The sequence below is a fragment of the Dromaius novaehollandiae genome, chromosome 5 (assembly GCF_036370855.1).
Source record: "Dromaius novaehollandiae isolate bDroNov1 chromosome 5, bDroNov1.hap1, whole genome shotgun sequence".
Lineage (NCBI taxonomy): Eukaryota > Metazoa > Chordata > Aves > Casuariiformes > Dromaiidae > Dromaius > Dromaius novaehollandiae.
Window position 1 is genome coordinate 18,580,743 of NC_088102.1, and position 214,568 is coordinate 18,795,310.

At 42.8% G+C, this 214,568-nt stretch overlaps 2 protein-coding genes and 1 long non-coding RNA gene across 3 annotated transcripts; 1 reads left to right on the forward strand and 2 right to left on the reverse strand.

Annotated features, from left to right (window-relative positions):
• Positions 1-21,576: 21,576 nt before the first annotated feature.
• LOC112990551 (uncharacterized) lies at positions 21,577-23,225 on the reverse strand. Its single transcript, XR_003261098.2, has 2 exons — positions 23,023-23,225; positions 21,577-22,777 (listed from the first exon to the last, which is right to left on the reverse strand). It is a non-coding gene; the product is annotated as an uncharacterized LOC112990551 (long non-coding RNA).
• Positions 23,226-23,287: 62 nt separating this feature from the next.
• Positions 23,288-180,473, forward strand: ITPK1 (inositol-tetrakisphosphate 1-kinase). The gene is made up of 11 exons (XM_064512155.1): positions 23,288-23,582; positions 23,844-24,018; positions 61,541-61,565; positions 101,924-102,049; positions 114,881-114,998; positions 157,034-157,132; positions 159,036-159,076; positions 164,004-164,169; positions 166,536-166,603; positions 168,094-168,256; positions 173,854-180,473. Exons 2-11 carry the CDS (start codon positions 23,924-23,926, stop codon positions 174,174-174,176), a joined length of 1,224 nt encoding a protein of 407 aa, XP_064368225.1. The 5' UTR covers positions 23,288-23,582; positions 23,844-23,923; the 3' UTR covers positions 174,177-180,473.
• Positions 180,474-183,028: 2,555 nt separating this feature from the next.
• On the reverse strand, positions 183,029-197,658 carry CHGA (chromogranin A). Its single transcript, XM_026111552.2, has 8 exons — positions 197,435-197,658; positions 196,951-196,997; positions 192,668-192,761; positions 192,140-192,208; positions 190,711-190,809; positions 188,393-188,905; positions 187,438-187,895; positions 183,029-183,576 (listed from the first exon to the last, which is right to left on the reverse strand). The coding sequence occupies exons 1-8, from the start codon at positions 197,478-197,480 to the stop codon at positions 183,493-183,495; spliced, it is 1,410 nt and encodes a 469-aa protein (XP_025967337.2). The 5' UTR covers positions 197,481-197,658; the 3' UTR covers positions 183,029-183,492.
• Positions 197,659-214,568: the final 16,910 nt, after the last annotated feature.

The following is a 214,568-nucleotide window of genomic DNA, read 5'->3' on the forward strand; positions in this document are numbered from 1 at the left end:
ACTGCAGTCCTAAACACCCCAGTAATGGTGTGAACTGTGGCATCACCGGAAAGCAACAACATTAACATTAGGCTTGAATTTGCTATTTCATACATATATATATATATATACTCCTTAAAAATAGTCCACAGATACACAGATGCTGGCATGTCACAGGCTGGAAACCACTGGTGTAAAGCAACAAACCCTAACTTTACTAGCCTGGGAATAAATGAAGAGAATGCTCTGAGTAGTGAGATACTCTCTTCCTGTATCAGCCTGGATAGTAGTGACATCTTGCACTTGAGCTCCAGAAGAGATCAATGAGCACTGGGTTGAAAAAAGCCACTTAAATTTTGCCTTTAAAGAATCATTTCTAGTCCTTCTGTTTGCAGCAAAATTTTGAAAGAATGAGGAAGGTACTGGGCCTTCAAACTTAAGTATTCCTAAAACATAGGCTCACTTGTGACATAAGTGCTAAAACTCTTGAACAGAAAACTTAATTTTTCCGAAAGCTGCTGCTCTAGAGTAACTAGGCACACAAAGTTGTGGTGCTTTTTTCCCTCCCCCCCTCCATGTCTGTTCTTAGAGCTGTGTTCTGTACCCTTCTGGGGGGAGCCCCCTCCTCCCCCAGCAGGACCGCAGCCTCCCACTTCTGGTACTGTCCTTTTAGCCAAGGAAGAGGTACATGGGGCAATAGAGGTAACTAACCGTGGCACCCCTCTTCCAAGCAACCAAGTTGCTGAAGTCTACAGCTTTTCCCATGGCTCTGGGAAACAAGCTCCAAAGTTTTCTGTATGTGGAAAAACTTAACATTTATTGGTGTGGAGAATATAGCAAGAGAAAAAAAAACTACTTCTACCAAGCTATGCTAGAATATGAAACTTCATGAGCAGCCCTGTTAGATCAGGGACATACGTACAGGTGTATGTACATCACCAGTCAGCTGTATCCTGCATTTTAGGTAGCCTTGATGGAAGAAAGCTGGCATATTCTTATTGTCTCTAAGACATAGTAGTGCTTTTGTACCTGAACCACAGTTTAGGCTGACACAGAATGAATCCCATTCACCATGTCATTTGTGCTGTTTATTATTGTTTGTACATCTTACTAATAGGCCTTAGTTTTATTAGCCAGAAGGGGACTAGGGTAGATGAATTTACTTAGTGCTAAAGGAGAGAAGGGAAGAGAATGCTTATATGCTCCTACTGTATAAAAGAGCTGAAGTGATCCTAAACTAAATTCCAGGTAGTATTTAGATGAGAAGCAAATACTAGCTCAAAAAAACAAGCAAAAATGTCAAAACAGATCTCCTTCACATAAATTGGGATTTTAGTGTATGAGTTAGTCTATTGTTACTACTTTGAAATACTGAACTTTGAGGCTAAATTCACAAAGAAATCTAATAAATTGCCATGTTCTGTGTTAACCAAAAGCTTTAGAATCACAGGTTTGGTATTTATTAAGCACTCAGATGCCTTTGCAAGGGGGAAGGGGGTAATCCCATTATGCCCAATAATCAGGGCATTTTTTGATAAGGTGCAAAACCTGTTTGTATCCTTTCTTAGTTCTGAGGAGATTTCCTAGCTGAGAAATATTTCACAGAATTTTCATTAAAAGGATATGAGTGTGATTCCCCCATTGTAGCCCCTGTGGAACTCCCACTCCTGTTAATTTACATACAAGCTCTTTCAGAAATCAAATTATAAATAATACAGTAACCTGGTAGGGCATAATGTATCACAGGGCTTAATATGCAGTACCTATATTAACACCCAACAGCATAAACAACTCAGCAGTGGTTTTGGGCACATTCATTAGCCAAAATCTACTGACTTAGTCTGAGGATGGGGGTTGAGCAAAAGTGCATTTTGTGGTTCTAGCAAGTTCTTTTTTGCCAGAATGAACCTGTACTATAGGGCTAGCTTTAAGGAGAGCTAGAGCTGAGGCAATTCTTAGAAATGAACTATGTGATAAACTTACTAAGTTGTTCTCATGTATTTAGTTCATATACAGAAAAGAGATACATACATAAAAATCAGTATTTTTTAAAAACTACTAGAATAACAAATCACTTGCACCACTGATTCACTAGAGACCATCTCTTAAAGACAACCACAGACTGGGCAAGAGAAAATAAAGGGGAGTTAATAGCAAGTATCCTGCACAAACTGTAAAGCTTTGTTCCAAGGGTAAGTCAATCTTTGTACTTTAATTAAAAAAAAAAAGCTTGCAGTTGTATTCCACTGCCAAAAGTAACACACTTCATAAGGAACACATATTATTGCAACTTATTTTAATCCAAGCGTGAAAGGCTGCAGCGTTAATTTACGCTCTTCACTGGATCTGCCCTCCCACAGGAAGCAAGGAACAGGCTCAGCAGTACTTAGAAATGTTTCCTGAGATGGAAAGGTAATGTCAGTTGAAGGTGGAGTAGCTAATGACACTAGCACTCAGACTGTCCAGAACTAGTGCTCAAGCACAGTCTGACAAAAAGATTTGTTTTGTGAACCAAACAAAATAAAAAGAAATCCAAGGCAAGTGGTACAGAGATGCACATTAACTGTGCATTGTACCTTCTCACTTTCTTGGCAGAAAGCTAGAGCTCTGAACAATTACAAGGCTATTATATGCTAGTTATTTTTTCTGAGGTCTTCATTACTGCCTGTACCTTTCACAGCTTCTGCTTTAGAAAACTGTTCAAGATCAGCAAGTCTGAGCTAACTCATTTCCAGTTAAAAATAATGAGTAAAAATAGCTTTCCCATCCTTAAATGGAAACTCTGGCAATACATCTTTTCTCCTGCCCACTCACAGAAGAGAGATAAGTAGATTCAAATGAGAAAGCCCTAATATAAGCTAGTCTCACATCCTTCCTTAAAGTCATTACTGTAGAAAGAGATTTGTGCTATGATCTGTAATGATCAAGAACTACTGTAGTCTTTAAAGAGGTAGTAAAATTATTTTGAGCTTGATTACCCTGAAAGCTTTTAGATAATGCCAGTTTGTGTTACAGGCAACTATCATCTGTGATTGAGAACTAATTAGCCCTGATACTATCTAAAAATCTTCAGGATAATTGAGCTGAAGTAATTTCCCTGCCTTTTTAAACAGACTGTAGTAAAAAGCAATTTGATCATTAATTTTTATAGTCTTTTTCATTTGTTTATTCTGTAGCAAGACTTCCCCTGTTGATGTTCTATTGGTGACAAAAATGCTGGAAGCATCAGTCCAGCTAGCTTTCCTCTCCTCTCAGGCCTGTTCCCTAATGCTTGTATGTTAAGAGTTCATATAATTCTCACATTGCTGCTTCCCACCCACTTCAGGCTCAAATTTTCAGATGTAGTAGTGGCTTGAATCAGATGATGCATCTTTCTGTAGTTAGTTGTAAAGCTCATGGTTTTCGGCAGCTTTAATCTTAAAGGACTTTTGGTGGAGAAGTCTAGAAATACAAACCACCACTCCGCACATCATTGCTGCACCCAGCACACACTCCACATCCAGACAGATTGGCTCATCATGCCAGACATGCTGATGAATTTGCTGAAGGCCACATGGTTGCACGACGACTTTGGCAGTTCTCCTTATCATTTTCTATTTTTGAAGCTTCTTCTTATCCTGTTCTTCTCTAAAGAACTCCATCTAGACAAGACTTAGCAGCTTCCCGGTTTAAGAGCTACTGCATCAAGTTTAGAAAAAAGTCCGCCCAAACATATCTCCTTGCTATATAGAAGTAGGGAAAGGGCAAGAGGCATTCCGTTTCATCCAGCCAGCCTCAAAACTTCAGGCTGGAGCCACAGAATTAGGGCACAGAGCATAAAAGGACAACAAAACATCAATCAAACATACGGAGGAAAAGACTGAGGGAAAGACTGGAAAACAGTAAGCTATAGCAGCTGACTGCCAGCACTGCTATCTAGCAACAAACATATGCAAGAAAATTTCATTAATATTTATCTGCATGACAGACTTGTTTATAAAACATTGAAAAGTTTTTATTTTCTAGATAAATAGGATGGTGATTATTTTAGAGTTAGGAAACAGTACAACTTAAAAGTTCTGACTCCAGAAGGTATTATAAGTCAGAGTTTATTCTTACTCCAGCATATTAAGATGGCAGCTTCCTTCTTTTTGTATTGCACTTAGAACTTAAAACCTTCTTGTAAAGGCTACATTGTGTTTTCAGGTCCTAGCACCGATGCTGGCATTTGAAAGCACAGTCTCAAATTATCTCCAAATGCAAACAGAAAGTTTAAGATGTTTTAACTACCATGCTTGAACATAACAACACTAAAAACAGTGTTCTCTTTCCAAAGCAGGAGGAAACTGGTATTTCTCTCCAGGATTCCCTTAGAGTAGTCAGAAATAGATTAGCATTTATGATGATTAGGTACTGAGAATCATATATAATTGAAATGATAATTAAAAAGTTTAGTTCATAATCATCTGGGGCCTGCTATTTTTGAAGACCATACTTTTGCACTGTTTTCACATTTGGAAGGTTATTTCCATCACAGCGCAAAAACTTAGTTTTCTAAGAAACAAAAAAGTAATGAAAAAGAAGAGATTTGACATTATTTAAATTGCACAATAATCCAATAATTAGAATTAAATGGTATGCCAACAATAGCACCGACAATAATTTGAAACCACGGTAAGAAACTTCAGTCATACTGATGTTCCACTGACCAAACTTGCACTCATTGCAAAAATAAGAATTTATCTCGCTTTTTCAAATTCCTGGAAGAATCACAGTATCTGTCTTGCTACTTGCTTGTAGCACAGCCCCCCAAACCTAGTATCAGTTAACTTTCCCAATTTTATAGTTTCTTAACACATCAGTGCTCCCAGAACATGGTTTTGCATCACATTTGGAGTGAAATTAAAATGGTAATAAATTGCAATCACTTTGTATCAAAGGAGATTTCTACAGGTAGGAGGAGGAAGCACTTAAAAAAAATTAAAAAAAAAAAAAAAAAAAGAGTTGTGCATACCATCAGTCAATGTCAGCACAAACCGCTTTTGGCACAGGGCAGGGGGAGGAGAGTTTAAAGCACTGCCTCCAGGCCTAGGCCACTTCTCATTCCCTGCCTGCTACAATGTTGTATCATTGTGGTCTCTGAAAAAGAGTGTGCTACCACAGAAAACCAGTATTTTTTTCTCTTTAAAGATTTACACGTACTTTATTCTTTGCTTCCTGTATTTCTCTTTAAAATTAATTTTAAAAAAATCATTAAAAATCAGCACTGATGTAAATGCAAGGTACTCAAAAAAGAAAAAAAATCAAAGAAACGTGTTAAGCGCAGCTTTTATAATCATGTTCTGATTTTTTTTCCTTTTACATTTACCATAAAAGAAGTCTCTTTTCACTGATTTTTCTCCAAGGGAAAACATAGGAAGTCTTTTTTTTTTTTTTTTCTTTTGCGCACAGAGGAGTAAGGTCATGGACCAGAAACGTATTTCCCCACAGGACGTTTCAGATGGAGTGTAGCAATTCTGCATCATTAAGGCAAAATGAGGAATGCTTCCATCAAGTGTCATATAGGGCTCTCCCATTCTGGTCACTTTGATAGACCCATACTTTAAAAATCTTTTAAATTATTTTTTAAATAGAAAACAGTCTGTTCATTACTTAACAGTTTGAAAGAAAAGGCTCTTTCCAGCCTTCATTCAGAACTTCAGTCTTGTGATTAGATCAGGCATACACATTGCTTCAAAACAGCTATGGAAACTAAAAATTGAATCAAGTGTCAATCAGTTGTAATCTACTGATCTGATTAGAGGCCTTGACAAATGTTTGATGACGATTGCAAATAACAGCCAAGCAGATAGGAATGATGCAATAGCCAACAGTTTTGGGGTCAGCTCTTGTACAGGAATAGAGGAACAAGAACATCTGTAAATACGGTATTAAAAATATTATAGTCCATAGCCAAAAAGGCAAGGATAGCAGTCGTACTTTTAAGGAGTGTGTCCATGTGGTTCCTTCTTGTGGCTCCTTGGGGTGTTGCTGAATATGCTCCAGTGCTAGTTTGTTGTAAGTCTCATTGATTTCAAAGACATAATAAAAAGCTGCAGCACTTGCTAACAAGTACAACCCCACACCAATCCATCCCATCCTCTGGCGAAAGTTCATCATTCTCCATGCTCTGCACCTGTAACAAAGTGTGAAATATGTATTCAGTACAGTTTGGAAAAAGGACACAAAAATAAAGTCTAGTTTTCAGAAGTTAACTTTTTATAACTTTTCATTACACACTTGTAAAAATGGCAAACATCCATTTCTGAAACTCTGAGTTCTCTCTGCATCAGAGGGAATTATACACCAGTACGTTAGCAACAGGCCAATGGTGATTGCATTTAGTGCTCTACCTGTAGCTCTGTAGTTTAGTGCCTGCTGGCTATCAAAAAAAAAAAAAAAAACAGAGACAAGTTCTACCAAGCCAAAAATTAAGTACTGAATAAACAAAACAGAAATAGTGATCCGATTAAGTTACTTCCCATTCAGCTATCAGTGCCTCTAGCCATAGGTTGAGGATAATGCAAAACTTTTTATAAATACATAACTTTTGTAAAGTTCTTACACATCTACAGGACAAACACACCGCTATCCAGCTAATAAATGAACGTTATTGTTTGTTTGCAGTATAGCAACATCCAGTTTTATTAAGCTTTATCTTCTGAATGTCCATCTAGGAACCATGTAAAAGGGTAAGTTTTTCATTTGCACATGGGAAGATACGTACTTAAGGCATGTGTTTGTACCCAACAATATTTCTGCCTTAAACAGTGTGAACAGTTGCAGTATGCTTTCTGTGAGAAAGAAGCTGAACACACGTATTTTTAACTGATGCCGTGCAGAACAAATCACCCACCTGTCAATTGGCATTTTTCAGAGGAAGCAAAAGTTTCTGAAGTACCACATAGTACAGGACAATTTTAGCTGTTTTAAGATCTCTGCCTGGCTATACAGTTCTAAGTGACCTGAGACACTCCTCAAACTACACCTGCAGTCAGGAACACTCTAGCTGAAGTCCCTCCACTAATACAAGGAAGTCTTCATCACCTTCACTCAAAACAGCCCCAGGGATGGTAGACCAGGGAAACAGCACTTTACTGCAGCTGTTTTAAGAGTTCTAAAAAACTGTACTTTTTCAGACTGCCAAAGCCTTTCTTTTCCTAAGCTTTTTGAGAGAGTGGGCAAGATTAATTTGTGCCATACTGTTTTAAGCAAAATATACCAGTAGTTAAAAGACAGAAATGCCTGTTTAAGGAATGTTTTATGTATACAAAGCAATAGCTATTAACAGCAGTACAAAAGAAAGCTTAATGTTAATGATACCCAAATCATTACACAATCACCGCCGAGCTAAGCCATCTGGGTAGCAACGTTAAAGAATTCATAGTTTTCCTTATATAAAGGATATCCCCAGTCCTGACCTGAAGGAATCTCATCAGGGCAGCAATAGAGAAGTTGTTCTGGCCCTGGCACTGCTGCATCTATGGTGGTTTAAAAAAATCCAAACATACACAGACAATAAATACCAGAGGACACCATTAGTTTTGTCTATGACACGTATTTCTTATTTAGCTTGTACTTCCATATAACTTAATGGTATGCTTCTCATTAATATACTAAGTTCACTTCATATTTTTAGTATGACAATCTAAAAATTTGTATGAGATACTGTTAATCCACTGGGTAAAAAACAAATTCCAGAGTCCACGTTTACCCAATAACTAAGTTATGATCCATTTTTTCCAGTAGGCATTTGATAGTTGGCTGACAGTAATTGCCTTCAGAGGAAAATTATCAAAAAGAATCCACATATTAAAAACACAAACCCTACTGAAACTAGAATTCAACCTTAAGAAGCTAAACATTAGTTGATTTCTTTCGTTCTCCTTGCACAGCAGTAGCCAGAAGAGCAGTCTTAGCTCTGGGTTACTTTGACAGAGGCAGGGATAGCCCTTACAGTTCTCTCATTGTTATTTTCCATCTTGGGATATTGTTTTTACTTGCCGCTTTTGCAGATGTCCACGATGGTTAACACACTCGTTTATTCGCATTCCCTCGGTGCCTCCGGCCTCTCCTTTCACAACAAGTATAACCAGACCGCACGGATTAACTGCTGATTACACTCACATGACTAGAGCACTCATCCGTTCTTCGTGACTATGAGTGTTCAAGCCGTGTTTTGGTGGAAAAGCGATCCACAAAAACGTAACCGGGTGCTTTCCCAGAGAGGGGCACCAAAAACAGGCGCAAAGCCTCCCACTTTAAATACTACCAACAATACAAGTAATCCCGTACCGAAATAACCTGTTCTCGCTCCGGATCAGGTTTTACGGCACGCTGACTACACAAACGCAGATCTCTGGGGCACCTGTTCGCAGCTTTACCAACGTTATCTTACCGGCACCTCCCCGAGGATAAAACCCCCTTTCGGCCGCCTCGGCGCTAGGAGTACGGGACGGCAGCTGGGGCGCCGCAGCCGCCGCCCGGCCCGGAGCCCCCCCGCTCCGCCGCGCCCGCAGGCAGCCCTGCCACGGGGGGACGCCTGGCCCGGCAGAGCCCCCGCGCGCGCCGCGCCGGGTCCCCGTCCGGACCCCCCTTCCCTCACCGCCACCGTGCGGCCACGGTTCCTCTTACCTTCCTCCAGCGGAGAAGGAGGGGGGGGCGGCGGCGGGCGGCCCGCTCCCCTCAGCCCGCGCCGCCGCGCCGGGAGGCGGAGGGCCCCGCCGGCCCGCGGCGCCACTGCCGGCCAACGGCCATGGCCCCCCGGCCGCCGCACCGGAACCGCGGCGCTTCCGGCATGCTAGGGAACCGCTTCCGGCGCGCGCCCGTCTGCATCCGAGGCGACGGCGGGGGCGGTGCGCGGGTTGGTCGGCGGCCATCTTGGCTCGGGCCCTCCGCCCCTCTGTGGCGTTGTGGCCTCGCCCAAAATGGCGGCAGGGAACTGCGGCCGCGCCTTCGCTTTCCGGTTACCGTCAGCGCAGCCGTGCGTTAGGCTAGCCAACGCCGGCCGCCTTACGGCAGCTATGGGCCGCGCTCGCTCTCACGTTAGCGCCGCTCCACCTGGTGGAGGGAGAGACCGGGTCTGGGCAGCGCGGCCGCAGCGAGGCCGGCGGTGCCTCGGCGGGATTGGGCTGCGCTGCCTCTCCTGGGGCTCACGGAGACACCGCCGGCAAAGTGTGCGTCGGCCGCTGGCTGCGTTAGCCGGGTGTGTGGTAAACGCTAAGGGAAGCACGGACGGGATTTGTTACATGGCAGAACAGTCTCTCCAAAGTCCTACACACACTTACAGAGCAGCATCTATTTATACACAAATAGGTAGTGCTATTCCAGTAAGTTATTAGGAAATATGCCACTGGGAACAAGACTTCAGAACTTTTTTTTCCCCTGGACTCTGTGGTTCACTGATTTGCATCACAACGATGGTCAGAAAGCTTTCTTGTGCAGAATGCTGAACATTTGTCTGAATTCAGTAACTTCTAATGTATTTGCATTTGCTGTACTGCTTAAAAATTCAGTAACTGTATAGCATTATATAAACCAGAAACCTTTTACATCTCAAACAGTCATGAGCAAACTACTAATGCTGCTGATGGCAGCTGTTGCAGAGTAGTTTTAAGTTTCTTTCTGAATGGCTTCACGCATTGAATCTGCTGTGAGTGAAAGGGATTTCATATCCACTTGATTTGTCAAAACCTCGACAATTTTACTCAGTTTGTTTTGGGAATGACTGACTTGCAGTCAGCACCATCCTTTAGCTGGTGACCTCAATCATTAATAAGGACATAATCAGAGATGAGAAATGTTGAAAAGGGAAGTTACAGAGAAGCAGTGGTGGCCGAAATTCACACACATCCAGATAAGAATAAAAAAATGTTTAAAGGGACATTAAATAAGAAATGAGAGATACTTACAGCACTGACATTTTATATTTATGTTTGTGATATAAATACATACATATAGAATTTCTTGCCATCTTTCATGGGGGTCATAGGAGGTGCTTGTGAGGCGCTTTATAAAAGTTTCTGCAACATGGGATTTATGCCTTATCCTGGTATGCTTACTTTTTCAACAAAAAAATGTTAGATGTTAACACTTGGATTATATTCTGGGTAGTTGCTGACAAAATGCATGGTACTGTATCACAGAAGTCATTGGAAAAAATGATGTTGGGAGCGCACAGCAGTCAGAAATAAATTCTCTGTCACAGAGCAACTTCGCCTTAAGCCATGTCTTTTTTGATGCTTATTCTACTAAAAGCTCAGAAGAAATATTTTCCTTGGTTACTTAGAGAACCGCTAGATGGTGCTCAACGCTAGAGGAAAAGCCAACCTCTAGGCAGGCCGAGGGAAAGCCTGGCTCCAAGTCAGGAGAGATTTTGCAATTAACTTCAATTGGATGAGGATTTTATATTTCATAAAGTTTAGATAAACCATTAGTGTGTAGTTCTGATGAAAGAGATTATAGGTATGAATAACTACATAGAAGTAGTTGTCACTGGGACACTGCTCTTGAGCAAATGCCATTCTTTCCCTTACTGGTGGTGAGGTCCCGTTGATGTAGAAATGAACATCATTCTCCTGCTGGCTCCTGTATAGCTGACAGACCACCTTCCTGAGTATGGCTTTCTTGCATCTTCCCAAATTGGAGTTAGAATTGGATTTAGAGGTAGTGATGGGGAAAGGAATTGCTCTAGCATAGAGCTTATTTCCTTAAAAATATCAACCTAAATGCCAAAGAGGATCATTTCAGTCAGAAGGAATATGTGACTTTTTATTTGATTGGCTTGGTACTGGACTTGCATGCTTCCTGTAAAGCCCACAGTTGCACTTATGATTCTGAAGAGAAAAGAGTGAAATCTAGGGCTTATTCATATATAACAAGCCTGTCTTTTAAAGGGCTGGAACTGGAAAGAGAACCTGGTTTAAGATTTAACCTGCTTGGCTTATGGGCCACTTCTTCAGTGTTAACCATAGGCCTGATATTATGGTTACGAAGAGAAAGATTTAAAGGGGGTGAGGAAGATGCTACAGCAAACACAAGCTGTTTTTGAAAGCTAAGGTGTAGCATCAAATAGAGAATCAGTTGTAATCTCTTTGAGCTCTCATATTTAAGCATTAACTCAGTGTTATGCTTAAACTTTGACATAATACAGGAAGGAATAAAGCAAATAGTCCAGCTGAGATTTTTCAGCAGTAGCCTCTGGAGAAAAGGGGGAAAAAATTCAAGACTAGCAGAACAAGAGACTGTTCTCAGTTTTAGAAGGGTTGAAGTAGTGACATCTTCCTTAGCATTAGATAGTCTAAGGAATAGTTGAAAGTTAGATTCCAATAGTCAGGGCTAGTAACAGTAAGGGATAATTCTTCTCCCTTTGGCTTGAAGTAGAGGCCCCAAAATTATGAGACTCAGAGGAAAGGGTTAGGATTAAGTTTGCAACTAGGAGAAGATAGATGTTTATTGCTAACTCAAAAGGAATTCACATTTAAAGTTCAGGCCTAGAGTTACAGAGCTAATCATGGTGGGTTTTTTTGCAGAACAAAAAAACCTTAATGCTGACATGGGAGTTAGAGTTAGGATTGTAAAATTAAGAGTAGAAAGACTAAAGTTATTTGGAAATTAAAGTGTCAAGGAGCAGCGAGGGCCAGCTGCTCCTTAAGGGACAGAAGTCGGGAGCCAAGCACGATAACAGCCAGCAGGGCAGGGCCTCACTGGCTAAAGCCCACTCCTACAGTACCTGAGCAAAGCAAGCAGGGCAAGCCCAGCGATGATTGCCAGGTTCAGCAAAGAGTCCACGTCATCAGGAGAGCTTGTGGCAATGAGGCAGGTCTAAGGTCAAACTGGGAAGTCATCCTACAGGTCAGGATCACAGTCAGGTCCAGTGAGAGTAGCTGGGATCAGGCACAGCCCAGTGATTACCTAGTAGGTCTGTAGTGATAAGATGGATCTGAGGTCAAGCTAGGAAGTCTGGTCACAGTCCAGATAAACAGGGGCATGGTCATACCTGAGCTGGAAAGCAGTACTCCTGCAGTGTAGCTCAGGCAAGGACTTATGGCCCCAGGCTGAGCTAAAATGAGGGTCCTGGGTCCATGGGCAGGTGGGCGGTGTGTGGGGAGTCTGGGTCCCAGGTGAGGCTTGTTAGGGCCATGAAGGCCTTTTAGTGCACTCAGGGCTCTGACAAAGTGCATGGAACAAATGAGGACTGATGGAGGAAAACAGAAAGGGTGGTAGTAAAGTCTGTGTCAAAGCAAGGTTTTCATACTTACTGTTAAATTAAGGTCTTCACTAGGTTTAGATTTTGGCCAAAGTGGAAAAGCAAGGGTGGCAGAGCTGAGATCATTACCAAACCAAAATCAGTTGTGCTTCCAAGGGAGGGCAGAAACTGAAGGGCAGAATGCACTATCTGGGTGCATTTATCTCCCATATGGGTAGAGAAAGATTTGACATAGTCTTAGGTAGGATCTTGTTCTTAACATGTAACCAAGAAGTGGGAAACTCTCTGCTGCAAATTACAGAAGCATTTCTCTTGAGAAAGCATCTGCCTTCCACTTTTTCATTAAGAACACCATATCCACTGCTCTTTCTCTTCTTACTCTTAATTCTAAACCAAAACCTTGGGTAAAGATTTGGGATCACTGTGGAGTTCAGATGTACTGGGCTTCCAAGGAGAGAGCTGGCATACAGCGGGAGAAGGCATGAGCACATAACTGATCTGTGCTATGCTGGGCTAGGGAGAAATGCATAGAAAAGACTCTGTGTTGTTTTCCTTCTCATCAATTTACTGTTCGTGGCTTTCTGGCCTGTGGCCCTGGCAACTGAAGACATTTATTTAAGCAGAGGACAAATGTGGATTATGCAGAAGCAATGCAAATATAGCTCTCATGCCTCCATCAATATGACCCAGTCTTGTACTGATCTAGAAAGAAAGAGCAAACCCACAAAATTTTAGTCAAAACAGCTTTCAATTAGAAACTACATTTCAGCAAAAGCATTGTACATTACAGTTTACTGACTTTAATTATTTCTCCACAAATAATATATAACAGAAATTCACTTCCAAAAATGCCATTAAACTGCTGAGAAATCAGAATCAGCTCTTCCATGACTTCAGCTAAAGCCTGGTCAGACTGCCAGAAAGGGACTATTACTGAATTTCAGTTTTGAGTTTGCCACCGCCAACAGGTTTGTTCGTGTAAACAAGTTCACTGAAAAAATCGCTCATGTTAGGAAGAAAAACAGGTTTACAACCAGGGCTCTGGCAGACTGAAAATGCTGGCCTCTGCCAGTTGCACTAAATGAGTTACCTTTCAACCAGCAGAAAAAAAAAAAAATCATCCTCTCTGAAGGTCAGTCATTAGAAATGTACACTGTCCCTCTTCTTCCTCTCCATATACATATTCCAAGAGAAACATCTGACCACCCGAGGGGATGGCAACTCTCTCATCAGGTCCACATTTTTTTTACTGTTCTTTTTTTTTCCAAATCTCCACTACTTATCACTTCTTCTGTGGTGCCTTTTTGAAGCATGTCAATAATACCATAGCATGAGCTTAAAGAGACTTAGTTATTGTCTTTTCTGAGATAATCACAGCCTGGGCACTGGTAATCTTGCTTAGACTGTGTACTGCATGCAAGAGAGTATCTGTATTTAGATTCTCCTGAAGTGTAACTTTCTGTTACTAAACAAACATTGAAAGAACACGGCTCAGATGAGGCCTTTTCCCATATTCAGATTTTGCTCACAAAGATCCCAGCATTTTTGCACAGCTCAAGATGGAAGTTCAGTAGGCTATTCTTTGAGATTTGCTAAATCTAAGCTTTGATTTAATAAAGAAACATTTGTGTACATGCATGTCTGGCTGTCTAACCATCCATTAGGAGCCTCTTCCTTATGTCCTGTTAGAGCCCAGGTATTAGCACATAGTTACCAACTTCCAAAATGCACTGAAAGAGAGAGCCATCCATGTAAGGTGAGGGTTGATAGGTTCTTAGTCACAGAAATATTTGCATATATAATAAAACAACTAGAAATCCCACTTCTCTGCTTAAGTATCAACATCTTCCTTTCTTTTTTTAACCTAATCTTAATCTGTTTTCAAAAGCCTTATTGCTTCTCATTTTATAGAATAATTCAATCATCTAGCCACTTTGTAACATTTTATTGCTGGAAGATTTTGCATACCAGCCTGTCTCTCAACAATCATCTGTTTTCTTATGTAGCTGTATTTTCAAAATTGTTCTACTTATTCTTTACTTATGCCTTAACCGCATGATTTATTTTTTTGGATGTAAATAATGGAAAGGAATGCGATGGGCACTTGAGGTGGCTTGTGCAAAATATATCTAAATAATTATTAAAATAGCCCTCAATACAGAAATCCTGCAATTGGAAGGTACCTCAAAATGTTACATAGTCCATCTGTTGACCCTGAGGTAGAGCTTAATCTAACCAAAAACAATAGCTAATGCTCATCTACTAATAAATTCCATTTTTCAGTTGCCTGTTTTGAAACACAGCAGGTATTTCTTACAGTTCTCTGTGATATGGTCTCTTTGGTATTTCTTCATAGTCCATAGAAAGAAATCTAAACCTGGATGATTAACAGACTTGTCCAACACAACTTAAAGTCTCAGTGTCATAGGTGGTCTGAATGGCAGAAGTACCTGGTTCTTAGTCCCGGCTTTGGCCCTGGAGAGCACATTGCTGCTTGCTCAAGTGCATGCTGAGTGCTGTCAGCTTGGCGGGGCCAACTGCCAGCATTTGGAGCGACTTTCATATGAATTTCATCAACTGGAAGTAAATCTTCATCCTTTCCTGAATGGAGGTTTCCTATTGTTACAGATTTTAGTGGAAGATAAAAGCCAGTTCGCTTTAAGGTGAGAAGTGGTTCATTACGTAAAACAGTTTAGGTACTGACTTAGCCTTTTACCTGAATTTGACTTTTTTTGAAGCCCATGCTAGAGCCCTAGCATCACAGTTAGACCCAGAATGACGTGGGCATTTGAATGGAGAAGTTAACAGCAGTTAATAGTTACTCTGGAAGGGAGAATTTCATTACTTTATTAGTATGTGAATATTTGCATTTCATTTAACAAAAACATATTAAGCAATACTTTCAAATCTTTGAAATGAAAGGTATTAAATGTTTGTTTCTTACTATGTGGAGTCTACAAGGTGCTGCTCTTATCATACCCACATGAAATGAAGTTTCAGGCCATAATGTCTACATCTCAGCATAAAGCTCCAGGCAAATATTTAAATGTCTCCCTCTTAGCACAAATACTACCACATTTGTCACCCTTCTTACAGAGGTTATCTGTCTGTGCTTTTCTGTACAATTGCATATTGTGGTTTTTTTATACCAACAGAATGTACAGAATCATTTCAGTATGAAGGTACTTGTAAAGCTAAGGAAATACGCTAATAGTATAAAACTATAGCAAGTTTAAGAGCATCCAAACCAACCCCTTCTCTACATGAAAAATCATTATATTTTTTAAATTATATTAAAGATTCACTGAATATGCGTTTCTGTGCTGATTTGTATAACTTACAGTACCTCCTTTGCAAAATGATGCCTCTTCAGTGTGCAAAGCTTGTTTGCAATAAGCAGACAGATGAAGTATTTCACCAGCAAATTCAGTGCATTAATGACTTTATTGCCATGGATTGTGATACAAACTAAAACCTATTGTAATTCAGGTGTTGCAGGTCACATCTCAGGCTTTTTTCATCAGCTATTCCCTCCCACTTGTCCATTTTTTCTAGATTTTCAGGCTGCTTTGGTTTCCTACACATTTTCACAGTGTTCCTGATTAGTTTGTAATTGCTCTGGTGAGACATCCTCCCAAACAATGGAAAATCATTAACCCCTTAAGCACCGTGATGCCACACAGGGATGGATGATGAGGGTAAAATCAAAGAGTTTCTACCGCATGATATTTTTCTAGAGTGGCTTCACACTGTGAAACTGCTTAGAAGCATGGTCAGCAAGCACTGGCTGGTGGGATGACAGTAGCCATGCTAACCTGGGAGTATCAGCAAGGACAGCAGAACATAAGGCGTAGATACCACTTCTCTGGAATTCTGCACAAATGTGACCCCAAAGCACCAATGTTAGCCAGGAACATGAAAGTTTTGTCACTGTAGAAAAGTCTGTGACACTTGGAAGCTCTCCATTCCCTAGCTGTGTGGAGAACAACTAAGCAGTCAACCCTTTGGAGCTATAGTCATTGATGGTAAGTGGAGGTTATTAACAAAAACTTGTTCAGCTTTGAATTCTCTCAAAATTGAGTAAGTGGGATCCTTTGACAGGACTCACATGCCTATTATTTCTCATTCTCCCTTCTACTCCCCTCCTCTGGTCCAGGCTTCATCATCTACAGAAAGGGACATGATCATACAAGTCCTGGTCAATCCCTCTGGCAGTTTCATGAGCTTTATTACAGGGTAGCCAAAAGCCACCTGAAACCACTGTCAGTTTTATCCTGAGGCGATCTGGGCTAACTTCCACTTTTCTGGCTTATGAAACCACTTTCTAGAGAGGAGAACTATTTAGCCCAAGTAGCTGTAAAATGACTTCAACACATGTGTTTATGGGATTAAAAAAATGACAGCGGTATCGTAACAAGGATGATGGTTTATGAGGAAGATTGACTACGTGTTAAAAATGTTGCTGTGCTTTGCATTTTGTATGTGAAAATAAAAGAGAGCATTTTAGTGAAGGCTGGGGCACAGGGGCAGGAGAAACTTTCAAGTTATGTTGACTTTTTTGACAGACAAGATACCTGTACTAAAATTTCCTGTTCATCAGGGATCCAGGATAGCAGAGCAGGATCATGGGTAGGAAGCTACGATACACAATAAACTAAGATAATTTAAATAAAGACCATGACATGTAAGGCATATGCATTTTTGAATTTATTTTATTAGGAGTGGATACTGTTTGGGACAATTGTACCCAACTCAGTTTCTCTGCAAGAGTGCATCTATCCGGCAATACAAAACCGTTACTGATTTGGCACACAAAAAGACAGTACAAGACAGGCCTTAGCTAGAACATTGTATGTGAACACAAAGCAACTATGTTCTTCGGGTAACTTGTCTGTCTCTGCACCATGTCTGGTACCCTTTGCCACAAGGCCTCTTCTTTGTTCAGTGGTAGAGACACTTTTGTGTCCTTGGCACATCCTGAGTCCTCCTCTATCTAACTGATAGCATGAGTTCTTCCCTTCAGTTTTCCGTGCTTCACTCGCTCTCCATTTTCTCCTGTCAGTTTGAACAAGGATCTCACTTCATAGGGTCTGAGCAAATGGTACAGAAAGAATCCCTGCACAAAGTGCTTAAGGTGAAGAAATGGCATTCTTCTTAACCTCATCTGAGTTTTTTGACTGTTTTCCTAAATAAATAAAAAGAGTGTATGGGTACCTAAACTTGTTCGACAGTCAAACACATTATGCAGAAGGTTAGAACTCTTAAAGATACTGAATTCCTGTATATGTTGTGAAAGTTGACAGTCAGAGGAGACTGTTCCCCCATGGAGAGAAAAGCTGCAGCGTGAGCTCACGTGGGGAAACTTCACAGGTACAAGTTATTACAAACTTTGCTTCAATGTGAAAAGCCTTCTTCAGAGTTCACACCAGAAAACCAAGCCACAAGGACTAACAGTTCTGGTGGTTTCTTTTCTCTTTTTGTTTTTTTGCAGGAAGCCCTCAGAGACAGGAAATTCCCAAAAGGCAGCATAGCAATTGTACGTTCAACTGTGCAGGGCTGTCCTTATATTTGAGGTGTATGAATATGAGGTGCTGTTCAGAGAAGCACAGAACCACAAGGGAACCTCTGAGCTGTGAGAGAAGTGGTTAGGGAGTGCTACCTGTCCAGGCAGCCTCAAGATGATGCTATGGCATAATAACATGTCCCACATTATGGTCCTCTCTTTGTCTAGGTTTTACAGACTGATGGGTACTGAAAAAGTGACATAAGTTTAACAGCACAGGATGTTGCAACAAATAAATGTTAATGGAATTTATGATCTGTGCAACTGCAAGTGTCTTACAGGACCTAGGTAATTTAAAATGGCTGAAAGTTTGTAATCTTAAATGAGCTAAATATCTCACTCAACTTACAAGCCTGAGTATCTAGTAAAAGCTCAGAACCACAGCTGAATTGTGGGCTCACTTGACTATTCCAGCACTTCATTTCTTGCTTTCTTTTTCCACTACAGCTGCTCATCTCCTGTTTTTTGTAAATTGCTTCTCTCCTGAATTTCTGATTCTTCTCTAAATGACCTTCCTCTTCCTTCAGAAGGGCTGCATGTAGGAGGAGGTAGGAATAGGACATTACAAGACAGGATGTTGATCACATGGGGAAGAGATATACATGCAGTTTAGTCTTTGGATATGAGATTGGTATTTTGGTGAGAAGAAAAAAAATCTCCTTTTTGTCATTGAATATTGAGGTTGGGTAACATTTCAAAATGCACTTTGAGTGGCAGAAAGCCAAAGAAGGGGATGACTGACAGAGCAAGACACAATCCCTGCCTCCAGTGCAGTAGTAAGTAGGAGGCGAGTCACTGCACCATTGGTTCCTAAGGATGTAAGGTTTGCAAGCACACCAAAAAGGAACAGCACCTAATTCATAGCAGGGCTTTCCCAACTGTGTCTGCAGAATGCCTCCTAGTAGCATCTTTAGTTAACTGTCTGGATAGCTGTGGCATGTCCCAAAGAACTCCTGGCTGTCCAGGGAAAGCTCCTTTTGGTTAGGATTGGAGTTGTTTCCAAAAACATTTCTACCTCTTGTTGACAAACAAAGCCTCTGTGAGAGCTTCACAGGCAAAAATGAGGTCTGTCCTTTCACAACATGCTCATATGATGGAGATACTATCAGATGAATTGTTTTGTCTATTTTTTTTTAATATGCTTCAGCTAAATGGTTTTGGAATGGCATTGGCATGGACTTGGGAAATGCTTTTCGGTATCTGTTATTTTTGCCACTTGTAAGTCTTCACATTCTGGGAGCTTCTTAAAAGATGAAACTTGCTGTTCTTCCCAGACTGAAAAAAAGGCCGGTGTCTCCTGATGTGACCACGAGGAATCAGAAAGCACAACGGCTGTGTGAGACTTGTGGCCACTGAACTTTCAGTGAACTGTAAGGAAGCATTTAAACAAAACAGGAAAAGGGTCCTCAATCTTCAGAGACCTAAGTCTGAGAAGAAAGTGCAAGTGATGCACTGTTGGCAACACCAGACTTTATCCTTCCTGTATGCTCAGATTTAGCAGTTTAAAAGTTTTAACTGCAGCCACAAACAACTCTTGGGATTGTGGGGGACATGTGCTTTAGATGATCTGGAACAGTGCACTGTTAACCCAAGAGACAAAGACAGATGTAAGCCAGGGAAGCATGGCATAATAGTGGCCAGAGTCTCATATTTCCAGGTCAGTTTATATATGAGTTATATTTCCATGTCAGTCTTATTGTCTTACAGTCATCATTCTGAAACTAGTTGTATCATTGTAAAAAATGATTAATTCTAGCAAGTCAAAAAAACCCATATGATTGATATTTTTGCAAAAGGACAGCTGGTTTTGCTAGCTGGAGAACTGGTTTGGATTAAGACTAAAATGTTGTTATCTACTTTCTGAGCTAGGTTTTAGTCTAGATCAGCTCCCCAGTCCTGTTCCCTGCAAGGCCACGTGAGCACTTGCACTGTTTTAAGGGAAGGTGGCACAAGGTGAGAACAAGCAGCAGTTTTTGGAGGGACTGCTTCTCTCAGCAACAACGCCCGATTTAACTGACTGTAAAATGACAGTGTGATTTCAGGTCAGTGAGGCTAATTCTCTTGTGCTGCCTCTATGGACAATGGTTCATTCAGAGAAGTGAAGTTGGGCTGAATCAGCCACTAGAGGGGCCTCCCTCTTAGCCACCGACTGCAAAGGAATCCTACAGAGGCTGGCTGAAGTCTGTCCCTTTAGAGTTAGCTTTGTGATCGACTGCAAACACAGAAGTCAGAAATGAGCTTTCATTTGTCGGTACTTTCACTGGTTTATCATTTCAAAGCTTCTGGTCCAAAGAAATACACTTGGAAACGTTTCCAGACAACAGCTGATACTCTATGGTGTGTTTTGCCGCAAGTTAGGCAAAAACCAACCACAAACTGAAGCAGCTCTGCTTCCCCCACTTGCATCCTCCACTGAACCACTGTGAAAAGAAGTCAAACCTAACCTTTTTATGAATCTTGCAGTGATGAATCAGTTGTAGATGCAGCAGAGACATGAGAAACCGTTAGCCCACCATCAGCCTCTTCTGCCTGTCTTTCCAGCTGCCTCACCATGGTGGTGATCTGTCCCATTCTCCTAGATGCTGTATAGTACCGGGGCTTTTCTCTACATCTCAGAGCCAGGGAGAAGCAGTGATGTGGCTCAGCACTGCAACAGGTCACTGTCTGGGGTGGTGGAGTGGGGGTGTTCATGCTCCCTCACACCTGTAGCCCCATTCCAGCAGCACCGTGTTAGCATGTGACCTGACACTGGAAAAATGGGAGGCCTGTCCTAATTCAGAGGGCTCAGCCCTTCCTCCTGCCCATCTGCAGCAGAGTAGCACCTCTCCCATAGAAATTAAGGCCTTTTAAAATAAAATACAAAAAGCCAAACTCCAGGCAATGAAAATCACCTTCTTCTTTCCACTGATTGCAAAAGATCCTATCATGACTTTTGCTAGGTGCTGAGAAAATTGTTCTTAATAATCATCCAGTAAGAAAATACATTTCAGTAACCCTAACAAAGTGAATAGAGATGCCTCATCTTATTCCAAAATGCACTTTCATGGAATTTCATTAACTTGTACCACACTGCAAGTGCCCAAGCTCATTTGAGTGCCTGTATTTGTTGAGAGGGTTAGAATAAGAGGTGTGAGAAGTTCCAGCTAAACACTGGAAACCTGCTTTGACCTGCAGCTGAAGCTAAGATGAAGATAGTTCTGATTTGCTGGAGGGCTCAAGATCTTAATCACCCTTCCCCCCCTTAATTAGCATGAAGCAACTCATGAGTTGCAGCTCACAGCATCAGGACATAGAAAAATCACAGGAATACTCAGCCTTGCTCCTGATCAGGAATTGGGTAAACATTACCCTGGGGCTTCATGTGGTCACAGGTTTAGCATTGCTGGAACTGGCTCTGCAATGTAAACAGAGGGTTGTAATGTATTTAGCAACACTATGCAGCAAAGTGCAGTACAGTGCACACTAGATAAAAAAAACTTTCCCACCACTGAAATTGTTTAAGGGTCAAGATCCAGCAGTTTAAAAGGAAGGGATTTACCAGGTTTCTCCTTCCTAAGATTAAATCTCACCTCTGATATATGTCATTCAATTTTGCCTACATTGGAGCAAAGCAGATTCCTCCTTTGTAGCTCCTGTGCTTTACTTCCACAGGAGCCAAGAATGCTCAACACCGCTGAAAACCTGCTCTCCCGTTTCTGGAAAGAAGCTCATAAATCTTTCTGCCTCTGCAATCTGTGTTTCAGATGGGTCTGAAACGATGACGTATCTTAAAAAAAAGAACACTCAGAAGAAAATCCATTTAGAAAGATGGCTTCAACAATGTCATGTTTGAATACATTCATGTTCCATTATGATATAAATACAAATTTTCAGTTTAATATACTAATGCTGAATTTTAACGAACTGTTTATCATAAGTCAGATGAAATGATAGCTGAAATGAAGCAGTGATATTAACAAAATGAAGCACTTTAAAACAGGAAAGTCAAAACAAATTATTTCAGGATTCTTACTTAATTTTGATAGTGTGTGATGAAGTCTTCTATTTGGACCTTTTTAAGTTACATTTTTTTCTGAAGTTACTATGCTTCCATCAAACTTTTACATGTCAGTGAAACATTTTTCTGCAGAAACTATGCTATCAAAGTGCATTTACTAATTCTATTTACAGTAATTACTGAACTGTGGAAAAAGGTAGGAATATGATTCAAATAAAAAGTGCTCTGAAAAATAAAGTGGCAATCTATCAGTGGCAAATAATTTAAGATGCTTAGATGAAGGAGAAAAACATATTTACTCCTGCAAGGCACCATAAATGGAGGAGTATCATTATTTTACATTTTCCAAAAGCCTAAGTGAGAGCCCTTTGTAGGCGGTTCCACTCCCTGCCTGCGTTCAAACACACCCTGGTTTAGGGTGACTTCGCTGTTAATGTAAATAACAAAAGGAATGTAAAATGGTCTCTGCCTATTCCCTAGGTCAGTGACCCCTTTCATCTTCCTTAAGGCTTTCCTGATTTCACCCCTTCTTTCTTTTGGACGGATGTTCGTGCCCCTGTTCTGATACTCCGCTGAAACTGCTCGGGCAGGTCGGTTGTGGCAGCGTGAGTCAGCAGGATTCGCTGCACCCGTTCAGCCCCGCAGGGCCCCGCGCCTGGCCCGCCGCAGCCCCGGCCCGCCGCAGCCCCGGCAGCAGAGCATCGCCTGCAGCGAGCGCAGCGCTGCGGCTCTGCCCGCTCCGCGCTGCAAGGAAGGGTTGTTCTCAATGCTACGCTTTCCATTCCCAAAGAGGAAGAAAACAAATTTTCGGGCTGGATGATGCTCATTTCAGATTAAGGGAAGAAACAAAAACGGGAAGATGATACTTGAGCTGTGAGATACCACAGCAGTTCACACTGAAGTTTCTTTCATCTGAAATAAAGCACAGAACAGCTGCTGCTGTATTTAGGGGTGCAGGATCCAAGAAAGAGAATGACAACTAATGCTGGCACATCATCACCTCTTCTGCCTCCTGCAAAAGAAAAAAAAGTTAAAGTAGAAAAAATAGCTTTTGTTGAAAACTCTATTTAAATCCTTTCAGATATTTGCCAAATGCTGGTGGCAGATATTGAGTTTTGCAGTGAGAACTCTTTTTACTGAAACCTTCTCTCTGTCAAAAATGTACACCCCTCTACCGAATATCCGCTTTAGCGCCTGTAACAGAAAACGTAACCAGCTTTGGGAAACAAAACCGCGCAGCCCGCCGCTGGGCCTCACCCCGGAGCGCGCTGGAGACGCCCGGCCCGGCGCGGCGGGGAGGGGAGCGGAGCGGAGCGAGAGCCCGCCGGAGCCATTTTGGGGGCTCCCACCTCGGAGGCGCGGCACGGCGCTGCCCGCCGGAGCCGCAGAGCGGGCGTTGAGGGCGGGGCCGGGCGCGCGGGGGGTGGCGCAGGCCGCCGACGGCCCGGAAAAGAGGCGCTGCGGCTTTAAGGCGGCGGCGCGGCCGGGCCGCCCCCTGGCGGCGACGCGGCGGAGTGCGGGCGGGCGCCGTGCCCGCGGCGCGGCGCGGCGCGGCGCGGGCGGCGGGCGAGGCCCCTCGGCGGGAGCGGGGCCGCGGCGCGGCGGGTGTGTCCGGGCCTCGCTCGCCCACCCCCTCGCCCGCCCCTGTGGCGCGGGCCGGGAGCGCGGAGAGGAGGAGACGAGCCGGAGGAGGAGGAGGAAGTGGAGGCGGCTGCGAATAGCGGGCAAATGGGGAGCTGAGCGCCTGCAGCAGCACCGCGGCCGCGCAGCAGCAGCAGCAGCGGCGGCGGCGGGCGCGGAGGCGAGCCGGCCCCGGGGTCCGTCCGTGCGGGCGGGGGGCGCCGGGCGGGCAGCGGGCGGGCGGGCAGCGACGGGGGCAGCGGCTGCCTGGCCGGCGGGGGCAGCTGCTCTGCCCGCCGGGGCGAGCCGCCCGCCCGCCCGCGGGGCCTGCCGTCGCCGTGCTGCCCTGGCGGCGGGAGGCGGCAGCTGCCTGGCGCTGCGCCGCGCGGGGGGGCAGCGCTGCGGCCGGCGGCGGAAGCATCTGATTTTCTTTCCTTCTTTCCCCTTCTCCCCTGCAGCCGTTGCTGCCCGAGCCCGAGCGCGAGGAGCCGCCGGGCAGGTGCCCCGCGCCGATCCGCGCCGCGCCGGGGCCGGCACCATGCAGACCTTCCTCAAGGGGAAGCGGGTGGGCTACTGGCTGAGCGAGAAGAAGATCAGGAAGCTGAATTTCCAGGCCTTCGCGGAGCTGTGCCGGTGAGCAGAGCAGGGGCTCCCGCCGCGGGGGGGCGGCCGTTGGGCGGCGGCGGCCTGCGCCGTTCGGCGCTGCGGGGGCTGCGCGGCGGGACCGGGCCGAGCCGAGCCGGCGGCGGGGGGCGCCCGGCGGCGGGGGGCGCCCGCGCGGGTCCCCGGGGCTCCCGGCGGCGCTCCCCTGCCGCGCGTCTGTGTGTGTGTGTGTCTGTGTGTGTGTGTGTGTGTCTGTCTGTCCGCCGCCCGTGGCCGGTCTCTCGTGTTCGGTGCGGCGCAGCCCCGTGCGGACCCTCCGCACACCTTGCGGGGATCCGGAGCCCGGTAGTGGTGACTGGGGAGAGTCAAGTGCCTGGAGTAACTTCCCTTCGCGTGGGGAGAAAATACTGTAAATTAGCGTGTGCGAAGCCCCTCGGTGACCTCGGTGTTCACCTGGGATGCCTAGGAGATGACTGGAGGGGCTGCGTGGCTGTGTGTGGTTTCTATACTCCCAGAGGTAAAGGTTAGCTTGATAAGTTGTAATTAGCCTTTACCTCAAGCTCTGGGCATATGTACTTATACGTGTGGTATGTTGCACAATCAATTTTATTATTTAATTAGAATTGTAAACTTCGCGTAGGTCCACGGTCTTGTGACACGTGTTGTAGCTTCTGATACTGAATAATAGCTTTTCCTTATTTATTTCATTGTAGCAGAACATGTATAACAAGTCTATGAAATAGACTTGATAACTGAAAATATTTTAAATAGCTCCTAGTTTCCCTGAACTCTGTTCGGACTTTGCAAAATATATTTTACCGGGCTTCAAATACGCTTTATTAAAGCGTTTCCTAGTAAAAACACCAAACGCTGTATTCTGCAGTTTGTTGACCACAGAAAGTGTTGTTGTGTAGAGCTGTTGGCAGCACTGTCTGCTTTCTGTAAAGATGAAGGAGGCAGAAGAAACTGAAAACAATTTTGAGAAAGTGACAGAAGCTTTTGTATTAGCTTGGCACTGGTATCCTCTGTGTCAAGCTTCGGCAAAACTTACCAGTGTTTTCTTTTAAGTATAGAAAAGACCACAAGTTCCAGTTTAATGTCTTTTTAAATTTCATGTGGTTCTCCAGACAAATACTTCCAAGTGATTGACACTACATTTTGTACATACCAAAAAGATATTTTTGGTTAGTTTTTATGACACTCACTTCTAATGACTATTAAAAAAACCCTCATGAAGTTTTGTGTGGTTTGAGTTTCATGATGTGAAACTAAGGGGAATCTTAGGAAATATGTAGCCTCTCTCCTAGTAACTTGTCTTTCATTCTTGGTATTGGGTGCTGTAAATTTTAAAGCTCAGGAATCTCCAAAACTGACTTTCTTCCCTCTCCTGTCCTTGTTTCTGTTTCTGACTAGGTTGTTTGCTTCATTTTCCACACTTCAGAACTTTCTTATACTTGTGTTTCATATCATGGAGCCGTGATTTCTTCACATACTGTACAAATTTATTAATAGGTTTATATCCTGGCAGTGATGTGAAAATTGGCCCCATAGTGTCTCTCTTGATATGCTTTCTTAATTTCTTGATGAAAATTAGGCTGCCTCATTCTGTATTTCCTACAGCACCTCTTGCAATACAAGCTAAGCTCTTTTGAATAGCACTTACAGACATCAGATAGATGCATCCGTTCAGTCAGGCTTTGATTTTTGGCGCATTTAACATTAGCCTGTTTGAAGAAGTGGAGTTAAGTGTTAGGTTTAAAGATTGGCACAGCTGTTGGAGCAAGTTGCAGCGAAGTCTTGGATGTTCCAGTTTTCATCCAGATAACTTTCATTGACACTGGTGGGAGACCACATTCATTCAGGCAAAGGTTTCAAGTGTTTTATGTGTAATACTTGATTAATTTTGACTTTCTAAGCTTTTACTGCTGTAGAAAAAGTAATGCCAAGCTCAATATACATCTTACCACAAACATTGTGCATGATAGGAAATAAGGCAAGCGTACTCATTCCTGTACAGTGATTCATACATTACAGTGGACTATGTGTCTGTCTGTCTACTCAGTGTTTTATGGTGACTGTTACTTGGAATTTATTTGCCTGTTGCCTAGGGATATACTTTCTGGATGACTACAAAGTTCAGTTTTGTTTGTATGGGTTTGCGATGAAGCAGTTATATAACCCAGGAAAGTAACAGAAGACTCCTACTGAATTCCTGAAGTACCACTATTTTTAAATCAGGAGTATTGTTGGAGTAAGAAAAATCTTCAATTTTTTGCAGTCTGCCAGTGCAGCTAGTTTTAGTGTGAAGCACTGGTGTCATAAAGGGAGCGGGGAAAGACATTTCAAAATCACTTGAACTGTCTTCTGAGAGAAGGTCTAACTGCTAAAGTGCTTTCTTAAGAGTGGTTTCTGGTTTTGTCTCCAGCAGCACTCCTAAGCCGAAATGTTGTTATATTGTCCTGATTGAAATGAGACATAAGCAAGCATGAGTGACCCAGTGATTAAAGTGCTCCTCTGGGGCACAGGCAGGGCTGTTTCCAGTTTTCTGCTCCACAAAGACTGGGCAGGTTCCTTAAAACTGGATCCAAAGACGAGGAAGGTGTTTAAAGAGCGACTTGGGCTGGGTTTTGATAGGTTTCCCCGTTAAATTTTGGTATCTGAATTGTTCTTACATTTTGTGATGGGAAATTGTAGACCCCACGTTTTCTTTTGTTTTTGTTTTAGTTTTTGTTTTGCTGTGCAAAGCTCTGGTAACACATGTTACTGGAGCTGCTGCCTTCCTGCCTAAACACAGTGTCTTGGCACTTCTGCCTGAGCTTTGGATTCACAAGATAGTCTCCGTTGTATCAAAGCCTTTGGAGCTCATCTGCTAGTTAGGGTCGCCACTGTAGCCTGCTTGATATGCCCTACCAGACCTGTATTCTTCACAGAGCATAGCAGCCTTGGCTGTGCCTTTCAGATGTAACCTGAGGAGGAGAAAGCGGTAGCTGTAGTGGTATCTACCTGCGTGTTATGGCCTAGACCAGCGGTTCCCAAATTGTTGGGTTACAGCCCACTACAACCCTTAATGCTTCTGCATCTCTTTCAGGCTTCTGAGTGGAAAGGCATTAACTGCAGCGTGGTTTCACAGGCCTGTTCTGGAGCATCAGTGGTCCGTGGCCTGCAGTTTGGGAGTTGTGACCTAGAGGGTAGAGCGTTTGCCTGGGAAGTGGGAAGCCCAGCTTCAAGCCTGCACCTGCAGTCTCCCAAGGGACACTGAACCTGTGGACTAGGCCAGGCTTGCTCTGATCCTGTGGTCGAACCTGCCGCTGTGTAGTAAGGAATGTGAGCTCTCTGGTGCCAGGGCTGTCAGCCTGTGTGCTACATCTGTAGTGCTGTGATGAGGGTGTTACTTTGGGGTGAAGTGAGTCCTTGGTTCTGGTCTCTGCTTCCCGCACTGGCTTTCAGTTCCTTCCTGCGTAAGCTGTCCGCGGAGCTAGACTTCTGCATGCCTTTTTGTACGTCAGCGCAGTTTCAGGAGGGAGAAGTGTCCCTGTCTCAGCCTTACTGCTACCTGCAGGCACTCTTCTGAGAGGTGTGATGTGGGATTGAGCTGTTGGGCATGTCAGCACAGGCTTCTTATCTCCTCGGGAAATTTGTAGTCAGGAGGCAATGTAAGAAGCTGCTATTGCCAGATTGTCCTCCCATGCTTTTAGTGAAAGCTGCTAGGTCATCGTGCTTTATGTTGAATTTAGTATTATCTGCTTGCTACCGTATATGCTGCGAGTGAACTTATGTGACTGGGCCCATTACGGGACTGTGGCGAACAAATACTTAGTTGCTACAGGAAGTAGGCTTTCCTGTGAGCCTTTATGTTCAGCTCCACCAAGGTGGTGGCACAGTATCAAAGCTTTTGGTAACTGGTATTGACAAAATATGTAGAGCACCTGCAGCCTGCTAAGAAGTCAGACAGGGTTTCTAGGGGCTCCTCACTAAGAATTTAGGAGCCTACGGTGTAAAGTTGTAGTTCCAACATTGTCTTGTGTCCCTGCCATTGCTGAAAGGAGTGGTTCCTCCTTCTCCCAGCTGTTTGGTCTCATTCTCTGTCTCAAGCTGATTTTAGTGATTATGCAGTTGGCAAAAGTTTTCAGTCCAATCAGTTCCCTGCTTGTCACATTGACACTGAAATGGTCGTCGCAGTGCAGCTGTGTGAACACTGACACAAGGTTAGGAATATGGGGATGCCCCATTCCATTCCGTGTGGCAGAACTGTGGTGTGAGCTGCAGGTTGTGGCAAAGACTCTTAGATAGCCTTTTTTAAAACCTTTTGTGAAAATATGCATAGATGTACTGCCAGGCCTTTCTGGATGTTGTGAGGAAAAAGGCTCATGCATTCGTGCATATGAGGAGGTGTGGTGGCAGTAGTACAAAAAATTGCATATGTCTCTTTCAAAAATGAGCTGTATGTGTTTGGCACCAGTTCAGATTAGTGACGTGCAACCATTTACAAATGACTGTTCTCTCTATAAAAGGCTTCCATTTTCTTGATAGTTTTTCTGCATATCATCAGTTAATATTGTCTCATTTGGGAGCCATGGAGATGCAAGACAATAAGGTTATGGCAACATGAGTGAGTTACTGTGAGGTAAGGAGAAGTGAATATATGCTTCATCCAAGGGGAGGTAATTTAAAGTCTCTCCGCTCTGAGTGAAAAGCTACTTTTACAGTTATTTAGGGTAAGAGCACTCACATGGGCAGCTCATAGGTTCTCATGTTAGTGTAGTAGCTTTACTGTGTACTTATACACAAAATGAGTCAGAATTTCCCTTTAATACTGTATAGAAAATGAATAGCAAATGAGTTGAAGATCTGCCTGAAGATGTGATCTGTGTCATGATAAATCTTGCAGTTTGATAGGCAGAAGAAATGTACTTACACACCTTATTTATGGCAAGATTTTTATTGTGCTGTTTTTCATAAAAGCAGAGCGGGGCTGGGAGGAACAATTTCTGAGGAAATTCTGAGAAAATCAAATTCTGCCCACAGAAGAAGAAAATAGAAATGGGGTAATCAAGATCTCCTTCTGGTAAAGCCTAGTTGCTGTGATCTGTAGTCAGCAAGCCGAATTGTCTTCTGCCACTGAGAAATCATCCATCACGAACTGATTGACATACTGAGGCCTCTTGATCTTGGTTGGATTTCTAGGTGTTACCCACTGCTGAAGATTGTTCTCAAACTTCAGACCGTGTTCTTGAATTGTTCTCTGCACCACTTCAGCGGTTCTTGTACATCCCTTTGCACAAACCTCCAAAAATTTCCTTTGAGTGTGTAACTCCTGTTAGAGCATGTCACCTTTACTGAAGACCATTTGGGTGTGACAGGTCACTATGGTTTTTATTGTTTTTTCTGTTGAGTTATAATAAAGCTGTTTTGATGCCAATAGGAGATCAGTCTGCTGAACATAGCATCTAATGATTTTCTCCTACCAAAGTATTCGTATGCGTAGTTTAAATTCCTCTGTGTGTGTCAAGCTTCCTCATGGTGTTTTCTTAATATAAATTGATTCTTCAACCTGCTTCCTCCCATTTTGTTTCTGTGGTAGGCAGTTAAGCCTTCTTTTAGCATGTATTAGAACCCACTTTTTAGTAAATCAACATGATAAAATAGGGGTAAACACTGTTGTCAATGCTGTAGATTTGTGTGGCTCTTTTTTTCTCTTTCAAACTTTTTGTGGCCTGTTTCGTGCCATGGCCTGTGCAAAAGAGTCTAAACCTGATTTTTAAGATTGGTTTAAGAATAATTCTAATCTGAGCCTACTAAATTAAACTGTTTCTCTACATAGCAGGCCATGAATTGTATTGCGTATTTTTTCTAGGAAGAGCTCGGGGGATTTTCTTTAACCCCAGTTCTCCACAAAAACCCTAAATACTACTTTTCTTAAATGCCTGACTTGTGCCAGTTAGCTTTTATGATCTTAAAAGCCATAAAAATAAAACGTACATGCATTGATCAGTAGCTCCCATTGTGCTTGTGTTAGTCTGAAACACTATATCACAAGAAGTAACTTGGAGCAGGATGGGTGGATAAGTTTCTTCGACATTAGCTGTAGCAAAACCTAACAGCTAGCAGAATAGTAGAAATTATAATAAACCATGAAAATGTGTCAAGGGTAGCAGCAAAACCCCCCCTATTTCTTGGAGGAAAGGAGTTCAGTGTATTTCTGGTTCCTGCTCCTTCCTCCTGTAGAGGAGGAGACTTTTCTCTGCATCCCAGAAGAACTGGTAATATATGCTTTTTCTTAATAGCTAAGAGCACTGATTGATAGGCATCCTTCTCATAAAAAGTTTGCTGTGTTATGCTTGCAGAACAAGAACTATGTCATGGGAACGCAAAGCACAGCCGCTCGGCAGCAGCAGTGACTCTAACAATCACTGCTTTCATAGCGAGTCTCTCTCATAATCTGACAATCATTTACCATAGATTCAGGAAATTTGCACCCTCCCTCTGGTACATCCCTTACCACAACCTGTTTGATTTGAGGTGCGGCAAGGAAGAATAAAAATAAGCCTCGTCAGGTAGCAGCTTTCTGGAGAAAGATCTGGATTCTTTTGTAGATCTCAAGCTGAATACGAGTTGACAACATTGCCAAAAAATAAAAGGCAAACGTCATCTTCGGATACGTATGTTGGAATACAGCCTTCAGGGTACATGAAGTAATGCTTCCATTCTGCTCAGCTCTGGTAAGGCTACTACTGGAGTGTAGCCTCACCTACTGCCTCTGGTTTTGGGTACTGCATTTCAAGGAAAAGGCAGGTCAGCTGGAGAGTGTCCAAAAGAACAGTGACAATGATCACAGGTCTTGAAAATTTGGTGCATCATACTGGTGTTATTCAGTCTGAAGAAGAGAAGGTTAAAGAGGGATCTTTAGATGTTGTAGGAAGGAGAAGGGGGAAGAGAGAGGGGAAAAAAAAGAGAGAACAGTGTGTTTGCCAGTTCCATTGTGGGTAGAACAAAAAGTAGCTGAGAAGGAGGGGTGCTAGGTATTTGGAAGAAATACTGTGATTGTCTAGGTAGGCGGTGGAATTTGTTGCTTGAGACTTCTGAGAACAGTTTGGACAAACACATTGGGAATGATATGGGTCTATTTGGTCCCATTTCAAGGCAGAGAAGTTGGCCTCTCCTGAGGTCAGGAGACCTTTCCCTGTTTTTGTACAATCTGTGATATTGCAGAAGGTACCTGAGAAAGTTCTTTGTGTACCTGGCATAGTTTGAAGTCTCTTTACTAATTCAGGAGTCGTGACTTGAGAGGTCTAGGCACACAGGCTGAATGTGTGTAGCTTTTTCTAGCATGTAGGTTTGATCTGAGAAGGGTTTCGGAGTTGACCGTTGAAAGCGCTTACTCTGCCTTAATGTACTGCACTTGGGGAACGTCGGCTGACACTGTATCTCATGATATTGGCCAGATGTGTTATTTCTCTCAACATTTGACACTTTCTGGTGAGGTGACATTCTTCGTCATGTTTCAAGAAAACGAGGAAGGAGCACGTGAAACACAAGCAGATAAAATAAGCACCTGTGCTGGGCACATCTGTGCTGTAATGCTGGGGAACAAACGCTCTTCTGTCAGGTTATCTTCTCTCTCTCTCTCTCCGTTTTTGAGTTCAGCAGTCCCCAAACAAAGGTCTGATTTGTCTTGGTGGAATTTAACTCTCTTGAGAAGGAGTTCTGCCCTGCATGGGATCAGAGCAGAAACTGCCACTATTTCCATACTGTGCAAATACTGCACAAATCTTAGCTAGGATTCCCTCTGCCGAGAGAAATCCTATTTGGAAGAGAACCACGTGTTTTAAGAATGGCTTCCAAAATGACGCTGTTAGGGTTTTGTTGGGCGGGGGTCATTTAATTCCAAGTAAAACTCCCTTAGCCTGTGACTTTTAGTTCTCTTTCCTGCGAACTGTGGTGCTGGGGCTATTTTGGTGAGTATGCGAACAAAACGGGAGCCTGCTCTGTCCTGCAGCACCAGGTTGTCGGCTTACTGACCTCATGGAGGGTCCCAGGGATGTGGTCCGTGGAGCGGAGGAAGTGTACGTTTCTCAATCTAAATGCACTTTTAGGAAAGTAATTGGCAGAGCCAGGCCCAGAACGTGGAAGCAGGTTCAGTTTGTGTTGAGCTGTTCGATCCTCTCCCCGCGGCGGTGAATTGGTGGGGATTTATGAAGCATCTCGTTTTGTCTGGTCAGAGTGCTCAGTCACGCTTGCTTGGGAGGGCTCGAGTCTGTCCTTCCTCTCCAAGGCAGCAGCTTATTCTCTCCCTCCATCACACTCCTCACAAGGCTTTCCTTCCTCCTTGTCGGCAGGCTTCAGTCTTTGCACTCTATAATTCATCAGTTGTGTGTGTGCAGCCCGGGTCCCTGGGCACTGCCTCGTGAAACTGAATCTTTCATGGTAGAGCTGTCAACGAAAAAAAGTACTTGAATGAGGCATGTCTGTAGCAGAGACAAAATACTAAATCCTGAGCTGGTTGTTCAGAAGAATGGTTTACCCCAGCCCCACGTTTGCTCTGTCAGACCACACTGCAAATGTGAGTGCACTTTGAGGGAGTTTCTCCCCTTTGAAGAGTGCTAACAGGCTAAAAACAGGTGCTTTAAGAGACATGATTTGTGTTGAGTATTTTGTCTGTAAACAGTGTAGTTGTTCTTTTTTTTGAAATCATGTTGTTTAATGTGCTGGTGACTTTTCCTACTTTCTGCTCGTAATTTTTTTCCTGTGTTATATATGGCTAAATACATATACTAATATGTCTTTTTTTACAGCAGAAGGAAATAGTTGAAAGGATTCTTCAGAAAAAAGATCTTCTGTATTGCGTGTTGTAATGTTTAGTAATGACTCTCACTGTCTAACCTTGATAAAGTTATCTGCGCATTGGGGTAACTGGTTAATAGCTGACAGAACAAACGATGTCCTGGATGATTAATGGCCCTGGAAGGAAACGATATCGTAAAGGTCCATTTGTGCCATGCCACTCCTTCCCCATCTGCAGGGACAGAGCGCTGTACTTATTTCTCCCTGCCACTCCTAAATTGCTTTTGCAGTTACCAGAAATGGTATAGTGGCTTGGCTTATATTTTATCTTGCTAGCATGGTTTCATTACAAGGGCAGAAAGTATCACCCTTTGTATAGGTGGGCTGTGAAATGTTGCCTGCTTGGCAATATACTGTGTTGTTAATGAGTCCAGTAATGACCGCTTAAATGTGACTGGCTAGGTTGTTTCTTAAATATCTGCGTTTCAGTGCAATTCTTGAATATTTTCTTGTAGTTTAGAAAATGCAGAGATGAATGTAAGTCCTAATGACTGTTGCTCTTTTACTCTGTCTGCATGTTGTGCATCTGTGTCTAGATGTTTCAGTGAGGGTTGGCTCTCGCTATCCCTTTGTGGTGCAAAAACTTGTCTCTGTTTAGGAGATTGTATTGCCTGGGGATCCAACCCCTCTGTCACTGGAGTCTGGTATCAATGCAGCCAGTATTGGCTGTCCCCTTGCTGTCAGCTGAATGATGAGAGAGCAGCACAGGGTAATGGTGAGGTTACTCAAGCACAGGTTGATCAGTATGTTTTGTTTCACAGCAGAGGCCCTAACCATCTAGGTGGTTTTGGTAGACAGGCCAGCTGAATAGACCTGAACGTGACCAGCCCACGATCTCAATGACTGTTTGTTGCAGATGCATAGAGAAAGCATCAGATACAAAGCAAATGTGCTCACCTTCCCTTGGCAGATGCTCTTGCACTCTGCCAGTGGTTTAGAAACTCCCATGGCAGAGGTTGCATCCATGACACTGTGTTTAATAGCTACAGGTGCATGTGTTCTACATAAACTTTTTTAATGTGCTTTTGAACTTGCTTTTGTTTCTGATGTCACAGGAACATAAAGAGGGTATCAGTGTAAGTTGGTTGCTCTGTAGTTTTGCTGTGACTAAGACAAAAGAAAATATAAAGTTGCTTCTGGTGTTATTTAACCCATAAAGAAATAGGCATTTCTAATTTTTAAATGTATGCATACGTGTTCATTTTACTAAAATACCCTGGCTCTTGATCAATTTAAAAAATAAAATCATTTCAATCAAAAAGTTGCAAGAAATTCAGAGGTAGAAAGTTCTTCCCCCCAAAAGAAAGGACTTCTTTGATAAAAATGAAAAAGCTTGCAAAAGAAGTGGGAAGAGGAGGAACCAGAAGTTGGGCACAGCTCAGGAGCCGTATTATAACTTGGTTCTGAATCACAGATTAGCATGCACTAGGCCAATTGTGGAACATAAACCCCCCTCGTAAGTGTCTAGATCCACAGTTGCTGCCCGGCTATGTTAGGTGGTAACCTAGCTGAGGAGTAGTCTCCAAAATTGGAGTACAGTGCTAGTACTGTAACAATGACACCAACTCTCTGTCTGTAGTCTTTATGCCATACGTAGAATTCATATGCAAATAAAATCTGCAGCTTTTGTCTGATACTGAGGGCGTTTAATCTTTCTGTTGTTTTTTCAGTTAACATAGCTTTTCTGTAGTTTGAGGTATGGCTTTAAGAGTTGCCTCAGTACAGCATTCTTTCAGTGTTGAGTAAAATAGATTTTCTTTGCCAGTCAGCATTTAAATACATAGTTGAATGCACTTAGAACATCCTCATGATTTTAGAGTTCTTGTGCTGTCTGGATGGTGGATGCAGCCACACTTGCCTGCTGGTAATGTGCTGACTTAAGATGTTTCCGCCACACAGGGCTCCCCCATTAGTGTCCCGTGTGAGATAGTCTGGGCAAACCACGCTATCAGAGACTCTTTACAAGGCCCCCTGGTATGATAGAGGCATGTGTGAAGTTCAGCATTTAGATATGCTTGCTAGTTGGAGGGGTGGGAGGAGGAGGATAGAGGGAGCTTGTTCGGAGGTTGCCTGTGGTGCTGCTCTTGTTCTGCCGACAAAGAGGCAGCTTAATTCACTGGAGCTGTCAATCTGGTAGTTTTCAAGCACTGAAAGAAAAGTCCTGTTAAAGTCCGTCTAAGCGTATGCATGGGAGTAAGGGAAGGAAAAAGGAAATTAAGAAATCCTGTTACTTTAATGAAAGGATAATAGCTAAAAAAAATACTTGTAGTTGCTGACCTGCACCCCATATCTGAACAGAAGAGAGGTGAAAGCATAAGGGCACAAGTAGTAGTGCCAGCGCACTGCGTTAGGGCACCATGTGCTGTGCAAACAGGATGTGATGATAAACTGACTGCAGCTTTTGCCATGCAATAGAAGTTATTATCTTCAAAACTTCTGCTACCTTTTAAAGCTGGTGTAATCTTTGGGGAGAAAATGTTTTGTTTTACACCTTTAGCTGTCCCTGGTCACATAGACTGCAAGCAGTAACTGAGGCTATTGGAGGAAGAGAGACTTATCTGCAGGCAGGCAGACAGTAGTGGGGATTACGTTTTGACTGTGGGGTTTGACGTTTTAATGTGACCTTTCCTTCTGTCCTGAGGAACAGATGGAAGTCCAGGGATTCCGTTCAGGTTGGAGTGAATTTTGGAGGCAGTAGGTTATTTTGGCATTTTTCCTGGCCTTTATAAAATTTAGCATGCTTCAAGGGACAGAAAATATAAGCGTGTTGCTAGTTGGGGGTTGAAGCTCTATTTTCTCTTTCTTTCTCTTTCTGATGCTATATTAGGCCTGCAGTTCTCAGCATCTGAGAGATTTTGTGCTTCGAGTTGTTTTGTTTGCAACTCAGTAGAGAGTGAAAGTTTCTGTTCGCTGCCTTACCATCAAGTTTAAATTGCTTTTGTTTTGTACTAGCTTTGTTTCCCTTTCTCATTCCTTTGTTAGTGCAATGTGGTAATAGCTGTGCTCTTTATATATTGTACAGGACATTGATCTTCATCTCTGTTGCTTACTAGTGATGGATTTTCAGATCGCACTTCTGCTCGATACAGAACTTTCTTGTGGATCAGAACTTGCTTTTCTGTGGAAATAACAGTGGATCTTATCACTGCCTGGTCTAAATATAATTTGAAGCTTTTTTTCATTCATCTTTTCCTTAAAGCATGTTATAGGTTATCTGTGATTCTGGATACTGTAACCAAACCAAATGGATTTTTAGTATATAACTGCAAGCATCTCGGAGAGGGCTCTGGAGAATGGAGAAGACTACTTGATTGATGCTGGTCCGCTGCTGTGTTTTAATTGTGAATGTCTCGTGGATGCTATGATGGGATGTTAGTGCCCTTACTTAAATCAACTGAGTCTGCAGTTTGGAGCCCAAATTGATGCTGGAAGGAGCCAGAAGTGATTTGAATGAGAAAGGCATTGGGTGATTTGGGGGAATTTGTCTTTTTTTTTTTCTCTAAGTAAAATAAACTCAGATATATAGTGCAGTTGGCTATCATTTCCATGTCCGTAGCATGATAGTATTAAACATGACAGTATTAAATGGTGTGCAGTGGAACCACGTGAACTGTGCAGACCACCAGCTCTTCTGGTGAAAGCTTTTCCTCATTTTTGTGCTGTTGTACTACTGTGTGCCGTGGTTTCCTGGCTGGCCTAGTACCCCGTTTTAGCTCACAATAGATATTGTTTGGGTGGGGGTTGGCACAATATATTTGTGCTGTGATTTGATCTCTTTTTGTCTCAAATAATCAGTTAAAATTTAGTGCTTTATCCCATTCCTTTGGGGCAAGTTTTTCTCTAGCGTTGTTACAGTGGTAATAAAATAGTGTAGCTCTAATTGCAAGAGATTACTGAAGACAAACTATTTTAGGATGTTTCTCTTCTGTCTGGCTGTGGAACAGAGCTTTGGAAACAGGAGACTGGGGAGGCTGCGCCTTCAGTCTGACTCGCTGTGGCTGTTCTTACAGTTTCCCTGATTTTCCTTTGTTTCTAGTTTCTCCTCTTTGTCATTATGAAAAAAGAATTGTAGAACCAGACAGGAGAGTTTTCTTAAAACAGAAAATCTTATTTCTCAAACGATAAAACATTGGTAGAGAATTTACTACAACCAACATGTAGTTTCAAATGACACTTCTTTGAGATATCAGCTTCGATACCAATCAGCTATGGAAAAGTGTATTTCCCCCTTGCCCCCCAACCCCAAATGACACTAACTACAATTGAGAGTCCTTAAATAAAATACTTGGTATTGAGCTTAAGCAAGTAATTTGGAAACAAAGTCATTTGTTCTAAGGCAGCTTTAGCACTCATTTCTTCTTGGGCAAAGCTGTTCTCTCATGTGGAAACTTACGGACCTTGGCCTAATCCAGTTCCCTGTGAAGCTGTTGGAAATCTCTGTAGTTGAATTCACTGGAACCTGGATATACCTGGGTTCGGATTTTTTTTTCCTTTCTTTTTTTTAATGGAGAACCTGAGAGATGGAGTTTGAAACGGTGTTTGCTCGCAGTGGCACAAGTTCAGTGCCGCTGTCATCAGCAGGCCGGGGACCAACACTTGGAACTGACTCGTTCTTCCGTTGTTGCTTGATGAATGCTGAGAGTAGGCATTTAAAGCATGTAATGACTTGATAAAAATGATTGGTGGCCAAGAATCAAAAGTGCGGTAGGTAGTAATTAAAGCACGCTACCACAATTCCGGTTCACAGTGTGTGCTGAATGCCTGCTTGGCCCAGAGAAGTATCCGGTAGAGTAGTCTGAAATGTTTTTGTAGGGCCAAACGTAGTATTTGAGTTTCCTGTTCCCTTGGTAGTGCTGCTGCCGCCACCTTTTCTTATGTTGAGTGATAAGTGGGTGTGAAAGCTCCCTGTAAGAATAGATTTTAGCATACTTGCTGCTGGTAGTGAAAGTTGGAACAAAAAATGTTTATTTGTGGAAAATGCATGTGGTCTGTGTAAAAAAAATCTCCCTGTTCCCTCACATCCTCCCCTTTAAATCAAAGCAGACTGCCAGTTGTTGGGGGCTGCCCCAGGCAAAATGGAGCAGGCTGGCAGTGCTGTTAACATTACAGAGAAGGAAGCTTGTGCTGGAGAATGTTTTCAGTTAAATATTATTCAGTCTTTAAGACAGTAATGTCTGTGTGTGGGTGTTTTCAGCAGCCAGTTTGGCTTCGAGGAGGTAATTGTTGGAGCCTTCTCTAAGGACGGGGATGAGGGTTCTGTTTTGGTAAAGCCTGACCCCCTTATGATGGAGTAAAAAACTATTAAAGAGTTAACTTTATTCCTTTTTTTTTTTCCCTCCCTCTCCTCTATATGTTTCTGTCTGAGTGTGAAAATTCTTTTCTTAGGTTTTCCCTCCCCTCTAACAACTTCAGGAAATTAAATTGTTTATTCAAAATGTCTGCCGTCGGTGTTGGACGCCCACACGAGCTCGGGAGCTCGGAGACATTCCCGCGAGGCCAGTCCCAAAGAGCTGAGAGGTGGCTCTTTTCCTCTCTGCTGCAGGAGGATAGCTTGACTATCGGTGGTTTTGAAGCATGCTGCCCAAGCAGCTTTGAAATCAGGCTTAAGTCTAAGGTGTTCATAGATGAACTGCCAACAATTGAAATGTATTTAAATATTTGATGCTTTCCATGTATTCGTTGGTATCTAAAACCACAGGTGGTGGGGGTGTTAAAGGAGTTTTCAAGTCAAAGAATAATCTCTGATCCAAGAGAGGCAGTAAAGTCTCTCAGATGAGGCATTGGCCTGGCACTCAGAATAGGGTTGACTCCTGGCTCTGTATTAGACTTTACTGTCACTAAAGCAAGTCAGTGAATTTCCCTCTATCTTTTTGTCACCTATCAAGTGCGGAAATAATAAAACACTCTCACAATGCTGTTGTATGGCTGAGCTGATAGCAAATTGCTCAAAGAGCTTTGGATCTCAAAGAAGAAACAAAGTGTTAATTACTTCATCTTGGTAGTTGCCAGCAGCTCTTTATTCACATTATTCTATTCCAAGCCACTGTTCAAAATTAAAATTTGACTATTCTCATTGATGATTTCTGTAAAAGAAATAATATCACTGAGCAAGTTGTTAGAGACCCCAATGTTTTAATAATTTTTGTCGTCACTTAATTGCTTTAATCTCTCAGAGCTGTATAACTGGTAAACATTTTCAAGTTAAGTGCATTACTTTGATATAGGCTTTTGCTAGGCTAAGGTTTCTTCTTGCACTGATGTTTCTAACTTAGTCGTTCTAATATATGGTGAAAACGAAGCTGTAGTGTGAGAGGAGAGAAGGAGCCATGCGATCATGCAGAAGTCCAGTCCACCTGAGACAGTGGTAGTGATGAGGGATGTTTTCTTCCTTATGTTTTTCTCTGCCTTTTATGTGGGCATGCAAGGTCCAAGTAGGCCCTTGTAATTCCATAAAAATAGCATAGTTGCCATTTTCTAGGTACACGCAGAACCTAATGAAACACAGGAAGAAATGAAAATTTTGGAAGCTACAAATAAATTTGAGCTTGATCCCAAACCCTCTGACCCTAATGAATTTTTTTTTTCTAGTGATGAAACCATTTATTGAACACAAGAACTTTGGAAAAAAACTCTCATAAGGAGGAAATCTTCTAGCATCGTATCTAAAAAGGTGCTATACAACTTACTTGTTTAGCTGTGAAATGAAAAAAAAAGTGTTTCTCAGGAGTGATTTGTTTTCCTTCACATATTTGGAGTTGTTTACTGTGACTGGCTCTTCAGGAAGTCTTTAATCCTTCATGTTTATTATACATGAGTTTATTTGTAATAAACATGTAAAAGACTTGAATGATCAGCTGGTGAAGGGCTGTATCAGAAGAGAGTACCAGCTTGGTTTGTCATGCTTATTTAAAAATGAAAAGATCAGGTACCACTCTGCAGCCTTTCTTTTTTTTTTTTTTTCTTTTTTAGAGGGATCTAATGTTTACCATTGTACCAGGGAACATTTTTTTCCCCTCTAAATGAGGCCTCCTTGAGGCCTCGTTGGAGATTTTAAGACTGCATAGTTAGCTTCTGGCAAATAGAATCATGTTGATGCATCCTGTAAAACGATGCTTGAGAAATAACATAATATCTCTTAAGTGACTGGCAAGCAGCACAAAAAGTTATCAGTCTTCCTTTACAAATTAGGATGGTGTAGATGTGAATTCCCGGCCTGATCACATTCTGACAGTGAAAGTGGAGGAGTGTAATCTGAACACTCCCAAGTGAAAACAAGAGAGGCAGAGGCAGGTAATTTGCTTGAGGTGAAGCTTGGTATTTAAGGTGGACCCTGTTTATGTAGATTGTCTCATGTCCAGGATTGAGAAGAGTGAGTCTGCAGAATGAAGTGGGTTGCTGAAAGCTGCAAGGAGTTCTCAAGCATAGGTGAAAGTGTGTGCATGTGCAGCGTAAAACAGATGGAAGGCATTTTAGGACCATGTCACAAGGCCCTCTATGTCTTGGTTGCTTTTCAAATGGGCAGTTGTGAGCATCATCTAGGAAGGAAGACAGAAATGTTGATCAGAGCAGGCTGCCTGCTGCATGAAGCTCCGAGCCAGAGTAAGCACCATTCCTCACCTGAGGCAAGGCTCATGCATCTACTTACTTTGGGGTGTTGTTCCTACTCCTGCTCAAGGAACTTCGTGTTATTGAATTGTCCTGCTGTGGGAAAGACTTTGTTTTCTGCCATTATTTCCTGGATTACTTGGGGACTCGTGTTGATTTCTCTTGCGCAGCGTAATGCATATGGGTTTCAGAGATCATTATTATGAGTGATCTCATTGTAAGCTGACATTGTAAGCTTGACTGTATCTTGCAGTGTTCCCTTAGGGATAAATACACGTGGCCTGTCAGAGGTTGCTGTTGTACTCGTTCACTCCCTCGTTTGCTTTCTTGTTTGCTCTCGTTTGCTCTATATCTCTCACCTCTCAGAGCAGTTCTTTTTGGGGTGGGGATTTTTTTTTGCAATGAGGGAAGGAGGTTTTCATGTGGTATTTCCTTTTGGCTACAAGCTGTACTGTAGTGTGGAGAGAAGCCATGGATGAGGGGATTGTAGGACAGCAGGTTGTATATTCCAGGCAATGAGAAAAAGATGAATGAGATACTGTATCCAGGGCTTTATGGAAAGGAGAGAGCTAGAAGAGGACCAGTTTGATCCTTAATCTTGTCAAGACACCTGATGCATGCTGTCAGGTTAGATGTTGAAAGGAGAAACTCAGGGAGAGTGAGGGAAGGATCAGGGCTTGAGTGCTCAGAGGAGAGGGGGAAATATTTGAGCAGACTCCACAGACCTGCAATGCTTTGTACCAGAGTGGACCTGCTGTCTGCAGAACTTCTGGTCTGGGTCCTGTCTTGGCTTGGACTAGTTCTTGTGAAAGAGCAGTGAGTTTGCAGAAATGGTGTACATAGCAGGCCACAGCAATACTTGTGACTTGGAATGATAGACATCCTGCATGTTCACCTGAACACTAACCTTTTGTGCTTGATTATCTGAACCATTTCTGTATGATCTCACTTGTGTTGAGCAGACCTGTGACTGAGATCAGCTGCGCATTTGTCCATTAGGCAGGTATGAGGTAAAGAGCTGCTGGAGTTCCCACTCTGAGCTGACTGCTTGCTGAGGGTAGTAGTCCAGGATGGCTAATCCAACTATCTCCTTGAGCAGTAGGAAAGAAGCTATGAAATTCAGGGGTGTTGTTGCTGTATAGGCGCCAGTTTATGGTCGAGGACGTCTAAAATGGCCACTGCCATCCAGAAGCTCTGTCTGGAGGATAGAAAGAGCCAGGACTACAACTGCAACTTTGTCTTGCATCACTGGAGGGAGAGAGTAGCTGGGATGGTTGCACAGTAACCCTCTAGACGAGGATGGAGAAGACTGAGGACTGTTCAGCCCACCGTCTTTGGGTCCCAGAATAAGCGGATGGCTTTGTTCCATTTTTTAATAACAACAGACAGAGGCAGCGGGTACTGTGATGAGTGCTGAGGGACTGAAGTGGAGAAGTTCCTTCTGCAGAAGAGGAGGACAGGACAGATGGGCACAAAAGTGGGCAGGGTAACTGGTGAGCCTGTGGGATGCAGCCCGCAGAAGCCTTACTGCTCTGTGGAGGATTGAAGTGGGAGAGCAGCGAAGTAGGTGGGAGAATAAAGAGCATCAGCTGAAATACTGAAAGCCAGTGTGAGAGGCAGAGGTTGGAGTTGTGGCCTCCTGTTATTGTGTAGTGTAGGTTGAGGCACTGATAGAAAACTTGGTATGTCCTCTGTAGAGGTTATCAGCACGTTTATTTTGAGGTCACCTGTTTGCTATATGAAACCTATACATTGAAAAATTGAGTTCTAACTTTAGCTCTTTAAAAGCCCTTCATATCTGGTCTTATGGTACAAATACAAACTTCTGCTAAAAGGAAAGTTTCTGGAGTGGAAGACACGTTAGGGTAGCACTCTGCAGCTGCAATTGTTTGATCATGTCAGTTCTTGGAAAATCTGTTAAGCTAGTCATTCAAGAACACCTTAGTAAGCTTCTCCAGCATAATTACTGGGAAGTAACTATCATTTCTTGCATGTTTGTATAAAGGGTATGTAGCAAGTGGAAGAGTCACTGGATAAAACACCATGGTCAATATGATTTGAATGTGTGCATGTGGGAGGAGCTGTCTGAGTAAGGTTCATTTTCAGATAAGTCCAGTTAATCTTTGTACAGGTATTAAATGATCTGCCATGATTTTGCTTTTAGTGTCATAGAAAAAACAACAGAGAAAGATTGCTGTTATCCCAGAGCAAAGCGTCATGGCACTGTAATGCCTTTGCTTGACTGATTTTTTTTGATAAGGACCTGCAATGGGAGATGGCAAAAATCAGAGAATTTGGCAGGTAGTTCTGCCTTGTAAAAGTGATTTGAGTGAAGTTCGCTTCCAGAGGGATCTTATCGAGGATAGAAGCCTGCAGTGTTAATCTTAGAGCTGTCTGGTATAATAGCAAACCTGTGCCTTGCATCTCAAGGGGCAGCACCTTATAAGAAGGAGCTCGTGCAGCTCCTCTGCAAAACCCAGAAAAAAGGAAAAAAGCAGTACTGCTGTGTGAGTGTCTGTAATGGCAGGCATCATTCACAGCTTCTGTTGCCTGTATTCTCCTAGCACGTTCATCATTGCTGTAGGTGTTTGAGTTGAGTTCTGATGCCTGACAGCATAAGCATACCATGCCTACTTACACTTTTAGAAAGGTGCAAGACCAGTGATGTTCGACTGGCTTGGTGCCTTAACTCGCAACACGAGAAATGTGTTGCTGTAGGTGGAGAGAGACATTAGATAACGCATCTTGAGCAACCTGTTAGTTGTCCACCAAGGCAGTGGAGAAATTTGAGGAAGAAGTGGGAAGAAACCTATACTTGTTTATGAAACAGCCCCAGGTTATTTTATGTTGTGTTTGTAGTTATTTCATCTCTCTCCTGCATGGACAGAGTGGGGAGTTTAAGGGCAAGCTTAGCGTACATGTAACTTTAGAATTATCTGTAATCACTTTGTTCTTGAGATAGGATGCAAGACTGTTGGTTAGGGCCTTAGATACAGCAGATTATTTTACAGAGAAATATTTGAAAAAAGAAATCTTACTGCATTTAGAATATTCAGTTTTCGTTTTGTATTTTCACTTATGACTCATACATTCTTTCTTAGTTCATGGCTTAAGATGGCCAAAATGGCAGTTTCAGATTTTTCTTTCATTTCCAAATTGTCTGTAGCCTTTTTTCTAAGGATGTGAATAGAGAAGTTACTTCTCACCAGGGAAAGTCTCTCTGAAAAATTCAAGCCATGACCTAAGTAGCTTTTTTTTTTTTTTTTTTTAAAGAACACCACAATGCAAAAGCAGTGGAGTAAAATCATAAACAAATGTTCCAGCATCGCTTCTGACTGAACATTCTCAAGTAAGAAGGGGAAATAAATAAAGCTGTGCTGTACCCCTGGAGCAGGGTCTGTGACATAAGTGCAAGCACTTTGCTGCTGGTGTGAACTCCACCCTGAAGTTAAGTTGTAAGCTGAACTGTAGGTGTTATGCCTGACCAATATGCAGGCCAGTGCTTTCAAAGTTGACTTGCAGACTTTCAGCACATAAACAAAATTAAATAACTCGTTGGTTCAAAACATTTGCATTTTTGTTGTTTACACTAAAGCTGGTCTTGCCTCAAAGGCAGGCCTCAAGAGAGGATTCTGCTGCAAAACCAAGGCTAGTCTCGATACTGTTAGACTGACACTGTTGGGCTGTTGCTGGAGTGGGAAGGTGGGAGGAAACAGTGCAGCAGCCATGCGCCCGATGCTTGGCGGTCTGGATCCTTGCAGGTCCCAGAAGTGCTTGCTGGGAGTGGGGCTGGAGTGCTGCTTGCCTGGTGCCTGTCTCGGGGCTGTGGCACAGGCACACGCAGGCCGGGGGGGAAAGGACTTCTCTTATGCTTTGTGGATGGTGATGCCAGAATTCACGTGGAGGAAGAAATGTAGGTGTTCAGATTAGTCTTGAAAAAAAACTATAATCCTGGCTAGTTTTTCACTCTTACCTGGAAACCAACTAGAGAAAATAATTAAGAATGATGTAGTGTTTCAGTGGGATGTGAGGATGTGGTCCAGATGAGGTGGTGACTATTTATGGCCTCTTAGAGAAAGTAAAACTTTCCCAAGGTTCTGGTTATCTCTCTCTGCCGCCACCCCCCCCTTTTTTTTTTTTCAGTTAGCACAGTTTTGTTGTTTCTGAGGGCTGAGAAGATTTTGAAGAGGAACATCTTTGTTAAATCTTAAGGTGATGCCTGTGTACTTCACGGCTTGCTGTGGCACCCTGGGTTATGTGCTGACCAAGCACAAAACCTTGCAAATCCAGGTAGGCAGATAATAGGTGCCTAGCGTGGGGTGAAGACAGCAGCGCTGCACGACTGTGTGCGAGGCAGTTGCGTCATGCTGGGTGTGCAGTGGTTTCATTCTCTATGAAACAGGGCTGATCGTTGGGGTCTGATGTACAAACAGCTGTAAAAATATGCTGCTGGAAAAAATACTCCTGGCCCAAGAAATCTTGCTATTGCACAGATAGATGTGTGAGTGCTGTGTAAAGTCAGGCACTCAAACAAGGGTTTTTTCTGTCTTCAGAAATAAGAACTGATGAAAATATTCTGAGTAAATGTTATTCCTGCTTACTAAGAGAAGGAAAGTTGAATGTGCACATTTCTTTGTATATAAAATCCTAATAGTATTACATGGTCCAGTCATTCTCATGAACTGTGACTTGATGTATCTGGTCTTATGTGACAGCACACGGGATGAATGAAAATCAGTTCCCCAGTGGATGTGGCTCTTCAGGGACTCATCTACGATACCCAGAGTTTTCAATACGGTTTGAAGCTGTTACTTTATGTGGATTTTTCCATGTATAGTTATTCTTTAATTCCCTGTATGCATGTATTTCAGGATTGCAGGGATTTGAAAGTTGTAACCTTTTTACAAGTCCCCTTTTTTTATGCTGATTGTTTCTCCAGTTAAGCCTGTGAAGTTAATTTTGGCAACACCTCTGAGCTGCAGCGTATGACTGCCCACTCTCTCTCCCTCCCCCTACCCCCCAATTAAATGTCAAAGCCCCGAAGAGAGAACATAGGGAGCTAGCAATGTATATACAGTGATGGCCAATTTAGAAACCAACCCATAACGGAAGAAGCATCACTTTCTCCTTGCCATGTGTTGCATAGTCAGCAACAGGCTTGAAATCCCAGTGTGTGGTATAGCACCATCTCTGCAGTTTCTTATCTCTGATGTCTACAAACAAAAGAAATGAGCAACAGAAAATGAGTACACTTGTCCAAGGGAAATTTGTTCTGTGATCTGTTTAATCAAACATGTAATCAACATTTAATCAAACATTTAGTCAACTGCTTGCATTTTCCCTTCTAATTAGTTGCTGCCAATTATTGGGATTGAAGAGTGAGTTCCAGGGCGGAGCTGGACAAAAATAACCCAAAGGGAAGCAACTGGCTCTTACTGTGCCTTTGTGTCTGCCTTTCCATCTCCTACTCAAAAGCTGGATCGGCTGTTTGTGTATCCACCTCCTTAGCAATGATAAGGACAATGGTAATTTGGTAGATTAGAATAGAAGCATAGCTTTCCTCCCCCCTGAAGAGGATTTTAGGTTATTTTATAACTCATCAGCAGATTGTGATCACACCAGTGTTGTGATGGGGAGAGGCAGGCACCGGGAAATCTAGGTAATTCCATAACGGGAAACAAATGTAATACAGCTGAAGTGTTGGCTTTAGGCTCTCTTTCTGAGAGGGAGAATGAGATTTTGAATAACAGCGCTCCTGTATGATTTTGCTTGTCTGGGCAGCTGCTAGAAAATCTGAGGAGACCCAAGAAATTGTCTAGTTCTTCCAGTTACACAGTGTAGCAGAGCTCCCGGAGGATCTAATGTAATGGCATTTTGGGGGTTATACATCAGCTTGTATATGCCTTCTTGGCCAAATTTGGGAAAGTTGTAGTTGTATAATACATTAGCCTCAGTCACTGCTGGAAATGTGTGTTAAAGCTGCTGTCTAGGATAAGTCATGAGAAGAATAAGGACAGGTTTAATTAGAGCACTTGGAGAGCGTGTGCGTGCGCATCTGTGTGAGATAAGCAAGACGTACCAGCGAGGATTGGAGATGCAGAAGACAGCAAGGCAGATGCTTTGAGAGTGAGCTCAAGGAAGAGTCTTAGGCATAGTGATGCCTGCAGAAGGACTGAAGCTGAGCCAAGGAAAAAAAATGTTCGATTCAGAGAAATGGGATGCTCTGAACTTCTTGTGGGTAAACAGGACTGTGTTGAAGAACTTCCTGACTATCATTAAGTATGGCTTATGGAGGGATGAGAATTTTTTCTGAAAGCTTGGATCAAAAACAGATAGTAGCTATGCTTTATTATTTATAAAATGCTGTATTTTTCTGCCTATTGCTCTGCAAATGATCCACTGAAGCAGACAGAAAAATGGGTATTCTTGCAGACCTATGCATATGCTACTGCTTAAAGCAAAAAGCCTATGGACTGGAAGAAGTAGGAAGAATTTTAATCTTTCTTTAACAAGAAACTTCAGTGTTATGTAAAGTGGAATAAAATGCTTGGCAAAATAGGTACCTATGCAACGCACATACAGATGCCCCTCCCTGAAGTGGTCTCAACACCTGGGCAGGAATTTTCTCCAGCTAGGGTAGGGATTCTCAGAGATCCCGTTCGCCCGTTCTGGGTGCAGGAACTGTCTCAAGCGATGGAGACTCTTTCTCTCACTGTCTCATCTTTGTTCCAGCTTCAGGTTTGCTTTCTCTGACCTTGGCTGATCCTACACTTACCTACGTTTCTCCCTGCTCAAAGCTTTATAGTGTATTTCTGTGAATCTTCCTGACCTACATTGCCTTAATATTAAAAGGTTGGCAGCACTACTTTGTTCCATGTGTTCGATTTCCAGCTCCTCAGACTGCAGCCCTCTGCAAGGAAACTGGGGGAAACCCTGTCTCTTATCTGAACCTTTTGGTAGTACCTGTTCCTGAAGGTGTAGTGACCCACCCTTGGGTCGGGTCTATCAGGGATGTGATAGGGCCTTCGGCAACAGGTACTAGGCGCTGCAGCCATTGGCATTCCTGTGACTTTCAGCTGTTGTCATATCAGCCTGAAATCATACACTGTCAGCAAGCAGATTGCTCTGACTTCTGGCATGCGTTTGTATTGAAATGGAGTCCTGTTGTTTTGACATTTCCTCTGGAGGGGGAAGAGAGGGGCAAAAGTGTGTGTCAGTGGAAAATTTCCATTATTTACCACTGGGAACCAACATGAGTGACTTTTATGCATAGCTTAAAGGTGCCTTATAAGCTAAAATAAGATGAGTGAAAGAAGAATGTGGTTTGGGTAAGTCCTTAAAGGCAGCATCTGGGCAGTTTCACACCAGTAGAGAGGCTAATTTCACTTGAATCATATCTTTAACATGGGACCTTTTTAATGTTTTGTGTAGTTAGGAGAAAATATGGTCATCTATATGACTTCTGCCAGTATGCTCATCCTGAAAGGTGATATGCTGTTTAGGTTCTGCTCTGGGTTTTTTTGCTGTTCACACATATCAGTTGTTTGTGTTATTCTGCATGTTATGTAATTGAAGTCATTCGTTAGCATAGTGTCCTTCAGTTTAGCTACTTTTTCTTGCGAGTAGGACCATACCCAATTATTGCATCTGTTCCTGATGTTTTACTTGATTTGCATGATCATGTGTATCTTCTGCAGATCGCCAAGATGATTCACTGCAGCGCTGTCTAATGTTCTGTCCTGCTGCTTCTCAGGGAGGTTGGCCACATGTCAATTAGTGGAATATTACGAAATAGTGTGACCGTAACACTTGTGGGAAGCCAAGTTTTCGTTTTATTACAGGCCTCTCAAAGAGGCTTCCAAATAAAGAAAAATCATTTTTCTTTGAAAACTTTGGTTGGTGTTAACCTAATCTCAAGGCGGAAGAGTAAGTTGCAGGGGAGGGAAGCTGCTGTTATTGGTGCTGGCATCTGAACCTGTTGAAATGGAGAAAAGCAATCCATTTCACATTTCATTAATTTGTACCATGTATTTACTAGTTTATATCTTGTTCTTCTCAAACAGGGAACTGGGCTGCAGAGCTGCACTTTTCACATTCTAGTGCTTTTCTGTCCGCCGTTGACATGGTTCATGCAGTGTTTGGGGGCCGAGTAGCAAAATAAAGATGAAAGCCTGTTTCAAGTTGTTAGGCTGATGGAACTGTTTTTAGCCAACATTAATTTGGGGCTAAACTGACCAGCCCTCTTCAAAATAGCAGCTGCATTCAGAAATGCCCCAAACTATAGACTGAAGCTTGAAATGCCTCTCAAAGGGAGCAAACAAAGCAGAGGAACTGACTGAGTAAGTTATATGAGTTTTTACTGATACACAGTGTTTGAGGAGCAAAGATTTCTAGGAACATATCTTGCATTAATCATTTCTTGCTAACTCTTTCCATGGATGTCCTTTTAACCTGATGAAATGGCAGATAGTTACATATATGTTACAGAACATGTATTTGGCCATAGTAATTTCTTCACTCTCATTCTTCCTGTTAATTATGTTTATGAAACAATGACGTTACTGTGGTTCCATAACTTAAGAGCAAAGTTGTTCCTTACGTATGCAAATGATGATCACTGGTGAATGTGGGAGACAAGAAATTACAAATGCTCTCAAAGCTAGTGAGACTTGGTCACTGACTTGTACCACGTTCAAACTGTAGTGCCATCCTTTTCGCAGAAAAAAATGGGGGGGGTGGGGGAAGAAGGTTGCAATAGGGTTTCTTTTGTGAGCAGACATATTAACTTATTCTTGTTAACCTTGTCTTGTTTGTATGATGCAGTTTTGCCAGTTTTGCATGGAGAAAACCCCCAGACACCTATATATCTTGTTGAAGCCTGGCTGGAAATGAATAAACTCATTTTTGCGTGGCAAATTGCTGAACTTAAATGTGTGTCATACTTCTGCCAAAAAAATGCCCAGCCTTTCTTAGGTCCAAGAAGTGGAAAAAAAAAATTATATTACACATTTCTCATGCATGTTTCAGTAGGTGTCTGGCCTCTATAAAACTCCCAAAAGGTTTATTTAAGGCTCTTTGCCAGTGTCTTGGAAAGTTGCAGTGAGCGTACAGCATTTGGTTTCAGGGTTAATGGATTAAATACCCTTTCTAGAGGAAAGCCTGTGCGGCAGACATGCTTTTCTCCCCTTGCCCCTTGTTCTCAGGGGAGTGGAAATGTGCTCCCATTCTCCCTGCCAGTGTGCAGGAGGCCTGTAGGACCTGTGGCACCGGGCAGGCGGGGGCCCGGCAGAGCCACCGTGAAGCGTGCACGCTGGGCTGGCAGTCCTTGCGTAGCACGTTCTTGTTAAAGACAAGGGCATTTGCAGCTCCTTCTCTGAATGTGAATTCCAGCTCCGAGGTTCTGGCAAGCTGCTGAGGTGTTTTTATTTGGGTAAAAGGTAGGAATCCGGATAAAACTTATGAAAGTAAATGGAGCACCTGTAATATACTGGAGAGAGGTGATGGGAGCAACAGAGGGAGGGCTGTGGCAATGGCACCTTCTAAGAAGCCTGTGTGCTTTTAAGCTTGCTTTAGTTACTTTTTTAGAAGCTCGGGCAACTCTGAGCTTTGATTAGTGGGTGAGAATTTAGCAGACATTTTTATCTCTTTTCTTGCACAGAAGGGTTTTAGGTTGGCTTACCAGATGTGTTAAAAATCCTTTGTAGAAACTCATTATAGGAAGGAGACCCCCACCCTCCAGAAAACTCTTAATTCGTTCTTGGGATTTAGCCATGATTTTGAGGATTTTAACAAAATTTCTCCTTCAAGCCATGTCACTGTTACATCAGATGCCTCAAAGCGGTTTTAACAGCCCAGGCATCAATTAGGTGGGAGGCCTACAAGCTCTGAACCCCTCTGTAGACCTCTCAGAGGCTTGAAGAAGACGCGTTGTTTTCCTGAATTGGTTTGTGTTATCAGAGTCGACTTGTGTGACCAGAATCTCCGTGCAGTTGCTCTGCAGTGTTGGGTGCTTTACAAGTGTACTGCCCAGAGGGATTCTGTCTAGTTAAGACATGCTATGGATAATGGTCCTAATAAGTGATGGTTTCTAATAGTTTCCTTTTCTTTATATGCTTTTGTCAGGTAGCTATGTGCAAGCTGCAAAGACAAGGTGTTTAAAAATGACTGTGGCAGGTACCTAAAACTAAAGAGAAGTCCTGATGGGGTCAGATTCTTAGATGTCAATTGCCAAGCGCTTTTCAAAAAGTTGGCCTACTGTAAGCGAAGATAGATTGGGCACTCAGAGTTGTTTTGTACTCTTGAGAGACCAAGCCAGTTCACCTTGTCTTCTGCTCTTCTCTTTTACTCCCCCCCCACCTCCCCAGCAAAAAAGACAGCTGCTGTCAGTAGAGTTAGTCATGCCCACTTAGGTTGACTTACCAGATGTATTCCACTTCTTCAGTTTGAGTTTCCTTTCCAGATAGAACAGGGAGGCATTGGGGAGGTTTATATGTAGGGTGTGAGGTAAATGTATTTGATTCGAAGATACCTCTATGCTGTCCAGTGTATAGCAGCCTCAGTCCTTGTATTGTCTCTTTAACCTTTGCTCGAAAGCTGATAACAGTATGCCGTCTGTATTAATGCTGGTGAACCAATATTCGTGATTTGGGCAGCTTATCTGCAGTAGTAGAGAAGAATTGTTTGATGCCTAAGGCTGATTGGTGGTGCTTAAGTCAAAAACCACTAATGAAACAAGTTTCTGGATGTCTTAATGCAAGTCATGATTCTGTAGTGCCCAAAGGAAGTAAAAAATGCCCACTGTCTCTATGTAGACCTCATCTCGTCTTTCAAAAGCCTCAGAAACCTTGAATATATTTGATTAACCACTGCATGGGAGGCAGCTGTTTATCTCATTAATAATTGGGCATTGGGAGTTGTTAAGATCCTGAGAGAAAACTGTCTATAAAATATGCATGCAGGTTTCACTAGCCTTGGTGTACATATGTTAAAAATTAGAAACCATATTGAACAGCAAGTAATTTTATGTTAGGTCACATTGAACAGTGAGGCAGGAATGTAAAGAAGCCCCAGAATAAACCAGGGCTTGCGTCTGGCTTAAATGCTTCCATTTCTGAGAGCTGATCTGCTCCCAGATGGAAATCTGTAAGGAAAACATGATTTTTATGGCCTTCCAGAAGAGGGGCTTCTTTATGGATGTGGGGTGGATAAAGTTTTATTCACTCACTCTGTTTTACAGCCTCACCTGTACTGTGATCAAAAAAAAATTCTCTTCTTTCCCCTGCTCTGCCTTTCTCTTCTTGTCTTTTTGTTTTTCTTTTCCAATCTCAGTGGGCCTGTAGTTCAATCTAGCTTTGACTGTAGTGCAAGAAGATACCTGTGAGACAGCTTTATACCAGCCAATTCAGGGGATTTTGGCAGTGAAGAATGAAGCACAGGCTGCAAAACCCAGAAGCTGCATACAGCCTCAGGTGAGCTCTACAGGCTGCACTAAGCTACATGCTGCTGCAGGAAAGTAGCTCTTAGTACCTGGGCTATGGAGTTTAAAGCTAAATGAGGCTCAGGTTTCTAAATAAATTTACAGCTATGCAGGCTGAAGTGTAGGTGTATGCATTTATTTCCCTCCCAATACATTGCTTCAGCACTTGTTAATTCTTAGGCCCTCTCTCAAAAGATGAGGCCTCTGGAAGGAAGCAGGCAAGAAGCTTGATTAACTTGTCTGATGCAGTTCAAGGATTTACTGGTAAACCCGTGTGTTCGAGAGTTTGTATTGCTCAGAAGCAATGCAGAGGCCAGCATAATGATAGATAGAGTCTGGAGGCTCTGCACTTCAGCTGACTTCACATATGGTGGTATCTGAGTCTTAGAGAATCAGCATTTGACTAATGCTGTTATCCAGTTTTTGTTTGAGAGCTGTCTGAGCATGAAGTTAGAAGGACCCACGCAAAGGTAGGATGAATTCTGCATGTTGCTGGACAAAGCTTATTGAAGGGCATCAAAATGCAACTGGCGTACATTGTAAATGTAAAGCTGTGTCAGTCTGTCATTGCAAGATTTGCATGCTGCCAGCTCTCCCTGCTGTGAGAAGGGAGTTCTCAAGCTGGTGATGCTTTGTAGAAGAGCAACTTCAGGCATGAACTGAACCTGCAGCCCTGCACTTTCAGGCTGCAGCACTTCTAGTTGGGTGTGCTCTTGCCTGTGAGTCCTCTCAGAAGCTTCAGCCTGAGAAGTCTAGTAGCTGAAGCCCAAGGAGCATTAGGATGTTTCCAGTTAACTGACAGCAGGTGGTTTCTTAAAGTGTTTTTCTTTAAATTTTGTACTCTTCATCTCATGTGACCATTTGTGACTGACTGATTTATTGTTACTTTTTTAAACTAGCACTGTTCTGTCAGCCCTTTCTAATCCTGTTTTGCCCAGTTGCTTACCGTTACATTTTGCTTTTCGAGCACATAGAGCGTGCTTTGTACTTGACATGAAATAGTTGATGATACAAGTTTCTTTGAGTGGCCACTGACGAAGAAGTTTAATGATTTGTGTTGTCTGGGATGTAGACCCATCACTTAGAGTGTAAGCTTGGGTTTACTTAGTGGATTTAACTATGGAAGATGAACTCTCTTGTTAACTGGCATTGTCTGGAAAACTAAATTATATCTGCTTGTTGGACTTACCTCCACCTTTCCCCCACACCAACTGTATCTGTTTACCTTTAGTTTTCAATCTAGAGTAGTCCTGGTTGTGTTATCCAGAAATTATCTTCATTAAATCAGTGCGAGTTTTCCTTTCAGCTTCAGTGTAGGCAACATTTCATGGCAAGTCTCTTAGTATGGTTTTACTTCCATTACATTCAAACTTAGTTCCAGAGAAATTGAAGAGATGCCAATATCTGCTTACTTTCTTTAGCAGAGTTAAGAAGAGGGATTTTTTTCCCCTGCAATTTGGCAGCATCTTGAAAGTCAGAAGTAAACAAATTACCAATCAACTAACTAATGAGCTTCTTGGTGGATAGGGGATTGCCCTTCTTTCCTGAGCTGAAGATTCCCTTGATGAAGAAAATTTGCTTGCCTGATTTCTGGGGCGCTGCTTGCAACAGAGAATGGAGTCTTCAGTATCTTTCTTGACACTCAGTGACTTATCTTGTGATTTAAGAGAACATCGGACTATTTAGTAATTTTTAACTGCTGGCTTAAACTAATATGGGGGAGGGTTGCTCAGAATGATGTAAATGTAAATTTTTAGAAACTTAATGTCAGAGAATGAAATATTAAACTGTTTTATGGTTAAGGTACCAAGAACAGTGTGACAGCTAATTGAACATATCATGGCACTGGAGATCAAATATGCAGTAGTAAGTGTCTTTCAGATTATAAACCTTTTGTTGTGAGGGTTATTGCTCATCTTGTTTGTAAAACACAAGTGTGTCCATATGTTTCTAGACACGTCTAGCAGCTCCTGCAGTAGGAGTTTAAAATATATGCAAAAGATAAATACCATGTCTGTCCCCAGAAGGGATAAAGTCTTCTGCCTTGTGATTCTGCTGCTGCTTCTCAGGTCTCTTTCAGTCATCACCAGTGCCTTGTGACCTTAGAAAGAGTTTTGAAAAGGATGGGTCATATGTTTGCTTTTTGCAAAGGGTCATACTAACCGTAGGGTGATTAGGGTCATGGAGAGACAATGGGAGCTTGGAGCAGAGAGGACATGATTGCTCTTTGCAATGCTTAAGGAGGGAAGAAGTTTGTTGGAGCCAAAGGATGACTCTGGGATGATTTAGCCTGCAAATTTGAAGGACCTTTGAAGAGATTAGTCCTGTAATGGAAGATACAGCATCAAAAAACTTGGTTTGAAGACTGTTTCTAACTGACTTACAAAGAGATTGCATGTTGTGGCTGCCTGCCATAGCAGAGAACTGGATCTGGTGAGGCCAAAATTCACTGTTGGTGTTGTATGCTTATGTTTGAAGGCCAAACCCTGCATAACTACTTATAATTATTATTGGTTACTAAATATATCTTTGAATGTCTGGTAGGATAAATAATTCATTGCCTTGAATAGTTTTTTTTGTGCTGCTATATATCATTTCTTCTCTCTGGTGGCTCCTCACTCTTTTTCTTAGAAGAGCAGGGTTAAAGGTTTTGTGTCCCTGCTGGGAAAACAGTGTGTATGGGCTCCTTGAACGTGGGGCTCCGGTTCCAAGAAGAAAATCTTGCAGAACTCGGCAGCGCTGGTCTGTGTTATATATCTAGTTTAAGAAGAAGACAGATCCTCTCAAGTTTGTGTTTCATGACTTAATGGCTTTTATGACTTTTATGATTTACAGATTTTATTTCCGTAATAGCTGTTGTTTAATGCTGAAATTAGTAACCCTGTAATGTTTCATGAAACCATTGTTAAGACTTAGTCTTAATGTTTAGTAACTGAAGGCAGTTTATTTCCTTTCAGTTACTGTTTAAAGCATCTGGTTTCTTTCTTTCGTGGCTCCCCCCACTTGAACCTCTGAAGACTTTTAAACTTCACTTCCCAAACTGTGTTTTAGTTTGGATGCTGCAGTTTGTCACTGGTCTTGCAGCATATCGGGTTAGCTGGTTTTTAGCTGAGCTCCGAGCTGGTGCATGTATGTGGGTGTTGTGGTGGGAATGTAAGGCGGGGGGAAGCCTTGCAGTGCCTCCGAACGGTGCTGCTGCCTGCCCGGCCAGAATACTTTCCTGCTTGCTAGTCCATTGCCTGGCACTCTGTTCAGATACAGCACTCTAAGCAGCACATTTGTAGTTGTAAATGGGATGATATAATGCTTTGAAGATGTGGAGAAAATCACATAGTTCTGCCAAATGTCAGGCGTGAATGGAATGATGGTGTGAAAATCATTTACGGTGTTGCAGTGTTTGATGTACGAGTGCTCCTACTGCTCGGACTGTTCCCTATTGATATAAAACAAGGAAGAAATGCACAGGTGTGCCTACCCTCAGTGATTTTCTACTTAAATGGCCCCCTGTGACCACCAGAAGCCTTATTTTTTCAGCCCACCTAAAGAGCATGTAGGCAAAGTTTTAAGTGACACTTGCTCACTAATGCTATGTTAGCTGTTGATGCATGACTATGGAAGTGTACTTTATATCCCTTCTCTTGTGGATTTAGGGTGCTTCACAGAGAGACTGAGAAAACAGGGAAAAAAAACAAGCCCCCACCATAGGCTAATTTTTGATCCATTTCAATTGTAAATCTTTCAGAAATACTGATTACAGAAGGAGGCCAAACTTGCTGAAAGGTAAGAATAGTTGGATTTAAATTGGGAAAACTTAACCCTGATTAATTGCCTGCTTAATAGAGTGGATACGCCCCCTCCGCCTCCCAGAAAAATCCACAGACAAGAACCCCATGTTACAAGGGAGTCTTGTAATATTTCAGATGCCTTCAGTGAACTTCAGCGGGAAGTGACGGCTCCCCCCATGAGGCTGGGCCTCCTGACAGTGAGCACTCGTTTGGGGGATGCCACTTGGTTACCTCCTTGAGGGGGACAGTAAGATAGAGCCTGTCAGTAATGAAAGATGATAAAAGCAAGGATCCTCACAAAAACTTAACAACAGAAATGCAGGGTACCCTCCTGATGGAAAAAAAGAAGGCAAATCAACCGAGCTTGCCTTTGTGCCAGGAGAAGGAGCAGGGTGTCTGCAAGGTGTGAACAGACAAGATCTGCTGTGTTTTGCACTTAGCTCTGGTGCTGTTTTGCATGGCGCCATCCTTATGGTCTGATAATTTCAGTGTGGTGGAAAGTCTCTTAGCGGATGCAGGTTTTTGCTCCAATTCATTAATATTTCTAAAACCCCCATGGATGTTGATACTGCTTTTCTAGAAAAATGTTTTTATTTCTTATATCAAAGCAATACATTATTATTGTGTGCTCCTTAAATGGGAGATTTTAGAGGTGAAACTTTCTGAGAAAATGACTATCACTGCATGCATTAATAACTTTTTAGGTTATTAAAACAAATACTTTTTTTTTTATTTTTGAAATTCTGAATGTTTGGCATTTTTGTTACTTGTCCCTCAGACCAGACAGCAAAGATATGCTAGTTAATTTAACCATGACTATGGTATGTGACCTGATAGTTGCTTTCTGTTTCTAACTATCATTCACTAGCATAGTGGTGTAATGTTCAGGTCCTAGGTGCTATGGGGAAGTATTAAATCCAGACTATTTACTTCAGATATAAAAAAGTAAATAAATTAATGGAACTATTTCACATAGTTTGAGGTAAAACACCATCATAGTTTGATAGTAAAACATAGTTTGAGGTTGTGGTAAAACATCAATTCCAGAACATGAAATAATGAGGTCATAGTAACTTGATATTGAATTTTTTTCTGAATCCATGGATCATCCGAACTTAAACGTGAAGTCAACTTGCATGGTAAAGATTTTAATCACTATTGCATACAGTGAGGCTTGCATTATCAAGTAGAGGTGTTCGCTGGTTTCTTGTATGGAACTAAGAAGTCATAAACTTCTGGGTTTTATTCTGTATTGCAGGTTAATGCAACGGTAACTTATGATGAACATTTCTGTTCTTCTTAAGTGTTACAGTGTATGATCAAACAGAGCTCTGTGGTGAAGGAAGGTTGCACCAGAAACACTAGTCAGTGATGTGTGCTGCACCTGAATAGGTTTCTATGGCTTCACAGGCCAACTGTGCCCAATCAAAGTATTAAAGCTTTGCTGCAAATGAGGTGTTTAGTTTTACCACTTTAAACTGCTTTTTATTTCTCTCTCTCTTTTTCCCCAGCGGTTTTGTAACAGTTAGTATATTTTTTTTTTTCCTGGGCTGATGACTGGAGTATAAGATTCCTATCTAAATGCTCTTTGGAATGGATGTGTTTTAAAAATAGTGACCTCTGGGAATATAGTTTAGAATTGACTTTTTGAAAAAAAAAAGAAAAAATCTGTGCAGTGAAATCAGGCAGATAGACTCTCTTTGGCCCAGTTGTGTTGCCTGTTTGGAAGGAGGAGGGAAATGCTTACAGCTAATAAGAATCTTTTCTCAGAAAAACAGACTTGCTGTGGGTGTTGTATAGCCAGTATCATGAGGCAGGCAAGCTGACTATGGGAGCCCTGCTGCTGGTAGGATGCGGCTTGGTTGCAAGGTGCATGTGAGGAAAGAAGGGTCACAGGCAGCACCGAGCTTCACAGAGGAGCACAGCAATAGTGGCCACATCTCCAGGTGAAGCAGCCCCGCTGAGGGACCACCTGCCTTTACAATAGGTGTTGGTACAGCTGGAAGCATTCTCCTCTTACAGACTTCGCTTACCTTAATTGTCTCGTCTGGAAGAATTTGTGGTGGTTTTAGCTCTGCACCGAAGTCTGAGTTGGGGCTCTGTACCTATACAAGCATCTATGGTTTGTGCTGGGAGAGGAGTTTGTCAAAGTATCTTGTGTATTTAGTGCATCTCCGGTGAATGTTTCGGTGTAGCTAATAGAGAGCCTGTCCTCTGTTAACGAAACAGCCCAAAAGAAAGTATACCTAGGGTGTAGGATGTACTTTTTTTACTAGCTTTTTAAGCACAAAGTGAAGCAGTAGTGGCCGACCTATGACTGTATCAGTTTCCCAGAACAATTAATTCAGGAACTATTTGTCTCCACTGAGCACCCCTCGCAGGTGGCCCCTTGTTGGTGAATCGTTCTGGTGGCCCACAGACTGCTTCCTCCTGTCTGGTTATTTTTTTTGAGGGTCCTGTAGTTTCTGGAACCTGTTTCTGCCCCTGCCTGTCCCCAAGCCCCCTTCATGCATGAGGGGGGGGTGGTCACAGTGGGGTTACATGCTGTTACGTGCTTGCTTGCATAGGGGACATCTTGCTGCGTTGTGCCTGTGTCTGCAGCTGTGACCTCCCAGCCTGAAAGGTTGGAGTTGGTGATTCGGGAAATCTCTGGAGTGGAAAATCAGCTAATGCCAGGACTGAGGCGTGTGGTTGCTTGTCATCCTGGTTGTTTTGGAGACCTTTTGTTTTTTAAATAACTTCTTTTCCAAAAAAAAAAAAAAAGCCATTTGGCATAGGACTTTTCCCAGATTAACTAGTTCTCAAAATATGTATGCTTTTACAGTTCCTTCTCCCCTGTGTTTAAATATAAAAATATTACAATGTTTCAGATAACTAAAGGGGAAATCCCACTTCTGAAAAAGACGAAGACCCAGCACTACAAGCCAACCTTGCTAATCATTTCCTCCTTCCTTTAGCTTTTTTAAGCATGTGTGACTTCATATCCAGCATCAGACACCTCTTTTACTATTTCTGTGCTGGCACAAACAACAGTGGTAGTCTGGCTTCTTCCTTTGTGCTGGTGCAGGACAATCAGTTTCGACAGAGCCCAGTAAACTTGTGGAGTCCGTTTTTGGGGGGATTATAAAAAGCCTTTGGAATGATTCCTTCTCAAGGGGCTTTGGCAGCCAACCTGAGAGTATTTTTCTTCTTCAAAGCAGAACAAAGCTTATTCAGTGTGTGTGCAGGCATGGCAGAAAACGCAGCCTTTCTGGCAGCCTCCGTCCTTCGAGGGGCTCTGGAGTAGCCCTTTCCGAGACACTGAAGCCTGGCGTATTTCAGTGGCAGTTTGAGTTGTTCTGTTTACTCCAGGGCAGGCACAGCAAAAATGTAGCTGGTTTGGCTATTTTAAGTTTTAGCTTACAATACTTGGAATGCTTCTGAGTGGGCTGCTGCAGTGCTGCAAGAAGCACTCCCTACCTGTTATTTCTTGTTTAACAATGATTTTCACACAGCTAAGCAAGATAAAACAATTTGGCTGTTAACTCTTTCTCTACAGGAGTCAATTCCCCCTGCCCTAACACCATTAGAAGTACGCAGGTGGCTAGCCTCGGGTGACTTTCTGCAGCAATGTTTGCCATGTAATGGCAGCTTATAAATCGCCTGCCATTTACAGACTGCAGTTATCTGCAAGAGGGCTTTGAAACTCTTTATAAGGGGTGCTTGGTTTCATTTTCTTTTTAATTTCCGTGCTGAGCAACGGCGAGCTCTCTGCTGTGGGTGTGCAGGGCATGCTGCTTCTAGGCCAGAGAAACTGCAGACTTGGAAAGTGGAAGAAGGGAGCAATTTGTGTCATAGATGCTGATTGATTGCCTGTCCCTTTGGGCATCTTTGTAATGACCTTCCAGAAGAAAGACTTACTGTATTGGGCAGAAAACTGGAGGAGCCATTGTGTATTCAGCAGTGTGCAGCAGTTGCAGCTATGGACAACAACATAGTTGCTCTTAGATAGAAAGTCACTGTGGACAGATTTAGGCAGTCCTGCTCTGTGACCTCCTCAGAAAGGGCCTTTGGTTTTCATATATGAGTTTAGCAGGAATAAGGAAAAGAAATTCCAGGCTTGTACTTGCTGTGGCTTTTGATTCTCAAATTCCCTGTTTCTTCAAAATGAAAAGCTGGTTATAATATACTTAAATAGTGTGCATACATTGGGAAAATAGCACAGAGTAGAGATGACTGGGCTTTTTGCCAGGGGTTTGGCTCTGCTCTCAAGACTAAAGCAGAAATGTTCTGTTTCGCTTGATAACTTGTCAAACGCAATGACTGAGTTTTGCCCAGCTGCCTGTACCTGAATCTCAATTCTCACAATGGCAGAGTAGACGAGCCATGTCTACAGATTTGCCTAAAATTGGCTGTGCCGATTGCAGTTCTCAACGTTTTGGTGTATGACAAACAGGCCTCTCCAGCCTCTTCTCCTTGGCTTTTCAGGATCGCTAGAACTATTCGCTGTATGGCCAAAGTAGTGTGCAAAGGGTTGTACCTTCCTGGCAAACCCTACGTATTTGGACTCTGCTTCTGCAGGAGCTGGAGTGACCACAACTCTGTCTTTGAACTGAAGTCCAAGGATGTGTCTAAACTGTGGAGCAGTGCACTGTGGTGTCCCTACATCCAGATTCCCCACCGTCTAGAACAGGATATTGCAATATACTGAATTTCTCACTGTCACATACCTGCGTTTGTGTCTTGTTTTACCCCTCCAAAACCTCACTGCACTGGGGGCCAGTGCACGTACAGGGAGCTTGGGGGCTTGCTTAGGCTGGGAGAATGGGGCATACTTGGCCTACAAGGTTGAAGCCACATGTGTTCACTTGCGTGCTTGCTTGTGTAATTGATTTGCCTTTCCATGGGCACAGCTGCGCAGGAAAAGTAGGAGCGCAGTGCAGCAGCCCCTCTGCTGAGGCCTGCGCAGTTAGGCCCGTTGGACATGGTGCCATACCAGGCACCTGCTGGAGTCGTGAATAATTATACTTTTGAGGTGCTGTTCCCAGGATTTACAGTCCATCTCGAGTGGTGGATGTGTGAGGATATATTCAGGATGTATGTGCAGCTGCCGCGGGATGACGCATCAGGGCAGGGCGCTGTAGCTCCGGGGCCGTCCGTCTGTCCGGCCCGGTGCCGGTACCTCTGCCTCGTGCCCCTCGGTGCCCCGTTTCCAGGGTTAGGCTGTGGAGCTGGCCTGGGTATCGCTGTGCTGGTGATGAAGACAAGCCCTGGGACAAATTAAACGTTTTCCTGGGAAAGGTTACTTGATAGATGTAAATCACTCAATATCTGGGTAGCTCTGGAAGTGTTTTGTGCACCGGGAAGACGGGGGTAGGGCAAGGCTATAAACAGGAGAGATGACGTCAGGGCGCTGTGTTCATTTGCGCTGACGTTTAGACGTGTCTTTGGGTCAAAATCAGAGAAGATTTGTCAAGCGTGTGGAATGCTCTGCGGTGCAGTCTGCACCCTCTGGGGGCAGAGCGGAAACGAAGAGCAAAGGCAAAGTGATGCCAGTTGAGATGCTTGCTGCCTAACATCACCTGCTTCCCACCTCCACTCACCTGGCAGCTGTGTCAGCCCCAGCAACGTAGCTGCTTCGTATGCAGCTTGCGTCGCTGCTGAGGTCGCGATTCAGAAGCTGCTGAAGTGCTTCCTAGACAGGGATGGAATTGAAGAAGTGCTTTCCTGAATTTGAATCAGGTACATTAGTGCAGATTTTTATTGTTTGCATTCTAGTGTGAAGCAGCCCGTTTTCATTAGTGTTTGATTTATATTTTCCCCACGTTCCTGAAAATAACCTTTCTTTTTTTCTTTTCTTTTTCAGGAAAAGAGGAGTAGAAGTAGTGCAGGTGAGTAAAAACTATATTCAGTTTTTTCTGTTTTCTTATAGAGAAGGTTTACTGAATTTAAGTGGTGTCATTCGTCATCTGGGCTGAATTATTTTTCTTTCTTTACCATTCACTTCTCTGGTGTTACTCAGGTACTATTTTTGGAAAAAATGGATCCCTTTTTGCTAAGTATGTGTGAGTCCAACCCTTCTAGTCTTAGGATCAGCATGTGCACTGGTGAAATGAGGATGCAGTTAGGCTTTTCTTGTCTCTGTTAACTAATAAGAGCTGATAGTTAATTAGGTGACGTTAATCTGTGTTTATTGCATTTAAGGAAAGTCAGGCTTAGCAGAAACTGGAGCTGTCCTTTAAAAGAAACTATGATAGAAGGAATGTTCTTGCAACCCAGTGAGCAGAGAAATGACACTAAAGAGCCTTGGAGTTTTAATACATCTGCTGGAGGTCAGGTGTTGGCTACATTTTCTGTTCGCCAGGTCCAAATGGTCATATTTCACACAACATGTTACTTAAAGGGTAGCGGCACCTTGGGAAAGGAATTATGTTTCTGTGACAGCTGTGTTGTGTGAATAACACCTCAGAGCACTGTAGCCCTAAAAGATCAAAGGGGAGGTGTGCTTTTTTTTCCTGGCTTATTTTGTGTAGTTTGAAGAGCTGCATGTCACAGGTTTCATTCTCGCTGATGGTTACCTAATACTCATTTTACACGCTAACGTGGTCAGTGTGTTCCCCGCAAGTAAGTGTTTTGGGGTAGCTCAGTAGCAGAGCTGAAACTCCCTCAATACAGAGGGAGAAGAAGGGAGAAGAGAACAATGTGGTGTGAGCCACTGGTAGTGGATACTGCTCATAAGTTCATGTGAAAGATGGTTCTCAACACCAGCAGGGAGTAGGAGAAAGAAAAATTTTTTCCGAAAAATTTTGGAAAAATCAGGCCAGTAATTTTAAAGAATCCACTATCAAAAAGGCTTTTTAAAAAACTCTCATTGCTAGTTAAGTTGGTCCTTTTCAGGAATATGTGATTATATGAGAACTGTGTGACGTTACAAGGACAGAGGGCATATGCTTTAATGGGTGGATTGAACCATACTTCTAGTACTCTTTCACAACCGCAGGCTCATTTTCCTTGCTTGTACCTCCTATTGCCCAGAACTAAGGAGCAGCTTCTTTCATCCAGTTTGATGTGGCACAACCAGATCAAAGAATACAGGCAGCATTTGCGAAGCACAGCTTCACGGGCAGCACAAGGAGAAAGCTAGCCTGTGTTTGTGTTGGTATCATCTATGACACTATTATTTCAATACTACCCCACAGTATGGTGTCTGCATTTGTGCCTGTATGGGATGAGTTCAATGCTGCTCCCATTAGCTGAGCAGATTCCATTTATCTCATGGGTTAAAAGTTACTGCCCTTCAATGTGTTACTTTAATTAGTATTTGCTATAGCAGTGTATGCAGGGTGCACAAATTAATTTGTTGTTGCTAATGTTTGTGTAGCTTAATTGCTAGTCATCAGATAGACAAAAATAATTGGAAAGGATTTCTTTATTGGAAGAGCATGTTGGGAAACATTTGGACAGAAGTAGGTAGGACTTTGTGTAAAAGTACTTCATGATTTCAGATTTCACAGCATAGTGAAGATGCCAGACCAACCTTTTTGGGGAATCTGTGCCCCAAAAGCATGCTTCAACACTAATGCCTACTGCTCTGCTGGAACAACACGGATGGCTGTGCACTATCATCCCTGGCCTATTGCATGCCCCGTGCTTCGTATTACCTGATGCAGATACTTGCAGCCAGTAGCAGATGTATCAGAAATGTGCGCTTTTCACATCCAGCGTTACTAGAAAGCTTAGCTGGCATCACCTTGCATGATGCATTGCACTAGCTCTGCTCCTAGATGTGGGATGCCTTGGTGTTATCTTCTGGACGAAGTGTATTTGGCAGAAGGAATATTGTTTCCCTGTGTTAAGCAGCAGAGTTTCTTTGATTTAATCCCCCTTCTCACCCTTTAAGGGACATAGCCTGTTGTGAGCTGTCTCAAGAGAAGCCAGCTCTTGCACCTGACAATAGACAAATAACTCGAAACACAAAAATATACAGGCTGTTTATCTGTGTTCCTGTTTACATAAATTCAGAAACTCTCTGAAAGCATTTTAGCATGTTTATATAAATGGATGTGCTTTCCAGTAAAATGTAGTGAGTCAGAAAGCAAGGTTCAGTTACTGGTTTCCAGATACAAAGCAGTGATGGGCAAGACAGGTATGTATTGACTTCTGTGAACAGACATCAGTTTTTTCTTTTCCTAAAATGTGCAAGAGCAGGAAAGATCTTCCTCCTAGGAGAAAGTAAGTCTTTAGTAAGCACTTACATGATGTTTCCTTCATCCAGTGAGAGATTAAGATCGTCCTCTCTCCTTTACCTAGACTAATGAAATCCTCTTGTTTTGCTTTTTTATGACATCTTCCAATGTAGATTAGCAATGAGCTACTATTGGACAGCCGTTAAGATTTTGTGACTTGTATTCTAGTTCTACATTTTTGTCTTGACTCAGATTTTTAGTTCCAGCAAAAAGAGTAGAGCTTTGTTATTACTTAATTGGGAAACTTGCATCATCTGAAGAGAAATAGTGCAAGCGTAGGACTGGCAATGGGATGCTAAGCAAGCATCTTCCTGTATCCAGGAGTAAGACATTTATTTAAGCACCATATTGAAAACAAAGAAAGAACCTTTAAGCTTGCATGGTAAGAAGTAATTAGTTTGTTAGAAATACTAATTAAATTCACATAATAAGAATCCATTGTGAACTCCATGCACAGAAGCTGAAATGCGTGACGTAATTATTCCACACAATCAAATAAAATCAAGCTAGTTGGCTTAAAAGATAGTGTGGTAGATGAACCAAATAAAAAGGTTTCCAGGTTGTGAGATTCCCAAAGACAGTGCAAGTCTAAGCCTACACCCAAACATTGGAGAGCCTTGGGTCTGTTCTGAGCTGGTTACCTCATTTCTTTCTTTCCAGCGGGCAATGGCAGAACTGGGAGTAGCAGCATCTTTCAAATTTGGAGATGTTTTGAATATAAACTTGCTTTCTGCAGCTTAAATGCAAGTCAGTGAGGCAGCTACAAACCAATGTTATATTACAAGAAACAACAAACAAATGTGTTCCTGGTTTTTAAATATGGACTGTTAACTGAACAGAACGCCATGCCTTGTGGCAGGTCACTGATTTGATTTTACGTAGGCATCACCACAGTATCAGGGTGCTTTTTGAACTAGGGTCCTTAGCATTTTTGTACCCTGTGAGGGATGGAAGTACCCTTGTTCCACTTCTACAGGAGGGAAGCTGAGGCATAAAGATACTGCAGAACGTGCCCAAGATCGTGTAGGGAAACCTGTTGCTTCACGACCCCCATGGTCTGGGAGCTGTGCTGTCAAACCTGCGTGTGGTGCGTGTTACAGCTGCGGTTGTCTCCATACGTGCGTGGGGCTGTGCGTCGCTCGGTGTAGAGAGTTTCCCATGCTGTTCTGTGGGGCCCGAAGGGAAGAGCAGAGCAAGGGAAGGTATTTGGCACATTTAATGCAACTACTGTGCTGTATATACTGTCCAACGAAGGACTGCCCTGGTTCAGTGGGATGGAAGCTTAGGGCTGCATTTAAAGTGTTTTGGTCGTAATGCTCGCGTGATTGCTGTGGCAGTTCTTGTATATCCCCTTAAAGGGACACGAAGGGACAGGCCAGTCGGAGTCGTAGGGTGCTCCCTTGGTGTCTGGGGCATTCCCCATCATCCTTTCCTTTTCCCTTGCCTGCTGCTCCAGCCCCTTGCAGCTGCCCGCTCAGCTGGAGCGGCTCAGCAGGCAGCAGCTGCGAGGGGCCCAGCAGGGGCGGTGATGCCCTGAGCAGGTGACAAACATGACCGAAGCCCCATCTGCCAGCGCGCGCGGGGCATGTGCTGGGGCAGGCAGCAGCTGGCAGGGCTGGGGCAGAGCAGTTCCTGCACTGGCCTAGGGATGGCTTTTCAGTCAGTGCTCGAGTAAAAGCATTTCTTAAGAATTTCCTTTATCAGTCTTTCAAGGGAAAGAGTGCCCCTGAAGTTATGCCGTGGTGGTCTAATGAGACGTTAGCGCTAAAACGTGTGCTGTTCTCTAGTAATGGAGTCTAATGCTGATGGGTTTTGCAGTTTTTAAAAAAGTAAAGCAGATTTTGATCATCTTTTACTAAAAGCATGGTTTTGTTCAGTCTTGCCCTCCCATCCCCCCGCCCAAATTAATGGAGAGCCAAATTTAGAATTGCACATTGACAGTGCTGCTTTAACCAGTAAAGTAACCTGTGTCTCACGACTTTGTATACTGGTGAGGAAAAGAGAGAACATCTCCATATGCCTTGTTTTTCAGGAAAAATCTGTTTGGCATAATTTGAAGAATGTAAGATTGAAAACCTGCAGTGAAGTGGAAATCATCACAAGTACTTCTGATGGGGACATGCATTTATTTTTGTTTCACAAGCTATGCAAATCCGGAATAATTAGCTGCAGCCCTTTGGCTTCTGACAAATTGCCAGTTCAGTCTTTGTGTGCGACAAAGTTTGGAGCCTTCGTATTTCTCGCAACTTCAAAGCTGTTTCAAGCATTTCTACACGCAAGCTTTCCTAGAGCTCTAGTTCACATTTTTCTATTTTAAAATAGTTAAGGTTTCTTATTTTTGGTTCTAATAAACAGTAACACTCTCTTTTATCTTAGAAAGATGTTCTAGTCAGTTGGCTACAAAAGTGGAATTAGTCATTGTATTTCAAGCTGCAGGGTTTTTTTTAATAGCAGTGGGATATGGAGGGCAACATGTTTTTCAGTGTGGAACAGCTGATTGTAGTAGTTACAATGATCTAGGCTGCTGTTTTGTTTTCCTTTTTTTCCAGCTCTCTGGGAATTCAGATATTTGAAATCTTTTACTTTTGAGAAGACGACTGTCCTTTGAGCTGTGGGTTTTGCTGAAGACTGTGAAGGAAAATGGAGGGTCCCCTCCCCCTCTTTTAAATCTGCAATCAAAGTAAAATGCCAATGACAACAGTTTCCACTAATTGTTGCCAGGGAACAGTTGTTTTCTTGAAATGTGGAGAGGTTTATTTTCATATGAAGTATTAATGGAATAAGCTTGTAACAGCAATGTCTAACCAAGAAAAGGGAGCTTATAAAATACATACCCAATAGCATATACAGAAAGATGTGACTGGAAAGCTTCCAAAGAAAGCAGGGTTGTTGAGATGTTGGAGAGTTGGCTCTCCAGTACAGGGAGAAGAAAGTTTATTTTTACTTGCATGCCAGCCTCTCAGTAAAGTGCATGTTCTTCTGGGTATGGCAGTCAGTGTTTGCCCTCAATGCGTTTTTGGAAATGATAATGAAAAAGCCCTCCAGCCCTCTCCCGTCGGGGTTGTGTAGGTGCTTTGCACATGCTTGGGGCTGCTGGATGCAATCCTGAAAAGATACTGATACTGTTTAGCTTTGGTGTTCCATAGACAGCCCTAAATGTTACATTTTGGATGTCTCAGAGTGGGTCTTCCAAAAAAATTGTAATGATGTATCGCACATTACAGCTTCATCCCCCACAAAAAAATGGGACTGTGGAAAAACAAATCCCAAGCAGAATCCTTTCTCTGGTCCTTCTCAATGGTGCAGGGGATCCTTCTGTGCAAGACCATCTTGGTACCTAACAAGCAGCATTGCCCAGCCGGAAGCACAGGATCCAGTGCAGGGAGAGATGTTTTTTTGGCATGTTGAGACACATTGTATCAGCAGGCTGGTCAGCCAGGTACAGCCTGGTCCTTTCTGGTCCATTGGGGCAGAAGAATAAATGGCTGGGGAAGGGAACACTACAGAGGATTAAATAGATTAAATAAGTAAGCACTTATTCTTTAAAAATTAGACAAAGTAAGACAAACAATCACAATTTTAGGTATTTTTGCTTTATTTCGCTGTTGGTGTATGAATGAGAGAACCCTCAGGTACATTTTGTGGCTCAGCAGTCTAAAGTTTCTGACTGATTTGGTTTAATTTCTTTTGACTCTGAATCCCACTGTCCCTAAATGAGGTGTGGCCTCCAAAGTCATTCTCAGAAAACAGAGTGAAAACATTACTAAGATTTAGAAATCTGTAACTAATGTGTGATGAATGGCTTTCAGATTTGAGCTTGTCCTGCTTTGGCACCTGGAGCCTGCTGTGCTCAACTCCTTTGTCTTCTACTGCCACCTTGGTAGGTATGTCATGAGGAGACAGCAAAACTTCACAGGGCTGAAGGCTGCAAGCTGGGATACCCTGGGTGGAATCCCAGTACCTTTGGGAGCTCTGCCAAAGGTTTTGTGACTATAATGGGACTGAGATTGCACTGGAGATTTGTTTCACTTTGTCACTGGCTACAGGCATTTTGGGCAACTCCCGTAAAAATTCTGCCTCCATTAGCTGATGAAGGTAATCTTCTATGTTGTGCAATGCAATTTAAATTGTTCCCTCCACGGCCCCCCCCCCCCCCAAAAAAAAAAAAAGAAGTTTTGAGATATCTGCATGGAGGAGATGTAGAATAAGATCAGTGCGAAGGGACACCTGGAGCATTAGTGGGTGCTGAAACTTCTGAAAATTGCTATATATAGTACTTTCTCTGTCATCAGCAGACAAATGTCTTCTCAAATACAAATGTGAGCTGCAAAACTTCATAGGTCCTTCCTCAAGAAACAGTAGGAATAAAAACAAGATCTTGAAGGAAAAGATGGCTCTTATGCTGGGGAATAAAGCTCTGTGTGTGCCTCCTTTTGACTAGGAATATTTTGCAGCATACAGTCTTAGTCTTTGTGGAAAATGGCAATTAGACATTGTTTTTATTAATCATGATTGCTACAGTGGTGCCTATGGGCCAGTAAAGAACAGGCTTTAATTTTGGACTGCATTAAACAATAGGATTATTTGTCTCACTGGATGCAGGTGTTATGATATAGTACCAAAGCAGGCACGTGGAGTGTGTTTAGAGACACGTAACTCGGGAAATGCCTTTTTTAATTTAAAAAAAAAAAAATCATTTGTGGTTTGCTGAAACTTCAGAGCATGTGCTGCAGTGCAAGTATGCAGGTAGCTCTTTTGAACTCTCCTTCAAAACTTTTTTCTTTGTGTGGGAAGGATGGGAAGCTAATTTGATACAGTTCCAGGGGTGACTGTACCTCTGAACCTGAAATAAGCTCTCAGGTCTGAATGCGTGATCCTTTGTCAGTCTGAGGGTGAAACCATGCAATCCCCCCGCTCCAGCAGAGCTGCGCACTCCTGACTGTGACAGTATTTGTGACCCTGTCATCACGCCCGAGGTTTAGTTCCACGGGGACAATGATGTTCCTTTGGGAGCAATGATGGTATCCATCATAAAGCTAAGATTTACTTGCTTAGAACAAAAGCTTTATAGAGAGAACATCATAAAAACAACAAAACATATTATTTGTCTGACTTTCGTGTTTTTTGGGGATGCTGGTAGGTCTAAACTTCCTGTGGACTCTGTAGAAGACTGGGGGAGTCTGGGAAAGTCTTACTGTTGCTGTTGACTCTTCCTTCCTCCAGCTTCTGCAAAAATGACTTCCTTCTTTGATCTCAGCTGTTCCCTGACATACTTACATCTGAAGATCCATTATATTGCATTCTTGTTTGCTTTCCTGTCATTTCACAATTAAATCGGATAAATGTATTCATGTTACAAGAATGCATAATATTCTAATAAAACTTGTTCCTTAAAGACATTAGGTTCTAAACCTAGGTTTCTTAGGTTTTACTGTATTTGGTCTTTAGCCTCAAGTTAAAGAAGTTCTTAGCATAGGTACTCTGTTTTAAAGCAGGACCCATTCAAACACAGTGAAGCCTGAAAATGATTTCCTACATCTGATTTTCTTCATGGAGTTACAGTGGAAAAAAGAAATTTAAGCCTGAAATCAGAACAGCTGAACTTCAGATTTTTTTTTGCAAGGGGCACTGTGTTTCAAAAATGGTGTCTTTTGCTAGTAAGGAAAGTCATCATTCAATTAACTCTACATTTTTGGTAGAAGGACTTTTTTGTTCGTTTGTTTTTGTTTTAGCAATAGCGTAGACCTCCTTTTGCTGCATATCTGAAGGTAGGCAGACCAGAGAGATATGGTTTCTGCACATGCTGTAGATGTTTTCCATGCCTTTGGTTGCTATTTTGCAGTATCTTTCTTTTTATAAAACCTAGCACACTGTTGGAAAATACTTATGGGCTTTTTGATAATTTATTTTTAAACATCATTTTTGTTTAGTATTTGAGAATATTTACTGCTAAAGATGACTTCGTGCTGCTGACTAAAAGCAGTGCAATTAATAACTTAGGGTGGGACTTGTTGAATGTAGCCTCTCAGCCTGAGGAACATAGGAGAAATCCAGGAAAAATTAAGATCCAGGAGAATTAAAGATGATTACAAGCATACTTTCTTCAAAATGAGGTAGAATTGGCGTCCCAAAATGTGCTTCTTTTTAATGTGAGATGACATTTATGGAAAATTTGAGAGCTGCCTTTTCTTTTATCCCTCTTCTCTCATAGGACTTGTCAAAAGGGAAGATAGCTGCTGCTAATTCCTAGATGAGGTTAGTGTGGTTCTCTGGTGGCTCTCCAGGCAGCAAGGATGGGCCAAGCATGGACAATAGATGGATCAAAAGAGTTGTTAAGGATGTGATGTGATCTGTCTTAAGCATTCTTCCAGCAAGTGGCCTGTCCTTTTGGAAAGCTCTCTTCAAAGAGGTGATTCAGGGCCGGAGCTTTCTTTGCATAGACTATATAGGGAGACTGGAGATCGAAGCACACATTTTTCAATCTGAGCTTGCTTCAGTAAATGATGGTTGCCTCATTTAATTTCATGATAGGCGTGTTTCCTTGAATGAAAGGGGTTTTTGTATAATTTAAAATCACTATACATATTAACTTACACGTATATCATGTCTTCATTTGAGTAATTGTTTGTTACAAGGTGGTATTACTTTAGTAGTTAGTGAAGACTTTTTTTCTTTCTTTTTTTTTTTTTCCTCCCGGCATCTTGCCAAAGGGGAAACAAGTTATTTACAGTGTTTTGACAGAATCATCTGAAGACGGGATGGAAAAGATGCTGTACGGACTGAGCTAATACTGCAAGACACTGAAATGTAAGGGAAACGACTGTTGCAGATGAATTTTTGGCCAACTTTGCAAACAGAGAAAAGCTTTTTAGTTTTGTTTTTATAGTAAATTGTTGATTGAAGCCAAGAGCTTCCTTACTCCAAGGTCTAAGTGCATCTGAAAATGTTTTTTTTGTGCAACAATCTTCATTGCACAACTGTGCTGTCCTGTAACCTTAGCAGCATAGAGTTACTATGTTAAAATTGTTCATTGACTTACTGATTGCAAAGATTAGAGGACAAGCTAACTGCTGTCTATAGAATTTATGTTGATTGCAGAGAGATCATTTGTACTTTAGGTTAGCTTGGAAAATGTTCTTTCCTGTGACCTAGATGAGCTTATCTTGTAATACCCTTTCCTTTATGATAACATCCTTAAGTGGCTGAAAAAAGAACTGCAGCCATAAAAGGGAAAAATGTAGAACTTTTTCTTTTTAACTTTAAGTACAAAGCATTTTGAAACAAAATCAAAGCAGATTAAACGTTCATAAGCCTGCTGTGATGACTTGCATACCATTCAAGCCCTTAATGTCTGGCTTATCAGTGAACTAAGTGACTAAAAAGGAGGAGAGATAGCATTTGCTCCCTTCTGGCGACAGATCCTCCCACCCGTCCCTGTTCCTGATTGTTGTTCCACCTCTAAGCCAAAAGGACAGGTTAGTATTGCTGGTGGGTTTCAAACAGTGAAACTCCTGCATTGGCCAGAGGACCTTGTTCCTGCCAGCAGTGTACTGCCGTTGCACTGTTTTCAGTTTCTGCTGTCTTAGAAAACTACACCCCAGTTCTGAGTCTTGCATACAGGTGTGTTGAATGCTGAAGTTCTCTTCTGCTTTCTTTTCATAAAGCAGTTTTGTGTTTTCTGCTGTGATTGCTTAGTCTTAGGTGTTACCAGCAACTGGATCTCTTCTTGCCTTCTTTAACCCATTTGTATAGTTAGATCAGTGCAGCTCTTCAATTTCCTTTTGTGATCCCTAAAATCTGGATCTCTTGGACTGGGTCTGTAGAAGTGGATGCACACAAAAACTGTATTTGTTTTGCTAACACTATGAGCTGTGTAGCTGTGATAGCGCTGTGCTTGAGCTGGCATGGCTGATCTCTAATGTTGCTTGCAGCTACCAGGACCAGAGCATGTTCAGCCTATCCAGTAGGGTCCATGACATAGCCTTACAGTGCCTTTTACAGGTTGGTTGTTTTGGCATCTTCTTTCTTATTCAGGACACTCAGCACTTTGTACAGCAGCTCAGTGGTTTATATTTATTTCTGAACTGGTATAAAGTAGGTCCAACTTCAGTATTGTACAAGGAAGGAATGAGGACACCAAGACACCTTAATGGTCAGTGAGTTATGAAAGCTAAAGTGAGCACGTGGACATGTGTTTCCTAGCTCTCTCTGCAACTTTTGAGTTCTTGAGTGTGGGTTTTTAATTTTTTTTATGACAAAGTTTTGGCTCAGTCACTAATGCTGTTTTGATAGTATTTTCAGCAGATCTCCTTTTCTCATGCTCCTGATGCTAGTTACGAAGTTCCTGTTCTGCCAGCCTACGTGCATCCTCGCCCTTGTGTGCAGGGAGGACCTCTTCAGCGAGTAACGGAGGGGGGAGTGCCTTACCTTTGCCCTGGCTGAACCCCAAGAACAGAAACACCATGCTTGCAGGGTGAGACTGGGAGAGCGAGTTGTTCAGTTTGGTGGAGGGGCTGAGCATAAACTGAAGATGCTTCAAGGAGGCGAGTGTGGCCAACCCAGGGCTCTAGAGCCGCTTGGGACTTGTAAGCTCCTAAGCCATGGTCATATCGCATGAGTTGTGGTGATACAGAATTAGCTGAGGTTGTTGTGGGGTATCTTGTGCTTGCTTAAGAGCCAACAAGGGATCTGCTCTATATTTTTATGGTTCTCAGTTGTGTGTCTCTTGTGATGTGTCTTGAAGAAGCCGGAGAATTGCTGTTTCAGAGCCCTGGGGTTTCCATGCGCGAGGTCTGCACTTATGTCTTGGAGGAGAAACATTCTGATAGTTGAAGGATTTTTAAATCTAGCAGGTAAATCCAGAAAGACTCAGAGGCTAAAAGCTGAAGCTTTACAAATTCAAGCTGAAAATGAGCCAGGAAATTTGATTGTTTTTACAGGGGGATAACTGATCCTCAAGCAAGTAGCAAACTGAGCTGACACTCTTAACGCAATCATTTCCAGGGGAAACAAGCTGGGGAGTTGTTTTTGTTTTAACAAGCATATGATGGGGCACCTGAAGCTGATAGTCAGTGCAGGAATTGATAAGTTTCTAGAACTTTCTTGTGGAAGAGATCAAGCTGTGGATTAATGTAATGTAATGTCCGTTTTGGCCTTTTCAGATTGAGGAATGAGATTGCTTTTGCCTTTTCCTTAGTACTGAATATTCCCTGCTTTTGAGGATTGCTTTATAGCTGTTGTCAGAGACCCTTATGGAAGGGGTACAGTTCAACTCTGTTTACAGCATATCTGGTTTGTAAGTAATACTATGTTGGATTTTTTTGCGTTGCATAAGGAATTGCAGTGTGAATACTGCAGAACCATGCATGAAAAATAATCTGTGCATGGAAATGCTGTCCGGAAGTTTGTCTTTGTTACTGCCCAGATACGTCTATTTGTAGCCAAGCTTTGGTGCAGTAATACCATCAAGTTAATGTTTAAAAGAAGGGCTAATAGAGAGTTTACTTCATATTCAGTAGCTAGGACTACCAAGCATAGGTGGTGGTGTGACTATGAATTTTAATTTCTTGTAAATTTTTTAAAAATTGATGTGCTGTATCTTTATTGATTCGGTCAGGGTTTTTTATGATTTTATCTGAAGAACTGTGTGTGTTTGCAGAGAGTTGCTCAGCAGTAGCCTATGGCATAGTGAGGTTGGCTGTAACATGCTCAAGCTAGGATGATGAACCATGAAACAATGAGGATCACACCCGGAAACAGCAAATAAATAGAAATTTAACGCAAAACAAAGCAGCTGACCTACTGAAGAGTTTTACATTTCTTTGGGGCACAGTTTGTAAAATGATTTGCTTTTGAGATTTTACTTGCCTGTTTGTCATCCTGATATAACAGTACTCTGCTTCAGTAGATGTTCATGTGATGTCTGCAGCTGTTGTAAAAGAGCATCTCCCAAGTATTTAAAATCGGAGCAACTCTTTGATATTAGAACAACTTGCATCTTGATCTGTTAAATCTTTTTAATTAATGTCTCACCAAGTGATAGCTATTTTTTGTATCTGACAGACAGTATGAGATTGATCCATGGTTATATAAGTAATCTAAGTACTCAGGAAGGGTTTGGGATCTAGATGTGTATCTTGACTTTTGCTTATACTGTAAGTTTCTATGTTCCTAATAATGAGCATTTCTTTTCCAAATTGCATAAGCGGTAGTTTTGGGTTTTTTTTTTTTTTTTATGTCAGGAGGGATCATAATTTCAAGGCTAAATTTCTGCATACTTCAGGCCATTTATTATTGTATATTGAGATCAACAATTTGCTTGACTTAAATAACCCACCTTGTATTGGAGGTGAAAGCTGAATACAGTCAGAAAGCATTTTCTTTTTTAAAAATTGTCCCCAGGATCTGAATGCATGGGACACATCCTGCAACCGTGTTTGGTGGGTGATATTAACTTGACAGGCACATAGTAAATTTTAGAGTGCTTATGGATTTTGCTTGTTTATTTTTTCCCCTCAGAAGTTTGAGTGGCTGTTAGTAGATGGCGGGGGGAAGTTGAGTGTTGAAAGACATGCTTTATTTATTTATTTTTAACAATTCTTTATGCTTCTGCGATGTGAGATGAAAAAACTTTACCACTTTTTGAGCTTTTAGGGAAAGAACCAAATTACGGTATTTGCATCTATTGCTAACTGAGTTTTAAAGGAGTTTGGGTATGAATCTCAACTTTTAGTGGAAAAGGTGAGATTTTGTTGGCATTCAGTTTTTTGATGCTGGTATTGCTGCAGTCACTTCCAAATTCTTAGTCCTGTGACCTTAGAATCCAGTGTCTTCGGGGAGGAGAAAATGAGGTATGTTATTATCTTGCTTGGAAAAAATCCTATGTAAAATATGCTGTCATTGTAAGGAAGGCATGAAGATGATGCTGAGTATGAGCAGTGATGTTCTTAGTTAAAACATGGAGGTTGATTCAGTGGAGGACCTTTAATCTATTTCATCGATTCCTGACTAACCCTGCCATGAGATAAACCTGTAAGTTGTAACAGTTCAACACAAGGATGGTCTCTTGAATTGTCTCTGTCCCTTTACAAAAGCAAGAGTGTGACTGTAATATACTTTAAGAGAGAGAGCCTGGGATCTCTAGGGGTAGCCCACTTGATTGACTGGAAGGTTGTAATACTGCAAGTGTGCTTTAAATTCAGTGCACTACAGGCGATGAAGTTCTCATGTCACTGTGTTGTCAAGGTCATGGATTTATCTGAGATATACCAGCTATAAGGAGGTGGGGCAGGTTGTGCCTTGACACATGTAGCCCGTTTTGGGCAGAGTTATCACACAGACTTTAACCTGACAGGGTAGGTCAAATCAAAGGTGGCAGTCTTGTTCTCTGCTTGACATAAAGAGATTATCTAAGGTTGTGCTCTCCTTTCTGCAGATGTTTGTAGAAGTCAGTGAGTTGAAGAACCTACATTTGTGATGGGAATGAGAAGGCATTAACTGTGGTTAGAGCTTTTAGTTCTTTAACTGTCCTCATTATACTACTTTGTATGTAAGAGCACATGCAGTGTTTCCTATGATTTCCGTCTGTGTTTCTGGGACTATATACCAGACTTTTCTCTCCTGTTTTCTCTGGGCAGCCATGGCCACCTGTCTACTTTAATATTTGTTTTCTCATCTGTTGTCATATTTCACCTATTTCAAAAGCTGTGCCTTAGACCAAGAATAATGGGTGAAAGGATAAGTCCTATACAAGCTCATTTTACAAGTAAAGGCCATTAAAATAAACTATTTTTTGTGTGTATGCTTTGTTAATCCTAACACTAGAAACATTAGGTGAAGCATTTCTATGTGTTATAGTTCTGGAATAAGGTGAATAACCGAGGAATGACATCATTTTGTCTACAAAAAATTCAAGTCACTTCGTCTCCATGCTGAAACCATCTATTTATGCTAAGGTTACGGATAACTAGCTGGTCATTGATTTGCGTTTTGTCCCTTGTTTTATGGGGGTTTGCTGGCTTCTTTGTTTCAACTCTGTGTATGGGATTTCTTTTTCTTTCAGTTGAATTTTTCTGTAGTTAACATAAGCAGGTTAAGCCTAAAGGGCAGAACTTTTGAGGAGCAGATTTCAAACTTCAAAGCAGTCTTCGCCCCGGTTCCACATTCTTCTTTGTTCCCCTTCACAAAAGTCTCTGCTGCGGTGTTTGGAACAGGGCGTACCGAAGGACGGGGCTTTGGGGCCCGTCCTGTGCCTGTACTTCATGTTGGCTGGAGACAAGCCAGCTCCTCGCTTTGAAGTTGCAGAGCTGTGCTAGCATGGCGGAGGGCTGGGCTTGTTTCGCAGCGCGACTTAACCGGCCTGAGCGCTCTGCCACCTCAGCGTGGCTACGCGGCCTCCCTCGGACAGCCGGCTTACATCTGCTCTGGCTGCACAAAGAACAGGCAGAGCAGGCACCTGACTGCCGGTCCATGACCACAGAGCCACCCAAAATCTATCATTTCACATGACTGTAGTATTCAAATGACTGTTTATTTAGAGAGAATTGGAAAGTCTCCTACAGCACAACCAACTGTGTCTGTTAGGACAGTCCTCTCAAAACTATTTAGCTTCCTCCTGCTCCTTACTAGTTTCTAAGAAGCCTTGTGTTTCTGTAGCACCTTGTTTCTTGGACTGAGACGAGAAGAGGAATGCTTTGCACCTCATTTGTCATCTGTAGCGCATCATCAGTTGTAAGCTGTGGTGCTAGCTGTCAGCAGAGGCTGCAAGCAGGGAGCCTGGACGCTCGGGGATGGTGTTCCAGCGATCGGCCCACGACACGCAGCGCTGAATACCGGGCCTGAGCAGGCAGGAGACCGACCCCCTCTGATGTGCTGGAAGAAAAACATAGCAGATCTAAGGCTGCCAGCACCAAATTGTCCTGGTGTTCCTGCAAATTTTGGGTGATTTTTTTATGACACAAAAGTATGTTTGGAAGATAAAATTTGAAAACATTACAATGGAAATGAGGTATACTAATGAGGGAGATTACTAGATATCAAAATAGCTTCCCAGTTAGCTGAAACTGTTTAAAATTGGGATTTTATTATTTTCACAAAGATTTGTAGTTCAGCAGGTTATTGGTCACGATGCAGGTCTTGGTGAAGGGAAATTCTGTGGCTTGTGCAGTAGAACAGATCGGCTGATCATAATGGTCCTTAAACACCTAAAAATCAAGGGCTAAGTTGCTAAGCAATGAGCCTGTTTTTCAGAGATGCTGGGCAGTTGCTGCTAACATCCATGGAAAATGCCAGGTGCTCTAGCTGCTTCCACGGGACATAAATATAAATGCAGAAGCCTATTTTAAACTTTTTTTTTAATCTTGGCTGAAACATCTTTCCAAATGAATTCCCCTGTTTCATGCTAGCAGTTCTCACTTTCTTTGCAGCTGCAATACTTCTATTTGGGCTGCTAGATATATACCAGATATTATATGCAAAAGGAACATGCATTCTGCAGATTTGTGCTAGTTATAATATGGGGGAAAGGAGATAGGTAAGAAAAATTTCAGGATGAAAACTTGATTTTTTTTTTTCTCAATACAAGGCTTTGCCTCGCAAGATAAGATATATTCAGTGAGAGACTTTGTTTCTGTGGGAACTAGTCAAATTTAGCAGACTTAAATATAGAAGCCAAGTAGTGCTGTGACTTGCAGAAACCCTGCCACTATAAAGAAAAAAAAGCGTTGTTCTTGCCACTTACTGCTCCTCTGTGCTGCAAAACACTGCATTTAATTTGTTTCTTTTTCTTTTGTTTTCAAAGGGCTGAGGGGGTAAGATTGTTCTGTCTAATAGTACAGGGCTGCTTCTGGCTTCAATATGGCCCCTCTGTGCAAACAAAGTTTCAGCAAAGTGTTTGAGCCTGCAACAGGGCATAAGAAAATTAATAGGAAAGATCTGAAGGCTGTTATCATTTCATAATCGAGTTTAACATTTTAACTTGCCTGTGGCTGACTTGGGTTGTTGCTTAGTTTGATTTTGCCAGTGAGGATTGGGCCAGTCATGCAGCAAAACTAACATCAGAAGACCTGGATCCATGGGGGTCAAACCCCTTTTCTGTAGCCTGGCGGATTAGGCAGGTGGAAGAGGCAGTTCCATACAGGACCCATGGGAGTTGTATGTACAGTGTAGCTGGGAAAATGGGGTTGTAGGGTTAGTCATTAGAGGTGGTAACAGTGGCAACTTTTCTGCATGGACTGGCCGGTCTTAAGAAGATCATTAAATACATAGTCATATTGCTAATCTGGACTGAAGTCCATGCCCCTGTGTTTTTTATGCTGCTGCTTCTTTTCCTAAGAAGGTTAAGGCTAATATAAGTGTGTGGCTGTGCCACAGCCACGTCTCCCATTGCATTCCAAAATACCATGTATTGCAGATGGAGCAATGTCCCTGGAGTCCCAGGGACATTTTTGAGAATACTACCCATTTTCTCCAAAGCTCTGGAGAACTTTGATTCTCAAATAGCAGGCTAATGTCATGAGCTTGGTATGTCTAACATAAAGAAAGACTGGGAAGAAAAAGTTTTATTACTGAGAAAACAAAGGTCATCCCTCCTACAGGCACAGGATGAAGAGGAGAAACTTTATATTCCCTGGTAAAAATGTTTTAACCCTTCCCTGTTGGTTCCTAAAGTAAAATCCAACCAAATCAAAGAAGAGACCAGAGTAAGTTCTGTTATGCTGATGTCACCTCTGTGTGGTAGGTTCTTAGCTTATGTTCAGCTGTCTTGTGTCGATTTGAAATAAAGATGATAAAATGCAATTTACGGGATGAGTTGGAAATTATTTGCTAGCTGGTCTTAGTTATTTACCATTAGGCTTGCTGGGAACTTTTCCCTAGAAGGAGACAGCTTGAAAGGCACCCATTTTTCATAAACTATTTTTAATACTTTAACGTTTCTTGAAGCACTTACTTGAGATGTTTATTTTAGGCAGAAAAGAACTAAATTCTCCTGTGTATATTCTTAGTCTCTGCTTCGGGGTGAATCTCCATTTTTGTTCCTGAACAGGCTCTGTCTATATTTCTGACTGTCTCTCTTGCTCCCACTCATCTCATGGAGAGTAAAAAATTTGGAAACTTTACCAAAGAGAGACAGCAAAGTGTCCTGTAACCTTCTTTTCTACAGTCCTTGCCTATTGATCCCAAATGTACCACTTCTCATTATCATGGTTCAGATTAAACAGGAGATTAGGTCAAGCTTTGGGCAAGTTGCCTTTTATAAGCCTGAGTTTATTAGTCTGCAAGTGCAGGGCTTGCAGTGGAGGTGCCCCCTTTCAGTGACCTCCGTCGGGCTGGTGGGGAAGCGAAACGCTGATGGGGGAAGCAAATGGCTGGGGAAGCTGGTCCCTCTGCGCCATGACGGGATGCAGAAATTTTCTGGAGGGGTCTGTCTGGCTCATCTGTGGATTTTGTTGTTCTCTGGGGAAACGGCTGGCTGAAGGAAACAAAACAAAAGCCTAGCTGCAGATGTTTTAAGCCAGTTTGTGGTGAGTATTTTGAGCAGCTAAAATACCTGTTCTTGTTCCCACTTGGGAAACTTTGGATAACTCGCATCATTTTTCTGGGTCTTAATTTGGCCCATTAGCAGTATTGTGAGACTTTAACTGATCTTTTTAAAAGGTTTAAGGATCCTCTGAGAGGTGCTGAAATGTTCTTCCTGACAGAAGTACTGCATGTAAAGCAGAGTTTGAATTTGATTTTTAACCTGTGTTGCTTTGTGCATAGCTTTGCATGATGAGAACTTATTTCTTCCAGTTGCTTCAGCATATCACCACCTGCTACCCTGTTGCTTTGACCAAGACGGAGGCATTTGGCTTCATTGATGCTGACCTGGTAGTGACCATGTGCTGAAGGCTCAGGTCTTTTTGCTGGAGGTGAACAGAAATGGCTACAAAAAGAGTTTTGCTGGGGAGGAAAACTACAGTGATGATTAAAATGTCCATCTGTCTTTTTTTTTTTTTTTTTTTGGCTTAAAAATCATTGTTGCAGAATTGTTCCCTTCACTTGTGAGAGAGCAGCCTGCAGCATCAGGGTGTTCCTTAGAGCAGCCTCTGTGGCAAGCACTGAGCAGTGGAGAGAAGCTGCTTTGTATCTCTTCTCCTTGCCCCCTGCCTTGGAGCATCATTCATTACACTTCGCTGGCTGTTTACCAAACCCATAGCTGCATCGGTGATCCAGCTAGCTTGCAGTGTCTCCACTGCACTGTCGCCGGTGCGGACAGCCCTTTCTGAAGGAGAGCACCTGTTGCTCCTTGCATCAGGGCTCGATCATTCCAGCTGCTGTGTTTTGCTGGGGTCTCTTTTTTGTTTGTTTGTTTGTCTAGTTTTGTTGGTTTTGCAACACCAGCTTTGTGAGATTTCACAGAAATATCAGTGTGTTTTAAGAATGCGGTCTTGCTGCTGTAGCTACTTGGGGAGTTTAGCACGTGCTGCACCCAGTTCTCATTCGCTCCAGCAGAACAGGAGCTTGGTGTGGGTGCTACAGGCAGTGGTTAGTTTTTGCCCTGAGCTGATGTTCTGCTTTTGTATTTGCCTGGGAGTAGCTTGCTGTGCCATTAACTGTGACAAGTGTGAATTAGGTAAATCCAAACTAAGCATAAGTAACTTTCTGAAATTATCTGGATAATCCTGGTCTCTGTTTTTCTTGTATGTTACAGGATCAACTACACCGAAGAAGAAAAAGATTGAGGGATCTTATGCATATGTTTTGTTGTTTTTTTAATCATAGAAAAAGTTCCTGCTGTGTATTACTTCGATAAATTTAGCAGTACTCAGCATGTTTCAGCACCTCTCCAACTTTACGTATGTCTACAGGCAATAAAATGTTTAAAACTGAAATTGCCCCTGTTGACAGGAAAGCCCAAGGTGAGCCTGCCCACACCGCAGTACTCGTTGCTGGCTGGAGACTGATCATCTAGTGCTCGCGCCCTCTGGGGTCATCCTGGGTTGTAGGATGTGTAGAGGGAGGGGGGAAGGCAGATTACAGGTTTGAGTCAGAAGGAGGATGACAAGCCTTAAAGTCTTATTCTCAGTTACTCAGTGTGGTAATAAGTAAGATGAGGCACCCTTTTCATGGCCTGCGCTGCCTTAGTCCCTTGCAGCCTCTCTATCAGATGGAGATGCCCGCAGTGTTGAAACACCTGACTCAGAGTATGCCGCAGAAGTGCATGTTCCGTAATCCTTGCTGCCTAGTTACTGGTGAGCGAGGGTGCCTCTGCAAGCTCTTTTCAGACAGTAAATAAAATCAGTTATGTTTGCACAGGGTGTTTCCCAACTGCTGTGTGCGCTGGCAGCCTGTTTGGGGCCGAAGTGCACGTGCTGCAGAGAACTGTGTACTCGCCACATACTGAAAGCAGCCTCTTCTCTGAGTGTCGGCACCAGAGGGAGAGGCTCTAGTCCTTCAGTGAAATGAACTGGACTTTGAAAAATTCTGGCTGTCGGTAGTTGATACAAGGAAGCGCCTGGAACCACAGGGTGCATTACAACATGTGGCACTTACCAAGATGCATTTTCTTTGTAAATAGCTAATAACCTGGCAATTGCTCAGCCACATTCTGCTGCAGGATAGTTAATGGGTTGCACTCTAACTACAATAGGTCTTTTTGTATTATTGGTGTATTCCGATGTACTGGTGTCTACTGTATTATGAATATAGCGCAGCTGAGCTGCATAAGTACCTGTTGAACCTCAGAGCAGATTTATTTGGAATGTTTTAGTTACTGCTTGAGTGACACATGTCCATGGTAAGCAATAGCTTAATATCCGAGAACACTAACTCTACAAACCTGCCGCATTTAAGGACACAGCAAATGTCTACAAGCTCTGCAGTGTGGATTGTCATTTTCAAGTGTAGGTTTTTTGTCTTGTTTATTTTTTATTTATTTATCTTTAACTCAGTTTCACTTCTTGCAGACTTGTGGGTTCCCCTGTTGCTCTCTGCGCTGCTTGCTGCCAGAGCCGGGCAGGCTGTGGAGCCCGATGGTGGCACAGGACCGCTGCTCACCTTACGGAAGAGGCAGGCCGTACTCCCGCTTGCCGTAGCTGGAGTTAAGTGGGAGCAAAGCTACTGTGACACAAGGAGGACTCAGCTGTAAAAGGAGCTGCAAGAAACTTTTATAGTTGGCTGCATTGAGGAAGGGGGCTCTGTAGAGGTGGAAAAACCTACGCTTTCCATTTCCCTGAACTGCAGGATTCTTTCCTACATTTTTCTATTGTTCTGTGTAATTTTTTTTTTTAAAAAAGTTCCAAATGATGGGGCTTTCACCAGTTCCTGTGGGAGATTACTCTGCGGTCCAATACATTTTGCTGCCAGGAAGTCTTCCTGCTAATCAGCCCGTCTGTTTCCTTTATTCGCCTCATCCATTAGTCCTAGTTAACCTTTTTTGACTCTTCTCACCCCAAGCATTTTTCCTTCTTTCTAGGGCAAACTGCTTTCAGCTGTTGCTGCTCTTTTACCACACTGTGTTTAGCCTATGTGAGTAGGGATAGACTGCTTCACAGCTCCCTGGCTTCAGAGCTGTGGAGCTGGAAATCCCCAGACAGGCTTTATCTCCTGGTATCTTGGTGGTATGGTAGTAACATAAAAGTTTCAGAGTAACTGCCTAGGAAATTCAGATACCTAAATAAACTTAGCTATGAGCTTGAAATCTGAATCCCCTGTGTTGCCTTGGCCATCTCAGCTACGTTTAGCTTTGCTTGTGGAAATTGAGCCCTTTTGCCTCTGTTTTTTTGTTTCTGGTCACCACATTCCTTCCAGCTTTTTCCTGGCAGCCTTGAAAAGCGCAGAAAAGAAATTATTTTCATTCCATGTCATTAGCAGGGACACCGTAAAGTGACTTCATGGTGTTTTGGGGGCTATAATTTGCTTTATGTAAGTTTGATATGATACCATAGAAGTTCTTCCTCCTTTTCCTCTCTGCCTTCCCTTTGTGCTTTGGGAAGTCTTTCCCAGTTTAGCTCCCACACCTCACAGTAGATAAGTTTCCTGTATTGCTGGTCCTTTTTGCATGTTTGATTGTATTACCACAAGGGTGTATTTCTGAGGCATGTACACTTCTGCTTTCATTTGGTGTATTCTTATTGAAACAGTCACATGATGTGTGAACTGTGGTAGAAAATGCAAGAATGTAAGTTACTTTACAGAGCATTTATGTCTTGCAGTGTTAGTATTGTGAAGGATTTAATGTTTTGGTTCCAGTCTTATTTTTTAATACCTTTCCCTAAAAGGTAGATTTTGCTGTATACCAGGTTTAGATTACAAAAAAATCTGCTTACTCGCTTTCAGTTTTTTTTTTCCTGTTATGTTATGAAATGCTTGAGATGTTTTTGTTGCTCAGAAATTCTCTTTGAGAGGATAGTAATCCTGTAAACTCTTAGGAGTGTTTCAAAAGGTGGTACACATTCAACCTTAGGGAGATACTGTATTTTCACAAATGGTATCTCCTTTGTTTTAGGATCTACCACACAAGAATTCCTTGTAGCATTTCAGACTGATTCAGATTAAGCCTTTTGTGTGTGGATTTATTTTCACCCTCAAGTGAATTTAGCAAAACATGTTGGCAGTTCTTCGCATCCTTAGTTTTCTTGCTTCTCCCAAGGAACGCTTAGTCCTTTTCTGAAAAGGTTCTCAGAGACCATTCATCTAATTTGTCATCTTTTATTCTTTTCTTTTGTATTGCATCACTCATGGGAGTAATCCTCCAGCTGTAGTGTGGTGCTGTTTTATGCCCTTGCATGGCATCCCCAGCTGCTGCTTGCCTCTGGCGAAGATGACAAATGGCTGTTGTTTTCTGGAGCCGTGCCAGGTGCTCTTTATTGCTGTTTGGGCAGTTTTGTTGTGTTTTATTTAGGACCTAGCAGTGTTTTAATAACACTGTTTTGTTTTGAACTTTTCCTTCTCCATCTCCTTTTTCCCCTCAATTGGCTTGCTGTCTAGAGACCTGGGGTTACTAAAGAGAGAGAGCCTGATGAGCTGTTTAGTAACCTGAGAGCGATATGCTTTGGGCTGTTTTTGCTTCTCAATGTTTGTTGTTTTATAGTAATTGTGAGGAGAAATTTGTAGGAAAGCTTAGCAGTTTTGAGATGACTTTTCTCTTCCAATACCAGTATTTTAGCTACAGAGAAAATTTCTTCAGATTTCGAGCAAATGATTGCACTCTGCTTTCTCTCTAGAGTTCTGAAGATGTGAATAAGCTTCTTAATCAAACTCTTATAAAAGCCTGTCAATGTTTGTTTCAGAGCAAACTCACCCTTATTAAAATCACATTACTTTTCTTTCCTGTTCACCCATAAACCTGTGTCTGCAACGTTTACCTCCTCTGAAGATGCGAACAAGGCTCCAGCCATGGTTGCTCTGTTACCACTCTGAGTAGCAACAGACTTTACGGGACGGTTCCCCCGCAACCGAAGGCTTGTTTTCCTAAGCACACAGTTGTACAAACTCCTTCCTTGAAGAGCCTGTGCTTTACGGTCCTGGAGCTGTGATGAGAACCATGTGGGCAAAGGCTTTGCGCAAGTGGGTCAAATTTAAGACAAGCATGTTCCCATGTTCTCTTTAACCAGGCCTTGGTTAGCAGGAATAGTTGCAAGTAATGACATGGCCTAGCTAAGGGTCTGATTAGCAGATAGCTGGTTCATTTTCTTAGGAGACTGAGGATGCTCTTGGCTATCGTCCTAGCCGTAAATTAGGGAAATTGTTTCTGTGCCAGTGTTTGAAAGAGCATATTAGATCAGCATATTTTAAATATCACTTGAAGGATGTGAAAACCTTTGAACAGCTGAAATAACAGCAGAAAAACAAATGGAATGTCAAAAATGAAGCTCCATCAATTTTGAAATAAATTTTCTTCTTTTAAATTACACAACTGAAAATGTCTTATTGCCATAAATATGTTAAATGTAGTTGTATGTTTGCAGTTTCCATGCCTTTCCATCTTAGAGGAGTGTCTGTTTATGGCTATTGCATAGAGATGGGAAGGTGACTTTCTAAGAGAACTTTGACAGTTGCCTGAACAATAACAGTAACTGGCCTACGCCAGTCAGATGTTTTAAAACATATTTTTTTCATTGCAGATTTTAATCCCTTATTGTGATTTTAAATTTGTGTTTTAGCAGCAGCTTGAGGTCAAATTTGGAAGATGCTCTGTAGACAAGTCAGTGTCCTAAACCGTCTGCTTTCTCAGAAATTGTTTCCGACTGTTCTATCTGAGAAGTTGTATTTGGTAGCTGCACTTAACAATGTGGAGCCTTTTGTCATTTAAAAAAAAAAAAAAAAGCTGCAAAGCCTTCAACATCTTCTGAATCTAGTCAGAGCATGGAGTCTGTGGTCTGGGGCTCTATGCCTTTCTTTGAGAACTTTTATTGCAAAAAAATGCACTTTAGAATCATTTAGAGTCCTGTGGCTTGTTTCTGTTAGGAGAATACAACAAAGTTATCAATAAGTGAAACAGGAGATTGTATAAACCACTTGGGTATTACAGTTAGTTTACCCAGCATTGCTAGATGTTTATCCATGTCTAATCAAAGCGGGAGATACATCATTACTGCCATACAGTTGGGACATAGTGACTGACTGTGCTTCTAGCTTGTTGCAAAAGTAGAGTAAAAGAGTTTTGCTAAAAATACCGCTGTAACAACTTACAGGATACTCAAATTTGGCTGATGGTTGAGAGACTGGAAAGTCTCAAAGACTTGAGACACGTGTAATCAAAGAGCCTGTGTTTCAGCACTGTGTTCTTGTAATGTTTGCAGATGCTGCAAGTTTGTAAGCGTATCTGTGATGTCCTGATCCGGTATGCAAACTCAAAGTAAAATGGGCTAATCATATAAATGCACAATGAGATGAAAAAACTGGGAAGAGTGTAAATGACTTGCTGACTGGTGATTTACTGACGTGAGAGCACAGACCTGCTAATGCAGGCACTGCAGCCTAAAGGAAGCCAGCCTGCTAAAACTGTAAGATTTTTTTTTTTTTGGTTTGTGTGTTCTTCTGAGGACTTGGCCTGGAGTTCAGCAATTCAGCACATGCATGTAGATCCTGCAGCACTTCCTCTTTTCTTGCAGTTATATTTTCATTGCAGTGTTGGTCTTGTGCATCTTAGAGTTTGCTTTTGGCTACAGCTGCATGTATGTTGACTGTGTGAGGCACTGGGAAGGTTTATCTCTGTTTTTGCATATAGCTCTGTGCATTCCCCCCTGCCATGCTACCATGTGACTGGAAGCAATCGGGAGGGAGAACGGTAACTTTTAGTTTGTTACAATGGGCATAGAAAAACCTCTTTATTAATGCAACATATGGCTAAAGTTTCCTGACACAAGCAGATTTCTGATTCATAGTTCTCCAACATCCCCTGTTCCAGCTCAGACAAGTCGATTATTTCCTCCCACCAGCAGATGTAGACAGGAACAATTGGAGCTGTGATAACATTATCTTTAATAGGGGCCAGCGGGGTCACGCACCTCGGCGTTTCCTGCCTGTAAACAGCCGGAGGAGGATGGCTTCGTGGGCTGCCGGCCTGGGAAGTGCGGTGAAGTGAGTTGGCTGAAGAGGAGGGAGATGCCAATTTGGCAGTAAGCCTAATCCACCAGGGAGGGATGGAGGGGCATAAAGGATACTTTTAGAAAGGTGCAAAGAAGCAGAGATGGGAGTGATGGTCAGAAAACTTGAAATGCTCTTTTTAATCTCTCTCCGCTCGCGGGAGAATCAGGAGTTGGACAGCTCTGCCAAGGCTGGGTTCTGGTACAAATCACGGGGGTAGCATGTTCGTGCTCATGCTGTGCTGCCAGCAGAGCTCACAGGAAACAACCTTTGGAAATGGCCTTGTCCGCTCCTGCTGGGAAGCAGTTAGCTTGTTTTCATTGCTGCGATGGGCAGGGTAAACCTGGTGTGCAGGAACTCTTCACCACTCGCCTGAGGTTTTTAATCCAGCCTTTCTCTGCGAGTGAACTGAGCAGGTACATTACAGCAGGGGATGGAAGGGAGTGAACTCTGCTCCTTTTTTTCAGCATAGTTCATTAAAAATCCTCACTAAATGTAACAGTCCTCCCTGGAGCTTTATGTAATAGCCTGTCCTCGTGTGAATCTTGCCATAACTTAAAATGGAAGCTTGTTCACATCTTTTGATTTTTAATAAGAGAAGAGAGATTTTTTTGGGAAATTGCAAATTTGGATTTGGCCTGAGTGTTTCAAGTGTGCATGCACCCAAAAGTTTTCAAGGTATTTTGTTTAGATTAGCAGTTAAGACCAAACCTCCAGTAAGGAAGCACATGGAAAGGCTTTTGTCATAGAACAGGCTCTTTTTTTCAATTGCATGTGAAAATTTCTGGATGTAAAAGCAGTGCCAGCAATGACATGTGGTCTGAGGTTTTTCCTGCCCAGACAGCTCAGGGATGACTGCTTGTGGTGAGGTGCTTGGCTCTTTAGCGTGGGACAGGCAAGGAAGAGAGCCAGTGTTTGTGTTCCTGGTCAAACAGCTAGTCCTCTGAAAGCACTTGCAAGTGTGACAAGGCATCAGTTAACTGCATGGTGATGGTTTCAACCCCCCCCTTGCCTCCCCAGGACAAGGGCATTTCCTCAAGGTGTTTAAGTACTACACTGGGGACAACAGGCTATGGGGAAATACACAGAAGCCAGACAGAAGTTTTCAGTCTCAGAAGATGGCTCAGAGGGGCAATACGTGCAGATTTCTTCTATGTCATATTGCAAGTGGAAGTTAACTAGTGCAGAAGAGAAGGAGAGGAAGAAAACATGCATATATGTGTTATTTTTAATCACACACATGTATTAGCAGACATTGAGAAAAACTCTGACTTTACCGGAGATGCCTCCCTGCTCATCTGACCTCCATGCATGTTGTTCTGCCTTTAGTAGTTTAGTGTGTCCTCAGTGACTATCTGGAAGCAGGGTAGCCACATTAATTTAGGTTCAGCACACCAATATTTGTGCTTTTCTGTGGAATTTATTTACTTTCTCCCAAATATAAGGACGGAAGCAAGCAAAAAGTACGTGCTGGACTTGAAATTAGCCAGGAGTTAATGCATATGAAAGAATAACAATTGCTGTAATTTTGTTGCCTGCATGGCATGCATACCTACTACAGCTAGAGCTCAAGGTCTTCACTGCCATCGCGAAGCAACCTGGCGTCCTGAGTGCCTGTGTGTGGTCCAGCCAGCAGGTGGAGTGTAGTCCTCCGGAGGAGCAGTGGGAGGATTTGGGCTTGTGTAACTAGCGCTTAGGAGTCTCCATTGTGGGGTGACAGCCAAGTCTGGTGGGCACTGCACAAGAGGAAAAAGCATCTCTATCCCACAGAACTTAATGTGAGGCAAGAGATAGCAGACAGATTATGGAAGGTGAAGGGACGCAACAAGGCAGTGCTGGTTATCATAATAAGCCTAGGTTTTTGGCTACTTTGGAAGTGACTTGTCTGTGTCACTTGAGAAAAGTTTGGTAGGCAGCGTGGCAAAGCAGGAATTGGAAAAAAGGATGCGACGCTTAATAATGACATAACTTTGTAAATCTTTACAGAAAGCTTTTCTGAAGTGGAGGTGGCAGGGTGGAATACAGCACAGATACTGGTTGAATTTTAAAATTGTGGGCAATGGAAGTTACCTTTGTGGGTGGATGAGACGTGAGAGAGAATAAACTGTCAAGGGTTTTGAAGGTGAACACAGGAGGGCTTATCTCTGGTATAAAAGGTGAGGAGGATACAAGGAATCTGCAAGGTCCGGATTGCAAGATGGGGATAGCTTGAGAGAGTTAAGATGGGCCTGGCTGATAGACGATGGTCTTCACAGAGACTAAAGAAAGGAGGGAGCCCAGAGACGAATGAGGCAGGAGCAAGAGCAGAGGTTGAGGCATGAGCCAGAGGTAGAAAAGGGGAAACTAGGATTATGAACATGAGGTTCAATTACAGTAAAAAACAGAGCTGAGAGAAGAACGAACAAAGAGTCAGAAGAGAGGCTGTTAGAGATGTCTCGCAGAGTAAGAGGCCTGGGAGAAACAGATGCTGGAGTGAGCTGTGTCTATGGGTCGGCAGGACAGATCTTGCTGGGGAGAAGGCAGAGCAGAAGAATTGAGGGTGAAACTGGGGAGCTTGGAGCTAGCAAAGGAGTAGGCCAAGGAATGGAGGTGAGAGTAAATGAAGCATCATCTATTAGTGCTGTTAAACTAGAAAAAGCAGAGGGAGGTGGGAAGCTGCTGGGATGTGTTGAAAGACAGTTGACTGACGGTCAAGAGAAGGGGGTTGGTGTCAGCTCAGGCAGAGGGTGCATGTGAGCAGTCTTTGAAGACTTAAGTTATCATGTGAGACCCTTTAGGACTTTATCTGGTATTCTCTGTCATGAGGTTATAAGCTAGACAGGTTTTTTATGTTTTCTGGGTTTTTATATTTTAACTGTTTTCTTCTCTTCCCATATTTATCTGTTAAAATTAGTATGAATACCAAGGAAGTTTGGATATGGTTTCCCTTTGAAGGCATAGCAACAGTTTATAGATACCATTTTTTGAGGATGTTTTATGTGTTGCTGTGACAGGAACGCTTGAGATTCCTGTAAGCGGAGTCAGTTAAAGAATAAGAACTGCAGTTTTAGCTGTTCTTTCTCTAGATCATTTAATTACTGCTGCTTTCACTGTCTTCCTTGAATAGGAAGTCATTTTCATCTGAGCTTTTCAAACCGTGAAAGGGAAAAGAAAATTAATAGTGAGGGAAGGGAAATGTCACTTTAAAGCCACAACAATCAGATGGTCGACTTGGGAGATAGCACCTGAAACTATTATTAACAAATTAAAATAAACTGACCTAATTTCATATTGTTGGTTTTTCTTTAAGTCAGTGCAGCCCTCTTAGAGAGACACATGAGCTTTAGCCTGAGCAGCGGTGTTGCAGGATTGCAGGGAGGTGTGCCTTGCGAAAGAAGGAACTACAGCTTCCTTCTCCATCAGGTGAGGAAGACTCTTCAGTCAAGGTGGGTGAGGAAGGAGCCAAGAATTGCAGTGTGTGCCAGACTTGATTCACAGCTAGATGGCAAAGTGCTTGTTTGCTTGCTCTGAGTGGTGTTTCTGATGGTCTTCCCTTGCATGTCTGCTACCTTAGCAGTCTGTTTTTAATGGAAGTGAGAAATGTGAGTTTGAATAATTTGCAACCTGAGATTTTTCCGCTTGATGTCTATTCCTATACCCTCTAGTTCTTCTCTTTCTAAAAGAATATTTAGGTGGCTCCTATGCTACACATTCCCATGTAGTAGATTTCCCTTGGTTTTACTACACACCCCAGAATGTACATTCATAGCACGAAGTGTATGGGTGCTCAGGCACAGCAGCATGAGCATATCCCCAAGAAAAGGTGATGTGCTAAGACTAAATTACTGTATGTTGGCCAGAGCGTGGGTGGAAGTGACATCATTTACGATTATGGTAAAGCTTTTTCTTACCAGAAAGCGAGTAACATTCTAAGAATCTGCATTAGGCCAAGTGCTCCTAATCATAGTTTTCAAGGATCATGACCAATGGGATATGTGTGGAAGGATTTTCTAGGCCCTTGAGTTTCAGTGCTTTTTCTCAAGAGCTAGCTACATTGTGTAATCCCCTTTCAAAGTTTGATTGAATTCTTCAGCTTTTATTTTCACTTGAGTTTATATTTCCAGCATATGGATGGCGTGAACCGGGTGCAGCTATTCCAGATGTCTCAGTAGTGCCTTGTGTATTAGTTTGACTCGTACAAACCTCATCCAAAAGACCTGATCCTGGTAAAACTGGGTTCATCTTTATCATAGTCATATTGTGCTGAGGGAGTGTATTTGCATCCTTTTCTGAGTGAATGGCAGATTTCTCTTTTGTCATTAATCCAGATATATGCAGCCTTTCATTTTGTATTTAGTCATGTTGTCCCATTTCTGATTCTGCCTTCTGTGTGGCATTTCTCTGTGTGGTGGTGTCAGTTACACTTTTATATAATTCGTAGGGCCTATCAGTAATATACTTGTGCTAAGACCGCTAATAAAGATACTAAATGAAATGGTCCCAAGACTACTGCCTGAGGAATGCCACATGCGCACGCTCTGGCTTGCTACTTCTGCTTTAATCGCGAAAGACATTGTCATCTTCCCTTTTTTCTAGCTGCTCAGTCACCTTCCGGTTCTTATGCTAGTGTCCTCATTTTTCTCCGGTTTACTGCATTAGATGCTTTACTGATGTCTGAGAGACTAGCTTTACTTCATTCTCTTTGTCCAGAGAATCAGTGGGCATACAGCTGGTGAGATTATTCTGATCTCTCTTTTGTAGACCCATTTTTCATTTCACTGCATTCTGTTTTACTTCTGTGGACTTAATTACTTTTCAGTTATCGTTAGATGTGTTCAAACGCTTGTATAATGTTGGGTCAGATAAGTAGTCTGTAGCTGTCACTTCCCCCCCCCCCCACTCCTTTCTGAATATAGTTGCTATTTTTTGATCTTTGGAAAGCATTCCATAATGGATACAGTTATTCATAACCTTTGTATCACCATCCTGTGATTTCATATGCCAGGTTTCGGTTAATTGGGTTGTGTTTTTCAGGTCTTTTTGAAGTGTATAATTATGGGAGGAAAACTGCTTCCCTGAGCCTGAGCACATTAAATTCTTTTGGGTTCATCTAACATCTGTGTGGCTCGACCAGGCTCCCTCTAGTCAAGCATATTTAGGGTGCAAACTCGTATCCTAGAATTAGCATCTAAAGTAGGCTAGATGAGTTTAAAGCTTCAAAGTGTTTCTTTATTTCTCTCTGATTGCAAGGAGAACCTAGAACTTACAGTATAGCCATCCACTCTTTAAAATTAGATGAAATGAATCTCATTCCTTGAGTTATGGTTTTGACTGTACTCATTGTTATCTCTGCCCATCTCTGTTTGCCACCTTGCCTTGCTTCCATGGTCAGCAATCTTATTCTTCCTGAAAATTGAGGCAAAATATCTGTGTAATTTTTGGGCCATTCCTCTGTTATCTTTGATCTTAAACCCTCATTTGCTGTACAGAGATTCCACAGAGATAGCCTTCTCTTGGTTTAAACACAGCCTTACCCATTTTTATTTCCTCCTTAGGTTAACCAAGTCCTTATAAAGCTTTTGTTTCTACTCTGTCATATCTTAGTATACTTCTCCCTCCTCCTCCTCCTCCTCTATCCTTTGGAGCTGCACAAACATTACCAGCCACCCAGTATTCATGAGCCAATGCTACGAGACTATGTTTGGATAAACGAAGATATTTTGTTCAGGAAAATATTCCCTCGCTCCCCCCACAGCCAAAACTAATTAGGATTCCTTCTGAAAAAGAAATTAAAATATAAAGAACATGAAAACTCTCCACCCAGCCACCACTGCACTCTCTGCATGTATTTAAACTCTCTAGTTTGTAATGAAGACCACATAAATTCATCAAACTGATGAGCAGGCTGGATTAAATGTGCTCTGGATGCTCCCTGTATTTGCTTACAACTCTGTACCATCCACAGTCTCTTTAGAACAGGAAACATTATAGAAAACCAGATTTCTGGTGCTAGTTGCTAACAGAGAGGTGAAGAAGGTGATGAAGGCCTGTCCGTGCCTCTCTGCTTACCAGCTGGAGCCTCCGTTTGAAGGAGAGTTACAGCAGAGACGTTAGAGGTCCCTCATGAAGCACAGCCACGCATGCAGGAGCACCTACTACTGTCGCTGCCTGGCAAGTGCTACTCAAGGATTCTCCTTAAACTGAGCCTGAGCTGTGTGGTCCAGAGCTGAGCTTCTGTTCTCAGCATGCAGGATGGTAGCCAGGCTTTCTGGTGTATGTTTCTCTACAGATCAGCTTTTTGACTGGTCTAATTCCACTGCCAAAGGGAGGGATGTTTTATAGTGCATGTTTCCACTGGTCCAAGAGAAACTTTCAGAGGAATATTTGTCCATCTTAATTTTCTCAGTATCAACTGTTTTAGAATATGTATGTATTTGCTCTACTGGCAGATCTCGATGTAGTGGATGTTTATGTGATGTTATAATTCAGCATTGAAAGCTTCTGAGGACACACACACACGGACACCCCCCCCCCCCTTTGCTTTCTCAGGCTGTAGTGCTGCAGAATTTCTGTATTCTGGGTTAGTCGGAGTGTTCTCCACGGATGGCTTCTCCATTCCGTTCTTTCTTTAATGCCTGCTCTCCTGCACGGTTGATAATAGAGCTGTCTGTTCAGGAACTGGGCTAGAGATGATGCAGTTCGTTCAAAGAAACATTAGAAATCTTCCTTGCAAAGCTTTTCCAGTCTTTCTGCATCAGCTTTTCCAATTCAAAATCTTTGAGTTAAAGAAGTGAGCCAGAAATTTTCTGAACCACTTCATAATTTTCCCATAATTTCACCTACTGGGATTACCTATATCGCTTTTTAATCTGATGTATGTGAACAACATTTTCTGGCAGTTACAGAAGTCAGTGTAACAAGGCAGTTTCAGCAGCAGGTTACACATGCTGTGATTTCTACCCAGGATTTTGTTTTTCTATAACTTGCTTTCCTTCTTTGAAGGCTAATCCTCCTGTGTCACACATTTTCTGTTCAACTTTTCTCCTCTGCTAATCTCTGGGTTTGTGCTGCAGCCCTTCCTAATCCACGAGAGCATTTGTGACCTCAGAAGAAACCCTTGGCAAGAGGCTTTTTTTGGATTTGAGTAACATTGATTATTCTTCCTGCAGTGCTGAAAACCAGCAGTTGCCTTTCAGACCATCCATTAAAAAGAGTGAGCTGCTTAACCACTTGCCTACCAAAATCTGCTGGCTGCAATCAGGTCCTAATGGGACATGAGCTCTCAGTTTAATGTGATGCTCAGAAACAACTGTGCATCTTTGCTTGTTCTGGAAATTACTTTCTGCCAGTGCCAAAGTATTGTACATAACAGAAAGAGATAAGCAAAGCAGAGTTATGTTTTTCTTTCTAGAAATTTTTTTCTACTGGTCTATAAATCAAATACAATAGGTAACAAATTTTTGTTCTTGGATTTTAAAAAAATTACTGCAATGTTCACTGTGAAGAGCTTCTAGCCACAGCCCAAGCATGGGATTTCTTGATTTGGTTTTAAAGGGGTGAAGGGGCAATAACTTGAGCTAATAGAGCAGTGATGCTCAGTGGAGGTTTATATGCCAGGGTCAGAAGAATGAAGAGGGAGAAGAGGGGACAGTGGGAGAGGTTTGTGTAAATGGGATCCAGTAACTCTTCTCAGTGCCGTTTTGCACCGAGTAAGTATCAGGCTTTGCTGTCACTGGCAGTAGTACTCGCTGGCTGTTTGCTTCTGTGGGAAGAGTGCTGAGGAGGCTATGGTGAGGCATTTCCAGCCAACATTCAGGTGGATTGACTGAGAGCAGGACAAGCCTTGCAAGTGCAAGGTTATTCATTTTGCATAGTAGTTAGGCAACTGACCCATAAACAATGTCCTTTTGTGTTAATACATACAGTATAAAAAGAGCTACAAGATTTCTTTTGCCTCACTTTAATGAAAAATGTAGCTTCTTGCTTCCCAGTCTGTTTGGAGATCCTAACTGGCTTTCAGGGAGTGGTGATTTGTGACTCCTGAAAATGTGTCAAGTGCTCACACACATTCTCTGGCAACTAGTGGCAAACAATGCAAAGTAACCAGCTCTAGCATCAGTGTAAGAAATTGCACAGAAACCAATCTGTTAAACCCTGAATCTTCTCTTCACATGTTAACATTTTGGTACCTGAGAAAATGGGAAGCCAGCAAGGCTCTGCTCTGCGCCTCACCTTTAGGCATACCTTGGCATCACCTTTAGGCATACCTATATCCTCCTTGGGATATAGCCTGCATCTGAGATTTTGAACCGCCTGTCCCAATATGGGAACTGTGCTACCACAGCCTTCCTTTGCCTTTGCTGATGCCCTTAAAACTAACTGGGGCAGAGCAGCAGAAGGTAACCTGTAGAGGCTGATCCTGCAGTGGTAGAACGGTAAGCATGCTCTTCAGCAGGTCTTGAATTTCCACAATTCTGAGAAGACTAGCAAAAAGCTACAGTATTTTCAAGCTATGTTTCCTTCCTGCTTGGGAAGGAGTTCCTCTCTGACTGATATCGCTATTTCTATCGATGCTGTGATGCTCTCTCTTCTCGTCAGTTGGAGGGGAAAGTGGAAGAGTCGAGCGGGGGGAAGTCTCCCCACCGCAGCGGATTTCCTTTATCTGATTGCCGCCGCTGCTGCTGCAACAGGACGTTAGCGCAGGAGAGTACGAGTTAATTCAGCACCAGGGAAGGATGATTGGGGGAAGGCGGAGAAGCAGTGAGAAAACAGATCCTCTTAGCAAACTTTTCACTCTCTTTACAGCTGTTGAGGGTTGGGTTCGTGTTTGCCTTTTGCAGTGGGCCAGTATTGGTGTTTCTGTTGCAAAGAGAGGTTTATGTTTTCTCTCTGTACCCTTTGGCTCCAGCAGCAGCAAGCGCTGAATACTTGAGCTTGTTTTGCATGAGGAGAGCTGAGATAATCTTCTGACTTGGCCACAGAGATGAGGAGGAACTCTTAAATATTTAAATATTTTACTATTTACTTGGAATGTGTAAATATTTTGGAAGATACAGAAAGCCTACATATCAGTAAAAATACCTGAGTTTAGTCTACCAGATAACAGAATGTCTTTTCTCATGATGTTTTAATAAATGTTTTGTCACCTTCCATGGGCTTTAGCATGGAGTCGCTTGTCACTTTGGTACTTGGGTAGAACTCACAGTGGGGTTTGTGGGAATGTTGCCTCAGCCGCGGGACAGGAAGGGACTGCTCACCAGGACTTTGTTCAGCAGAAGAGAATGAGCCAATATTGTTGGATCCTTTGTATTTCCCTTGATTTATCAGAAAAGCAGGAGGCTTGCAAGTCATCTTAATCTGTCGCTGTTGTTCCAGATTGTGTGAGTATGTCTCACATGTATGGATAGACGTGCCCAGCCATTTTCTTGGTTTCTGCACATCTCCCTTTTCAAATATAAGCACCAACTCTCCTGTAATTAGACTGTCTTGTATATATTTTTTTACTTTTCTTTTTACAGTAAAGCAAAACAGTAAACCTGGTACTATTGATTTTTACTTTTTTTCCTTCCTCTCCAGAATACTTGAGAAATATTCTTAGAGGCTTTTGTTCCTGAGCTTTTTGGGGAGAGAACAGCATATACAGATATATCAGCTGTCGGTTTTCAGCTCCTTGAAAACTTGGATTTTCAACCTGAAGCTCACTACTTTTTTTTTTTCCCCCCATTATGACTCACAAAACACTGGTGCGCAGTGAAGCTCAACACTAGGGCAAGGTTTGGGGGGGAAAGGGAGGATTTTAAATACTTTGTTTTAAAAACCTTTTGATATAAATGTTCTCGATAAAGATACAGAAGGGGAAGATGATGACTAATAATCTGAAGCCCTGGGTGCAATGGAATTTAATAACCTGAATTGAGCCTGAAATAAACTCCAAATATTTGGGAGTCAGTGCAGCCTTAACTGCATAAGCGTATAAGGTACTTGTGTAGAGAAGTCGATATACAGCTTCACGAGCCAAGGAGCAGAGAGGCCAAGTCAGGCTGGTGCTATATGCCTTGTTCACAGGGAGAAGCATTCGGTGCCAGAAAATAGTTAAATTATTACAGACTTTTGGACTCTGTTTTATGGAGACACGTTGCAGAGCACTGAAAGGTCTCTACAAGAAGAGAAAGAAAATTGGGCTGATTCTTTCCCTCTCGTGGCATTCTACTAACTCTTCTAGTACCCAAGGTAGTGTCAGGTGCTCAGCCCAGGTGGTCCTGAAGATTTAGTCTTTAATCTGCATGGTGAGAAGGCTCAGAAGAAACCTATTGGTTTCTGATGTTTTTCTCCTTATCTTTGTTCACTTCCTTTGGGTGAAAGATTCATCAGGTTTTGTCCTCTGCAGCAAGACAGACTGTTGTGGAGAGATCATGTACTCCTGTTCAGTTGGTCCTAAACAGCAGAACAAATAACTGAAATAAACCAAAACTTAACAGTGAGTGTTCTGGTGAGTGATGTTTGCTACCCATTTCAAGACTGGGAGCTTAAACAATAGATCTGTGTTGTTTTTTTCTTTTTTTTGGTGAAAATATTTTAAGAGAAAAGTGAGGATATATGGAAATTGCCTTCTGTGTTGTGAATTCCTCAGGGATATAGCAGTAGACTGATCTTGTCTTCATTTCAGAGAGCAGAGCAGGTTGACATTAAGATTTCATTTCATGCAAATGATAATCCAGAAACTATTTCTGAAGAAGAGCTTTAAAAAAACAAATCCAGCTGAGCCAGATTCTGAAATAGTGATTATAACGTGTACTGGGAACACTGAATAAAATAAACCCCACAAAACTATTTTTAATCATTTAGATAAATGATATTTTTTGGTAAATCCTACATTTGCGGTTGTTTGGGATTTTCTGAGTGAACAAATCCAGATTTTTTTTAGCTTGGACATAGTTTTATTTTTAAACACTGCTTCCAGAAATGCATGCGTGTGGGATTGCAGTTGGGACCAATAGAAAGTCCTGGTATTCTGCCAGGCATTTGTCCTGTCCCTACAATATAGATGGATTGCCAGCGTTCTGGAGAAAAACAACCCTAAAACTTTAAGCAAATTACACTTAATGGAAATAAACTTTTTTTTCCCCTCCTGTGTAATGATTTGGGTAATGCGTTGGCCGTGTGTAGAGAAGAGAAGAAGTGGGGAGGGGAAGAGGAGGGCAGAGACAGAGCTTGTGTTTGCAGCTTGCATGCCAGAGGATGCGCTAGGAGGGCTGTGGGGGGCAACCATGAGGTTTCTAAGCTTTGAGTATTTTTTAGCTCCAGGCCTTCTTTAGAAGGCTGGCAATCTAGTTCCAGCCAGCTATGTATAAGAGCATGTATCTCATGGTTGTTTAGTACATGGATTTGTAACACCTGGAAAGGCATATGCCTTATCTGGCACTTTCTACAAATTGTGTTCTGCATACAGCTTTGACAGGCCGTCTTCATGTCATTCACCTGATTTCTGCTGGGTTTTGGTGGTAGGTATCAAAGGTATGAAACGGATGTCCAGTTTCCTCAGAGAGAGGAGTAGGAAACATACGATATAGCCTACTTCACAGAAGAAAATGAACCATAGCCGCATCTCAGTGTTTTTGAAGCTGGTGCTGATAAATCTTTTCTCTCACTTCTGTTGCTATGGTGTTAGTTCTGTTCAAAAACAAACCTATGGGTGATCTTGTCAAATGCAAAGACCGTTTGGAGAGAGATGCTGAAAGAGAAAGGAAGTAGGAGGGCTCAAATTCCAGCTGATGATAAACAATGAATCAGTGTTTGTCTCAGCAGAGGGCCATCACAAATTTTGCGCTGTACTTTCATGGACTTACGGTCAGGTCCAATATTCCACTTGAAAAGGCTTCTCCTCTCCTCCCCCACCAACTTTTTCTTTTTTTTTTTCTTTTTTTCCCCTTAGTATATAAAAGGAAGGTGGAACTCTTCCAAATTCTGCACAGCTCAGAAATGTTTGCTTTCCACAGTGTGGTGTACAACACAGGGAACTTATTCTTACAGTTTGATCTTCCAGTCCACAAAATACTGGATCCAACTGTATGTTTGTGTGGTTGAAAGGTACCTGCTGTGATCAGTGAATTTCCTACCAGAATAGCTGCCTTAGCATGCTCATTTAAGTAATCTTGCTGTAATTTCTGATATTGTTTTGCTCATAAGGGAGGAAACAGTTCACTGTTACAGGGGCCCTTTTTAATGCTTTCTGATTTGCATAGTAGGTGCATTTTGTTTTTGTTCTCACATTACACCTGTTGGTTTTAGCCGACACAACTACTGTGGAGAAGTTATCTTGCCCAGATGTCTTATGTTTCTGGAAAACACTGTGCTCAAAATGCCTGGATGTGCCTTGAAGGTTTGTTTCTATTCCTGGGTCAAGGCTGAAAGGGAGGACTGTTTTCTTGTTCCTGAATGTTTCTTTGCAGACTGAACTGCAAGTGCAGTAGGAATGTAGAGAAGTAATCAATCTCAAATACTTATTTGCTTCTCAGTGTTTTTCAGATGGGAAGTCCTAAAAAAGAATTAATTCACATTTCTATACCTCTGCAACTGGGAACTTTCTGACCCAGTTAAACAGACCCTTTCTGTTGCTGTTTCCTTCCAGCTGTGATAGGCAGCTGAAGAAAAGTCAAGAAAAGCCGTGTGGTCATCTGAAATTTCTTTTAAAGATATTAACTGATTTTCTGGATCTTGGTTGCAGAGGTAGATCATCTCCTTTCACATCTTTAGCTTAGCTGCATCTCAGTTAATTTTCTCTTGATTCTGCAGACATTTCAGTTTGCCCTTAGCCTTGCTACTGCACTACTCATGGGAGTAAAAATGAAAGTGCTTGCAGAGCTAGACCTTCTGTGGGACCTCCTCACCCAGCCACAGTTTAACAGTATCACTAGGCATTCCCCTTTCAACATCATCTGCCTTATTTGTCTTTCCCCATTACATAATCTTGGCATACAGAGAGTTTGCTGTACACTTGGAAACAGGGCCTCTATTAATCTCAGAAGAGATGTAAAGTGTTTTCCAGTTGCATTAAAATCTATGTAAGTACTTCTAACATAACACTAGTACCGCAACCTGTAACTGTTAGTAGGAGCCTAGAGTACATGTGCAAGGGAAGATAGCCTCTGTTGGGAATAATGACTTACTTTCAGTTTGCTTTTGCTTCACGGTTAACTTCAGTTATTCTGCTCAAGTAAGCCTTGCTCATATAAAAGTACCTATGAGAATTACAGTTGAGCTACAGGGATTGGCTAGATTAGCAACTGGCGTATTCATAACTCAAGATGCTAGATCTCTGCTGTTTTAATATTATTGAAGCTTAAGCTCCTGCCTCATGTCTCATTGGTACCTTCCTTAAGGTACTCCTTAATTCAAAACAGGGTCATCTGTATAAAGTTGGGAATTGTATTCGCATAAAACCCAAGCTAATGAGACAGTGAAGACTTAGGCTTCTATTGAAATAGTGCATCAGCAGCCCATCCTTCCCTGCTGTCCTCTCTCCTGCCCCCCCTTTCTCTTCTGCCTGAGTTGAATGAAAGGAATAGCAGCAATGGAAAGGAGTGTGTATGTAACTGTAAGATCACATGCTAACTGTAGTTTACCATGCACACATCTGTGTTACATTTCAACGGTGTGTTGTTTTGTAGCTTACAAGCTTAAGTTGCTACTGAAAGAACAGATCACACGATCAGTTGAAGAGCATTTGATAGTGTGGCAGCCTTTGTGCTGTGGACTGTCTGGTGTGTTGGCTAGAAAATGAGCCAGTTTTGGTATCTGTATTGTACAAAATTTCAGATTCTTAAAGAGCTTCATAGGATCGTTGAAGTTGGAAGGGACCTTGGGAGGTCTGTAATCTAACATCTTAGTCATACTAGGTCCAACACTGAATTCAGGCTGAGTTGCTTAGGGCTTTGTTCAGTTGGGCCTTGAAAATCTTGAAGGATGGAGATTCCACAACCCCTCTGGGACCCTGTGCTGCAATGTGACTGTCCTCCTGGTGAAACTTATTGCACTTATTAACATTTCCTTATTTAGTTGGAATCTCACTGTTTCAATTTATGACCTGATGGGATACATCTGAATCCTCACAATAACATCGGCCAGCTCTCTTAATACCTTCATATGCATCCCATCACGTCTGATAGCCTTCTCTGGATCAAGATTTCTCAAGAGGTCCCTGACTCAGTCTTCTTCCTGTACAGGTAGTTCCTCTGCTCCTTCAGCCCTGTCTTTAGACACAGAGGCACGGGAGACCTTGTTGGTGAAGACTGAGACAAAGAAGGTTTTGAATACCTTGGCCTTATCTTTGTCCGCTGTCACTGAATCTCGTGCACCCCATCCATCAGCAAGCCTTCTTTTTACTAGTTTGTTCTTTTACTGCTAAAGTAGCAGTGGAAGCTGTAGTTGTTGTTTATGACATCCTTTGCCAGTTTCAACTCTGGTTGAGTTTTGCCTTTCCTGACACTATCCTGACATCCCAGATGTTGATGATCTGATGCTATGTGGTCTGCTTACCATGACCCTTAGCTGCTTTCCCTGGTGACTTGGTGTCTTGACCAGAGCACACCTCCCACAGATGTCACCCAGGAGTCCAGGGAGAGGCAACAGGCATTCCCTGCAGCTTGAGGCCTAGGCAGCAGCATCCTTTCTCTGGAGCTCTGTCTGGGTCCAAGTCTCTGATGTACTGGGGTAATTCCCCCAGCTGGTACGGGGGACTAAGCCGTATGACACATTGCCACCTTTGTTGTGCAGGCCCACGCTGTCTGGAGCAGAGTTTCTGGCCCCTCACGCCCCCGTGTGCTCCTTGCCCTGCTAACTGCCAAAGGCGGTTAGCTGTACTCTGAGAGCTGCACTCCTCCTCCCCAACTATATAGTTGTCCCTACAGCGGATGAATTTGCAAAGATCACTGAGTCACCTGCTTTTGCAGTACCTGCATTACTGTCCTCGGTGCTGTTTTCTGCCGTCGTTCAGTGAAGGGCACAGTAGATGTTCCTTTTATTAGCGATGTTAATCTCTGGTGGCTCATTTCTTTTGCAAGGGTGTGTAAGTAAGGGGAAGAGAGCTGAATGAGGGAAATACTGGCTCAGAACAGACAAGAAGCATGGAAAAACCTTTGGATAAAGGGTGCTTGGCAATGACTTTGTTGCTCTTCAAAGAAATTAGATCTAATCTGCTGAGACATTTGGGTAAAATTTGATTTTTTTTTTTTTGGTCTGACAGCCAATGAAATGCATATTCTCAGGGATTTAGGTGAGTCAGGTTGTAGTAACATACCAAAATAAAAGTGGTATATAAAATAAATGCCCTTAGTGTGGGGCATCACCTTGTACCTTGGGGGAAACAGCCTGGTTGAACTGAAACAGAGGGAACAATGACAGAAGCAAGAGCTCAGATCCTCCATATATTAATATAAGGTTTCTCTCTATTCCTTCAGCTTGACCTCACCAAACCAATTGAAGATCAGGGCCCTTTGGATGTGATCATACATAAACTGACAGATGTCATCCTCGAAGCAGACCAGAATGACAGCCAGTCACTGGAGCTGGTTCACAGGTTCCAGGTAAGCGGTTCTTAGCCCTTTTGCACTTGAGCAGAAAGATGAACTTGGTGCAGCAAATTCGATCTCTTTTCTGTGTGGTTAATGACATGTGAAAAGAGCTCTCTCGTATAGTGCTTCTCTGCAGCAGAGAGCTCTGGAAAAAAATAGTTTTGTCAGTCTAAGATGGACTTGCACCTCTGGATAGGTTTTACACTGTATTGGTAAGTGAGGTAATAGCTAGTTTCCCACCTGTCATCATTCTGCTGTCGCTTTGAGTGCAGCAGTGCCATCCACAAAAGGGAGCAGGTGTTTGCAGAGTTCTCTGTGCATCTCTTCACGATAGAAGCTACTAAATTAACCTGGGCCAACCCTATCTAGTCTTCTCTGTTCTTGCAACGCTAATTTCTATAATGTCAAGGCTGCTGGGCGTGTTTCTGTCCTCTGGTGCTGAGAATCCTGTTCCCCGCCCCCCAGGTTTACACTGTAGGTCAGAAATCAAGCCAAGGGCATGCTGATACACAGAACTGTTTTTCTGAAGGATTCCTATCAGTAGGCTGGATGCTGATGAACTCACCGTTTTAGAAGGCATTGTTTCTAGTGCATGACTTTGATTAAAGACATATCTTTTCTTCTTCTCTTTCAACGAGAAGCAAAATTAAATAAAATATTTTCAGACTTTTGTGAAATATGCTTACATCAGGTGGAAAGACCTCTCATAAGTTGTGCAATTTTGACAACTTTGCTTTCTCAGGAAATAATGTTCTTCTTGCTTTACTTAACACCGTACTACTAGTAATGCAGAAAATATTTTACTTCATGGAGAAAATATTCTCTTTGCTCTAGTTACAAAGCTGTTCTACTTCTTCCCACCTATGTATTATTCAAACCTGCACAGGAAATGAAAAGGTTTGACTTGTGGGTCTGGCCCTCTGGTGCCAGTTTTCTGAATAGTAGGTAACTATTGATCGCTAAGTAGCGCAGGTATCCACTACCCTCAGCACTCAAAGCTTGTAAGAGACTGAAGAAATTAGACAGATGGACTTCAGAGGCTTTCTGCTAGTGCTCATAGTCTTTCAGTATTTCAACCATTAAATAATTTGTTTTCACAACACCCCCATGCTATAGATGGGAGAAACTGATAACCAAGGAGGGGAGAGGACACACCTGTTGAGTTGGTCGCAGCTGATTAAAACTCATGAAAGCCTGATTCCCAGTCCTCACCGTGTTACGTGCATTCCTGAAGGCCATGTTTTATGATGCACAGCGATAACAACTGTGTATAATACTGTGGCTCCACCCTTGTCCCCTGGAGAATACGTTGATGAGGAACTTCTGCAAGCAGTTATGGAAGAATTAGTATGTGGCAGCACAGTTAGTATCTGAAACCTGTTTCTTTTATTCCTTCAATGGATGTTGAATATTTCTAATACAATGAGAACTTCACTTAGTTGGCACGTTGTATTCAATACCTTAAGGTTGTGCATTTTTAGTTTTTCAGGCATCTAAGGTCTGGAGAAAAGAGTAGTAAGTACAGAGGAGGCATTCTGCTAAGGCTGCATTTAACTACGAAGGCTAAGTTCGGTATGAAGCAGGGTAGAGTACTTTGCAGCTAGAGCCTTAGCTTTAGCTGAGAACTTAATGGGCTGTTCTCTTGCCTGCGTGACAGCTGCTGCACGCTTGGAATGCCATTAGGGGTAAAACGACCTGCTAAAGCTAAATCCCTTGCCCTCATAGATTTCTTAAAGTAATGATGATATGATGTCTTGACATTACACTGTGTACCTTTGTTACTATTTAAATAACTTAATCCATTATTTTTGCATGGATTAAATCTTGAAGCTTCTTTTTTAAAGCTACTGAAGTTAGAAAACCTCAGTGAGAATGATACATTTTTTTATCAAATGAGCCTGTATGATAGATTGAGAGTTGTGAGAGATGAGTAATATATATTTATTTTTTAGTTCAGTGACCTGTTCTTGTATCTTTTTTGATAGTGCATAGAACAGAAGAATTATAAGCTGATTAGAGATGCAAGGGCCTAATAAACAATTATTAAAAACAGTTGCTGATATAGGGGGGAAAAAAACAACAAACAAACAACTCCTCTCTCAACAGGAAACAAACCTGCCCAAAGTTTCGCTTAAAATTCTCAGATTCCTCAAAACTGTATAAGTTGAAATACCTTATTTTGAATAATAAGTATAGCAATAATTTTTTTAACCACAGACTATTTGAAATAAAACTACTTTTTAAAACTTTTAGAAATGATAAGTGTTTAATACAGGAGGCCAAACTCTCATATAGTAGCTAATACAGCATAATATTAAGAAACATATGTGGGGATACTGTTTCCATTTTCTAAGCTTTTCTTGGGAAGAAGGTATTTTATATAGTGCAGTTTGCATTTTTTCAGAAAATGAAATATAATTTAGTTTCAGCAAACAAATGGTTAATGCAGAGATCTCAAATTTCCACATTTTTCTTCAAAATGTGTGTTGGAGGGAAGGGGACAGGAGCCCTTGTGTAAAAGTATGGCAAAACTCCCTGAAATCATAAATTTCTATCTGGGTCATCAAATTTGTTTGCTACTGTCGTGGGTGATGACATCAATTTCACCACCTTGATCTTTTGATCACAGTATTTAAGCTTTCTTTAGCACTTCAATTCCACCAGCTCCTCATTTGGTGCTGTTTTTAACCTTATAGGGTAAGCCTGACCTGTATACCTAGTGCTATCTTTGCCAGCCTCAAGAGCTCACTGCAGTTACAAGGACGCCGTCTTGAGGCATGTTAGTCTGTAAACCTGAATTCTGGGTTGGAGTTGAACTGATCTTTGGTTTAAGTGTATTTTTAATGGCTGTTCACTGTCACACTTTTTGAGCCCTGGACCACAGGAAGAGCGGGGGACAGGTGGGGAGGGGTCTGTTGACTCTCACGAAGGGATCGGCTAAACCAATGAAGAAGAACAAGCCTGCTCCCAGGAGGCTCACGTCCTCTCCGCAGCAGTCCAAACTCCTAATGGAAATTTTTAGATATACACAAATAGAAAAAGGTTGCAGACTCCTGATTTATAGGGGAATTCTTACTTGGACAATATTACAGCTTTTCCTATTACTGACAAATCTCACTTGAGCTGCCTTATTTCAGAACAGCTGAGAAATATGTTGTATTCAAATCCTGTGTACTGTGGTATATGGCACTGAGACCCCTCCCATTTATATGCCTGCGGGCAGCTGCCATCTATTAATGTATGTGCCTCTTTGTTGTTCCTGAATGGCTAACCTGTCAAGTTGTGTCCTTGATCGAAGTTCGGAGGCACTGAACTGTGCTTCTGCATCGCCCCAACTGCCCTTTTCCAAGATGTGATGTCCATGTCCTACAGTGAATTCACTGAAGTATTCTCGCATGTCTCAGGCTAGTTAATTCCTTCTTTATTAAAACACTGAAGCAACTTGTGAAGAACCATTTCAAATCATTGCCTTAAGAAGAGCTAACAAGAAAACTTGTATTGCCCTAAAATCCTACTTTATCTCCTATTCAAGTATAGCCTTGTGTGCAGGTTCAACAATTCAGTCTTGCCTCTCCCATTAGAAATCATAAATCAAGAGTTTCGTCACATTCAAAGTGACCCAGGTTAAAGAGGACATAGTAGTTTATTTGTATGCTTTGTTGTTTTGTAGCACTCTGCTTCAGCTCTTGCTACCTTTGTTAATGTTGGAAATCATAGATGTTTCTTTTTAGTGGACTACAAAAGGAAATCAGCAAGAAACATTCCCCTAGGATCTGGGGCAAATAAATCTTAGTTTTAATGCTAGCTAATGTTTTGTGTCCCAGTTCTTCTCTCCCATACTCTTTCCCAAGTTAGTCTGTGTGAACATCATCTCTCCTGTTTCATGTGCCTGAATTTTTTGTTAGCGATACTACCTTAATCTCATGCAGCGTGCAAAGTAATGGGTGACCTGTCAGGTCATTGATTTGGACTGGGGATATGGTTCTTGCAACATGTTGACTAATGTGTAGAGGTGAGAACAGTCGTTGATCTCAGGGAGTCATGGAGAGTACTGACAGAGGTATGTACTACTTGACACAGGATGTCATACTCTTTCTGTAGGATTTACATAGTGATAAAGTGATTTAAAAGTCTACATAGCACAAGAGCATTCTGTTTCCTTAGGTATTTTTGCAGACTTGTCTGCTGCCTTCTAAGAATAACAGAGAGCAAATGGGAAATAGGTTAGGCTAGAACAGGCTTAGGTTACAGTAAACCAAAACAGAAATAACTGTAATCCAGAGACTAGATAATATGTCTGAAATTCAGTTCTCTGGTCTGTTCCCATCTCTGTTGCTGTAGCATGCTTATCTCTTTCTGTGCCTCAGCTCACTGTCTCCATTTCATAAATGAGTCTCTCTTTCTTAGTAAAGGACTTCATAATTTTCCCGTAAATATCAGCATTGAAGCTTATGAAGCTAATTTGCAGTAGGTTGGTGGGAAATCTGAAGTCATTTATTCTGCTAATACTGTACAGTTGGATCATGTGTTACATGTTGTAGAAAGCAATGGTATTGCTCCTACATCTGATAACATGTGCAACATGTAATCCAGAGAACCCTTTGCTTGCCTGTGGATTTGTTAATCAATAAGCAAGTATATCATTAGAAAGCCGCTGTCTGCAGTAATACATTCTTTATATTTTTCTTTTGGAGCTCAAGTAGGAGAGACAGATGGAGTTGAGGGTAAGTGTCTCAGCAAGTCAGATGGAGAAGAAATAGTTCCCTGTCTCTGGACTTGACTGGTAAATGCAGTTGAACTAACTGCTTTGGTATGAGAAGGAAATAAATAGGGTGAAGAACACCCTGTGGATACCGAGTATTATCTTATATTGGCATCTTCTGTGCAGAGGACAAATAATGAATCCTGCTTGTGTTTTGAGGACTCATCTAAATTTTCATGTTTGTTTCGTGTTACAGGTGACAGTAGTTTTAGTCTCTGAACAGAAACAGTTCCTTTTTGAACATTTTGCCTAGTTCCAATTCAGCATTGCACTGCTCGCAACAGCAAGCTTTGGCCAGACAAGCTCTAGAAGGTCTGTTGCAGGGCTGCACTAAACTCATCTGATTTTTTTGCGAAATGCTTGGATCCAGCTGGCTAGTGCCTTCAAGGCCTTCATTTTTAGGAATATTAAACTTAACCACAAATGAAAATAATAAAGAAGCCAAGAATGTTAAAGGAGAACTTGATGTTCTTTCTTCTCTCCCTGTCGCTAGTTCTTGGTTGCTCAGTAAATACTTTATTATCTAATATATCTATTTTTTTTTAGGATAATGTCATCTTCCTGCAAAGAAGTGCAGCATAATGCATAGAGCATTAGAATAGGCTTCTGTGATGTGGTTCAGTCACTTGCCTTTTCACTGTTTCATTACATGATCTTGCCCATCCCATTTCCATCCCCAAGTGGTGGGTTTTTTTGTTGTTTTTTTTTTGGGGGGGGGGGTTGCAAGTTGTAAATTAGAGAAAATGGTAGTAACTTCCTTTTGAGATTAATAGGAAGAACTCTTTATGGCAGCTAAGAATGACTGTCTTAGGAAAATAAACCTTGTTATTTTGTTTCTGATTGGAGCTCAGATACAAATTTGTAGTAGCTATGATTACATCTGATTTACAGAGCAGGTTACAGTAGTCACTCTGTCTGATGTAATCTCTTTTCTTCAGAGAGGGAGTTCTTCAGCCCAGCAGAGTGGATCATGCAGTGTAGTGAAACTAGAATGTACATTTTCATTACTGGACTTACATGTATCTCTGACTGTGGATATGGAATTGTAATCTCCCCCAGCACCTTCCAAAATGGGAGAAGATCTTTTTCTCGTATAGACAGCAGGGACCCATGTGGGCACATTTTTGAATGATATCCTATCCCCAGTGAAACTAGGCGGTGGACTTCTGGTATGCATATGTGGCTGAGCTGGGCATAGCCTCCTGTTGTTTGCATGCAGGAAGTTTTCATTGACTGGCTGGTAAAACATGTACCCACGAGCTGAGAGAGCAGCGGACTGTTCTAGCAGTGTTGAAATACATGCCAGGGTGTGTTTGAAGGGTATGCTCTCACATCATTTTGAATGCAGAAGAGATTGTTGCCTATCTCTGTCTCTGCTATGTTATTTTTGTTTAGGGTTATTGAGAACTATGGGAAATTAGATGAGGTGCATGTTCCCTAGAAGAAATAATTTGTAATAATCCTCTTGTATAAAGTGTTTTTTTGTTTTGTTTTTGTTTGATTTTATTTTCAACTAAAATCAGTGAGCAACTTAGAAAAGAGACAGCCTTGCAAGAGAACTACTTGTGTGTGTGACCTAGCATAAGCATTGTGGTATTTCTGGCATCTGCATGCAAGTGGAAGTAGTTTGGTTCCCTTATTGTTTATTAAAGTGACCTAAAAAATTCTGATGATCTTGAGCAGAGCAGGCAGTTTAAAATTTGTGATGCTAATTTTTCTGCTATTGGATATAAATTTAACAGCGAGGTAAAGCCTGGCAGCTGTCTTACTGTTGTCTCTATGAAGCTGTCTTCCAGGAAGCAGAGTGCAAGGCATCCTTGACTGTGAGAGGAGGAACAATCTGCCAAGCTACATTTATGACCTTTGGAAAAATTATTTTTTAGAGCTGTATTGTAGAGGCCTAGATCATCTCCCATGAGAGTCGAATAGGAAACTGGCTTCCCATTTACATCAGTCTGTGCGCTTGCTCTCTGGAGTCTGTGAAAAACTGTGCTATGGTCTGCTGCAGAGTACCAGTAGATTAGGAGGCCTCTTAGCATGCCCTTTTCTCTTGCTGTTTGGCTGTTCTCAACTGCCTTGTAAAAAATAATTGTTAAAGCAGACTCTGAAAACGGCAAGGAGGAGTTGCCTGCTACTAGTGGTCTTTTAGCTGAAGATGACCTTTAGGGCTGAGGATTGAGGTCTTCATGCCGTTTGGATGTGGTTTGGACTGCAATTCCACAGAAGAGTACTGGCGGACGCAAGTTGTTTTCTGTTGCATTAAAGATTAAACAGTGACTACCTAGTGATCTCATCCAAAGCCGAAAAGATGATCTCATGCAGCATCTTGTGAAGTGCATGAAAGTGACCCTGTAAAGTAGAGAAATCTTTCCATTTGATTCATAGGACACTTATTTTGGGGAGGGTAGAGATGATAATTAGTCTCCCCTCCTACCCACAATAGTGCTTGGCTAGGCTGATTGAACATAGATCATTTGTTGTCTAATAAAAACTGTTACAGTCCTCGGTGGTTCCTTCTTGACCAGAGGAACATGAGAGAGAAGTCAGGTGGGAAGAGGCATAGTCCCCAAGGATCCCTTTCACTTGCTGATGCTTCAATTCCTGCCTTCTTAAAAGAAATAAAATTGAACTGTAGTGCTGTTTGACATGGCTACCACGGTTCCTGCCTTCCAGACAAAGTTTATGACATTGAAAAGTGAATATGTCTGTTTTGACTTGTGTAGGACACTGACTAGAGGAATTTGTTTTGCTTCCATAGAGCAAAATACCCTCTGAACAGCTGCCTGTCATAGCTATACAGAGGCTTGAGGAGCTTTATTCATTGCAGCTTCCTGTTAGTCTGTTCCATTCAAAATAATGGTTCAAGTGATGGAAAATCAATAGGGTTATTAATTTGTCTTTCAGAACTTCTTCTACAAAGGTTTTCTTTGCATTAGCCTTCTTGAAAAGATAGATAACAAGCTATTTTTATGGCAGGCTTCTGCTGTCAGATTGATGTAAATTTACAATGTTTACTTTTTTTTTTTTTGCCACCCGTCTTCCCCAGCACCACCATATTTCTTCCTGTTGGCTCTCCTACTCTGAGGGTTTCCAGGAAGAGCTCTTCTATTCTTGATCCATAAGTTTCCTTAGAAGGGTTTGGGGCCAGGAGGAAGGAAAGTTAGTGGGATATTTTGGAAGGAAAGGAGTTGGGGGTTGGGGAGAGGACGGTGCATTGTTCCTGCTGCACTAATTGCTTTCATCAGAAGTCCTAGCTTCAAGAAGGTGATACATGCCCTTGGAGACTATGCGAGTGGAAAATAAACTTTTCAGACTTATTTTCACATGTTTTGCTGAAACAAGGCAAGAGAAAAATCAAAGGAAACTGTCAAAACTAAGTAATCTTTTTCTTCTTGGGAGCACGGGATAGGACACAAAGCTGAAATGGTCTGTTTGCACTTGAATTCACAGGCCAGTATCTGTGCTTTTCCCATTTGAAAAACAGTTTGCTCGTATGTTTGTGTTGGAAGAGCCTCACAAGCAGGCAAAATTAGCTGAAAACCTGTCCTTCAAGTGCTAACTGATAAATAGCTTCCTATGGGTAGGTGTTTGTAAAAACCAAATTTGATTGACTCTTGAAGGAAAAACAAAGAAGGCGAGTACTCAGAAAGTTGCTTTCACATGCAGAGTAAACAGAAAAATAAGAGAGAAAATCCATGACCCCCCCCCCCCCTTCCCTCCATTGCAGGAATCTCTTTCAGGTTTAAAGAGACAAACAAATGTTAGATCAATGTGTGTTCAAAATCCAGCTTGCCTATCCTTTTTCTTTTGGAAAATGTTCATCAAAAAGAGCATCTACCTCCAAGACAAGAAAAAGGAGCTTATGTATTTTAATTCTGAATCTGATGCAAACTCCATCTGTGGCTTTAAACAAGTTTGTGTGTCTCTCTACATCTGTTTTTCCCCTTGAAAAGTATTGGTCTGCTGTTAGAAACAGTCATCTTCATGTTTTTGTACACAGGAAAATGTACATACAAACAGTTACTGTTATATTTGCTAACATTTTTTTTATGGAACTTCTGTTTAATATTAAACAAAAGATCATGGAAGTTTTATTACCTAGTAATAAAATCAAGTCAATGAGTCATTCAGTATCTCTTATCATCTAACGCCCTAATATTTGCAATAGATACAGTATCAACTTTCTGTTAAAATATTTTTAAGAAGTATGTATATTTTAGCTACCTTTGGGTAGAATGATGAACAGCTCTATTCTCATATGTACATATGTTTCAAAAAAAAGCTTTTTTTTACTCTTGGGGCTATATCCAGAGCTATATCCAGGGAACATGAAAGAGTCTCTCTTTGATTTCAAGTTTCATTGATGGCCTTCTGCCAGTAGTAGGGCTGGTACAGAGCATTACTTAAGGCCAAGCCTGGAATACAAACAAAGGAGGATCTGCTAAAAAGTCCTTGTTTTTTCTTGTTTGCTTTTGTTATGTCAAAGATTAGAAAGAGGAAAACATAGACATTGTCTGGGTCAAGCTGAACTGCAGCCCAGGGACAGAGCCCTTTCAAAATATCGTTGGGAAGCCTAAATATCCTCCAGGTTGTTGCCTGGATTGCTCGAGTGTGCTGTTGGATACCAGCCTTTGGTAAATCCAAGGTTGTTTTGTTGGGGTGACCAGAGATAAGCTGAACATTGAAAGTTGAAAGTTTTTGCTTTAAAGCTATCTATTGGCTTCAGTGTTTCTGTTTTTCTTCTGCATCTGCTCTGTTCTTCAAGTTCATGTTTGCAGCAGCTCATGCGCCATCACAGTTCTCAGACTCGACCCCTTTGTGGTCATCAGTAGGTACGTATTTCTGGTGGGGGAGCCATTCTGTGCTGTGGGAAGACTGCTGCTACTTAGACAACATCAGGACTTTTGCAGCCTGTTGAGTGATCTTCTTGATCTTATATTCAGTAAGATATGCTGTCTGAATGAGCAGCAGTTCCCAGCAGAGAATCAATGTTTACGTGGTACCACGTAAATTCTGTGAATCAGGCAAAATTTATTTTTTCTATTGTAGCTTCTTGTTGTGGAAATTAGTTATTAGTTATTAGTAGTTAATTAATATTATTAATTAAGGTGGTTTTGGTATGGGATTTTTTTGGAGTACTTTTCTGTGCATAGGTATTGGAACTCTTTCTTTCGCATGTGCTGGTGAGGTATTGGAGTGAGATGGAGGAGATTGGGATAATGTTGGCAGTGTACGTGCCCAAGGAGGACTGGGTGATTTATCTTGGATATCCTTCTGCAACTTGATGGTTCTGCTTTTGAAATGCAGAGTAAACTCTTTGTGATGGAAATCCAAGGGCTACACAATACCATAAGAACAGATGCAGAGTTATAAGGACTTGAGTGCATTTTGATGCACGTGTCTCTTACGTGTCTCTTAAACAGTGTTGATCCTCGGTGGTTACCATTAGCTGTGCTCAAATAGAGATGGCCTATGGAAAATATATTGGCCTTGCTTCAGGATCATGCTTTCATTCTTGTTCCACTTCATTATGCTGTGTCAAGCTTAGAGCTTAGATGATTTTTTTAATCAGTTTAGCGTTATTATCATTATAAATAAAGCACCATCAAGTCTCTTGCAGAAAGCACAAAAAGGCAAGGCCCCTTCTGGAAATACCTAGAGTAACATGAACCAGCATAATGCATTAATCACACAAGTGCATAGGAAAGTGAGGAATACTCATTAATGCTGAGCTGAGTATCAGTAAGCTTTGGGAGGGTGGATAAGGGACTAGAGAAGAGGGAAAGACCGTTCACTCCTTGGAGGCCGGTGTGAGTGTAAGCACTAACGTGAAGGAGATGGAGGCCAAAGACAGGACAAATGAATGTGTGAGGGGGATGACGAGGATGCACACATTAGGGGATGGGGAGCTTGAATTCGACATGGAACCAGAGGCCGCTCAAGGCAGGGGGAGTCACCACAGTATGAAAGGAAGAAAAGGGACATGCATCAGAAAGACTTCAGGATGTTTGCTGTCAGACCTCCGCTGAGCTCACGTTTCAGAACCATGTATTTGCACAGCTCCATACCACAGTATTGGCTGAGCTCTTCGCTGTCTTTAATACATTCATCCTCCTAGTATGCTGATAAAGTTGCACAATTTGTTAGCTTCCTGTCTTTTAAGCTGACGCATGGAGAGACAAAAGAGCTGTCTTGTTATGCTTTAGATATGTTGAGAGACTCAGATTTTCATGATCAGCAAGTTCAAGCTAGTGGCCTAATCACTGCAACATCCTAATGCCGTAAGATGTCTTCTGGCTGTTGTGTGAACAGGGCACGTGTGTAGAGAAACACAGATATATTTGCTTAAGATGCCTGAGGTAACAAGTTACTCTGTCTTTAAAAACAGATGAATCTCTTCTGTATTTGAGAGCTGACTGAGTCTCTTGGACCTTCCACTAACAGTGCCTGGTTTTGTAGGTAACTGTTCTCTCTGCTTCAAGCTCTGGATGTGCTGGGGGCAGCAGACAAATGAATATTACCCTCTGTATATTCTGGGTGTTAATGACTTGAAATGAACCCATCTTCTGCTCCAATGAGCCAGAAGGGGCTTTTTACCCAGGGTCACTGCTTGCAAGGGTAAGACGCAGCAGCTGGATCTGACAGTCTCAATGACCGACTCAGGAAAAGGCTCTATCCCTTCTTTTTCCCAGGTAGCAGCATAGTTAAGCATGTCTTTGGGGAATTTGCTCTGTATGTTCTGCAGGAATTATTATATATGTCGGGTACATATATTGCCCCTGAATTGTGCGTCATGGCCCTGTGAAGTAAAGCCACTTGTGTGCTGTGAGTGATGCAGTGGGTTCACTAAACCCGCATGCTGGATCCTGTTAGCCTCAAAAGAATAATCCCTTTTCAGCAAGCCATCAATTCAGACTATTTAGCCAGCAGCAAGCAACTGCTTTAAAAAAGCAAAACAAAAAAAAAACCCAACCCACTCTGCCAGTCAGTTTGGAGCAAAGTCACTTGCTGGGAACAGATATCTCCATTCTTTTACCTCCAGCTCAGTATCTAGCAAAGTGCATCTCCCAGGGCCACCTCATCATACTCCTGAGTATCTTGCGGAGTTTGGTTCCTTCACTGAAGCAACCAGCATAAGGAAATAGGGTTTAATGAAAATAGTCACCTGCAGAAGCATTTACCATGGATTTGCACAAATGCTTTTGAAGAAATGAATGGAAATGCAAAGATGGTTTTGGGAAGTTGCATTAAACGAAAGCGGATTTTAACTTTGGAAGTGTTTGTCTGATTTTCAGTGGATGAGATGGATGCTTGTTAGGCCCATTGGTTTCATGGGGCGAGGGTGGGGGCAAGGATGAAGGAATGGAACCCAGCTTATCTTGCAGTATCTGGCAGCTATGTATATGTTCATGGCCAAGATGGAGTACAGTCATGACCTCAGGGAATGGGGAGGTGAGTTCCCAAGACGAAGACCCGTAAGGATATTTCTTTTTTCTTGTAGTTAGGTGAGGAGAGTCTGAGCTTAGAGAAGTAGCAAGGTGGATGCTTTCAACAGGACACACTGAAGCGGCAGTCTCTGCAGCTCTGCCAAACAATTTCCAGCCCTTATCGTCCAGCTCTTAGCACTGTGTTCAGCACAGTTAGAGGACAGTAATAATAACAACGTTAAAGAATCCAGGTTTAGTTTTGATGTTCATGTGCAGTAATTCAATGCAATTGCAAGGCTGACCCCAAGATAGCAGTATGTCATCTTTCTTCTCCTAATTGCTTTTCTCAGCCCTGCTCACGGCTGTTACTGTGGCACTTTGCCACTGGCTCCTTCAGAAATGATGTGTTTGCAGTACAGGTTTCACTGCTGATGGTGTGTCCACAGGAGGAATTTGCCATCCTAAAACAGTTAGCTGTCATGTTTGTGTTTATTTGAAATGTCAGTGTCTAGGCTGGTCACTTCCTGCATTGCCAATGTCTCTTTGCCTTCTCTTGAAGAGAAACTAGCGGTTGATTAGGGTATTTAAGTCAGTATTTTTCACACACTTCAGCCAACCTAATGCCATTTTTTTTACTCCATATTTGTTCTGCAGGAATATATTGATGCTCACCCTGAAACCATTATCCTGGACCCTCTTCCAGCTATTCGGACACTTCTGGACCGATCCAAGTCTTACGAGCTCATTCGGCAAATAGAGGCATACATGCAAGGTAGGACAATCACCTGCTCTCCCAGACGGCTTTTTGGGGACTTCTAAAGAAAGAAGCAGCTGGTTTCTGGAGACTGGACACAGCGTTTTAAATAGTGCTTTTGAGGCGCTTGCATTCTCTCCCTCCATGGGAGCACAAACACTGAAGCATTCCTGTGTCACAGGATTGTCCTCTGAAATCCAATGCTCTTGTTTTTTAAAGTATAAAAAGGAGGTTTGGATCTGGTTAAAATGTGATGTGGGCTTAATGGGGAGCATATTTATTACAGTGAGCACTCTCAGAAATTTTCTGGAAAACATTATCTTTTGTGTGTGTTGGTAAATTGACATGATTGTGCAAACTGAACAGCTTGTTATGGAAGTCCTGAGGCCTGAGTTTGAGGGAGATTTATGGAAAAAGAAAAATCCTTTCTGGAAGGGACCAAAAGACACAAAATTGTAGCGTGAGCTTAAGATGTTTCAGAAATGCTGGAATCCTGCTGCTTTAGCTAATTGCTAGAAAGAAACATAAAGGCGCTTTCTGGTGTTGACTAGTTACCTGATGTAGACTGTTCTCTTTAATTGGCATCATTGGAGTTGCATGCCGATATTTGGAAGGACACCCCTTCTGGGCCTGATTGGTTCTCGTATCTTACCATTTAACTAAGTTGGGGTCTCTAGTTCCCTTTCTACCTCTGTTATTGCCATCTTAACCTGATATGATTAGCTTCTGTGCTGATCTAGAGACTTTAATGTATTATTCTTTTGACATTAAGGGTTTTTTTCTTGCTGACCTTTAAACAAAAGGGGAGGGAGACTGCTAGCACTTGGTATTTTACACTCTTTTTTTATACATCTTTTCACTGATAGTATCTAATGATAGCTAGTATTTAGCAACTAAAGTACAGCTGTTTCTTGAAATATTTCTTGTCTTAAGATTAAATCTGGAGCAGCTCTTGAAGTAACTGTACTATACTTTTTGACTATACTTTTGTGAAATTGCTTTTCTGAACTATATTCTAATGTGGTAGTGTTGCAATTACCATTATGATTGTGTTACCCTTGTCATTATGGGCAGAGAAGGAGCTTGTCAATTGATATTTTTGTAAATGCGGATTTATAGGCCTACTGCCTGGCCCCAAAAGCAGTGTCTTTAGGAGCCTCTCAAGTACATAAAAATAAAAATAAGACTAATAATTTGCAGCACCTCTGCCTTATGCTTTGGAATCTTTTTAGGAGAAAATGTTCAATTAGTTTTAAAGGGTTTTGGTTTGGAATGGTTCTTGCAGTGTATGTGAGGGGGAGAGAAGTTCCAAGTGAAACCTGTGCTTTGCAGAAGTGGTTGCTTTTTGTTCTGACAGTGGAGAGATTCACTATTTTTTATTGTTATCGATAATATTGTTTCTATGGGAACAATATGCTCAGGAGAATACATGGCTTTTGCAAGTAATTTGTCTTGCACACATTTCAGCCTTCCCTGGTCAAACCAATGAGAAAAAGGAATAAGTCCTTAAGGAGGAAAAAAAAGTAGGTTTGGATTCAGTTAAATCTGACACTTTGAAGAGAAGCTGTTAATAAAATTGAGGAATTAGGGAGGGGAAAGTAGTTTTCACTGACCACGGCAGTGTTGGATGGCCATATCCCTCTCTGTAACTACACCTCAGCTTGTTTCTATCTTATCATCAAAAATACCATGACAGAAACCTTGAATTTAGCTTTTGTATTTAGCAGGGGAAATCTCAAGAGAGCAGAATAATTGGCGAACTTGTTGGCCTGGCCTGGCCTGGCCTAAGTAGATCAATCTCTCTGTTCCTTCATGTAATGATTTGCAGGGAGAAATTCAGGAGACCAAAAAAGGAAGGTCCCTATAGACAGCATGACGTGTTTTTCTTCCCCTCCTTGTTTTTGCCTGCCAAATTGGGTTTTCTGCTTTGCTACTGTCTTGTGAAACCCCAAGGCCATGAGCACTTCGAAAACTCAAACAAGCAGTAATAGATTTGCAAATAGAAGGAGGTGTTAAGAGCTTCTTTTTTTTTTTTTCCTGGAATTTCAAAATGGAGGTCACTACCAAGAACAATATTGTAGTATTTAGCTGCAACTAGACAGCCTGTTTTGTCACAAGATACAAATTTGATGTGATGGGTTAAGTTCAGTGCAAGAGGTTGTCTCTTCCGAGGGAATGTCCTGAACTCTAGAAGGTTGAGTATTTGTGTGAGGAAGAATCTTATGCTTGGGAAAATCCTTAAAATGAAAATTCAGTGTCTCACTTAGAGACCAGTTTTAGATATAGGTGATCATTACCTCTATGTTTGAATTATGGTTTAGAGTAAGCAGAAGTGTAGCATAGTCTGTGGTCTTTACGTTACATTTCATTTCAACTCTGTAGATCTTAGAAGAACTGTAACCAAACTGATGCAAATCTTTAAAGGGAATACGAGCATGTGCTCTGCTCACTCCAGTATGTACAGTGCTGAAGCTGCCTGCATCTGTTACCTACGCCTTTGAGAATACCAGGAGTGGCGGAGATGACTGCAATCTGCAGCAGTAGGGCTCAGCATTCTACAAACAGTTTGATTTTTAAAGTAATTATCTGCTAGATGTCCGAATTAATACCTTACCTGCCCTTTCAACAGTCAGTTGTTAATATTTCCTGAAGGAGGAGTTCCCATTTGAAGTATCTAAAATTGGGTATCCAGAAATCATGAGGCATATTGAAAGTCCTGTAGCATGCTCTGTATGGAGTCCAGTGTCTAAAAGATAAGCAGTTTGATCTAGCCTCCGAGGAATGGGTGGGAAAGATGCTTTGTGGCATGCTTTTTGTCTCTATTACCGTAGTTCATGGCCATTGAAGGGACTGAGGTGGAGAGGAACTATATATAAATAGGCAAGAGCTGTACGTGCAATCTGGGGCAAAACAGGGAAACGAACATGAACTTTTCCTAAGCTGATGCTATAACCAGTCAGTCCTTGCGGAAGTGTGCAGATTCACATTGAACCCAGTGTGCCAGCGTGCATCTAATGGTTGATCTGGTGAATTGCAGAGATTTTTTTCCCCAGATTCCAGCCTTACAAGGAAGTGGGAGTCTCATCTAAGAATTTTAGTAAGAGGTGCTTTAGCATTGATTTTACTGGATTATTTTTTGGAAGAAATAGTCTGATCCAGGCTGTGACTTCCTCTTTCCTGTTCTCTGTTATTTTGAGCGTAAGCTCAAAAAGAGCTAGTCATTCGGAAACCTTCACTTCTGTGTCTTTTTCAAAAGACTTTAAAAAATAGTTTGCATTCCCAGCTTGTGTCCTACATAGCTGGCAGGTCTCTCCGAAATAAAGCACTGAAAAGTTTTGTTGGTGTAGCTATTGAGTTCTCTCCATGGTTGTGCTGCTTTGTTTACTTATCTGTGAAGAATGACTTCTGATACCAAAATGCTCTAGATCAGATACTCTAATATTTGGTGAAAGATTAGGAGCATGATTTAATGGAAATTTGATTTTTAACAGGGGATTGTGTGGCTGGAGCTGTCTCAGCTATTTTCAAGTTTTGACCTCTTGAAAAATAACTAAATTCTCTGACGCCATGTTCAAAAGCTGTGATCTTACAGCCACAGAACTTCAAGATCTGACTTTTTAAATTATGCTTAAGATGGTAGTAGATAGCCACTGTGACTAGGCTTAGGGATCTACCTTTTTTACATTGCATTTTTAGTTTAAAGGTTAAAAGGTTTTAAAATTCCCTACATATTTACAAGTAATAATCTAAACTGAAGGAATTAAACCCAGAACTGAGATAAACATGCTATTCACTAGTTGTGCTCCTTAGTATTTGCATATATAACTCAGCTTCCTTTTCTGTCTCAAGTGACTAACGGGTTTCTTGGATAGTGTTTGGGCTTAAGTACTGCAGACCTTGGAGTTCATTTCTTTAATCACTTGCATGTGGATTTTTTTCATGATTTTGATATCTTCTTAGATTCTTTAATAATTCCTGTAGAAACTTTAGATTTGGAGTTAAATTTGTCTTCATAGGGTTCCCCTAGAAAGAAGGTTTCTTGTGTGAACTAATTGTTACTCCTGAGTTTCCCTGTCTGAACAGCTTTCTTTGAACTACAGGAACTATTCCCTGAGGACACACTAAACAATATAAAACCATTTAGCTATGATATTTTCATCACAGTATGTAATGGAAACCATTTATGTTCGATTGTTTACTATATTATGAGATGCTGCTGCTCTGTGTGCTGCTTTCGGATTTTCAGGAATATCAAGGAATGGAGCACAGCACCATTCTTTTTTTCTCTGAATTTCTTAATTGGATTCTTTCTTTCTTTCTTTCTCATAATTAAAGAAATACTTTTTGAACAGCTGCATATATCTTCTGTGACCAGAAGAGAGAAGCTCAGCATGATGTAATGCATAAGGCACTTGATTTGGGACTCTGGGTTTTTCTGCTCGGCACTGGATCTGACTTGCTGCCTGACCTTGGGCACAGCAGGTCAGCCTTGTGCAGCTTCCTTTTCTTGATGCTTGTCTGCTTGTCTTTTCCCTTTAGATGACATGTTTTTCAGGATAGGAACCCCTTCCTCAAATGTTCATATACACACTCTGATACAGTAAGTCTCTGGTGTCAAGCAATGTTCCTATGTGTTGTTTTAATAGATGCTGTAGATCTATTGTTGAGCAGAAAACTGGGTATCTGCAATTAGATGCCAAAGTAGGTAGCCTGATTTTGTTTTTGGAAGGTGTGAAACACACATATTTCTGGAGTACTGCAGGCTCAGGACTTGTCAAAATTAGGCCACCCAGTTAAAGGGCCTGAAAATAGCTTTAGATGTATAACTTTAGGTATTCCCCTTTTGAAACTATGGTCACTACTATCTGGCCTACTTTTCTCAGCAGTTTCGGTCAGAGGGGAAGGAGAAGACTATTGCTGCAGCAACTTTAGGCACCTTCTGTCTATATTTGAAGCTCCTAATAAGGTGAAAGGAAAAATCTGTTTTTAATTTAAGGGCTCTAAATCATCCACCTGAGAATCACTTGCTTATGCAGGGACACATCACTTTTAAGCATCTGAGTTAGAGGCCCGATGTTAGCCACTGCAAATAACCCTTCAAGTGTTTCGATGCGAAGTCTCCCTTGCTGATTGTGCATCCTCTATCCACCAAGAATGCATGCAAACAGATGTCTTGTTAACTTGCTGCAAGTATGGTGCATGTTCACTCACTGCATTTTAATTTCTGCCTCAAAACTAGTGTACAAGCATGGAGGGAAGTAATTGGAATGAAATTAATATTCTCTGTGGCTGCAAGGACTTTCTCCAAAGAGCATCAGCACACAGCAGCCTTGCATGTGACAATGGTTTGTACTGTGGCTGTCAGCAGTTTCAGTAAATCTCAGCCCTGCTGTGTAAAACTGGAAGGACTGTGGGACTTTTGACCCAAGGAGGTATCACCTGACATCTTTCTCAAAAAAGCTCATTCTTTCACAGGGGGGCGGGGGGGTTGACAGAGAGACATGGCCATCTTGGTGTTATAATAAACGAGCTCTGGCTTTGAAATGTGAAGTAAACAGCTGCTTCCAAATGAGTAAGACTATCCTGAGAGAGGTAGCAGGAAAAGAAATAGGGATGACACAGAGGGAACCCAGAATCTCCTTTCTTGAACAGTTGCATAGCTTGCTCTCGTAAGGTAGTTTAAAAAAGGATTTCCTGAGGTAAAAATGTTGAAAATTAGATGTGATTATACTCACCCTTCCCTTCTTGTCCCTCTCACCCTTCCCAGGTTTTCATTACTTTGAGGTGCCAGCTTTGTCCCAGAGTAGGTAGGAACCAGACAGTTGGGTACCTACGTGGAAAGGAACAGAGCTGTTCACAGTCCCTGCTCCCCATGTTACCTAACCAGGAGTGAGGTTCTGCTGGGCAAGGCACGTCAGCTAGGTAATGTCCAAACTGATTCTGTAGTCTGATACAGACACAAAGCCTGGAGACTACAATAAAACTGAAAGCATTTCTACAGTTTGGCTCCTAGTATGCTAATCAGAACTCCTTGAACTAATAAACTGTCTTCATCTTCTATTCCAGCAGTCTTGATGGTTACTGAGCTTTCAAAATAAGCCTGCCTGTAAGGTTTAGATGTTACTTCTGGATGCACTTAGGCTTAATCTTTCAATCTTGTATGCTTTTCTGGCCAGATATGTGGAATCTACTTCCCACTTTCAATCTCTTTTGCTTATCAGCATCAACAAAGAAACAAGCTTGGAGCCTTTTATCCATTTAATGCATAGTAGTGTTGGAAACATTGGTTTTACATCCATGTGCATCATTTCAAAGCATTTGTATACTTGTTAAAGCTGAAAACGTGCAAAATTGATAGCAGTTCAAACAAGAGCTTCTGTTGAATTTTGTGTTTGGGTGGAGCTAAAGAAAGACTGACTCAATCAGATTTTTGGGGTAAAGATAGAAGCCATACTGCACTCTGCTTCATGGGGCGTTCTTAAGGCATATCCAGTTTGGGTTTTAAGACCAGAGAACAAAATTAATAATTCTTGAAGACAATTCTCTTTTAGAATAAGGAAAGGAGGAGCAGGGATTCTTCTTCTCATGAAGAAGTCTTCATTGAATAAACCGGATGTTTTAAATTCCAGCACAGTTGTTTCAAGTTATTCTGATCATCTTGAGCCACAATTTCCCTGGCTGGTATCCAGCAAGAGAAAATGCTTTTCCCAATACTTGTGTGCTAGAAAAAGTAAAGAAGAGGCAACAAATGGTAAATTGATCACAATATCAATGTAAAACTCAGCTGGCAATACTTGTTGCAGCAGGTGCCTTTCTCGTTGCTGTTTCTACTCATGTTGTGTAAGACCATAGGTCAGGAGAAAAGTTTTGAAAAATAGGACCTATCATCTGAATTAGAAGCTAGGACTCGGCTGGTAGAACTTTCGTCAAGTTCCAGTGTGGTGTGTTCATGTTACTTTTGCTGCTGAAGAAGCAGTTTGTTGAAAGATGTGATATAATAGTCTAGCCTGGACAAGAAAAATAACATCCATCAAATTGTCCCAGACAAGGATCTGGCCAATATGTGAGACCTCTGGTTAGATTTTAATTTCTCCTAATGAGGAGTCTAGCATGACTTTAAGACTTTGTCAAATTACCTTGGGGTCAGCTGACTTCAACAGTGCCTGAGAGATCCTCAAAGAGGATGCCTTCGCTTACCAGTGTCACTAGCATCCAATCTGAAAGTAGTATCAGCTGCTTTTTCATTTGTCTGCTAGCTTTGTGCAACTGTTAGGGCATCTGAGCATATCAGCAAAGAAAATAATGAATGCTTGAGTGCCTTTTTGTTCCTTGATACCAGTAGACTGTTCCATCTCATGCATTCTCCATGTGGCTTTCTGTAGATAAGGTAGAAGAGGCTGCAAGTGTGAAGTTTGATGGGAGGGACTTGAGATGATCTGAATTTCTTGTGTAGTGTATTATTAAGTGGAACCAACTCTATGACTATCAATGGCTTGCCTTCCTAGACAAGGTTATGAGTAAAATGTCATCATTATTTGATACAGCTCAAAGATTTTGCCTGTATTCCTGTTTTGGGCACCTTTCTTACAGTAGTGATTGGAAAATGCTGATTTTTCTTGTTTTTTCAAATTTGTAAATCCTGTGTACAGGGGAAAATGAAGATGTGTATGTGCATCCATAGACATGCATGGCTGTATGCAGACAGTGAACTCTTCTGGAATGTCAGTAGCCACAGTTAGTTAAGGTCGCTATATTGCTTTTGTGTAAAGGAAACAAAACACTGATTCTGCAGGATACAGATTAGGTCGATGAAAGTGGAAAGATGCTACACTGAGAACAAAGCGTGGTAGTGCTACAGGCATTTGTTGCATCCTGTTTGATGGGCAAAATGAATTGCTTTGAGCATGTTTCAGAACCTGTGGCATTTGGAGGGAAATATGCAGCTTGTTTACTTCTGTGCACTGAGAGTGGCCCACTGCTTCTTAAATCAGTTTAAAAATAATCTGAATAGTAGAAAAAAGATGTCTCCCAAATGGCACTGTCTGGCCATGTTGCTCAGGTTGTTTTCAGTGTTTTTGACCTGTTAGAGCTCTTTGAAGTTGTCAGCTGAAGATTAAATAGATGGATAGATACTAGTCAGCATGTTGGAATAACTTTCCAAAAAAAAAAAACCCCACCCTTTTCAGAGCTAACATTAAGTAAATGGAAGTGTCACAAAGTACGAGATGGAGACCAAAGACAGAGATAAATAAACTGCTTTCGATGTGGTAAGTCAAACATTCCATCCTAGTGGTGTTCCAGTACGTTTATTATCTCTGTGGAAAAGGTGGATGAACGTAGGGTGGCAAATCATTCAGACAAACCCAAATTGTTTGTTTTTTTTCCAGGCTGTGGGAGGCAGGAATATCAGATGGGCCTACCACAGGTCAGGGGAGAGCCAGCATGATGATAGATCAAGTTTATTGCAGTCTCTTGGGCCCACAAAGAAATAATATGAACGTTCATGCATTGTTAACTTGTGAATTGACTCACTGCTCAGGAAGGACCTTGGCGTCGCTGTGGATAGTGCACTGGAAACTCCTTCCCCCTGTGCCTCAGTAGTCAAAAGACAGCATGCCAACAGAATCAAACAAAAAGATTATGGGGGCCAAAAATAGCATTGGAAGATACTGAGCATACAGTTATGGAAGTAAAATGCTTTCTCTCCCCAGAAGACTGAGTTCAGTTCTGCTTCTCTGAATTTAAAAATACACATTAGAAATGAAAGAAATTCTAGGGAGAGGGGCTGTGGTTGGGGCTGAGAGACAGCCACACCAGAAGATAGTGAGATAAACTTGGGGCCAGAAGAGATGGAACAAAACCAGGGCAAATAAAAAACGAATAAATGGAAAAGGAGAAATGTTCTCCTTTTTATCCTTTCGTACCATATCAGAGTAGAGATTTCCCATAAAGCTTACTCCATCTGTGGAATTGCCATAAAATATCAACTAAGAGCATAGTTGGACTGAAAAAGAAAGGAAATTTTCACAGTTGCATTGGATAAATATATGCTATTTGTTTAGAAGCTTTATAAACAGTCGTGCTTTGGGATGCGTGATAATGATTGGGAGAAGTTAGAAAGAAACTCCATTTATGAACCCTGAACTTCCATAGCTTTGGATATGTTGGGGGACAGCATGCATTCACTTTTCTCTGAGCTTCTGCCACTTGGCAGTGCATTTCAGATGAGATGACACTATCAGCTGAGCTGTGGTCTCATTTGGCTTGATAATGCCTGTGGTCTGTTCCCATCTCCTATGAAGTAACAGTGCCTGACAGGACGGTGGTGGTTTAAAGAGTTTTCCAGTTCTGCATAAATTCTAAAGCTGGTACAAATAGTAATATTTTGGCAGTTTTACCCTCTTCTGAGTAAAGTCTTGGGATTTTATATTAATTATTATGAGCATACTGCATGTTAAATGGGAACTTCAAATACAGCCTGAGGTGTTAAAGCTGCTGTCCTTCAGAAGTATACCTGGATGATGTAGTTGTAACTGTCTTTTCTTCCGTAATTATTTCACTGTGTTAAAGCACACACTGAGTAAAGCTCTGTGGAGTGAGGCAAGGATGTGCCTGTGGGGGCAGAGCCATGGCACTGCTGGGCAGGTGCTGATAATATATGACAGGGTCTTAACATTGCAAACACCCTTGAATGAGTTTGTCTATTAGTTCTTGTTCTACTAGAGGATCAAAGAGGTTTTCCTCCAGATCACTCTTGTGTATTGTTTGAGATAGGGTGTTACTTAGAGCACTGGGACCTCTCAGTGACTTTCAGACTTCTTGTTTCATTTCCTCCCTTGTTACCTAACAAAATCCCAATGAAAACCGACCAGTTGCAAAATTTATCTCCCATGTGAATATAAAAACAAATGGACAGATAATACTTCCCCAGTCTTACCCTGCTGGTTGCCTTACAAGTCTGTTCCGTGATCAGAATAGCCTTTCCCTTTCTGCAGCTCAGCTGCTAGCTTCTTTAGTGTCTCCTGGGATGAGGAGAGTGAGATTTCAGCTGTTACTAAGCATGTTAACTTTAGACGCAGCATAAGGATTCCCACCCAAGGGAGTGTTTATATTCCAGTTCCTTCTTAACCAGCTTGAGGATGCAATGGGAGTGTTTGCTCTGTCTCAGCTCGAGTGCCCGCAAGCAGCCAGCAATGAAATCTATCCTGCGGACATGCAAAATGTCAATGTTGCAAATACTTCTACCCCACACCATCATTACTGATGTAAATATTCTGATTAAGGTCCTTCTCTTGACCCAAGAGGTGCTAAAATAGTTTGAAGAAGGTGAAAGACTTCAATGTTCAGAAAGAGTCACAGGCCTTCTGATTTGTATTTTGTTAGCATTTGAAGGTCCACTGAGATATTGTCCCTGTGTGAAAGTTTCACTGAAATGTTTCTTTTCTTGAAACTGAGAGTGCTTATTCCTTCACACTAGGCTATTCGGTTCCTGGTGCATGGACATGATGCCTCTCCAGGTGAGTAGTAGGGAGACGGGATTTGAGTCCCATCCTGTGCTAAGTCCTGATCCATATTTAATACCTGTCTGTGTGCAGCATTAAGGGCAAGGTATATGTTAAGGGAATTTCTGAATCTGCCGGAATATGGCACTAAGATTTTGGGATCCATAAGGCCAGTGATTATTGAGCAGTTTCATTACAGCCAAATCTGCACAACAGTTGCACTTTTCAAATAGGTCTGGTTCTAGAGCTCTCCAGCCTGACTTGCATTATCTGATATGTCAAGAAATGCAGTGAATAGAGCCACCAGGCCAGGAACCAGGCATTTCTGATCTCTGTTTTGAGATTCAGGTCCTTGACTGAGACCCAGTTTACTCTCTGAAACACCAGCTACACATGCCTGCTTCACAGAAGGATCCTCCTGAGGGTTAGGCAGCGGTAGAGAAGCCTGTGAATGTGGCAGGTCTGATCCTGGCTGATGTGTGCGGGGACGGTGATCGGTGGTTTGCCATGGTAGGCAGAGGAAGCATAAGTGGTTGGTTTAATTTGCAGCAGAAGGAGTTAACTGGGGTAAGATTTGGGGAGTTTTTTGGCTGCAGGGCTGCTGTAGCACTGGGACAAACTAATGGAGTAGTTATGAACCTCCTTGACTGGAAGTTTTAGGAACAGATTGGACAAACATCTGCCAGTGATGGTGTGAGCGTTTCATCTTGCTTGAATGCAGTGGGATGGGGATAGCTAACTTTGTGAGGCCCTTTCCAGACCGGTACTTTCCGATGTTAATTATTCTTCAGAATGAAAAGCATCAACTAGTTGAAGCTTGAGCCAGTTGAAGCAGTGAGCTTAACAGTGTCTTGCTGAAATTGTTGTAGACACCTGCCTTGTGTGGACCCAGCATGGGACGGAGACCTGTAGCACATGTGCCCACCCGTGCTGACACAAGAGCTAAGGGGTATGAGTTGGTTTGGGCTGGCGCTGAGGGGATGTCTCCGTGGATAAATGCAATCGGACTCAAACGTGCTTGGCTGCACTCCCTTGTGAAAAGCAGTGTGTTTTAGTAGGGCACAGGGTCACGTTACTGTGGCTATGAGACTTCTGGGCTGAAGCTGGCTTCTTTCTGCCTGGTTTGGGATGCCGGAAGGGGAGCCGTGGTCTGTCTGCACCTGTTTACGCGGGCGTAATGTGGCAGGAGCAAATGTTTCTCCTCTGGTGCAGAAATGTGTGGCATGAGTTTGTTGCTTGCTTCACGAGGGTGAGGCAGTTGAAGGATGCATTCCTCAATCAGCAGGCTCCTCTTGCCCTGCGGCATTCGTTAGGCAACCGCACGTTAAATCTAAAGCTATAAATTACATAATTTGCATAAGATATTAGGCAGAGAAGCACAATGGGACAGATGCTAATTGCTGATTTGGGAATCCTTGCAAGAATTTGCTGGGAGAAAAACTGCAGCTACCTCAGTATTGGGCAATTAGTGTTGGTTTTCTAGAAGGAGAGAAGCATACCACATCAACTGATTTCTTGTACTGTGTAATTTGCTGATGCTGCAGTTGCTCTTGGGGAGGGCTTTTTAGTTCCTATTTAAGAAAATATTTAAAAAAAACCCTGCTAGTTTTGGCAGGAGAACACATGCAGTTCAGGAGAGGTGCTTCAAATAAGAGAGCTAAACCAGTTCAAATGAACTTTCCTTGTGTTACGTTGCAGAGAAATCAGTTCTACCACAGATTCTTTGCCATTGCATAAATAAGTCTGTCCTAGGTTATCTTGCAGGTAGGCCAGATTTGCAGGTGGGTTGTTGTTTGGTTGGTTTTTGCCTTCTCAGCTGGAAGTCTGGTTTGAGTTTTGGGGATGAAATCTACACTGATGTTTTAGTGCAATAATCATGAATTTTGGCACTGAGTTTTCTAATCAGTTGTGAGGCTGCCAGTTAGTTAAACTGCTAAATCTTGAGTGTGTTTACCTAGATAGCTGCGGTGCTTAGGGACTGCAGAGCTTTAGGTTTATTCGGTTTTGTAGTCATTCTGCGTGTTGTCTCTTACAACACATCCCCACAATGTTTGTATGCTTTCCCATTTTCTGTGCTGTTCATGAAATACCGGCAATCCTGTTAGTCTGATGCTCCCCCTGAAGGTCTTGTGATGCAGGAAGGTAAATGTTCCAGGCGCTAGAGCTGATAATAATTGCCCCTGATTGTCAGTATTTTGAAAGAAAATTATATTAAAAGTGAGATCTGAAAATGTCCATTTCATTTTCTTTGAAGAAATAATTCATTTATAACAGACTAAAAGTGGTGGTGGTAGGGACTCAGCATTTTTGTGATTTCAGAATTTGGAGGAGAAGAGAGAGCAAGTTTTATCTCCTGCTTCTTTCCCCTTCCTCCCCACCTGTGCTTCCACGTTCTGCCTGGCTGAGGGTCCTTAGGAGGAAGGTGACTTGTTCTTTTGGACTTTCTGAAACACCTATAGGAGGTAAGAGTAAGGAGCTTTGCTTTTTTGGGAAAGCATTTTGCTTCACACTTGGGACAGAAATGTAGGTCCTATCGCAAACATTTTGCCTCGTCCTTTTGTTTTGAACTTAAACATTACAAGCTTACTACTGCTGTAAACTAGTTATACACAGAAGGAAAACAAACTGTGCCCGTGTTGGGGCAGGGGAGGCTGGAGTTACCTGTGAGTCCTTCTGGGACGGTCTGAGGGTTTGTCTGCATTAGGTGTGTTGCTTTTCATTCGTACTGGTAAGCGATAGCTCTAGTGTGGGTGCTCTTACACAACTCCTGCGTGGGAAGGGGGATAAACTGTACCAGAATAAAGCACCTTTCTAGCCTGTACAGCTACAGCCATGCAGGTGTTGGGGCAGAGTAACTATTCCAGGTGGTAGTTGCTCCTCTGGCAGGATTTGCCTTACAGATGCAGTTCTTTGCGAGTGCCTGCCTGTCCTGAGCCACTGTCAGGCAGCGCTTTGCCTCTTCCCTCTTGCCTTCTCCTTAGGTTATTGTTTTGAAAGATGCTGTTCTGGGTTAGGATAAATCCTTTGTGCAACAGGAGGAAGAGGCGTAACCAGTGGCATCATTTAAGTAGTTGCAGAAGAAATGTAGCCAAGCTGCTGAGCAGTGCTATCTGTTTTGAGCACAGGTAGCTTCATGGTTTGCTCTGTGAAGGGCTGTAATGCCGGGGACTGGTTTCGTGTACCAGATGCAGCAGCTGTAGCCAGCAGCTATTTTCGCTGCCTCCTGCTTGTCCATGTCCTGACTCAGTGACGTGCTACTGCCTCGCCTCAGCCAGCACAAATGTTTGCTGGGCCAAGCTGTGGATGGGACCAGGGAATTAATCCAACTTTTAAAACCCTGCCCTGCCTCCTCCCCAGCATTATTTTGTTTTTGCTCCGGGTCAGTTCCCTGGTGTGTGTCACAGCATGGCCCCACAAATATTTATTCTGGTCAGGCTTGGGGGCAGTGTGCCAGAGCTTGAAGGCAGAAGCAGGCAGGCAGGAGTGGGTGTTTGCAGGGACACGGGACACAAGAACAAATAAAACTAGAATTGCTGCTGAACTGTTCGTAACGTTAAACCACGGTCTGAGAGAAATGGCAGAGGAGCTGAGGGAAAAGACAGTGAGGAAGTACCTGATACAGCCGAAACAAGCGGTACATAGTGCCTGTGAGCGTACTGCCCCCCTGAAAAAACCCAAAACCAACAAGACACAAACAAAAACAAGAGAGCCAGACAGGCTGATTTTTGGACTGAACACCAGCTGAAAAGGGTCTTTGGCTTGACATGCAAAACCTTCCCTCCTCTCCAGACATCAAACCTCCTGATTTTGTTCCGTCTACAAGGAAATGGGACTTTCTGTGTTACTGCAGAAGAACACGCGCAGGCTTATCAAGTCCCGTCCTGCTGTCGTAGGCGCTTTGCCGTAAGGTCCCTGTCCGAAGCCTGGGGTGCTCCGGGGAAAGGGAGCCGGGTTTGTTGCCCCTTCCCCCCCCCCCCCCCCCCCCCCCATTTTCCAACTGGAAGGTGGTTCAAGCACCTGGATACTTCTAAAGTTGGGAATCTCTTTTAATTTCCAGTCCAAATTTAGTCACAATGAGTGTATACCCACTAAAAGAAATACCAGCTTCTTTTACCAGCACAGATACCAGTCTGTGTTGGCCATTTTGCCTTTGGTTGAAGCCCTGAATTTTGGCAAGGATAAAAGATAGCTATTAGAGAAAGAGGTGGGATTCAAAGTGCAATAAGCATTTGCTGGATGAGAATAAAATACACGCAAGCATGCACACACACACACGAGCAATGCTAGTTTTGTCTTCCCTAGATATACCTTTTGATTTACTCCAAGGATTTTATCTTTAGGAGGAAACCTCTTTGTGCTTATCTCTGTCTAATTGTAAAATCATGTTATTTTTTTCTTCTATTTTAGGTATATCAAAGAATCCCAAAACAAAACTTATATCCTAAATGTAAATATACCTATTTTTAGGTATATTTTTATTTTTAACCATGCCTGTAAATTAATAAATTACCTCAAATCATTAGCATATATTTAGTTGTAGTGAAAGTAAAAACCTGCCTGGAACTGAAAAGTAAAACAAGTACATTTCATATTGAATTGAATGTGTCTAGCCACACGCTGTTGTTCTTGGTCCCTTTCCCCTCACTCCTACTAAGCTCTCATGCAGTCATTGTTTTTCATTTCATTTTGTCCAAGAGCATTTTTTAAAAATAAATTTCCATATTTGGTTAGCCCTTATGGGAAAATCCATTTTTCATTCTGTAAAGGTAAATCCACATGCCCTGAATGTTTGTTCAGGCTTATAGGGAAGCTGGTTCTGTTTGAAACCTAAATATGGGCAGGCTTCCTCTTCTCTTCTTTCTTGTCTTACAAAATAAAATAAAATAAACCTTTTCAGAAACATTTTCTGGTTTAAGCACTTCTGTTATGTGCTCTAGTGGCCTGAGTTTTTCACTGCATACATCATGTAGTGCAACTTCTAGATTAAAGGGAAGATGCTGATGCATGTTTTTACTGGCTTTAGGGAACATAGTATTACTTTTGGACCGAAACTTAACTCATTATCTCAATTAAAGTGTCAAACAGGAAGGTAGGGAAAGAGATTTGAAATTGTTAAAGACAAACCTGTAAAAGAGCTCTGCCCAGTTGGGACTTCAAAAGTCTGAGTCTCTTCCAAGCCTTTCCAGTGGTGCCTGGGTAGGTACCAGTCTCTCTACCCCTCTGTTTTTTTGCTTCACATCTCTCTCCTTCCTCAGTCCTATTTATTTAATTTGAAACTTATCTGTGGTAAAGACTGTCCCTTATCATGTGTTTTTCATAATGCTTAAAATACACAGACCTGACCTATATTAAGCCTTTCCGTGCAACTGAAGTACAAGTAATCTTACGATATTAGGGAAAAATAGTAAGCCTATCACAGTGTCCACGCAGCTTTTAATTGTATCTGTACACAGAGGAAACACTTTTAAACAGGGTATTTAGTGAAAACCGAATGCTGAACTACGACTTGGTTTCTTTAAATATTCGGAGTTTGTCATTATTTTGAAGCCTGCAGTATCTGATGCTAAAAATACACTGTGCCGAGCTTTCCACATGTAGGTAGTTATATAAACCTTGCCATAAATACTTGTTCACTAGATTGTTATCGAAATGTCTTAATGTGCCGTTCCTAAGAGATTTACTTAAAGCAACCCAAAATTGAGTAGAAAAACACAAATTAGAATATGAAAGTTCCTAGACCCAGTTAGATCCTGATCCCTTTTATAGCATCATATCAATCATTTCATGCTTTAGTCTGTCATTTCTCTAATATCTAGGCAAAAAGCTGAAGAGGTCTATGGAGATTCTTCCTTAGCTCTTCAGTCAAGTGTGAAATGCTGAGGGTGGGTAGTGCACTGTGAAAGTTGCAAGCCTTAAAAAGATTTAAGCTTAAATCTTATTAGTCTTTCATTCAGCTGTTAACACAGCATAAAGTTGAGTGCATGAGTCCTTTATGGTTTGATTTTCACTGCACTTTTGTAGAAATGCTTGAGAGTATAAAATCAAAAATTTAAGAGTGGCAGGAAACTCATGGTTGTTGTGTGGTTATTAGGAGAAGGTACTTTATATAGCTGGAAGCATGTTGTAGATGAAATGTTAGTGTATGAGGTAGAATTCTTCAGGTATTATGCTGCCAAGACCTGTGCAGTAGTCACTCTCCTGAATATAAGCATCTTGACTAAAAACACATCTTTGCACATCCTGCCCTGAATTAAAAACTAGGATTGTAAAATCATTGTACCAGGAACCTCTATGGATTTTGTTTTTGCGGAGAAACAAAATTGCAGTCTGTTGGAGCTCATGCTAACAGCCAGGAACTAATTCAAACCTTAAAATAAATCTCAACAGTGAAGAAAATGCTAGTGCGTAGAGCAGCATGGCTGGAATGCTCGTAGAGCACTGGAGGAGCGAGACCCATCTCCCATGAAGGATGGCAGATTTGCTGCTTAGCTTTCTCCGTCACTGGAAAGGCCAGCCTGTCTCCTGGGGCCCTTGCAGAGCCCTAATTATGCTAGAGCACTGGGATGAAAAGGACCATATATTGATTTTTAGAAGCAGGAGGATTACAGTGTTCATTTTGAAAGCATCAGATTTTCTTTGCAGCTCACAGATGTCGTTTCTACCTTGCATATGATGTGTGAATTGCGGTGTATAGCTCTGAGTTGTCACTGGTCTGGGTGCAGTAGAGGCAGTCTGTCTGTTGTACCAAAAGCAGATGAAAGATGAGTGGAATTTTTCACAGCACCCTGTTTTACCTGTAGCAATTTTCATCCAGCTGATTCAATTCTAAGTAACATTTGTGGGTCAGATTAGAGAGTTCATTGTCTTTTTAACTTAGAATGATGTTGCAGAAGAGTTTTGTTTTCCCTGACCTTTTGTTCTTCTATAATTTTTCTCCCTTCCTTTTTCATCCTGGGTAGATGACCTATGAAAGAAAGATTGATTGCTCCTTTTCAGAAGGATACTCAGCAATTTCCTGCCAAAAGAAGGCAGGGAAGTGAGCAAGAAAAGGCACGTTCAGAGCATAAGGAAATTCAGGCTGTGTAATGGAGGTTGCATTAATAGTCATGAAAATATATTACTAGTCATAGCATTGATTTTTGAAAGAGACATTGCAAAAAAAGTCAGTAGTCCAAATTTAAGCCATTTTGGTTTTGTGAAGCTATATAAAACCTAATTATACAATAAATCATTTGATAAAACTTAAAATGTCAGTGATTATGAAGCAGTGAGAGAACAGATATTCAAATGTCAGTATTGTGTCAGAGCATGAATGACAGACTGTAGTTGTTAGCTTTGTAGGAGAACAAAACAGGAAAAATGATATAAAATGAAGATGTTTCATCTGGTTGCTCAGTTCATATCAAACAGCATACTAAAAGAGAATACTAAGAGCAAATGAAGTAATTTTTGATTGTTTATCTTCAGTTTCAGGTATCACTAATGCTAGAAGCAGGAGTCTTCTCATGCTGCAGGTGTCTTTGCACACTAGTGAAAAACATTTGCAGAACATCTGCTATAGTTTAACCAAGGCAAACATCAAACAAGATGATATGTAAGAGAACCTGAAGCCGCATAAGTCTAGGTTGTACACGTTCATAACATGGAGGGGATGAATTCCATTGGCATGTGAATATTCTTAAAAAAATATATATATATATCCAAAATGTGGATGCAGCTGTTTTACCTGGGCACAGAACTCGACAGACACTGTTTATCCTCCAAGACAGTGTCTGGAAATGCTTGCACATTTCTCCTTTTTATATACTCTCTTTCGCTGTGCAGAGGTATACTGGGGAGGATTTCTGATTTGCTCAGTATTTACTGGTTTAAAATGTTATACATGCATGCCACAGTAAGCTTGAATTCCTGGAGACAGCTGCTTTCCCCACTGAGCTGGGGAAGGAGGAAGTAAATGTAGTTTATGTTGTCTTGATGAAAGCTCTCTCTATAAAGGTGGGAGCACTGGTGACAGTGGGATTCGAGGCTTGTATGACCACTGGCCACCTGGGCAACATCCACGCTACCCACCATGCCCTATCTGCACGTGAGGTTTCCAGCGGACTGTCCCCTCTGTATTGCTGCAGTCACCTGTGTGGGCCACGGCCCAAGGCACTGCACAGCTTTTTCTAGTCCTGCTCCTCAGTGGTGAGGCAATGTGTTTGCAATAGGAGTGGGGGATTGTAGCATGAGCCTTCATGGACTGTGTTTAAAGTTTTGGGGTTGGTTTTAATAGTGTCCTAACAGGAAGTGGATTTGTACTAGCTGGAGTTAAAATGGAGTCCCAGACCTAACATAACTAACCCAACTTCAGGCCTGAAGTAAAGTACCTCCAAGCCTGGGCCAGAGATTTCTGTGTAAATGTCATCTGGGTTAAGACTTGAATCTGAGTTAATTGCACAGTATAAAGGTGTCCTTCAATATCAGCAGTAGATGCCTAGTCTCTTAACTTTTCTAGCAGAAGTTGTATTCAGAAGCTGAAATTTGTGCCTATCAACTGATTTTTTGAGTGTCTTAGTCCCCAATTACCTTTCAAGGTTCATTTCTTACTGTTTTGCTGTAGCGTTCATACAGTGGTGTTTAAGTCTTGTCTGTTTGTAGAGTGCTTCTCACGAGTGAGAACAATGAAAAGCGATATTGGTTGAGCTTCAAATCTCAATGACCCTGAAAGCAGCCAAAACCTAATGCAGTGCTCTTTTTTCTTCCTCATCTGCCAACTTCTCTAAATTTATAGTGTCCTCTTTTTCTCTCTGGAACCCTTCTGTATTCAATTTACCTCAAGCTAAGTGCAAGCTTGGAGTGTTATGTGGAGTTAGGGCCACAAGAGATCTGGTAGGACTCCTGGCTACATTGCTCCTTCCATCTTCTACCACTTTGTAGGTGTTAAATTAAGTCCAATGTCAGTGCTGGGCCTTGTTGACTGTTGACAGAAGAGGAGTTACAAAAATTCAGTACAGATTGTCTTCAAACAATATATAATATGTTTAATAGAAAGAGCCCTAGGGATCAAGCATGAGCAAATTTGCACAGTGAAACACTTTTCTTATGCTTACTCTCCCCACCCTACTTCACCTTCCTCTTTTCTGCTTCCCCAGCTAATCTCCAAAAGTTCATGTTGGCTTTCAGCTTTGATCAGATTTTAAGGAGCAACCTCTTGGAAGAAGGGATCAGAGAAAGATTAGCACTGCTGGGAACTTGGCGTTTACCATTTCAGTAGTGTGATTTAGCCTTTTCCTTTAGAATGATAGTCATTAGGGTTAAATAAATGTCATGGTTTTTAAAAACAGTCCAAGAGAGAGAATACTTCGTAGTCACAAAACAAAATCATTTCTTTAGGGCTGGGGAACATATCCAAAGTCAAAATAGCGTAATAATTAAAATTAATGACAATTTAATGTAATGACCTTTATCCTGTAGGAAAACTTGTTTGCACAAAATGAAATTCTACAGTTGTTAAAGCCAAAGTTTGATGCAGGGGAGGAAAAACCTGTGGGCTGGCAATATGTCACCAAATGTAGTTCAAATAAAATAGGCTGTAATTTTTTTTTAATTAAGCTGAATATATTTGTGCCTGAACAGTTACAGTTAAACTTTGGTAGACTGAGTTGACCAGAGAACTCTTATTTCTAAAACAAGATTTGTTTGTTATTTCTCTAATGCATTTACCACTTGAGACATCTTTAGCTGATGGCTGGATAAGGTAATACTGAGACAGGTCTGCCTTTTATCCCAGGGCTTTCTGAAGTGTCTTTTGCCAGTGCAAAAGCACCTCTGTAGCACAGAATGACGATGCCCTTACTGAAGGGTTTTCCCAATGGGAAAATGCTCATCTACCAAATTCACACTATCATCCTGCAAATAACTCTCTTGAAAACCAGCACCTCTGATTTAATTACTGATTAAAGTAATATTAACAAGATTAGATAAGTCTGTTTACTTTGGTTTTCAGGCTTACAACTTTCTGAAATATTAAGCTCAGATTTAGCAGACAGAAAGCTTTAAGGGAACAGTAGCCCTCTGTTATGACTATACAGTGTAAGCTTTGTATCACATCATGAGGGTGCAGGTTGCTTCTGTGTCACGGTTGAATCAAGCTCTGAACATTGCATGTTGCAAGAGAAAAATACTCTTCTTCCATGCTGTAACTTTTCTCAGTAAGGAGATAGCTCTCATTGTCTGGCCTGTGTTAGCTCAGAATCCTAAACAGCCTCTGAACGTAGAGGCAATAGAAAAAAGCTACGTTATGGAAGGGAGTTCAGCAATTCTGGTTCACTTCATGCTGCAGCAGACCGGGCTTGCCCTTGTATAAGCTGAGCACGTCCCCGCTGAGAGAGAGCTAGAGAGCACTGTAAGGAGTTGCTCTCTGTCTGACCATCCCATAGAGTTCAAAACCAGCAGCTGGGTAGCTGAGCTCTTGCCGAGCGCCAAACCAATCACATCTGCTGCCACAAACCAAATGCGAAAACTCCATCCAGGTACAAAATCTGATTCTTCATTTAAAGCTGACCTAAAATTAAAAGCTTATTTCTATCTCTGTGTTCTTACATATGTTCCCAGTGGGAATTGATGAGCAGAACATGTATGGCATGCCATCTCTTATTTGAAATAAGGCAAGCGATTGGCATATTTTTCTTTTTTTTTTCCCCCTTTAGAAAACTCATTCCCTGCAGGCGTCATACTGGAATGTTGCTCCCTGCTTATATTCATAGAAGTCTTTGAAAATTCAGGGGTAGAAACAATTGTGGATGAAAGTTAGCGTTTCATCAGCACTACCAAATTCTAATCTGGGTCTGCAACACTTTCTTGGAGCACAAACCTACTCTCTCCTTATGAATGCAGGGTGGGAGGATTTACAACCTGAGTTAACTGCACAGATATTACAGAATACCTCTTTGATGATAGTGTCTAATTAGTTTCCTAAATCACACAAAAAGAATGTGGTATGTTTAATTCAGTGGATCTGCCTAAGTGCAGCATCTCATCTTCTTTATAACTCTGCTGAAATGGGTTCCCTTCTGAACTAAGCACATTTCAATATGAACTACTTAAAAGTTAGTTCTTTGATCTTTTCAGAGCATTTTTGGTTATAGTAACTAGGCTTGTTGTTTCTGTGCACTTTCATATGAGATGTACAGACTTTGTGTAGGAGATTGTGTCCAAAATTTGACCTGCATCTGTGAGTGTAATAATCTCTTGCCTTTTTCCTGCTGCTTCTGACCAGATGTTTCGCTTCCTTTCAGAGAGTGGCCGTTTCAGCCGTACAGGGCTAGATAATAGCCTGGTACACTGAAGCACAACATAAGTAGCTTGCTAATGTCCCAAAGGAAGCTTAGAGAAGAAGCGTTTTTTTCTCCCAGTCTCGTGACATAAACACGAGGTCGTCTGGTTGCCTATGTTGCTGTAAGGGTCTCTCCTGAAGTTTCAGCGTCAGTCTTTGCAGGCAAAGGTAAAGCTTTTTTGAGACAAACTCTCATTGTGTTTATGAAGTGCTTCATTATACTGGGCAGACCCTTTCTTTTCCTTCCCCGGTACAGTAGCTTCACTGGGCAAAGAATTTGATCTGGGAAATACAGAACTCAAAACTTGAGGCAGCTGAGGAGGAGTACAGTGGAGGCATATATGAGTCAGGAGCAGCATGCTGACGATGAATGAGAACAGCAATGCGTTGTTTCTTCTGGTGCATATGAAAGTAGTAGGTGGTAAGCTTAAAAAAAAAAAACAGTTTTCATTATCCCATTATGCATAAATAGGGAAACTCAGTGCCACAAGATGTTGTGAATGTCGATTTGCGTGGGTTCAGAAAGCGATTAGACTGATGGCAGAGAAGTCTGTCAAGAATAGATAAACCCTTTAGTTTGCTAAAGAACTCCCTAAATGGAAGAGTGTTGGCAGCTGCAAAGGGATATGATTTGGACAAAGTCATTGAAAGCTTTGTGTGTTTTTATAGTGTTCCTTAGGCATCTGCAACTAGCCATTGTCTCTGCTGATTTCTCCTTTCATGATCAGGCATCATCCTGATAATGAAAAAAAAAAAAAAAAACAAAAAGCAAGAAAACAAAAAAACAACCCTGAAGTTCACCTTGGCAAAGGCAGAGGAGGAGGGCCTGAAGAAAAATAGAAACCAAGTGAATTCAAGGGGACAGTTTCCATGGGAGAGTATAAACAAGTTCCCCACTACCACAAACTTTGCAGCCGAGTTTCCTTCCTCTGGAAACGTTTCAAGGCTCGGCACATCTGGAATATAAAGAATAGGCCTCACCCTGAAGAGCAAAACCTCTAACCTGGCATCAGGAATGGATCTTTAGTCTTTCCAAGGGAGGCCACTCTTCTGTTATGGACTGGCATAAACCTAAGGAAAACTAGAAACCCACAAACTGCTTCAAATGATAGCAGGTTTTGTGTGTCCAAGTCTCGTGGTCTTTCATCCCTCCTATTGGTTATACTGTAGTCAGATGGACATTAAAACCCAAAGCAAGTTTGAGATGTTTCTAGTTTTCTCTGAAGAGTATACAGAATGAAATGCACGTGCTGCAATGAAATGCTGGTGCCTCCAGGTTGTACCTGCTGGCTGGGGTGGGATGCTGTGAGAGACTTGTGCGAGGACCCCCCCCCCCCCCCTTGCACTGAGCAGCGGCTTTCAAACAGCTCCTGGGCTGTGCTCTCAGGACCTGAAGAAGCAAGCGGTCTGAAATTTGGCTGACTGCAGTTTAACCCTGGATTTTGGCAGCTTTGTATAATGCAGAGCGTAATGACAAGACTCATGCTGCAGAACATAGGCACTTTTGAAAATGGCTGCCAAGGTTAAAAGAGGATGAACTTAAAATCCTTATGTCTTTTTTGAGAGAAGCTGAAGTGAGATGAGTACAGTGCTGTGCATAAGTGATTGTGACCTGTAATAAATGAAAATCCTTTAAAAATATTAGCTGGTTCTTAGAAAGATGAAGTATTAAATGTGGTTTTGGAGACTTCTCTGGGATTTTCTGCTTAGTAGGATAAACAAACTGGGGAGCAAAGGATCGTGACTTCATTCATACCTAACTCTCAAACAATTGCAAGTGGGAAAAAAAGATAATTGCCCAGTTGGTGATGACATGTTTGGAACATTTTATTTTTTACTCTGCTGTGTCAGCATCTATCCCACTCTTTGCCTTTCATACAGAAAACTAATTTCTTATTCTTGTCTGAAAGAGACATGCAAAATAGATGTAGAGAGAGAGCTGTAAAAGTACACCTATACTATAGAAAACAACATGAATGTATTGGCTGGCTGACGTGGGCGTATTTATAAGATATCTATTACTCTGGCAGATTTAAGAATAGGTATTGATGACAGAGCATTCATTTCAATAACAGACCTTAGTTTTTGCCAAAAGAAACATAACTTCTATTTCATAGTATACAGTATAGGGGTCATCCTGCAGTTTTAAAAGCAAATTAAAGTAAACATTGAGATCAGCCTTACTAGGGGAGGATATGAACTGAATGAAATGGGAAGTGTAGAGGAGTTACGATGTCGAAAGACACTGACATATCCTTCGTGTGCCCTGAGCGCAGGTCTTGATTGTTATCGGCCTGGCTTAGACGTGTCTTCAGCTTTGTACAAGCTGTGGTAGTGTCATCCTTCTGAGGATATCACTTTGTGCTTGCCTTTTATGGTGATGAGGTAGGATCTGTGTGGGAAGCAGCCTACCTTTGCTTTCCTTTGCAGTACAGTTTAATCCAAACATCACAAGAAAATTAGCCCCCTGGCTCTTTCAGGGATGTAGTTGCGTTGGTTTCCTCAACGTGGTGGTTCTAGTAGAACATCTGCGTGCTAATTGCTCTCCTGTCGTGGGTAATTTATGGCTGAAGTAAGTGTGAATGCCACAAGTGTCCTGGCCTCTCCCAATGTGTGGGTAGGCAGTAGTCCTTGCCTTCTTCTCCAGCCTTCCACCACCTGCAGGAAAAAAACGTGGGTAGATGAGAAAGGCTTGTTGGGAAGAAGAGGGGCTTTTTGTTTTTGTGGCTTCCCCATCAGTGAGTCGTAGAGCAAATACTTTCCTTCTCTTAGTCTGATTGATTGTCAAGCCTCTGTCTTTATATCCCAAACAGGACTACATCAAGAAATTAGAGAGTTTAAATGTAGAGGGTGTGTTTAGTTGCTGCCCCAAAAGTCCTGTAATGACTCTATTAAGTGCTCTGAACTAAGTCATGTCCTTGATCTCTCGTTTAGAAAGAACAACAGAGTGTGAAGCCTATTAAACTTATCTCTTCCCTGTTTGTAATTATCTGTTCCTACCTGGAAACCTGGACTGTTGCTCTCTGGCTGAACTACACAGGACAACATCTTTTGTAGCAAGTTTATATGAAAGTGGTCTGTAAAATAAAGTTGCAGTACCGATAAATTTTTGTGTAATCAACATAGGCTTATTGCTGCATGCTCTTTGCTGGCACTGTAATTCAGTGTCATCTTGCTCATGGCTCCAAAGCATTTTCAAAAGCTGTGATAGCCTAAATATAATCAATATTGCAGTTGTATCGCTTTGTAGTGTTACAGAATATGCAATCATCTTTTTTCATAAAAAACTTGGCATCTTCTCTGCTTCCCCTTTTAGCAAAGCACCGAATCTCCTGACAGTTTCCTGCCTTTGTGCTCCTCTATGTGCTGTGCAGACAATTCCTGTGTAACCTAAAGAGACTATTATTAAATGCTTGACAGAGAAGCTTGAAATGTTGACGTTACATGCCTGAAGATTGGAAAATATTGGCACCTGCTGTGATTCTCCAGTTCTGAACACTGATTTTTTTCCTACTTTCTCAGTTCAACAGTGCAATCAATTTCCCTTCCTGCGGAGACGTGGTGAGGAGTGCTCCGTGCATTTCCTCCTGTTGTTGTGCTAAAATGAAGGGTTTCCCAAGGACAAGCACATTCTCAGACTGAGACTCCGTGAGCTGATGCCTATTCTTAAATTTCATGTCGCCTGAGACTCCTGTTATGTTTTGGAAACCAACTATTCCCCCTACTCTTGGAGTGAGAGTCACCCTCTCTAACTGGCAGCACGTTGTATTTTGGCACAGTATGAATGAGTTTCTGGAATTGTATGTACAATATGTATATGTCTAACTACAGCATTTGATTGTTACTGTCAGTGCATGAACGTGACGAATAGTGAGACTTACTGGAATGAAACAAACGGTGGTATTGCCTGGCTTGTGTCCCTGTAGGGATGCTAACATGTCCTTATTTAGAATACGTACAATTCCCTTCTTAGAGCTTTTCTATCCTTGCTAAGCTGAATTTAGCAGCACTGAAAAGCAGCAGCATCTTCTGCATTGAATCTTGGAGAAAAGCTGCTGATGGCAGGTGTTGAAGGGTGTTCCCCATGAGACAGGAGGTACATTTGTCCTGCTTTATAGGATAACGTTGACTTTTACAACACCCTGTCTGCAGTGGCCTAATATCTTCCAGTGCTCTTTTCTCTGGCAATGTGAAAGGATGGAAATCACCCAGAACTCCATGTGCTCTGCTTTGCTGCTTAACATGTGGCGCTAGGCTTTCTGCTAATGAATGGCACCACTGCTGGCCTCAGGGAAGAGGAAGAAAAGTTAAAATGTTTTTGTCAGGACAAATCTGTGATCTCAGGAGTCTTATGTTTGCATAATCTCCTCTTCCCCCAATATGAATTAAAGTCAGTGAGAATAGCCTCACTGCCCCAGAGAACTGATGTGTTTGTACACTGCATGTCATGCTTGTTTCTGAAGCTCTTTGGGTGCCAAAAAAACAGATCCATAGTAATCAAAATGATGCAAGAACATGAAGATAAAACCAAGCAAACCCACATAGATCTGATCTAAAGCTTGCAGTAGTGAGTCCTTGTTATGCGTGTTTGCAAATCTTAAAAGTGTTTAGGGTGTTTAGGTTCACCTTCTGCATCCTTGGAATATAGCTAAAATGCTAGTACTGTATGTGCTAGTCATAATTTTATGAACTTCTCTACTGTACTTTTTTACTTTGCTATTTGTTTCTTTTTCAATATCTAAATGCCTCAGCAAACATTGTTTAGCTGTTGTGAAACAGTGAGTGGCTCCCAGGAACTGGTATGTTCTTAGTACAGGTGACAGGATGGAATCAGACTCAAAAGAGTAGGGTTTCCAACCCTGCTTGCAGGCTGTCTTTTTGCAAGTCCATTTGCAAAACTGCTTTGGTTTTATCACTGTCCATAAAATGGAGTGATGGAGATTCCCCCCCCCCCTTTTTTTTTTTTAACAAAAGAAGCAATCATCAAGTGCTCTATGAGCACTTGGCAGTACTGCTGCTTTTATTTTGATCCTGAACCTGGTGCTGAAACCCTTTGTTACCTTGGTCAGTTCACATAAGGTCTACTTCAGCTTCCCTGGCAGTAAAATGATAGCCCCGTTGCATAGCCCAGCGATGCTGGAAGACTCTTGAATATATGTGAAACTTCTTGTATCTGAAAAGGCAAAGGCATGAATAAATGATATGTACATCCGTGACAGAAGCCTAGATTTTCTACAAGCATTTTCCATGTGCATTTTAGCTAGTTAAAAAGTTTAATCTTAGTCTTTACTCTGTTTTTAAAAGAATTGCTACAAATGCAAGCTAGTTCCTTTCATCTAATAGGAAGCAGATTAGTAAAGTTCTGAATGAAAGACATGACCATGTCTCAGAAATCCACTAATTACTCTTGAAGTAATTTAGTTTTCCCAGGACTATGGACATGTTCCTCATTTTGGAAATGTTATCACTCTGTATGCCTTCTCTCTGCCTAACTTTGTTACAGAATTCTCAGTCTGTCAAAACAAAAATGACTATCCAGATTCTTCAAGCTTGGAAAAGGTCATTAAATAGATCAGACAAAGAGGAAATAGCATGTCTACTAAATCAAAGATGTTTTATACAAACCACGATGGGTCATGCCGAGAACAGTCTAGCTTGTTGAGCTTAGCAATGTTTCTCTCCCTGGAAATTTGCCAGGAATTTAGCTCTTTCCATAACTTTCTGATCCACCTACGCATCAGCATTCAACTTCTACGACTAGCATGGTAGAAATCCACTATTTTTCTGTCTAGAGAGTCTTTAATGCTTGTTTGATTCCAACATAATTAAGAATAGAAATTAGCCTGTGATTTTACTTACCTTGTTAGTAACTTTTAAATTCCTGTGTGCAGGATATGTCTTATGCAGAGCATAGCATTTCAACATACCTTTGCAGCATTGTCACCCACCAAAATGTGGGGGGTAAGATAGCCAGCAGGTGCAAATGAAATACTGTAAGTCTTTGCAGCTATTTGCTTCACAAAGAAGTGCATTCCCTGAAGATATAGGCTGTTTTCCTTTAGAGTAAGATCTGGTGAAAACTGGTAACTGACCCTGAACAGAAGCTGAACTTTCCTCTTCACAGATGAAATACTCTAAACAGCAAAGTATGGTGTGATTTCCCAAGTGGATCTGTCTGTATGGCTGAAGGCACCTTCCAGAGGGTCCTTTTCTAGGTTGCTGCCATGTATCCTGTCAAAGCCTGTCGTCTAGGCGAAAACCTTATTATTTCATTGTAAACTCTTAGGTCTTCTAGTGCTCTTTGTACTGAGTAGCTAATGGATGTATATAGTGTGATGTTCTTACAGTTTGTGTACCCTGTACTCCTTGGCATAGAGTCAGTACCTTTAGGGAATTATGGAGAGTTATCCAGGAGTTGGAAGAGTTTCCTACATGCAACCCCACACCCACTCAGTGCTCTGTTTTAACATTGCAGTTTGTGCTTATACTGTTGTTTAGCTTGCTTTGATCCCTTTCTGATATTTGAGGCTTCTTCCACTTGAGATACTACTTTTAGCTGCTTGTTGTAGCAAAACCACAGGCACTTACTTCAGCATGAGCCAGGAGTCAAGGTCACATTGGGATTTGGCCTATACAGAACAAGAATTGCAGGCAAGGTACATAGTGACAGTGAGCAACAAGTGCAATTGTTGAACTCTTCTTGGAATCATTTGAGAAGTGATCTAAGCATCCAAATTCCCAATTCAAAAGATTCATTTTCTCTTAACTTTAACAGAAGTAATATGAAGTAACATGAAATAAGTGAACTTGTTGTATGTGAGTCTTTTTCAGAGATACTTCATTGAAAAGGTTAGCATAGCCACGACTAATTTCATTGCAACTTATAGCTTGTTGGAGAGATTAAAGAGGAGAGATGTGAAAATGATCCAGCCATCCAGGGAAAGAAAAAAAATGCGGTTCTATAAGCTTGAGTTTTGGCAATGAGGATTTGAAGGAGGACCTGGTTTTGGAAATGTCACAGAAAGAGTTTATCCTTGAGGAAGCTTTTGAAAAGATGCCAGTGTAGGTGCGTAGGAGAATGTCAGAAATGTCAGGAGGACTGAGTCTTCAGTCATAAGAGCAGATAGGACTTTGAAGTGGCAGTATACAAAGGCTGTGGGGAGGAGGAAAGGAACTGGACGATCCCCTGAAACAACAACCAGCAACGTGTGAGAAGACCTTGGGCCAGTCAGTTAAAAGACTCCCAGAGTGAGCGGGCCTGGAGAACGAGTATTTTGCTGCATTCATAACAGCAAGAGTTGATCAAGGGGACGATAATTAGGAAGTGACCATTATATGTAGAAAAGAAGATTCCACTAGCAATGTTTTGAATGTTTTTATTTTTAGGGAAAACACCTCCCATGCCTCTTAAATCCTGACTAATTGGTTTTAGACATCACAGAGATGGCTGTTACATCGAGCCTTAAATAGGTAAGCCAATTACAAAAAAAGAAAATTAGTATATTTCGGTACATTTGGTCCTCCTGTCAGCACATAGGAGCTACTTGCTGAGGCTGGTACAGCTCCTCCAGCCTAATGCAGTACAAAGAGATAAAGAGAAACATGATTCTTGTCCCTGCATGAGTCAGTACCAATCAGTTATGCAAGAGCAGGAGGTGTAATCCAGGTTAATGTATTACAAACAAAAGATTCAATAAGCAGCAGCAAGCATGTGCTGAGGAGCCCAAGATGAAACTACAGAGACACACCTACAGTCAGATGGAACAGGGTGATATTTTCATTTGCGTTTAAATGAGTAAAATTATACTAGCAAGGTTATTTGGGAGCTAATCTTTGCTGAAGTGGAGATGATGATTCAGGAGACCCTTTGTCCTGGCCTAGCATTCCTAAATGTAAACTGAGCAAATTAGCAACAAACTCAGTCATTTCAGGGCTTTACTTTAGAGTGTTTTTGCATGTGGACATCTCCTCCTCTCTTGCTATAATGCTTCTTTGACAGGAGATGGTGGCAGGTTCATGAATTAAGAGTCCGTGTATTATCTGAAGCCAGAAAATAGTAAGCATTTCCTTGTGTATGGAGAAAACACAGGTCAGTATTGCTTGGTGCAAGACAGAAGCGCACATTTCAAGGAGAACAAGGAGATTCTTTGACTGCAGCAACAGCTCACATGATGGTTATTATCTAGCAACGAAGGGCAATTCCTTGCACCTGACTTTATCTGGCTAAAAGTTAGATGTCTATTCAGTACCAGGTTTCTAGGTTACTCTGCAATCATTGGGCAAAGGTAGCTATGTCCAAGAGTGATTAATCTTAAACTATTAAACATCTAACATAAGTCACTGTCCAAAGGTGCCTGTCTGCATTGACTGTGCTAGGTACACAGACAGGTAGTATAGACAAAGTGGCTGAAGCTAGCTGAGATGAATTCCCCCTTCTGTCATGGTTATCCTTCAACACAGCTTCTGGAAGATCTTCATGCTCAGCAGGTTGCTGTTGCTGTGTGCTTGGCTGCTGGTGGTGCCATACGTGTGGGGAAGTCAGTCAGGGGCTCCATTTTAGTGGAGTTGTCATCCCTTCCGCTACCTTTTCATTGCCATCTCCCTCTTGCCCAGCTGCTGTTGGAAGAGGCTTGCTGCTTCCTGGCAATGAGGTTTTCAGGTGTAGGCTCTTCCAAAAAGCAAGGTGTAAGATTGGGATGCAGCAGTAGACTCAACTATGAAGGGTGTGTGGAATTGTCTTTGCTTTGGCCAGGGAGTATTGGTTGAAATAGGCTGAATAAGTGGGAAGAGTAGATGTATACAGAAAGTGCAAAATGAAGAGATTATTGACTGGTAAGATATATAGGATTCTTCAAAGAATCTATTTAGTAACAGTTATTCATCTAGTTTGGGGAAAATTTTCACTTGGGGTTTGTCTGCATGCAGAACACATAGATAGAGATGGAATTTTTGGCAGAAAGAGGTGCAAGAAATTCGTGCTCCATCCGTATGAGTTTAGTTTTGAGGCTATCATTTGGTTTTATTTTATTTTCAAAACATGTCTTACATCTTGGTTTGCTTTAATTTACCTTGGTGTGGATGCGACAGACCTATTTTTCAGAGGGAGTTTTCAAATGACCCGTATTTCCACTGCTGTCCCAGCACAGCGCTGCTTTGTGCAAGGTTGAGTGTCAGATTGCCCAGGTGCGACCCTCTGCAGGAGGAAAGAGTTGGAAGGCAAATAACTGCAAACAGCTAGCATAGGAAGCACAGAAGAAATGCTACTAAATGTAAAGACTAGGTCTCCAATTAATTCTGCCAACACTAGCACTTCCTACAGGAGAGGGAGACCACAGTAGGATTTCTGTATGTGGAATGATCTGGACGGTGTCTGCCAGCTACTTTCCTCAGGGAATAAGAGGTTTCTTGCTGCTGTTAGCCCTTTGATGTGCCCAGCATCAAACTGGAGACTCGGGCCTCAATCGCACCAGCGATGGTGACTAACACCCAGCCTTACAGCACAAGGAAGGGGTCAGTCAGTAAATGTTGCCTTGCGACTGTGCCATTTATATGGTCTTGGATATTGCCCTAAGGGCTGTTGTTTTAGCAGATGACTCCCATGGAAATACAGAGCTTGCGCACACGTGCCTTCTAATTCATACAGCACTGCCTTTTCTTCCTGATGACAGCTAGGATCCTGGTGTTCAGCAGTATTTCCTCCTTGTGGTCCATCAGCTGTTTAGAAATGGTGTCAGCTCACTAAAATAGCATGACTTCTGGGATACCCAGTAAGGGCTGCTGGTCCTTGGCCCCAGCGGGTTCTGGTAGGTGTTGCATGGTGCATTTTGATTGTCTGGGGTCCATGCAAGAACACGGCACACTGCAATATCTACCCAGAATGTCATGCAGTTATTTATGAAAAAAAGTACAGTGCTGTCTACGGACTTTTTAGGGGAAGAAACTAATCCAGTGTAAACAAAGTGGTGCAGGTGCATTCCTTTGCTATAGTTGTACTGATTGTGACAGAAAAACATACACCAGCAAAGCCTTCCCATGTAGACACGTCTTTGCTTTTCTTTTTTCTGATATTAGATGGACATCCATGTAGCTTGTTTGTCTTGGAAGTTTTTTTTTCTCCTGGGTTTCAGAGTGGGCCCTGTCCACCTCACTTTGGAATAATCATCAAATTGCAGCAGTCCCTGTAGCAGGCAGCAGCTTTCCTCCCTGTGCTGCACTCTAACTCAGCCCATTGCAAACAGGGGCAGAACAGGATCCTTGAAGGCCAGAACTTGCCTGTCATAATTACAATTTTCCTAAGCATTTCAGAATTGTCCACAGATCTTTAAAGCTCTTCATTTGAAAATACAAAAGGTGTCTTAATAAGAAAAACTGTTCATCTGGTTATTTCTTCCATACCATCAAGTGCTAGTCTTTATGCAAGCTCTGAACTTTGAGCACTGTACAAAGTAAAAGTCCCCCATGTGTTAGAGAAGTTTGCTAAGCAGTGCAAAGACAGTGTTGGGGCAGGATGTTACTTTTCAGTTTCCCATGTGTTACATGGAAACTTTGGGCTGATCGTCATTTGCATATGTTGCTGAGTTGATATTTAAGTTTCTGCTTAGGTTTCTCCATCTTTGTTTAAAGATATATTTATTTCAGATTAAACAGTTCTTTCCACTGTTGTTACGGACACAATGTTCTTATGTTTCATTCATGACTCAGTAAGAAATGCATTGCTATTGCACTGTTTTTCTGGGAAGCTGCTTTACTTGAGAAAACTCAAACGAAAACAGAAGTAACCAACCCTCTGGAGAAGCCTTTTGACTTCTCAGGACAGAGGTGGATCTGTGTTCTGCTCAGTTAGAGCTGGACCCACAAAATGCCAAAGACTAAAGATGCTCAGCCACAGGGTTTGCTGTCAGCCTTGCTCTGTGGTACAGTGTCAGCGATTTCCTTCTCTTATTATTCAGTGTTATTCAAAGATATTGCTGTATTTTATAGATCTACATTTAACCTCTTGCAATTTAGTGTTTGCTCATGTATATGGGAGCTGGTGAAGTAGAAAGGCGAGGTAGTTATCCACGTTTCTCCCGTGGTCTGTGGCATGGTCTGAAATGGAAGCAGAAAGCCCTGTTCCTCCCTGCCTCTAAGCAGAGCACGGCTGCTGCAGGGAAGCTGTTGCACTGCGCAGGCTTAATCTGGGCATCAGCTGATACCATCAGAGCCCCTTCCAGCATGTCACTGAGAAGCCATTCTGTCCTGGAGGAAGTTTTATCACTTTATTCCCCATTCCTTGTAGGCTGCCGCTTTGTCTGTGGCTTGGCAGGTATAGATTGAAAGTGGTATTTACCAAAACCATGGCCTACGCATTCTGTGGTCTCCCCCAGGAAAAGCTTACAAAAGCTTATTAAACTGATCCGGTTAAGGGTCATCAACTGTCTTAGGTCAGAGCTGTAAAGAGCTTTTGTTGACTCTGCTCTTTAGGGTGCTCTAATGTCTGCAAATGAACTCCGTCACGGACAAGAAAAAGATGCCTGTGTCATGTCTACCATTGCCCCCTGCCATGAATATACTCACTAGTGGTGAGATTGTGGGTTTTGTTGTTGTTGGGGTTTTTTTGGTTAGACATTGTATTTTGTATAAGACACTGAGAGTCTGACTTTTCAGCCAGCAGCAAGTAACTCAATTAAGTCAATAGAGTTACCTGAGGGTAAAATCGGTCAGGAATTCAGCCTTGGGCCTTCAAGGCTCACCTTGGATTCTGGGTATGATTAGCATCCCACTGGGTGAAGTAAACTGCTCCTCTGCTGTGAAGTAAAATTTCTCATGTGCATGTTCTGGTTATGAGGAACCTTGGTGCTAGATTGTCTGCTCAAGCACATGAGAGCCCTGGTACTAATACATTTCTTTCAAATTCCAGCACTGTAACGTTTAGCAATTTATTTGCAGTATATTTGCGATATATTCTCTTGCTCCCTGGCCATTTTCAAGCTGACCGTGTTCATACAGGGAAGTGCAGACCACCATTTGTTCCTCTCACTCACTGTCTAGGCTAGTGGGACGCAATCTAGCATCCCACCAGCTTCTGTCCTGGAGGTGTGTAGCTTGCAGACAGGAATTATTAGCTTGGAAATTGTTTTGAACTAGTCTAAGTAGTTTCTACCTCAGGGATCAGGCAGAGGAAGCATGAAATGAAATATGTCAGACCATTTCTTCTGTATTTCTGAGGAAGTAGACATATTTAGGCACTAGCTTTTGGTGCTGACACTTATTTGTCATTCTGCATACTAAAGTAGGCCACATTGATGATGAGAGTTTTAAACTCAGAGACCTGTTGCTTCAGAGTCATGATTCTAACCATTGATTCTGTATCCTACATATGGGTAAGTATGTGAAACAGCAGATATAAGCTACTGTCTAGAGACAATGAGTTGGCTTTAGTAGGGGTTCAGGTATTTCGAACCCCTATTCTGAAACTTATATTTGCGTTTTAATATACAGTACACCCAAGAAGCAGATTTAGCATTGCCTTTCTTCTGGAAATCTCTTTGGGGTTTCACTTATATCGTTACTTTTAATTCCAGTGTACTAGGTAGGACATTATTGGGGTAAAAATGCAGATAAAAGCTTCTTTGAGCTTGCCAAATAATCCCTATAATTTCTTCCTTGATGGAGAAAATGGCTTTTGTTCTTCATATAATGCTCTATCCGTAAACTGGAAACATTCCAACCTGTAAAATGTTTCCCCAAACTTTGGTACAACTTCATTGTTGCAAAGAATAATTCTTACAGTTTCAACAGAAGCATTTCTAGCAGTTTTTCTCCAATCTTCCTCTCTACTTGTGAGACAATTTTACCTAAGATTGTTCTTTATGCAGAGTCTAAAAAGCACCAAAATGTTTATTTCCTTTTTCTGGAGAGCTGGGACATTTACCACCACCCCACCAACCCACTTTTTATATGTCGGAATGTCTCTTTAGGAGTCTTTGCGTGGGGTGCCACTAAGAAACATGGAAAACTTAGTGGAGGAAGATGAAGTAGAATTTGTAAATATTCCACTCTCTTGGATACTCCTGATAAACTGCAGGAAATAGGCTTTAATTAACACTGCCAAAATGCTGTGTTTTTCAAGCACCTAACATCATCTATTGCAAGATTTTGGGGGCAGGAGGGGCGAGGCATGCTTGTACTGTACAGCTTCCAGTCCCTTGCATTTGCAAGGTGGTGGGTCACCCATATCCTCTGAAAAACTGGGTTATTTGATGACTAACATGCATCTCCCAGTCTTTCCTCTGATCTGTCTCCTGAATGAGATAATCTTTCGCCTCTTAACTTGTTACATTTCTGTGGGCTTGCTTTATTGGGTTGTGTCAATGAACATGTTTCACCGCTGGCCTGTTCTAACTCAAGGCATGTCTGTAGCTGTACTGGTATGCCTCCAGATACCTACAAGGCTTAGTTGCAGCAAGCAAGGTGAATGCCTGTTTGCAAAACCTTCCTCTTTAAAAGGAAGCCAAAGAGATGAGGTGAATTCCTTTCTTGGGAATCAGAAGGGAGCACTCTGTTTCCTGAGGTAAATGAGCACAAGATGAAAGTCTGGATCTACAAGGTATGGGAGGATAGCGTGCAGACCACAGTTGTATAAAATGGTTATCCCTGAATAATTGTAGAGGTCAGCAAGGGAAGCTGAGGGAAGAACTTCTAGCAGGTTGGCTTCACTTCAACATTCTCCTTTATTTCTTCTTTAACTTTTATCATCACTCTCTAATCTAAGTTGAATTTGTCATGTTCAAAAACCATAATTCGCACCACTTGCATGGAAATGGCAGGTTCTTGAGAGCTTTTATAATAGTTTCTTATTTATATTCAATTGTGAGATTTCCTCAGTCACTGCACAGATGTTTTAAAATCATCAGTTTATTAGAAATAAAGTCTATTGCTTATGCGGATGTTCAATTTAACAGATACCCAATGCGCAATACCTCATATTTAAAGCTATGTTAAGGTAAGAATCATGCCCTCAAAGCTAAGTATGCTCTGCCCTCTTGTGTCTTTGGAATATGCTACCAAATGCACCCCAGATACAGCTGCTTTATCATAAGAATTGGGTTATTTTCCCTCCACAGACTTAACATTAAGAGGCAGACACATGGGTATTCAGACATGGGTAAATTTTTAAGTTTCAGCGAGATGTACAAATCAACATATGTTTGTACAAAATCTGCTCTGTCAGTATTCCACACACATATACGCTTCTGAGGGGAAGAGAAAACAGCTTGAGAATATTTTTAATGCAGCTCAGAAGTGCTAATATAAGCTTCACTGATAACTCTACAAAGTTGTATTTTTATGAAGCTTCAATTGAAAAATAAAGAACTAGAGAAAGCAGCGAGGATCGGTTCTTCCAAATTACAGAGACTGGGGCTGCTGTAATCATAAGTCGTGGGTTGGCTTAGCTTGGCTGACTCCTTGACTTGGTGACTTTTGACCATAGCAGAAGTGACAATCCAAAGCTGTGATAAGTGTACAATGATTAAAGAGATTCTGAAGGGCAAAAAAACAATTGTGTAGTGATTTAAATTAAGATACCTTCAAGATAAAGTTCAACTGTATGCGGGGAAAAAAAGAATCTACCAACTTCTGTGTTTGATTAGTTGTTCTTTAGGTTGAAAGTGAACTTAGGAGGCAGGGGCGAGCTGGAAGTTCAGATTTGCTCCCCTTACTCCATTAGGAGAAAAAGATGTACTATCTGTGCATCCTCTCTATCCCCCCAGGAGCAGAGTGCAGCAGCGCAAACTGGCGAAAGCTACAGTGAAGCACAGTTTACTGGAAATCTCCATTTGGTTTTAAAGAGGCTAAGGAGTCTTCAAATTACAGAGCCAACTATTCTATTGGTGGCTTTTCTCAATAAAGTAGGAAGTTTAGAGTTTGATATGGTCTGCTTGCTCTAAATCTTTCCTGATTGCTTAAGACTTAACATTTGCTCTATGAGCCTTTGATGGTGACTGACCTGAGCCCGTCCTGATTTTGACATGGATGTTTTTCTACCTGTCTTAATGGATCTTTACAGTAGAGGCCAGCACTTTTCAGGAGCAGCTTTGCTGTTTCTCTGCATACAGCATTATGTGATATGTGATGTATTGTACCCTGTTTTTTCAGAAACAGTCCTGGTAGCTCTTCCAGCCACAGAGAGCAAGAGCTCAACATCTCTTACTTAAGCAAGTCCCAAGCATTAAGATTTCCACCACTTCCAGAAGTCAGAAAACTTTTTCTGCAACCAATACTTAGTCTGCATTTTTTTCCTTCTTCACATCCCATTGCTTCTGTCAGTATCGTTGAATTTCATCCAGAATAATTGGTGCTCCTTGGCACCAAAACCCTGGGTATGAATACTCTTTCCACCTTTCCTTTGTTGTTTAGGTGTATTATTCATCCTGTAGACTGGCCTTCATCAGTCATGTTTTCTACCTTCATAATAGTGTTGTTGCTCTATGGGAATGGGGCTACTCTGTGAGAAAGCTAACCCCAGAGGAAAAAGTGCCAGGCCTCACTGCCCCAAAGCTGTATGGAGGGAGACAACTGCCACCCGTCGTTCCAGCAATTACCCACGACTTGTCGTTAGTCCTTCCCTTCTGTCTTCAGAGATTCCCTGTTTCCCCTGTGTTTGGAGTGAACATGATCCCAGCTGTGACCTCCATTCAAAGAAGACTGGAGCAATAAAGCATAGGTAGCAATGGAAGAACAGAAATGGCAGTTAAAAAAAAAAAAAGACCACACTAGAAAAGAAGTGGGAATGAGAGAAAGAGACAATGCAGAATGTAAAAAGGAAGGAGAGAAGGATCCCGTTATTGGAGCAGAAAATCTTGAAGGAAAGGCAGTAGAATTTAAAGAAAATACAGAAAGTAGACACTGCAAAGTATGTGCCAAAACATACAATAGAAAATAAGGACGAAGATGGGAAAGAATAGGGGAAAGCAGCGACAGCGTTTTGACTCTAAATTTAATGATGTGTTGTTTCTAACAACAAAAACACTACAGATACTTTTGATGCTTGCCTGAAGTGAGAGTTGAACCCTCTTCTAGTCTGAATAGTCTTTCCTTGTTGGTGTTAAGTTGACAGTTCTGGATTTGACATAGTCCGCCTGGAATTCTGGCCCTGTTTTCAAAGGCAGCTACAGATAGACTATTAGGTACTTTAAAAAGAAAGAAATATCACTGTCAGGCTTATTCTGAATAAAAAATAGGGCTTAAAAATGCTGTCTCTCTTACATCACAGCATTCCTTTGATTTATAGAGAGGTTTGTCCTGCTGATATCTTTGGTTCGATAAAGGCTGAAGGAAGATAGAGTTAATAATTATGTCTATCCAGGATTAAACTTACTACATTTTCTTTAATTATTATTACAGGTGAATTAGCCACACAGGTTTCTAACAGACAAAAAGACTGGATTGCAGTTCCTCTGCAGTCAATACGTCAAAACTTTCAAAAATTCAGCTAAGTTTTTATTAAAAAATATGTGAAAAATGTAAGCTTTGTAGTAAGAAAATATGAACTTGTAAAAATGGTCTATTTTTTGATGGCTTTCCTCAGAGTTTGCTTCAATTGTGATTGTAGGTGATCTATAAACCACTGATAATTTGCGAGGGCAGAGCTCAGAACATATAGAGCCATTCTGTTAGTAACCAAAGACGCGCTCAGATGTGGTCAGACCTAGCATAGTTTTCTTCCTAGTGAAAGAGAGCCTCTTTTCTCCCATCCCCTTTTCAGCAAAAATTCTGTTTCTTTTTAAATTTTTCCTGTGTTTGTACATAAAATAGAAAACCGAAAAAAAAATGCAGACGGAAAAGGCATGAAGATTTCAAAAGTCAAAGCCCATTTTTTGCAAACAGAACAATCAGAAATATTTCTTCTGAAATGCAGGTTTGATAACTCAATGTATGTACCTAGTGGGAGGGAGGAAGTGCCCAAGTTTTACTCTCAGATCCAAAGTGGAGAGTATAGAGATTGCATTTGTAGAAATCTCTTGAGAACTAAGGGCACTTGTATGTAGGTAAAGATGGAAGATGAGATAGAATCTTTTCCAAACTTTCCATTTCAGGAAAAAGTCTCTTCTGGTCAGTCACATCTTGAAGCATAGCTCTGAACTGAGTACCGATGGTATAAAAGTGGTAATACCTACTCCTTGTGTGAGATCTGGATTGCATTAACTCTGTGTCCTGACACGCAAATAGTCATTTCTGTTAGTGGTGCACGTTTGATGCAGCTCTGTGGGAGGCATGCTGCCGTTGTGGCATCTTACTTCAGTTCTCAGACTGCTTTTATAGAATTATTTAGTCCGCATTAGGTCTCTGTAATGCAAATAAGAACTTGTTTCTAGACTGGAGGATTAGACTGTATTGTCAATACAAAGAGTCAGCAGTGGGGCTAGACTAATGTCTCCCAGTCTCACCTCTAGACCAACTATGTTTATTGTAGTCCTTTTTGGGGGTGGTTTCCTGTGATGACTGATCGCTACTGGTTTGAGAAGAAACAGTGACAATGGCTAACAAAGTCTAGCGCCTGAATGGAGCTCAGTCATATCCTGCTAAGGCTGATTACCTTGGCAGAAGGAGAGGGCGATGTTAAATGCACCTCTGCATGTTTGATTATACTTTGTGGGTTGTAGGATGCAATTTCTTGCTGATGAGAAGCAGTACAGAGGTTGACCCTCACATACTGAATTAGGTCTGCCTGGACCTCAGTGCTGAGAAGGTATGCTGAGCCAGCTTCCCCTCTGATTAGAGGAGCTTGGTGATGAGAGAAATCTTCAGAGTGTGTTTGCCACCCTAGGAAGGAAGAAAGGATCATCACTGACAGCTGGAGAGCTTCTTTAAACTGGCAGCTACCTTTAGAAATGCAGTGTGTGCGATTAAACTCGGAGCAGCAGCTTTCTGGCTGCAGGCTGTGCTGAGATCTTGGATCGGGTGAGGGTTGGTTTGTCCTCAGGTCTGGCTGTGAGTTAAAAGTTTGTTTTAGAGATTTTAGTGGGCTAGAGTTGCCCTCTTAATGGAGAAAAGGCCATTGCTGTGCAGTCAAACTCAGCAGGAGTACTTTGAGATGCTAAGAGTCTTCTCTGCTAATTTTTGTTGATCCAGGTGGTCTTTTCTAAGTGCAAAGTCAAAGAAATTACTGTTTGCCCCTTTCTTCGTCTCCCCATCCAAGTGTCATATGGCTGGCAGGAACATTGAAACCTTCCCATCTCCAGTTCCTGTTTGCAGGGGAGAGAAACAGAGGAAAGTGAGATGGAACCATATGTCCTTCTGCATTTGCACTCTGAAGACAAAGTTATTTGTGAGCCTTGAGCATAAGGGTGGGAGAGCTGCCAAGCCAAAGTTGTTCCCAAGTATCTGTAAACTAAATCTGATTCCTTAAATTAATCCAACTAAGGAACTTTTGCTCTGGCAAAGGCTTGTAAATATTACAGTACCTGTCACTTTTGGATGCTGCTTTCTGTTTTCATAGAGGCGTGCTGAAAACTTTGAAGTCTGAGATGTTTTGTTTCACTTTTTAGAGGTTGACCTCAAAGCATCAATCTTTCTGCTCCTTTTGGGATGCATGAAAATAGTTGTTTCTCTTTGCAGAAAACTTTTTTTTAGCGACAGCATTGTTTAATAGTCAGAATTCTCAGATATTCTCAGAGCATTCAAGCATATATTGAGAGAGATGTACCAAGATGTAGAGAGTGTTGCTTCTCTGTTATCTTCAGTGCCTCAGTTTTCCCTTCTCTATGACAGAACAATGCATAAATATATGCTTGAAGTGAAAAGCATTTAATATAAAGTGGTTTCTGGATGTACAGCTCTCTGTGAGTGTATAGATAACTATGCTGGGGTTTTAGTTTACATGTACTGTTTGATTTTTGCACTATCTGCACAACATAGCCTCCACCTGTTTGGAGTCTCTGTGCTCTCTGGAATAATAATGGATGATAATAACAATCACGTTTTGCTTATTTTCAAGACAAGTTGCTGGTTGATACAAACCTGTGACTCGAGCTTTGCCAGACAATGTAGTGGCTTCTACGATTTGTGCTGTAGTCCCCCATTGCGCCTTGGAGGAACATGTCACAGTATTTCTTATAGGTGATTTTTGGCTGATCTATTCTAAATTGCAGTTCTCCACTGCACAGCTAACTTGAGTTATAACTCATTTTTTACTCCAAACTTAACCTGGCTGTAGGTGGAACTCTATGGAGGCAGTACTTTAAAGGCTGTGCTCACTGAGGAGTTGATCTGGATAGTTGCTCTTATTTGGGTGGTGTACTTGATTTGGCTTTTTCCGTATGTGCAAATCTTTTGTCTGAAAGTCTTTGGGCTCACCAGCTTGTCCCAGGACTGTGGCTAAGGCAAAGGTTCTTTTTGTGCTTGAAATTGCAACCCAGCTATCTTGAAAGGTGGACACTTGTGCCTGGGTACTTTGAGTCCCCTAGGGTTTCCCACCAGTCCTGCCGCATTCCTGGAGGAATCAAAGTTCTCCAGTGACTAGGAAATGAGTCCTAGAGTTCAACATAGTGAACCACTGAGGGCTAGGTTTTGACTCCAACCTTTCTGCAACCTCATGGGGACAGGTATGACATCAGTTACTCTGTTTACCAGGGTTCCTGTGTTTTTTCTCTTTAACCAAAGTCCACTGAGTAGTCTTGCCAAGTTGTCTCCGTGGAAAGCAGTGCTATGACTCCGGCTTTGCCAGACCAAATGAGCACTGCTTTCAAGACAGGGATCAAGGGCTGGTTGCCCCACTGGAGACGGGGAAGTATTGCATGGCTGGCACCTCAGCTAAAGTAAATCCACACTGGAATCTGCCACCTGAGGGGCCCTACTGTAATGGTTGTTCTGTGAGACTGCTTAGTCCAGCCACACTTGCTAACCATACAGATTAATTCTGTGCTTTTGAAAATGCTGCTTGAAGGCAAAATGTTAAGAGCTAAGATCCCAGTTGCTTTTTACCTTACTGGCTAAGTCCTGAGAAGTTATGTATTCATAAATCAGTGGTGGTTTTTGCCTGACTACCTGTGAAAATTTCATCTTTATGTTATCTTTCCATTTTGGAGGGTCTGAAAATTAGGCCTTTCATCTTCTGAAATCCAAATTCCCAGTGCTTTAATATCAAAGTAAAGCTGACTACCTAGAAGCAGTTACTCTGGAGAGAGCTGATGATGATGCAGCTGAGAAGCCAACACCCCTCATCTTCATTTGAGTCTTTTTTTGTCTTGTAGATAAGAGGATCTGTTCACCACCCTTTATGGAGCTGACAAGTGCCTGTGGAGAAGATACCTTGCAGCTAATAGAGAAGAACGGACTGGCGTTCCCATTCAGTATGTAAATGGACTTTCATTGCAGCTTCTAGTAGGTTCTGAGTATTCCACATAGCCCCACAAGAATGTTGTGGCCAACGTTGTAGGGCTGGATGTTTCATTGCTAATGTGTGCAGGATGTTATAACCTTCCTGAAGCAAATGCTTTGAAGCAGTCTGCTTGGAGTGTGGAGCAGAATCCCTCCCTATCAGCTTTTATTTGGCTTTTTATTGATGTTCGGTGCTTTAAACACCTTGCTACAGTAAACATGATTTCCTGGGAAATGCCAATAATTCTAACAAAGTTAGCCTCCTGCCCTGAACTTGCGCAAGAAGTTTCTCCTGCCAGCTGCCTTCATTATTTTTCTTGAGAAAATTGTTCTCTTGCTGACTGCTCCCTTTCTTCACTGCCCCTCCCTTTCCCTGATCCAGGCTGCAAGTATAATTTTAGTGGGTAGAAGAAAGAGAGTAAAAATGACTGTAGGCACCAGGCTCCGAGGACCACAGCCTCAAACAGCTGCTGTGAACTGTTTGTCCTGTTGTAGCAGGTTTTATTGTGGGTCTTCTTTTTTAATTCCTTCCGTTATTTGATTCCTTGCAGTGTAAAATGAGCAGGATTGGTTAGCCTGTGTTCCTTCCAGTGGTGCATTGCCTCACTTGTAAGGTTCAGAGGTAAAGCTGTGCGGAATGAGCGTCTTGCCCTCCTTGTCAGTGCTCTCCCAGATGAGGCAGGTTCCCTGAAGCTAGGTTGTGAAGCAGTGGTTTAAATCCCGCTGAATTGCTTTGACACCCTCTCTCACCCATGCACGCTTTCTCTTCGTTATGGGCCGGCCAGTGCTGAGTAGTCAAACAGCATAGCCCACATATTCAAAAGTTATGAATCAACCCCTCTAAATGATGATGAAATTAAAAAAATAACAGGAGTGACATCATATGGGTGCTTTTTCTGTCTCTTCTGTTTTTTTTAACTCTCCCGCTCTCCAAAGCATGTGTCTGTGAGTCAGTATTGACCACTTTCTAACATTTCTAGTAGCAGCTTATTTTGGCCTCTAGTGCAGATCATTTGCCCTTCATAGGTTCCTGTTCTCTTGCCTGGCAATTTAACTCTTCCAGCAACCCCCAAAGAAGTCTTGTCATATACAACCTCACTACTCCGGTTTTATCCCCTTCTCTGCTTTATACATGAATGGCTGCCCACTCACTACATCAGCTTTGCTTATCATGCAGATCCAGGGGTCTTCAGCTCTCTTCTGTTTTTATAATAGCAGGAGCATGTTTTTCTTCCCTCGTGCCAGTTTTAGGGTAGAGGGTAGAACCAGGATGCACAGAGCAAATAAGGAATGTGGAGGAGGAAACAGAACTGCTGGGCTCTGTCTATTTTTTCCTCCTCCTCTATGGTTGCCTGTGAAAAATATGTCATATCTTAGTATGGTTCAGCCTTTTTGGTTGCCTGCCCTTCCCTAAGACCGGGGAGGTGGAGAAAGCGGTTGGTTTCTGCCGTGTCTCGGCTCCGTTGTTTTCAGGAGGACAATAGTGTTTTGTGGTACCTGCAGCGTGGCTCCAGCCTCAGGCAAGATCACACACTTGTGAAGAAGCCCTCAGGCATAGGCAGGCCTTAGGCAGAAGGGCAATACCAGTACTGATACGAACTTCTCAGCTGATGCTTTGCACCTCCGTCCAGTCCTAATAATGACCTCTCCTCCACCCTTAGTTACAGGGAGGAGTTGAGAGAGTAGGGCTTGGAGCAAGCCAGATTTTGCAGTGAATGAGGACACTGTTCAAGCAGAGACTGTCAGCGTTATCTGGTACAGTCACCGCCTTGGTCTGGTGAACTCCCGTGTTTCGCATGTGGGTGGGAACAGATTTGTAAGGGTTTTGTGTGGCCTGTTTCAGTGATGTGTTGTTTTTTATTTTTATTTATGCAGTTTGTAAAACCAGAGTGGCCCATGGAACCAACTCTCACGAGGTGAGTTAAAGAATTTTTGCAGCATTATTCCCCACTTCCAGTCCCCCCATGGTGGTTTGGTTGGTGCTTTATAATCCTGTTGTAGGCAGAATGAGGGCTATGCCCAAACCACTTCCCTTTCCTTGCCTCTTCCTTGAGTTTAATAATATCATTATTTTTTCGGGTTTATCTGAAATGAATTTAAATACAACTTTAACCTCTTGAAGTGGAAGTTCTCTTTCTAGCAGTTTCTAGCTTCTAGTAATTCTAGTTTTCTTGTTTCTAGCAGTATGTAGTCCCCAGACCAGCTATATCTGCAAGGCATCTGCTTCTTCTGCCTCTCCTTTGGTGGGAGGTCACACTAAGTGGTATATGTACCCCACTGTGTTTCTCTTCCAAACATATATGTGGTGCTAGTGATAAATGTTTTTGTGCTGCAGATGAAGCAGAAGTATGAGCAAAGGCAGGCTGGCCTCTCACAGCCCCCTCCTTGAGGGGAAGGGAATAGCAAATAGAGACAACATTTCCGAGCATGTTCAGTTGTAATAACATGATACAGCTATGGGAAAAACAGGGCTGCTAGAATTATCTGCTTTGCCTCATTCCTGTAAAGCAGTTGCAATTAAAATGGTTGTGTATTCCTGAACAGAGTGCGCTCCTATGAGCTTAGCTTCCTCTAAATTTAGGCAAGAGGAGCTGAGTCCTGTTTTAATTCTTTTCCATTTGTGCTTCCTGCCTCCCTGCTTACCACATCTGAGTTTTAAGAATCCAGTCCTCACTGCTGTCTGTAGTAATGCCTGGCATCCTTTGTTAACAACGCAGTAATCGTTCCAGGTTTCCCAGCTGCTCCTGAAATATGCAGTGTGTTCCTCCAGTGTCTCTGAGAACTGAAGGCCCTGAAGTAAAATGTAAATCTAGAGGAGCAGAATGCCTACAGCTAAAATTTTGAGTGACCAGCACTAACTTTTAAAATGCAGCTAAATTTTTCAAATAGGCCTCAGCTTGGATCATTTTACAAGCATTACACACAGTCCTGTTAGCATTTGTGGGAGTAACCACTCTATATTTTGCTATCATTCACCAGAACGCTTGGGACTGGGTTGCTAATGAATCTAAGACTCCAGATTGCCTGGTGATTTTCCTGCAGAGAGTTCCTCTGCAACTGCAGCCTGAAATGCATGAGCCTTTCAGTGCCTGTGCAGTTAGGCTTGGACATGCATTTCCATGATGAGTTTTTGCAGTTCTTTTATGCAATGCAGGCATACTTCAGCCTCCTGCCAGAATTCCATTTTCTGAACAAAACTGAGACTTGAATACAGTTGTAGGCTCCAGTTTATCATGGGAGCTGACTAGAGCCCAGGATGGCCCCCTGGAAAAAAGCCTGAAATCTTGTGTGATGCTTTACACGTTTTGTAATAAGAGTCACTTTAGAGTTGCTCTGTTCTCAAGAATGATTTTAAGGTGTATTTATGGTCAGAGAGGAACTATCCTGTAACTGCTGTTTTATGGCCAATAATGGCAAGGGAAGCACAGAATAAATATTCTGCTTACAAGACAGTCTGTCTGAAAGATGGAGTATAGGACTAAAGCAAGAAAAAAAATCCATTGCCGGTTTTATTAATGACTCCTTCTGTGGCTTTTGGCAAATTGTTTAATTTTCTATAGAGAGATTCCCCACTGCAGAGTTGACACTGAAACTAACCCAGCCTGACCAGAAGCTTGCTTTTCTTTGCAAGATGGCTATTCAAAACATTCAGACACTGGCGAACAGGGACAGCTGAAAGTGCAGACATGATTTTGGGTTTGGTGCCAGCCAGTGCTGACAGTCTGCATTATACTGTGAGAGCACAAGTTAGTTAAGCTGAGGTGCTATTAGTCTTCCTGTTGTGTCCGACAGTTCCATGTGGCTTCTGCACTGGAGGTCATGTCGGCCAGCTCAGCACTTGAACCCTGCTTCACCAGCACCTTTTCTTTTGGACTTGAACAGAGATGATGCCTACAAGTCCTTCTTTCCTGCTGCCAGTAGGTCAGAACTTGATTGACCTTCTGGTAAAGCTGCTGTGAAACACCACTGAGACCCATAACCTCAGGAAATGCATCCAGAATAACTCTTCTTCTAAATGTTGAGCAGAGAGGAATGAAAAGCGAGAGTCAGAGAATCACATTGTTTTTTCAGGCTGAATTCCTTAAGGACATTGTCATTAGAAATTCTTGGTGCCAAATGTTTTGTTTTGCCTTCAAAAGAACTCTGCATCTATAATGAGGAATGCCATTTGGAAATTATGATATAAAATACTGTTCCCATGTTACTGCCAGACACAGCAGGTCTGTGCTAGATGACAAAAAGCAAGTGCACCCTGCATGCGAATTCTTGGAGCTGTATTCATGCATGCTAAAACCCATGAGACATCACAGTGAACCAGTATAACGCAACACCATGGGAGTCATATGGGTTATGTGCCAGTCCATGGGGCTGTCAGCACAGAGCTTTGCAGACAAGAGGTTTCACACGGTCCCCGGTAGCCTAAGTCAGTTTTGTGCAGAAAAGATAAATTCTTTGGGTTTCCACACTGGCAAAATGGAGTGATAAGTACCTGCTCATCTTATGAAGGAGTGGTTTATGAGGATTCATTAACAAATGTTTGCAAAGAGGATTTGAGGGATAGGAGCGACATGTTGCTTGCCAATATGATATTATAGATGTTATAAAGCCAACAGCTGCCCTGGAGGAGGAATAGAACAGTGGTTCCTGCCACCAGTGAGAGACAAATGAGGTGTGATGTCGTTGCTGTGAATCATCTTGATGGATGATTCTGCTGGTTAGAGTAGGTTTCTTGCACAGGTTATTACCACTCACAAATTCAGTCTGTGCTGTCAAATAGATAGCATCTGGTATAATGGAGACAGAGTAAGAATATCAGCTGCAGTAGGCATTGACTGCATGCATTGACTTGAACTCAGAAAATGTTAATCTGCTGAGTCATTGTGCATGCATGCAGACAATTATGTGATCTAATGTGGTCTGCCAGGTAAAGAGGAGAACAGAGTAATAGTCAGAGACAAAAATTTGCTCAGACTTCTAACTACAAACATGTAACCACTCTATTATTTACCGTGGCCATGGTTTTACATAAATGAACAACAAAACTTTTTATGTTTACTGTTCTTATTACAGGAACAAACTAAGATATTACTAAGAATTCAGATATAGCTCCTCGATCTCTCAGTACAGCATTCATCAGCTGAGCAGCTGATCATACATAATATAAAATATGAGAGAGAGAGCACAAAGTGGAAAAGTTTCTTTATAAAATCCTTTTAGTGGCCCTGATTTCACTAGGATACAGCTGATGTCAGTTTTCATGCCTTCTGACAGGAAGCATGTGGAAAGAGAGAGATAGCAGTAAAACTCTTCTGTGCCATGCTGAGGCAGGAATCTCCAGTTTTATTCTGTGTGTTGCTGTGGAGTCACTGTGGGACCCACAAGAATTCTCTTAACCCCTCTGGACTGTCTTTCGTCGCAAGCAAAATATTAGGCTCAAGGAAGCTGAGCAGAACAACTAACAGGGTTAAGAAAAAAGTTGTGTTTCAGCACTTAGGAGCCTTTCTGGCAGGTGTTGTGCCTCCTGTGCTGAATGAGTTAGGTGAGAGGCATAAGAAATGGAGGGTTAGCCATTGTCTGAGCTCTAACCAAAACATGCCTACCTGGGATGAGGAGGAGGGAGATGAGGAATCTTAGTTTTGCCAGGAAGAAAGCAAGATGTATGCTGTGTCAGGTTCTATGGCCTTGGATGGTCCTTACTCAGGGTGACTATCAAAATCCCCTTCTGCCACTGTGGGTAACAAGGCACAGCATCATTGGAGTAATGGAGAGACATCAGTCTTCAGGTAACTAGCGCATAGCTTTTTCGGGGCTTTGAAGCTGGAGAACAAATGTGAGTTTATTCTTACTACTGTTTAGGGGCACACTGTAAAGTAATTTCATCAGCCTGTACCAGAACGGTGCTTGCTGCCAGTTCCACACAGGAGCCATGGCAGCATTCGTACTTCAGCAACAAACCTCCAAGGGTAGGGCACCATGTTCACGGTAATTAAATGTGCGTGTAAGCATGCCTAATGGAGGGATTCAGGCAGAGAGCAGTGTAACGTACTGAGATAGGCTGACTTGTCAAAGTGCTTGTCTGCACCTACCTGCATTGCTTCCATGCTGTTTTGAGGCAGCTGTTCATCATTAAGGCCCTATAAATGACTTACTTTCTGGCATACTTTTTCCAGCCCCTTCAAGGGGACTAAATGTTTTGAATAACGGGAAGAAACTGAGCCAGGGAAAATGCTGGCACAGCATTTGCTAACAGAGAGCACTGCTACACTTGGAAAAAAACTATCTGCTGATGTGGGTGAAACCCTGTAGCTTGGGATCTTACAACTGGGCTCAACCAAACCGCTGAAAATACAGCTGCAGGAAAGAACTTATACTGTTAGTAAATTCAAGCAGGTCTGTTCTTCATACTTCTGTTGTCTTCATGCTTTATGTTATACAAATTTTGTCCACTCTATTTGTCAAATGTTCTCCCCTTTTGTTTTTCTTAATAAAACCTGCAATTGTGGTAGCTCCCTAACTTGAAGTAGTAAATGAAATTGCAAAAACTGAGAAGAAAATACTGATTCAAATGGTTTTGACTGAAAATGAAAGCTACACTGCCAGTACTGTTCAGAGGGTTCAAAATGTAATGAAATAGGGCCAGCTGCTGAGCAGAAATTTGCACTTGGACTATACATATATATATATATATATATATATATATATATATATATATATATATATATATATATATATATATGTATGTCTATATATTCATCAGTAGATGTTCCCCCTCATTGCTGGTCAGGTGGTTGGTAAATGTGAAATAAGTGAAGGACTTGAGCAAAACTGTTTGTGTATTTTCAGATGGCAATCATCTTCAACCAGGAGGGCCTGAAGGCTGTCCGTCCCCCTTGCGTCATTCAGAGCTTCATCAATCACAATGCCGTGCTATATAAAGTGTTTGTGGTTGGGGAATCCTACACAGTGGTGAAAAGACCATCTTTAAAGAACTTCTCTGCCGGCATCTCAGGTACGTTGTGCCCATTTAGAAGGAGATATGAGTTCTTGGAGCCCTGGCTGCAAACAGCGCAAATAAAAAAAATCTTTGAAAAGGCAGCTGAAGTGAAGGCATCTGGTTTGTACATACTGTGTTTCCTCTTCTGTACTATTTCAATAGGAAGGGAGATAACTTATCTGCTCTGGAATATATGTGAATGACATTCATATAATAAATATTTATACGACAGTAACCTGAGTATTAGCTATTAGAAAGAGTGTTTTATGTCATGTGGAATGGGGGGGAGATAGAAATTCTCTAGTTTCACAGTAAGTTCATATGTCATTTGTTCCGGAATTTGTTTATAAAAGTGCTTTGGAGAGAATTTCCTGGATTTCATGGTTTTGAAACTTCCTCTCCCTATTTTTACCTTGATTATGTGTGTGTGTTTAGACTAAAGAGAACTTGCACTCTCTCCTACCTGAGTTTGTTTAAGGCCCGGCGTTTTAAACCTTGATGGCAGTGTCCTTTGGTTGCAGATACCAGCTGTGTTGGGGGAAGGAGGAATAGACTTGTTGGTAAGGTCAGTGATCCTCCTATATGTTACCAGACAGCAGGCACTTGAAAGGCTTATTAAAGATTGCTAAAATTTCCTTTATGGAAAAAGTGATGCTTTCCATCGAAGGGCCTGAGAAGTGCGTTCTGTGGCTGTCAGAAGCAAGGAGGAGTCAGTAGGGCATGGATGTGAGAATGATGTGCCTGTCAGCTAGCAGGAGTATGAATGCGGACAGGGTCCTTTCTGGGCACAGGTGTGGTCCTACTGCATTACGCTGAGTGCCTGCAAGCTGTAAAGGTGCTCTGCGCTGCTTGGAGCTCAGAGTGGGTGCAGTCCCGCAGCTCGACAGATCCAGCAGGTAATGGAGGGAAGGGAAGGTATCAAATTAAAGGAGATGAATGAATAAAAAAAGTGGAAGTTTCTTGTCATTTTTCTTAGTGGCTTCTGCTGGTCTTAATGGTGAGCGCTTAATGTGCCCACCATTGGGCTCTGCACACACGTATGTACTTTGTTAGCGTATGTAGGGCTCAGCAGGATTCTGATAAAAGTCCTTGTATATAAGATATGTACGCCTGTAAGTCTAGATGCATTTACTTTTAGGTATGCTCTGTGTCTCTGTCCTGATCAAATTAAGTAGGCGTGAATCTATTTTCGTATAAAATACTATGACAATCTGTATGTTTACTGGAAGCAAAGATTTTAAGGCGTCTTTCTAAAAATGCTTTAGCTAATGTCTCATCAGATAGTGTGAGACCGTAAAGTTGTCTGGAAACCCACGCAGAAATAAGGTTTGTGGGCAGATTAGGATAGCTGTCTGGCTGTCTTGCCCTTATCAGCAGAGGTTTGAGGGAGCTGTGCTACCGGCACCTGTCTGAGCAGCTCCAGTGATTAAGCAGATCTGACAGCTGCAAGGAGTTCCCAGGAGCTGACTGTCCGAAAGCTCAGGGCCTTTCTAAATGGGAGGAAGGGCAAGAGTGCAAGGTGTTGTCAGACTGCAGAATGGGTTGGGGTTTGCTTCTCACAAACTCCACATCATTAATATATGTAGCCTTGTAGCTGCTCTTAAATGTCTTGTTGAAGAGACCAGTGAGGTGGAAATACAATATTGCTAGTGCTACCTGCATGCTAAGAGTTTTGTCTGGAAGCTCCCATTTGGGTTAGTCTGTACACTGCTGCTGGCCTGCTGTGGTGAGAAGCCCCAAGAAGAGAGTTGTGGTGGTGGATTTCTCCCAGCTGGTAAAACCTCAGAGAGAGCAGGGAGGAAGGTGCTGGTGCAATTCTCTGCATGGTTTCCGCTGTGGGGCATTAGTGGTTTCTGTCACCTCAGGGTGCCTCCTGCCTTCCTGTGGCGCCTCTGAAGGAAGATCAGGACCACAACATAAAATTTCTTGCCTGCCTTTGCAGTGAATGTGTCCTCCTTAGGTCACAGGAATCTCACTGTAGACTGGGTGCTGTTGATGTACTGCCTGCAGTGAGAGCAGCTTCTCTCTTCCATCCTGCGCATTCCCATTTAAACTGTTGCTTTGAGTATAGCAAATTAGAAATGAACTTCATTATTTTACTGAGATTGGTTTCGTTTGAAGGAAACAAAGCAAGTTTTTATTATTGCTGTATGGTTCTAGTGGCCTAAGGTCTGAAAACCCTGGGTGACCTGTGTTTTCCTGCCTGTGCTGGCAGCTGAGTGCGGGCACAGGCCAGGCTTTGTGGGTGGATGTGGGGAGACTGTCCAGTCCTGCTCAGGACTAGATTCCCTGGGCGGCAGTGCCACCTGCTGTTCCCTGCGCTAAGCCTTTGGGAGTCAAAATCCAGTGTAAAGTTACTTACAGCCTTCTTTTAATTTCAGACAGAGAATCAATATTTTTCAACAGCCACAATGTTTCCAAGCCAGAATCATCATCTGTGTTAACAGCAGTAAGTACACTTGGTCTTTTTTCCTCTAGCTTGGCTGGAAACCCTGTATCTAGTCCTTTCTTATCGAAGCGTTAGTAGCCAGTGACCCTCCTTCACAAGTTGTCTGCTTCTGTGTTGCAGGCTGAGGTCTGTTTGGTACAACGAACCAGCATGACTCGGTGTCCCTCTGGTATTCCTTACCAAGCTCTGGTGAGGAAGCAGTGCTGCGGCAGGCCTGTCTGCTGCTCACCAGGCCGAAACTCCCCAAAGTTAATCTAGACAAAGGGAATAAGAAGATTCTGAATACAAATATCTGGCCTTTTCCTGTCCAGAGATCTTAATAAGCATAAATCATCCTTCTAGGACTCAGTTCTGTGAGGAAAGACAAATGGTGAAAATTCAAGCAGAGACATTGTACTGGGCAGGGCCACAGAGGATCAGTAACTGCCTGAAACGCAAGCATTCCTGAGCTGCGGCCAGAGGACGTATTCAGGTGTCTTCTGAGTCCACCAGTGCAAGCACGTTACAGTTTAATGCGTGCATTACCAGTCCTTTTAATAAGCTTTGTACATACGAATCCTCACAAGTTGTCAGGCCTGCAACTGCTCTGAAAGTCACTTTACAGGACTGGGTCCTTTAAATCTCTGAGTCTGCAGATTATTTTCTGTTTCATACACTCTATTTGGGAGTAGCTTCATAGCCAGAAATGATTAAATTTAGAATTATGTATAACATGGATGGGCATGCTAAATTTTAAAGTTACTATTTTGCTAGTCATAAATCCCTTTGTGGCTAAATTTATTTTTAAACTTAGGGAGAGCATATGCTCTTGTGGTTTACATACCATCGGTCTCATATGCGTGCAAATCCCATGCATACTTCTGCAGGCATCACAGTATACTTCTGCCATATAACCCATTGAAAATTTACATTTTCAAGTAACCTGAGTCATTCTTAGTAATAATAAATGTTTACAGAATAATGTATGCATCAAAACCCACATAAAAGCTATCCCATTTGAACTAGCCTCTGCCCAAAGATATTGCTCAGTTGTGCTTTATGGTTTAGATGGAATTAATTAACAGGAGGGGTCTATTTTATCAGTCCTTTAACACAGGCATTAATCTACATCGAAATAACAGAATGATACCCAGAATATTTGCAGTGCAGGGCTAAAAACACTAGCTTTGTTTAATTTTTAAGGTTGGAATCTAGTATTTTAAATAGCGAGTCTGATTCTTTGTTCAGTCCTACATTGATGTGTCTCTCCAAGGTACTGCACCCACCAGTATAAAACAGAAAGAACTGGTGCTTTAGAGTAGATGAACTTCTGATAAATGTAGGATTCTGAATTATAAATGAAGTTTCTCTTCGTTTCTTTCTCTGTTTCATGCCACCAGTTCTCCGCAATTAGATTGTGTGGATATGCAACTGGAAACCTCTGAAAATTAATCTTTTCACTAAAAAGACTGTTTCCAAGTTGCTTAGTAACGTGTCTTTTTCCACTATAGCTTGATAAAATCGAAGGAGTGTTTGAGCGGCCAAATGACGACGTCATCCGGGAAATCTCCAAGGCACTGCGGCAGGCTCTGGGAGTTTCCCTCTTTGGAATTGATATCATCATTAACAATCAGACTGGTCAGCATGCGGTCATTGATATAAATGCATTCCCAGGTGAGAAAGGCTTTCCATTCAGCCTATGTGGAAGCCATGGTGCGTGTGCTTAGTGTGAAGCTTTACTGGTGGTGTCTTACCTGTGGGGGAACAGCAGAGCAGTAGGCAAGATTGTCCCAAGATCGGATACTGATCAGATAATCTAGCAAAGGCAGAACTCTAATCTAGCTATGAAATGTGCTACTGAAATATTAGCTGTTAGGAGGTAACAGCCAAAGTTGAGCGGCCAGCTGTAATGTAGCTGTCCTGGTCTTCCCTGCAGGTGGGATGCCCAGGTGCTAAAGCATGGGACTATGTGGTGGGACCTGACCTTTCTGGGCCTGTCCCTCATTCTGAAGATGAAGAAAGGAACAATAAATTCTATTCTAGGAGAGCGTCTAAGATGAGTTTTGTTCAGACTGTGCTGTTAAAGGTACTGAAGGAGTAGAAGCAGCAAACTGTTCCCTTGAAAATCTCCTCCTTTACAAATTGATTTTCCATGAAATGACACTTTATGATGACATTGTATGACACCAAAAACATGAGGAATCTGAGGAAGATGCTGAAATTGTAGGTGTACAGAATTTGCTGTAGACGGTTAAATATCCTTGGAAGTTGTCAAAAGGGGACCCTGGAGTAAAACAATAATAAAATAGACCTTGAAAACAGGTAAATTTGTCCCACACTTTGTTAGTGCAAGCTATGTCTTAGAAGCAACTAAGCAAGCTTTTTGACCACTGGAGTTGCTAAAAAGGAGCTGTAAATGTGTATAATGGGAAGTAATAATACTCTGTCTTGCGTGTTAAGTTCAGTAGTCTGATACAGGAAAAGAATATACCACCTCATCTGAAGCGATTGCTGGGTTGCATGGGTTTTTTCTCCTGTAGAATCATCTCTCATTACCTGAGTGGTGGTGCTTACTTCACGGACACACACGGGCTGTTACAAACTGTGTTTAACCTGACATTGCAGCCTTTGAGTTTTCAATATGGCTGAGGTATTTTTATATTTCGAGATCTTGTCTTGAGCCCTCAGTCTTCTTAATCTTTCAGTCTCAGTTCTCAGTCCCACAGCCCACCCTGTTGTGTCTCGCTCGTCTATGTCTACAGCAACTGGCTTCCTTTTGAAACTCCAACCTTGTTATTCTGTTTATTTCGGGTCACTTTGCAGCTTGGTTCTACCATATGGTGTTGATGCAATCCACAAACCTATGAAAACAGTCTTCTGACAGGAGCAGTGAAACAAACAACCTAAATTAGGTGTAAGATGGAACCAGATCAGTTTCACGAATGGAATTGTATTTCAGACAGCTGAATATTGAAGTCAGTGATGCAAGACATCCCTTTGCAATCCTGCATTTTGCATTCCTATTTGCATTCTGGGGTGGGTTTTTTTGCAAATATTGTTTTGGATTTGATGCTTTGCACAGACTGAACTGAAGTTCACAGGCTGAACTTCCCCTTTCTTCAAATGTTGAAAAGTCCAGTTTGGATGATAGCTACTGGCAAACTTAACTGTTTAAAGAGGAGTAATGTCCTCTTGTTGTGACAGAAACTTGTGGAACTGCCTTCAGCATTGTCCTGTGCTGTGCTTCCACCCCAAGGCAAAAGCTTTTCATACTGACCCCAAGTCGTGTGTTTCAGTCTGCACAGTAACTGATCTTTGAATAGAAATTGATTTAATAGCGTTTTTTTGTCCTCTCGAGATACTTGAGACCACAGAGAAGCCTCTTGTGCACGGTTCTACATTGTGTCTCACACAGGGTTTTTTTAGTGGTGAACACGTGGGTAGTGAAGGTAGCTACTGGCTTTATAACTGTGGGGTGGGGTGTTGAGGACTAGTTGCAGAAAGTCCAGAAGATAGCAGCAAGGACCAGATATATGAAAGAGAGAAGGCTGGGGGAGACAAAACTGTCTTAAAAATCTGTAAAATGTAGCTGAACTGAGAGAGGTGAGCTGTTCTCAAGGGCTGCTGAGGTCAGACAAGAAGTGATGGGTTGAAATACAACAGAGGTGCCAGTTTGCCTGAAGGCTGAGCAGCTTCAAGGACTGTTTTCCAAAGCAGAGCCAGCACCTTCCTAATGAGAAGGTGATATTCAACCCTACCCAAGAGAGTCGCTATATCTCACTGTTCCTGGTTTCCTGGTTCCAGGAAGGGGCTCTTCCTCTTTCCTCTTCCTCAGGTCATCCTGTCCTTCAAGGATTGCAGCAGGGCCAAATTAGAGCCAAGACAGACAACCTGAGGACCTGCTGCATTATCTCTGCACCACTGCTTGGTGGGGAAGGAGAGGAAGAGGTGCTTTTAAGGAGAATTCACAGCCTCTTTCATGGAGTTCAAACTACTGTATAGGGCCAGGCCTGGCCAAAGCCCTGAGGCTTGGCTTCCTCCTCTGCTAACGTTTAGATTGAACAGGCTCAAAGTTTATTCAGACCTGCCACTTCCTCAAACTGTGGCTGTCATCTCAAGATGAAGTTAATATTAGAGTTCTGAGCAGACGCATCTGTAGGAGGGTGTTGTTTGCTACCTGCTCCTGCTCTGTTTAGCACCAGCAATGCTTTGAACAGATTTTAAAGATAAATGTCTAAAAGGCTTATTGTGTCTCCTGTTCTAAAGGGAACTGCCTGGACTATATTTAGGTGTGGTTACGTGCTGCAACGTTTAACTGTAGGCATTGTCACACAGTGTGGGGATTTTATATTTGTCTGACCTCAGGTAACTGAGAGAATAAAATAAGCTCCGTATAGCCCGATGTTGTATTGTAGTGCCTGATCTCACCTAGCCCAAGCTAGGTACAGAGTACACCTGAACCACTGACCCTGGGTGTGTGTGTATGGGAACTGGGAGCATTAGGTCCAGACATGCACTTTATGTGTGTGAATATGCTGCTCCAAATGCAGGACATGGACTGTCCCAATTCTCTCTGCTCAAGGGAACATGCAGAAGACCAGAGTGTGTGCCAAATGAAGAAGAGCCTCCTAAAAATCAGGCACGTAGCTTTCTGTAATACTAGCTGGAAAATGCTCAGAAACATTTATTGACTCCAAAAAAACTCAGATGCATTTGCAGTGCTGGGTAGATTTCCTTCCCATCTGTGCTCAGTCAGAGGACACTGAAGATTATTTTCTTCATAGCCAAATTCAGACCGCATGTGGACTTGCTGTTTCTGCACTGGTTTCAGTGGGCTGTGGTAGGGTAGTACCTGCTGCAGCATGATTCATGTGACCTGTGCTTTGAGGCATGCAAAATTTATATCCTCTCAGTGATCCTGTGTGTAACATAAAGCCCAATTCCACTGCCAGTGGTTTCTGAAGGTGTAATTTAATTTGCCCTTCTTGATTTCCTCATTGTCACAGCACAATAACATCCCACAATTGCCTTTTTGAAAGATTTGCAGCAGCAGCCAGTGAAGAGAGTCCAGCAATACTGACAGAGTTTGCAGCCTTCCCCCGGCATCTTGTGGCTCAAGAGTTGAGACGCCCTGCTCCTCTTCCTCTCTTCCCTGTTTATTTACATTGTAAGCTTTCTTCTGAGTGACCAGACAGCATTATTTTCGGCCTTTCAATTTAGCGTGAAGCGGACTGTCACAGAGGAAGCTTGCCTGAAATGTACAGTTTCCTTGCACTGTAACATCTGCTGATTTCAGGACTGAATAAGTGGCCATCTTATCCCCATTAAACATTAAAAGCAACTTCTTTGTGAGTTTGCCATGTGCCCTCAAACAAGGCTGATTTGTTTTAACCGAGCAGACGCAGAGCACTCTAGGGTACTACGGATCCTCTCTGAATATTAAAGCTGTTTCTATGGAGATGGCTTATTCCCAGGGTGTTTGAAGCACTCTGAGTAGATTTGAAGGCTAATCCCATGGCTTTTACATAAGCAAGAAAATATAACAAGCACCTCTGTTGGAGAGGTGGCTATCCTGTTCTAGCTCCTATGACTGTAAAAGGCTTAGTTGGCCCCTGACAAGGATGGATATTAGCAGGGTAGTGTGGGTCACTGGAAAGCCTGATGTTCTTGACTGGTTAATTTTTTTGTTGAGTTTGTTTAGTGATTTTTGAGATAAGAGAACTGGGAGCCAATGTCTTGCATCGCTATTGCTTTGCGTAACCTCTTAAGAAGTACCTAGGAGAGCTGTGACTGACAGCGATAAAATCCAAAGCAGTGTAGCAGCCTAAATAAGAGTTAATTGGTTAACGTATGTGGGTTATAAATACACCATAAAATCACCACATTTATCTTAACATTGAATTATCTTTCTGCCTTATGTTTTTTCAGGAAGCTGGGTTTTTATTGCCATAGGAATTTGGCTTTTACAGGAGAAGGGAGATTTAAACTGAATTATTTATGGATGTGTGAGACTCTTCTGCCTGTGATCACATCACTAGAAGTGTTTTAAAATGTGCATTTACTTTGTGGTCTCTGGTTTTGCTCATGTGCTGCTCTGTGTGAACATGTGCTATTCACATGGGACTTTTAAAATGTTATTTATTGCTTCAGTCCCCTGTATTAATACTAAGTCACTTTTAAAATAGTTCTTTAGACATTTTAGAACAGTCACCCTAGCCTATTGAATACACTGAATGTCATATGTCACCTCTAATATTAAATCAAATTGATATGAATCCTAGGTAATGCAGTAGCAGTTAAAATCCATTTCAAGGCATTGCACAGATATGTTGCATGTCTCTTTCAATTCAATACAGTGATAGAACTGTGCCCATTCCAGAATTAAAAAATTAAATTCCAGAATTAAAATGGAGTCAGAAGCTCTGTACACCTACTGCTGGCCTTTGTGTCACTGAAAATTCAGTGTCTCCTAGTATCTGACCAACTGTTTTAACCAAGAAACCTAGTTATGGTTAAACTATGCAGTTTAAATTGTTCGGAATCTCTTAACAGAACCATGCAAAGAGGTGGTTTCAGTACTGAAATCAAAGATTAGTGTTTCTACCAAATACCATTGATTTAGGTTTTCTGTCCGTCAAGCATTTTTGCAGACAGTGCTTACAGGGGGGAACTTGTTTTAAGTGCTGAGTTAGGTTCGATCAGACAAGCATCAAAGTGTTTGTGTGGTGAGAACCTGCTTTTTCTGTAGAATCTAAGTCCAGACCATTGCTCTTTGAGGTTTCCCTAGTTGAGGGTGTTCCTGGGGAACCTTTAGAGAGGGCTCAGACCCTGAGGGAACCTGTGCATTAGAGCTAGTTTCCACAATAAAACCTGGAAATAGGGTGGAAAAGATTAACGTTATACCATAGAGTATGTGACCTAGGAAGAAATCTGGAATCCAAAAAAGACACAATATACACACACACATACATATATAAAAACACACACTTGGGAGGGAAAAGAAACAGAAAATCTGAAAGGTGACATAGTTTTTCTTTTGAACTATTTAAACAAAGATAGGCTTAATTTTTTAACACAGGGCTCTGTTCCGCTTTATACTAATCTGCTTGTGCAGTCAGTCAAAGTGATGTCATGAAAAAAAGCCTTTTTGCTATCACTTAGAGAGCAAGGAGAGCCCAAAAAATAAATTGGTAGAAAAGGCTTTTGAAAGAACTAATGAAAATTACTTAATTGTCTTTTTTTCCTCTCTCCCTTTTTTCTCCCCTCATCAGGGTATGAGGGTGTTTCCGAATTTTTCACAGATCTCCTGAACCACATAGCTGCTGTCCTGCAGGGTCAGGCACCTGAGGTGACCCAGCTAAACCGCAGCAAGCTCCTGGCTGAGCAGACCAGCGGGATCATGGACGAGCGGATATGCTGCGCTAGCACGGGCTGTCTCAGCGTCATGGGAAAAGACTCCTCCTGGATTGTGGAAAGTGAGACCAACAGCTCAGTAAAACTGCAACACCAGAGACTAGGCTGCAACTCGGCAGTGTCCCCCAGCTTCCAGCAGCACTGCGTCGCTACGTTGGCAACGAAAGCTTCCTCCCAATAACTTGCCAATGCCATGGACTAAGGAAAAGCCACAGGGATACAAATTGTGGTCCCAGAACCAGATCAGGCTGTAACAATACACTTGTGAAAAATGAAAAACAAAAAAACACAAAAAGCAAAACAAAAAAATCTTTCATTTGATTTAACCTGATTTGCTGATGAAATGGACTGAAATGGGGAGGGTGAGAAGGTGATCCAGATCCATTTCATCAGATTCCAGTTGCAAATCTGTAGTGAGTTTACACACACATGGGTTTTAACACTAGTCCTTTCATTGTGGGAGGGTTGCTCTTTCATTTCTGTTGTTCTTTGTAATCACTGGTGACCAGCATTTTAAAATCGGACCTCATGGTATCAAGAAGATAATAATGTTGAAATGGAGTGTATGAATGTAACAGTGCTAGAGATTTTTGCCTAAAGTGCTCCCCGTTCCCTCTTTCCAGCTAGGCCCTTGCAAAAGAAAGCTAAGATAACTTCAGTATCACCAAACCAAACCTGTTGAAACATCCACCAGTCACGATGTTCACAGGTAGCTTGCTGTGAGTGGGACAGAGCTGACTGGTTGTTCAGGGTGCAGAACCAAGGCAACAGCCCTGGTTCCAGCTTTGCAGTTTTTCCCCTGGCCTTATTGCCTCAGTCAAAAGCAGCTTCTAACTACACTTGCTAATAGTGAAACACGCCTGATCCAGACAGGCTCAAGTTGGAAAAAAGGGGTGCAGCTAGTCAGGATGAGTGATTTGGTAGATGAAACATCATCCTTTCAGTCCTCTGCTAGCGGTGAAATCCATGAAGAGTTAGAGGTTTCAGCTCATCTCTTAGCAGAGAATGTAATTCTCCCTCCATTGCACTTGTGAAGAGTCCGGGACAGATCTGCGAGGGGGCTGGCAAACAGAGCCATACATTTTCCTTAGAGCAGTACATCTGGTCTGCAGATCCTGAGGAGTAACACAGTTGCTGCCTTTCACAGATCCAAGGCTCTGTATTTTTTTTTCTTTTTCTTCTGGAGACTAAATATGGGCAGAATTGCCTGGAGTGAGGCTTTGTATGAGGTAGCAATACATGACAGCTCTAGCTTAGAGACCTCATTATTGCGTTGCAAGCTGTCAGATGATGCTGTGTGGTAATTTACAACAGTGCTGTATATCATTTATAAACTGTAGCACAGCCAAATTGTATATTGCTCTTGAGATGCACAGTAACCCTACAGTGTTCACCCTCTATTGCATCTTCTAGCATGGCAGCATCTTCTGCTGCTGAGAATTCCTGCAACTTTTGCCAATTCTGAACACTAAACTGGAAATAACTGAGTCTGTCAGTGCTGGGAACATAGACACTATTTTGGTAGACTTAGTGGCCTTTCCTTCTTCATATAAGCCCTAAAATAAATTTAAGGAGGTGGTGTTAAGAAAATTTCCTTAGTTAAGCTCTTAGCTTACAAATAAGGGAATTTCCATCTTTCTATACCAGGCATTTATAAAGCACTCATCACTGCGGCATTTAATATGTTTTGTTGCTGTCATGCATTAGATATCTACTCAAAAGGAAAGGACCTAGAGATTAGAGCCCGGGTAGACCAAGGAGAAAGGAGTAAACCAAAGTCCTGCCTGATGGTACCAGTCCTGTAGGGGAAGACATTTCTAAGAGTGTTCTGAAGCAATTACTTTGTGTAAATGATGATTTTCCTTTAGGAGGCATTGGATTTCTTCCCCAAAGTGCCATTCTAGGGAGTTTTCTATAGCTGGGATTGGATTTTTGAGGCTGATTTATACAACAGAAGATTATTCCACCTCTAGAAAGGTATTAACTTTAAGTTTAGATACTTCTATAAGGACTGGAAGGACCTTGTGAGTCCGGTATCTGTTGAATTCCAGGGTACACATAAATACAGCCAAGTTCCTAGACTGCGCGCAGATGAGTTATGAGTTGGGCGCTCTTCACAACCCTTGTATGCTTCGAGGCTGCTGAATCCCACGTTGACTGCAGCTTGCAGGTCTCGGGTGGTAGTGGTGTGAGTGAGTCAGATGTACATAGTTTAAGGGTTTATAAAAGTATTCATGATAGACCAAACCTTTCGTAAAGCCATGACTGAAATAAAATTGACATCTACAGTTTTGGGTTTGTTTTTGTTTGTTTTAAAAAAAAGTCTTTTTATGTTACATGTGTAACAGAAGATACCCTCAGGAAGGAGCTTGCCAGTGCATATTTTTGTATGGTACTTTCTTGTAACCAGCTGGTGGAGTGTTTGTAGACTTGCCTTTTGATCCCTTTATTACAATGGCTTTTTTTTTTTTTTAATTGGGTGGTGGGGAAGAAGCAATGATGATAAAACTGAGTTAGTAACTCAAGACCTTTCAAGCTAAGTATGTTTACATGAATCTGAGTGTTGGATCCAGTAGAAATGTCTGTATGCTGTTTCCTAGTTAGAACATCAAATAAGATTTTTATTTTCCTGGCTGCCTTCTGAATTTTGGTTGGCCTATTTTGCACTGCTTTATTTCTCCAAAATAAACTACTGAAATATAATTGTGCATTTTAAACTTGTTTACAAATGATTGTTAAAAGTTTATTTTGTAATTCTCTGAAGGCTTACAGAAATACTATATTTAAATATTACTCCAGACCTTGGCAGTAACTAGAAAACAAGTTTAGGTCGTTGGTGTGATCAGTGACATGTTTTTCCCATAGTCTATAATTTATTTTTATTTATCAAATATATTGGTATCAATTTACCGGGTGCAAATATGCGGATACCTGTTGTGATGTGGCATTACAATAGATTTTTCACATAAATTACCATGCAATTGCTGTAGTACTATATTTCCTTGCAAAAATTGTTGTTATGGCTCATATAGTAGAATATTGCTAAATCACATGGGCAAATTGGGAGACCAACTGTTTAAAGCCAAAATTTTAAATTACCATGTATCCAGACATACAGTTACTGAACTGCAAAACATTCAAGCATGCACATATTTTTAAGCATGTGCTAAAGTGCTTTTCTGAACTGCTGCCTCATTTGGTAAGTTCAAGATAGTTTTTATTTAAGATAAGCTTCACAGTAAACTGGCTAATGTTCTGTAGCTTTTTTTGTGTGTGTGAGAGTAATAAAGTCTAGCAATATTAGACCTTCACAGAATGCTCTTGCTCTTAAAATTTTCAGACAATCTGGGTGAGTTTTTCCATGTTGACTATTTGAATTCTATTATTGTGGGGTAGAAAAGGTTCTGCTGTGATTTCAGAGGCATAGCTACTATTGCTGTGTTGATTGGAGCAATTATTTTAAAATTATATGGTCACCAGTTAGCTTAGGGATCAGATTCTGTTCTATCTCACTGTACAAATCCACAGGAACACCATTAGCTTGACTGGAATTTCTCCAAGTTTTGTTACCAGCATGATGGAGAATTGACTATGATTTCCACTCTAATTATGTAATTGGCTTCAGTAGATGAAGATTTTTCCCCATTGAAGAGAACTCCCATGGTATTATTATTGCCTGTGATGTAGAACCATCGCCATCATCTGCCCACTCTAGCTGACTTTGCCATGGTATGCTTTGGTTGGTAATGGCTGTACCAGAACAGTTGGGTCATTATGTAAAAATCAACTGCAAAAACACAGCCTAACTGTGATAATCAGTGTTGACACTTGTGATTTTTGTAATAGGACATCCGCTTGGCCAGTGCTGTTTTGCCTTTGGTTAACCCCAGGCCTGGGCATTCAGAACCTCTGTGCTGCAGGTGCCGATCGAGTGGGCTGCCTGGTAGCTGGGATGCACTGTCTTTCCAATTCTTATTCAGGCTGCTGGAACCTGAATGGTAAAATCGCCTGAAGATCCCCATTTGAAATGCGTGAACGTTTGCAAGTAGGAGATCTGCAGCAGCTTGCTCAGATGGAAAGCCACCAGTTCAATTTGTTTTCATAATGGATGAATACAAATTAAGAACGCAACTCTGAGGCTTCTGGAGGAGTTGAAGGTAATGAGGATTGCCCAAGATAAGGCCCCAAATTCTCCAGATAATTACGGGCTGTGTCCAGCCAGGGAACAATCAGTCGGAGTAGTGCATAGCTAAAAGTGGCAGGATACAGTCAAAAGGCAACAGAATAAATGTGGCCAGAGGTGTTCAAATTGACTGGAAAAAAAGAGCAAAACAAAGGAAAAATGCTTCTATGATTTCCATCCCCCCAAAATCTTTCCAGGCTTACTGATTCTCAAATTAACGCTGGTTTCCCAAAGTCTTTGCGTGGCAGCAGTGACAAGTCAGTCAGGCTTTTTCACAGTAATTTGCAGCCTTGCCTTCCACAGCTGTGCAGAAAATCTTGGGTTTTGGTTTTTTAGTGAATAGACTCTGTTTTGAGTTTGTAGCAGTCTCCCCATGTGCATACGTGCAAGAATTCACTTGCATTACCCTGCTAATTTTCTTTTCTTCTCTCCTTAGTAACAGATGTATTGATTTTTGTATTCAGTATACAATGACTTCATGGTGTTGCAACTATGTGTTTTGTAATTAGGAGTATGTGAAAATGCTTTCTGTAGATTAAAATATTTCCTTTAATATAATCTCCTCTTGCTTTCATAGATAAACAGACACACTGTTGCAGATCACATTGCTGATTTTATTTGTAATATTGCTTTAATATCTATTTCAGAGGAATGTAACCTCCAGAAAAGTACTTTCCACATCTTCCCTGCCTTTCCTTTCCCTGTTCACTCTATGTGGATCCAGGCCATCAAAACTTGAGTTTGTGACGGGATAGGTTTGAGATCCTCCATGGATTCTGCCGTGTTTACATGGTTACAGAATTTATCAGTTTGTTGATATTTTAGAGGATCCAGGTATAAATGAAGATTTGTGAGTGATTCCTCAGTGTCACGAGCACGATAGCATCCATAGCGAGCAGAGGCTCTGAACTGCTCTCGTATGCGTGCAACATGCAGGTGACTGGGTCAGTCCCTGCTGGTGGTGCAGTTTTCCTATGGAAGAGAAAAAGTCACTGTAAGAAAATCTACTATATATGTGGTGCAGATGGAGGGCAAGGAGAGAAGAGAGGGGTTGGGAGTAAAATCCTGGCCTTGTTGAAGCCAGTGGACATTCTGATAACTGGTGGGCCAGGATTTCACTCTACGTTTCTTTATAACTACCTGGGGAGATATTTTTCTCTCTCTCCACCTCTCACCCACTGGGGCTGACGCTGAGCGGATGCCTGTGGGCCGCATGAGCTCCTTTGAAGGCTTGCCCAGCGTGCCGTGGATTTGTGGAGGGCTCCCAATGTGCTGTGAAGTGTTGGTTGATGGCTCCTGGCACTCCAGAAACAGCTGAAGCAGCTAGTGAACAGTTCATGAAAATCAGGTCTTCCTCTTCCATCCTTTCTAAGGAAACCCACCTTTTTTTTCCTTTCATTCTTTACACAGTAGTTTTTAGGTATAAATTATTTTAACTTTCTTTGTGTGAAAAGTCATATATACATATATAAAGTTATTAAAAGGTTGAGTATATGTTGAGTATATAATAGTGATTTCTTTGTTTCAGATGTTAGCAGCCCCTAAAAATGAGTTGTTTATCCTCTTGTAAAGTCGGTGCTGTAAAAAAAAATTAAAAATAAAAGATGTATTAGATGTACCTTTTATTATTTATTTCTAATTCAGTATTTGATATGGCTTGTGTATACCCTTCTGAGAACCACAGACTAGAATGCAGTCGTTCTCAAAGTGAAATAATAGTCATTCCTTGGGATCCCAGCAGTTCTGAGAAAACTAGCCCTCCATATTTGAGTGGCGTTGGATATTTTCCTTCACCCATCATCTTTGCTCTCCACTTAAGCATGGGTAAAGTCGGGGACCATTTTTGTATGCGCTAGGTTTCACAAGTTCATCAATGTCTGTGTTCAAATCCAGCTGTATAGTGTTAACAAGTGTATCTTGTGATTTGCTTCAGCCCTGTTCACAATAATTTCTGAAACAATGCCCATTTTGTACTTAATTTGTATAGAATTATATAAACGTTTTTAAAAAATCATGCCTTACTGTAAAAACCAAAAGTAGTTGCTTTTTGGCCTCTTCAGTTGCATGACTGATCAGATCTGACAATGAAGACGGTGCTTTCATCTAACAGCATTGATTTCAATGGTAATATATTCTCTTTTTTCCCCTTCATTTGCCAAACACCTGTGATGGACAGTATTTTGGTTTTAACAGTGAAGCAATATGCAGTAGGTTTGTGGCATTCTCTCTGTAATTGTTCCGAAGACAGAATTGTCCCTTTCCAACACGTAATGAAAATAAATGCCTAACAACATGTTTTACTCTGCTTTCTCTTTATGAGTGGATAGGGCAGAAGTAGACAGCTCTTTATGGGAAGCCCGTTTTCATGAATTTGCTTTTCACATCCTTCCCCCATTTAGTTGTTTGCAGCTACTTACTTCGGACCTTCTCGTATCAGCACTATCAATGGTCAAGGCTGGTTTTGTTTTGTTTTGTTTTTCCCTCTAAGAGTAGTGGGAAGTAGGCTATTATATCTTATTGTATAAAGTAGCTAAACATTATTGGGATTAAGCCTTTATAAACCATGCTATTGCTGTGTTTAAGAATTTATTCCTAATGTAGTGCTCTAAGCTGATTCTTCATCATCCTGGATAGGGAATTTTTGACTTGATTAAAAATCCTGCTAGGTTTTGAGTAATCGGGACCATATTTTGACTAGTGCAGAAAGGAGACACATCTCACCCAGGGGGATTACATTTTGCTAAGCAACAAGCATATTCTGCAGAGGCGCTCATGTAAACACAGCGGGTGCAGCAGGGCCGTGCATGGTCTCCAAGGACGAGCCCTGCCACCAGGCAGGTTTGAGATGCTGTGAAGCAGAGTTACCGCTCGTCAGACAGCGAACACTTACCAAATGGCCACGTGTCTTCCTAGACCCTGAGTTTTCTTCTGTTTCCTCTGCTGACTTACTAATCATGGCAGACCCGGAGGAATTTCTTCAAATAAAGGGAAAGATGGAATTCAATGATTGAGCTTTATCCAGTTAAGACAATGTTTTTTGTAGGTCTATCTAGTAATGTATTTTTCATTTTGCTGATACTGTAGCAGCAATAAACTAGTTCTATCTGCTGTGGGCATCCTTCCTGGAAAGACTTATCTAATTTCTTTGGAAATGACCACATTTCTGTTGTGGGTTGCTTGGGACAGGGGGGATTGAGGGCTTCTTTGAACTTGTCGCACATAGACCTGAATTTGCAAGGGGTCTGCTACAGGCAGAGACTCTCTCTGCCACACAAAAAAAAGAAAGAAAGAAAGAAAGAAAGAACAGTACTTAAGCTATCCAGCCACCCAGCGCTCTGGTGAGACGAGGGGCGAGGAGCACTTCGCTTCTCGTTGGCTGTCCCCAGCCCTCCCTGGGGAAGCTCGTCCTGCGGGCTGAGGAGAGCTGCTCTGGGCGATGCAACCCCCACTGCCACCTGTCCCAAGGGCAACCGCACAGGCAACTTCAGTGCAATTGGCTGTATGGGCCAGTGGTACTAACTCTTTTAACAGAAAAAGGAATATATTGAGTTGAAAGGCCGGCAGCTGTTACATCAGCACCATTAATTATAAGCATATTCCCATCTCTTCAGAAAATATTCTCATCTTTTTTCCATTCAAGCAGAGGGAAAGCTTGTGCTCTGCCTGTATTAGTTGCAAGTGAACTAAGGCACCTGCCTCCAAGGCAGCATTCCCCCTGCTTGGTTAAAACCAGCTCCGCATTTGCCAGGCCACCTTTCAGCCGTGGGGTCCCAGCTCCACTGCAGCCAGCGGCAGCTTTGCGCTGCGCCGGCCGTGGGCAAACGCCGCTCGAGCGGTCCCAGGTGAGCTGGAGCCTTTTGCTAAAACGAGCATCGGGGAGCTCCCTGGCCTCGGCACCGGTGGCCGCGCGGCAGCACGCGTGGGCACCTGGCCCTTCCTGCAGGAGCGTCGGGACCGAGCGGCTGAAGGCCCCAGCCCGCGGCCCCAGCCGGCGCGCAGAGCCCTGCCTCCGCGCCCAGCGCAGCCCCCGCCGCGTCGCCGTCGCCCTTCCAGGCTGGGCAGGTGGGCTGTCCCGCGGCTGTGCTGGCGCGCGGCGGCAGGCGTGGGGCGGCTCGGCTTCAGGCTGCGCGGGCGCGAGGCCTTCCCGGAGGGCGACAGCCTCTCTTCCTCTCACTGATGCACAGATAGAGCATAAAGCATCCTGATCACTGTTTGGAGGCTTTGGGGGCCAACTTCCCCTCGGGTGCAGGCCAGACGCGGCCCAGCCCTGCGGCTGGCACTCGGCCTGGAGCCCAGAGCGGGCAGGAGCTGCTGCCGGCGCTCCCGCGATGCTGGCCTGCGCGGGCTCCTCCGCGCGAGCCCGTGGGGCAGCGCCTCGGGGCTGGGCTCCGCCTTTGGTGGAAGGTAGAGCAGTTGCTTCCGTTATCGTCAGGCTAGTTATTCGATTTTTTTTCTTTTTGACTCACTCCTGTCACCCAGGTAGCTTCATTTTATCAAGTACTGACCCAATGCATGAACTTCAAAACTGCCTTCTCTCTGACTAACCTGGTGTTACGCTGAGAATTACGGACCTGATCCATGACTTACGGAAATAAATGGGCTGGCTGGCTTTGCAGCTGGGCTGTATGCTACAGCAGCAGGGCTGCTTGTCCGTGCTGAGGGCGTTTGGACACCGAGCCTGGCTGTGTTTCCCGAACCGGCAGTGACAGTCCGGCCATGCTCTGGGCCTTGCGGAGGTGTCCTGCACGAGGGGGAAACTCCACTGAAATGTGTCACGGCAACGGCAGACCTCCATCCCCCCTTCTGAGACTGCACAAATCTTACATCGTGCAAACGACTGAGACTGAAGCTGGAAAAACAAGGGAAGGAACCCACTGCAGTTTTATTTTTCCTTAGATAAACTTTTTTGTATGAATATATTACAGTCAGAGTTCTCAGCTTTTAATCAAAAGATAACAAGTTATTGCAATTTTATCCAGTGAAACTACCGTGGAAGGAGAACATTCTAGAAAGTTGTTTTGTCTTTTAAAAAAAAGAGAGAAAAAAAAGACAAAATACATGTGTAAGTCACACTTCTCAGCTACAGCCATCCACAGGTGCAGGTGGGAATCCGTAGTGGACAGAGGAGCATGAAATCAAAGAAGCGGAGATGGGCACGACACTACTGCGAGGGCGGCAGGCCTGGCTCTGGGGAGATGGGCTTCCTAGACAAGATGCTACTGCTCCGTCGGCATCTGTTTTAAATCGGTAAATGAAAATGCGGCGTGAAGGGGTGAGTGTGCCTCTGGCTTTTATGCACGTGGAGAGCTGGCCTTCAGCCCCGTCTCAGTTCGTGCAGCTTGTGGGCGACTTTCTCCAGCTCTGCTTCGATGGCTGCCAGGCTCTCCAGCTCTTGGTCCTGCAACGAAAGCCACCGAGACGTGGGTCAGCCCAGCCAGCCCTCACCCGAACGGGAGCGAGTCCCACAGCCAGTTTGGAGGTGGGAGGGAGCTATGGAAACCTCGCACCAGGCTGGCTGCTGGTGATAGCATGAGCACAGACAGGTCTCACCCTGTCCCTCGGGTCCACTTTGGTTTTGAGCCCCTGTGGGACAGGTGCTGTCTCTCGACGAGCATTAGCTGGTCCTGCTCTTAGGGCACTGGGCGTTAAATCACTGCAGCTGCTGCTAAGGCTTTAGGCAAGAAACACAACTAGCACCCTCACCCCGGTTCCTGTGTGGGAAGCTATTTTTGGGTACTACTAGAAGTGGTCTAGCTTGGGGAGCCTCCTGCCCGGTTTCACTCTCCCTTTCCCCGCCGTGTCTAAGGCGTTTGGCTAAGGCACACCACAGACCCTCAGCGCCGGGTGTGCGGTGCGGCCCGTGCCTCTGGCGTAGGGAACGGGGGACGTCCGCAGAGCGGTGACGGGGGGCACCGGGGCAGCCCCCCACGCCTGGAGACATCAGAGCAGAGCTGCTGCGGGGGAATTTAAATTTTCTAAATTTAAAGGTGTGTTGTGCAGAAGACATGAAAACAACCCAGATATTTTTAATATTCCTCTACATGATCGCTGCTTGTCTCACCCTGGCAGTTAACTGTAGCTGCAAACAGCGCTGAAGGGAGCCCGTGCTCACTCCTGAGCGGTAAAGCACTGCAAGATCACCCAGTGCCGCCTCCGGAGCGGCGGCTGTGCTCGGAAACCCTGCTACTGCCCCAGCGACGGTGGCGAGGGCTTCGGAGCCACCCCCGGGTGTCCCTGCTGGCTGCACAGGGCAGGCAGAGGTGACGCACGGCTGTGGGAGACTCATGTCTTTCTGGGCTGGTGGCTGGGCTCCAGGAAGGGTGCCGGCCCCCGCCTGCGCTCTGCAGCACCCCGCGGGTGCCCTGGCTCGGGGGCAGCTCGCCCTTCCCAGGCCATGTCCAAACACAGCCGGCAGCTATATAAACGTCCCGCTCCCTCCTTGAAGTCTGTTCTGTTTGCTTGTGGCAAACGCGCTGCAACGAGCCGTGCTGTGAAGCCCTGCCAGATCAGAGCAGGGCCGCCGGCCGGTGCCGGGGCTGGGGCTGGGGCTGGGGCTGGGGCCGGGGCTGGGGCCGGGACCGACGTCGGTGCCTGTTGCCCGCAGTGAACGCAGCGGGCATCCTGCTCCGGAGCGAGGCCGTGGCACCCGCGTGGCCTCTCCCCGCCCTGCTCCGGCGTGGAGTGAGGCTACGGATAAGAGGCTTCTCCACTGGGAAAAACAGCAACCGTAGAAGCGATCAGTTTGAAAGACCACATTGCTCACGATGTAGCGACCTTTCTGAACTGGCTCTTGCGTCTCTCTCTGGCTGTCGCCTGAGCCTATTTTACTTAGCACCTGCAAGCAAATTGAGCCATGGTCACCACGCGCCTTTGCCTGAGCGCCAGTCGAGCACCACAACCGTTTCTCACTGCCAAGCTCGCCTTGCCCGGCAGTCACAGCTACCCTGTCTCGGACTCGCTGCGTATTGTGTACTTGGCTACAGCACAGCACCGGCTCTGCAGGATCAGACTTAGGCCTGTCGGCACCAAAACCCTCTTTCCCTGCCGGCAGCGCTGCAGGGGCAGCACTCACAGGCGAAGCAGCCACGCTAGCAGCAGCCACCGAGCGCCGGCCAGTGCAGAGCCACTGATTTGTAGTACACGTAGCCGGCTTGAAAAAAACATAAGTTACATAGAAAAAACCCTTTTTCTTGTTTCTGAGCTATAAAAAAATAAAAAAAATAACCTTTCCCCTCCCCAGGCCCTCAGCTCAGCCACTCAAAAGCCTCCCTGCTGCGGCAGCACCCCGGCGGGGGGACCGGCCAAGTTACGCAGCCGGGAAGTGAGGAGCTGCTGCGCGGAGCTGCTCTTCCAGTGGGGCTGAAGGCTGTGACTGCCCTCCCTCATCACCTGGCACCCAGGGGCAGTTGCTAAGGCCTCCTCCCCATCTCCCAGAAGCCCTGAGCTAGTTAAAAGAGAAAAAAGTCTGGTTGCTACTGTAAACACAGCAGTTTGAGAGGTTTGGCAACCTCCTTCCCTTTCTCAGGCTGCGCCAACTGCTGCCGTTTAAGCCATGATGGGGGGGTGGCTGTTTCGCTGCCTGGGGCTACGAGGAGGAGCAGAGGCTCGTCCCTCACTCTGCTCCACCAGCACCTCGCCACCCTGGTTGGTGGCTCAGGAGGCGAGTGGCTGGCTCTGCCTGTGACACCCAAATTGCAGCCACCCAGAGTTACACAGCAGGGCTCCTCCCCTGATCGCTGCCTCTGGCTGACCACAGCCCTGCTGGTAGCTGCGCGCCGGCCTGCCTCATCAGCCAGCGACAGAGCGGATCCACACGCCAAGACAAAGACACACGGGCAAGGCCCTAAATAGAAGCGGAGGGAGGAGGAGGAGACGGGGTTGGGGGGCACAGCAGCAGGCGTGCTCCTTGCCAGCTCTCCCCCGCACAAGCACGCACAGAGGTGTTAGAGGCAGCTCTGCTCCGCAGCCCAGTTCTCCTGGGGGCAGCTGGGGCAGCTGCTTGTTGCCACCTGCGCCACATAACTCCCGCTTCGCTCTTCTGCGAGCGTGATGAGGGTGAGTGGGGAAAGAGCCTTTTTGGGGAAGAAATCTGGGACAGGATCAGAGGATGGCGAGGAAGTAGTTTGAGCGTGCACACTTCACGGCTTGCCCACACCTTCAGCTCGCATCCTCCCTGCTTGGAGTCACTGCCATGGACAGACGAGACAATTTTGACTTTGCTTTGAACCATGGACTAGAGCTGGGCTGAGGATGCCGATGAGCTACGTGGTTATTGCCCTTTGGGCTGTATTTTGGTGCATAACCCAGCAAAAGGGCCTTCTGGAGGCAAGAGAGTTGCCACACGCTCCAGCTCAGCTCACCCACTGCCTTGGCCTGCTCCCGGGCAGCCGAGTGTGGCTTGCCCCAGAACAAACACCCGCACAGACCAGCCCCAGCCCTGTCTGTCCAGCCCACTTCTCTATCCCAGCCAGGATCAAACAAATGTCAGTGCCTGGAGCTGTGCCTCATCTGCAAAGTCTAAAGCCACCTCTCCTCTGAGGTGGCCATGCAGATAGTCAGGGAAACCCCGAGATTGTCATCCAAAACACATCCATGAGATGCTCTGGCTCCATGCAGGGCCTGGACAGTCACACAGTTGGTGAGTCTGATAACAGATATGGCTACATCAGCCTAGCTGGCTGACAAGGGATATGATGAGTTACCGCACAGCATCCCCTGAGGTGTTAGGGAACTATGTCTTTGATTTTGTAAGCATGGTTTAGATATATTCATGCCTCTTTAAACCATTTCCACTCCAATGCTCCAGCTTTCTTGCCCACTCCTATATCTCTGATTTGCCTCCGTAGGAGATGTAATACTACTCACTCCATACCTGAGCCAGGGCAAGTCTTTCCTTTGACTTGAATGGACTTTAGGACATAGGAACCTTCCCCTGGGCTACTGATGCAGCTTCAGTTACTGGGTCCAGCACAGACCAGCTGGGAGGTCCTGACATATTTTTTCAAAACTCTTTGGGTAGGGGAATGTTTTTGCAGTAGTTACTAAAACAAGAAAAACAACAAAAGCATAGACACAGGTGCCAACCTCAAAAGTATCTAAGTCTGAATACCTAAAAGGTCACAGGGCATCTCCTTAATGTCACAAGAAAGTAATGATGGTGGCTGCATAACAGTGAGGTACGATTCTACGTCTCCAAGCATAGTCTGGATTCTCTAGTAATAACTGGACAGGGTTTATTGTTAAGCCTATGTTCACCAACCTCTGTTCTTCTGTTAGCACTGCCTTCCTCATCCTTCTTTTCTTCGGGCATGGGAGCAAGTGGGAAGCCTCCTTCACTGCTGTCCTCCTTTGAGTGACGCTTCCATGACCTTCTCACATCTTCCTCTGGACTACCGAAGTCATACTTGTGGGACCTGAATGCCATTTTCATGGACCTATCTGGGTCTTCCTCACTGTCATTTTCCTCCATGCGCTTCTTTGACGTCAGCTGCTTGGCCAGCTCATCCATTTTATTCCATCTCTTGGAGTCTTCCCATTCCCTGGAGGATTCGTCTTCCATTTCCTCACTTTTGACATCCCTGGTCTGGAAGGTATCCTCCGCTGCTTGCATCACTTCATCCTCCAGACGATGCCTTCCTCCTTTCAGTCTGTGGGGTTGCTCTTCCTCCTCCTCTGAGCTCTGCTCATCTTTGCCAAATCCCAAAGCTTCTACATTATCTGAAAAAACATCAAACACAACAGTGAGAAGTTGTTTTAACCTGATTAGGTGCCACCTTTGAACCAAGCCTTAGTTCTTTATTATAGAGGAAGCTAATGTGATTCAAAGTGGAGTTCCTGACTTAAGGTATTGTCAAAATTTTGGAAATAACTACTCTTATGTCAGTAATAGACACTGGGGCAGCAGTCAAAAAACACCTAGGAAGTTCAAGAAGCAGAAAGGAGTTATCCCAGAGTGCCATGAAAGCTGGAACTGGAGAGCAGGCAGCAAGGCAACTTCAGGGCCTGTGTTACCCAGGTGTGTATGTGCCCACACGGATGGGTGCTTGAGGGAGGTGAGGCCGAGGACGGGTCTGGGTGACTGACAGTGGGAGCATTTTTGTAAACCCTGTCGGCACCTATTTGAATTTTTAGGCTTTAAAGCCTCTTATCAGTCTGTCCCAGGGCTCTTGGCTCACCCCTGCATAGGTATCAGTGCAGTCATCTGAGATACGTACTGTCGTTTCTTTGCATCACCTCAGCCTCCATGTCCTCCTCAGCCAAGTCAAGTGACCTCTCTGCTTCAGTAGGGTCTTCCTCCACAGGAGCGTCTCCTTGCTCATCCTCCCGCTCCGTACGCCCCCCTGCCACCTCCTTGCTCTCCTCCTGGCCCTCTCTGGATGCCTGCTCTCTCTCTTCCTCAAGCTCCAGGCTGTCACCAGTGCCTCTGGACTCCTCCTCTTCCTCCTCTCGCTGTTTCTGCTCTTCCTCGCCAGGGTCTTCACTGATGCGATTGTCCAAAGCCTCTTCCCTCTGGGCATCCTCTGCGCCCCCAATCTCATTGCTCTCTGCTTCCTCACGAGCCCTCTTCTCACCAGCGTGGGCTTCCCGTGGCCTGGGCTCCCTCTCCTCCAGGCTGTTTTTTCCCTCCTCTCTTGAATCTTCTCCCTCATTTTGCTGGATTTTCTCTGCTTCTAGCTCAGCCAGGGATACCGTGGGCTGCTCCTCTTCAGGGCGCTCCTGTGCCTCATCTGCAGAGTGAGGAGCAAGAACCAACACCTCTGCTCAGAGCTCATTGCACAAACAGAGAAGCCCTCGCGCTTCTTACTCAGCTTCAGCTGCAGCCCCAGCCCCACTCAGCAATCTGCTAAACCCACCCATGGATCTGTTCCTCTCTTTTAGCAAGTCACTTAAACATATGCTTGCAGTTAGGCAAGTCAGTGTGCTAGCTGATGTCTACCCTCCTGGATACACATACAAGGCTGAAGTTAGGAACATGCTGAAGTGCTTTGCTGAAGCGGAATCTGCACTGCCATCTATCTAGACGCCAGTAGCACACTCTTTCCCCACATGAAACCAGATATAAAGTGGAAGGATTTAGATATGGCACTTATATGCTCTCTATGCACTTGGAGTACTGCACTAACATCACATCGTTTATGCTCACAGCATTTTGAAAAGGGAGCCAAGCATTACTTCTAGGAGAGCCAGAGGGAGGTGGGGCCAGCTCTGCTTTTGCTAAACAGCTAGTGAGGGGCAATTACCAGGAGCTTAATGGAGTCTTCATATTTGCTCTTGTTCCTCACAGAGGGTGAACTCTTAACATTATTAGTCATTGAAATCCCTTTGAAAAAGAAGCAGTGGTGGGGGGAGGGAGGCAAAGAGCAATGGGAAACGAAAGGAGCAAAAAACAGGCAGAATGAAAAGGAGATAGCAGGCTGCAGCAGGATGGGCGAGGTGACACACCGAGCCGAGGACAGGGCACTGCTTGCGACCGCAAATCCCTGGCAAAGCCATATCAGTGCACTGGCTGAGTGCTGCCCAGGCAGCAACGCCTTGCCTGGTGCCATTGCTGCCTCTGGGCCTGCAGGGATGCTGTGCCCGTGCTTCGCCTTTGTGCAGTCTCCACACTGATGAGCGTAAGAGTCCAGGGGCTCGACTGGCCCCAGCGGGAGGGAGAGCTGGAGCCAGATGAAGGGAAGCTCGCTGTCCTCGCCTCTTGCTTTTTCCTATGTTGGCTGCTGCGGCAGCCATACCTGTGGGGAACATTGTTCCTCACCGGTGTCAGGCAGCTTTGGGCTGAAGTTGCGATGTTGTGTGCGGTGCTGTACCTCAGCTAATACACACAAGCTGCCTTCACCCAGAGCCAGAGCCTGCTGGGAGGCCCCCCTGCCGGGGATGCTGTTGCTGTGCTAGAAACTGCCTCATCCCACTGTGCCATCATCTCTTCCTGACATGGAAAAGGGAACAGACTGAACCAGGGAACAGGCTGAACTCTCCTTTCCATTACATCGCCTGTCTCTAGCCTGGCAGCAGAAATGTGGTGGCAAGGGGAAATCACAGCTGAATGTGGTCTTTTTGGGATGCATGCATTGTGTGTGTGTATGTGTCTGTGTGTGTGTATGTGTGTGTGTGTGTATCCCAAGTTCCAATTTCACTTCAGAGACCCATAACCTAATGTCTTGGATGCCTGGAAACAAGGGCAGTGGGAGCAGACCCCAGCTGATTTTGGGTATATCATCAGATATTTCAGCACAGTATTTCCCTAGCTGTGACTCATTTTAAACATTAAAAATGAGTGATGGTGTTGGCAGCAGGCTGGAAGATCCATATCAGTTTTGTAATCTGGACATCACCAGTTGCTATAGCTCAGAAATTACATGCTTTTTAAACTGGTAAATAAGACCAAAGCAAACACAAGGTTGCTAGTGTATGTCAGCAACAGCATCAGAAGAAAGGCCTAAATGAAAAGCAGATGGACATATCAAGGTTGTTAGAAAGAACATCCGTGTTTACAGCCAGACTTGGATTTTCTGGGGGTTAGGCTGACACTGACCTCTTTGCTTGTTCTTGTCATTCTGACTTCCAAGGACTTCGGAAAGTTCATGTTCGAAACCACTGTTTTTCTTCTGTTGCTGAGTTCTCTCATTGGCACCTGTGTCAAGTAATGAGGAGAAAGCAACATTTCCTGCTGTGTTTTAGAAAGTGGAGACAGGAAAATAGTCCTGTGACCTTTTTAATTATATGTATATTTTCTACAATGTACAAATCTGTTAATGGGTAACTAGAAGGAAAAGTAAGATTACAGAATATGTGAATCAACTGGAATAACGATGCTGCTGTCAAAAATATCATTTTTAGGAAAGAAAAAGATCTCTATATAGACAAGCAGGATGGCTAGGAAAAGGGTAATATTAATGGAGAGCTAGGGAATAAGAGGTGCAGAACAGCAGCCTTCCAGATGCTGCCCACCAGCGGGACTTGGGCAGTGGCCAGCTTCTGCTTTGGGATCTACATAGGGCTGTTACTTCTTTTCTAATCTGTACCTCCCGCATTTTCCCTCTCCCTTCTCGCTGTTGCCTCTGCGGCATCCCTGCTCTGAAGGCAGTCTGGTGGCACTGTCTCCCAGCCATCCTGGCTGCCATGCCATGTGGGAGCAGGGCACAGTGATGCCCTGGCAAGGGAAAGCCAGCAGCTGGGGCCCCCCCCGAGGGGGAAGGAAGGAGGAAGAGCCTCAGCTGCTCTCTCTGCAGCCTGGAAAGAGTCACACTGCAGCTCCTGCCGACCACGCAGCTTTGAACTAGCCTCACCTGGGAACCACTAACAAGCTTTGGAGATCTGGGCTCCTGAGGATAGCCCCTTTTCCCCTTCCGCATCCTTTGCACAGCTCCTAACCACTGCTGCTCCCACACTATCTTGCAGTCAGCAGCCCACGCATCTCCAGAGCAAAGGAACTTGCACTTGACCCAAGGGAGTCAACAGGAAAATCCCCATCAGCTTGAGGAATCTTTGACTTGGGGGCTTGTGGGTGGAAATCCCACTCCATGCTCAGTGACTGTTCACTTCTGCCCCACCAACATCAACTGCTAGACGTCAGTGACACAATGAGTGAAGGTTTTCTGGTCTTTTACTCCAGTTCAAGAGCTGATAGTTATTTGCTGAATTAAGCTACAGCATTTCCCTTTAGGGTTCTCGCACCCCGAAGTGCATACACTCTCTGGGAAAGCTCTACACAGCTAACAAGTTACATCGAAGGTCATTTAAGTCATTGGATATGTATTGGAATTATTGTAAGCAAAATTCCTCCACTCCCCCAGCATCTCTACTGGCAATCCTGGATCTAGAGTAAAATTCTTAGTGTATGTACATTCCCTAGGGCACATTTGTATGGCCCATAACTAAAGTAAAATTAAAGGGGAAAAAAAGATATACAGGGCCACAATAGACTAATTTCCTCTTCCCAAAAAACTGTATTGAAACTATACCTTGAACAGCAATTTCCTGAAGCTCCTTCAGTAAATTTTGGTGTCGAAGGATAGAAATGATTCGTTCATCTGCAACAGAGGAGACTTGGTTAAAAAAAAAAATAGAAGAACCCAAAACTCCACTTGCTACCCCCCCTTTTTTTTTTTTTTTTACTCTTTTCTCTCCACTGGGATGATTTGCTGCCACGTCTCTTAACTGCAGTTAAGAGCACAAAAGCTCCCATGAAGACCAGGCAGCTTCACGTCACCAGTGCTTCCCGCAGCCACGGAGCCAGCAGTGCTGGCCTGCCTGCATGGTGCATGGTCGGGGCTGAGCTGCAGCTCTGTCCCTACTTCTTGGGCCTGGTACAGCCTGGTGGGGTGGCCACGAGGAAGGTGACTGTGGCAGGGAGCCCTTCCAGTGGGCAGAGCATGCATCAGACTGGGCACAGTAGGGCAGGCTCAGCCCTGTCTTGTGTCCCTGCCAGACCTGCTCTCACTGAAACCCTTAAATTAAGCATTAAACCTGAAAAAGCCTCCCCTCTGTACCTCCTCTGAGGGTTTCTAGGCATTCCTCGCTGATTGGCAGGGGATTTGGCTTGGATAAAGTATCAGAGATGACCTCTACAATGCACTTCATCACCTGGAAGGAGACAAAGATACAGATAAAAACACTGTGTTGTTGGGTTTTCTTTTTCCTTTTTTCTTAAATCTATTTGTTACCAAGGCTAAAATGGAGAAGATGATGGCATAGGTCCTCTTCCTTTTCTGGTTGAGCTAGAATCGAACGGTTGGTTCTGCATGTTCCTAGCACAGGAACAGAAGATACTTCACAAAACTGAAAAGTGAGGAAATACACATGGCAATGGAAAGGACTCTTTCAGCATGACATACTGTTCTGCTGAGGAACTCATTGCTGCAGGACATCATCAAGGCTTTGCCCATCAAGAGATTAAAGGGGAATTGGGTATATACACAGGGAACTCAAAATCATCCCCTTTTAAGGCAATGTTGCTCAACCTGCAGCTGATAAAAGGGCTCAGCAGGGGGCTGTAGGGAGCAACAAGTGACTACAACTCTTAAAAAGGTGACCTTGAAATCCTGCCAACTATTTGAGGTCTAAGGTGAGCACCCTATATAGACTGCAGCCAGGCACGATGGGTGAGGAGAGGTAAATCACACTTTCAAATGCCGATGAGAAATACTACTCTGAAGCCCTAAGCAAGGACATTCTGGAGAAGTATTCAGCCTTGCGCTTGAGTGTTCAAGCCATCTGTTACAGACCAGAAGAGCTGTACGTGGATGCAGGTTATCTGAAAGTGAAGAAATTCCTAAACTTCCCTTCAAAGCATTTGCTACTGCCTGAGGCAGCTTCCCAGACACAATGAACTCCAGGCCTGCCCTTTCCAGCAGTTCTTTTCCTCATGTTAAAATGAGAAGATCTGCCTCCATTTTATTATCCAGTTTGTTACCCTGCACTGAGATTACAGGCCTAACTCTGCCCATGCAACTGCATCACTGCTGATCCCACAGCGATTGCCCAGTGCTATACAGATGTGGAAGGAGAATCAAAGTCACAGACTCAAAGGCAAGGTGAAGGCACCTTCTTCACACAAAGACACACCACCAAGACCTCTGCTGTGTGGTCATGATAGACCCAAATGGTCACACAGGTGAGAGAAAGCAGCATTTTTTGCAGTCTGACACTGGTTAAGAGTGCAGGAATCTGGCTGCCCAATTCAAAAGGATCATTATTTATAGAGCAACCTGTAAAGCATGAAGGGCTCAGAAGTGCCTGCTGAAAAAGCAAGGTTAAATAAAAAAAAGAAAAGAAAAGAAAAGGTGCAATTAAGCCTTGGGAGGCAAAAAATTCACTGACTGAACTGTTTTCTTCTGATGATTTCTTCAGGCAGCCCTGAGAGTTCTGACCTCTCACAAGGTGCCATTCTTGGGAGAGCAGAACACTGCAGCTGCAGTAGAAATTAAACACAAGTCAGCAATTTCCAGTCACCTACAATGTTGCTCATTCAAGCAATTGGATGTATTTATTCATCAGTTAGAATGGGCAATTTTTCACCCAGTGTAAGGAGAGTTCCTTTCGGCCATTGTTATTGCAGATTACAGCCCTAAAATGATTAAATATTATTTCCTCTTAGCTATTTATGCATTTTGAGGGGATTGCCTGCTGGATTAAAAATGTTACAGGAAAGATCTAACAACATGAAAGCAGAGAAATTACCCTGGTATCAGTCTTCTATACCACGAACGATCCATAAAGATTGATTTTAGATAACTTAGAGTACCTGTCACGCACTAAACAGAACAAAACACAGATTCTGATACTTCCCTTCTGCTTTTCCCAAGCTCTGGAACACCTTATTGCAGGAGTAGTCAGTGCAGCCTCAGAAGTAAGCACTTTCTCAGCATGAGAAATAAGAACCTCGTATGAAGAAACACTCTAGACCAGCATTTTGAAAAACCCTAACATTGTTTAGAATCTTCGTCCACACAGAGAAACACATCAGCCACCACAGAAATATGGTCAACTATATGGAGGAATTTTGCAACTATTAATGAAACAAATAATGCAGCTGTTCCAACCACACTCTCCTTGACTTTTTATAAAAGTAAATCTTGCAGAGTGAGGCTTCACAAGGTCAGGAAATAACAACCTAAACCAGGAAATGAAGGAGATACTCTCCAAATGAACGTAAGCAAGCCAGTGCAGAAACTCAGGCTGGAATTTTGCCATAGCTATCATCTAAATGTGAGCATGTAACTGGATCCTTTAGAGCTGGTCAGACTGTCCCCAAACAGAAAAGAACTCTCCAAAGGATCACGTCCTTACAAGGATATACTTCACCATGTTTGAGCTGCACCATGCCGAGGCCCTGCTGAAATCTAGGCTCACAAATGGGAAATGGTGTCCTTTGAGAACAACAGTGGGTGTATACCAGAGGCATTTTAAATGCTTTGGTTGCGGTTAGGCTTCCTGCAGAAAGCACTTGGTGTTAGGAAAACTAACTTAGTCACCTAAGAACAGCCTGCAGGTGCTGACCTCTCATTTCATGGCCCTGAGCCATCCACAATTCCTGGGGGCAGAGAACATGTCTAGAGCAGCATGGTGGGCAGGGAGAACTATACCCTATATAATATATACATATATTTTTTATATATATATAGGGGGTGTGTGTGCATATATATATATAAATGTATATATATATATAAAATATATAGCTCAGTACTATACCCATGCGATGAGCTTCCTGCCCTGATCTGTCCCAGGAGACTAGGAGTTCTTTCATTGGAATGCTCTGTGTCTCAGAGGAGGATGAAGGTGGAAAAGCCCTAAGGGCTCCTTCTAGCTCCAGCAACATTCAAGAGGAAGGTGTGCTCTGATTTTGCTCTGAACAAGAGCAGTACAGGACCCAGAGGGGAAACAGGCTTGAGAAAGAGCCAGCCTTGGTGGACGGATTTCCACAGAGTTGCACCACCTTCCACAAAAGCTGAACGTGTCTTGCCGGAAGTGCCACATTTTGCAAATTACACATTTTGGGGAACAGATCTCACAAGGAAAGTTGTGAGTTTAATGGATTTTCCCACCAGGAGCCCAACGAGCATTCCACTGGCACAGCTGATTTGAAGGGCAGGTACCCTGAGCCCCCATTCTCAGTTAATAACCCACGCACAGGCCTTCCCACAGCCTGAAGCAGCTGCCCAGTGCTGTCACACTGCCTGACCACTCACAGCTCAGCCCCCAGCAGGGCTAAGCAGATGAAGGTTTCAACAGAGCAACAGCTCTCCAAGCCCAAGTGTGTCTGACAGACATGCGGAGGCCTTTCTCAAGGCACTTACCCTGTAGGTAGCAATGAGCAGAGACACAGCCTACAATGCAGCCTGTGCTGAGATTGACATGAATGTGCCCTCCTCTACTGCTGCCTGGGAAAAAGCCTTTTGTGGTTAGAAAATTTCAGGCAACAAAGAGGTTCAAGAAGCAGAGAAAAGAGGGCTGGTGTTTGCTTTCTGTACAGTAATTTCTGTAGAAGTCTTAATTTGGCACTGGAGAGATTGATGCATCTGAAAGGCTATAGGCATTATACTATCAGGAAGGCATTTCTGTCACAAATCAACACACACAAATGCACTTATCCAATCTTTTAGCTGCCAAAAGCCAGCTGGGAGTGCACGCACTTGTGAAGTGCAGCTTTGAATGTTAGAGATCTGTAGAGACATACACACAGAAGCCTATAGTAGAAGGCTGGAGAGGTCAGCCAAGTCACGCACTGCGAAAATCCTTTGAGACAGGATGAGTGATAGCTGAGAGCAAATTAGCAACCCAAGAGTAGCCAGTTGTCTATTTTTCAGGAACATGCATGTTTAAATAACAAACACACCCCAAAACACATACATTTCCAGCAATGCCCATTCCTGAATCATATTTCCTCCCTCTATCCCAAATGACTCACCTCCTGTGGGAAGCTTTGAAAAGCTGAAAGTAGGAGGACTACAGAGGGTCATACCCAGCCTCCATCCCCAGTCTCACTAGGCTCCAAACAAGCTTGTTTAGCACCTCTGAGAACTTCCTGAGGGACTCCACTCCTGACCAGGTGCACAGCAGTGGATGCATAAAGGGTAAAGCCTGGCAGGGAGGGAGAGGCAGAGGACAGATCCTGCTGTAGGGAAATCTCTTGCAAATCCCCCCCTCAGCTGTCACTTCCTATGGGCTATTTCAGTGGGAGCAGCCAAGAGCCAGGCCAGATAGATGGAGGCTAAACATCACATCACTCAACTTCCCCCCCACCCCCCTGCGTTCACCACCAGCTCCTCCTTACCTTAGTGTCCCCTTTATTCATGTCGTTTGTCACTGGAAGGGAGATGGCTGTAAAAGGTAGGGAGGGCAAAAGGAAAGATCTTGTTATTTGGCCTCCTCTGGAAGACAAGCAGAAAAAACCCTCCCTGATAAAATGAGAACAGAGAAGAGGGGTGTCCAGCCCTGATGGAAATGGTCCCTGGGGGCAGTACCTGGATGTGGGCTCTGTGTCCCCCTTAGAGAGAGGGAAGGGAAGGCAAAGGAAGGAAAGGGAAGACAAGGCAAGGCGAGGGCCAGATCCCGCGGCGGGCAGTGGCTGGACGGGTGGCCCCGGCCCCGGGGACCGGCGAGGCTCTCAGCCAGTGACCTTGCGGCGGGCGCTGTCCGCGGTGCTGAAGCGGCCACCGCGGGTTGGGCGCTGAGCGGGCCGGCGCTGTCCGCGGTGCTGAGCAGTCCCAGAAGGTTTTTTTGGGGGGGGGACGGACCCCAGCTCCAGCCCCACTTACCCGGCACGGCCAGGAACAGGAGGGCGAGCAGTCCCGGGCGGCTCATGGTGGTGTCGGGGGTGGAGGGAGGGAGGCAGGAGCAGACGGTGAGTCTGGCCCTGACGTAGGGGGTTCCAAGAGAGGTGCCGGGGCAGACCAGCACCGTGCGAGTCTACGCCAGTATCTTGGCTGAAGATCCCAGATGGGGCACTGCAGCAACCGGCTCATTTATATATCCCAGTCCCTCGGAAATGGCGTCAGGAGGAAGCCACATCCTCCTCCCCCCCCCACCCCGCCCCCGCTCCATCCCTGCACACAGCCTGCCCATTAGCATCTGCTGCTAACCGGCTGCTGGAGGAGTGGCCACACACCAGGAGCCTCTGATCCCCCTGGCTGCAGGGGATGGTCAGGCAATGGGCTCCAATAAATTTCAAGATGTCAGACTCCACCTGCTCCAGCTTCTCGCACCCAGCATGGTGTCGGATGGTTGTGAGGGGTGTTCTCAGGAAGGAGATTAGGGTAGGATACACCTCATCCAGCACTGGCCATCTACAAGCATCTTTGCATAATTGCCGTCTGGATACCCCCGGTAGTCAACAGTGAGAGACAGTCACCTCACATACCCTAGCCAGCATAGCCACCTATAAATGGATTTGCCCCAAGGCCTCCTTTTGTCTTTTGCTGATCACAGAAGGAACCTAGACAAATATCTTAAGAGTAGATGTTGAAATTTTTAGATAACTGTTGGATGCTTCAACAGAAGGCAGGCTTGCCTGTAAAACTGATCATGAGCCAGAGAACTGGTCACCATACAACCAGTTTGCCCATATCAATGTCAAGTCCCAGCTTTTTATGAAAGTCCTGAAAGTCATGCTGGAGTCATGCTGGATAGCATTTGGAGGCAAATAGCAGAACCTGTCAGGCCTGTTGCTTGGCTATTGCCACTCTTCAAGCAAATTTTAGCAGGTTGCTCTTTTGTTCAGTTAGTTCATAACAACCTATAACATCACACTATACCCAACGGCTAAGCACTCCAAAGTTGAAGTAACCAAGAATACCTGATCACTGATTTCCATGGGCAAGGGAGGGAGAGGAAGTAACAAAAAGTACCATTCTCTTAGTCACAAGCATTTCCATACTCTTCTCAAAATGGCTGTCTACTTTTTAGATGCAACATCCATCAGGGCAACCAACTGAAATCTCTTTTGAAGGTGACTCCAGTGATTCTTTAGGACAATTCAGTGGAGTTTTACTCCCTGTAATGTGTAGCTCTGTTATTCATTGCTGCTGGTAAGCTGGGGAGTTTATTATTGCTAAAGCAATTTCAGAGGTCACAAGAGCCAGGGACTTATACCAGAAAACAAAACTCAGAAACAGCACACTGTCCTTCTCCGTACTACCCTATTACTATGCCATTGGAGAGCCCTACCTCCAAGAAGCAGAGAGAATGGTTTGTTCTAAGATGACAAGAACTTTTCCAGGAGACCAAGGCATGCAGATTGCACTGTAGGTTTCCAACATCTCTTTCCATATGCACATGCAAATGCACTCCCAAATTCACTCTCATATGGCCTTTAGTTCCTGTCTGTTTTAAACCCATGCCTCAAAAGCCAGATTTGGATTGTAAAAGCCCACTCATAAAAAATCAAAGCTCCCTGTGTCTGCTGCATTTTCTGTTTAACAGTAGAGAAAAGCTGGAAGTAGATTGATCCTCTGAGCAGTGCTTTGAGCATGATATTGATTGATGGTAAAATGTTTATGAGACCATGAAATAAACAACCATGACAGCTCTTGTTGCATGGGAAACCTGCACCCTCCAAGAACAATAGGTATCCCTTCTTTTTGTTTTTTAGGTTGTTAGATTTTTTTTTTTTAGTCATATACAATGGCCTTTTACTTCAGGGTACACCACAGCATTTTAGTCTCTGAGTCTGAAATACTGAACATTATTGAGCTTGTTAATTCCTATGTATTCCTAACAAAGTAAAAACAGATTGATCTGTTTATCAAGCTATGTTTACCTAGTCAATATTTATGTATCCTTACATATAAATGTTGATCTTATTATGGCTATAAATTAGCTCAGTTGTAATCCAGTTGCTTACAGGAAGCAGTTTCCTTCTCTGGGACCCCCTCCTCAGAAATGTAGCAGAATATGCAGTGCCCGTGACTGTATATTTGCCTCCCTTTCTCAAGATGTGGTCTTGCATGCATTGAAGTCCATTGCAATAGAGGAACTAAATGTTTTCCAGGTGCAACATGTGTTCTCCCATTGTAGTAGCATATGGTGGGTGATGAATTTTTCTGTGTTTTGATCTAGGGAAATGGATATGAAACTGTTAATCCAGCAATCAGTACTTCTGCTATCAGAATTTGTCTCATTAGGCACAGCTATATTAGGAACTGTCAAAGTAAAGCAAGTCAGGGAAAGATTTATGTCAAAGAGCAAAAGTGATCAAATAAGAATGTGAAAAGTATTCTGCCACTCAGAGAAAGGTAATTTCAAAAGCAGACTTCAAGGTAAGAAAGGGGTTTTGAGTCTCTGAGCAGTTTGTGTTTTAGTATACGGAGGACAGAAGTAGATTCTTAGCGTCTTGCAAAGTGATGACGGTGGGAATTTCCTACCACTTCCATTCTTATAAACAAGCTGTTTATGTCTGTAGAGATCAATTCCTTTTTTCTTTATAACTATCCCATTTCTAGTACATGAAGTGTGATGAGAATGTGGAGAGCCATGTGTCATTACACAGCCTGCAGTCACTAGCATAATATGGACAGGGAGATGAATTATTCTGATGGGAATAGGATAGTGGTATTTGCCCTCCCAGCCTGAGAGCTGATTTGAGAAGAAGGGAATGTCTGGATCGATACGAGTAACATCCAGTGCTGTTGCATCACCCATGCTCTGAGCTGATCAAACATGAGCCAGGGTCAGTCTGAAAGCCATAGGAATGTATTAACATCTTCCTATGCACAAGCTCATATGCTCAGGAGATCATATGGCTCAAACTCTATCCACATTCAACATATAAGAGCCACATTTTTTTATTTCAGAATTTAGGAAATAAAACCAAAGGATTTGGAGTATGGCTCTGAGCTTACTGTGAGAGATTCCTTCTCTAATTTCTCAGCTGAAACTGAACTGACCCTCTCCTGTGCATGGAAACAGTCAAGTTGCTTTTCAGAAGACTTTGATTTTACAGCCCTGGGAACTGAGGCAGAGAAGGAGAAAAAGTGTCTTTTTTTTTTTTTTTTTTTTTTTTTTTAAGATATCAGAAAGGCTTGAAGCCAAGGCACAGCTACTACCCACACCCTAACCGAAAAAGGACACTAAGCAAAAAACTAGCAACAATTAGCTTCTTACTTACAAAACCAATTGATAAAGATGGAAATGGGTTAACCGAAAGCCTGACTGTAAGCTCACTGCTGTATTAGTGGCAAGATCTATTAAAAAATCCACATCCTTCCCACATGTCAATCAATCTTCCACTCTCAGCTCTCAGTTCCCCAGTACAAGCCATGCTAGTCTGCCTGTAAAGAGAAAAAGAGCTTCAAAGCTCAGACTGCTGTTGCGAATATCCATCCACACTGTTAAAAGGCAGTCCTTTCTTTTCTTTTTCAGGTCAGAAGCAAATTGATGTTGACTTGCTTTGATTTTCTTAGTCTAGACTGTGCTTGCACCAACATGGAATTAATTGATTTTCTTGTTCAAAGATTTACTTACACATCATGAAAAAAGCGTAACCTTGTGCCCAATCCTGACAGTGGCTACTGCTCTGCCTGTCCATGTCCATTCTTGCCTGATACGCACAACTCTTACAAGGGCAGATGGAGTATGTTCACTGTTGGGAGAAGTGATTTCTCTCTAGCCGTCTCAGAATACTGTCTGGGCACCACTGCAAATAGCATGGAATCCAGTATATTTTTTCTAAATACTATTTCATCACCAATCTGGAAAATGATGTACACTTCCAAATGCCTTGGTCTGTTCACCTAGGACATATGGCAAGCCAAGCCGATTCCTGCAAGCCCCACTGAGTGGGGCTCCCACATCAGTGTGGACTGAGGGCCTCTGCCTGAGGAGATGGAGGTTCTCTCAGAGGCTCCAGCTGGAAAGGTCTGTAACAGCCTCTTTAGGAAATTACCAGTTGTTCCCATGGCTATGGCTTTTTTTGACTTTTGACAACAAAGTCTGTGTCATGTTCACATGCATATTAACTATCACAATCAAGTTTTTTAAGTTCTAGAATGGTCTAAAAGAAGTTCATGGGAAGAACACTGATACTGTCTAGTGTTTATTTACCTGTGAAGTGAGAGATAGATAGTCCTGTTTATTGCCCTGCAGGCACTAATAAAGTTTATGGGAGTTAGTGGTGGTAAACAAAGCACTAAGGTTTTTAATTAAGACCTTTTTTTTTTTAAATACAAGGAGGAAGCCTTTATTTATATTGAAAAGGTGGAGTTATAGTTTCAGAATTGAAAAATTAATGCAGATGCATCCACTGTCTAGATCTAGCAAGTCTTTCCTTTTTTTAAAAAAAAACCATACAGTCATAAGAAAAGAAAAAGATGCCAGTGACTCAGGTCTTTGGACATGCATTCCTATTCTGGGGGTCTGTAAGCTCACCAAACTACCTCCACACTTCCTGAAGCTTGCTTCTAGCATATGGACCATCACTCAGTGTCAATATAATTCCAAATTATGCATATTAAATGACTGCCTGGTATATTTTGTACTGAAGAATCTTATTCCTCATCTTCTGCCTTTAAAAACCTAATCCTTTGCTCCTGGAGTGTCCCAAGGTGTCCTTCAGTTCTGAACCAGTGGCACAGTGAACACTAAGTAACGTCTAGTAGACCCATAGGTCTTATGGTACACTAGTACTGCTTAGAGTACACACACTGATTTAAATGTTGTTTGGGTGGTACAGTTCTTGGAGGCAGAAGTTAGATGCACTTGTGCTAACTTTTCCAGTTCATGGAGAGGAGGTGAAAAAATCCTTAAATAAAAAATAATTACAATAAAAAAGACATTTTCCTAACGACAATTTTTAGGATTGTGAAACACATAAGCACTTTCCATTCTAGTTGCTTTCTTTGATCTCCTTGGCTTACATTGGAAAGACTGCACTTGAAGAGATCAAAAGAAGGCTGAATACAGTCTGTTTCCCTGCCACTGTTGCAGAAAAAAGGAGGGATGGGGTGAGGAACAGCCATCTGAGCATCTGCTTTGTTGGCAGTTGGGATAGGGATATGGATAGGGGAAGAAGAGGGACAGTAGCAGTGGCAGGGGCAGGGGCAGGGGCAGGGGCAGGGGTAGGGGCAGGGCTTCTCTCTGCCTTGGCACCAGGCTGAATTCCAGATTCCAAACACTAAAGACTGGGCCTTAGTTCTGAAGTTTAATAGAGGTCTAAAATGTTTTAGTGTTAATTAGAAGTAGTTAGTTCAGTTATCCCTCTGAATAGTCTCTCTGCAAGCTTGCTACATTTTCAGCCTAAGGACTTCTTATGGCCATGAGTACCACAGTTCCCTTAAGCACTGTGTGAAAATATTTCATCCTTTCTTTTAAAATTGCTTCCTACCCTGCTGCTATGAGCTGGGAAAAGCAAAAGTTCCTTTATACTTTTCTCTAGGCCAGTCAGGTTGTTGTAGATATTTACAGTTTTCCTTTAATCCTTTCTTTTCCAAGCAGTCCCAATCATCTGGTTCCTCATATGGCTCCTTCAAACATTTTGGGCTACCTTTTTGACAACCACTTACCATTTTGACAACCCTACTTTGACCTCACTGCCTTATGAAAAACCTCACTATGTGATGTGACCAGTACTTCACACAATACTCCTGTGCGAGTACCACCACTGGCTTTTAGTAAAGACATTACCCTGTTTTGTGTTATTCTTTATATCTCTTTCCTTGTGCAATCTAATACGCTGCTTGCTTAGTTGACAGCAGAGATCTCCATGAAAAGGGTTTAATTTTTTTCCTGAACTGGGACAGTTAATCTTGTATCTGTGCAGAGTGTGAACAGTTTAAATGTTTTCCTTCAAGACCTATGACTGAATGTGTCAAGAGTGAATGCCATTTGCTGTCATGTTGCTGATTCTTTTAGCTTATTATATGTTCACATACATCCTTAGTCTTAGATGATCATGGGTCACCTAAGGAAAAGCTGTTCTATCTTTAAATTAGACCTTTCCCTCCTCACTCTCCATAAACAACATAGCACTTTGATTTTTCAGGCATTTAGGTGCCTAATTCCTACCGTTTTTCACACCTAAATATCTTGAGAAATCTGCTGCTCTCTGTGCGGCCCAGTCCTGCTCTCATTGGCCCCATTTGAAGCTTTGTATCTCTTCACCGTGCATTTGTCCCTGACACATTTTGTCTCTCCTGTCATGACTGTCTAGTTCTTAGGCACCTTCTTACAAAAAGCCTTTGGCAAATCTGATCAAAGGGTTCTCATTTATCCAGGACTGGTGCAGTAACAACACTTGAATTCTTTGGGACAAACCTTTTCTTTCCTTTGAAAGTTCTGATTTGCTCAGCAAAAGATCTTGCAGAACTATGAAGTGCAGGGAATGGTTGGTCTAGACCTCCAATATTAAGGCTAAATCCTAAGCAATGATCTGGGTGCTTCATAAAGCCCAGACTGGAGATTTCCCGCCTCCTTGCATCCAATCCATATCTTGCATATGTAGACCAAATGGTGGTTTTTCCCTAATGTACTTAGATTACGAGATAATAGGGGCCAAGCCCATATTGTCTTCAATATTCAGAAAGTGTCTATCATAGTGGGTGTTCTAGTTTTAGATGTGCATAGGAAGGACAGGCAAGAGGATCAAATCAGTGACCGTCAGGCCTACCTTGCCTCTGCCATAGCGCTAGGCAGCAAGGCTGCTGTTTCTGCCTCTAGGGGAGAAGCTGGGCGGGGGTTAATGGCAGATGCTGGAGGATGGGAAGGGTGTCTGGAGCTCTTAGACACACTCCAGTATCAAGTCAGTAGCAGGGAGTGGTCTCAACCTGTATTAGGCAATCAGACTCAGTACGGATAAGGCAAGGAAAAAAGAAAGCTCCCACTGTGGCTTCATTTGTCCCAGTTGGCACCTTGGTCCCTTTCCTCCATCTATTCACCCTGTTCTAGGGCAGGCTATTCTCTGCACAGCCCGTGCAGAGCTGTGTCCCTTTGTGGTGCAGATGGCTCTTACCTCAGATGTTCTGTTGATAAGGCAATTTTAGAACACCAAATTGCATGTTAATGCCAGTTAATGAAAATTCTCTTTGCAAGCAAAGCAAACCCTTTCCTTCTGCACTAAACAGAGAACAGGAGGAGGTAGCCTTTTAGGTATTAAATTGCCTGAGAGCATCAGCACACAGCAGCTTGAGAAACAGCCACAGAATCTTAAATTATTGTTACTGGACTTTTCCTCACCAAGTAGGAGCTCAGGTTTCATTCCTGACTAATACTTTTGTTTCCAGGGAAAGCAGGGGCTGCAGAAGTGCAGTGCCTGTCCTTGGAGAGCAGTAATTAGCTTCCTCTGTTTAACAGAGGGCCCTCAACAGAGCGATGAATACGAGCAAGAGATGCTTTCCAAATGCTTTGAGGCCTCTGCTGAACCCTCCCCACATGCATGCTCAGCAGACAAACTGGTCTGGACAGACTCTCCGTATCGCCAAGCGAGTCCAGAGAAGTAGCAGAGATCCTGCTGGGTCTTTCTGGCTCCCAGTTCCCTGCACAGAGGGGTGGGTTTGGCCTTCTGTCACTGACGATACAGAGGTCTGTTCTCCTGTTTGTATTCAGCCGAGTTCAGACTCAGGGTCTACTGCTCTTTATGGGAATGTTTCAAGACAAATCACACATTCTACTTTGCTGTGGAGGGAAAAAAAAAAAGGGAAAGAAAGGAAAACCTGACTGCTTTTTTTCTACATATTTTTTAGGCTTTTTACTGAAACAAAGCTCTCAACAGCCTTTTGTTTTATGAAGGCAACTAGATAACCACAAATATGGTGAAATCCTTCTTTGTGTTTCATTCCATGTAAGAGGCAATTTCTGTCATGTGTAACTCCAGTGGAGCAGAAATAGAAGGGCTTCCCCCAGGCAGAGAAGATAAATGGGTTCACTTTGTATTTAAAGCTGCAGTGAATACGTGACTTTCTATACTGAGGGGAAAGTTGCAGCTGTTTTGCTTGATGCTGCAACTGGAAGATTCAGGTAGCTGAATATTAGAGAAACTAGATATTTAAGGAATAAATCTGTTATTTGCATTTCTAAACAAAAGTGTTCATTAAGAGCCTGATCCCAAACATATTGATATCAATAGAATGACTCTTACCCAATCCAGTGAATTTCAGTTTGAGTCCTAGCCCTGCATTAGGGCCTGCTGCCTCACACAAGCAATGCTGGTTTCCTCCTCTATCACTTTGCACCCAAAGATTTCTAGCAATCTGAAGTTCTGCAAAAAGAGGAGTTTGGGAAGCACTTCCTGGAGGCAGTGATGTCATTCAGGTATCCTTGGTCAAGGAGTAAAGGTAATAGTGCAGTTATAAGCTACAAGATGGAATAACTGTTGTTCAGAGAATGTCTAAAAAAGACCAAAAAAATGTATCAGTCGATAAAAAAAATGATGTATCAGTCAATGTGATTCATCACCAAAGATAAAGATGGGAAATCAGTTTGCGTTCTACATGTCTAGGAGCAGACATCAGCACTTTCTAGCCTCTGAAAATCAGTTTAGAGCACAAAAGACTGAACAGGTTTGCTTTGCTCAACTGGAGATTTGTGCAGACATAAGCCTGTGATGCAATTAAAAATCTTGGAGAGTGGAAGGCCCTAGAAAGTCTCCTGATTGCCTAGACAAATCTTGAGTAGAAACAGGCTCCTAACTACTAAATGTGAATATCTTGGTGGCTGAGAAGGGCCAGTTCTCCTATGTCACTTGGTGAGGAAACACTAGCTGTGTCAGCGATGGCTTATTAAGCCCGATAGCCCCTCTCTTGCGAGCAGGCTACCCAACTTATCAGTTGTGGCAAAACATCTTATTACAGCCTTACTCCAGGTTTCCTGTACTTTTCTGTGGAAAGAAAATAGCTGCCTCCCTATGGATCTCGAGAACACCTTCTGTCTTTGGGAGACTCTTGGAAAGAGGACTTTAGGACTTGGTCTTCATGCATTCACATTAATGGGCTTGAATTTGCATGGTAAAATAGCAAGTTCCTCATAGGTATAGACACTGAAATCACACGTTTATCCTGGAAAGTCAGAAGCATTTATAACACTTCAAAGCCTTCAGAGAACCACCTAATAAGTGGACATCATTTTCATTTCATGGGCTCTGAATACAGCACACTTAGGGCACAAGGCCCTGCTGTCAAAGCTACTGTGCAAGGCCTTTCTCAAGCTTCATCAGTGGGGCAGAAGAGAATCCAAAACTTTTATCAGCTTGAGTGTTCCGGGTTTTGGATGAACACTTCTCAGGCTTGGGATAGGCACCTAGATTGTATTGTGGCAGCATAGTGCTCTGTTGATATTTTCTGTGAAAATGCACTGAAGTGGCTTGCTATCATAGGCCATGAATCTAATCTGCTAGTTCCTGCAACAGGAGTAAACCCATGTGCTTGGGGGGAAACCTAGGGGTCAAAAAGAAACAGAAAGGGAAAGGATGGCTAATGGAGACTGAAAAAAAAAGGCTTGTAAGAAGAATAAAAGAGAATAAGTAGCCAGGGGTTGAGAGTTGAAAAAAAATCCCAGCAAGAACTCTAGAGATGATGGAGAGGGGGAAGACCAAAAAAATTGTATTATGATAGAACAAAGAACTGCACGGGGAATACTGTTGTTAAGAGGAGAAAAACAATGGGAGACCTATTTTTGCTTTGAAAGGAGTTGCCAGGCATCAACGATAACTCTCCTTCTGTCTGTTTTGGCTTTACATCACTCTGCTTTTGGCAGCTGCAGTGAGGCCTTAACTTTTGCCTTGTGCTGGGAAGGGGAGAGAGAGCTATCAGTGCTCTTCTCAGCTGCCACAAGAGTCTGACCTGACCTCTTCAGGAGAGTACTTCTGGCCTTCTCTGCTAGTATGTGCGAGCACCTCAGCTTTCAGGAAGCACCTGCTTCTTTTCGGCTCACTCCATTTGGTGCTGTCAACATCGCTGGTCCCCTTGTACCTACCACGCGGTCAGGGCCACGTGCCTGCCGGCTCCCTGGTGGAGGGGCGCTCAGGCATCACCAGAGCAGCTCCCTGCAGCACAGCTGCTGCAAGGTGACAGCGTGATACAAATGGGTTGCCAGAGGATAACAGCAATTTTAAAGAGAGAGGCCCAAGCCAGAGAAAAGCCAATACCTACAAAGCACTTCAAGTCAAACCGATGTTCCCATGTTCTTAAAGATCCAATACACCAAGGTGAATGGACAGCTGAGAGTCACAGTTCATCTGAAGTGGTATTTCATGAAGAAGCTAAGCATATTTCTGTGTGGCTGAGGTTCGCACATGGCAAAGGTCAGTCAATGATCTACAGAACTGGCATGTGTATAAATTGGTTCTGGGCAGAAAGACCACTTGCCTTTTACATGAGACATAGCAGGAGCTCCCAAAGCCTCCAGGTAAGTTGCAGGTGCAGCTGGGGGGTGGCCGCCACTGGTCCCTCTTGCCACTCCAGTAGTCAAGAATGACATTTGCTGCTTGCCTGGGATCAGCCCAAAGGATTACGAATATCAATTGTCAACAAATAAACTTTCCTGCTGACAAATACTGACACACAAAACCTTAGACCAGTTTTCCAGACTGTTAAAAGGTTACCAGGCTCTGGAGGGAATTCTAGGTCAAAACGGATAAAGCTTGTCCAGCTGAAAAAGTTTCCCAGTTACGACACTCATCTAGGAGATGGCAGACACAGGTTAAGACCCTGTTTTCTTAAGTGAGTGCCCTAACCAACAAACTACAAAAATCAGCCCCCTGCCCTGGCCTTAGTTTGTTGCTCTGTTCACCTGGGAGCTGGAAGGCTCATGCTCTCTCCTGGGCCTCTCTTTGCCTTTAAGCTATGCTCCTTCTGCAATCAGTTTTGTCCTTATGTGGAAAGGGGGAATCTCTCCACAGTTTTCATGAGAGAGGAAACCTCCTGTCTCCCATCGCATTCTTTGTGTGATTCTGGTCCTGCTGCAATAAAATAAACACAAGCTACATTTTATAACAGCTACAGCTTTCTCCAGGTCTTTCAGATGTGAAAGCAGGAAGCCCAGGTGAAGGATTAGTGTGTCCTTCTCAGCCTCAGCACCGTTGTAGGCGTACCAGTATTCACGTCTGCTCTGGTCTAAACTCAAGTGGTACCTGTTGCAGCTCACACTCTCCTACAAAACTTCCTCAGGAATCTCCTCCTCTTTGACAGGAATAAAAACAAATCAGCACATATGCTTGGGAACTTTCCATGATTTTGGAAAATTAATTCTGGCTCAACACTGCTGTTGATCTAGGTGCTGGCTGCTTCTCTTTCCCCTGCAGTCAGAGGTGGGGACAGTGCTCATTGCAGAGTTCGGTAGATTGAGTTTAGCAAAACCCTTTGCCACTCTGGCTCCAAAGCTGTGAAACACTCAACAGGCAATGCTGCAGACTAATAATGATATTTTAGAAGTCAGAACATTAGGAACAACAATACAGGCAGATTCAGATCTGACTAGCTTTGATTTTCTTCCAAAATGTGAAGCAGCAGGCACAAGCCTAAAAAGCATAAAAATGTCCCAAATTTTTTGCATAGAAACCCTCTGCAGGATCAGAGCCTCAGAGAGCATCTTAGAGCTCTCCTTGAACTATCACTTTCAGTCCATTTTACAGAGTTTTAGAACAACGCAAAATGTAAATATCTATTTTGATATTTTTATCAAAAGAAAACAGAAATGAAATGAGTGTTTTTGTCAAAGATTTTTGAAAAATACATAAGAACCCATAGTTCAGACTCTTTGAACTGAAAGCAACTTCAGGTCACTGAATTAATTTGCAGAAGCGCTTTTTCTTTTCATATTTTGATCAGTGCTATTCATGACTGTGCTGAAGCCCATCTCTACCACTGTTGACTGGCAAGTTTATAGCCATCTGGATTACAGGCTAGTCATGTTTTTAATATGCTTATTGCATCTCTTTTTGTTAACCTGTTATAAACAGGACATACACACTCTGTACAACAGCCAAAAAGAGAAATTAGGTGTTCAGCCCTGACCTTCCCACCTCTGTTCACATGCTCCTGCAAATGAGTATCACAAGCAGTCCTGTTGTACTGTATTGTATTGTGTTGTATTTTATCTTCAAATATTGATTTGAAATCTGATTGTCTCAAATCTTTAACCCCCACCCCTCCCCCAATCCAGGGTTTAATCCTTGACTTAAGCAAATACTTTTTTTCATATTCGGAGAGAAGCTTCATTGATTAGAAGAGGCGGGTAAGTAGAGGGGCCCATTGGAAATTCACATTGTAACATGGGAATCAAAGTGCAGAACTCCCTCCCGCCCTACTCAGAAGAGGGTTTCATGAAAACCAGCAACCCTGATTGCCCTTGCAATGGCCCTCAAGCACAGCCTAATTAGAATAGATGCTTGTATTCTGTGGTTAAAGAAAATTCCTAGGGGACAAAGTATTGTTGTTTGGCTGGAAGAGCACTCAATTGTCTAATGAAGCTGTTATCCTCTATTTAGTCAGAGATGAGAAAAGAAAATCTTAATGTATCACTGGTATATAACAAAAAAACTAATTAGAGAAGTCGAACCCTTAGGGGCAAAATAAAACCACCACAAAACAAGGAAACGGTAACAGTGAATAAAGGCAAACAGGAGTTTTGGCTCAGATTCACATGCTGCTCAGCTTGACCCAGGCCTTGGGGGTGACAACCTCCTTGTGCCTCAGCTCACCCCATCCACCAAGAGGAAGAACTTCTCTGGTTTTGATGGGTATTGACTGTTTCATTTTCATATCCCACATTAAAAGTATCCCATTAACATCAGAAATGACCTTGGAATATGCTTACTACTACTGACAAGATCATCAGGTGATAACTGGAAGCTCGATGTCTCATTTGATTTCATTTTATGTTAAACCAACCCTCACAATCCACTCCTGATTTTGATAGGGCTCACAAGGACTTTGGAGTGACTCAGGATCAGGCCTTTATCTCTGGCAGGAGTAACCGAGTTTAGTTTTAAGCCTTCAGATAAATATTAGATGCTTCGTCAAGAAAACACAGGGCTCCTCCTTATTGCTGGGATGACCTTGCACTGTGTTTCTATTCTTATCAGCATCCCAGGATGACACTGCTGTTTTTCTTATATAGATTAGTTTGGAAACTTTTCTTTGAATTATTACAACTGAATGATGATGATGTTTGTACTCATGGGAAAATTCATTCTGCAGTCATTGAATGCTTGTAGTCTACAGTCTCTGCTACAGTGATAAATGAATGCTTAAAATAAAGAACTTCCCTAGACAGACATTCATCCAGGAGCAAAGTCTCCATTTTACCAACAGAGACCAAGTTTTATGAAGCATTTTTAAATTCCTCAATATCAATCACATTGCAATTATCTTTGTTTTTATACCACCAACATACAATAATATTTTATTTCTGTCCATGAAATGACATGGTGCAATGTTCTAGACACTGACATATCTATTAAAGTGGGCAGCAGGAAGAACTGGCTGGTGCCTATCATCGGGCTACTGGGGGCTCCCGAGGTAACCAGAGAACATACTGACCAAGGACCATCCACACACTCAGAGACAAAAGGCAGCAACGTGCCAACCTCTGTATTTCTTTCACTCTGATAATGCTCTTCATCTCTCTCTTCTTTTCCCTTCTCCAAAATATCCTAGCTGACATCTTTGTTTGCATTGTCTCTACTATCTATCTATAGAGCTATGTCTACAGATCTATCTATATCTCTCTATACATAGATCTATCTATCTATCTACTATGCTGTCTAAAGTGTAAACTTTTATGCTTTAAAACCACTGACCCAATTCTCGAATTTCAATTAATGGAGCTTAACTATATCTTGCATTTAACCTGAACGCTACGTGCTCACACCACCCTCACCCACTCTAAACAAGTCTCATCTAGTTTTATGCACAGCTTGGGGTGTTCAGCTTTACACACCTACCCACTACGGGTATCCTCTGTAACCTACAGATGGGTAAGTTCACAAACACAGCATGGCTCATCCAAGCCTTTATAGGAGATCTACAGTGACATGAATAAGGATTTTTGAGCTCCAGATTAATAGCCCTCTCCACTAGGCTCCCCTGGACTATGCTGCCAGTCTGCCATCCCTCCTGCTGAATACCCACACTCTTTGCTAATGTGCTCTTGCTTAAAAAAAAAGGACATTTCAATGGCAGCATCAGTATAGGTATTGATTTTCTGCTTAGTATTTCAGGCTATGATAGGAAAGGCCTACCTAACTCATCTCCCCATCTTCAGAAAGCTGCCCTCTATTTTCTAGTGAATCACAGAGTTTGTTTTTCCTTTCTAGGGTGCACCACCTCTTACATCATTAACCTGACAGCCAACAGTTCTTACAATTACTGCCAGCAGTGACACCAAGCAGCAACGACACCAGGCAGCAAATCGGCATGGAGGAGTTTGACGACTCAGTGCAGAATTTGGATCAAATCAGCACTACCTAAACTGGCAATGAATCAGATATTATCATGGACATGCTTAAATTGGGGAAACATGTTAGCATGTAGCAAAAGCTAGGGAACCTGAATTCTATGTTCAGCCTTGCTATTTCCTTTCACATGATCACTGCAACACATTTAGCAGCTTCATGCCTCAGCTTACTCCTTAAGCAAAATCACAAAAGCAATGGTACATCAGGCTCTGAGAGGGCTCTTTGATCTAGGAATGTAAACTCCAAGAAAACATTGATTAAAGCATTGATTAAATTAGTAAAAGGGAGACTTGAATTCATTTTCTATAATTTCCCTATTTTAAATGTATTTCTCATCCTGTCTTTTAGTAAGGAGATAAGACAAGTAAGTGAACAGTTTTAGTGGCAATTTTGGCACAACAAATGATTCAGAGAGAGGTCACTTCAATCTTGCAGGCTTGGCTCAAGCCAGCTCCTTTTGAAATAAGAAGAGCTCTTCCTGCTTGAAATCAGCGGGAGCGAGCTCCAATAGAGGGAAAAAAAAGAGGAACACCTAAATGTCTAGCTAACTGTACTTTATCTCTTGCTGTTTCTTTTGCTGCTTAATTAATCTAACTACAGGGATCTGCGTTCAATCAAGGGCTCCTCAGCTCTATCGTATATACAGGATTCATGAAACAAAAACCCTGCACACCTCTGGGAAAGATCCTCAGCCGCAGTGAATAAGCACAGCACCCCTGAGGCCAAAGAAGCTCTGCCAGATTGCTGCAGCTGAGGATCCATCCCTCTGAATTTTAAGACTTGAGTACAAAGCTGGTGAGAAGGGGAACACAGAGCACTTTTGATACATATCATCTTTGCCACTGCAGCCAGCCATCTGTTCTGAGTTTATTAAAAGTGATGTATTCAGTTGGGAGGATCAGGAAGCATCTGCTGGTGCATTTACATTCAAATCCTCACAGCAGTCCCATCCATCCTCCTTTTTTAATTAATCAAACCCACTTTTTTGTAAAACCACATAGATAAACGCTTCCTCCGTAAATGGGAGCGCGTATGATGCTAATGCCATTAAATAGCTAATACACAGAAAAACAATTTAGCACAAGTAGCATCTATCTCAGGATTTAAGAAAGCTGTTCTGACAGAGATCATTTCTGTTTAAAGGGATCACCATTTAAAACTGGCTTATGCTGTATCACAGTTTAGCAGCTGCAGAACTGCTAATCAGCTACTTGAAGGCAAGGGTGAAACCTGCGGGAATTAACCGAAGCACATGCACCTTGGGCTCAGCTCTGCCCTGGCTGGACGATGCGGAGGGAGCAGAGCGGCGCCCTGGGGTGTTTGGGGAGGCAGAGGAGGCCTGTGGTGCAGCGCGGCAAGCGTAAGCCGTGCCGTGCTGGCGAGGGAGCAACGGGCTGTGCTACCTGTGCAGTAGCACTGGCGCGCATTAGCACAGCCGCTTCCATACGATGAAGAGCTGGAGGATGTCTCACACCAAATCCAGATTCCCTGAAGAGTGGGAAGGAAAAATGTGGCGGTCAAGGGCTCCGTTACTTCTGCTTGGGGTGGGGTGCCCGTGACAGGGATGATCATCCCTGTTACCGCCTGCGCTCACTACCCCGTGGCACCGTTGTTCAGGTGCAGGCAGGGCTGCACACAGACAGCTCTCCGGTTTTCCCCAGCAAGTTCAAGCCTTGGCTTCACAGGTAGATAGGACCTCCTGGGGCAACATCAGCCCAGGCAGTGCCAGATCACACTTACTCCTCAGCAGAGCAGCCTTTCCTAGGCATCTCCCAGGGGCCAGCAGAAGCTCTGGGTACAGCCCCATTCTTGGCCAGTCCTCCAGGACCAAAACAGGGTCTCTGGCAGTAAATTCACAAGCCATCACTGATTTATACAGGGACTGATGGCCCCTTGGCAGGGGATTATCCAAGACCTTTTCCTCTGCAGACCAGGCATGGAGAGACCTACATGTTCCCCAGAAGACTTCCTGGTGTCCCTGCCCCAAGGAAGCAGAAGGCTGCTGCATTTCAGTCCTAAGTGAGCACTGCACATGGATATTGGATGATTGGCTCACGTATGAGGAACGGGAGAGCTCAAAGCTTTTCATTCAAGTCACCTCTCCTGGCGGCTGTCACAGCTCCCACCTCTGCAAGATCTGCCCTGGTGAGGGCTTTGTCGCAAACCAGCGTGTTTCAGATGTGAACTCCTCTTCCTCTACGGCCAAAGCCACATAAAGGCAGCCCATAAAGCCATTTGCCACAGTTTCTGCCTCTCCTCAGATGAAGAGGCCTGAAAGCATTTTCCTAAGAAAAGGCTTTTTCCCAACGAGTTCTCTGCAAATACTCCAGGATGTGGACACCAAGGGGACTGTTTGCATCTCCCAGGGCCCAAGGTCACCGAGGGCAGGTGGGGGCAGCCTGCTTTCATGGGGAGCAGCACCTTTTCCGGCAGCAGCAGGGATCACAGGCCCCGCACCCCACAGTCTGCCCACACTCACCATTCCCCCATTCCCCTCTTTATGGCCAGAG

Coding starts and splice junctions, on each gene's coding strand:
- ITPK1 (XM_064512155.1), top strand. CDS start 23,924: ATGCAGACCTTCCTCAAGGGGAAGCGGGTGGGCTACTGGCTGAGCGAG. Junction 157,133..159,035: donor CGGACTGGCGTTCCCATTCA/GTATGTAAATGG, acceptor TTATTTATGCAG/TTTGTAAAACCAGAGTGGCC. Junction 166,604..168,093: donor CATCATCTGTGTTAACAGCA/GTAAGTACACTT, acceptor TTTCCACTATAG/CTTGATAAAATCGAAGGAGT.
- CHGA (XM_026111552.2), bottom strand. CDS start 197,480: ATGAGCCGCCCGGGACTGCTCGCCCTCCTGTTCCTGGCCGTGCCGG. Junction 192,762..196,950: donor TGAATAAAGGGGACACTAAG/GTAAGGAGGAGC, acceptor GTCTCCTTCCAG/GTGATGAAGTGCATTGTAGA. Junction 187,896..188,392: donor GGTGATGCAAAGAAACGACA/GTACGTATCTCA, acceptor ATGTTTTTTCAG/ATAATGTAGAAGCTTTGGGA.